At 37.3% G+C, this 283,388-nt stretch overlaps 2 protein-coding genes across 2 annotated transcripts in view; both read right to left on the reverse strand.

The window, feature by feature from the left end:
• Positions 1-22,989: 22,989 nt before the first annotated feature.
• On the reverse strand, positions 22,990-222,054 carry LOC150090216 (ankyrin repeat and FYVE domain-containing protein 1). Its single transcript, XM_090369021.1, has 23 exons — positions 221,979-222,054; positions 197,092-197,278; positions 189,732-189,850; positions 175,809-175,944; positions 165,941-166,064; positions 156,979-157,128; positions 140,280-140,445; positions 138,504-138,708; positions 137,861-138,072; positions 133,632-133,729; positions 122,977-123,199; positions 119,471-119,723; positions 109,132-109,300; positions 105,427-105,545; positions 98,323-98,479; positions 94,725-94,925; positions 82,061-82,237; positions 78,099-78,246; positions 67,493-67,583; positions 51,770-51,894; positions 43,638-43,784; positions 35,504-35,594; positions 22,990-23,119 (listed from the first exon to the last, which is right to left on the reverse strand). The coding sequence occupies exons 1-23, from the start codon at positions 221,989-221,991 to the stop codon at positions 22,990-22,992; spliced, it is 3,441 nt and encodes a 1,146-aa protein (XP_090225147.1). The 5' UTR covers positions 221,992-222,054.
• A 22,196-nt stretch (positions 222,055-244,250) lies between these two features.
• The window catches only part of LOC150090217 (uncharacterized), an 86,854-nt gene continuing 47,716 nt past the window's right edge, over positions 244,251-283,388 (reverse strand). The window contains exons 7-12 of the mRNA XM_090390208.1: positions 283,198-283,321; positions 267,807-267,960; positions 259,222-259,291; positions 258,734-258,834; positions 257,687-257,875; positions 244,251-244,354 (exon numbers count right to left, since the gene is read on the reverse strand). Of these exons, the coding sequence (XP_090246334.1) occupies positions 257,711-257,875; positions 258,734-258,834; positions 259,222-259,291; positions 267,807-267,960; positions 283,198-283,321 (614 nt within the window). The 3' untranslated portion in view covers positions 244,251-244,354; positions 257,687-257,710. The remainder of the gene's footprint in view (positions 244,355-257,686; positions 257,876-258,733; positions 258,835-259,221; positions 259,292-267,806; positions 267,961-283,197; positions 283,322-283,388) is intronic.

Consider the following 283,388-nt stretch of genomic DNA (forward strand, 5'->3'; position numbering starts at 1 on the left):
AAGCATTATTACAAGAATGGCCATAGTGTTATTTTAGCTCTTAGAGCTCATCAAAGACAGAAAACTCTCTCCAGGTCTAGGTGTTCGAGAAGAACCGTATTAACTACTGTAAAGCGTTTCGAAAAGGCTACCTAACCCTACAAGTTGTTATCCATCAGCATCACAGAAAGCGATTCAAAAGTTTGAAGAGTGCAACAATAACAACAACACTGATCGAATTCGTAGAGATCATTTAGTACTTGCCATACATCCCGTGCGACAGTGTGCCTTGGAACATTATTATTATCAACATCTATATAAATGACATATTCGAAGTAATTAAGAACTCCTTTATAAAAATTTATGCAGATGATATAATCTTATATACAATAGGAAAGGACCTAACAAAAATGGCAAATGATTTACAACAGGATGCAATACATTTACAATCTTGGCTGCACGATAATAAATTAGCGCTCAGCTTTGAAAAAACTAAATTTTTGGTAATAAGGCCTCCTCATCAAACCTTGGACATTCAACCCTCTATCAAATTGCACAAACATGATTGTCTACATGAACAGAATTTCCAGAATTGCGAATGTTTAACTGTGGAAGAAGTCTCAAATCATTGTTACCTTGGGTTATGGATCGACTACAGTCTAAGTTGGATAATGCATATAACAAACTTGTACAAAAAAATGAGATTTTATGTGTACTTTTTCTACTACATTAAGAATAAGTTAAATCTTAGAACAAAAGTAACCTTATATTATGCATTAGTGGACTCCCAACTCAATTATTTAGTAAATATATGGGCACGAGCAAATAAAACACAAATAAGGGCAATAGACAACTTAATGAATAGGATTCTGAAACTTTTAATGGGGACAAACTCTTGGAATGACCTGAATAAGAGAAGGCAATTTTTGTTGAAACATAAAATATTGTATCCAGTTCAAAAACTGAAGTTAAATCTATTCTTAAAAAATCTTAACACTATTTTTGAAGAGTCGAATCTGCAAAGAAATGTCTCACATAATTTAAGGAACCCAAAAGCAATTACTTTGCCTCACCCTAGGATACTAAATAGATTTGGAGATAGGCACACAATGAATGTAATAAACAACTTGTTGGCTAGCATTGATTTCAGGCTCAGGAGAAGTTATCCCATCTCCAAATTAAAATTCCTAATAAGAAAATTCTTGATACTCAATGACACAGTAGATTAGAATTGATATGCAGATAAACTACCTCTGTTTACAGTGTGGAATATACTATGTGTAGTGACTTCATAGTCTTTTCTGTAAGACAACAAATTTGTACAAAACTTGTAAAGGAAGAACTACAACTTGTTGTCAAGAAATTTACTTTTCTTAACAAGTTCATTTATTGTAAACGAATTCTCTTGATAAATAAAATTGTATTGTATTGTATTGTATTGTATTGTATTATTATTATTATTATTATTATTATTATTATTATTGGCCATATGGTACAAGGAAGCCTAGGGCTTATGCTGCACCAGCCAAAAAAAAAAAATCCCAAGTTACCCCCTGAGAGAGAGAGAGAGAGAGAGAGAGAGAGAGAGAGAGAGAGAGAGAGAGAGAGAGAGAGAGAGAGAGAGAGAGAGAGAGAAGTAGAAAGGAATCACCAAGAAAGAGAAGAATGATGATATCCAGCTCAGGACCCTGGGTTTGCCAAGCCCATACTCACCAGATGTGAGCCCCCGGGGTTGATGGTGCGTAAAACTTCAAAGGTAGGGTTCAACCTGTTTCCCGATAAAATCAAATATCTGCATCGATCAGAACAACAATACTATCAAAGCCGTCCTCATTGACAAGATATAATTGGATCCTGAAGTTGCTTAGGATGCAATTCTAGATACTGAGCATCACCAGGCTAGAAAATAAGGTGTTAATAACCATTTAATTTAGACAGCTGTTTGTACTAATAAATAGCACATTTCACATTAAAAATCTGTGAGAGGCAGAACTGATGAATTAGGTTTCTTAAAAATCCCTCAAGCACAAGTTGAGGGATAAGCCACCCATTAAAGATTAAATTAAATTAAATGTCACACCAGGATCGCCGGAATATTAATTCCACTACCCAAGTGAATTATGTACGTAAACAGTATGTGTTCTCTTGTGGATTTTCCTGTTTTTCTAGACGAAAAACCCGAGTTTCTGAGAGAAAAAACCTCGTTATCTACACCTGAGACCAACTCAATCACGGATTTAAAAAAAGCAAATAAAAGTTCTTCGCGTCATTGACAGGCCTTTTCCACCAGGTGTAGGTAGGACGGTGACGATGAAACTCTACTACTCGCGCAAACCTTTAACGGTTAGAATATGGTGCGGATTTCTCTCAGATACTATTATTGACCACTTTACTTTGAAACCGTTAACAACTTATGACATTATGACGCGTGCAATTAAGGATCATGACACTTTGGCCTGTTGTGGACTAAAAGACACACTTTAACCATAATTAAACCAGTGTTCTTTGGTTCCGGGAAGCCCCGCTAACGATTTGAGATTGCATGAATCTACCCTACTCATAAAAAGAGGTCAACGGGGGAAGTGAGCAATTACAGATCTGTAAGCTTCCGTTCAAGGAAAAATAAACATGTTAGTGGTCAAAGAAGTAATGCAGGAGCATTTTGACAGGAACGCAGTTATATGGCAATCACAGCAATCAAGATTTTCTGTTTCCTGAACGAAAAACGCGAGTTTCCAGGAAACAAAACCATGCTACCTCGCCTGATTCAGATTAGACAGGCTGAAAATTGGAAATGGATATTTAACATTGAAAACTGCAAATATACTGCAAATGGGAAGCAGTAATCCCAGGACAACATGCTAGTTCAGTAGTACCACACTCAAGGTGGTGGAGAACGAAAATACACCCAGTTCTTGTCCTTCTCTGCTTTAGTGGTAGTTGTACAATAACCTTCTCTAGGAGTAATTGTACAATAACTTTCCAGTTAATCTCACCCAGATTCTGTTCTAGTATAGAAGCCGCTTGCCAAAGTAGTAGTAGTAGTAGTAGTAGTAGTGGCATGTGATGCAAGAAAGCAAGTGTATGAGCTTATGCAGCATCAACAAAAAAAAAAAAAAAAAAAAAAATCACACCATTCCCTCCAAATGCCTGTCCAGTTCCTCCTTAAATTTATTCAACCTATCAGCTTCCACAACGACAAATGGAAGTTTGTTCCAGCAATTAACCACCCGCTGGCTAAAGGCAAATTTCTGCACATCTATTCTACATCTGTCTTTTCTTAATTTGAATTTATGCCCCCTTAGGTTCGTAATCTGAACAAGTGGAAGGATCCCATCAGAATTCAGCGTGCTCAACCCATTCAAGGCCTTATACAGCTCAGTAATCCGAATGATCTCGGAAGAGCAGGAAGACTTCTAGGACAGTTCATGGGGTTCTCTCAATAATATACAGGAATATTTAGAGTAGGGAAAAGCGGGCGATTGTCCCATTCTAAGAGGCACTGGTTAGGCTCCATCTTGAGTACTGAGACAAGGTTAAAAGCCTCATTTTAAGAAGGTGGTGAATCTCTTGGAACAAATGCAGAAAGAGAAATCAGAGTTGTCCAGGACACAAGAGGGTATCCTGTACAGAAAAACATGTTTTTTCAATTTCAGTAGACTAAATACCTGCAAGGTTACATGACTGAAATGATGAAGGCTTTAAACGTATTGAATAAAGTAAATGCTGGTGACATTCATACTTCTCATATGACACATATAAGTGGACATTCACCCAGTTTGCACAAGATCTCTTTATAAGAAGAAGGATGTTCCCACAACCACAACTGCGGGCTTAAAGAGTCTATCCGGCATACACTAGGGCAAACCACGGCATGGACCTGATAACCCCGAACGGCATAAACTGCCCGCAAACAGACTACACCACCGACAGCTTCAACTGTAGTGAGGACAAGAAGCAAGAAATGAAGAGGATATGGACGGGAGTAGTCCCATGAATGACTACTAAATAAATTGGACCTGTGGATACCTTGGTCGGAATACTGTCTTCCCCCCAGCCTTCGGTCTCCCTCCCCTCACTCTATCTGATGCAAGCAAATGCCCCACACTTTCCAAACCTAATTACACTCGCCCCATTAATATTTCCAGCCTTTCAAATCCTAACGCTATCCCCACTACGCGATTATTTCGTTTCTTTTTTCTTTTTTTTTTTTTAGGTCCAAGCCGCCGAAATCTCAGGAAATTAAGCTGCAGGAACTTCCAAAATAAATCTTACTCTACTGGTGTTTCCTAGTCTGCCTCCACGGGGCGAAAGTGGGGCAACGTTGGGCCTCAGCAGGGGTCCAGAGGCTAAACGACCAGAACACCGGTACATGACACTTTTAAATCTCTGGCATTTCTAGTGAACTGGTACACCCACAATGAAAACAATGCGGAGATGGGGGAACCCCTGGTGTCGTTTGACCCTAAACACACTTTACACTTATACAGGGTATCTCAAAAATATTGGTACAAACGTTTAGGAGAGGTAGGTAACATCTAAAGGAATGTGAATCGCTTAGGAACCCATAACCAGAAACGTCACCGTAAGTCGGTAGACGGCGCTGTTCATCAGTTCGCGAGAGGGAAAATTTCAATGTTTTGTTCACGGATGAGGCTTATTTCACTCGGGAAGGCTTATTCAATCAGCACAATGCTCATGTGTGGGCTCACGACAACCCACACGGTGTGCGCCCCCATGCGGCACAACGACGCTTCGCAATAAATGTGTGGGCAGGTATGGTCGGTGACTGCTTAGTCGGCCCATACCTGTTACCATCCCGCATGAACTCCGCTAAATATCGAATCTTTCTTGAACAAATTCTACCAGGGTTACTTGACGATGTTCCAGCAAATGTGAGACGCGACATTTGGTTTCAACATGACGGGGCGCCTGTCCATTATGGAAGGTGTATTCGTGACCATTTGAACAGGCGTTTTGGGCGTCGATGGATTGGCCGTGGTGGACCCGTTGCCTGGCTCCCATGCTCACCTGATTTATCGAGCCTTGATTTCTTTCTGTGGGGGCCCACAAATCTATCGTGTATGAATCGCCTGTGGAGACAGAAATGGATCTCGTGGCGAGACACGTCTGCGCTGCTGCTACTCTCAAAGAAACTCCAGGTGTGTTCGACCGTGTCCGCCAATCCATGCTGCGTCGGTGTCACGCATGTCTCGCGTCTCATGGTAGAACCTTCGAGCCTCTGTTGTAACATCATGAAATGCATTCATCTCGTACTCCATTGTTAATATTATGTCAAATAAATGCTTGCCACTAATCACGGTCTTGTGTCATTTCTGCTTCTTATGCCTCTGCTACTGCTTTCCCGTGACGTTTCCGGTTATGGGTTCCTATGCGATTCACATTCCTTTAGATGTTACTTACCTCTCCTAAACGTTTGTACCAATATTTTTGAGACACCCTGTATAAGTGGACATAAAATTAAATTGAAAACAGGATGATTGCAAGATATGCGTGTGAAAATGGGTTAAATTACTTCCATCTGATTTTGCGAAACCAGGTACGCTGAATAAACTTAAGATTTACAAAATTACTCGAATATGGACTGACGGTTAACGTGGGATTTTTTTTTTTTTTTGGCTGCTACTTTATTATTTTGCTCCCTTGTCATTTATTACAAGGGAGCAAATTTGTGGGACAATTTTTGTATTAATACAAAAATTGTCCCAGAGATTAATGAATGGGGTTTACATGGACGCTTTTTTTTTGACAAGATAGCGCTTTCTTTCCATATGGAAAATAATGTCAAACAGCTCCTACACGAAACATCCTTGAAAGACCGAATCATCAGTAATTTAACTCCGGGGGCTCACATCGGGAGAGTATGGGCTTTGCACACCCAGGGTCCTGGATATCAACATTCTTTTTTTTCTTGGTGATTCCTTTCTACTTCCGAGTTGTGTAGGGAAAAATTCCCAACAAAACTCGGGATTTTTTTAGGCTAGTGCAACATAAGCCTCAGGCTTCCTTGCACCATATGGCTAATAATACTAATAATAACAACAACCATTTTTTCGCATTCCTGTCCTGTAATCCCCGCTGTTAACAGACTGTAATCATCAACTCACCACATCGTGTGAAAAAGGCTCGGGTTCGAATAAATACGAGGGGTTTCCGAAAAGTAAGGTAACACTTTTTTTTCCTCGATGATGCTTAATAATACGAAGTTGATATTATACACCAAGAAATAAGTTAACATGCACTACATCTCCACAAAGTCTCTAGATTTATTGATGCAATTGTCCCAACAATAGATCAGTTTATCAATACCAGTATTGAAGAAGTCCGAGCCCACACGCAGTAGCCAACATCGCACCGCCTGATGAACTTTCTCATCCGTGGTGAAATCATTTCCTGAAGGTGCTTTTCAGAGGGCCGAACAAATGGAGGTCTGAAGGTGCTAAGTCTGGTCTGTACAGAGGATGTTACAGAATTTTCCAACGATTGGAGTTGCATTGTCGTGCAACAAAATCACGCCGCTTCTCAGGAGTCCTGGTCGTTTGCGTCGAATACTGGCTTTCAGGTTTTCCAACGCTGCACAGTTGTTGTTGTTGTTTTTTTTTTGTTTGTTCCCGGGATATTGCTCCCAGGATATGCGGTGGTCATTCCCTGACCTTTCCGCATCCTCCGTATTTGGTGGTGACGGGCTCGAACCCCGGTATAATCAAGAAGCGTGTGCTATGCATTGTTGCTCCTTCCCACCTGGCTACAGAGGTGCCTCACACTGCACAGTAAAGCTGTGCATTGATTGTTCCTCCCTTCGGAAAGAAATCCACCAACAGAACGCCTTGGCGATCCCAGAACACTGTTGGCTGAAGGTCTGCCTGCACGGTGTCGATATTCAATGTCAATACGGCCCGCTTTAAATTCATTGCACCAGAAACAGCCTTGGAACCTATTATAACCGCAGCTACCAACTGTAACCACAAATACTTCCTGATGATCTCTGTCGACTTTGCTATGGCATTTGACTCAGTTTGGTGGCCAAGTGTCCTCGGCACTCCTGGAGGCAAATATCCCCCAACAACCTCTACCACTGTATCAAAACCCACCTATCTGACAGAAGGATCTCAGTATGTGCTCCCTACTCTCAACTTACTCGGCCTATCTTCCGGGGGTGCCCACAGGAGTCAGTTCTGGAGCCAACCCTTTGAAATCTGTTGATGGACGGCTTCCTCTCAGAATCTGAATGGGGCAGATGCACACGCTTTTGCAGACGACCTCGTCCTGATGCTAGAGGGGGACAGCCGGGCACAACTGGAAGATACTGCAAACCGGGCAATTGACTCCCTGCAAACGTGGGCAAAACAAAACCACCTAACGATATCACCAACCAAGGCATTCTCAATACTCCCCAAGGGCTTTCTCGACATCAGTAGGCCAACAAAGATCAAAATAGAAGGAACCACGATTAAACTAACTACAGAACTAAAAGATCTCGGAATTGTATTGAATAAAAATTTATCCTTTACCCCACACCTCGCCTATCTCCAGAGAAAGATCAGAAACTACTCAGCCCTCATAGCAAGAGTCACATGAAAAGATTGGGGACTAAGGAAAAGGACCCTGTCTCTCTTTTACAAGTTTTTTTCATCCCGGCCGTCTTATAGGCTGCAGGGATTTTATACAACAAAGCAACCACGGCTGTCAACAAAAGGAAGTTATAATCAATACAGCGTAGCACTTTGCTCACCATCACAAGAGCGTGCTGCAGGCCCTGGCGGGATCACTCCCCTTGGACTTGGAAATTGTCTGCTGCGGCATGCCCTTTCAATTATCAAGGAGGAAAAGTGTAACCGGCATCGACTTCAACCAATCCAACCAACAACAGCAACAAAGAGAAAAAACGTCTTATCAACCATCTCCGGCAAATCTGGCAGTCCCGATGGACAGAATCAACTATTTTCTAGCAGTAAGCTAGAAAATCTTGTAATAACTGAGAGTAAAGTGGAGGAGAAATTGTTGAAGATAAACACAAGAAAGGCACCCGGGGTGGATGGGATCTATCCAGTTATAGAATAGAATCTTTAATTGCAGCAATAATAGACATAAAATTAGTCCCGTCACGGCATGGTGGTGCCAGGGGTTAACAAAACATATTTACAAAAGAGATACACATGAGAAAAAAAGATAAATCAGATTATTAACAAGGCACAGTTTTACATTTTCAGTCCGACGAGGATACCCTTCCTGTATTTTTTATTATTGACCACTTCTTGGAGGTCCCCGTCGATGGCTTGCAGTGAGGGCAGCATTTGCTTTGGCAGGAATCTGTCGGTTAGTACTAGCCGGTTACGGTTTGCTAGCAGCTGTGCTGAAGACCGGAGATAAGGGGGAGGAATGCGCCAAGAGCAGTGATCCCAGAAGTTCGGCTCTGTAATTTTACCGGTGGCCATCTTGATGGTGAACAGCAGCCTTCTTTCTGCGATGTAGGACCGGAGCCTGCGTAGTTGAAGAGCTTCTGCCAACTGCGTTGATCTGAGAGCTGGGGAAAGGTGGAGTTTGCTGTTGGCCCATTTTAGAAGCCAGAATTCGGCAGAGATTAAAGGAGGCAGCAGAGGAAGTAAGCAAACCCTTAGCCATAATTATGAGAGCTTCCTTGGACTCAGAGGAGGTACCCACAGACTGGAGATGTGCAAATGTGACCCCAATTCACAAAGGAGGAGCAAAGGCTGACACAAGTAATTATAGACCTGTGAGCTTAACTTCTGTTCCAGGAAAATTAATGGAGGCACTAGTTAAAGAAGCACTGCAGGATCATTTAGACAAGACTTCAGTTATAGCTCGGACACAGCATGGTTTTGTTAAGGGAAAGTCTTGCCTGACCAATTTGATTGGATACTATGATGCAGTCACAAAGGAACTGGATGCAGGGAATAACTTTGAGATTATATACTTGGATCTTAGAAAGGCTTTTGATACTATTGCACATGGAAGACTGCTGCACAAATTGGAGCAGTGTGACATTGGAGGCAAATTGCTGCTGTGGATAAAGGGGTGGCTGAGGGGGAGAAGACAGAGAGTGGTAATCAATGGACACTGCTCGTCGTGGACTAATGTTATTAGTGGAGTCCCTCAGGGCTCACTGTTGGGTCCATTATTGTTTTCTGTATTTATAAATGATATTGATGATGGTATATCAAGCTTAATGTCCAAGTTTGCAGACGATACAAAGGTAGGCAGGGTTGTCAAGGACACTACTGACACTATGCTGCTGCAACAGGATCTGGAAAGGTTGAGCAGATGGGCTGAGAGGTGGCAAATGAAGTTTAACATTGAGAAATGTAAAGTACTACACATGGGAAACAGCAACCCCAGAGCAACGTATCAACTCTGTGGTACTACACTGACAGTGGTAGAGAATGAAAGGGACCTGGGGGGTGGTTGTGCAGGCAGATATGAAGTTCTCTGAGGAGTGCAGACGGGCTGCAAGAGTAGCTCATGGTGTATTGTCAATGATATATAGGAATTTTTCTAGCAGGGATAAGGAGGTGATTATTCCCTTGTATAAGGCAATGGTCAGGCCACACCTAGAGTACTGTATACAGGTCTGGAGGCCTCATTTCAAGAAGGATGTAGAGCTGCTGGAACGAGTACAGAGAAGGGCAACAAGATTAGTGAATGGAACAAAGGGGTGCTCTTACGAAGAAAGGCTTAAGTTTTGCAAATTACAGTGTCTGGAGACTAGGCACCAGCGAGGTGATCTGATAGAGGTGTATAAAGCCTTGAATGGTTTCAGCATGCTCAATGCTGATGGGATTCTTCCTCTCGCTCAGAATAATCACCTGAGAGGGCATAAATTCAAATTGAGGAAAGACAGATGTAGGATAGACGTGCGGAAATTTACCTTTAGCCAGCGGGTGGCTGGTTGGTGGAACAGACTTCCATCCCTTGTCGTGGAAGTTGATAGCCTAAATAAGTTTAAGGCTCAGCTGGACAGGTATTTCGAACGAACAGAGGGGTGAAGTGGAAGTGTTTTTTTTTTTTTTTTTTTTTTGGCTGATGCTGCATAAGCTTGCTTTCTTGCATCAAATGCCTCTACTAATGCTAATGCAAATGCTAATAAAACCTTAAGATAATAAACTATGCGCTATAACCCAGAAATTAATCCCAGACGTTACCCAATTCTACCCCCACCAGCCGGTCTGGTTCTTACCGGGGATCTATACCACCTTCCTTGTAACGGGGCACAGTTCCTTTAACGTCAAACTTCTGACCTTCGGAATAAAATAATCACCACTATGCCACTGCGTGCGGTGAAAACCAGACAGGACACATCTGATGCATGAATGTCTCCTCTTTGAGGATATAAGATGCCACTTTATAACAAAAATATGTTTCAACGCGAAGGATCAGGAACACCTTGTGCTGTGGGAGGAGGAGTACTACAGAGCCCTCTCACAATTTTCACACGAACTATTCACCAGACTACGAGCGCTACCACAACTTCCCTAGACTCGACACTGGAACTCTGACAACCGAAATGGATGACCATGTCTATGCCTTTACTGGATGGGACCTAGGTCCCATGAGTGACACCACACCACATTCACATCCTGATTATTGGACCAGCAGTGGACGGGATCCTATCCCAACACAGACCAACTATTGGACGGGACGCTGTCGCGGACATGACGAATCTGCAGCTTTGTGCATACACGCCATTTTGGCGATCCGAGTCGGCTCCCTTGTTCGGCCCTTTCTTCTCCCTCACCCCGGCGAGGGGAGCAGGTGACAGCTTCGCCAAACCCAGTCTTCCCTTACTCACCAAACCCACTCTGGTAGCATCAATGGGCATACTCCACAGGAGTTTTCAGCTGCTGTTTTTGCAAGAAGAACTATTCTCAGAGCCTTTCTTGAGAGGCAAACCTAGTGACTTAATTGTCTTCATGGAGTTTCACTATTTGTTTCTACATCTGGCTAGCAGCTGGGGTGCTGGACCTGATTCATGGTGTTGGTACTGGTGCTCTGGTTAGTTGTCTTTTGTGCTGCGATTATGAATGCTCCATTCTGGATTCTGGGGTGCTTGATCTTATTCATTGCGTCGGGTCTGGTCGTCTAAAGGTTCTATTATCCATGGCGTTAAGTTGGAGATTTGCTGGATAGTACCGTTGTTGGTTTTGGAGGTTCCAGTGCATGTGAAACAGCAACTGAGGAAATATTCAGTTGAATTGTGATTTTTGAAGTTTATAGTTGTGCCATCCAGACTATTGAATATTATTGTTGTTTTATTATATGTGTGTGTTTTTTTTTTTTTTTTTTTTTTCCTGCTGCCTCCCTGGTATGGGCAACCCGGGGCGCGGGATTGCTGGCACTCACTGGTATTGCACTACCTGCAGTGGGTACGGAATTTCAAGTGGGAATTGCGCTACAGTAAAATCAGACTCACGTAATTTAACATACTTTTCAGGACTGCTTTGTAAAGACTACATATTCCCAGGTTCTCAAGGTAGATTTGGGCTTATGCCTGGGAGCTACCCTGAATAAGAACACACTTGGACACACACACACACACGAGAGTTTAATGTTTGTCAGAGCATATAATTATATGCAAATATATCTTGTATATAAATCATGTATATACTTTTATGTACATAATGTTGAGACTATATTGTGTGTAAATAATAAATGAATAAGTGAATGATGCCACCTGAGTTCGTCTTCCCTATTGACCTCATTCTTCTGTCTTTATCCCCCCAATCTTCATTCTCCCTACCCCACTCTATCTGTACGCAAGCGAATGCCCCACACGTCAAAAATAACGGTATCTAAATTACACTGTTCGCCCACCATTTCGATTTTTCCTATTCTAGCAGAGATAAGGAGGTGATTATCCCCTTATATAAGGCAATGGTCTGGCCACACTTTGAGTACTGTATTCAAGTCTGGAGGTCTCATTTTAAGAAGGATGTAGAGCTGTTGAAACGAGTACAGAGAAGGGAAACAAGATTAGTGAATGGAACAAAGGGTTGCTCTTACGAAGAAAGGCTTAAATTTTGCAAATTAGCATTAGCAGAGGCACATGATGCAAAGCTTATACAGCATCAGCCAAAAAAAAGAAAGCCCTTACCTTTCACTGATCCATTCGTTCCAAATGTTTGTCTAGTTCTGCCTTGAATTTATTTAAGCTATCAACTTCCATAACAACAGATGGAAGTTTCTTCCAGCAATCCTTTGCGTTTACCTTTACCCACAGGGTAAAGGTAAACGCAAAGGATTGCTGGAAAGTCAAATTTCTGCACATCTATTCTACAACTGTGTTTCCTCAGTTTGAATCAATGCCCCCAATGCGTACACCTAAGAGTAATTTAGTGTCTGGAGACTAGGCACCTGCGAGGTGATCTGATTTATGTATATAAAGTCTTGAATGATTTGAGCATCCTTAATGCTGATGGAATTTTTCCGCTTGCTCAGAATAGTCATTTGAGAGGGCATAAATTCAAATTGAGAAAAGACAGTTGTGTGGAAATTTGCCTTTAGCCAGCGGGTGGTTGGTTGGTGGAACAGATTTCCATCCTTTGTTGTGGAAGTTGATAGCCTAAATAAATTTAAGGCTGATACAAAAATTTAAGGCTGATATAAAGCTGGACAGGTACTTGGAACGAACGCAGGGGTGCAATGGGAGCGTTTTTTTTTTTCTTTTTTGGCTGATGCTGTATAAGCTTGCATCATATGCCTCTACTAATGTTAATTCAGACCAGTGGTTGAATCAACGAATGACTGGGGTACTGTCCGAAAAAGTACATGGGGTTTGGAAGAGTGTAAGTGAAAATGGACACCATTGAGTTTGGATCTGAGACCACGTATATTTGTGAAATAAATTGGGAAGTGTTTCTGAGGTTTAAATCTTTTGGCTTGTTTGTTCTGTTAGGTCGACAATTCATGATGTATTAAGTAGTACGAAAACGTGGGGAGGACACATGAAGTTATGAAGTATGAAGTCATGAAAATTTTGGATATGGCAAGAATATAGCCAGCTCCTTGACATAACGTGGCCCTTGGCCATGGCCCCCCCCCCACACACACATTACCCAAACTCCCTCCAGTTATTATCTGGCAAAGTAGTGGCAGCGAGATTATACACTAACTGATTTGGAAGCCTCTTAGAATTAAGAATAGGTTTGGTCTGGTGGACTGTCTAGCAGCCAGCCTTCAAACAGTTTTATAGCTACACCCTTGAAACTTAAGGAAGATTGGATCTTGCCATTACGTTCATCATATCCTCAAGACATCAATCATATTGCACGATGGGATCGGGGATTATTATATCTTTGCTCTGGAGACTAAACGTGGGTTTACTTCAAGCCTCCAATAAGTGAGGTGGTGGTATTGCAACGGTTTATGACTCATCTACCACCTAGTATTTCATGGTAACACATAGGGGCATTTCGTGTCATCTGGATGCCACACCTCGACCTCTGTTCGCACCTGAGTAGTCACCTCCAGTATGCTCGGTACCATATTTCTGAACTTGTACATGGGGTTACCCAGTCCCAACATTGTGAAGGTGCAAGCAGAGGATTTTGCTGCCACAAACTGACTTTGCTGAAATTAGGTCCATCTGACTTGAGTGTCACCCAAATATCAGTTTCATCATCATTTAGACTTCCCAAGTAGCAAGCCCAGCTTGGCATACCTGAGAGAATGTTTGTGACAGTCTAAAGAACTAGACTTCTCTTTATGCAAACTTCGGTAACCTTACTTTTATGTATTAATACTTGAGTACAATTTACAGAAATTGGCTAAAGTATGAAATGAAAATATTTCAGTTGGCACAATACTCATACATTCGCCACATAACCACCACAAAATGCACTGCAGTGGTTACAGTACTTAGCTGAAAGATCTCTTATAGCAGCTTATTTATTTAGGCAACTGTCATTTTTGTACTACCATGGTCTTCTATGCGAGTTGATCTGTATTAATCTGTGGTCTTGAGTTAACTTACAAGGTATCGAACCAATATGCTGCCAGAACTCTTAGTGGTCATAGGGTATAAACATGTACATTTATGTTGATTAGTTTGTTTAACGTTGCAAGAGTCGATTTAGCGTGCATTTGAACAAAAAAAATTCTGATCCCATATTCCCTTAATTTTGGCCCACTTTTATATTTTCCCTAACATGACCTAATATTATACATTATTTATTAGTTATGAATTCATAAATTCTAATCACATTAATAAAATAAATTGAACAAATTATATTCTTAAAGAGATATCCTATAGCTGTTTCAAATAGATCAAAATTTGGGGTCCAGCAAAAATTTCATCTTTCGCTTTTGTTTCTATTAAATTGGTAAATACTTCCCTTAGGTTAAGAGAATCCACTTACTTTATCTAGGATCTTAAAAAATCTTGATTAATCCAGGCTTTATACGCAAAGATGGGAGAACCATTTTTGGTTCAAGTGGAACATATTTTACATTAGTTCTCCCTGGTAAAAATTCCTCCCTCTTTTCCTACTGCTGCACAAATGTCCCAGAGAGAAAAACAGTATTTTGGGAAATCTCCTATAAATGGATAACCCAATTACCTTAAGATCACCGGAGACATTCCAAGCAATGTCATGGTACCTCACTGCAGTCAGGATTTCGGATATACTTTGATTAATTTCGACACAACAGTACAAAGTAGAGTAATGATAGGAATGCATTTCCATTGTACAGCAAAACTGCTTTTAAACTTCATTTTGAGGCATCAGTAAATACATGCCATCCATTAGGATTGTGTTCAAATATCCAGTTCATTTAGAAGACCACTCATTTCTTTACAGAAACAGTTTTCCATAATGAAATATCTAAAATTTTGACATGCTGTAACTCTAGTTCTTGCTTCAAGTGAATTCACAACTGCAATCTAGAATCAAGGAGTTTTGTAAGCTCTTTGGAAAAGTTTAAACGTGGTCTCAATTGTAATCTCAACGATGTCCATTTCCACTTGCAGCCTGCCACACCCATTTACTTTTTCTGACAGAATCTCAGTTATCGGTTGATTCAACTAGTGCTCGTCTCAGATGCCCAAATTATTCGCTGTATGATTCCTTTCTCCTTAAAGGTGGTACTTGTGCATATGCCCGTTCTGATATTCCCTGTCAGATTTGGAATCTCCTCTCTTTGATCTTCTCTGGCTTAAAATCTCTCTACCTCATTGTGTCAAATTCATCTGTTGTCTCTACCGTTCTCCCAACTCCATTAATCACTTGGAGCTCTTTGACTTCCTCTCTTTGCAACTTGACTTTTTCCAGTCCAACGTTCCTAACAGTGAGGTAATTTTTCTTGGTAATTTTAATGTTCACAACTCCAGCTGGCTTCCGTTTTCTAGTCACACCGACCCAGCTGGTCGAGATGCTGAGACTTTTGCAATTACTAATGACCTTGCACAGATTGTTCATTTACCTACAAGAATACCAGACAATCCTAATCATACAGCCAACACGCTTGATTTTTTTCTCACAAACAACCCTTCTAAGTACACGGTCGAAGTGAGAGGTCCTTTATGCACTTCAGATCACAACTTGGTGATTGTCTCTTCTCCGATAGAGCCTTTATCTCATGGCTATTCCCAACCTCGTGTTGTTTGGAATTACAAGAATGCAAAACGGGATGATCTGCAAAATTTCTTTTCTTTTCCTTGGTCAGATTACTGTTTCAAAACTTCTGATGTCAACGTTTGCTCAGATCGTGTCAGTGAAATTATTCTTGCAGGAATGGAATCCTTTATCCCACACTCCTCTTTAAAATCTCGTCCTTTATCTAAACCTTGGTTTTCCAATAAATGTGCTAAGGCTATTCAAGAGGAGAACGTTGTATATCGTAATTGGATTGTTTCTAATTCTTCACGTTCATTTTCTGCCTACACCAAAGCTCGCAACAATTGTAAAGCAGTTATTAATCAGTCCAAACTAGAGTTTGAACAGGCTAAGTGTAGAAACCTTGCTTCTTGTCCTAATGGAAGCCGAGCATCCTGGTCAAAGTTGCGGGAAAAGCTATTGGCGGCAACTTTTGTTTATCTCTGCTCCCACCTCTGTCCAAACCAGATGGTTCTGTTGTCACTTCAGCCAAGGATAAAGCTGACCTGCTAGCATCGCATTTTTCTTCCAACTCATGTATTAATGATCTTGGTAAAACACTTCCCAGCATTCCCAACACACTCCATTCAATGCCTCCTGTGGTCTTCCATCAAAAGTTGATAGTTGTGGAAGTTGATAGCCTAAATAAATTTTAAGGCTCAGATGGATTTCGAACGAACGGAGGGATGAAATGGAAGTGTTTTCTTTTTTTTTTGACTGATGCTGCATAAGCTTGCTTTCTTGCATCATATGCCTCTACTAATGCTAATGCTAAAAGGATGTCAGAAGGATTTTGACGAATCTTGATGCTAAGAAAGCTCCAAGTCCCAATGCTATTTCTCCACTTGTTTTCAAAACCTGTGCTCCTGCACTTAATCCCATTCGTTGTCGCCTTTTTTCACTTTCTTATTCCAAAGGTGTTTTTCCTTCTGCTTCGAAATTTGCTCATTTCCAGCCAGTTCCTAAAAAGGGTGACAAATCCTTCCCATTGCAATTACTTCTACTCTTTCTAAAGTAATAGAGATATCAATTAACCACCAACTCTTAGACTACCAAGAAACCTTCCATCTGATCAATGATCGCCAGTATGGATTCCGTCAGTGTCGATCCACTGGTGTGATCTTCTGGCTTATGTTACCCATTTATGGACTAATTCAATGGAAAGGTTCGCTGAAACAGAAGTAGTTGCCCTTGACATCTCAAAGGCTTTCGATCGTGTTTGGCATAAAGGTCTTCTAAACAAGCTTCCATCTTATGGTTTGCCAACTGTTTTTAGTAATTGGTTATCCAGTTTTCTCTCTGATCACTCACCGAGGGTGATGGCTCTGTCTTCTAACTTCTCCACTAATGCCGGTGTCCCCCAAGGTTGTTCTTTCCCCCACTCTTTTCCTCTTGTATATTAATGACCTTCTTCCATTGACTGGAAATCCTATCCATAGTTTTGCCGATGATAGGACATTGCATTCCACTTTCCATTTTGGGAAACCTTGCCCTGCTCATTCAGCTCGAACTTCTCAAAAATCTGCTACCAATTCCTTAAATGCTGATCTTCTGGTAATTTTCCAATGGGGCAAAGGCAACTTAGTTGATTTCAACCCTTCTAAAACTCAATCTTGTCTTATATCTCACAAAAAGGATTCTTCTGCTCCTATGCTTATATTTAGTTACACTCCGATTTCTAGGCAAAATGATATATCTCTTTTGGGGATTACCCTGACTTCTAATCTCTCTTGGCAGAAGCACATCACAAATATTGCTTCCTCTGCATCTAAAAAACTTGGCTTTCTCTTTCGCTCTCAGCATCACTTTTCTTCCAAACAGCTGCTCACTCTGTATAAATCGCAAATCCGTTCAGCCATGGAATATTGTTCCCACATCTGGAGTGGTGTCCCCCCCAAAACCTCTCTCTTGATTCCATTCAGAAGAGAGCAGTTAGGTTAATTAATGATTCATCTCTAACAGTCTCTCCATTTGCTGTCATAGACGTACTGTTTCTGCTGCATGCTTCTTCTACAGATACTTCCACGGGCACTGTTCTTCTGAATTGGCTTCTATTGTTCCCACTCTTTCCTTCAAAACAGTCCGAACACGTGCTTCCACCAGCCAACTTCCATTTACTGGCAAACTTCAAACTCACAGAACCAACTTTTCACCTTTGTTGTTTATTCCTTCAACTGCCGGTTTCTGGAACAACCTTTCTTCATACGTATTTCCTGAAAATTACAGTCTACAGAAGTTCAAGTCCAATGTCAACAAATATCTTTCGTCTTCTCAACCTCCAATGCAAGCATGGTACTAAGTACTATAGGTTCTAATACCTCTCGTGTTTGGGGTTTACAAAAAAAAAAAAAAAAAAATCATGAGATAAATCAGTTCTTGCTTAACTAAGTTAAGTATGTTAAAATTTTGTGGTGGTAGTTCAAATTCATTGAAGTGAATGGCCCAGTGAAATCTGCAACACAAGTATCCTTGCTATATTTGTTACTGCTTCCATTATACCATGATTTTGGGGATCTTGTATTTAAAGCTCTCAATTAGGTGGAATAGGCCTTATTGCAAATGACATGTTAAGATAGATGCTGTGCTTGCTTTCTGGACATCTCCAGTATTTTTGTTATGCAGAAATTGCAACCATTAATGTGTGCATAGTTCTTGCTACATTATGGGTAGAGCAAAAGACATTTAATTTTTTCAGTTAGCCATATTAAATGTCAGTATCAGTAAATAATGAAAGAAAACAAGCTTATACAGCATCATGCAAAAAGAAAAAACAAAAAAAACCCACCTTCTGAGATCATCCATCCATCCCATTCAAGTTTGTCTACTTCCTTGAATTTATTCAATCTATCAACCTCCACAATAGATAGAAGTTTGTTGCGGCAATCAACCACTTGAAACTAAAGGAAAACGTCCACACGTTTATCTTGCAACCATCCTTCTTCGATTTAAATTATGCCTATGTGTGTAGTCTTAGCAAGAGAAAGAATGCCATCAGCATTGAGCTTACTCAATCCATCCAAAGCCTTAAATACCTCAATCAGATCAACTTGCAGATGATGTAATTTGCAAAATTTGAAGCCTTTCTTAGTAAAAGCACTCTTTTTGTCCTCCTCCTCACCAACCTCATTGCCATCTTCTGCATCCCACACCCATCATAAAATGAAGCCTTCAGACTTGCATGCAGTATAGGAACAAAAGATGTGCCTAATCATTGTCATATCCAATGAGATAATCACCTCCTTATCTCTGACAGCAAAATTCCATGGGCTGATTGCACAATTACCCACATCTTTTTCATTTCCACTACCCTGAGTGTAGTATCACAGTTGATATGTTAATCTGGGATTACTGCTACCCATATGCAGTACCTTGCATCTGTCAATGTTACACTTCGACTGCCTTTTCTCAGCCCATCTTCATTTTCCTAGACATTGCAGTAGCATACTTTGATTACTGCTAATTAACAATTTGTGCTAACTACTGTATCATCTGCAAACTTAGACACTAAGCCTGATATACTTTCATTAATATCATTAATAGATATAGAAAACAATGGTGGGCCCAGAACTAAACCCCTAGGAAACTCCACAAAGGGCAGCAGCATTCATTGATAATCATCTTTGCCTTCTACAACTCAGTGATCGCTTTATGCGGAGCAGTAACTTGCCCTTAATGTCACACTCATCCAATTTGTATAGCAGTATTTTATTTTAACAGTACAAAAAGCTTTCCTGAAATCCAAGTATATGTTATCAAAATTTTTTGCATCTAGTTCCTTTGTTTCTGCATCATAGTATCGAATCAAATTGGTCAGACAAGATCACTCTTTAACAAAATTGTGTTGTGACTGCATGCCTCTTTAGATGGTCCTGCATTAGTCCTTTAACCAGTAACTCCATTATTTTCCTTGGAATAGAAATTAAGGTAACAGGTCTGGCATTACTAATGTTACCCTTCACATTCACTTTGTGAAATGGGATATTTGCATATCTCCAGTCCACAGGGACCTCTCTTGACTCCAAAGATGCTCTCATGATTATAGCAAAGGGTTTGTTTAACTCTTTAGCTGCTTCCCTTAGTATATGAGGGTTTGAAAAGTTCTTGGCCTAACTATGAAATGGCAGTGGTACAGCATAAAAAATTCCTCTACTTAATATATACCACTTCAAATAGAAACCCAAGTTTCATGCAGTTTCAATAATATTTTTTTTCAACTCAAAGTTGTGTGAATGAGGAAAGATGGACAAAATCAAGCACACTGCAGTCAATTAATATTTGGAGGGGGGAAAAAGGGCTAATGCCAAGGCCAATTTATGAGGATATGGTTACAACACTGGAGTATAATGTCCCTTCCTATTCCATGATTAAGAAGTCAGAAGCAGAATTTAAATGAGGGAGGGAGAATCTCAAAAATGATTCATTATGTGGAACACCTGCAACATCCATCACTCCAGTTTTTGAAAGTGTGCATGATCTGGATGAGTGATCAATGGGTGACAGTTCAGTACACTGCCAGCATCTTGCACAGCTCACTAGAATGTGTACCACAAACAGAGGTTATGTGGTACACTCTATGAAAATATATGGTGTACTCATCTTTCTATGAAAAGGTTTCAGCATGGTAAGTCCCACAGCAGATCCAGCATATTTCCTTGCAGAGGTCTGTGACCATGGATGAGATATGGGTCCACAACTTTCAGCCAGAGACGAAGGAGCAGTCCAAACAGTGTAAACACACCTCTACCCCCCCCCCCCCTCAAATAAAGCCAATTTGATTCCGTCTGCTGGCAGGATGATTGCATTGATATTTTTTGGGATGCTGACCTTTGCATGAAAACATCACATGCTAAGGAAAATTCAGAAAATTAGTTTTATTTTACCAGGACAAAGTGCCTGCTCAAAAGTCTGCCATAGCCATGGCTGCACTGCACAAATACAGCTTTGAAATCTAGGACCATCCCCCATATTAACAGAACTAACACCAAAGGACTTTCACCTATTTCATAACTTGAAAAATACCCAGCTGACATCCATTTTCACATTGACAGTGACGTCATTGTTGCTGTAGATACATTCCATGCAGCCCAAGAAAGAATTTTATTTGCAGCTGGAATCAACACTGTGCAGAATTTGTGGAAAAAGTTCATTAATTCCACAGGGAACTATGTTGCTTTTCAACATATTACTTGCAAATAAAAACTCTTTTTAACTCAGGCCAAAAAATCATTTGGCTCCCTGTTAGAGTTTGATAAATTTCTGGTATCCCCCTCTCCCTAAAGAATTCCCCAAGTGTGAATGTAGATGCCAAATACCTATTCAATTTGTCTGAAACCAGAGCAGCATCATCAACAGTTAATCCATTCATATCTAGTTGACTAATGTTAATCCCTCCCAACATTACCAACATCTATGAGCACATTGCAAACATTATTATTTGCAGTAGTACAGCGGATCAGTCTCATATCTACTTCCCTAAATTGTAGTAGGATACACATATGGGTAAAGACAAAAACCTGTATATGTAGAAATTGTCACTCAATGCAAAATTTTAGGAATTATTTTTGATATCTATGCATAAAAGTTGACTAAACAGCTGATATATTAGTGGAGATAAAAATCATGTTGACCAGTGTAATTATTGAAAAAAAAAATTCCACATGTAAAGCAATTCGCAATTTGCTTTATTTTTTAAAACACAGTAACTAAAGTTAACTTTTTTTTATACAAAATATGAAAAATAACCCACTAAAAACTGATATTCAGTAACATACATGATTAAACACAGGAATCCTGAATAACAAATAAATAGCTAAGTTTACATTATTTATATTTCTACAATAATGTTACAAAGTGATATTTTTATAAAATAACATGTATGCATTATGTACATGCACCACTGATACAAAATTCACTTTTCAAACACTACCTGCACATAAGGAAACTATAACAAATCACTTTGGCACTACCAGTTTATTTTAACTTTTCACATGGTTCCGTACAGATTCAGAACTTACAACATCTTTAATTATTTAGTCACTCTTTTAGTTTCTTTGCAATTATCAATTAAGTTTATTAAACTACAGCATGAGAAGCAATTTAATTCTGGAAGAAGGTAATTGCAGCCAATGAATTCCTTTCCAATAAGACCAACATTTACAATTACAATATCCAGAATGTCATGGTAGTTATTCATCACCTTCCTTTTCTTCAATCATATTCATAATTGATTTGATAATTTAAAATGCAGTGGTAATTACTTTTGATTACTCTTCAATCTTCAGCAAATTCAAATTGCCGAATCTCCTATTTCAGGATAATGGCTGATATCTTAATTTCATGCTCATTAAATAATGATCTCTAAGCCTCCTTTTGGTTATTAATATTATTTTTTTCCTTTCTGTACCTCTTTTTTCACTATAAAGTCTGAAATGCTTTATTATTAAATTCGTTGCTTCAATCAAATTTTCATTCCACACATGCCAAGCCCATTAATAAATATTAAAAGATAATAAATGAAAATTAATAAAATACATTACTTTTAGCAATACAGAATTATGTGTGCTATATGATAAACTATGCACACTGTAATAATATAAACTAGGACTGTCAAAACAAAAGAAATGAAATAAATTTTCATATATGCACTTTCGTTGTATTATGAACAACCAAATTTTAAAGAATTAGTTTCATTTTGTATTCTTGGAGAAAGCTCATTTCTGTAGGAAAGCACATTTACAGAAACTGTTTCTGCAAAGTGTAATTTTAATCAACAATAACATATGTATGAACTACATATCTAAGTTTTTGTATCATTTTAAAAGAATGCACAAATATTTCAAAGTGACAGCTAGAATGAAAAAAAGATTTCAGAATATTAGTAGGGTTGTTTTTAAAATTCCAGTTAACATATCTTTACTTATACAACTCTAATTTTCATTATTAACAAAGTTATTAAAAAAATAAAACACTATTCATAGAGAAATGTTAGTTTTATTCAAAATGATTAATCATAAATGTTTTTATATTTTGAAAAAAAAAAATGGCATTTATAAGTAATTATTCATGGCAAGGCAACAGAAAAATGTATGTTTAAGAATTTTTCAATTACACTTCTGAAATAATTTTTACATCTATTTCCATCATATGTATACAGTTAATTACAGTATGTTAACTGCACTTTCTACTAAAAAAATGCTTTCCATTTTGAAAATAATCTTTCACATGATAAAAGAAAGATAAAAAAAGGGTGACTGAGTGAATCTGTTGTACATTCTGAACAATAATAGTCACCTGAAATGTCTCAAATTACCTAACACCTGTTTTGTATAAGTTCATTTTTAATTTATGATTAACAAAAAAAAAAAAAAAAAAACCGTGGAACTCATAATGCTCCAACTGTGAGTACATCAAAGCATACTTCACACACTCGTACTGGCTTGTTGAGATTGAACTTTAAGATAGGCATATCCTTATCTGAACACTTGGAACACAGGATCCGGCCGCAATGTCGACTGAAAATAAAAAAAAATTTTATAATGGTATAGTGTTTATTATATCAAATTCCTTTAGAGTAGATAAAAAACATAACTACAAATATTGCATTACAACATGGTGTGTACATACTATGTTGTAATAATACTAAGAATTACAGTTGAAATTATAATCTAAAATAAATTGGGGGATTTTGCTTGCAAGGGGGCTGAAAAATCTCTTAAATGTCTATACATGACTTCTAGTAATACAGTCAAATTATCTGATATAATTGGCATGTCATGTGCCTAACATTCAGCGGTGCAATTTGAGTGCAGGGAGTGAGAAACCAGTGAACATTTACTACAAACTGTATGAGGCAGATTGTTTGAAATATGTATGGTCTTCTAATGGTATAAATAGCTCACACAAGGATGGTAATTTAGACAGGAACTACTACATCTTGGCCAAGCACACAAGGCCATTAATGCAACAAGTGATGGCCAGGTGGATGAGCTTGTGCAGAATAACTACTATGAAATTGCATGTCCGATCATAATCAACTCAGCAAAAGGATCGGTATCATCCACACCTTACCACAGGACCAATTTTGTTATTGGACAGCATGATATGCGAGAGTGAAAAAAATGACTGAGTGAGAAATAATTCACACTACACATGAATTTACACATAGTAGATATGGTGACCATGAAGACAGAGCATTTTCTGGATTGATTTGTGGCAGGTGATGAATAATGGAGGTCATAGTCCCACTGTAAAAGGCATTTTACATCGTAAGACCCCATTTGGAATATTGTGTCCAAGCATTGAGACCTTATCTGAAAAAAGGTATTGAGCTTTTTGAAAAAGTGTCCAAAGATGGGCAACTAGCATGGTGGGTTTGGCAAAAGGGTAACTGTACAAGGAAAGTCTTTCATGATGTGGGCTACAGAGCTTGACAACCAGGCACCTTAGAAGGGACCTGATTGAGGTTTATAAGACTCTGAGAGGGGTTAGTAAAATGAATGAAGGTGGAATTTTTACTGTTATAAAGAATTCTAGAACTAGGGGTCATGAATTCAATTAGGGGCTTTAATCTTGGGGTTGGGGGGAAATCACAGGGAGCTAAATCTAGTGAATATAGCTAACTATAGTGAAAGAATGCTTCACAAGAAATCTTGAATGGAAAGCGCTGAGGGTACAGCGGTATTGTCACAAAGCATACACCAATTCCCTGAGGACTGAGAAAACAGACCTTTCTGTCTGTTTTCTCGAACAGTATTGCACAACTGCCATAAAATTGTTTAGTGACATTCCTGGCATAATATTTGATCATACATGATAAATTCAAAATGACAATAACCTGTGAGTCAAAAAATACGATAAGCATGATCTTCACATGTGATTGAGACTGTTTTGCTTATTTCATTTTTCCTTGGTCTTAGAGAAGACAGAATCTTCCATTGAGAGGACAGGGAATTTGATTCAGAATCATAACTATACACCCATGATTTATCAAACGTAACAAAGGAAGAAAAAGTTTTTTTTTTTTTTTGGTAGTTATTGGTGCATTGGCTTCTGTGGCCATAGTGCACCTGCCAAGGTTTTTTGCAGTACTTTGATCCAAGCCCAAGGCGGGATTCGAACCTGCGACCTTTGGGTTGCCAGGCAGGCGCTTTACCCACCCGGCTAGCCCGGTCGGCGGAAGAAAAAGTATGGGTCATCAGCAGTATTTTGATGAAGATCTTGGCACACAAGAATTCACTGCTCTTTGTGATCATCAGTGAGGATGTAGGATATAAACTTGGCTGAAATGTGTCACATTCCCAATTGTGTTAAAATTGATTGATAATGCCTCATTAAGACTAATTTCACTAGCAACTTTGCAGATAATTAAACATTGATTGCTTCTGATTAGATCATGAATATGAGCAAAGTGTATTAGTTGTCTGACAGCACCAGGGGTTCCCCCCATTTCCATGTTGTGTACTCTGTTTGTATAGCACAGAACTCTGTGAAGGCCACAGATTTAAAAAGTGTGCGGGGAGTGGACGGATGGGTAGTGTTGTGTACCGTTGTTCTTCTGACCATTTAGCCGTTGGGCCCCTGTTGGAACCCACCGTTACTGCACTTGGCCCCGGGGAGGCAGGTCAGGTACCCAGTAGATTTTTGTACTCTGGCAGGCCCTGCCACCTAGTTTCCAAAGATTTCAGTGGCAAGAGCCTATGTAAAAAATAAATAAATAATAAATAAAAAATAAAATAAATAAAAAGAAATAAAAAAGGGGGTTAACGCTAGAATATAAAAGGCCAAGAGTAATGTACGCATGGTTTAAATTTGGATGTTATTAATTGATAAGTTGTGTGGGGTGTACACTGTGAGATACACAGAGTAGGGGGAGCTGAAGGCTGGGGGGAAAAGACAGAGGTATGGGGACGATAGAGAAGATGACCCCAGAGAGTCAGGCCCAGGCCTCACCAGGTGGTACCAGGGGGAAGGATACAGTAACCAATCTCCTCCCCCCAGCTGGGGAGGAGAGTAAAAGAAAACCAGGCTAGAGTGCTTGGTTTGATCGCCAATGTGGCTTGTGGCAGAAAAGCTGCTGGTGTCTCCAGTGTCTGGGTTTTGGAGTCTTCAGTGGGATCAGGTACTGGTTGATCTTGCCTGGAGATTCAGTTGCAGATATCAGCCCGATGGAACTTGGATGAAGGAAGTGAATTTCAGTTCAATTGAGCTTCGATGAGGTCAGCAGTTGATGCTACTGGAGAGGTGGGTGCCCAGAATCTGTCTCAAGTTATTGGTTTTGGTGGTTTAGGCTCCTTAATGTTCTTTGTCTGTTAAAGACATCCTGTGCAAAAGTGGTGAAGTATTTATAATTGTAATGGGTATGAATTAGTATATGTTCTTGGTCCTTTGGCAAATTAATAATCTTTGTGATCAGAATAGATCTCAAGTCTTCGTAGTTAGGACAGTCATACATTATATGGTGCCAAGATCTGTCAGTGCCACAGTGGCAGCGTGGATCATCTGTGATGCCCTGAGACGTTAATTTTTCTTGTATCGCCCCGTGGCCTGTGAGGAGGTATGTTATATACAGGCCAGGGGAAAACCAGCTTGGGGCTTTTGGGAACGTGAACGTTACATCAGGGATGAATTTCTTTGTAATTGCTCCCTTAGTGGATGTTGTCCCCATCTGTCCTGCCAGGCTTGCTGCAGGTGAGCAAGAAGGTGGCTTTTTTCTGTCTTGCGATTAATTGCTGGGTTAGTGGTGAATCCAATGGTGGTAGTGGAGATTCCTTTGGACAGATGATACAACATGCCACATCTAATTATTTTAAGATCTAGAGGGAGGACTCCAGCAAAGACTTGGAGAGCAGGAGTTCTCACCATGCAGCAGGCTCTTGTGATGGTAAGTAGTATTGCTATTTGAATGGTGGCTAATTTCTTCTGATTTGTGACAATAGCTGCCCGATGATACCAGACCCCTGCAGCATATGAGATGACTGGAATAAAGACTGCTTTGTAAAACAGGGCTAGGGTATGTCGGTTTAGACCCCAGTCCCTGCGGGTGACTCTTGCCACCAACGCTGTGTAATTTCTTATTTTCTTTTGGATATACTGTAGGTGTGGGAAGGACAGTTTTGAGTCCAGGATTACACCAAGGTGCTTAAACTGGGTGGCATTGATCTTAATCTGCGGTGGTCTGGTTGAGCTTAGGTTCCCTTTCAAGAGGATGTTGGAGGTTTTCTCAGCCGAGATTGTCAGGTTGTGCTGGGTAGCCCACTCCTGGAGGAGCAAGAGTGCTCGGTTAGCAGAAATTTCAAGCTGGGCTCTTGAGCTGGCAGGCGCGGAAAGGATCAAATCATCTGCATAGGCTTGGGACTTAACATGCCCAAGATCTTGATTTAGGAACTCATCCAGGACCATGTTCCAGAAAGTTGGTCCTAGGACCGAGCCCTGTGGATCTTTCTGGTCACCCTGGAGTAGGGAGTCTCTACACTGACAGATCTGTCACATAGATAGCTTTTAATGCAGGAGTAGAGATTTTGAGGAATCTGTGCTTGCCTGAGCCTGCCAAGGATGCTCAGCCACCAAAGTGAGTCAAACACCCCGGCGAAGTTGACTGCAATTACAAGGAAGTATTTTTCAGGTGTAGATTGAGCAGATGTTAAAAGATTATTTAGTGCGTCTACTGTCGAGTGCCCCTGACGGAATCCATACTGGTTGTTGGCCTGTAGATTTCTGTTTGCATAATACTTGTGAATTCTGAAGAAGATTAGTCTCTCAAGGAGTTTGCTGAGAACAGTTAAGAGGGCGATTCGTTTGCACGATGTTGGCTGTTGTGGCGGTTTATTCGGATTCTTGAGAAGTCGTCGAAGATTAGCTGTCTTCCAATCAAGTGGAAAGGATCCTTTTGCCAGACAGTGGTTGAAAAGGTTCAGTAGTAAGTATGGCATGTAGTCTGCTACTCTTTTGACAATTTCGGGCTCCAGACCTGGACATAGAGACTTAGGTCAGGACCTGGGCATTTTTTGTCCTTGAGTTTCAATACTGATTGATGAACTTCCTCCAGGGCGAAGGGCTCTTCGGTTTCCTGCGTGGTGTAGCACTCATTGGAGGTACACAGTTGGGCTTGTATTGGTGTGAGGTCAGAGATTGATGGTTGGAAAATGGTATTGAGTATATTATTAATTGACTGCTCCCAGGTAGTGTTTATTGTGCTTTGTGGTGTGAGTGGTTGTCAGAACGTCTCCCCTGGGCAGTTTATTGGTGGTAATTTTATATACCACCCCCCAAGGGTCGGTATTCCCAGTCAATGCCACCAGATACTACCAAGATGTCCTTTTCCTTTGGCGGATTAGAGCTGTATAGGTGTTCCTGACTATTCTATATTGTTGTCTCAAGACCTCCACCTCTGGCTGCGGCCACGATCTCCTTGCTCTTTGAAAAGCTTTTCTTTTACTATTTACTTCTCTGCAGAGGCGCTGCAGCTCTGGGGACCACCACGGAACAGTGCTGGGGAGCGGATTTTTTCATTTAAAGGTTGTGGTACAGGCGTTTGTAATGACCCTGGTAACAGTTCTCTGGTGCACTTCTGGATCCAGCAAGTTACAGTCCCCCGCCGGGAGTTGCATGACAGAGATGTCCAGAGCTGCTATGAAGTTGTCCCAGTTAGCATTTTCTATTTTAAATCTGTTCAGTGTGAGTTTAGGATTCAATGTTGGATTTTAGACATTTGGAAGGTTATGTCCTGGTCGTCCAGGCCTCCTGGACACACCAGCCAGAGATGTACCAGTCATCTGCCTGCTAGCCAGGGTGATATCAATATTTGATTCCCAGAGAGTAGATGAAAATGTTGGCAAATTGTGTGGCCTATTTAATATGGTAAGCTGTGAATTGGGATAAACTCTTCTAATCGCTGTCCATTGCGGGTGCCACAATGGTCATCAGACCCCACAAACGAAGCAGGAGAGCGGTAGTTTACATCCACGATAATTTTCTCATTGGGAAAAAGGGCCACTATGTTTTCCAGATAGTTTATTGTTGGTAGAATATCCTCTCCAGGTCTGTTATATATAGAGACCACATAAAAGGTTCCAAGGGGACCTATGATATGCAGGCACACTGCCCAGAATGTGCAGAGACTTGATATTTTGGTGGTAATGAGTTCTGGGTTCCTGACTACAATTGCCACCCAGGGAGTTTCATTATCTGCTTGGATTATTTTGTATGCAAGTGGGTAACTGCACACCTGCTTGGCATGGGTATAAGGTTCTTGAAGGATCATGATGTCGATATTTTCCTCATTTGCAATTACTTTTAGCTAGTCTGGAACTACCTTGGCCCGCTGCACATTAAATTGGATGAATTTGCTCTGTTGGGCGTTGAACTATTTAAGGAATAGGCTCATAATCGGTTCTACTTTGTTGTGCTTGCTTTTCGGTTAGATAAACTGGACAACTGTTGTCTTTTATTGAGTGATTATGAGGAAGTTTTGAGCTTTTGAAGTTTGCGCAGACCGGCTCGCTGGTTTTGTTGGGGCATTCCTTATACTGATGTCCCTTCTGGGCACAGTGCCGATAGGTTGACTCAGCCCGAGTGCAGGTGTGTGTGGAAGGGCCAAACTTGCAGCAGTTGAAACACTTTGGGACTGCCACATGTTCTTTAAAATGGCTGCCCCAGTGTACATATAGTCTCTTGATTTTTTATTGTATTCCAAGCTGGGGGGGTTAACTCCACCACCCAGTTGACATTATTATCTGACTTAGACTTTTTATGAAATTTTGGCTTAATAAGCTCTTCTGGGGCCGAATCAGGGTGAGACGCTTGCAGGTTATGGTAGTATAGTTCTTCGGTGATTTGCATAGGTGTGGAGTCCTTGCTGACATCAAATATGACTACTGAGGGGCCTTTTTCCTTTGGTTGTTCTGCAGTAAGGCCAAGTGTCGAGATGGCAGGTTTTTTTTTTGATGTCTTCTATTTCTTTTGATGTTTCAGTTTCGATCAGTACCCCAACATTTCAGGTTTTCCTGATCGATTTAATTCTTGTAGTTTTAAAGTGCTCCTTCAGTTTATTGATGACTGTATTCTTCACTTTCTCGCTAGTCTTAATTTCTTAGTTGCCAATAGGTTTTAGAATAACTAAATTTGGGGTTTTTAGTATGTTTTCCTTTTGGTTGTCGGTCCAGAGGCCTCATTACTCGGCTTGGTAGTGGTCCTCAGTGCATCTGCAACGAGGGTGCTGTTGCATTTGGTTTCCTCGTACCTCCATATAAGCCTCTAATTTGGCTGCAGCCTTCTCGCATTCAATGTGTGTATTCAACAATAAGTATTCCATATTTGACCAGATGGTAATTATCTTTCCTCTCAGGGCTGTAGTTATGTGATTACTGGAGTTAGTCATAAGGTCTTCCAGTTCCCTTCGGAAAATTTTGACCCGGTCCATGATAGGGTTATCAGGGGGTGTTGGATCCGGCACCGTAGCACTGTAATGAGGTATATTTGGTTGCTCTTGAAGTTCTACAGGGTCGCTGTTTCATGTAGTCTCAATGTCTTGCTCCCTGCCACTTTCTGGGTTATTGGTTTCGCCTAATCATAACTCCTCGACAGACCAGTCCGCAGGAGTGAGAAAGATTAGATTACTTGTTATGCTGTCTCTCTCTGCGTTGTTTTTCCCAGCAGTAGGGACGCTGCTTTTGCACTGGCTACAGACATATCTAGATCGAGCCGTGGCACTAATCTTTGGGATTGATCATCCAGAACAGCACTCCCCCAGGGTTCTTTTGCAGGGGCCATTACAAATCAGAAAAGTTTTAATATTTTTTATCCCCGACAATCGCAAGTTTGTTTGGTTACACGACCAGGCATAATTATTAAAAGAGGGGGAACTTGGCAACGAACAGATGTTTAAGTAGCACTGAATATAAGCAAAAAGTAAAGTGTAAAGTGTATTCGTGTCTAGAGGCACGGGGGTTCCCCCAACGCGTTGCTTTCATTGTAGGTGTAACAGTTCACTGTAGGTGTAACAGTTCACCGTAAAGGCCAGAAATTTAAAAGTGTATGGATTTTGTAAGTGTGGTGTTATGTATCATTGTTCTTCTGGCCATTTAGCCGCTAGATCCCTGCTGGGGCCCAACATTGTCACTTAGTCTCGTGGAGTCAGACCAGGTACCCAGTACTTTATATTTTACTCTGGCAGGCCCTGCGACCTAGTTTCCTGAGATTTCAGTGGCTAGGGCCTAAAAATATATATATATAAAAAAAAATTTTTTTTTTTAAATAAAATAATCGCTGAAAAAGGTTTAAGCCAAAAGAGTTTTGCATGCGTGGTTTGAATTTGGACTTATTTTAATTTTTGACATTGTGTGGGACATGCGCTGGTGTATAGACAGAGTAGGGGAGGGAGACTAAAGACTGGGGGGGAAAAGCCAGAAGTATGGGGACAATAGAGTAGGTGTCCCCAAAAGCAGTGGGGCAGGCCCATGCCCCACCAGGAGCAGAGAAGCGGGGAGTGGCAGGGGAGGGAGGGAGGGAACCGTCTCCCCCCTGCCTGGGGATTGGGAATTAAAGGTGAATAGGACCAAGGAGTTCTATTTATGTCCAGTCCGGGTTTTTTGTCACTTGGTTTGTTTGCATGTACTCATCTTCGTTGGTTAGTTTCTGTGGCTGTGTCTGACCAGGTCCCTTGTCACTTTGCTATTTTCTTGAACTTTGTAGGGTCCTGTTGGGTCCTTTGATCCGTTTGTGGCCTCACTTTGGTCAGGGTTGTCTTCTTCCATGCTCATTTTGATTTCCTCTTGCTCTTTGCAGTCTTGTGGGGTGGTCGATTTTCTTCGAGTATATGATGTCATGTTTCAGGCTCACTGCAGGTGAAAGTTAGCTCCTCCGTTATACCCAGCATGTTCAATTTTGCCTTGAATGGGCCATGGCCTGTTAGTAAGTAGGTTGCATTTAACCCCGGGCTAAACCACGGGGGGGGGGGGGATTTTGGATATGTCTTGGCAACCAGTGGTATGAATCTCTTCGTCACTTCGCTTTGTTTGATGCTGTCCATCTGTCCTGTCTCAGCTGTAGCAGGTGAGCCACGATTCTATGATTTTCTGCTTTGCGGTTGTTGTTTGGTTCCAGGGCAAGTCCATAGATTGTAGTGGATGTTTCCTTAGACAGGTGGTACATCAGCCCGCAGTGAGTTACCTCCAGGTCCAGTGGGAGGACTCCTGTCAAGATCTGGAGGGCATGCGTGCTCACTGTTCTGCATGCATGAGAGATGATGAGCATAATGCTACGCTGGATTATGTCCAGGTGTCTTTTATTTACCACCGTTTCTGCTTTTTTGTACCATATCGGGGATCCGTAGGTAATGGCTAGGATGAAAATTGCTTTGTAGTACAGGGACAGAGTTTTTCTGTTTAATCCCCAGTCCCTGTGTGAGACTCTTGCTATTAATGCTGCGTAATTCCTTAGTTTTTCTTTCAGGTGGATGATGTGAGGGGGTGAAGGATAAATTACTCTCGATTGTAATTCCTAAGTATCGTATTTGTTTTGCAAGTTTGATGATTGCTCCTGCTATCTTTATTTGCGGTGGTCTGTGGATATCGAGCACTCCTTTCAGTAGAACAGAATTCGTCTTCGTGGGCGAGATCTCCAATTGTGTAGCTTTGCCCAATCTCGTAACACCTGTATTGCCTGGTTTGCATGAGTCTCCAGGCCTGATCTGGAGTCTGCTTCCACCATCAGGACCAAATCGTCAGCAAAGGCCTGGCAGCTCACTTCGCCGAAGTCCTGAACCAAGAAGTCGTCAAAGACAATGTTCCACAAGAGCAGCCCCAGGACCGAGCCCTGGGGCAGACCCTATGGACCCATCGAGCCACTTTTCGAAAAGGTGTTACCACCTCAATTCTTCGGTCAGTTAGGTAATCCTTTATACACTTGTAGAGGTTTGTTGGGAGCGCTGCCTCCCAGAGCTGGCTGAGGACGCTCGGCCACCACAGGGTGTCGAACACTCCTGCAAAGTCCACTGCGACGACTAGGAAGTACTTCCTGTCGCACTGGGTTGCTTAGAATATAAGGTTTTGGACTGCTTCTATGGTTGATAATCCCGGTTTGAATCCATATTGTTTTGGTGATTCTTGGTTTGCGGCTTTGTAGTGGCTCATAATTCTTTTATGTAACAGCCTTTCGTATAGTTTACTCAGGGTAGTCAGTAAAGCTATTGGTCGGTAGGAATCCGGTTGTTTCGGTGGCTTGTTAGGTTTCTTCAGGATGAGTTTCAGATTTGCAGTTTTTCAGGAGGTCGGAAATTTCCCCGCTTGCAGGCAGCAGTTTAGAAGTTTGAGCAGGAGGCCAGGTATGTGTTCCACAGCCTTTTTGATCGGCTCCAGCTCCATGAGTTCAGGTCCTGGGCATTTCTTATTTCGCATCTGTGCCGCAGCATTTTTTAGCTCCTCCGTGGTGAAGGGTGGCTCCATTTGTTGCGATGTGTATGCCTCATTCGCTTGGGAGATTTCTTCCTGCTTGCCACTGAGGTTGTCTGGGGGTTCTAGAATGATTGTATTTAGAATGTTATTAATTGAATCATCCCATGTTTTAGTGAGGGATCCTTGAGGCATTTTTGTTGCCGTCTGAATATGAGCAATGGAATTACTGGTTTCTGAAGTTGAAGAGTAACCAGAGCAAGGATCATCTTTGACAGACAGGCATACCTCTCTAAATTTTACAAACCATTGAAAAGTCTTTGAATGACACAAAGCATCTTCTCCAAAAGCTGTTATTTTGTGGGTTTTTGCTGCACTTTTTCCTAATTTGAAACAAATTTTATGCAAATTCACTGCTCTGTAAAATGACTCATTTTAAAATGTGACTAAATTCATAAAACACCTTCTATTCAAAGCATACTAATTCAGACTGACTGCAGATAAATGAGCGATTCATGCATTACTTTGTTTGGACGAGTCACTAAACATGTTGTGATAATTGCAACTTGTTCGGCAATTTTGAGATATAAAGTCAGTTTCTAAACTTTCTGATCACACCTATAGTTTTCAAGCTGCAGCTTACTGAACTGGAATGTCTTCCTGTATGAATATCTCTTTTCATCCAAAACTAGTTTTGTCACCCTTCTTTTAATCCATTCAAGCAAGTCAATATCTTTTCTGAAACATGGCCTCTACACCTGTATAATGTATTTTAGTTATTATGATGGTTTGGCAATTTAGATCAAAATTATAAATCAGCTCCTTGGTGAAAGTATACTCCACATTAGTTTGCCAAAATTAAAATTAGACATTAAAACCAGTCTTGAATGTGACTGGTTTTTGGTTATCATCCAGCTGATAGATGAACTAGCAAAATTTAGTGTCAATTGCAATAAAGAATAAAATCATGTGACCCATAATATAGCTGTCAATCAAATTGATTATGTGAGTGAAATTGACCCAATTTCACTCCAGCCTAATTTTGGCTGGAGTGAAATTTTACCCAGCCCCACAAGGACTTCTTGTGGGAGGTGGGTAAAAGAAAATGTTTACAACAAAGGAACAAATAGAAAAAAAAAAAAAAAAAAAAAAAAATCAGTGGCTGTTGACAAGTTGGAGAACATTATCCAGGAAGTGAATGGGTCTGTTCCAAAGACTTTCTTTTAGGCTCTGTGGATAATTGCAGCCTGCCATTATGCAAGACCTGTGAAAATGGTGGTGGATAGGTTAAACTGTGACACAGCATACTACACAACATTAAATTGCTTACAAAATGCCAACTGAATGATGACTTTTTTTTTTACATACTATTAGAATATCATAACTTTAAAAATAGGGAGCGGTTTCCCAATCACACTGCAGTTTAACAGTTGGACCATGGGTCTCATGACGACATGATATTAAATTAGCAAGGTTTGCAGTACTAACTTTATGTACCCTTAAAAACAGTGATAATGTGCAAATTATTAGGAAGGTCAAATTTGATCTGGCTTTTTTTTTTTTTTAAAATTACATAGTTGCTATAATTTGCTAAAACTGCAGACTATATGAAACAGTAATTGCTTGGTTGTCACATTTAACCCATTTAGCATGAAATAAGATGGCATTTGCACATTACTTCCAATTCAGTGAAAAATTAACTCACTCCCTCAAAGGGAGATTCAAAAGGCATGAAATTCCGGGGCTTCAATCACATTATGTTTACAATGGTCTTTGTGTTTAAAGGGTGCAAACCATTCATAGATGGTTGTAAATGGATAGAGAATGAAGCATGCAAAGCAAGGCAAGTAACTACAGTCAATACTATGATAACAGAGCGTGATTTAGGATGGTAAAGTTAATTATCTACATTTATTTTCTAGAACAAGGATGCAACAATTGATGCTCAGTACTATTATGATTGACATATTCTCTTAAATCAGTTCCAAGGAAGAAGCACCACGGATTTTAAACCGAAAACATTTGTTTTCTTCACAATGCTTGTTTTATATATGGCCAATCTGAATGTAATAAACTGATTGAACTGGGGTGGAACAGCCTTCCCCATCCTCCAAGCTGTTTCCCCCCTCCCGTGACTTTCACCCGTTTGCACTGCTAAAGGTGGATTTAAGAAGAAAGAAATTCAGGTTATATGATTAGGTGAAAACAACAGTTCTAAAGGGGTAATGATATCAACTAAAAGATTTCTTCAAAACTGGAATAAGAAAATTACTAGAATGCTGGAACAAATGTTTTGAAGGAGAGAAACAATTTGAAGGAGGGAAACAAAAAAAGTAATTACAATGTCATTTTGCTGTATTATAATGCACAATTCAGGAAAATAAAATATTGTACAATTTACTGTACATTTCTCTATGATTTAGATAAAATGAAATAAGTCCAGGACAAATCTGGAATCCCCCTTATATTTAAACTCTTATCACAGAAAAGTTGGAAATAATTTTGTTTTACCAGTGATGTTTTCTTGTCTTGATTCCAAACTTTATGCCACATTCCATACACTGTTCACCTTCACACCATGGTGGTTCTTTTGGTAGGAAATCTGGGTTGGAAGAGAAAAAAATTATTAATTTCTGCATAGATACACAGTCATTTAATGCTGTAGGAGTTTATAAAGTCCTATACTTAGTAAACCAACTCATTCTGAGAAAAGGTTATGAAAATCTTCATAGCAATATTTCACATAATTCATCTGCATATAAGGAAGATGATGTTCCTGGCAAGCATAACACTAGCAACCTTTTAGCAAAATTATATCTGCCAAAACTAAGAATGTCAAGTATTAATGTCATTTTTAAGTTACATGCAGGGAATTTTAAAAGACAAAAATTGAATTTGCGATAAATTTATTTCTAAATAAATAAATAACTAAAATTCCCTGCACAGAAGCAAACATGACATCTCATGTTTACTATAAAGCTCATTCTTTCTTAGTAAAGAAATCAACACAGAATGCTAAAATTAGAAATTATTTTAAGTACTACATGAAGCAAAAGATTTAAATTTATACATAGAGCAGTTATTAATCAGTCCAAACTAGAGTTTGAACAGGCTAAGAGTAGAAAACTTGCTTCTTGCCCTAATGGTAGCCGAGCATTCTGGTCTCTTGCCAAAGCTATTGGCCGCAACTTTTGCCCATCTCTGCTCCCACCTCTGGACAGAGGTGGGAGCAGAGGGTTCTGTTGTCACTTCAGCCAGTGATAAAGCTGACCTGCTAGCAGCCCATTTTTCTTCCAACTCATGTATTAATGATCTTGGTAAAACACCTCCCACCATTCCCAACATGCTCCATTCAATGCCCCCTGTGGTCTTCCGTCAAAAGGATGTCAAAAGGATTTTGACGAATCTTGATGCTAAGAAAGCTCCAGGTACCGATGGTATTTCTCCACTTGTTCTCAAAACCTGTGCTCCTGAACTTACTCCTATTCTTTGCCGCTTTTTTCACTTTCTTATTCCAAAGGTGTTTTTCCTTCTGCTTGGAAATTTGCTCATATCCAGCCAGTTCCTAAAAAGGGTGACAAATCCCTCCCATCCAATTATTGTCCCATTGCAATTACTTCTATTCTTTCTAAAGTAATGGATAAATCAATTAACCGCCAACTCTTAAACTACCTAGAAACCTTCCGTCTGATCAACGATCGCCAGTATGGATTCCGTCAGTGTCGATCCACTGGTGATATTCTGGCTTATGTTACCCATTTATGGACTAATTCAATGGAAAGGTTCGGTGAAACACAAGTAGTTGCCCTTGATATCTCCAAGGCTTTTAATCGTGTTTGGCATAAAGGTCTTCTAAACAAACTTTCATCTTATGGTTTGCCATATGTTTTTGTAATTGGTTATCCAGTTTTCTCTCTGATCGCTCACTGAAGGTGATGGTAGATGGCTCTCTGTCTTCTAACTTGTCCACCAATGCCGGTGTCCCCCAAGGTTGTTCTTTCCCCCACTCTTTTCCTCTTGTATATTAATGACCTTCTTCCACTGACTGAAAATCCTATCCATAGTTTTGCCAATGATAGCACATTGCATTCCACTTTCCATTTTGAGAAACCTTGTCCTGCTCAATCAGCTTCAACTTCTCGAATATCTGCTACCAATTCCTTAAATGCCGAACTCCAAGTAATTCTCCAGTGTGGCAAAGACAACTTAGTTGATTTCAACCCTTCTAAAACTCAGTCTTGTCTTATATCTCGAAAAGAGGATTCTTCTGCTCCTATGCTTATCTTTGTGACACACCGATTTCTAGGCAAAATGATATCTCTCTTTTGTGGATTACTCTGACTTCTAATCTATCTTGGTACAAGCACATTACAAATATTGCTTCCTCTGCATCTAAAAACTTTGGTTTTCTCTTTCGCTCTCAACGTTACTTTTCTTCCAAACAGCTGCTCACTCTTTACAAATCGCAAATCCGCCCTACCATGGAATATTGTTCCCACATGTGGGGCATTGCCCCCAAAACCTTTCTCTGGTTTCTAGATTCCATTCAGAAAAGAGCAGTTACGTTAATTAATGATTCATCTCTAAAAGAGTCTCTCCACTCACTGTCTCATAGATGTACTGTTTCTGCTGCATGCCTCTTCTACAGATACTTCCTTGGGCACTGTTCTTCTGAATTGGCTTCTATAATTCACTCTCTCTTTCAAAACAGTCCGAACATGTGCCACCACCAGCCAACATCCATTTACTGTCCAACTTCAAACTCACAGAACCAACTTTTCATCTTCCTTGTTTATTCATTCAACTGCCGTTTTCTGGAACAACCTTCCTTCATATGTATTTCCTGAAAAAATACAGGATTTAAAATGACAAACTATAGAAAGTAGACTGCAAATCCATAGATGCAGACTTTCAATGCAATGACAGCAATTGTCAATACATAAAGTTAAAACCCCATTTTCTTTCTTTTGATAGCACAAATACTTCTGATCACAGATAAAATTATTTTCCTATTTAGCAAAGAATTATTGATTAGAAAATAAAACAAATTAGTTAACGTATGTATGTATGTATGCAGTGCATTATATTTAATGTTTTTTTTTTTTTAATTAACTGAATTTATTTCCTTTTTCTGTGATTAACAGAAGTAAAAAGTAAGAATAGTTATCTTCTTATCAACTAATTACTAAGATTTTAACTTTATAGGATCTTTAATAAAACTATAGTTTTATGTTCTCTAAAATTAGCTGTTCAGTTTAATTACAACTGCATAATATTTATTACTCCTCTACATATATTTTTTTAAGGCTCTTCTTCTCACTCTCTATATATTATATATCTCATTCACAAGCTACATCATGTTTGAGTCTTGTATAACAATACATACGAAGTATGCATGGACTGTCTAAAGCTAACAATATTGCATTGAAACCATGTTTAATATAAATATTTATTTTTTACATACAAACTGTAGGAAAAAAGAAATAAAAAATGATTTCTGTTTGTCTAATCTTAAAGAAATTTGGGATGGCTCAACAAAAATTTCTAAATGAACTTAAAAGAACTAAATATACAATTTCATGAAAATCTGTCCACAAGAAGTTGAGTTATGTGATTATGTGAGAACAGGTAAATGTGGCATTTTTTTCCTTTTAATTATTTATATAATTTAATTTTTTTCCCCCAGTTCTGACTTTTCATAGATTTTTACACCTATTCTGATGTCTTTCTGTAACTTTTTTTTTTTTTTTTTTGGGAATCATCCATTCTAAAGATTGGCAATGGTCATTCTGAAAGCATTACTATTATTTAAAGACTTTGGTACTAAAACCTTGATATTTTAATTTAAACTGGTAGTGGTGGTGTCCCCCAAGTGGAAGAAACATAGCAGTATAGTGTCAAACATGCACCCACCTTTTTTTTAATTTTTAAATGAAACCTCCAAACACAAAAGCTATAGTACTTAGTACTTTTTGTGGGTTGAAGGTTTGGAAGGCAGAAAAAGATATTTGTTAACATTAGACTTGAATTTCTGTAGATCGTAATTTTCAGGAAATACATGTGAAGGAAGGTTGTTCCTGAAATCTGAAGCTGAAGGGATTAATGGGGAAGAAGAAAGTTGGTTCTGTATGTTTGAAGTTGGACAATAAATGGACATTGACTGATTGCAGTGCATGTTTAGACTGGTTGGGAAGAGAATGGAGTAATTACAAATACAATTCAGAAGAAACAGCAACCATGGAAGTAGCTTCCAACTTCCACCTGCTTCGTGAAACGCAGGCAGTTGATCTTGTTGCTTTTTGACTTTTCAAATTTGTTCAAAGATGAGTAACATAAGCCAATATATCACCAGCTGATCGACACTCATGGAATCCATATTGGCATCACTGATCAGATGGGAAGTTATGAAATACTCATTGGCAATAACCGAATGGAAGAAATTTGTTGCCCGTTTTTAGGGACTGGCTAGATATGAGCAAATTTCCAAGTAGAAGGAAAAACACCAATAAAGTGTAAAAAGGTGACACAAAATAGGATCAATATCGGAATGCAGATTTTGAGAATAATTAAGAAATGCCACCAGGATAGAATAATTTTAATATCCTTCTGTGAAAAGACTACAGGAGATATTGAATGAAGTGTGCTGGGTATAGTAGGACGGGTTTACCAAAATCATCAATACAAGTGTTAGAAGAAAAATAGGATGCTAGTAAGTCAGCTTCATCTTTAGCTGAGGCGAGGATGCAATAGAACCATCAGGTTTTAATTTGGAGTGGCATAGATGGTTAAAAGTTGCAGCTAATAGCTTTGGCAAGAGACAAGAATGCTCGACTATCATCTGGACAAAAAAAAACAAGTTTTTTACTCTTAGCCTGTTCAAAATTAAGTTTGGATTGATTAATAACTGTTTTACAATTGTTGTGAACTTTGGTGTATATAGAAAATAAAGCTGGAGATTGGATGCAAACTAGTTGTGATATGCAACATTCTCACCCTGAGCAGCCTTAGTATATTGTATATAAGGAATATTGTAAACCCAAGATAAATAAAGGATGAGGTATTAAGATGGAATAAAAGATTTCATCCCTATAAGAATAATTTCACTGATACAATCTTTCCAAACACTGGCATCAGAAGATTAATCCAACCAGGGAAAAGACGAAAAGAATCTTGCAGATCATCTCATTCTGCATTCCTGTAAATCCAAACAGCATGAGACTGCAAATGGCCATGAGAGAGAGAGAGAGAGAGAGAGAGAGAGAGAGAGAGAGAGAGAGAGAGAGAGAGAGAGAGAGAGAGAGAGATAGGCTACGTAAAAGGCAAGATCATCACAAATTGTGATCTGGGGAGTCTAGATCAACACTAACACTGACCATATATTTTGTTTGAAGGAGTGTTTGTGAGAAAAAAGATCAAGTATGCTGAGTGTGTGTGGGGTTAGGGTTGTCTGGTATTCTGGTAGGAGAATAGAAATTGAGCTGAGTGAAGTCATTAGTAATTGTAAAAGCCTTGGCAACTTGTCTAGCTGTATCTGGGTTGTTTGTCTAGAAAATTGAAGTCAGCTGGAGATGGGAACATTAAAATCACTAAGAAAAATTATGTCACTGTTAAGAAAATTAGATTGGAGAAAGCTGAGTTTCAAAGAAAGGAAGGCAAAAACAGATGAATTAGACAGAATGGGGTAAACAGATTTTAAGCAATAGGAGATTACAAATTAGGAAGTTTCTGACAAGGAATATCACAGCAGACTGCCTTTGAATAAAAAGGAATCACAAAGCAAACAATTAAGGAAACTAAGTTGAGGGGTGGGTTGAAGCATACAATAATTGGGATGTCAGGAAAAGTAGGTGGAGCTTAGCAGACTGTAGGTAGAAATGGAAATCAACTGAGATTGGAACTAAGACCCCATATATTTGTGAAATGAATAAGGAGAAGTTTGGGAGGTTTAAATCTTTTCAAAGATAAGGCTATTCATGACACATTCATTAGATAAAGTAAAATTTTTGTATATACCATACACATGGCAATATACCTAGCTCCGTGATGTAATGTGGCCTCGACAATTTCTTGCATACAAGCTCGACAATTTCTTGCATACTTGCTATATGCCTGAAATGTAAGGATTGGTGGGAGTTCAAGTAGCTGGATCTTGCCACGATGCCATCATAACCTCAAAAGACCTCTCTCATACTGCATGATGGAAGAAATGAGGGTTGCTAGAACTTTTCTCTGGAGACTGAACATGGATTTCATCATTTAAAGCCACCAATAAGCAGAGTGGTGGTACTGCAATGGATGATGATGATGAGTCATCTATCTACTAGTATTGCCTGATGACACAGAGGGATGGCATTTTTCTGTATAATGTGGACACCGTACCTCAACTCCTGTTTACAGGAGTTCACATCTGGGCAATCACCTCCAGTATACTAGATTCAGTGTTTCAGGACCTGCACATGGGGATGTACCCAGAGTTACTAATAGTCCTACCATCAAGAAGGTATAAGCACAGGATCTGGTTATTGCAAAAAAACTAGATTTCACTAAAATTCAGCCCATTTAACTCACAAGTGATAGTTGAATATCAGTTCCATCAGCATTTTAGACTCCTGACCTGTCATATTTGGAAGAATATCTGTGAAAAACCTTAGGGACTACATAATGAAATTTTATTATGAAAAATAAAAATATTTAATTTTGGTTTAAAAAAAATTCTACTTGCAGTATATCAGTGCTTTACTTTTCTTAATAAATTGCGATGCTTAATAAATGTAAGTATTTATGTTGAACAGAAAAATTTTAAAATGTTACCTTTTTATATTTGTTATTTTCAACAAAAAAAAACAACCAAATTTTTATTAATCCTGTTCAAGAAAAACACGACATAAAATATAAACACAAAACTATTACGAATTTCCATTTAAGTTTCATAAAACTATTAGAAGTACAAAAATTCAAAGTAATACAGTAGACTTTCAGGATAATGGCACCTTCGGTGACTCAAGGTGCCGTTATTTTGATTTTTCCGTTACCTAGAAAGTTTTATTTTTGATATATTTAATGCAGAAATAATGAGGCTAAATAAGAAATAGAGAGATTAAGAATGGGATTTTATTAACTGCACATTAAAAACAAACACGATGATCCAATGTTATATTCTGCCATTAATACATTTCTGCTTATTCCCCATTCTATATTCTTTATTATATCAAGTTTAGTCTGTGCGAGTGGCACAGTGGTATCGTCATCATCCTCACCACATTGGATGGAAAAGGCCCGGGTTCGAATCCCGCCAATGACACGAGAAACTTTTATGGGCTTTTTTCACTAAGTGGCTGAGTTAGTCAGTCTCAGGCGTAGATAGTAAGGTTTTTTCCTCAGAAACTGGGGTTTTTTGTCCAGCAAAACAGACAAATCGACCAGAGAACACACACAATACACATGGGTATATGAATTAACTTTCCAGTTGACACTAATGTAATAGTTTGGATAACATCAAGTTTGTCACTAAGTTTTAATGTTGTTCTTCTTTTCTTCTCTGTATGAGGCTTATTAACTTTAGGAGCATAGTGAGGGGTTTTTAATTTAAAATAAATGTAAAACACTGGTATAATCTGTGATATCAGTGTAGAATTCACTTTCAAAATGACAAATGTAAACAAATACAGTAATCACGTGAGTTGTCGTTTTCTTTTTTCGGCACTGTAAGGCATCTGCGCTGCATGTAAACATCCGATCTTAATATGCTGTTAGCTCAAATGTTCCGTTATTTGGGATGTCGTGTTTTTTACCGTGTTTTTTTAACATTTTACTTAACTCTGCATAAACAATACACATCACTTCCAAAATTACTCAAGTATGTATTTTGTGTATATTTCAGACAAGAAAGATCTGCTAATCTCAAAATGGTCATTAATGCACAACAAATATTTTTACACACCACAACTGATGGGTTAATATAGAAAAAGCTGTATGGTCTATGAAATAAATTAGTAAATTGAGAAATACTCTGCCTTTCTGTTTTTTTTTTTTTTTTTGTAACAGGATTTAAACTGCCACAAATAAATACTGTAATCTTAATGCTCAAGAAGGAACAACTTTCCTTAACCATGATTTATGAAGACAAGCATTATTTTTAAACCAATAAAAACATCAAAGGTTACTGTTATTTTCTTAAAATAATCGAAGTTTCAACTTTTTAATACTGCATGCCAACACACATAAAACTGCTTCATTGTTGACATTTCTTAGTCTTGATTAGTAAATCTCTTTTGACATTAACAAGTAATTTTTTTGGCAATGTTATTTCTTTAAAAGTAGCAATTCTCTGAGAAACTCATGGTTAAAAGAAGTGTTCTGTCTTGATTATTAAGGCCATGTAGCAGTAACAGTAATGGCAAATGATGCATGAAAGTAAACTTATATAGCATCTGACAGAAATTAAAATAAGTCAATGAAATATACATGATCATAAGGCTTTTTTTTATTCCCATTTATTCACTAAAAAATTCACAACAGGAACATACCTTCATACATATTTTAGACATGTTCAACTACAATTTTAACGACTTTATCGATTCACTGACCTTATTTCAATTATTTCAGTAACTATAAAGTGAAAACATTTAATTCAACTTATACTCACCAAGCAATCTTCCAAGCAGCTGTTTAGTGGCTACTTGATAATTAAAGATGTTAATTCCTTGTCTGTTACATGTTCCAATACAAGCTCCAGTACGGACTATTGAACGACAGAGATTTCCATTTCCATTCATATAAGCTAACAGCAAAGCTGAAGATAAAACACTGTTAGATATTTTTTCAATTGACTGACTGATTCAAATGGAGTTTCCAATTAAATGTTTAAGAAGTTAAACGTACTAGTATCACATATTAAAAAACTTATTAAAGTTAAATGTTGCAAGTAGCAATGATTTCAAGTTAAAAGGAAATTTCTAAATGCAGCTATATCAAAGAAATGGAACAATTAAATTTTAGTTTTCAGTTTTATAATAAAATATGCTTTTTTGAACAACTAAGAGATATGCTAATTTTAATTTAAAAAAGTAGGAAAGTTTCGTTATAAATCTCCACTCTCATAATATAAGATCACTGGCATCTAAAGAAGCATTAAAAACATTCACACTGATTAAGGTGGCCGGTAATGTTCTCAGTATCAATGTCAGCATTCTTTCAAAAGGAAAGGAAACAACAATAAAAGAAATACTGCATGACTGTTAAAACAATTAAATGTCTATGAACGTTATTTTTTTTTTTTTTGTAAAACTTAATATGTTTAAGATACATTAGATATAAATACTCGAAGACTCAATTCAAGACATTCTTGAATGTGATTCATGCCCAGAAAATTGCGGGCATGGAATACTAACGTCTCCCACAAGGCAGCAAGCTGAAACATCACCTCTAGTTACAGTTGCAGGTAGCTACCAATTATCCAAATTTAATAATTGTAATCTCTTTATAGCTTTTACAGTTATGCTTGAAAAGGTGTTTGATTTTCTTGTCATATCTAATGCTTTAGATACCGCATTCAATAATTACTTATGCATTCTAAAACTTGTACAATTGTTTTAAAAAGAAATATATATATATATATATATACACACACACTCACAGAGCATTGCCACATGCATTTCCACTAAGTAATATTACAAGCAAAAACATTCTCTTCCAAAAGCACCCAATCATAGAAAGGTACTTTTCTAACTATACACAACAATAGAGTTTATGGGTTTTTAATACTCATCTTAAATTTATGCAAATTTCCAAACTTACCACAAAATTTAGAAAAGATCCATTATCTTTATATCATAATTTTTGTCAATCCCATAATTAAAAAAAGGACAATATAAGCAGGTAGAAGGAAACGACCCCCCCCTCAGGTATTAATATTGACTTCCCTCGGGTATTTGGAATTTGATAGCCTAAATAAATTTAAGGCTGAGCTGGACAGGCATTTGGAATGAATGGAGGGGTGAAATGGGAGCGTTATTTATTTTTTTTTTTTGCTGATGCCATAAGCTTGCTTTCTTGCATCGTATGCCTCTACTAATGCTAATATTATATATTTTTTTACCCAAACAGGTCACAAAATACGAGGAACAAACAACATTTTGACCTTATGCATACCCATTAAATTGTTATACGCCTTATCTATGATGTGTAACACAGTAGTGCCATAAATAAATGTTTCAAGTTTGAGTGACAAAACACCTAAAAAAAATTAAACCCCTTATTTCAGTATTCAGTATATTTTTATGTGATGTTGGACTCTTTGTACATTTTCACATGAAATGAGGTGACAAAATAGGGGGAAAAAAAAAGAAAAATCATATAGCTGTTACAGCATGACAAAAAAGCAGAGCAGTATCTATCCAATGTTTTCAAATTCCACCAGTCATTAGGAATTAGCAGACAAATTTTCTACTGCACCAATTAGAGAATAAATAACACTGGAAAACAAAATGAAACTTTTTTTTTTTATATATATTAAAGATGTAAACACTTTCCAACCAAACTTTGTGTGTTGATTTTCAAATATTTCTCGATTTTTCCTAGCACATGTAATTTTTGTAATAGCACACTACTGATAATATAAGTTAATTAAGATGATTTAATTATTGATATTGGTTATAATTACATTTTTCACTTTTACAGCTTAAATCCAACACACTTTATATACACAGTTAAAATAATACAGTACACTATTGTAAAAAAAGATATGCACAATTTAACAATGTTTTGCAGATGTCTTCCTTTGGGTACACTTTGTCCAGAATGTTGTGGTACAACATCCAGCAGTAGTCTGCGAACATATGTTTGTTCCAGAAATCCTTGTAGCAATTTTCCATTACTGTTGTCAAGTCGAGGATACAAAAACTTCTCCCAAACCCAAAAATCCAGGCCCGAAAACAGATTTTGATATTGAAATATCAAAACATAGCCAATTTTATTTAGTCATCTGGGTATAAGTGTACCACTCGTCCTTTCTGACTAAATTCTGGAAAAAAAAAAAAAAAAAAATTCTGACTAAATTGTAGAAGTTGGCAGGCATGAACATGGCAACATTCCAAAATAAAGCAAATACGAAATTTTGGATAAGACCAGCATAGAACAGACAAGTTAGTATAAAGGACACTTGAAATGACAGATATTGTCAGTTGAGGAGCAGAAACTCAGACAAATAGGATATATACACATACTTGCCAACTACAACAAATCAAAAATTCAATGGACTCAATAGAGATCTAGCTTTAGTCAGTGCTGCATTTTGGCATTCTCAGAACAAGGGTTCCAAACTTTTCTTCCAAACTAACAATAAATAATTAATTTAATGTATATTATATGCTGCAGCAGGTAAATTATACAGTTTTTTTTTACAAAATACAATAAACTGTATCTTAAAGTTCTTTGCTTCAATTATTTATATTTATTATTTTTGTTTTCATTCTGTTCAATTACATAATACTGGCTAATGCAAATCAAACCTCTATATTGCAATAACAAATTTAAGTAAGCTAATCCTCTTTCTTGGACAAATTCTCTTTGAAATAATACCACGAAAGATTTACATATTTATAGTAATGACCTAACCTTCTTTTAACAATAAACACAACCTACGATACATAATACAGCAACAAACTACCTAACAACCAGTAACAATTGGGGGTGCCTTAAATTCCATCTAAATGCTACTTAAAAAAAATAATGAAAGAAAGATATTACATCTTTATTACAAAAATCAAATATGTAAGCATATTCTTCAAAACACATGATGGCATCATTCAGGAGGTTCAAAATTGAAAAAATAAAAAAAAATAAATAAATAAATAAATAACATAATCTGCATATTTGAAAAATAACAAATTTGAATAAAAATTTGTAAGAAAATTAAAATATGAAGACCTGCTCAATTATTGGAAACTTCTGACTATATCAGAAGTGTACTTATGAATTTAACATAGACGTGTACACATTCTATGTTAAATTCACTAGCATGTCTCTGAGGCATTGCATTATGTAGATTTATAAACTGAAACTTCACTGCATATATTAGAGGATAGAACATTTGATAACTCAAAATAATGGGTTCACTGTAAATTAAATTGGTGTGGGGAAACTTCTGTCAACCCCTTCTGGAAGTTTTCATCACAGACCAGAAAATTCCTGGCTCACACCCTGGAAAATATCCTACTGTCCTCTAAAATGTGGTTCAGATATGCAAGTGATGTACTAATTATTTGATTATATAATATCAGTGTAAATACACCATAGTTTGCCCATAAATTTAACTACATATGTAGTGTAAAGGCATCATTTAATTTTATCTCATATTGTGGCTACCTTCATAACGAGATACCAGGTATTGCACTACTTTGAAAAAAATAAAATAATAAAATAACGTCTAATGAATAAATAGCATCTGGGTGGTGGTTCCCACTGAGAAAAAATAACAGTAGCCTCCTCTGCCAAAGAAGTGTTATTTATTTGAAGTAGTGCAATACCTGATATCTCGTTGTGAAGGTAGCCAAATTAAACAATGCCTGTAGGCACTACACGTATGTAGTTAAATTTATCAGCAAACTATGGTGCATTTACACCAATATTATATAGTTAATTTAAACCCATATCATATTATGCCTTGTGCATTTAATCTTTAAATACAGTATCAGTCTGTTCACCATTTGGCATTTCTCATATTGCGAAATTAACTTCGCAACTGTAATGGCATGTTTGCATTATCAGGGTACCTGCCTGCCCACCTATGAGTAAGCCAACAAGATTCAAAAAGTGTCTGGGTGGTGGTGCCCACTGAGATTTAATAACAGAAGCCTCCTCTACTAGAGAAGATATGCAAATATTAGCCCAGAAGAATTATTATTCCAGAAAACGGCAGTTGAATGAATAAACAAGGAAGATGAAAAGTTGGTTCTGTGAGTTTGAAGTTGGACAGTAAATGGATGTTGGCTGGTGGTGGCACATGTTCGGACTGTTTTGAAATAGAGAGAGCTAATTATAGAAGCCAATTCAGAAGAACAGTGCCCATGGAAGTATCTGTAGAAGAGGCATGCAGCAGAAACAGTACATCTATGAGACAGCGAGTGGAGAGACTCTGTTAGAGATGAATCATTAATTAACATAACTGCTCTTTTCTGAATGGAATCTAGAAACCAGAGAAAGGTTTTGGGGGCAATGCCCCACATGTGGGAACAATATTCCATGGTAGGATGGATTTGCGATTTGTAAAGAGTGGGCAGCTGTTTGGAAGAAAAGTAATGTCGAGAGCGAAAGAGAAAACCAAAGTTTTTAGATGCAGAGGAAGCAATATTTGTAATGTGCTTGTACCAAGATAGATCAGAAGTCAGAGTAATCCCCAAAAGAGAGATATCATTTTGCCTAGAAATCGGTGTGTCACAAAGATAAGCATAGGAGCAGAAGAATCCTCTTTTCGAGATATAAGACAAGACTGAGTTTTAGAAGGGTTGAAATCAACTAAGTTGTCTTTGCCACACTGGAGAATTACTTGGAGTTCGGCATTTCAGGAATTGGTAGCAGATATTCGAGAAGTTGAAGCTGATTGAGCAGGACAAGGTTTCTCAAAATGGAAAGTGGAATGCAATGTGCTATCATCAGCAAAATTATGGATAGGATTTTCAGTCAATGGAAGAAGGTCATTAATATACAAGAGGAAAAGAGTGGGGGAAAGAACTGAAACTTGGGGGACACCAGCATTAGTGGAGAAGTTAGAAGACAGAGTCATCTACCATCACCCTCAGTAAGCGATCCGAGAGAAAACTGGATAACCAATTACAAAAAACAGTTGGTAAACCATAAGATGGAAGCATGTTTAGAAGACCTTTATGCCAAACACGATCGAAAGCTTTTGAGATGTCAAGAGCAACTGCTTGTGTTTCACCGAACTTTTCTATTGAATTTGTCCACAAATGGGTAACATAAGCCAGAATATCACCAGTGGATCGACACTGACGGAATCCATACTGGTGATCATTGATCAGATGGAAAGTTTCTAGGTAGTTTAAGAGTTGGCAGTTAATGGATTTCTCCATTACTTTAGAAAGAGTAGAAGTAATTGCAATGGGACGATAATTGGATGGGAGGGATGTCAACCTTTTTGGTAACTGGCTGGATATGAACAAATTTCCAAGAATAAGGAAAAACACCTTTGGAATAAGAAAGTGAAAAAAGGCAGCAAAGAACAGGAGTAAGTTCGGGAGTGCAGATTTTGAGAACAAGTTGAGAAATACCATCAGGACCTGGAGCATTCTTAGCATCAAGATTCATCAAAATCCTTCTGACATCCTTTTGATGAAAGACCACAGGATGCATTGATGGAGCGTGTTGGGAAAGGTGGAAGGTGTTTTACCAAGATCATTAATACATGAGTTGGAAGAAAAATGGGCTGCTAGCAGGTCAGCTTTATCACTGGCTGAAGTGACAACAGAACCCTCTGCTCCCACCTCTGTCCAGAGGTGGGAGCAGAGATGGACAAAAGTTGTGGCCAATAGCTTTGGCAAGAGACCAGAATGCTCGGCTACCATTAGGGCAAGAAGCAAGTAAAGCATGGTGACGCAGATATTCGTTTCACATATGCATTTCAGTTTCTGGCGTGAATGACAGTGGATATCACTTGGCCATGGAACATCCTTTGGAGTGATGAAGCCCACTTCTGCTTAAATGGACAAGTGAATATGCACACCTGTCGCATTTGGGCAACAGAAAACCCTCGAGTTATCCAAGAGGTCCCTTTGCATTCTCCAAAAGTGACAGTCAAACTCTGGCAGATCTGAAGGACAGCATTAGATGTCATGTGCTGGCTATTCCAGTTGACATGTTACGTTCTGCTGTAGAAAATGCTGTTTTTCGAATGGAAACTGTTGTTGACCAAAATGGAGGACACATTGAACAATTGTAGTACTGTTCAAGTGATTTGTATTGCCACAGTATCAAACAGTGACAAATTTTGTAACTAATTTTTTTTTTCCCAATAAATGGCGAGCACATTCTTTATTATACCTGTTGTCCAAATTTCTCTTCAGTACGAGCCTTAGAACTTGCTCCAGAGCCCTCTACTTGGGGATACTTTAAGTTTAACAACCCTGTACATTGCTCTATAGAGATTTATAAATAGAAATTTCATGCTTATATTGGAGAACAGAACAATACTTAACATGCTTGCTACTTTCATGCATATAAACATAAAACAACACTAGGAGTGATGTGAGCTAATGCATATAAGCAGTCATTCTTAAGTGGTCAACCAATGAGTGCCATAAACATAAAGGCAGATGAAATTAACAATTGTTCAGTACTGGCACACTGACTGACTGTTTTGCAGTAATGCTTGTGATTTATTTATAAACAAATGCCAAGTTTGTTTTGGTACATATATATATATTTTTTTGTTTTTTGCTTGTGTTGATGTTAGTTTATATACATGAATAAACGTTTTATAAAATTTTAAGATTTGTTCTGATTTACAGCTCAGCACAAACATGTTTGCTTTTAATAATGAATTCCAAACTTTTAATTTTTGACCTTTATATTTACAAATTATCAGATGTCGAATGTTGATTTTTTCCAACATTCTGAAAATTATACCACATTGAACAAGTTCTCTCACATTTACATGGCAGTGAATGTGTTAATGACTTGAAATAATAAGTAATTGGAAAGGAAATCTGTGTGGGAAACTTTTGGTCACCCTTTCTGAAGGTTTTCATCATAGATGTGGAGTCCAGCCCTAGAAAACTTTCTACTGTTCCCCAAGCTAAGGTTCAGTGTACAATTGATGTATTGGTTCTCTAAGCACACAACAGAAAAATAATATTCCTGACCTCTTACAACACCAATAACTCCCTCTCCTTGGAAATAAAGATAAACAAATTCCCACAATTTTTTTGACATTCTCATCATGACATCCAGAAAAATTATTGTATCCTTAACTTCTGTTCTAACCAATCCACTGCAGAGAAATGAAGTACAATTGAGGGTCCATCTCAAGCACTCTGCATATTTGAGCTCCCAGAATGTGGATCAGAAATACCAGATTAAAAGAGCTCCTCACCAGTGACAGAGCTATGAATAGTACCATAGAGGATTTGGCACTTCTCCCTTCTGCATATATTTCTCTGTTATTGTGTTAATGAATTGACACTATACTATTATATCTTGTGGCAGCCCAGTCTTCCCCAACCAGACCAAGACTCCAGTTCCAGATCACAATAACAGGCCTGAAGAGAGTTCCCAAAACAGCCATAAATAGTTTAAGTGTTTGGCATTGAGGTGGCTCAATTCTTTTAAATTGTATCATTTCAATAATAAATTAACTACATGGGAGGTGTAGGCTGACAGTTTGTAGAAATTCAAAGGTCAGCTGGATAGTTACCTACAGGAGAAGAGAAATGCATAGGTTGTCTATTTCCTTTTCTCTTATTATTATTTATAAATTATTTATTTAATTTTATTATTATTATTATTTATTTATTTTTATTTTTTTTTTTGGCTGGCAGGTAAGCCTTAGGCTTCCCTGCACCATATGGCCATTACTAATATTAATACTTAACTACCATGTTATATAATAGTGTAGGGTATCAATTCATTAACATAATCTGAAGAAGATCCAGCAAACATGCACTCTCTTCGTTTTGAAGAATAAAAAAAAAAAAAAATGATCTAATATATCATTGTTTGCAATTTCATAAACAAGTTAAAATTTAATTATTTAGAGATACTTACGTGTACTACCTTCAGCATCTGCTTTGTCAATGGGATACTGAGGCATACATTCAAGAAACATATCAAAGATAGCAGCAGCACTCTCTTTGCCATATTGAGCTAGCACATGTAGAGGATTTTGGCCCCTAAAAGTTTTTTTTTTTTTTTTTAATTTAAGAATAATAAAATTAATGTGTGTGCACATGCATGCATATATATATATAAATACATAACACTAAACTCTAGACATATTAGTAACAAGAGTAAAGTTTTTTTTTTTATGAGAATATTACCTTAGCAGATTTAAGAGGTCTAATTCACAAAAATATCTTTGAAGTTTATCTATTCAACAAGATCCTCAAAACTTGTTGAAAGTTAATAATACTATCATTGTATTGTGTGGGTGTGAGACAAAAGTATACTTGGACTGGTTCCATAAAGGGTAGGCTTATCTTAATCACAAGGTTGGTGTTGCCATCTTCAAAGTAGTCAGTCCCCTTTGGAGTTAATTTACAGAGGCCAGCATTTCTGCTACAGCTGGAGTACTTGATTTGAGATCGTGTTCAGTATTACCTGTAATTTTGTCTGGATTTCACAAAAGTCATCAGATACCATCCTTTGAGCTGCAATTTCATCTTGGGGAACAAGAGGTTATTTGAAGTTATAAACTCCTGGAGAGAAAACCTCTAGTAGTTTGTGACTAAGCCCTGGCTGTGTCAATTTTCTGAAGGTTCTCTCTTGATATCTTGCCTAAGAACTCCTGAGCAGTACTGCTGATTTAGAGTTTGTCCTGAAGAAATGAATTCATGATGGACAATTCCCACACTTTAAAAAAGCACAACCAACACAACACTAACAGAGTCAGTTCCAGTTGAGAGACCTATATCTGGAGATGATGCAGGCTCACCAGTAAGAACACAAGGAGATCAGGGCCTGCCTGACTGAGAAATACCATCAGACACTAAGAAGCCTACTAAAATCAAAGCTGACTGGAGGGAACATGATCACAGCCATAAACACTTATGCAATATCAGCTACTAACATACTCCTTTGGAATCTCAGATTGGACCAATACTGAGCTGGAGGAGATTATAAGATCAACCAGTATAATGATGACAAAGAGCCGCCAACACCACCGAAAGTCAGCCATTGAGAAACTAACCATGGCCTGGAAAGAATAAGGGAGGGGACTGAATGACCCTCATTGAACAAGACAAGGCTGTGATAAAGAACCTGCACGATTACTTCCAGGAAAAACAGCATCAATCTACCAAGCCATAAGAGAGACAAATGACACACACACGGTGAAGAATGCACTTTCTATGGCAACCACTACAATGACCTCCATCAAGACTACATAGATAAGATGGCTTCCAATGCTTGACTCACGAATGTGTAGCTTTTCCCAAGACTGAAGGATTCATGCTAGCCATCCAAGACCATGGTGTATTGTCGATGATATATAGGAATTTTTCTAGCAGGGATAAGGAGGTGATTATTCCCTTGTATAAGGCAATGGTCAGACCACACCTAGAGTACTGTATACAGGTCTGGAGGCCTCATTTCAAGAAGGATGTAGAGATGCTGGAACGAGTACAGAGAAGGGCAACAAGATTAGTGAATGGAACAAAGGGGTGCTCTTACGAAGAAAGGCTTAAGTTTTGCAAATTACAGTGTCTGGAGACTAGGCGAGGTGATCTGATAGATTAGTGTATAAAGTGTTGAATAGTTTGAGCATGCTCAATGCTGATAGGATTCTTCCTCTTGCTCAGAATAATCACCTGAGAGGGCATAAATTCAAATTGAGAAAAGACAGATGTAGGATAGACGTGAGGAAATTTGCCTTTAGCCAGCGGGTGCTTGATTGCTGGAACAAACTTCCATCTGTCGTTGTAGACAGACAGGCATCTCATTGAGTTTAATAAAGCTCTGAGATGGGTTAGTAAAATGAATAAAGGTGGAATTTTCACTATTAATAAGAATTCCAGAAAAAACTAGGGGCCATAAATCTGAATTACAAGGGAAGAGGTTTAGACAAGATTGTAGGAATTTTCTTTTAGTTGGTGAGTCATTGATAGCTGGCAGAGGTTGCCTTCACAGGTAGTTGAGGTTGACAGTTGGAATAAATTCAAAGGTCAACTGGATAGTTACCTATGCGAGGAGGGAAGCAAAATTTGTATTGTATTATATATATATATATTTTTTTCAATATCGCTATTACTACTACTATTATTGTAGTTGATCAATTAGTAATAGTAGTAGTGATGGCCAACACTAGCAACCTTCAGAAAACATGTACTGCTGCACACATTTTTTGAGTTTTCTTTGTACACGTTAACACTAATGATATTAAGAGTAGGAGACCAGCAGAATTACTTAATAAGTACAGGTCAATGTTGAAAAAAAGCCGTGAGTTAGGATTGAATTTGAAAGTGTCTGCAATTCTGCCCAGACACGATAGGAGGAAATATATGATGAGAGCCTTGTCGATCAATTTGGCCCTGGAGAGATTGTGCAAGGCTCAAGGGGTAGAATTTTTTCAGCCTACTCTGTGCTTGTTGACAGGAGAGACTGCTTCTACAGGGATGGGACACACTTAAATAGAAATGGTGCAAGAATATTTACTGATGCTATCAAGACAGAGTTAGGTGGGTCGGAAAACTGCAAGCTTGGGGGGATACACGGACTAATAGATTAACAGTAGCCGCTGGCAGAGGTAAAAGTGATTCTTGCACTGCTTCTATTGAAATGTAATTGAGCAGCAGCCTGGAAAGCAAGGCAATGGAGATTTCCAGGACTGCTGGAAGTCACAGTGAAACAATTAAATACACGGGCTGTTTTAGAGTAACTAAGAGTAGAAACAGGTGCATGTATACTTGCATGTACACCAATGCTAGGAGTATAGTTAATAAATCTGATGAGCTTGAAGTGCTAGTCAAGACATCAAACGCAGATATTGTTGGGATATCAGAGACGTGGTGTCACACAGACATAAGCAGTGCAGAATTGGAATTTAGGGAAAGGATAGACAGGACAGGAAGGGAGGAGAGGTTATGATGTTAGTTAAGAAACAAAATCTAAGGAAGTGCATCCAATTGATGTTGGTGGACAATGAATGCTGAGTCTGTTTGGTGTGACATAAGCACTGGGAAAGGAAAAATGAGAGTAGGTATGTGTTATAGGCCTATAGTAGGTATGTGTTATAGGCTATAGACAATGCAATGTTGAGTCTGTTTGGTGTGACATAAGCACTGGGAAAGGAAAAATGAGAGTAGGTATGTGTTATAGGCCTAATAAATCTGATGAGTATGATGAGCAATTCTGCAGAGAAATAGAGTGGGCCAGTAAATCACAGTGTCTTATATAATGGGGGATTTTAATTTCCCAGAGATTGACTGGAATTTGCGTGTTGGTCACTCACACACTAGCAAGGCTTTTGTGGATTTATTGGATTATTATTTTCTACAGCAGCATGTTCGAGAGGCAACTAGAGGGAGTAATACTCTTGATCTGATTATCAGTAGTGATTCTTCATGCATTAAGTATCTGCAGATAAAGGAACCACTAGGTGGCAGTGATCACAGTGTGCTAAAGTGGGATTTACTCAAAGAAGTAACTACAATCAGGAGTAAAGGGAAGGGTGTTTGCTTTCGTAAAGGTGACTACAGTGGTCTGAGACAGTATTTAAATTCTATACGGTAGGATCAACTGATGACGTTACCAACAGCAAATTCAAAATGGGAAGCAATCAAAGAATTAATCTTGGAAGCTACTAGACTTTTCATACCAACTAAGAAATATTGTTCAAGATTTAGGCCTAAATGAATGTCAGATGAGCTAATTAGCCATGTGGCAGAGAAGAAAAATGCATGGGATACATATAAATTAACAGGTGACACAGAAGCCTATGATAAATTTAAACTGGTCTGTAATCAAGTCACAAAGAAGGTTAGGCAGGCAAAGACAGATTACAAGAAATCTTTGGCAAAGGATGCAAAGAAAAACAACTAAGAGTTCTTTACTTATGTACACTCTAGAGGGAAGGGGATGAATCAGATTGGTCAACTTGATATTGATGGTTCAACTGTTGATGACCCTGCTCAGGTAGCTAACAAACTAAATGAATATTTTGCATCTACATTCACACATGAGGAGTTATTCAGGGATGGGAATGCCAGAGGTGTATTTACTAGGTGGTAGATGACTCTCATTAACCGGTGCAATACCACGACTTTGCTTATTGGAGGCTTGAAGTGGTGGAACCCATGTTTAGTCTCCATAGCTAAGTTCCAGTCAACCCTTCCCCATCTCTTCCATCATGCAGTATGATTGAGGACTTTTGAGGTTATGATGAACATTGTGGCGAGATAAAATCTTCCTTACATTTCGAGGGTACAGCTCTAAAACAGTATTCATAGGCTGGTGGCTAGTTAGTACACCGGACTGAACCTATTGGTAACTCTCTAGGAGGCTTCCGGATCAGCTAGTGTATAATCTTGCTACCTCTACTCTGCCACATAGTGACTGGAGGTAGTCCGAGTAGTGTGTATGTGGGGGGCATTGTTGAAGCCATGTCATGTCAAGGATATGGATATATTCTTACCATGTATAGCTTATCCAAAAATTTCATTACTTCATACAGCATGTTCCCCCACTTTTTTCTTACAATTGAATACACCATGAATTGTCAAACTAATAGAGTAAGCTCATCTGTGAAAAGATCTAAACCTCCCAAACACTTCCTAATTCATTTGACAAATATATATGGTCTCAATTCTAATCTCAACGATGTCCATTTCCACTTGCAATCTGCCAAAACCCATGTACGTTTTCTGACAGAATCTCAGTTATCGGTAAATTCAACTACTGCTCATCTCATTTGCCCAAATTATTCGCTGTATGATTCCTTTCGCCTCAAAGGTGGTACTTGTGCATATGTCCATTCCGAAATTCCCTGTCAGAGACTTGGTAATTTGGAATCTCCTCTTTTCGATCTTCTCTGGCTTAAAATCTCTCTACCTTATTGTGTCAAATTCATCTGTTCTTCCTACTGTTCTCCCAACTCCATTAATCACTTGGAACTCTTTGACTTCCACTCTTTGCAACTTGACTTTCTCCAGTCCAACTTTCCCAATAGTGAGGTAATATTCCTTGGTGATTTTAATGTTCACAACTCCAGCTGGCTCCCGTTTTCTAGTCACACCGGTCCAGCTGGTCGAGATGCTGAGACTTTTGCAATTACTAATGACCTTGCACAGATTGTTCATTTACCTACAAGAATACCAGACAATCCTAATCATACAGTCAACACGCTTGATCTTTTTTTCACAAACAACCCTTCAAAAATACACAGTAGAAGTGAGAGGTAATTTAAGCATCCCAGATAACAACTTGGTGACTGTCTCTTCTCCAATGGAGCCTTTATCTCATGGCTATTCTCAACCTCATATTGTTTGGCATTACAAGAATGCAAAATGGGATGGACGACTTGCGAGATTTATTTTCTTCTTTCCCATGGTCGGATTACTGTTTCAAAACTTCTGATGTTAATGTCTGCTCAGATCGTGTCAGTGAAATTATTCTTGCAGAAATGGAATCCTTTAACCCACACTCCACTTTAAAATCTTGTCCTTTATCTAAACCTTGGTTTTTCAATAAATGTGCTAAGGCTGTTCAAGAGAAGAATGTTATATATCATAATTGGCTTGTTTCTAATTCTTCAGTTTCATTTGCTGCCTACACCAAAGCTCGCAACAATTGTAAAGAAGTTATTAATCAGTCCAAACTAGAGTTTGAACAGGCTAAGAGTAGAAAACTTGATTCTTGCCCTAATGGTAGCCGAGCATTCTGGACTCTTGCCAAAGCTATTGGCCACAACTTTTGCCCATCTCTGCTCCCACCTCTGGACAGAGGTGGGAGCAGAGAGTTCTGTTGTCACTTCAGCCAGTGATAAAGCTGACCTGCTAGCAGCCCATTTTTCTTCCAACTCATTTATTAATGATCTTGGTAAAACACATCCCACCATTCCCAACACGCTCCATTCAATGCCTATTGTGGTCTTCAGTCAAAAGGATGTCAGAAGGATTTTGATGAATCTTGATACTAAGAAAGCTTCAGGTCCCGAAGGTATTTCTCCACTTGTTCTCAAAACCTATGCTGCTGAACTTACTCCTGTTCTTTGCGGCCTTTTTTCACTTTCTTATTCCCAAGGTGTTTTTCCTTCTGCTTGGAAATTTGTTCACATCTAGCCAGTTCCTAAAAAGGGTGACAAATCTCTCCCATCCAATTATCGTGCCATTGCAATTACTTCTACTCTTTCTAAAGTAATGGAGAAATCAATTAACCACCAACTCTTAAACTACCTAGAAAACTTCCGTCTGATCAATGATCGCCAGTATGGATTCAGCCAGTGTCAATCCACTGGTGATATTCTGGCTTATGTTACCCATTTATGGACAAATTCAATGGAAAATTTGGCGAAACACAAGCAGTTGCTCTTAACATCTCAAAGGCTTTCGATTGTGTTTGGTATAAAGGTCTTCTAAACAAGCTTCCATCTTATGGTTTGTCAACTGTTTTTTGTAATGGGTTATCCAGTGTTCTCTCTGATCGCTCACTGAGGGTGATGGTAGATGGCTCTCTATCTTCTAACTTTTCCACTAATGTCGGTGTCCCCCAAGGTTCAGTTCTTTCCCCCACTCTTTTCCTCTTGTATATTAATGACCTTCTTCCATTGACTGGAAATCCTATTCATAGTTTTGCTGATGATAGCACATTGCATTCCACTTTCCATTTTGAGAAACCTTGTCCTGCTCAATCAGCTTCAACTTCTCGAAAATCTGCTACCAATTCTTTAAATGCCGATCTCCAGGTAATTCTCCAGTGGGGCAAAGATAACTTAGTTGATTTCAATCCTTCTAAAACTCAGTCTTGTCTTATCTTGCAAAAAGGATTCTTCTGCTCCTATTCTTATCTTTGGTGACACTCTGATTACTAGGCAAAATGATATACCTCTTTTGGGATTACTCTGACTTCTAATCTCTCTTGGCACAAGCACATTACAAATATTGCTTCCTCTGCATCTAAAAAACGTTACATTTCTTCCAAACAGCTGTTCATTCTTTACAAATCGCAAATCTGCCCTATCATGGAATGTTATTGCTACATCTGGGGTGGTGCCCCCAAAACCTCTCTCAGGCTTCTTGATTCCGTTCAGAAGAGGGCAATTAGGTTAATTAATAATTCACCTCTAACAGAGTGTCTCCACTCGCTGTCTCATAGACACGTTTTCTGCTGCATGCCTCTTCTATAGATATTTCCACGGGCACTGTTCTTCTGAATTGGCTTCTATAATTCCCACTCTCTCTCTCTCTCTTTCAAAACAGTCCGAACATGTGGCGCTGTGAGCCAACATCCATTTACTGTCCAACTTCAAACTCACAGAACCAACTTTTCATCTTGCTGGTTTATTCATTCAACTGCTGTTTTCTGGAACAACTTTCCTTCATATGTATTTCCTGAAAATTACAGTCTACAGAAGTTCAAGTCCAATGTCAACAAAAATCTTCTTTCGTCTTCTCAACCTCCAACCCAAGCACAGTACTAAGTACTATAGGTTCTAAGAAAGGCACCTGGAATGGATGGAATGTATCCAGTTATATTAAAGTAGGCAGAAAAGGAAGTAAGCAAACCCTTTGCCATATAATTATGAGAGCTTCCTTGGACTCAGGGGAGGTGCCCATGGACTGGAGAATGTTACCCCAATCCACAAAGGAGGATCAAAGGGAGACACAGACCTGTTAGTTTAACTTCTGTTCCAGGGAAATTAATGGAGGCACTGGTTAAAGAAGTATTTCGGGATCATCTAGACAAGACTTCTGTTATAGCTCGGACACAGCATGGGTTTGTTAAGGGGAAGTATTGTGACCAATTTGATTGGATACTATGATGTAGTCACAAAGGAACTGGATGCAAAGAATAATTTTGATATATACTTGGATCTTAGAAAGGCTTTTGATACTATTGCACATGGAAGACTGCTGGACAAATTGGAGCAGTGTGGCATTGGAGGCAAATTGCTGCTATGGATAAAGGGATGGTTAAGTGGGAGAAGACACAGAGTGGTAATCAATGGACACTGCTCTTCGTGGACTAATGTTATTAGTGGAGTCTCCCAGGGTTCAGTGTTGGGTCCATTGTTGTTTTCTGTATTCATCAATGATATTGATTATGGTATATCAGGCTTAATGTCCACGTTTGCAGACGATACGAAGGTCAGCAGAGTTGTTAATGACACTAATGACAGTACGCTGCTGCAACAGGATCTAGAAAAGTTGAGCAGATGGGCTGAGAGGTGGCAACTGAAGTTTAACATTGACAAATGTAAATTACTGCATATGGGAAGCAGTAACCCCAGAGTAACGTATCAACTGTGTGGTACTACACTGACAGTGGTAGAGAGTGAAAAGTACCTGGCGGTAATTGTGCAGGCAGATATGAAGTTTTCTGAGCAGTGCAGATGGTCTTGCAAGAGTAGCTCATGGTGTCCTGTCAATGATATACAGGAATTTTTCTAGCAGGGATAAAGAGGTGATTATCCCCTTGTATAATGCAGTTGTCAGGCCACACCTTGAGTTCTGTGTACAGGTCTAGAGGCCTCATTTTAAGAAGGATATAGAGCTGTTGGAACGAGTACAGAGGAGGGCAACAAGATTAGTGAATGGAACAAAGGGTTGCTCTTACGAAGAAAGGCTTAAGTTTTGCAAATTACAGCGTCTGGAGACTAGGCACCTGCGACGTGATCTGATCGAGGAGTATAAAGTCTTGAATGGTTTGAGCATGCTCAATGCTGATGGAATTCTTCCTTTTGCTCAGAATAATTGCCTGAGAGGGCATAAATTCAAATTGAGGAAAGACAGTTGTAGGCTAGATGTGCGGAAGTTTGCCTTTAGCCAGCGGGTGGTTGATTGCTGGAACAAACTTCCATCTGTCATTGTAGAAGTTGATAGCTTATTAAACAGATTCAAGGCAGAACTAGACAAACATTTGGAGCAAGTGGATGAGTGAAATGAGAAGGGTGTGTGTGTGTGTGTGTGTGTGTGTGTTTTTGCTGATGCTATATAAACTTGCTTTCTTGCATCATGTGCTCTTGCTAATGTAATGCTAAAACCTACGAGGAAAGGATCAGGAAGTATACAGACCTAAGGCAGGAAGTCAAAAAAATGTGGCAAATGGAACAAGTGGCCATTTTTGATCAAAGTGTCAACCACAGGCATGGTGCCAAAAAAGCCTCCATAAGAACCTAGCAACAATAAAATTCCAAGAGAATACTTATATGGAACTCCAGAAAGGTGGGACCAGGAACACCTGTAGAATAGTAAGAAGGTTGCTTGATCAATAGTAATAATAATAATAATAGTAACTGAACACAACAAACAATGGGATAGAATTTTTCTCAGCGTGGTCTGTGCTTGTTAACGGAAGAAACTGCTTCTACAGGGATGGGATACAATTAAATAGATGCTGCTGCAAGAATTTTTGATGCAATCGATTCAGTTTTAGGTGTGTCTGACAACTGCTTGCTTCGGGGGGAGAGAACACACAGACTAATAGATTAACAGTAGCCACAGGCAGAGGTGGAAGTAATTCTTGCACCGTTATTGGAATGAGGAGCAACCTGGAAGGCAAGTTGGAGATCTCAAGAGCTGCTGAGAGTCATCATGAAACAAGTAAATACATGGGATGTGTTAGGATAACTAAGAGTAAGAACAAGTGCATGTATACCAATGCTAGGAGTATAGTACATATATGTGAAGTGCTGGTCAAGACATCAAAGGCAGATATTGTTGGAATATCAGAGACATGATGACACGCATATATAAGAAATAGAAATGGTGCAAGAATATTTGCTAATGCTGTTAGTTAAGAAACCAAAATCTAAGGCAGTTCTTGATCTGATTATCAGCAGTGATTATTCATGCATTAAGAATTTGAATATAAAGGAACCACTAGGTCACAGTGTACTAGTGTGGGATTTACTTAAAGATGTAACTACCAGGGGTAAAGGGAGGGGTTTTTTGCTTTTGTAAAGGCGACTACAGTGATCTCACTGTTTTTAAATTCTATACAGTGGGACCAACTGATGACGATACTAACAGTGCAAATTCTAAATTGGAAGCATTAAAGGAATTAAACTTGGAAGCTACTAGGCTTTTCATACCAATTAAGAAATACACTTCAAGGTTTAGGCCTACATGGATATCAGATGAACTAATAACACTTCTGGCAGAGAATAAAAATGCTTAGGATACATATAAATTATCAGGCGACACAGAAGATAATGGTAGATACAAGCTAGTCTGTAATCAAGTCACAAAGGAGGTTAGGCAAGCAAAGGCAGATTATGAGAAATCTTTGGAAAAGGATGCAAAGAAACACAGCAACGACTTCTTTATTTATATCAACTTTAGAAGGAAGGGGATGAATCAGATTGGTCCACTTCACATCGATGGTTCGACTGTTGATGATCCTGCTCAGATAGCTGAAAAACTGAATGAGTATTTTTCATCTACATTCACACATGAGGAAATCTGTAGGGAAGTGGATGATAGAAGCTTATTAAACTCTAACAGGGAGCTAAAAGATTTTGTAATAACTGAGAATAAAATGGAGAAGAAATTGTTGAAATTAAACAAACATAAAAATAAAAGACCTGGGGGTAACTGTGCAGTCAGATATAAGTTTTCTGAACAGTGCAGACAGGCTGCCAGAGCAGGTCATGCAGTCTTGTCTATGATATACATAAATTTTGCTGGCAGGGTGATCATCCCTGTGTATAAGGCAATGGTCATGCCACACCTTGAGTACTGCGTACAGGTCTGGAGGCCTCATTTTAGGAAGGATGTAGAGTTGCTAGAACGAGCACAGAGAAGGGCATTGAGATGGATGAAGGGGTGCTCTTTCCAAGAAAGGCTTAAGTTCTGCAAATTGCAGCATCTGGAGACCAGGCACCTGCAAGGTGATCTGAATGAGCTGTATAAGGCCTTGAATGGTTTAATGCTGATGGGATTCTTCCTCTTGCTCAGATTATGAACCTGAGGGGCATAAACTCTAATTGAGGAAAGCCAGTTATAGTACGGATATGTGGAAATTTGCCTTTAGTCAGCGGGTATTTGATTTCTGGAACAAACTTCCATCTGTTGTTTCGGAAGTTGATAGCGTAAATTAATTCATCAAGCATAAATTGCGTAAATAAATAAAATCAAGGAAGAAGTGGACAAACGTTTAGAGCAAATGGGGAGTTTTTTTTTTTGGCCGATGCTGCACAAGGTTGCAGCATCGGCCAAATCGTGCCACTGCTAATTCTACCCTATGTACTTGGTACCAGTACCTCTCATGGGATAGGAAAAAATCCCATAAAAGGAGATAAAGTTTTTATAATAATAATAATGATAAACGGGTGCTATGGCCCAGTGATTATGACACTGGACTGACCTCCTAATGGACCTGGGTTTTTTGCATTCCACCTTGGCAGGAGCAAACACACATCCATTCTGCTGGAAGACCAGCATAATATAATAATAATAATAATAATAATATAATAATAATAATTATTATAATATTAAAAAAAAACATGCAAAAATCACTTCATTGGATCTACCTCCCCAAGGCCAAAGTAATGGCCGAGACAGCTAGCGGAACCATTTGGTGTTGCACCCTAACACACCACTGGATGCAAGCTGAAGCTAAACAGGACCACTTTCATAGATGGATGATGTTGAGGAGAAGTAATGAACATACTGCATAGAGTGCAACACAGGTTAAAGTTACTTGTATTCAGGCCTTAGACAGAGGGATCAGTTCAAGAGAGAGAGAGAGAGAGAGAGAGAGAGAGAGAGAGAGAGAGAGAGAGAGAGAGAGAGAGAGAGAGAGAGAGAGAGAGAGACTCCTAAGGACAATAGTGGGGCAAGACCATCCAGGCCAACCAACTGGAAGTGCTTCATGCGCAGTGGTGCTAGTGACCACCCAGGAAGGAAGAAAAAGCCAAGGCATGAAGTGGAGCATCGAAATGAATACGTTTCATCATGCAAACATGCCATGAAGTAACTAAGCCAAAGACCACTTTACTTGAGGGTGTACAGAGAAGGGCAACAAGATTGGTGAGGGGAATGAAGGGATCCTCTTACCAAGAGAGGCTTAAGTTCTGCAAATTGCAGTGGCTGGAGACTAGGCACCTGCACGGTGATCTGATTGAGGTATATAAGGCCTTGAATGGGTTGAGCATGCTGAATTCTGATGGGATCCTTCCACTTGTACAGATTACGAACCTAAGGGGGCATAAATTCAAATTAAGAAAAGACAGATGTAGAATAGATGTGCAGAAATTTGCCTTTAGCCAGTGGGTGGTTAATTGCTGGAACAAACTTCCATCTGTCGTTGTGGAAGTTGATAGGTTGAATAAATTTAAGGAGGAACTGGACAGGCATTTGGAGGGAATGGTGTGATTTTTTTTTTTTTTTTTTTGGCTGATGCTGCATAAGCTCATACACTTGCTTTCTTGCATCACATGCCACTACTACTACTACCAATATGAGAGTGTACAGGATGAGACTACATACCAAGTGGTTGGAACAATTCCCACCTGTTAACGGTACTGAATGGCGAAAAGCAGACAAGAGAAGGACCATTGCCAAGAAGAACCTGATAGTTAGTTCCAGCAACCTTGAAAAAAAAAACCAAGTACAATGTCGCACAACTACAAAAAACAAAGAATATGGACGACATGGAACCAGAGGAGGAAGAGCAAGAAGAAATACAATCCACAGCAGCTGAAGTGGAAACAGATGAGGTCATGATATCCAGAATAGAGGACGAGTGGAAGAAGCCCTAACAGAATGAGGAATGGACCCCACAAAGACCCATGCTATACTGAAGCAGAGACCTAACAGAATCCTGGGGTAGGTCACAGAACACACCTCAATCAGCAAATAATACTACATTATCTCAACAGCAACAGAGCAATGCTGGAGGCCATCCACATGGCAGTGTACTGTGCTCTATAGCAGCCACTAGGATCAATGGAAGAGAAACAAGAGACCAGAAGCAGAAGAAACTAGTCTGAATTTAGATTTTGCAGAAGAAATGAAAAAACAAGGAACCATCATTTTGGGAAAGAAGGCTTCAGAAGATAGACAAACTAAGCATCAAAACAGGCCAACTGACCCAGTACCAATGACTAATAGGAGTAAGAAGTTGTTTGGAAAAGTGAAGAGCATCCTTAAGAAAGACAACATCCACAGCAAACACGAGACTGAAAATCAGAGAACAGGAGAATGCTTACACACTCTGAAGCAGAACCTATGCCAATAATACAAAGAATGCTCCCAGAGGAAAACAAATAACTGAATCCCCAATGAAAAGAATCTTCATAAACAAAGAGTCTTCTACAGTAGTATCAGACAAGAGGAGAAAGAAGATAATGGATCACCAAAGCAGAAGACAATCATGGAGTTCTGGGGCAATATATGTAGTAGTGAAGTAAGACAGTGACCAAGCCCCCTGGTTAGAACTGGAATGCAAGAAAATCAAAGTCATACAAGAGTTGACAGAATGGGAGATTCATGAGGAAGAAGTACAATAGGTGATCAGGAAGTCCCACAACTGGTAACCCCAGGAATAGATAACATCCACAACTACTGGTACAAGAAGTTCATTTAAACACACAAGCACTCAGCAGAGCAGAGCAGTTCACTTGGACGATAAGTCATCAGAGACAACCCCATAGTTTCTTACTCAAGGAATCACAAACTTGAAGGCTAAGGACCAAAATACAAGAAACTCAGCAAAATATAGGGTGATCAGCTGTCTCCCAACAATGTACAAGGTCCTGACCAGTTGCATAGCTAAAATATCAGACCACTCAGAGAGCCAGAACACAATGACCAAGTAGCAGAAGGGATAAGCAGATGAGCAATAGGTTACAAGGAGCAAGCTTACAAGCACCACAACTTGTACACAGCCTGCATCAATTACCACAAGGCCTTCAACTCTATGTCTCATAGCTGGCTAATAGAGACACTGAAGATCTACAGTCAACCCGACAGTGACAAACTTTCTAGAAGCAACCATGGTGAAATGGCGTACCACCAACAAGGTCAAGAACATAATAATTGGACAATCCTACCTTCTTTGAAGGTAGGAGCAACCCATACGCCCTCTCCCACCTGATGGACATGGATGACATTAGGCTCTAAACTGTAATTGAGAAGCAACTCCAACAGCTACTCCGATCACCAAAGAATTCAGCAATGACATCAGGATGGAATTTGGACTATAAAAATGTAAGACCCATGGAATGCATTAGGGGAACTTAGTCAGCCAAAACTACCAGCTGTAGACAGGTAAAGAGATCAAAGCCATGACTGGAAGAGACCTACAAATTACTTGGGGATGATGCAGGCTCTGCAATTAGAGCATAAGGAGATAAAGGCCTGCCTGGTTCAGAAGCCTGCTCAAAGCAAAGCTGAATGGAGGGAACACAAAGCCATAAATGCCTAAGCAATCCCAGTGTTAGCATGCTCCTTCGGGATTACAGAATGAGCTAACACTGAGCTGGAGGAGATCGCGAGAAAGACAAGGACAATAATAACCAAGAACCGCCAACACCACCTGAAATTAGCATCAAGAGACTGACTGAAGTCCAGAAAGGAGAAGGAAGGGGCTTACCTGAAGGATTACTTCCAGAAAAACAGTGCCCTCTACCAGGCCAAAAGGAAGATAGGCAAGCAGCATACCCCTCAACATAAGTGAGGAGACTCCTCCGGCCCAGACGGAAGAAACAAAGATATGAAGATGGCAAAGAATACACTCCATGGCAGAAAATGACCTCCAATTAAGGCCACATAGATAAAATGGCTTCCAATGCTGGCTCACGAGCAGGATGTCTTTCCTGAGACTGAAGGATTCGTTTCCACCATCCAAAACCAGGTAATCAATACCAGAAACTATGGGAAATATACCAGCAAAGAACCCAGAGTAACATGACACATGTTGACAATGCCACCTGGAGTCAGAAACAAGCCAACACAGGATGCAGGTTAATCGTCTAGGGATGAAGTACAGTCGTAGACCTGACCAAGTCACCAGGATAATACGTCAGAAGCTAGCAAGGAAATACCAGTTGATACTGTATTATAAGCATGAATCCCCAGGCTGTACTAGAGACTGTGCCGTAACAACAGGCAAGGTTAAGTCTGGTCTATTGTGCGTGATCGCACAATAGACCAGACTTAACCCTAGTTGATAAGAAGGAGGAAAAGAATACCAATCTGATCGACTTAGTAGTGCCGAACACCAACGATGAAAATATCATGAAGTGCACAAACCTAAGACAGAGGTCAAAGAGATTTGGCATATGGAACAAGTAACAACTATCCTGATCACTGTGTCAACCACTGGCACGGTGCCAAATGCCCCACACAAGAGCCTAGTAGTAATAGGCCTCCCAGAGAACACGTACAAAGCAATTCATAAAGTTGCAATCCTGAACACCCATATGATAGTCAGAGAGTACCTCGACAACAGTAATAATTGAACATAAAAATCGCCCTGTGTACTTTGTAACCCCATCATGGGGTTGAACCCCCTTCCCCATCAGGGAGAAATAACAATAACAACAATAATAATCAGTACTAAATAAAAATTATGGATTTAAAATACATTAGACCATTAAAAACAGATACTTACCTTAGATTTATAGCTTCAGCATTAATGCGAGATTCTGTTAGCAGGGTTCGACAGGTTGCTACATTGCTTTTCTGACATGCAATATGTAAAGCTACAATGAATAAATAATCAAAATGAAAATTAAATACTGTTTACATATGTTCATCATTATACAAAAAATATTTAATTAGAGAAATGTGTGCAAAGAAAATACATTACTTCCATTTAAGGAAGTAACATATAAGCAAATTAAGTGGTATTTTAACCACCAATCCAAATGGGACAAAATATAATCTGTAATACGTGAAGTTGGTTTTGTAAAAGAAATTCTCAAAAAATAACTTATTTACATAAAATGAGAATGAAAATAAAACAAATATTGTTTCAGTTTAAAATTTAAGGTTAATATTTCAGATCACTTATTAGACAACTGATTTGGAACAGCCTTATCACCCCCTTATATTTTTCCACATTCATGTTGATAAATAAAACCTATCACTTCATGTTTCAAGTAGTTTCTTGTGGAGAAAAGTTATAGTTATCTCTCTCTCTCTCTCTCTCTCTCTCTCTCTCTCTCTCTCTCTCTCTCATCTCTCTCTCTCTCTCACACACACACACACACACACACACACACACACACACACACCCCCCGACTGGGCTAGCCGGGTGGGTAAAGTGCCTGTCTGGCAACCACCTGGTTGTGGGTTCGAATCCTGCCTCAGGCTTGAATCAAAGTACTGCAAAAAAAAAAAAAAAACCTTGGGAGGTGCATTATGGCCACAGAAGTCGATGCGCCAACAACTACCAAAACACACACACACACACACACACACCACTCTTATACAAGCCTGACTCTTAACCCTCAGCTTTAAGGTGCAGAAGAAATCTTTATACTGTTCCACAAGCATGCATTCATGTAAGTATATATTCAAAAATACCGTTTTATTATCCAACTGTTTAACTTTTCTTCTCTTTTCTTCTTCTTTCTACTGCTAAAATATACATTTTTTTAAAGTCATTTTGCTCAGATATTATGTTAATTATCCTAAGGTTTTTGAGGAAATCCTGATAACAAGGTCTTGCCACTTCACACTGAGAAAGTGGCAAGACCTAGATATTTATTTGAAAATAAATATCTACAGGAACTCTCCGACTTACGTAAGGGTTGTGTTCCACAGAACGCTATATTTTTTGTTAGTTGTTGGCACATTGGTTTCTGTGGCCATAATGCACCTCCCAAGGTTTTTGCACTACTCTGATCCGAGCCCGAGGCGGAATTTTAACCCACGACCTTTGGGTTGCCAAGACCTTTACCCACCCGGCTAGCCCGGTCGGTGAACGCTACGTAAGTCGGAATTTTCCCTATGCTTGTGCAGCACTTGCAACTATGCTTGCTGAATTGATTGACTCAAAAAAGAAATGTTCGATGAACATGTAAATAGAATTATTTACTGTATTTACTCGTTTTTTTTTTTATCTCGTGTACAGGAAAAATCTCAAAATTACAAAAAGGAGAGCAGACAGGCATAACGTCAGTAAGTTTTACCTCTCGAGCATCGTTGCCAGAATCGACGTCTTCAGCTGATAAGTACCCACTGTGGAGATTTAGAACGGGTCGGCCGCTCAACCTCATGAAAGAAAATATTAATGGATGACTGGACAGTGGCTTTTTTATTTTCATTGTAGATTTCTTTGTAGCAAGCAAGCATATCATTCACCCCTCTGTTAAACTTTTAAGAATCATTTGCTGTCAGGATCCATCTTCTCAAATCTCGTTATTGCTGATGCAATTGCATGAAATGCCATTGGCATCTCTTTGGTGATGAAGCATCTTGGCTCCGGCAGCATTTTCTTCTTTCACTATCGCTGCCTGCAAGTCAATAAGTTCTTCGTTAGATAATTCCTTCTCTTCTTCCTCTGTTAACTCCTCTACGTCTTTGGCATCAACCTCAAACTGAAGTAGCTCTGCAACCTTTACAATCTTATCTGTAACCTCTTCATATGATTTGTCTTTTTCAAACCCTTCGAAGCCTTATACATGCTGTGGACATATTTTCTTCCATGCACCATTTAAACAACTTTTAGTAATTTCTGCACAGCCTTATTAATGTTTAAGATGGCGTTGTAAATACTGTAAGATTTCCAATCTCTTAACTTAATTTTTCTCATTGTTTACTGCAGACAATTCCTGAGCAAATGTTGTGTGTAAATAGTATGCTTTTAAATTTGAAATAACACCCTGATCCATAGGTTGGATGAGTGAAATCGTATTTGGCGGAATAAATATGAGTCTCACGCTAGAATTGAGATCATCTAGATGTGTAGATGTCCAGGAGCATTATCTAATAGAAGAAAAATCTTGAAGGAACATCGTTGTCTTTACAACAATTTTCAACCTTGGGAATGAAGCAGCATTTAAACCAATCCTTGAAGAGAGATATTGTTATCCAAGCTCTCTGGTTCGATCGGAAATGCACGGGTAGGGTGGCTTTATTGATTCCTTTAAATTCATGAGGTACACAAGCAGTGGTTTTAATCTGTAATCGCCCGCTGCATTAGCCCCAAGCAAGAGCACAGCCTATCTTTTGATGCCTTGAAACCTGGCATTGTATTTTCCTCTTTGGCAATGTATGTTCGATCTGGCATTTTTTTTCTAACACAGAGCAGTCTTGTCAACGTTAAAATTTGCTGCATTGAATAGCCGCCTTCATCAATAATTTTTTCCAACACATCACAAAATTTCTCTGCAGCTGCAGAATCATCACTGACAACTTCACCGCATACTTTAAAGTTGTGGAAACCAGTGCGATGCTTGAACCTATTAAACCACCCGTTGCCTGCCACGAATTTCGCTTGGGGTTTGCCATACTTATCCTTAATATCTTCATAAATACTTCTTGCTTTTGCTTGAATGGTCATTGGACTCAGGGGCACTTGCTTCTGAATCTGATTTTCCATCCATATTATTAACAGCTGTTCTGGCGCCTCCGTAGCCAGGTGGGCAGGAGCAGTAGTGTGTAGCACATGCTTCTTGATTAGACCGGGGTTCGAGCCCGTGACCACCAAATACGGAGGATGCGGAAAGGTCAGGGAGACTCCAAAGTACTTTTCTAATGTTGATATGAAAAGGGTATTTCCTCCCTAAAGAATATCTTAAAGGTAACCAATAATCTTCTGTTGGTTGGCTGGTTGGGTTAGGGGTTTATTGGTGCATTGACTGCTACGATCATAGTGCACGATTTTTTATGGTTGCTGTTGTAAAAAGATTTATACATCTGAAGTTCAGTTTTTTTTTTTGTTTAATTGTACTTTAATATGTTTGCTGCCTCTGTCACAAATGAGTATCAAATGGCACCAGAAGTGACTGTAGTACATATGAATGATCTTAAGCAGTCAATAAACGAGTGCTGTAAAAGTAAAGGTACAAGAAATTAACAACTGTTCAATATCAGCATAATGAATGCACTCTGCTATTTGCAGCAATGCTTGGTTTTTGTTTATACACTGGGTATACAATTGTATTTGTTCTTTGATTGTGTTGAGGTTGGATTATATACAAGGAATAAACTTTCGATAAAATTTTGAGGTTTGTTCAGATTTACAGTTCAGTCCAAAAATAAGTGTTCACTTTTAGCTATGAATTTCAGACTTAATTTTCAACTATTATTTAAAAATTTTCAGAATGTTGAGGATTTCATAATTATGGCACACTGGATAAACTCTCTCAAACATAGGCAGCAGCAAACATGATAAGGTTATGTAGAATGAGAAAGATATTAGAGGATTTAATCCAGAAATTGACCCCTGCTTATGTCGGTTCACACCTGGGTAGTTCCCATCCAGTATACTAGATACTGTATTTTAGGACTTGCACAAGGGGGTTACACCCAGGGTTATTAATATTCCCATCATCATGAGGGTGCAAGCAGAGGTTTTCATTGTTGCAGAACAACTGGATTTCACTAAAATTCATTCACTTAACTAAAATGTCACCTGATTATCGGTTCCATCAGCATTTTAGACTCTCAGGTAGTAACCCCTATCTTGCCACAAGCCTTAAAAACCAAAATAAAGACAAGAAAACATGAGTCAAAATAAAGGAATCATTCCCTTATTTTCATTAAAAAATACTAAGTGTAGCGATGACATTGATAGTAGAAAGCTTTCGGTATGTTGTTACAGAGTTTTGTTCAATGGGTGACAAGCTGCATCTTTGCATTTAAATAACTCCAAGGAATTTAACACGTGGAACAGAAGCAATAGTTACAGACTGAATGGAAAAAGTTCACATATTTAGTCTTATTAGGATTAATGGCCAACCCGAAATAAGCAATATAATCAATATAAACAACAAAAGTTGGAAAAAACCCCCACACTTTTTGTAGCTAGAGTATACTGAGTTAGTTGACAGGCATTAGGAGTTGAAAAGTAAAGAAGACATCACCAGTACATTAGCAGAAATTTAAGTTATGGTAGAAAAAAAGATACAAGACTGTGAAGAATACTAATGCCCATACTAACTGTTTTTACAACAGCAGATGAGTTTGAAAGAAACACCATTTGCCTCTCTGTGAGCAAGTTTATGAGGGCCAGAATTGAAGTATATCTGAAGCAGGAACAGAAAAGAGGAAACCTGTACTGTAGGAAATTTGTATTACAGAAGCACAAGTTTACTCACTGCACAAAAGTCATATGTAAGAAAACACAATGAAGGTTATTTTATTATTATTTTTTTTTTATGAAGACCCCAAAGCATAAGAGGTATTAGAACCTAAAGTACTTAGTACCGTGCATGGATTAAAAGTTGAGAAGATTAAAGAAGATACTTGTTGACATTAGACTTGAATTTCTGTAAGCTGTAATTTTCAGGAAATATGTAAGAAGGGAAGTTGTTCCAGATTTCTCCATTACTTTAGAAAGAGTAGAAGTAGGTGCAATGGGAAGATAATTGGATGGGAGGTATTTGTCACCCTTTTTAGGAACTGATTGGATATGAGCAAATTCCAAGCAGAAGGGAAAACACCAGTGCAACAACAAAAAAAAAAGTGTAAAAAGGCAACGTAGAACAGGAATAAGCTCAGAACTACAGGTTTTTGAGAACAAGTAGAGAAATACTGTTGGACATTGGAACCTGGTGCTTCTTGGTATTAAGACTGTTCAAACTTCTTCTGACATTCTTTTGACGGAAGACCACAGGAGGTGGGCAGGAGCATCAGTGCATAGTACACGCTTCTTGATTAGACTGGGGTTCGAGTCCGTGACCACCAAAATATGGAGGATGCGGAAAGGTCAGGGAACGACCACCGTATATATCCCCGGAGCAATATGGCCTTAGTTGCTAATGCTCTTAAAAACCAAAATAACAAATAAACAAACCACAGTAGGTATTGAATGGAGCATACCGGGAATGGTAGGCGATTGTTTGCCAAGGTCATCAACACACAAGTTAGAAGAAAAGTAGGATGCTAGCTAGCAGGTCAGCTTTATCTTTAGCTGAGTTTGCAATAGAACCATGCAATTTTGACAGAGGTGGAATAGAGATGGACAAAAGTTGATCAATAGCTTTGGCAGGAGACCAGAATGCTCGACTACCATTTGGAGAAGAAGCAAGCTTTCTTCTCTTAGCCTGGTCAAAATTTAGTTTTGACTGATTAATAACTACTTTACAATTGTTGCAAGCTTTCGTGTAGATAGAAAATGAATGTGGAGATTCAGATGCAGGCCAATTGAGGAGATTTGGATGCAAGCCAATTGCAAAACTGACAGAATGGGGCAAAAAGATTTTAAGTAAGACAAGATCAAAAAGAGGAGATTTCAAATTACTGAGACTGACAGGGAACATCAGGGTTTTGCTTTTGCTGAAAAGCTTTATATATTATAGAAGCCTGTTGGATTACACATGTTTTTGTAAAATGCAAGGTTCTGGTTTCTGTTAATTATGTGATGTGATATTGGTTTCAACCCAGTACATCAATTTCCTGGTGATATAAAATGCTAGGTTACATTAGCTAGGCTAATGTTCCAAGTCACAACAACAAACATCATCCATATATTAAAGTTTCCTAGCATATCTTCAGGCATATGGATGGAGGAAGGCAACTACAATCAGTACTAGGATGGACTTTATATCACTTATTACCGCTATAGCACCACAAGATTGTGTTTACGGCATATTTTTTGGGGACAGAAAAGTCCTTTGCAATAAAGAGACAAGCATCTTCTCCTCCTTTGTGTCGCAACTGGAGACAACATTAAAACAGAAATTATTTGTAAGAGTAGAAAGCTTGTTGCAAGGACTAAGCCATGTTTCTACAGTGGGCTAAGAAATTAGCATTAGTAGGGCATATGATGCAAGAAAGCAAGCTTATATAGCATCAGCCAAAAAAAAAAAAAAAAAACCTTTCATTTTCACCCATCCATTCACTCCAAATGTTTGTCTAATTCTGCCTTGAACTTATTTAAGTTGCTGACCTCCACTAAAGCAGATAGGAAGTTTGTTCCAATTATCAACCACCTGCTGGCTAAAGGCAAATTTCCACACATCTATTCTACAATTGTCTTTTCTCAATTTGAATTTATGCTCCCTTAAGTGAGTAATCTGAGTGAGAGGAAGAATCCCATTAGCATTGAGCTTGCTCAATCTATTCAAGGCCTTATGCACCTCAATCAGATCACCTCACAGGTGCCCAGCCTCCAGAAGCTGCAATTTGCAGAACTTAAGCCTTTCTTGGTAAACACCAACCCTTTGTTCCCCTCACTAATCTCATTGCCCTTCTCCGTACTCATTCCACAAATCTACATCTTTCCTAAAATGAGGCCTCCAGACATGTATACAGTACTAAGGAAGTGTTACCCCAAAACTAAAACCCTAGAAATCTTTTATTCTCTCCATAAATGTCAATAAGGTTATTTACTAAACTCCCTTAAATAAACTTGCAAATTTAAGTCTGCTACATATCTTTGGTACAGATATTTCCATTAGCACCTATGGAAATGTCTGCCTTATTACTGCCATTCTGTAGTTCTTCCATATATTCACTTCCATTGTTTTTGAAATGTGCCACTCTATTTCTATCCTTAATAGAACTGCTTTCTTCATTTTTCTTTATTCCTATGTCATTGCATTCATTTACTGAAACATTTTTTCTTTTGTTTTAGTCCTCCATCACTGTTGTATCTGTCATTCATTCATTCATTCTGAGTATTTTTGCATTCTACCCTCATTTATTTGTCTAAGTTTAATAAATTTAAAGTAAGCTCCAAACGTTTAATATTCTTATTATATAGGATAATAAAAAACATAAGGTAAAATGATTTATAGGTAAGCCATTAAAAATTTCTTCAGGTTTAGGCAGGCATATGAGGTGTGATCAGTAAGTCTGGGGACTGACATATCTTGAAATTGCAGCATCTTAGCAAGGCAGGATATTGCAACATGTTTGATGACTCATCTAGATATACCAAGGTGTGAGTCACCCATTTATGGTAATCAATCTGAATTAGCATGTATTAAATAAATTTTTTATGCATTTAATCACATTTAAAAATGAGCAATTTTATTCTGCAGTGAATTGGCATCAAATTTTGTTTGAAATAAGGGAAAAATGCAGCAGAAACCCATGAAATGTTAAAAACAACTTTTGGAAAGGATGCTGTGTGTATGCATCATTTGAAGACTTTTCGGTTGCTTGCAAAGTTTAAAGAGGGCTGCATGTCCATCAAAGATGATCCTCACTGTGGCCACCCTTCAACTTCAAAAACCAGTGATTCAGTCACTTGTGCTCATTATCTGATCTTAACTATCTGTGAAATCACTGAAAGTAGTGAAATTAGTATTTCAAATGGGACACATCCATGAATTTTAACACAAGCATGCTGCTGCTGACCCACACTTTTTCATTTACATCATTACTGGTGATGAATTGTGGTTATGTGGCCATGACCCAGAAACAAAGGCTTAGTCCTCTCAATGAAAGACTGTCTTCTCCAAGACCCAAAATAAGATAATTGCAATCAAATGTGAAGATCATGCTTATATTTTTTGAGTTAGAGGGTACTGTTCGTTATAAATTTATCCTGCACAGTCACACAATGAACCAGGAATACCACAAAACAGTTCTACAGCGATTGCAAGATGCTGCAGGGAGGAAATGACCAGAAAACAAGGCTTCAGAGAATTAGTGCTCTTATCATGACAGTGTCACTGCACACTCGACACTTTCCATTCAAGAATTTCTTGTGGAGCACTCCATCACCTGGTCTTCCCCCATTACCTGTAATTTTCCCCTCCCACCAGATTCAAGGAAATTATTTAGACTGCTATACAGGAATTCTTAGCAATTCCAAAAGAAGCCTATCGGGTATACTTTCAGAAGTTTTGGAAGCATTCAAATCACTTTATACTGGGTCAAGGAGATTCCATTCAAATAGCTAATATGCATCATTATTTGTCAGTGTTGAAGTTTAACTTGGACAAGTGCAAAGTACTGCATATGGATAGCAGTAATCCCAGGATAACAGAAGTGGAGAATAAGAAGACCTGGGGGCAATTATGCAGTCAAACATGAAGTGCTCTGCGCAGTACAGACAGGCAGCCAGGACAGATCATGGACTGTTTTTGTCAATGATATACAACGATCCTGCCAGCAGAGATAAGGAGGTGATTATATATCCTGTTGTTTAATGCATTAGCTAGGCCACATCTCCAGCACTGCACACAGATATGGAAGCCTCATTTTAAGAAGGAAGAATCTCTTTGAATAGGTACAGAGAATTGCAACCAGACTATTTCAAGATACAAGAGTATCTTGGACTAGTCTTTCATTGTAAGATACATACTCTTACCATGAAAGATTCCAGTAATGCAAATTGCAGTGCTAGAATTGTAGGTGTTCAGAGACAAGAATCCAATAAGTACACAGATTTTATTTTTGACTCAGCACATTTTGGTAGAGCAGTACAAAGTCTAACTGATTTACCTTAGAAATAACATGAGGTGCATAAAATCCTCTATGCAAACATTTCAGTTTCAGTGATTTGTGCTTACCTCTTCTATCATGTTTCTTTTTACAGACAATCCAAAGTTCTTTCAAGTTGTTATAAGTGACTGGAGATGTGAAACTAGAATACTTGAAACCAGAAATCAAGTTTTGAATAAATTAACTTGAGCTATATATAAGCAGCAGACAACTTTAGATTTAAAAATCACAAATTATGATGACAATCTCTCTTATTTTTAATGTAACTGTCTGCCAGCATATACTCTGTATACTCACCACTGAGCCTAGTGACATTACATTGGATGGCATTACGTATTGATATTGATGATAAGTCATGGCAAAATAATATGCACCTACTCATACATTGTAGATCAACATGAGCACCTAAGGAAATATTGCTATAAAAAAACTTGTGCATACTAAACATGCACTTAATATGCAGTTCAGGAATACCTCGCATAGCACGGTTTCGAACAGTGCAAGTTTCGCTATAGCGCAGTTTACAAATTGAAAAAAAATTAACTGCATTACACACCAATACATTTGATATGTATGTATGTATTATAATGCTATCACGTAGGCCAATGCGTTATGGATTCAAGGCCACGCTGACTGTTGGCGCAACTCCTATCATATAGGACTCTGCTAGCATTCATACATTAGTAAACACACTAGATTTCGAGCGCAGTGAGGTCGTTGACTGTGCGTAAGCTGTACAAATATTTTTGGCTGTGTATAACGTTACACCTTTATACGCAAATATGAGTGGAAAGAAGAAATGTAATGGTGCCCAGTGTTCTTCTAGATCCAAACATCAAACGAGGTATGAAAATAAGGCAGGTGTTGCAAAATAACATTCAATGTCATAAAGAGATGTATGTAGATAAAAAGAAGAAAAAAACTGTGCATACCAAGCTGATCAGTTATTTTTCAAAATAAAAATACAGTACATACTACACTTATATTCTTTTGGTATGTACATACTGCAATAAAAAATCATTTGTACTGTACTTACTAGTATTTTTCATTTTTATCATTTTAGCTTTTTTTTTTTTTTTTTTTTTGCAAGAACTTCGTGTGCATTAATTTATTGTAAACAAACACCTATATATTTTTGCAATTCGACCCATATAATCAAATTATCGGAATGCATTACATTAAAATACATACTAATAATATCTCAATCAGCGTGGTATTTTTTTGGCATGAATTAACGAGGTATTCCTGTGTATAAAACAAGGTATTCCTGTGCGAGGTATTCCTGTATATAAAACAAGAATGATGGACAAGAAACTGTCTTATGGTGCACAACCTATATATGCATATATGGCACCAGAGTAATATAGGTTTCAATAGCCTACAAAAGCTATTGAACACAAAATTTGAATGTTAACAAAAAAATAAAATAACCTGAAAGACAAATAAATAAGAACTGAGTATGACAGAAAGGAAACTAAATGAACCAACATTATTATATCTTAAAAATTCTAAGTAAAATATCCAAATAGTGAACATGCTAAAGAATATGTAACTGAGGTTGACTATAAAATACTCATTGTTGTAATTTAACAGTACTTCTTGTTAATATTTCAAAATGAAATTTACAAATAACCTCAAAATAATCTTACCATTATTAAGATTATTATCCACTGAATCACAATTAACACCATTCTCTAACAGAATGCTGCAAAGGACACTGTGATCTTTGGCAGCAGCTAGGTGAAGTGCTGTTTGTTTTTGAGGTGTCAGATCATTTACATTAGCACCGGCCAGTAACTATAAATAAAATTTTAAAAATAATAATAAAAAGTATTTGAAGACAGCTGTAAGTGAATATAAATTATGATATCTATACAAAACTGTATATAAACTGTTAGCTTTACAAATACAATATAATTTTCCAAGATAATTTTCAATTTTCTTCATATAGTATATTTTTAGCAATTCATATTATGCACCGATTTCCAAAGCATAAGAGTGTAAACAGTCACAAAACAAAATATACAGAAATATTCATATGTTGCTTGTGGAAATGTCTGTTTATATCCACATATGCTTGTGAAAATGTCTGTGCATATCCACATGTGCCTGTGGAGATATTTAACTGCAAATTCATAAATATATAATCTTTAATTAGCACTATATACTGGTTAAAAAGAAAATGGCAATGAATATGAATGCATAAATCATGGAGAATGACATACTGGTCAATAGTGGTATTCCGACTTGCAACAATGCTGCATGCTTTTGATTAGTCTATCAAGAAACCCAGATTCATAAGATCATTTATGAGCACTTGGAGAGATTGTTGAAGTGGCCAGAAAATTGCAATATATATATTACTCAATGGCATCCCAAGAATGCTTTACAGCAGTGTTTCTCAATGTTTTTTTCAGATATGTACAACTTTTATATTTAGTATTAGTAGTAGCAAAATCTGCAAGAAAGCAAGCTTATACAGCATCAGACAAAAAAAAAAAAAAGCACCACCTCCCATTCCACCTTTCCATAACTTCAAGCAGTTTCTGGTTCTTTCTTGAATTTATTCAAACTAGCTACTTTCAAAAAACAGATGAAAGTTTATCCCAACAATCAACTACCCACCAGCTGAAGGCAAAATTCTTCAGAATTCACATCTTGCAAAACCATTCTTCCTTAATTTGAATGTGAGGTGGGAAGCCCCAGACCACTTTCACATTTGAAGTAGAAGTCACTGCCCACAAAAAATATTAAACTATACATGCAATGCATATATATTAATTATCAAATATATTAAATGTAATAATTATTTTTTTTAATTCAATGATATGTACTTATACTTAACATATGTAGTAGTATATATTTAGTTGTTGCAGGAATACCTGTACTTCCAATCACTGTTAATGGGATTTTTCCTACTGTTAAAAAAAAAAAAAAGTTTTGTTTTATTGTCAGGTCCCATGGACCACAGGTAGGGAAACAATTCTCTATAGGACTGAGGATGGAGATCATACTTGCCATGCTACATGGATAATGGTGTTCACCTCCAGATAGTAGTCAACCAGTCTGTTTCACATAGGAGGTCCAGGATGTCACTGCTATACTTCTGTTCAGTTGCTATGTTCCCCTGAAAACACATTGGTATACCAACTCAAAAGGATGTCTATACAAACTACAGACCACAACGTCTCTTCTTCTCATAGAGATATCCCCCTTGATGATGTTACTGGTAAAATTATATTCCAGGGACATAATGTTACCAGTAACATCATGATCTTGATCCATATATGTCTCAAATCACTCAATGAAGGGTCTGTGATAAACAATACACACCAACATCGGTCTTGGGTCCACATAACATGTATTCTCTGCCAATTCAAGAAAATATGAGATATGAGTGAGGAATTTAAACTGCTTTGTTTTTGCATAGAAAACACCATCATGAAAAATCTTTTGCATAATGGTTTCTTTAAATACTGAGTTCGCAGAGGTTCTTTATATACAAGGGTTCTTCTTGTACTTAAAGAAAACCCTCTTAAACCTGCCCCTCTTCTCTCTCCTGCACAATTACTGCAGGAGTGCCTCAAGGCAAAGTCCAGGGATTCTTTTCACTGCAATTATTATGCCATTTCTTGCTGCTAAAAAGCAAGATCATCAGTTACACTGACAATGTTAAGCTGTTAACAAGAACCACTGCCGAGAAAAACCCAGCAAGCATCACCAGACAGATTAACACTTAACTAAAACCTGTCCAGTGCCTAGACCAACATGAATGGCTGAAATATATATCCAGGTTCTTTAATCAGCCCACAACCAGTGTAACACCAACAATTCTTGACCACACCCATCCAGCTTATGCACTGGCAACAACTCACATCACTAGAGATCAATTCATCATACGCAGTATGCCTTTCAACTTTACAACCAACTATAAAAAATCAACAGATATAATTTTTTCACTGAGATTAAATCCTACATCTTGAAACCTCAGCAAAAGGCAGGTAATACTGGTTCACTCTCATGTGGTGTAATTTTTGACACAAGTTTTTCTTTCAAATAGCACATCAACAAATTAACATATTCTGCTCCCTGAGGTGGCCCATCCAAGGAACAGCATCTTTATGTGAGGAACACCCCTACCCCACATGAGAAAGCATGTGGTAACTTAGACATACCTCACCATCCCACATCATGTGGCCCATATTTTGGATCCAAAATATGGGTCATAGCTGTCACAACTAATGTCAATTGAGCCAATGAGGCAGAGTATTGGCTGCCAGATGGTACTATACACTTCTAATTAGAATACTACAAAGATCGTTTCTGGGCTGATCTCAGAGCCTAACATATGGGCAATATGCTTCTGGAGGATAATCAGCCTGAATCTAGAGCTGCTCTTCCTTCACAGCATAATAGACTTTAAATTTCAGAGAGATTTCTGCCCAAACAAATGTTGCCCACCATCAGGTTCCACAAACCGACAAATTAAAAGAAGCTAATGAAACATCTAATGGACTGGTCTCCCCTTCTCATGATGCTCATTATATAATAAACTAAGATTTGAATCACTCCTAAAACACTTGAATATACTGAATGTATAACTGTTCAAATGGTGTGTAATTATGCATAATATATACTAATTCTATACCTTTATTTTAAGTATAATCTATTTAAGTAAAATTAAATGCAACAAAGCATATCTTTAAGAGCATAATAATCTATATAATATTGGTGTAAACACACCATAGACAACTCTTAAATAAAAAAACTACGCTAGTAGTGTGAAGGGCATAATTTTATCTGTATCTCATATTGTGCTCTTCCTTCACAGCAAGTTGCCATGTATTGCACTACCTCGAATAAGTAATGCTGAGAATAATATACTCTTAAAGATATGATGCCTTGTTGCATTTAATTTCACATAAATATTATCATGTACACCTTCTGGCATCTCTTATATTGTGGGATTATCTTCACAACTGGATTGTCGTGTCTGCAATACCAGGGTACCTGCACACCCACTGATGAAAGGCCAACAAGCCTTGAAACGGTGTCGTCAGGGTGGTGGTGCCCACTGAGAATAAGTAACAATAGTCTTCTCTTTTAGTGAAGCATTACTTATTCGAGGTAGTGCAATACACGGCAACTCGTTGTGAAGGAAGAGCACAATGAGATACAGATAAAATGACGCCCTTCACACTACTAACGTAGTTTTTTTTATTTAAGAGTTGTCTATGGTGTGTTTACACCAATATTATATATAATCTATATAATGCTCTACTTTTATTTTAAATATAATCTACGTTAGAATACTTGAAATTTTAAACTCCTAACATATTAAAAATGATGGGTTATTGTGTACTCTTTGGTAATACATTATATATAAGATTATTTATTTATACTAATGAAACAATACATTTTAAGAGATTGACAATTGTTTTAAGGCAACTACTCTATATAAAATTATATAGAGTAGCTATATGTAGCTGTAACAAATTTTCTATGCTGTATGTATAGAAAATTTGTTACAACTTTGTAACAAATTTTCCATTCACATGGTAGCAACTTTGCAATGCAGATTAATGTTTTATATGAAGAAAAAAATACTTACCAAATTTCTCATTATAATCTCTGAACCTGATTCCACAGCCAAATGTAATGGAGAAAGCTGTGTGGAATCCTGAATACGAGAGTGAATATTGACATGTATGCTAAGAAGAAAGAGAACACTTTCAATATCCGACTTTTGAATAGCAAGATGCAAGAAGTTTCGTCCTTTGTTATCATGCTATAGGCACAAAAAAAAAAAAAAAAAAAGAAGAAAGTAAAACAATGTTTTACTTAAAATTGATTTAAAAATAAGAAAAGAAAATAATTTACAATTCAAAATGAAATGAATAATCTAACTCATATTTAATAGCAATTGTTTTATTATATCACACTATAAATTTAGATGGCAAATTGAGATTGTATGTTTTACCCAACTAAAATATATCAGCTTGGATAATGCATATTCCTCTCAAAATAAATCAACCATTGCATCTAAAACATTAGAAACATTTTGCTTAATTTGAAGGCAAATTTTTGAACATCATCCTACTGTCAGAGCAATAATATCTCATCAACAGATTTAGTCACATTCTGAAAGTAACCCAATCTTGATAATAATAATGATTTGAATTAAGTGAATTACAGCAGCTGAATTACCTGCTAGGTCATGAATTATTCAGCTGCTTTAAGTATATGTTTGCCCAACTTTTGGAGTATGTCTCATGTTGGGTATACAAAGCCTGAAATAACAGGCTTTGTATACAATACCTGTTAAGTATATGGTTGCCCAACTTTTGGATTATGTCTCATGTTGGGTATACAAAGCCTGTTATTTCATAGTTACTACAATAAGTAGAATCAGTCTTTTATATGATATTCATAATCCTATGAGATTCAATTTTCTACTTACTTAATAGGGGATATTATTAGGTCACACGAACCAGTTGGCATAATAGGGCTGACAGTACAGGAACCTGTAACAGGAAGTGATCACTGAGTTCTACAGTGGAAGATAAAGAGAGAGAGAGAGAGATAGCAGTAGTTAAAGGCAAAGGAATGGGTTATAATTTCAGCAAAGAAATTACGATGGCTTAAGATGCTACATGGCCTCTATTAACTGGGTAGATATTTCAGAGAGCGAATACAACTGAATTATGGTATACCTTTAAAACATTAATCACAGAAGCCTTGAATGCTTATATACCATTAAAAAATACTCCACAAGGAAGATTCCAAGTTGGATGAATAAGGAAGTTGTCAGATTACGTGAGCAGAAAAGTTACAGAGTGATAAAAAGTACTGAAGCCTATAACAGCTACAAATTGATCTGTAATAGTGCCACAGAAAGGGTTAGGCAGGCAAAGGGAGATTTAGAGAAATCGCTGGAAAAGAGAGCAAAGAGTGGGGATAAGGAATTCTTCATATATATATATGCAAAGAGGAGAAGGACAAACCAGATCGGACCCTTATGAAAGGAATGTGGGATAGTATTAGATACCCCAGCTGACATTGCAGATGAACTCAACAGTTACTTTGCATCGATATTTACTGATGAAAAATTCTTTGCGTCAATGAGAAATTATGGGAGTGAAGTTGAAAAAAATATAATTAATGATGCTGAAATAGACTAATACATTTGAGGGCAAAGGCCTCATGCTTCGAGGTTGAATGACTAACATATAGGTTAGTGGAAAATCACCATTCTAACATCTACCAAATTTTAATGTCTAGCCATCTACCAAAGTAGTTAAATTAATTAATTAAATACTATACTATCTGGCTTCCTCTTCTCCGCCCTTATTGCTCCACTGGTAATAAAAAGTTAAATATCCTGGTATATGCTGATGATCTAAAGGTATTCACATCAATTAAGGCAAACCAAGACCCCTCACCAAATCCCAGAAGAGCTAACTGCCACTTTCTCTCTCCTCAATACGTATCTACCTCAAACAATTTGGTCTGCATATCAATCCTAAGAAGTCAGAAATCATGGTCTTCTTGTTAAAGCAACAACCAACAAAAATCTATCCAGCCCTCAATGGAGCCTCCATCCCACTTGTCCGACATCACATTGACCTAGGAATCAGATTTGACCCAAAGCTTCCTTTCGGATAGCATGCAGACATTCCTCACAAAAGCTGCCAGACTGAGATGGATATGCAAGCAACATCTGCACCATGTAACAGACAAATCCACAATGGTGAGATATATTTCAATAATAGTGTATCGGCCACTTCTCTATGCTGCAGATATTTGGGCATCTGCATCTCCCTCTACCACCAAACCAATTTTCTCATCTGAGTATTGGCTTCTCAAGTGGGCATGCCGCAAACTTAGCCTGCCTCCCCAGCTCTGGACCACTGCTTTGGACAACACAACATCCCAAGACTCATGTCACTCAATTAATGAAAGGAAGCTCATCACAACAGGTGCTTCCGTAGCCAGGTGGGCAGGAGCAGCAGTGCGTAGCACACGCTTCTTGATTAGACCGGGGTTCGAGTCCGTGACCACCAAATACGGAGGATGCGGAAAGGTCAGGGAATGACTGCCGCATATCCCTGGAGCAATATGGCCTTAGTTGCTAATGATCCTAAAAACCAAATAACAAACATCATCACAACAGTCAAACTCATGGCCAGTCTCATCTCCTCCCCCTCCTTCTGGGACAACTGTGCATGGGGGATCCCAGTGGCATGTCTACGAGCAATTCCCCAGCTATGCCCTCTGCAAAGACGCCTTCATCTGTTGGACCGGTTTCTTCCTCAGCAGATGCTACCTTGAGTCCAGGACTTAGATGTTGACTTCAACGAGTTCTGTCAAGATTGACAATATAGGAAAAGAATACTCAATGGGGTGGCCAAGGCTACTACTATTATAATATGAGTCTTGAGAAATGTATATTCTGAACCCAACAAACTATGTACATATTTATGCACTTCAATGTACATCCTTATAGTATGCATTTTGAAACAAATGGTTGTACACTCACTTAATGTTCTATATATGTAGTATACTCAAGTCATTTCTCCATTTTCCTGTACTTTATTTCACATATTTATTATTTAGTGTAAAAAGTGTCACTAACAATAACTAATTCTGTGGGACTAGCGCATTCTGTCTTGGAGATTGCCATTGTGTGGGGCCCTCATTAATTTCTTCGAGGGCATGTACCCTACACCTCAAACTCTCATAGATGCCCATCAGAACGCTGAGTTGGTGCCCAATTTCTTGACACTCTAGGCACCTAGCACACACACACACACAAGACATTCTCCTTGGTCAGATCATGTCCTGTTCCAGAAAGTCAGCAAACATTTCACATTTTTTGAGACTGTGATGCATTGGAGAATTGCCTCCTTTGCTTCTTCCCCGAGCCACAGCACTCCTGCTAATCTGTGCATGTTGCTTTGCAGCTCTAGTCTGGGTCATGATTTCCATTTAAATACAATTTAATTAACAATGGAATTTAATAAGATTAATAAATTTTATTGATTAATTGATATTATTATACTAAGCTATCAGATTCCTAATACAGTGCTACATATTACACTATCTAGTTTTACATTATACCTTACACTATCAGTGAGATATATATGCTTTGCTATTTCGTATCGATCTAGCATACTACAACAATGGTGGCAAGTTCTACAATATTGGTGCCAACACCGGTATGAGCGTTGAGTCGTAACTTACAAAAATCACTAGTTAAATTTAAAAAATAAACTAATGAATGCTACTAAGCCTATTTATCCTTAAAGAGTTAGTCTCTTTGATAATATAATGTTAGATGAAATGGAAGCCAAAGGTTTTTTAACAACCTAATCTAAAAAAAATTAGGACTTCATTAGGCATCTTCAAAATTATTTGTTTAGTTCCTTGTCCACAGATGCAAATTTTGGCACTTGTTTATAACTAAAATTACGGCAGTTTATGGCCTTGTTTTCTATTGTTTTTGTTAAACATTTATGTGTTTAGTCCTGCAAACCATATATAAAAATATATTTGTAGTAATTGAAATGGTGGAGTCATATACTTATCTGGGACAAGTTATTACTGTAATAATGATAAATGGCTGGAAGTCAAGAGAAGAATAAATTTTGGATGGATAGCATTCAGGAAATACAGGGTGATTCACTACCAGTGCGACAAACTTGCAGGAAGTGTAGGGGGCACAAAGACGAATCAGAATCACATAGCATTGCAGGGTCCAAAATGCCTTCGTCATGCGGTAGAGGACGTTGAACGGGAGGTCGCGTGAACAGCGATCCCGCCGGAAGTCAGCATTTGCGAACCGGTTCCCGAGGCAGTAGGATGGATGAGTATTCAAACGTTGAACTGGCCGACATGCACCTCACGTATGGAGCTGCGGACTGTAACGGGCACGCCGCTCTGCGCTTGTACCAGGAACGTTTCCTGCAGAGGCGTGCTCCTCATCATACGATTTTCGCACATGTGCACAGAAGGTTATGTGAGACTGGTTGTTTCACGAGAGGTACCATGAATCTAGAGCGAATGACGAGGAAGCCAGACAATGAGGAGAATGTCCTACGTCTTGCAGAAGGCAATCCGAGTACGAGTACTCGAGCGATAGGCCAACGATTGGGTATTTCCCAATCCACTGTATGGAGGATACTGTCAACAAACCAAATGAGTTCATACCATCTGCAACGTGTCCAATCATTGGAGCCTGCGGATTATCCACTCCAGAGGACTTTTGCTACTTGGTTTCTTCAACAGAAAGTTCGCAAATGCTGACTTCCAGAGGGATCGCTGTTCACACGACCTCCCGTTCAACATCCTCTACCACATGACGAAGGCATTTCGGACCCTGCAATGCTATGTGATTCCAATTCGTCTTTGTGCACCCCTACACCTCCTGCAAGTTTGTCACACTGGTAGTGAATTACCCTGTATAGTCACATACTAAAGAGCAATATCCCAGTTTGTCTGAAACGTAAAATAATGAACCAATGTGTACTCCCCCACCATGATTTATGGAAGTGAAACTTTGGCACTCACCAAAAGAATGGAAGAGAAGCTGAGAACTACACAGCGAAGAATGGAACAAATTATATTGGGAATCAGACTGTTAGATAAGAAGAGAAACACATGGATCAGGCAGCAAACTCAAGTAAAGGACATTCTTATCAAAACTAAAGAACTAAAATAGTCTTGGACACATAGCTCGAAGACATGATGACAGATGGACTAAGAAAATAACAGAATGGTATCCAAGAGGAGCTAGAAGAAAACCTGGAAGACAACGGCAGAGATGGATAGATGAAATTCATGAGTTTGTGGGGTAGTAAATGGATGGCCATTGCACAAAACAGAAGGAACTGGAAAGTTGCTGGAGAGGCCTTCATCCTGCAGTGGATTTAAAATGGATGATGATGATGAATCAAAGTATTATACATGGAATTATCAAATATGTCTGGGAACTGTTCTATATGGGAAATAGTTCATTATCTACTGAAACAACAAAGTATGCAACAAACAGTATTTGAGAAACTGTCAACCTGAGACTGGCTGCAATAATGATTAATCAGGTGGACACATTCTAATGTTTCTTCTCTCCAGTTTACTAAGAGTGAAGTTATTATTATATAGCTATGAGATGTTTAAGAGGCTTGGAGATATTAAATTACTGCATTTTCTAGACATAGAAGACCATAAGACAAACCCAGATTTTAGAAGGCAAATTTTGAAAAAAATTTATTGTATATATTTGAAACACAGAATCATAAGTGCTTTCGGAATAAAATTTTATTGTAGAATGAAGCTTTTACAAGTGTAAAATGTCAAAATTTCATCAATACTACCAAGATACTCATCGTTACTAATGTTATGAACTGAACTTAAATATTTTTCAAAGAATGTATTGTTTTCAATTCACACTTACTGAAAGACTTGGTAACTCTCTCATGTTTTACCAATTCCTGCAACTTTTTCAACCATATGCACACTTATGAAATTGTTGGTTGCTTCGTATGTACTGTTGGTGTAAATTTTGATTTGGTGGTTCCATCTATTTGGTTCACTCCTCAATTTGTTAATTAGGATATCCAATGGTTGTAGATGGCTTCATAGCATATAGCTAACTGCATTTTTAATTTTGCATATGTTCTTTCTGTTGCCACCACTACATGCCTTTTTTTTTTTTAATGTAAACTCCCAAACACGAGAGGTATTAGAACCCATAGTACTTAGTACCAGGCTTGGGTTGGAGGTTAAAAAAATGAAAGATATTTGTAGACATTGGACTTGAACTTCTGTAGACTGTAATTTTCAGAAAATACGTATGAAGGAAGTTTGTTCCAGAAAACGGCAGTTGAATGAATAAACGAGGAAGGTGAAAAGTTGGTTCTGTGAGTTTGAAGTTGGACAGTAAATGGATGTTGGCTGGTGGCGGCACGTATTCGGACTGTTTTGAAAGAGAGAGAGAGAGAGAGAGAGAGAGAGAGAATTATAGAAGCCAATTCCGAAGAACAGCGCCCATGGAAATATCTGTAGAAGAGGCATAGAGCAGAAACAGTATGTCTATGAGACAGCGAGTGGAGAGACTCTGTTAGAGATGAATCATTAATTAACCTAACTGCCCTCTTCTGAACGGAATCAAGAAGCCTGAGAGAGATTTTGGGGGACACCACCCCAGATGTGGGAACAATATTTCATGATAGGGCAGATTTGCGATTTGTAAAGAGTGAACAGCTGCTTGGAAGAAAAGTAATGTCAAGAGCAAAAGAGAAAACCAAGTTTTTTTGATGCAGAGAAAGCAATATTTGTAATGTGCTTGTGCCAAGGGAGATTCCCAAAAGACATATATTCGGACTGTGATGGGATTCTTCCTCTTGCTCAGAATAATCACTTGAGAGGGCATAAATTTAAATTGAGGAAAGACAGATGTAGGATAGATGTGCGGAAGTTTGCCTTTAGCCAGTGGGTAGTTGGTTGATGGAACAGACTTCCATCCATATCTGCAATAAGGCCTCTAAGGTTGGGATTATTCATACCACAAATTTAAACAGATACGCCAACCGTTTAAAACTGATTTAATGATAAAATAAAATAAAATACAAAAGACTGCAAAACAATATTTACAAAAATTAATTATTTACAAAAAACTAGTTTGAGACAAAAATAAAATAAAATAAAATAAGTATATACGTTAAAATGCATTAAAATATAAATTTAAAAGCGATAAAACCACTATTGAAGCTTTCGGAGGTGTCTTCCTCCTTCCTCAGCAATAATGAAACTTAAGCGACACATCCTTAAATACCAGGTTCATGGCACAGGCGCATACTCAGTATTCCTTTCACGTCTACCAGAACCGGAAGTGGCTTGGGAGCATGGCAAACTAAAACATTTATCTCTGGCAGAAACCACCGCCTCAAAAAGGGGGTGAAGCCATACTCTCTTATCTCTATTCATGCTATTGTTGTCAGAGGATCCAATCCACAGACTTTCCAGCCACTTGCGGTCTCAGAATCTATGCGCACGGTCAAGGATGACAGTGTTATCGGGGTAGACCTGGTGTTGTTTTTCCCCATAGTGCTCAGCAATGGCGGATTTATTGAGCTCTGCAGTCCGTATCGCTCTTGAATGTTCCCCCAGACAGTCCTTAAGATGCCGTCCTGTCTCCCCCCACGTAACATTCCCCACAATCGGGCATGTGATCTCGTACACGACCCCACTACTAGAATCCCTAGTTGTTGTTTGTTATTTGGTTTTTAGGAGCATTAGCAACTAAGGCCATATTGCTCCGGGATATGCGGTGGTCATTCCCTGACCTTTCCGCATCATCCGTATTTGGTGGTGACGGGCTCGAACCCCGGTCTAATCAAGAAGGGTGTGCTACACACTGCTGCTCCTTCCCACCTGGCTACAGAGGCACCCAGAATCCCTAGTAATGGGGTCTTTGATCTGTAACACTGTGTGCAACCTCCGGCCCGGGAGCTGCACACAGCGTGTCTGAAAGTTGCGAAGCATCCTCGCAATGCGATCCGACAGGCCCGAATAGTAGGGAACACACACTGTGGTAAGCGGTATAGTGTAGCCGGAACACCTTTGGGCAGGGTGAGGACACATTGTAGCACCTCTGAGGAGGGGGAGAAGGAAATTAGGCATATTACAATGGATCTTATGAGGTGCGGTTACCCCCAGAGGGTCATTGATAAATACAATAGAGAGGAAAAGCCCAATCGGGTAGTTCCGCCTGTACCGCTTACCACAGTGTATGTTCCCTACTATCCGGATCTGTCAGATCACATTGCGAGGATGCTTCGCGGCTTTCAGACACGCTATGTGCAGCTCCCGGGCCAGAGGTTGCACACAGTAGTGTCACAGGTCAAAGACCCCATTACTAGGGATTCTAGTAGTGGGGTTGTATACGAGATTACATGCCCGGATTGTGGGGAATGTTACGTGGGGAAGACAGAACGGCATCTTAAGGCCAGTCTGGGGGAATGAATGTTCAAGAGCGATACGGACTGCAGAGCTCAATAAATCCGCCATTGCCGAGCACTATGGGGAAAAACAACACCAGGTCTACCCCGATAACACTGTCATCCTTGACCGTGCGCATAGATTCTGGGACCGCAAGTGGCTGGAAAGTCTGTGGATTGGATCCTCTGGCAACAATAGCATGAATAGAGATAAGGGAGTACGGCTTCACCCCCTTTTTGAGGTGGTGGTTTTTGCCAGAGATAAGCGTTTTAGTTTGCCATGCTCCCAAGCCACTTCCGGTTCTGGTAGACGTGAAAGGAATACTGAGTATGCGCCTGGGCCGTGAACCTGGTATTTAAGGATGTGTCGCTTAAGTTTCATTATTGCCGAGGAAGGAGGACGACACCTCCGAAAGCTTCAATAGTGTTTTTATTGCTTTTAAATTTATATTTTAATGCATTTTAACGTATTTACTTATTTTATTTTATTTTTGTCTCAAACTAGTTTTTTGTAAACATTATCTTACAGTCTTTTGTATTATTTTATTTTATCATTAAATCAGTTTTAAACGGTTGGCGTATCTGTTTAAATTTGTGGTAGACTTCCATCCCTTGTTGTGGAAGTTGATAGCCTAAAAAAATTTAAGGCTCAGCTGGACAGGTACTTCGAACGAATGGAGGGTTGAAATGCAAGTGGTTTTTTTTTGGCTGATAATGCATAAGCTTGCTTTCTTGCATCACATGCTTCTACTAATGCCAATATAATTTTTTCTAGATATCGGAGTGTCACCAAAGATAAGCACAGGAGCAGAAGAATCCTTTTTGCGAGATATAAGACAAGACTGAGTTTTTAGAGGGATTGAAATCAACCAAGTTGTCTTTGCCCCACTGGAGAATTACCTGGATATCGGCATTTAAGGAGTTGGTAGCAGATTTTCGAGAAGTTGAAGCTAATTGAGAAGGACAAGGTTTCTCAAAATGGAAAGTGGAATGCAATGTGCTATCATCGGCAAAACTATAGATGGGATTTCCATTCAATGGAAGAAGGTCATTAACATACAAGAGGAAAAGTACTGAACCTTGGGGGACACTGGCATTAGTGGAGAAGTTAGAAGACAGAGAGCCATCCACCATCACCCTCAGTGAGCGATCAGAGAGAAAACTGGATAACCATTTACAAAAAACAGTTGGCAAATCATAAGATGGAAGCTTGTTTAGAAGACCTTTATGCCAAACACAATCGAAAGCCTTTGAGATGTCAAGAGCAACTGCTTGCGTTTCGCTGAACTTTTCCATTGAATTAGTCCGTAAATGGGTATATCACCAGTGGATCAACACTGACGGAATCCATACTGGCGATCGTTCATCGGATGGAAGGTTTCTATGTAGTTTAAGAGTTGGCAGTTAATTCATTTCTCTATTACTTTTTAGAAGGAGTAGAAGTAATTGCAATGGGACGATAATTGGATTGGAGGGATTTGTCACCCTTTTTAGGAACTGGCTGGATATGAACAAATTTCCAAGCAGAAGGAAAAACACCTTTGGAATAAGGAAGTGAAAAAAGGCGGCAAAGAACAGGAGTAAGTTCAGGAGCACAGGTTTTGAGAACAACTGAAGAAATACCATCGGGACCTGAAGCTTTCTTAGCATCAAGATTCGTCAAAATCCTTCTGACATCCTTTTGACGGAAGACCACAGGGGACATTGAACGGAGCGTGTTGGGAATGGTGGGAGGTGTTTTACCAAGATCATTGATACATGAGTTGGAAGAAAAATGAGATGTAGCAGGTCAGCTTTATCCTTGGCTGAAGTGAAAACAGAACCATCTGTTTTGGACAGAGGTGGGAGCAGAGATGGGCAAAATTTGCAGCCAATAGCTTTGGCAAGAGACCAGAATGCTCGGCTACCATTAGGGCAAGAAGCAAGTTTTCTACTCTTAGCCTGTTCAAACTCTAGTTTGGACTGATTAATAACTGCTTTACAATTGTTGTGAGCTTTGGTGTAGGCAGCAAATGAAACTGAACAATTATAAACAAGCTAATTACGATATGCAACGTTCTTCTCTTGAACAGCCTTAGCACATTTATTGGAAAACCAAGGTTTAGATAAAGGACGAGATTTTAAAGTGGAGTGTGGGATAAAGGATTTCATTCCCACAAGAATAATTTCACTGACACGATCTGAGCAAACAGTGACATCAGAAGTTTTGAAACAGTAATCTGACCAAGGAAAAGAAATCTCGCAGGTCATCCCATTTTGCATTCTTGTAATGCCAAACAATACGAGGTTGGGAATAGCCACGAGATAAAGGCTCTATTGGAGAAGAGACAGTCACCAAGTTGTGATCTGAGGTGCCTAAAGGACCTCTCACTTCGACTGTGTACTTAGAAGGGTTGTTTGTGAGAAAAAGATCAAGCGTGTTGGCTGTACGATTAGGATTGTCCAGTATTTTTGTAGGTAAATGAAAATCTGTGCAAGGTCATTAGTTATTGCAAAAGCCTCAGCATCTCGACCAGCTGGGTTGGTGTGACTAGAAAATGGAAGCCAGCTGGAGTTGTGAACATTAAAAATCACCAAGGAAAATTACCTCACTGTTAGGAAAGTTGGACTGGAGAAAGTCAAGTTTCAAAGAGAAGAAGTCAAAGAGCTGCAAGTGATTGGTGGAGTTGGGAGAACAGTAGAGACAACAGATGAATTTGACACAATGAGGTAGAGAGATTTTAAGCCGGAGAAGATTGAAAAAAGGAGATTCCAAATTATCAAGTCTCTGACAGGGAATATCGGAATGAACATATGCACAAGTACCACCTTTGCGGCGAAAGGAATCATACAGCGAATAATTTGGGCAACTGAGACGAGCAGTAGTTGAATCAAGTGATAACTGAGATTCTGTCAGAAAAAGTACATGGGGTTTGGCAGATTGCAAGTGGAAATGGACATCATTGAGATTAGAATTGAGACCACGTATAATTGTGAAATTAATTAGGAAGTGCTTGGGAGGTTTAGATCTTTTCGCAGATAAGCTTACTCTATTAGTTTGACAATTCATGGTGTATTCAATAGTAAAAAAAAAAGTTGGTAGACATGCTGTATGAAGTAATGAAATTTTTGGATATGGCGTACACATGATAAGAATATACCCAGATCCTTGATATAACATGGCCTCGACAGTGGCCCCCATATACACACTAGTCGGACTCCCTCCAGTCACTATCTGGAAGAGTAGAGGTAGCAAGATTATACACTAGCTGATCCGGAAGCCTCCTAGAGAGTTACCAATAGGTTCGGTCCGGTGTGTGACTAGGGGCCGGCCTGCGAACACAGTTTTAGAGCTGAACCCTTGAAATGTAAGGAAGATTGGATCTCGCCACGATGTTCATCATATCCTCAAAAGTTATCAATCATACTGAATGATGGAAGAGATGGGGAAGGGTTGACCAGAACTTAGCTCTGGAGACTAAACATGGGTTCCACCATTTCAAGCCTCCAATAAGCAAAGTGGTGGTATTGCACCGGTTGATGAGAGTCGTCTATCACCTTGTACTGCCTGGTAACACAGAGGGGTGGCATTCCTCCATGTGGTGTGGGCACCACACCTAGACCCTTGCTTACGTTGTTTCACACCTGGGTGGTCATCCACTGGTGCTTGTGAATGGAGGTTATACCCAGGATTACTAACAGTCCCACCATCGTGAAGGTGCAAGCAGAGGATTTGGCTGTTACAGACCGTCCGGACTTCGCTGAAATTGTGTCCACTTGACTTGAGTGATACCCGCATATCAGTTCCATCAGCGTTTTAGACTCCCAGGTAGCAAGTACAGCTTGTCTGGCATATCTGAGAGAATGTCTGTGACAACCTCAAGGACCAAATGCTATGTGAACTGGTCACATACTAAGGGTTAGGGTTTTCAGAAGCCATCTGAACATTTTGACCAATTTCTTTACCCATTGTTAGAGATAAAAATATCACTGCATGCACTATACCATTAGACCACATGATACAGAGAAATTTTAGGAAACATTTTCCAAGAAAAAATATACATCTTGTGGTCCAGAAAAAAAGAGTACTTTGTTATAATTTCCTGCATCAACATGCCCATTGACAGACATATTAGAAATACAAAAAAAAATGCTATTTTTCAAAGCACTTCAAGGAAATCTATAAAAAGATTATTTTTTGGACTGTAATTAAGCATTTATTTAAATATTTTAAATAGTTAAACAAGAATAGAAAAGCAAATATTAAGGTAGGATTATTAATCCTCCTTTTTTAAATACCTGTTCAGCTGCTTTTGGTTCACGTGCTAGAATGGATTCAGCTGCTTTATTGTTGCGCATTGTCATTGAGGCAGCAAACGGCGTAAGCCCTTGCTTATCTCTCAAAGTAAGATCTAAGTTTGGACAAGCTAGAAGTAAGGAAATGATGACTGGCATCTGATTGCTAATAGCCACATGAATTGGAGTTTTACCTTCAGCATCCTGGAACAAAATATTTGAGAAATGATAAATGTGATTATTAGTTTAGTTACTCAACTGCCTGCAAAGTTAGAAAACATAAAAAAAAAAAAGCTTACAATATAGCTTATATATAAAGCTTGGAAAATCTTATAACACAGACACATAAATAGTTTTGGGGTCTGTCTAAAAATGTCATACCTACTTTTTTTTTTTTTTTTTATGTTCTTGAATAAAATACAAAAATGACTGCATTTTTTTAATGTCATTACACAGTTGGTGACCACTAGTTGAGCAAAAGAAACATCAGTACAGAAGCGGAAGGCAGACTGCTAAGAAGTATCATTCTTTGCATTGATTTGTTTGTACTGAAAAATTCAAGTGAGCTGTGCTTATTTCTGTACTGCAGTATGGTGACAAGAGGCTGTATAATTAAACATTCCACATTTTTCTACATTTGTGGCAGTTCTGTCGTAAAACAGTATAGAAAAAATATTACAGAATTTGTTAAAAAGGTATGATGTGCATTATTTAATGATTAAACTTGGTGACTAAGATAAACCATAAGCTCTGCCACACCTGTGTTGAACGATTAATTAAATTTATTAAAAGTAAGAAAAAAATCACTGCTGTTTACTATTCCCATAGTTTGGCACGAACAGAGAAGACATGGATATGACTGCAGATCTAAAGTGCTACAACATAAAAAAAAAAAAAAAAAAGGACATTTCATATATGAATCTACTATCTGTTATAAGAGCCATCATACATGGACTTCATTTTTTTTCTTTAAAACTACTATTTATTATTTTTGTTGGGTTTGTAGGTACATTGGTGACCTAGGCCATGTTGCACCATTATGTATTAAGCAGTACAAGTGCATATTTGTGGGCAAATTTGCAGGTTGTGTGGACTGCAAAACCCACCCAGAATAATTCACGGGGGAACCCTACTCCCTCTTTCAAAGACCCAGCTTCAATTTAGTATTACTAATGGCAAATGATGTAAGAAAGAAAGCTTATAAAGAATCAGCAAAAAAAAAAAAAAAAAAACATACCCTTCAATAGTCTGACTATTTCTTTAAATTTATTCAAACTATCCATTTCCATAACAACAGATGGAAGTTTGTTCCAGCAATCAACCATTCACTGGCTGAAGGCAAACTTCCGCATATCTGTCCAGCAACTATCCTTCCTCAATTTGAATTTATGATCCCTCGAGTATGTAGTCTGAGCCAGAGGAATAATGCCATCAGTATTGAGCTTGCTGAATGCACTTTAGAAATTTCTCCATCATAGATTGGAATCGATTTCCAGGCATCTCCAAACAGGTGACAAATCATGAAACCACTATACTGTTATGGATGATTTATCTATTTACATCTATCTGTACCTTCTCCACAAGAAACTCAATACAATTTCATTCACAGATCTGAACATAATGTATCTGGAAGTAGTAACTCTTTCAGCATTAAAATGTACATGAACTGTAACAGTCCACATAAAATGAGCTAAATGATTTTGTGAGGAATTTGGGTCTTCAAAGATCTTTTGCAGAGATCCTAGGAGTAAGATTTGAAGCTACAAAACTACTCTCTCTCCAGGAACACATACAAATATTTCAATTTAAATGGGCTTAAAGTATCAATATAAGTTCAGAACAAGTCAATATTAATTAATCGAGAAAAATTTTAGCCATGGAGAAATTCAATAACAAGTTTGCTAAGTTTTGTTTTTGCCACTATTATATAGTTTGATGTATACAATATGTACATTAAAAGTGCTATGTTGTTTATTACATAAAATTGTACAGACCTACGAGAGAGAGGGATCAATTTGTTGTTAATATTTCTCTCTTTTGTGTTATTGCTTTCTGTAAACTTTGTAACTAAGTGCAAACTGCTCTTGTGAATTACACTAAGTGAGCTAGTGATCAGCTTGACATCACTCTGAAACAGCTGACAGTGATAGTCAAAAAATGCTCAATATATAAATACAGCTAAAAAGATGTGTTTAATTACAGTTGCAAAATTTTATCTTGATTGTTTGCGTTTGTTTGTTATTTGGTTTTTAGGCGCATTAGCAACTAAGGCCATATTGCTCCGAGGATATGTGGTGGTCATTCCCTGACCTTTCTGCATCCTCCGTATTTGGTGGTCATGGGCTCGAACCCCAGTCTAATCAAGAAGCGTGTGCTGTTCCTACCCACCTGGCTATGGAGGCGCCGATTATCTTGATTGTGTGGAATTAAATCTCTCTCTCTCTCTCTCTCTCTCTCTCTCTCTCTTTTTTTTTTTTTTTTTTTTTTGTGATAAACATTTATGCTATTTAATATAGAAAAAGCTCAAAGTTTCTTGTGATGACTGACTAACTGGTTAAAATAAATTTATTAAAATAAAAATATAATATATACATAAGCTAAAACAGAAATAAAATAAAAGCATTAAAAAACAATAAGATAAAAGCATTAAAATATATAGTAGCTTTCGAAGTGAAGTGCCTCTTCATCAGCTAGTCTGTGACTGGTGTACGTCAGTATATATTAATGGTTACAATAGCACAAGTCAGCTGGGCATGATCATGTATCACGAGTCCGGTGTCGGTAAAGCAGAATTACGTACATGCGATCAGCACTCATCGCACTGCAATACAGTACAACGGGATATTGAAATCGTCGACTATTCACGTGATTACCACCAGCGCTCATGGCTTGAAGCACTACACATAGCCACTAATAATAGTACTATGAATCGGACGAGGGGAGTACATTTACACTCTATTAGAGAATGAACTGTATTCCAGTGCGATGAGTGCTGCCGATCATCACATGTACGTAATTCTGCTTTACCGATACCAGACTCGTGATACATGATCATGCCCAGCTGACTTGTGCTACTGTAACCATTAATATATACTGAAGTACACCAGCCACAGACTAGCTGATGAAGAGGCACTTCACTTAGAAAGCTACTATATATTTTAAAGCTTTTATCTTATGTACATATTATATTTTTATTTTAATAAATTTATTTTAGCCAGTTAGTCGGTCGTCGCAATATGTACATTAAATGATGATATAATGCAACTTTGATGATATAATGCAACCCGACGCACAAGGCCTGTTTTCTAATAGAAAAAGCTGTACTAATTAATACACAGAAATTCACTCTGACTCTTTTGTCTACTTACACGTTTTTGAAGCCAGAAGATTTTAAACTGCAGTGGGCTTAGCATTACTTCATGATACAGTATGAGATCAACATACATAATGCATTATTTTCAAACAAATAACTAAAAATTCACGGAAGATTTTACCTGATTAGGTTAGATGAGAATTAAACTGAAACATTACTCTTCAGTTTTTAAAACTTACTATGCTGTTTTTTTATAATGTTTTGAATTATAAACCAAAATATACTTACTTGTGCATTAACATTTGCATGGTGCTCTATTAAAGTTTGCATTACCCTTTCTAATCCCCATGCAGCAGATAAATGGAGAGGTGTTTGCCCATCATAAGCTTCTTCTTCTCCTCTACCATCTGGGCTTGGCTGTCTAGGGCTATTTAGATCACAACCGCTACGAATGTGGGAGAGGGAGGTAACAAGAAAAAGATATATAACTGAGGGAAAAAAAAAAAAAAAAAACATCTTCAAATTTATTTCACACAAAATATATTACACAAAATTAAAGTGACATGCCTGATCTTTCATTCCGTGTGTTGCAAATTAAACAGAGTAAACCCAAAAACAAAATGTATACACATTTTATTTTACAAGAAAAATTTACATAATTCCAAAAAGTATAAGATTTTCACAGTACACAAGTTATAATCAGAAGTTATAATCCAGCACCCTATATGGGTGCTGGATTCAGTAAAACAATGGAAGAAAGTAGTAGTAGTTATAAATGTTATATTTTTATATTCTACTATACACTGTATGCTTCCAGTGTAGGATAGAATATAAAATAACAACATAGGGTAGGACAGGATAAAGTAGGGTAGGATATAAAATAACAACAATAGAAAAGCATCAGCAATTGCTGAGTTTTGAGTATCTTTAACCACTTGTGAATTTCTTAGTCATGGGCTCTTTTTATTAACTTAGGGACAGACATGTTTTCAACTATTTTCTAGCTATTTATTTCTATTCTGACTACTATACTAATATTTTTTTCAATTTAAATGGAGTAAAATTTGAAGCTAGATTTGAAAACTTGTTCATAACATGGACAAGTTTTTGGACCCACTGTAGCCGTTACACAAAACTGACATCTGGTGTGTAATATTTTTGTACTTTAAATAAGATTCACATGTCTCTTTTCAGATTTGTGAGCCAAGGTTAACTGCAGTGGCTTGTGTTATGCAGTTTGAGAAAATCACTGATAAAGTGGATTTTCTCACATTTCAGATTCATTTCACACAAAATATATTACACAAAATTGCAGTGAGAAAATCCACTCACAAAGTGGATTTTCTGACACTGCAAAATAAAAAATTTATGCATATATTTCTTCATTGAGCAATAATATATTGGGAAATTTTTTCTGCTCATTATTAAAATTATGCATATAAGCACGGCAGTGCTAAACAAGTTAAGGCAAAGAGAATTTGCCTTAACTTTTTAATAGAATGACTGTATAACAGTTTCACAGAATTGACTGTATAATACTTTAATAGAGTTTTATTTTTTAATAGTTTATTAGCAACAGTAGTGGTAAAATTATACAAGGAAGCAAGTATCTATAGCATCAATCACATTAAAAAAAGGTCCTAAAAATTCCGTTTCTCACACTGCATAATAAAAAATTATGCATATATTTCATTGAGTGATAATATATTGAAAAAACATTTTTTTTCCCTCATTATTAAAGTATAAGCACAGTTAAGTACATATATTATTTAAGTTAAGTACACATAACACCTGTAGCAATAACATGCCAGATTCTACATAAGGACTGCTGAAATTCTTGGAGGCATCAGATAAGTTCTTTTTTTGTGAATTAAATTACGTAAAAATCTGGGGCAAAATGACAACAATTATAATTTCTTCATGGATATCCTGGATTAGAGAATATAACTGCTATCATTTGGCCCCATGGTTTTTACATAATCTCATCCAGAAAAGGGTTTAACTTGAAGTCTCTAAAAATTTCACCAGTTTTTCTGTGGGATCCAGTATACATTCTGTATACTTTTCAGGTATAGACTTAATAGAAATTTGAGTATTATTTCACTGATTTAAAGAATCTTAAAGAGAAATTTAAGTTATTAATTTTATATGGAATTTCAATTTATCAGTTTTAAATTTACTATTTGCTAAATTTTTAGCATCATCATCATCCAGATCTTATGTACAGTGGGTGTACAGGTGAAATAAAACAAATCAGTCCTTATGGTTTGTTTGTTTGTTTGTTTTGGGATTTATTGGGCACATCGGCAACTATGACCATAGTGCACCATACATATGATAATTATGCATGCCATTTCTTCTCAAATAGAGAAAGTCCTTATGGACTATCAGCTTTTCAGTCATTATTTTCTTCCATCAGCTCATGTTTCCACCTGGTCTCCCTTTAGTCCTATTAGCATTCATTTTTTCTTTGGATATCTGTTTAACTAATCTGCCTTCTTTCATCCTTTCTGCATGGCCATACCATTTAAGTTCACTTCATTTACCTTAGATTGGATATTTGTTATTTCATAATATTTTATTTCCTCAGTGATATGGTCTTGCCATTGCTTCCATCTGTTAGTTGCATTTATATTATTTAAAACTATCATTTTTGAGGATTATAATTTTTTTATTAATGCCTTTATTTATTACTCAGCTCTCAGTTTTCTACAGATTAAAACAGACTTAAAAATGATTATAACCAGCTAATTTTGTCATCTGGCTAATTTCTCTTTTCCTTCAAAATAAATTAGTTTAAATGAGGAAGAGGGAAAGTTAATTTACAGAGGCTGAAGTTGAACTGTGAAACAGTATTTATTTATTTATTGATGTATGTGTTTGGAAGAAAGAGACAGAAAAGTGAAATTACTGATGCTAGTTAAAAAAGAAGAACAGTGACTGTGGAAATGTCTGCAGAAAAGACACAATCAGAAACTGAATATCCATGTGACAAGGTGTGGAGTAAGTCCTTTGGTGAGGAATCATTAATTAACCTAATTCTATACTTTTTTGGTACAGTCTAGTTTCAGAGACCCGATCCTAAATGTAAGAACAACACCCCTTGATAAAACAGACGTCTCATTTGTATAGTCAGTAATTGTTTGGAAGGAAATTAATATGGCACAAAAGAGAACACCTAGTTTTTTTTGAGGCAGAAAAAGCAATATTTGTGATAGTTATGTAGAAATGTTAAAAGTTAGGATTATTATCAATAAAGACGAGAATGAGAATGGCATTTTTTTTTTTCTTTCTTTCTTTCAAAGGAATAACAGGGTAATTTAGCTGAAGTTAAATTTTCTTCTGTATAATACTTTATACTTTCTTCTGCATAATGTGGTATTTGGCATTTAAGGACCTGATTCTAGAAATTTGAGAAGAAACAGACAGAAAATATAGCTGTTTGTGCAGAGCTGGGTTTGTCGAATCGGAAAATGGATGTAGGGGATACCATCTTCAGAAAAGCTATAAAAACAATTATCAGTCAATGTAAAATACAAGAGGAAAAGACTGGGTGAGAGAAGCATAGAACCTTGGAGAACAATTCTAATCATGGTATAGGTGTTTATTCTTAGGTCTATGTGACAAAAAATGTTTTATGCTTATATTTAATTGTTTCTTATATGTATTGTGCACAAAATCCAACAGTTTCATTGATTTTTCTCTAGATTTTGGAAGCAACTGAAGGTTTTATGATTTTGCAACATTTATATGTATTCATACGTGTATGACATGCATATGCACTAATACCGAGATATATAAGAGCCTTGTATAATGTGTTTTTTTTTTTTTTGTTTTTCTCACCCAGTTCGCTATGGCTAGAAAATAAAGGTATAAGTTATCTTTGGGCTTGTTCTGCTAGTTTAATTTTATTGATATTTATGAAGAAATTAGCAGTGGTTACAATTCAGAATAGTGGCATCTTTTGATGGACAGTTCAATTAAAAGTTTGAAAGCTCTGTTGTTTCACAGGGAATATACATCCGTCGATTCCTGTCACACACTGTTTCATATTAAGAAGCTGTGGAAATGTGAAGCATGGGGCATGGGTTAGAAAAGACCTAGTATGACCAGCATAAATAGGGCTTTTAAGATGCCGGTTTCTTTCTGGATTTGCAAAGTGGTTTCATCAAGCTCTCTGCCTCTGGGGCAGCAGGGCAGTAGATCAGCACTGTAGGAGAAGAGAATGGTCCACCAGAATTGATTTGCAGATAGATGCAACTCAATCCTAGTGCATGCAATATAATAAACACCACTGATTCCAAAAAACAGTCTTGCTTCCACCACTTCATATCCAGATGGGACTGGTCAAACAATTTGTAAAAGCAATAGATCCTCAAGGTGACCCCTTCAAGTATATACAATTTTTGTTTCCAAAACTGCTTAATACAAAGGTGAAGAGGGCATATTAACTAGTCCACAAATAAAACAATGTTTGCTTCTCAAGAATTAGAAGAAAAAAATGAGTGATGCTCAACAAAGTGTTTGGCAGTTGTTTAGCCTTGCAGTGAATGATTTTCTTGGTAGCATTAAGAAAGTTAAACACGGGTTTAAATCAGATGATATTGGAAGCCACACCATTCCTCTGCCAAAATATCCCAGGGCAGTGGATAGAAACCACCCTGTTATCAAAAATTATATTCAAGAACTCTAGGACAACTCCTAACAGTATGAGGCATCGCACCATCCTGTTGGAACCTTTTGTCATCCACGTAAATGCCATAGTAAAAAAAAAGTCCACAAAATTGTTCCTAATGACATTGAGTTAGACATCACTTATGACATTTCCATCAACAAAAACACTGCCTCAAAAATGCCAAATGCAGAGAGTATACACTACACAGTGATCTTTTGTCCATGTAACAGATTGTCAACAATAATAGGTTGATTCACTAGAACCCAAGATCTTGAATTTTGCTAATTCACATACCCATCAAAATGAAAGTGCACTTTGTCAGATAACCAAACTTTCTATATAATGTCAGATTCTCACTCTAAAAGTGCACTAAATTCTGTGGAAACTGAACACTGTTCTTTCACATTTGATATTTGGTGGCTGGCCGAGATGAATTTTGTAAGGATACGCAAGCAAGTCACTTCAATAAATATTACTTAATGAGTCTAAAACACTGTCTGTTCTCTCAAATTGATCCATTCACCCTAACACTGTTTGGTTTACTGATCCATAAATTTTTCTTGCAGATATATCTAAATAGTTGAGCAGTATTTCTATTCCGTATTGAATGGCCTCATGATTATTACATTGGCAATTACTATCCTAGTTTGAAGGTCTTGTACATAGTGGTATGTAATTATTATCTCATGTAATTTATACAAGGTCAGTTCGAAAAGTATTTGGAGTGCGTAGATGTGACAATAAACATGTTTATGGGATGAGCAACTTAAATCTCTTCAAAATAGTGGCATTCTTGGGCACTTAGACTAATGATTTCCCATTCTTGAAAGCATTTCTGCAAAGCTGATATCAATATTGCCGAAAGCTGAACTCTTGTATTAATTTTACTGTTTGTATGTCATCAAGTCAACATCCTTTCAGTGGTTTTGTCCCCACCCCAAGTCTAGTAAAACAAAAAGTCACATGGAGTCATATCTGATGAATAAGGGGTTACTGGAGTTCATTCCATGTTTGGCCAAAAAACTAATCGTAAGTATGAAGTGACGGCGGCACAGTATCGTGATGAAGCAACCAGCCTTCGAGGGTTCCATCTTTCCTGGCTTTTTACTCAATGATTTCATGAACAGTTAATCTGTAGTCATTCTGTATTAAAGTTTGCACCTGAGAAATGATATCATCATTTGTCGAAGTTGAAGGCCGTTGAGAATACAGGTTGATTTCATCAGACATTCCATCCTCTTTGTAATGATGGTGACAATTGAAACTTGTGTACAGTCCATTGCAGAAGAGTCCCCATATGCTATTTGAAGATAAAATAACTTTTATAAACAAGTAGTTTTCCAATTTTAAAGTAAAATTTAACATACACATGTTCAGTACACTCTGTTATTTTTAAATACGATGAGATGAAAAACACATCTTCGTTACTGCTGATATTAACTTTTGTGATTGTCATGAGTGTGGTCCGTGTCCCTACCCTAATAATACTTCTCTTTACAGTTCCACTGAAGCGAAATTTCTCTCTCTCTCTCTCTCTCTCTCTCTCTCACACACACACACACACACAGTTAGGTGCTGTGCTCACAGTAGCATGGGATCTAACTGGTGCTGATATGAAGCTTGGAATTATGCGTATGTTCTAAGTTGAAGGTTAAAAAAAAAAAAAAGAGGTAAACTGCAGCCATTATCAACCCACCGCAGGATGGAAGCCTCCTCAACAATTCATGCTGAAGGAAATGGACCATAATCTGCCACGCTGGTCCAGTGCAGGTTGGCAGATCGACTGTATTTAGCAGTCAGGGGCTTGAACCCCAGCCTACTCAAAGAGCGTGTGCTATTTCACTCGCGCTCCTGACCACTCAGTTACGGAGGCATTTATATTTTATTCTTCCACAAATTTTAAAAATAACTACAGTATTATTTGAAAGATTTGTTAATTTTTTTTTAATAAACACAAAAACATGGAAGGTGATAGAGAGTTAGCAATATGTGTAATATTAAAATTTTCTGTGTTTCACAGCATGCCAAATTTGAAATAAATTTGAAAATGGAAATGAATAATAATATCTAATTTATACATATAATAAACAGAAATATAAGTACATGTGCACATTTGAAATTTTGGGCTGCTGTTTACAGTTTTTAAACTGGAAAATGGAAGAGTATAGTTGTATGCTTATTTTTTATGTCAAAAAAGTTTATTTTTTAATTATCGCAGAATTAATCATTTTTAGTTTTTTTTTTAAATAAAAGGTGTAAAAAATTTAATTTTTTAAATTAAAAGCATTATTAAAATGCATATAATAAGTACTGAAATCCATTAAGAAAAGCTGAAATACTGGTATACTCTTGGTACATTCCAAATGGAATTCAGAAAACACCAAAAACTATTTTGAGAAAATAAAAAGAAAGTTGTCAACTGGCAGGTGTCACGTCACTGTTTTTGTTAACATATGGGGGTGCAACCACTGCAGAATTAATGGATAAGTTTTTCACAGTCTGATCCAAACTAAATTTAGAATACATTATTGAGGTCAAAAGTGTAACAGATGGGGTATTTCTGTTTTATCCAATGTTACACATACAATGTATGGGTAAATAAATTTTGATTGGTGCATCTGCCCATGTCATGTGGGCAAGTCAGGTAAATGGCTAATAAGCAACAAAATATACAATATGGAAGCAGAAAGAGACTAAGAAATAGTACTTTCATTTACCTTCTAATAAGGAAGCATGCAACAGATTCATTGTTTTCATCAATAGCTCGATGGAGCAGAGTTTGGTGACAACCTCCAGGTCCTTCATTCCAACAATTTGTATCACAGCCATATCGAACCTAATAAAGAATGCAATGTCAACAGTGCAGTGTTTTATTTCAAATAGTGCTGAAATAAAAATATTAATCAAATTAAATAGTATGAATCAGAGCTGTAATACTCAATATGTTCTACGTTGATAATAATATTAGTAAAATAATAAGAGGAGTTTACCTCAATATAGTACGTAGAACACTTCCGTATGATACCCTCCAGAAATTAAAACGGAAAAACCGAAAAAAATCGACAACTTACCAGTACATTAGAGTAAAATATAAATAATTAAATAATCAATTTAACACAATTCAAATCAATTTAAGACAATTAAAAATCAAATTAACGCAATTAAAAGAATCTAACGAAAATATTCAAAACGATTTTCCTTCCTGAAGCTGACAACACTTTTCGACTGTATGTCGTGATCACAGGAATGAAAATCATTCCTGTGATCCCGACATATGTATATACGACATTCCTGTGTATTTTCATTCCTGTGATCACGACATATGGTCGAAAAGCGTTGTCAGCTTCAGGAAGGAAAATCGTTTTGAATATTTTCATTAGATTCTTTTAATTGCGTTAATTTGATTTTTAATTGTCTTAAATTGATTATTTAATTATTTATATTTTACTCTAATGTACCGGTAAGTTTTCGATTTTTTCAGTTTTTCTGTTTTAATTTCTGGAGGGTATCATACGGAAGTGTTCTACGTACTATATTGAGGTAAACTCCTCTTATTATTTTACTAATCAAATTAAAGAACATATACTTGAAAATAAATTATTTTAATACATTTAAAACAGATAACTTCATGTTATTTCATCCAGTGAAATACCCAGTTTCCCATGATATTTGGAATAATGGAAGATCAGTCTTTAAATACCTTCAGCCCATATCTATTCAGAATGAAGGACACTTGGAAAAGTACTGTGCAGGTTCAGAATAAAATGGGAGTCAGGGGATAACTGTAACACTTGTGTTTATAAATTAGTGTTTTTGCCCAGAATAAAGTATACCAAAATGAATGTAGAAGAAATATTATTTATTTCTGAGTTATCTGAAGAACACATCACATTACAAATTTCTAACAAATACATGTTGTAAATATGCACCATTAAGTTCCAGGCATGTTTCATGTTGATGTAAGTTATCAAACATTTGCTTAATTATTTATAAATATATTAATGAAATTGACTGCAGCATAGGTCTGACATCTTTCAACTTCATCACAAGGCTATCTGGATGTGCAATTTTTTTTGGGAGCTGCTAAGTGAAACATTCTTTATTGATTAAAAATTATTTTTTTGTAGCTTTTGTTTAAAAATTAATAGCGTAGCTATTATTTGTGATTAGGTTGGTGAATTTGTTTCTGATCTCACTCCTTAGGATACTAACAAAAGCATCTCAAAAGGCATCACTTTGATGAGGATAACAACAAAAATAAGACTAGACATGTTTTTCTTGTAGAGAATAAAATTTTGGTATACATTAAAACTCTTGTTCAGAAAAGAACAGAGATTATGTTGAAAGTTAACCTTCACTAAAGTACTAACATTTCCTATAAGTACAGTAGACTCCTGAATATTCAGGGGTGGTTTAACCAAGCTGCAGATTAACTGGAGATGAAAAAAAAAAAAAAAAAAAACAATAAATTTCTTTAAAAAATCAATTGCAGTACCTACTTACAATAATTTACTTTTAAATATTTTATAAAAAAAAATTTCACTTTGGGCTCCAAAAACCCTTAATCTGCCACTTGGAGTCTACTGCACAATCCTGTTCCTTAGGGATTCCTTCAATCCTTAGGCATGTGCACATACAAAACATATACATATTCATTGTCCATCAGTTAGTGCATGTTAAGTGGGTAGGCACACTTTGAGTTGCATTTATTCAGTAAGTATATATGCATTTTGTTTGAATTTATTTCAAAAGTTTTAAAGTTACCCATCATGTTAAAGTAAAAGAACTGTTCTTTCAATACAACAAAAAACTTGAATTCATTAAATAAACATGAAAACGGTGTTGGAGAATCAGCTTTAATGAAAGAGTGCAATGTTGGTGAACAAACTGTACAAGATTTAATAAAAAATTTAAATTAATCAGATTTGCTGACGTTTCAGATAATACTGGCAGTATGCAATTTTTTTTTTTTTTTTTTAAATATTTCATGCATATTGTTAGTAATCCTGATTTTTTGCTTATTTTGCAGATTATCTGGGGAAATTAATTTACCAACCTCCCCAGTTAATTGGGAGTCTACTGTATACATGTTAATTTTGTTAATGGGGAAATTAATATGTATGCTTAGAGAAACTGGAAATAATCTCATGATATCCTATTTAATGCACAATAAATTTAATTTTCTTATGTATAAATATGAAAAAAAAAAAAAAAAAATGTAGTTCAAATTCCTTTTAATATAATATTATCTATTTAAAATCGTAAAAGAAGGTAATTAGAATATTCTGAAATAACATAAAACTTGTAAAAATCTATGCTCTAAGAGGAATACTGAATTAAAGTAAAACACACTGAGTGCCACTTTATTAGACACACCTACCTTTTTTCATGAAATGGAGCATTCTTTTAGTGACATCATCACCTGTTTATACCATGCAATATAAAGCAGGCATGCAGATACATAAGGATGCTGAATATGTGCAATTCTAAGAATGGGCAAGATGAAAGATTTAAGTGACTATGAATTTGGCAAAGTAGTCAGTGGCCATGCCGGTATGGGTATCTCAGAAACTGTAACCCTTCTGTGTATTCACAAAAGATTGCATCTCAGGGGTATTGCGATTGGTTCAATAATCAAATAATATCCACCCAACAGTGATCCTGTTGTCAGAAACAGTTTGTTGATGCAAAAGGCCATCAGAGACTGAGAAGGCTTGTGCATGTAACAGAAAAAAAAAATTGGCACAATAATGGTAACCAAGGAGGCATTTCAGAATGCACAACTGGTCACATCTTGTTGTGCATGGAGTATCATAGCAAATGACTGAACTGGGTTCCACTTGCATCAGCAAAAAACAAGGTATGGTTATTGTGAGTCAGAAATGCCAACGAGCAGAGAATTGGGAAAACATTGCCTATCTCACAAATTCTAGTTTCTGCTGTTTCATGATGATGGGAGGACCAGAATATGGAGAAAAAAGATTGAGTCTAGGATTAATCCCTTAATGAATGCAGGCAATGTGTTCATCTGAATGCATTTTCCTAAAGGATAGTGCAATGTCACATGGTCAAAATTACAGAAATTTGATTTCAGGAACATGGGAATGAATTCAGCCCAATGTAGCTTCTCCAGTAAGCAGATCTCAATCCAATTCAGCACCTGTGGGATGAGATGGAATGAGCTCTTAAGAGAAGATATCTGCAACAATCTAATTTGCAACAACTTTGAGAAGCAATAAAGTCAACATGAACCAGCATCCTTGTGGCATACCATGCATTTAACACCTAGATGAGTCTATGCAATGACAAATCCATGCTGTTATAAGGGCTAAATGGGAACCTGCTTGCTATTAGACAGGTGTACATAAGTGGCCACTCAGTGTATAAATCAAATATAAAAAATAACATGTAAATTTTCATACCAAAATGGAAGCAACATCCTCTTGACCACTTTCCAAAGCCAACCATAAGGGACTGTTACCATTGTCATCTAAGACATTAAGATCTGCACCTCTTACACATAAAGCTTCAACAACAGCAGGTAAATGCCGCTTAACTGCCAACTGTAAAGGGGTATCATTTTCTCTGGTTCTAAAAAATGCCAATTTTAAATTTTAAAATGATGCCATTATTGTTTAGATACATTAAATACTGTATTAATCTTCTTGACAGTAACAGTTATAGTACTATCCTTACAAAATGAGCATTTATAGTACAGTATTTACTTAATCCCAAGATGGAATTTAGAATTAAAATTTATGATGACAGAGTTCGAGAATCTCACTCCCACTAACATACACACCACCTGATATTCAAGAATCTGCAACAATTAAAAGGGATGCCAATATATTTCCTGGTAATTTTTAATATCGGGCAACAATATTATAATGCATAGACCTCGTAAACATTTGCACTGTTTTCAATTGTTAAGTACATTTATTATTGAAAAACTTTTAAAAAAATCAGAACTGAGACAATAATTGCAACAGTATGCAATATATACTGAAAGGACAGAATCATGTGATACCTGGGTTCCTGGGCAATGCAACGCTGTCACCTCTCTCGTTGGTGGATGAACCCACGGCTTGGCAGATATATAGGTACATCGCATCACTGCATACACATAGATGGTAATTCGATGTTAGTATAGATAAGCATTGTGAGTTAACTGACTTTGAAAGAGGGATGATAGTGGGTGCCCAAAGCATGGGTCACTCTATTGCAGAGGTGGTACAGAAATTGCACTATCCCCGTTCGACAGTATCAAGAGTGTATCAGGAATATGCCATTTCTGAAATGACATCTCATCGCAGACAGCACTGTGGGCGGAGAAAGGTGGATGCACGTGGCTGTCGACACCTGTCTCGTCAACCGGAGGTTGACTGGCACAAATCAAAGCCAATTTCAACAAGGGAAGTGTCAGAAATGTCTCCACCAAGACCATCAGGTGATCATTAGCCACTGACCCACCAGAGTCCCATTGCTAACACCACGACACAGGACTCTACACCCCAACTGGGCAAAAGAACACCAGCACTAGACCTTGGATGATTGGAGACGGGTCTCCTGGACTAATGAGTCCTGTTTCCAGTTATTTCGAGCAGACAGGAAGGTGCGTATCTGGTGGAAACTGAACCAAGCTATGCACCCGTCATGTCGACAAGGAACTGTTCAGGCAGGTAATGGCCTGGGGCATGTTCAACTGGCACACAATGGGACCTCTGGTACGTCTAGACACATCTCTGTATGGTTCATCCTTGCAGACCATCTGCATCCCTTCATATATGGTCATCATGTACCCACAGGGAAATGGACTCTTCCAGCAGGACAATGCACCCCCCCACAGAGCCGTGGTGACTAGAACATGGTTCGAAGAGCATTCCACAGATTTTACCACCTTGGAATGGCCTCCCTGTTCTCCGGACACAAACCTCATGGAACATCTTTGGGATGCTGTGGAAAGGTCTGGTTGAGCTTTGGATCCTTCATCCAGCAATGCGATGAATTATGGACAGTGGCACAGCAAGCATGGATGGATGGAAATACCCGTGGAATGCTTTTGTGAACTAGTGGACTCAATGCCTTGCCATGTGACTCCCCTTATATGGGCGAAAGGTGGGCCTACCCATTACCAGGTAGGTATCACATTATTTCTAACCACTCAGTGTACATAACTGCAATAGACAACTATGTTTCACAAAAATTCTTTTCTATATATGATTCTTATGTTTATACATATACAGAACAGATAAAGTGACATTTCATGTATGTCTCTAATGAAATCTATTCTAATCGGTTATCCAAAATGTTGCTCTATCTATTCTATTCATGGATTATTCCTATGCAGAATAAATAATTTTTAAAAAACGTATGATAGTGATAACCATTCTCCTAATTGCTATGCCATGGCAGGCTTAACATTTTAAGAACTGATTAACAAATGAGAAAAGACCTAACAGATAACAAATACTACAACCATTATTAATAGCTTTTAAGAAGGTGTACAAATATAAAGTGGCATTTTCTTTGTTAAAAATTAACAAAGAAAATGCTACTTTGAATTTGTAACTTTGCTTTTTCATGCAATAAAATATTCAGTACGATGTTGTTTAGATTTTTCAAAGGCATAGCTAAAGCATCAATGAGGCATCAATATACTGTGACTGTAAATTGTTTTCATGTTAGTTGGCTCCTGGCGAGTGGTTAGGAGCGGGAGTGCAGCAGCACATGCTCTTTAAGTAGACTGGGGTTCAAGCTCCTGACTGCTAAATATGGTCGATCTGCCAACCTGCACTGGACCAGCATGGCAGATTATGGCCATTTCTCTCAATATGAATCATTGAGGAGGCTTCCATCTTGCAGTGGATTGATAATGGCTGCAGTCTACCCTTTTTTTTTTTTTTTTTTTTTTTTATGGTTGGTTTGCACAATAAAAAAATGCAATCAAATTCCTTAACTGCAGTGCTTATTGTCTAGTGTGGTAAAATTTTTATGTAACAGGAAGAAACTATATGCATTTAATTATAATTATGATACTAAATCTTACAAAAACTTATGTGGTATTATCATAAGATGATTAGATTAAAATTAAACAATTTTTTTTTTTTTTTTTTTGTTTACTACAAGTGTAGCAAGCTTTGCTTTTAAAGAAATACTGTTACCCGCACACAGGCAAAAAAAAAAAATAATAACACACACACACACACACACACACACACACACACACACACACACACACACACACACACACACACACACACACACACACACACACACACACACTATATATATATAGAATATAGAAAATTAATAAATAAACTTATGTAAAGTAAACTAAACAAGAACTAATTAATGCCATCTATATATCTAGATAGAACATTACATCAGTCTTATTATATATTTTTTGTATAGTTTAAGTACAATTAGTAAAATAGGTAAGATATATTTCATATAGGATAAGCTGGTAGCTACTTAACCCTATAATAGCCATAACTGGTCCACAAGGCCAAACCTAGTAAAGGATGATCATTAGTCAAAGTAAAAGTAAAAATAAACCAATTAATAAACATAATAATAATATATATCAAGTCAATTATAGGTAATAGGACACATTGAAAGGGACTTTATCGAGGGCTAATCCTTTCAATATGTCCTCCCTACAATTAACCCGGCTATCAGTTTCTGATATCATCGGTCTGTTTAACACGGTCAAAAGGTAATTGTAGGGGGACATATTGAAAGGGTTAGCCCTCGATAAAGTCCCTTTCAATGTGTCCTATTACCTATAATTGACTTGATATATATTATTATTATGTTTATTAATTGTTTTATTTTTACTTTTACTTTGACTAATGATCATCCTTTACTAGGTTTGGCCTCGTGGACCAGTTATGGCTATTATAGGGTTAAGTAGCCAGTTAAGTAGTTAACCAGCTTATCCTATATGAAATATATCTTAGTTAGTTAGTTATTTGGTTTTTAGGAGCATTAGCAACTAAGGCCATATTGCTCCGGGATATGCGGTGGTCATTCTCTGACCTTTCCGCATCCTCCATATTTGGTGGTGACGGGCTCGAACCCCGGTCTAATCAAGAAGCGTGTGCTACGCACTGCTGCTCCTTCCCACCTGGCTACGGAGGCGCCTGAAATATATCTTACCTATTTTACTAATTGTACTTAAACTATACAAAAAAAAAAAAAAAAAAAAAAAAATATATATATATATATATATATATAAATAAATAAATAAATAAATAAAATAAATTGAATAAAACTAGAAAAGATTAATGACTGGAAATTAAAAGTAAAGAAGGAGGAGGAGCTACATTCACCACAAGAAGAGACACAACACAGAATTCCAAACATAATAGGGCTACTGCAGTCTTTAACAAACAAGAGGACAATGTTAGCCTATTCTATGATAAATGCCAGACCTTCTGCCTGGAGAAAATGAAAGGTACATGTGGTAGAATTTTTCTCAATGTAGTCTATGCTTGTTTTAACTGGGGTGGGATACTTAAAGAGAAGGGATGCAAGAATATTTGCTGGTACTATCAAGGCAGTGATAGATAGTTTGGAAAACTACTAGATTAAGTGATGGGGGATATACAGACTAATAGGTTAACTAGTGGCACAACCAGAGGTGGAAGTGAGTCTTGCACTGCTTCTATTGGAACATGCAGTAGCCTGGAAAGCAAAGTGTCGGGAATTTCAGGTTCTGCTGCAGGTCATCAAGGAACAAGTAACTATATGGGCTGTTAGGTAACTAAAAGTATACATATGCATGTATATGTGCATATGCACTAATACTAGGAGCATTTTAAATAAATTTGATACATTTGAAGTGCTGATTAAATCATCAAATGCAGACACTATAGAGCTATTGGAGACATGGTGTCACTCAGACATAAGCGATACTGAATTTGAACATGGGGAGTACAATGTATACAGGAAGGCCAGGCAGGAGAGGACAGGAGGGGCAGAGGGTAATGCTCTTAATTAAAAATCATATTAAATCTAAGATGGTGCATCCAGTCAACATGGGTAATCAGTGCAATGTTGAGTCAGTTTGGTGTGAATAAACATTAGGAAATCAAAAATGAGAGTAGGTGTGTGCTATAAGCCTAATGACTATGATGAGTATACCAAACAACGATATTGATAAATAGGGTGGGCCAATAAATCAGAATGCCTTATAATGGGGATTTTAAATTTCCAGATGTTGAATGCAATTTGTGGATTGGTCACTCACACACTAGCAAGACTTTTGTAGTTTGAGGCTTTTTAGCCCAAAAACCCCTCCCTCCCAGTGGCAGGGATGGAAACCTAACCCATTGGGATAGGTGGGATGAATAATGAATCCAAAGTCTATTTCCTCTTGGCTAGGGCCAAGTGGCATTGTGCTTGCTGGGGGATGTTTCCACAAAAGCCTTCGCAGATGACCTGATTCTGACAGTCACTGAAACAACAGCCAATGAAGCCCTTACAAAGCTACAAGAATGGGCCAGCCTCCATAAACTCCATATATCCCCAGAGAAAACTACTTCAATTCTACTCAAAGGAACCCTTCAAATAAGCAGGCCACCACAGATTAAAATTGCTGGTAGAATCATCAAACTGGCAACTGAGATGAAGAACCTTGGGGTAATTCTCGACCCAAGCTCACGTTTTACCCACATCTAGACTATCTTCCTCGCAAAGTCAGGGACTACACTGCAATGGTAGCGAGGATCAGCAGGTCTGACTAGGGCCTAAATCGCCACTCACTGCAGATGCTATACAAAGCTATATTTATTCCCACTATAACCTACTGTGCAGGTGTCTGGTATCATCGTGCACTCATTATTCGTAACCAAAGGAAGCTCACGTCCATTCAGCGTAATATCCTTCTCACTATCACCTGTGCCTGCTGCACAGTAAGCAACCCAGAGGTCCAAGTCTTGGCAGGAGTTCTCACTCTGGACCTGCAGGTAATTCGTAAAGGCGTGCACTACCGGCTCGCAAAGGGACTCCCTACCACCATCCTGGATTTCACTACAAACCCAGCAAACACCATCAAAGAAGAAAAAAAGTGCCTTGCAGTCCACCTTCTTAATGCCTGGAAAAATAGATGGAATACCACCCCCAAAGGCTCCATCACTAAAAAATTCTTACCTCAAATAGCCCAGGTCTACCCAAAGCTTCAGCATGGTACAGCCTAGGTTTATACACCACTTTCCTGCAGGCCATGGATCCATAAATCACAAACTTGCCTCTATGAACATCATGGATGACCCTTGTTGTCTTTGTGATGAAAATGAAGACTGAGATCACCTATTCTATGTTTGCCCGCTCTACGAGGACCTGCAAACGTTGCTCATAACAAAAATAAAAATACATGCATTGCCTCGAAGAAATTAACATTTTCTGATCAATGAGTAATACCAGTACCACACTTTCTCTGCCTTTGCCCATGATCTCTTCACCAGAAGAAGATCACTGGTATAGCGTCCTGGAACTAATTGCACATTGATCGACACCCTTTTCTCATATACTGAACATCTCCACCTCAGATTCGTCCAGATTCAACTGTCTTAACCCGACTGTGAACATCTTCACCTAGATTGTGACCACTTCTAACTACTGGACTTGACACTCAGGTCACTTGAATTGTTTCATCCGTGTCTCTCTTGATATGTGACTGTCTTCCCACCCTCTCGAGGGGCCCTCTTCTTTCACTTTCCGCTTAGGTGGGAGAAATCCCACCCAACCTGCAGAGGATGCCTTCCCTTACATCCTCCGGCGCCCTGTCTATACCTCCTTTCCTTTACTTTCTCTGGTACATTCTGTACCCTATATCTTTTTTTTTTTTTTTTTTTTAACTTGGTCTCTTTCCAGGAAGCTCAGGTGGCCTGGAGGAGACTATCCAGAGAATTATGGGCAGCCTGGCTACCTCCTAGTGGTAGCCAGACTGCAGGCAACGTGGTGTCCCACCAGGGGGCCCCTGCAACCAAGAGCTAGGACACCAAACAAAACTCAGCACAATACTTCATTTACAACACAACACTTTCTGGCTTTCACAGTGATACTGTTTGTCTCCACAGAGTTTATATGGCACAGATGTGGGAAACAAATAGAGGTGCCTTTCCCCCAACACTATGTGCACTATGCACTCTCCACTTTGAGTTGTGTTTAATTTGAAATTCTTTTTTTAAATAATAGTTTTAAGCAAAGCAAAAGTTAGAAAAAGATAACTCATGAACCACATAAGCTACAGCTTGGGTGGTGGGAGGATTACTTGATATTTTGAATGTTATGTCAGAGACAGTAATTTGGAATCTCCTCAGGCTTAAATACTCTACCTGCTTCTGTCAAATTAATCTTTGCCTCCATTGAACTAGGTACGTCAGATCACAACTTGATAATGGCCTCTTCTAAAATGGAGCCTTTCTCTTGTGGCTATTCTCAACCTCCTGCTCTTTGGCATTATAAGAATACAAAATGAGATGATCTGCTTTCAGTAATTTCAATCTTCTGATCCAATAAATGTGCTAAGGCTGTTCAAGATAAGAATGTTGCCCATCACAACTGGTTGAATCGACATCTCCAGCTTCATTTTCTGCCTACAACAAAGCTCGTAACAATTGTAAAGCAGTTATTAATCAGTCCAAACTTGATTTTGAAAAAGCTAAGAGCAGAAAATGTTTTTCTTGTCAAAACGGTAGTCTAGCATTCTGGTCTGTTGTCAAAGCTATTGGCCACAACCTTTGCCTATCTCTACTCCCACCTGTTAAAACATGATAGTTCTACTACTACCTCAGCTACAGGTAGAGCTGAATTCCATTTCTGTTTTTCCTTCTACGTGGAAATTTGCTCATATCCAGCCAGTTCCTAAAAAGGGTGACAAATCCCTTCCATCCATTTATTGTCCCATTGCAATTCTATTCTTTCTAAAGAAATGGAGAAATCCACTAACCACCAACTGTTAAACTATTTTTAAACCTTCCATTTGTTCATCGATGCTAGCATCCTGCTTTTCTTCTAACTCTCGTATTAATGATCTTGGTAAACAATCTGATACCATTCCAAGTACACTCCACTCAATTCCTTCTGTGGTCTTCTGTCAAAACGTCAGAAGAGGTTTGAAAAATCTTGATGACAAGAAAGCTCCAGGTCCTAATGATATTTCTCTACTTGTTCTCAAAACCTGTGCTCCTGAGCTTACTCCTGTTCTTTGTTGCCTTTTTTTACACTTTGTTATTCCACTGGGGTTTTTCTTTCTACTTAGAAATTTGCTCATATCTGGCTAGTTCCTAAAAAGGGTGACAAATCCCTCCCATTTGATCATTGCCTCATTGCACTTACTTCCTAAAGTAATATTGAAATCCATTAACTGCCAACTCCTAAACTATCTTGAAATCTTCCATCTGATGATTGTTGTTGTTATTTAGTTTTTAGGAGCATTAGCAACTAAGGCCATATTGCTCCGGGATATGCGGTGGTCATTTCCTGACCTTTCCGCATCCTCCATATTTGGTGGTGACAGGCTCGTACCCCGGTCTAATCAAGAAGCGTGTGCTGCGCACTGCTGCTCCTTCCCACCTGGCTACGGAGGCGCCTATCTGATGATTGATCAATATGATCATCAGTGTTGATCCACTGGTGATATACTGGTTTATGTTACCCATCTATAGTCCAATCAATCGAAAAGTTTGGTGAAACTTAAGCAAGTTGCTCTTGACATTCCAAAGGCTTTTGATCACATTTGGAATAAAGGTCTTCTGAATAAGCTTCCATCTTAATCATGCCGAATGTTTTTTTGTAACTGTGCATCCAGTTTTTAATCTGATCTCTCACTGCAGTTGATGATAGATGGTCCTCTGTCTTCTAACTTTTCCACTAATTCTGGTGTTCTCCAAGGTTCAGTCCTTTCTCACACTCTTTTACTCTTATATATTAATGACCTTCTTCCATTGACCAGAAATCCTATCCATAGTTTTGCTGATGATAGCACATTGTATTCAACCTTCCAGTTAGGGAAACCTTGCACTGCACAAACAGCTTCAATTTTTGAAATATCCACTAACAATTCCTTAAATGCTGATCTCTTCAAAAATAACTTAACTAATTTCAATCCTTTTTTAAAGTCAGTCCTGTTTATTAAACTATTGTGCACCATTTGGCAACTTTCATATTGCAGAGTTAATTTCACAACTGGGTTGTCGGTGATTACCGACAAAGGGCCAAATAGCCCTGAAACGGTTGTCTAGATGGCGGTCTCCACTGAGAATAAGTAACAATAGTCTTTTCTATTGGGGAAGCATTACTTATTTGAAGTATAAGGAACAGGCAACTTGCTGTGATGGCATTCACAATACGAAAGTAAATAAAACTATGCCATTTAATCAACTTTGGTTGACTTACTATGTACAGACTTGATGCAATACACTAGCCTGTATGTCTAGTAAGGTTCCACAGCCTGATGACGCTTTCAGTCCTAAATATTTATTGAGTTTTAAACTACTGTACACCGTTTGCCATCTCTCATATTGCGAGTTAATTTCACAACTGGGTTGTCAGTTGTTATACCATCAGGGTAGAGGTATTCACTGAGAATAAGTAACAATAGTCTTCTCTATTGGGGAAGCATTACTTATTCAAAGTATAATAAACTTGGTGTGAAGACATTCACAATATGAGAAGTAAATAAAACTATGCTAATCGCTTGACTCACTATATACAAACTTGATGCAATGCACTAAGTAGCATGTAGACTCAGTCCTGTCATATCTTACAAAAAGGATTCTTCTGCTCCTATGCTTATCTTTGATGACATTCAGATTTCTAGACAAGATTAAATATCTCTATCAAGGATTACTCTGACTTCTAATCTCTCTTGGCATAAACACAACAGAAATATTGCTTCCTCTGCATCTGAACAACTGGGTTTTCTTTTACTCTTGGCATTATTTTTCTTCTAAACAGCTACTCACTCTGTAGCAATCTGAAATCTATTCTACCATGGAATATTGTTCCCCCATTTGGGGCACTGCCCCATAACCTCTCTCTCTCTCTCTCTCAGGCTTCTAAGACTACATTCAAAGGGGGACAGTTAGGTTAATTAATTATCCATCTCTTACAAAGTCCCTCTACCTGTTCTGCTTCTGCAGCACACATTTTCTATAGATACTTCCGTGGGCATGCTGTTCTTTCTTCCTAACTGGCTTCTATAATTCCTCCCCTCTCTTCCAAACCAGTCTGAACACATGCCAAAACCAGTCAGGATCCTTTTACTGTCCAACTTCAAACTCACAGAACCAACTTTTTTTCTTCCTCATTTATTCCGTCAGCTGCTATTTTCTGGAATAACCACCATCCACATGCATTTTCTGCATATTACAATCTACAGAAATTCAAGTACCTTTTGTCATCTTCTTAACCTTCAACCCTTGCACAGCACTAAGTACAATAGATTCTAATACTGTTCATGTTGGGAGTTTTCATAAAAAATAAAATAATAAAATAAAATTTCAAGGTCAACTGGAGTGTAAATTTTTTAAATTTATATTTAAGAGTTATTAAATAAAGTAACTGAATTTAAAAATATCAGTTTGTTTTGGTGCACAGTGCAATCAAAATGGAATTCTAATTTTATTTTCTCAACAAACTTACAACCTTTTTTTTTAATGAAAATATTAAACAGTTTATTTATCGAGTCAGTGTTTATTCGGTTCAACCTTATATTAAAAACCTATAATAAAAAGAAAAGAAAACAATTCATACCGTATCAATAAGTCAGATCCATTATCCAAGAGAAAAAGAGCTCCTTTGGTATTCTGGTTGATGATGGCTTGATGCAAAAGTGTTAAACCCTCAACATTTGTTACATTTATACTTGCTCCACCTGCTAGTAGCTGTTGTGCAACAGTAGTGAGTCCCATCTCAAGAGCCAAACTCAAAGGAGTATGGTCACGTGAATTTTTGATATTGAAGTTTGGAACAATTATTGAAGGTTCCTTGGAATGTTGGGCAAACACTGTTTAAAAAAATAATAATAAAAAAAAAAAAAAAATATATATATATATAAATATATGGTTATTTTTACACATTCATACTGCAGATAGAATATTATCAAGCAAGTATTTTAATGTAAAAAATGGATTGCACTATAATACTTGCCAAATTCAGAGATAAAGAACATAGTGAGTACACCCTTTGCACACAGACAGCATGAAGTACCTCTTGCATAGAGATTTACCATGCAGCCTTTAACACGTATACAAAACATGTTCTCTGTTAATACCTACACTGAGTTGGCTTTACATTAGCAACACTAACCTAATACCTCATGGGGGCCAACATTTGCCTATAATACAGCCCATACACATCTTGGCATGGATCCACAAGGTGTTGCAGGGTGTCTTGAAGTAGAGTGACCCACATATTGCACAATGTGTCCAGTAATTCCTGCACATTCTCAGGTGGATGGCTGTAGTCATCGAATATCCTTTTCCAGTAGATCACAAACATTCTCAACTGTGTTGAGATCAGTTGAGTTGGGTGGCTATGGGAGGTTGGTGAATTCACTGTCACATTCCTGAAACTAGTTAGCATCCTGGCAGATATTGTGGCATAGCATGCTGTCTTACTGATAGACACTGGAGTAATCTGGATACACTGTCATCACAATAACACCACTGCCTTCAGCCTGTCAAACATGAACAGTACATCAAGGTGCCATGGCCTCAGGTTGCTTTCTTCAAATGTGGATACATCCATCTGCACAATAGTAGTAGTAGTTGGAAATGGCTGATATAAGATTGTAGTTTGCACATGTGATTAGATTTTGTTTGTCTGAGAAGAAGAATAGGCCAGTGTCAAGATCTTTCCCCTTTGAAAATGGAATGGGTATTGCTAATGCAAAGCTAACTCGTGTAATTTTAATTCTACTTCATAAATTAAAAATGTAGCTCTTGTGTGCACTCACATGTACACATACATGCATACACACTGTATTGGAGGTTGTGGTGTTTGGATCCGCTAGGTTTTTTGCTATTCACTTGTGGTGCAAAAAAACCTAGCGGATCCAAACACCACAACCTCCAACACAAAGAAAACTACGGAGAAATCCTTCGACACCAGAATAGTCTAAAATTTAAAAAATGTAACAACAAACTTTGCAAGATGTGTCCACAAATGCACAGTGTACACCAACAAAACGACGACAGCGCACCAACTTTCTGCCACACAAAAAAATCATCTACTTAATCACTTGTAAAGCATGCGGAATACAATACATAGGACAAACCAGCACAGAACTGCACATAAGAATAAACCTACACCGATCTCAAATAAAGAAATATGGAGAAAATCCCACAAAAGGCAACAACGCCAACACCGCAGACAAATACACCAATGAAATAGAATTCAAACACTTTCAAAAGCACGAATTCACCAATATATCAATTGCAATCCTAGCCATAATAGAAGATACTGCCAAAAGAGAAAACATGGAGGACATACTTATAATAATATACAAATCCCTATACCCATACGGACTCAATAACAGATTCAATGGCAGAAACTTCACATATACCAACCCCGACCAATGTACATACAATATCTTTCAGCTCAACAAAAACTGGCACAAAAATGGATTAAAGCATAATAAAATTAGACAAGAAAACAATGAAGACGACAAATACCAAACCTAAACGACTTCGAAAAACTTATCACAGAATGGGATACGGACCCCATCAATATTAAAAATATCCACAACACCCTATTTACGCTTAAAATTAGCAAACTTAAAGCGCTATACAGAATTCACCAAAAACTCAATATTCAGAACATATACCTCAAACCATACCCTAGAAGATGTATGCAAATTCAGAATCGGCACTGATTACAAAGACAGATCAAAATAAGAATACTGCACAATCAAATTCCTGAACCGGACATTCGACCATGTTAACATCAGTGACATTATAGATAACACCAAAAAGTTCCTACCTATCAAAAACGTCAGCATAAAAGTTAGAAATAGTTTCGCAAAACCTATAGGCATAACCATATGTAACTACAAAAACACCATCAGCAATATGAACAATGCAGAACAACCTTGCCACTGCCTAAATAAGAAATACAAAAAATACATAGATCCACATCATAACCACATCATCACAGGTGACCTTAGCATTATAGAGGATCACACACTAAAAGAAATCATGAAAAAAGGAACCAAGTTCAGACTCAATAGCCCAACCAATTTAAAAAGCACATGAAAATCTATATACAAGGACCTACTACAATTCGCTTTCAAAACTGCATATAAATATAACACACCTATAGAGGCATTCCAAATATGGATAAACAATACCACAGAAAAAATCATGAACAGATTCCAAGAAGTCTTAACGCCACAAAATTACATTAAACAATATAATTTAAAAAACATTAACCACAAGATGACAGAACTACAAAGCAAATTCGTTATAACACAGACAAGGCCAACAACAACTTTAGTATAATATGCAAAAAGTTTTACATAGACACAATTAAAGAAGAAATGAACCACAGTGAAACATACAAACAAATAAACTCCACACCAAACAGCATCAGCAAAAAAATCATAGCATTGCACAAAAAACTCAAGCTGAAAATAGACACTACAAAATATCCATTCATTTACTGGATCCCAAAGTTTCACAAAACACCCACCAGAAAAAGGTTCATCACATCTGGAAAAAGCAGCTACATAAAACCATCCAGCAGCCTACTGGAAGACAAACTTAAAATTATAACTAGCGAAATAACTAACACCAAAATCATCACCAACAACAAAAAATATCTAGATTACATTCAAAACAAAAACAACAATATCAGAAGCATCTACACCTATGACTTCAAAAACCTCTTCACTAGCATTTCACATGACAATCTAATCAAAGTCCTCATACACTACTTTCAAAACCACCAAAAATATTTGAAATGCAACAAACAATACTGGCACGATCTAATCAATCTCAACGTCAAAAATAACTATATAATTATTATTTATTTATAATTTTTAATTAATTATTATTAATATTTTATTTATTAATTTTTATTCAATAATTTTATTATTATTATTATTAATAATTTTAATTATTAATATTAATTATTTTGTTACAATAGAGATAAAAATGAATGAAAATAATATCCTAGCACTAATATATGTTTAGTTTATAATCATAATCTTCTGTAAAAAATGCATATTTAATATTTAAGTTATGAACCTGTTGACTTACTTTTATGTTCGATTATGGCAAGTATAGTCTCCTCATGCTGACCAAGTATAGCAAGATGCAGAGGTGTCTGTTGATATGTAGTACTATCATCATCTTCCACTACCAAAGCTGCCATAGGATCCAAAGAAGCAGTCTGCACATTAGGATTGGCCCCCTTCTGCAGTAATACCGTACTAAGAGATGCTAAACCATTGTTACATGCAATATGGAGAGGAGTTTCTCCCTAAACAAAGTAAATATGAATTATAATTTAGGCAATATTTTATTCAAACAAATGCATTTAACAATGTACTTCTTTAAGATTCATTAACTGCACCTGAATGTGAATTATATACTTAATTCATCCAGAAAATTGCACTTAGTCTTTAATCTCTAATCGTTACTGTTTAAAATCATACATGCATAGTAGTCATAGTGTGCAAATCTGTGTAGCAAATAAAACTGACTCAAACCACATTTCAGGTCCTAAATGTAACAATAATTCAGTTCTGAAAGACCTCTTGCAAATCGCCTACTATAATCTAAACTGTGATCCAAACTTGTTCCAACTTATACAGTAACTTTCATGGTGAAAGTGAGCAGAACTCTGATAAAATCTAAATACACAATGTCGAAAATAATACATATATCCCACTGATAACAACTATCAAAATAGGTTAGTAAACACAAGATATTTCCTTTTACAAAACCATGCTGTATTTCCCCCTCCCCTCAGAATACCATTTCCATCTAATCACCCTTGTATTGCATTCTTGATCACAGCCTTCATGATTTTCCCTGCTACTAAAGTCAGACTGACTGGTCTGTAGCTACCTTTTACACACTCTCTCTCTCTCTCTCTCTCTCTCTCTCTCTCTCTCTCTCTCTCTCTCTCTCTCTCTCTCTCTCTCTCTCTCCACACACACACACACACACACACACACACACACACACACTGGCACTTTTCCAACCCAAAGGAATCTTTCCCGAGTCGAATTATGCAATCATAATTAATCTTAATGGTTCAATGCACTCTCTCAACACCTCCCACAAAATTAATGAATATATCGATCGACTCTGAGAGGCTTACTTGCTTTTAGGCATAAAAGATTTTCTGATAAACAGTCTTCTGTAATTTCATACTGCTCAGCTTCATTCATTTAGCTTCACCTAGCCACAAAGGGTCTTTCATCTGCAAAGACTAATATGAAGCACTCATTCAAATCATTAGCAGCATCTGCTTTCCCACATCTATTACACAAGGTCTGATCTGATCTGATTTATTCTTTTCTTTTGTATTCATATATATGAAAAGCTCCATGTCCCAATTCTTTGCTCACTTAACCAGTAATTTCTCAAATCAGCCTGTGATAGCCTAACCCTATCTGTGTTACTATTACAGATCAACTTATAGCCATTGTAAGCTTCATTACTTTTCATCACCTTCTCTCTCTCATGCTATCTTTATCTGCTCTATTAAACTGGCCAACTCCTTATTCATCCACCTCAGCATTCTCTTCATATGTTTTCTTAATGATTCATTTGTGGCTTCTGTGAGTACTTCTTTAAAAGATATTTCATAATTCCCACATATTCACCCTCCCTGTGTTATCTGCCCAAGCTTATAGAGGCCATGTAGTATCTTGAACTGGGACAGTCTCCTTTCCTGAAATTAAAACCTAAGTCTTTGTTTTTAATAACTGTTGACCTCTTTTCCCACACCTCAACTTGGAACTACTGATCATTCCTTTCTAAGGGTTCCTGTACTGCCACTTTTATGATGCTATCTAGATTGTGAATGATGATCAGGTCTAGAATATTCTTATCCCTGGTACTTTCCCCAACATGCTGATATAAATAACAAAAAATGTAGTTGATAAAAGGATTTTGTCCCACCACACTGTCAACCTCAACAATCCAGAAAGGTAGTTTAATACAGTGGACAAAAAAAAAAAAAAAAAAAAAAAAAAAAACACACTACCAAATATAATCAATCCTCGTTTTTGTGCTCCATTTCAAATGTGAAAATTCCACAATCATTCATTTGCACCCCTCTCAATGCCTTCTGTATCTAAATCAGATCCACAACCATTTTCAAGCTGTATAACCTATAATATTGTAATCTCTCTCCTTCATATGGCCATTCCCGTTGTTATCTGGACTTAGATAAGTTACCTACCTTTAGTTCTTTCAAGAAACTCGATGTCTTTTCTTAAATCTGTCTCCAAACCTTGGCATATTCCAAATGTAGTCTCACCACTGACATGTATAATGGAACTATAACCTTCTTCTCCCCAGGTGCAAAGCTATGGGAAATAACTGATAAGATCCCCGGTCACCTATTTATGCTGCATTCTAACCTTCACCTCTATGACAACTAGTGTACAAGTTACTCTAGGGTTATTATTTTCCAAATGCAGAAACTTATGTTTGGTAGCATTAAAATAACCGCCATTTCTCTGACCATCTATTAGGCCCATCCAAATTATCCTGAAGAGTACTAATAACGAAGAGTACTTTTAGTACTAAAAGTACTAAAGCCTGACTTGTACTGTTAACCGCTCCCCTGACCATCAACATCATCTGCCAATTTCAACTTTATACCTTTTATTCTCTCATCCATGTCATCCAACATCAGAAATGAGAATGCTCCTAGCACTAACCTTGAGCAACCTTGCATATAACCCTTTGCCTTCAACCATTCCTCAATCCAACTCAAAATCTTGTCTATCACCCTAATACACTTCACCTTATGCAACAATCTTTCAGGCGAAAACATGTTAAATGCTCTGTTAAAGTTCAAATATGTAAAGCCAAAATTGATTCTTGTATCTAACATGTGACCACATTGTACTAATTTATTAGGTTATTCAAACTAGTTTCCCTTTACAAATCTGTGTTGTGATCTATTTAGGATATTATATTTCTCAAGCCAACGTTGTAATTCATCTTTGGCCATAGACTCCAAAACATTCCCTGCCATAAATGTTAAATTTATCAGTCTATAGTCACTCATCTGTCCCCCCCTCCACTTGTGTACTGGTGAGATAGTGGCAGCTCTCTAATCCAAGGGGATTATCCCTGAATCTAGCAATGACTTCATAATTAACCTTAAAGTGTGAAATATTCCTTTGTAGATTCTTTTAATATGACCAGGGATAATTAGTACCTCATCCATTTTCAAGCTCAGTTGTTTTTAAGTTAGACTCTCAACATAATATCAATACCACAAATATTACAGCACATGGGTATATTAGCACAATATCCAAAAGGGACTCTCTACAGTGAAGATTAATAAAAAGTATCTATTCAGTTCATCAGCAACATTTGATGGATTATCTATCTATAACTATGCTATTTCCAATGAGCAAAGGTCCTATCTACAGTGAAACTTCCCTTTAACGGACAGCCATGGGAAACGAAAATGTGTCCGTTAGAGAGAAGTGTCCGCTAACAAGAAGTCTGAGGGAGAAAAAAAAAAAAAAGAAAGAAAGAAAAATCGTTAAACGTTTAATGTAAAATTAAATTAAAATATATACAGATTTTGAACAATATTTTTGTAAATAATATACAATTACATACACAAGAGATAAAGAAAAATCGTTAAACGTTTAATGTAAAATTAAATTAAATTATATACAGATTTTGCACAATATTTTTGTAAATAATATACATACAATTGTGTTATGCATATTATGACTTTATCTTAAGAAAAATACATACAGTAATCACTTATTTTCTTCTGCACCTTCTTCCGGCTGATAATTTTGTTTTCAACATTTGTTTGGAGTGAAGAAACCATCGAAAGTCCTTCAGTATCTTCTTCAGTGGCGAAAAACATTTTTAAACGATTGATTTGTATGAGCGCTTCTTCTATTTTCATCGGTGGTTCATCGTTAATATGTTCTTCGACAGAATGACCTCCTTCCATTTCTTCATCCTCATGAGGAACTTTTGAAAAATATCAATGATAATGTCGTTGATATCTAGAGCACCATCTTCTGTAGTGAGGTTTGAGTCTATATCTTTGTAGCCAGGGTCACTTGTAGCGGAAGTATCGTAGATTATCAATAGATGTTGAAGTTCTTGTTCATCTTGGTGCTCCACATTGCTGTTCACAACTTCAATTTTTGCGTTTGAGAAGCCAGACTTTACAAAACAGTTCACGACAGTTTGTTTTCTAATTGCGTTTACTGAAGAGGAAATCCATTGAATCGTATCTAGGATGCTGATTTTCTTTGTAAGGTCACTCGCACATGTTACATCGTTTGTGTTTGCAATGAGATGCCTTAAAACATGTTTTCTGTAGTGAAGTTTAAATTTTTTTATTATCCCTTGATCCAAGGGCTGACACTCTGCAGATGTGTTTGGGGGCAGAAAAATGATTTGAATGTTGGACAATTCAATGTGCGGGTGAGATGCAGCATTATCCATGAAAAGAATAATTTTTCTGTTTTGATGAATCATGTTTTGGTTAAAGTGACTTATTCATTCGCTCATGATATCTCGTGTCATCCACGCTTTTTTATTAGACTTCCAGTCAACATCCAAAAGATTCAACTTTATGCCCTTGAAACAACGAGGATTTTGTGGGCTTCCTATAACAAGAAGTTGTTCAAAGTCAAGCGTTCCTTAGAAATTTTTCCGCCCTGGCACTTTTAGTTTTTTAGACTCGTGTTTTCAGGAAGAGCTTTAAAAAAACAACCCTGTTTCGTCACAGTTGTAAATATCCTTAGCTTCAAAATCACGACATAAATCTTCCAATTTGACGGTCCACTCTGTTACAACCCCAGTATCAACAGATCCACCTTCACCACTTACGGTTTTCCAAGAAATTTTATGCTGAGTTTTGAACTTGTCTAGCCATCCCACAGAAGCTTTGAACTCATTTACTCCCATAGATTTCGCAACCTCCAAAGCCTTTTCCCTAATAAGTAGGCCCATTAATGGGAATTTTTTTAGCACGTGCGCGACAAATTTGAAGCCCAACAGTTTTCTGGAATGATTTTTGAACCTGATCATTTACGTGTTGCCAAAATTGTTTGAGCAGTTCATTTTTTTTTCTTTAGGATGTCGCTTACCTGCGTCTTCCCGATTTTGAATTTTACAGCGAGATTGCGAACACTATTTTTTTGCCAATCATACGCATTAATGAGTTCGACTATCTTTTAAAGTTAAATGTTTACGAGAAGACATTGTGCACTTCACACGACACTGAACAAAACTGAAAACTGAAACTGAAAAGACGAAAGGCCGACCATATTCCCCCCCCTCCCTGCACACACCGAATTCATCAGAAGTTTTACACGTGCCTTAAAATTCTTGAAAAAGGGTTTAGAACCGCGACGTAAACCTTGATAAAATTCAGAGAATCGGAAATAGAAAATAAACACACGATTGAGGCAATAAGTGGAAGAAACGTTCCTAGAAAAAGGCCGTGAGCTTGCCCGCTGTCCGTTATGGGGAGATCAAATTAAGTGCTAATCTAAATGAAACAGTGCAGATTGCCTGTCCGCGTCCATTACAGAGAATGTCCGCTAGACAGAAGCTGCAAACATATTAAAACCAATGGAGGTGAGTTGGGGAATCCAGTTCAGGAAAACTAGCAGAAAACTGCTAGTTTTCCTGAACTGGGGAGAATGGTAATATAGATCCAAGTTTATCTGATGACATGGTTCAAAGTAAATGCTTGCACTCACCTCAAGAATTCCTGTTTATTGCAGCAACAGCCGATTTGGCAAGACATCCTAAATGTAGCAACATTTCAAAAAATGAATGGGAAAGTAAAGCTAGGATAACAAGCCTAAATAACTGCAAGGGATGTGTCAGAGTAGTAAACTATAGAAGAATACTTAGTCTTAAGTGAATCTACAGTAATGTCAGGAGTGTTGTCAATAAAATGCTGAATTCATGCTCCTGGTTAGGACAAGTAATGCTGACATAATAGGGCTAAGAATCTCTGTGGTGTGTCAATTGGAAGCAAAAGGTATAATGAGAATGAATGCAATCTACAGACCAGAAGATTGTGAAGAGTATGATGAGAGTATGTACATGAAGACAGAATGGGCAAGTAAGTGTGAATGTCAGTTTAACTTCTGTTCCAGGGAAATTAATGGAGGCACTGGTTAAAGAAGCACTGCAGGATCATCTAGATAAGACTTCCGTTATAGCTCGGACACAGCATGGTTTTGTTAAGGGGAAGTCTTGTCTGACCAATTTGATTGGATACTATGATGTAGTCACAAAGGACGTGGATGCAGGGAATAACTTTGATATCATATATTTGGATCTTAGAAAGGCTTTTGATACTGTTGCACATGGAAGACTTCTGCACAAATTGGAGCAGTGTGGCATTGGAGGCAAATTGCTGCTATGGATAAAGGGATGGTTGAGTGGGAGAAGACAGAGAGTGGTAATCAATGGACACTGCTCTTCGTGGACTAATGTTATTAGTGGAGTCCTTCAAGATTCAGTGTTCGGTCCATTGTTGTTTTCTGTATTTATAAATGATATTGATGATGGTATATCAGGCTTAATGTCCAAGTTTGCAGACAATATGAAGGTTGGCAGGGTTGTTAAGGACACTAGTGACAGTACGCTGCTGCAACAGGATCTAGAAAGTTGAGCAGATGGGCTGAGAAGTGGCAAATGAAGTTTAATGTTGACAAATGTAAAGTATTACATATGGTAAGCAGTAACCCCAGAGTAACGTATCACCTCAGTGGTACTACACTGACAGTGGTAGAGAATGAAAAGGATCTGGGGGTAATTGTGCAGGCAGATATGAAGTTTTCTGAGCAGAGCAGATGGTCTGCAAGAGTAGCTCATGGTGTCTTGTCAATGATATACAGGAATTTTTCTAGCAGGGATAAGGAGGTGATTATCCCCTTGTATAAGGCAATGGTCAGGCCACACCTTGAGTGCTGTATACAGGTCTGGAGGCCTCATTTTAAGAAGGATGTATAGCTGTTGGAACAAGTACAGAGAAGGGCAACAAGATTAGTGAATGGAATGAAGGGTTGCTCTTATGAAGAAAGGCTTACGTTTTGCAGATTATAGTGTCTGGAGACCAGGCACCTGCGAGGTGATCTGATTGAGGCGTATAAAGCCTTGAATGGTTTGAGCATGCTCGATGCTGATGGGATTCTTCCTCTTGCTTAGAATAATCACCCAAAAGGGCATAAACTCAAATTGAGGAAAGACAGTTGTAGGACAGATGTGCAGAAGTTTGCCTTTAGCCAGCAGGTAGTCGATTGGTGGCAGACTTCCATCTTTTGTTGTGGAAGTTGAGAGCCTAAATAAATTCATGGCTGAGCTGGACAGGTATTTGGAACGAATGGAGGGATGAATTGGGAGCAGGTTTTTTTTTTTTTTTGGCTGATGCTGCATAAGCTTGCTTTCTTGTATCGTATACCTCTACTAATGCTAATGCCTTATTATGGATGACATGGGGAAAAATTTCTTTAAATAAACTAGATTATTATTTGTAATTGCACATTAGAGAACATACTAGGCATGAGAATACTCTTGACCTCGTTATTATTCACAAACTAGGTAACATCACAGGTCTTAAAGTACAGGAAACATTGGGAGGTAGTGATCACATGGTCACTACCTGCCAATAGTTGGTAGATGAGAAAGATGTTGTAGCAGTTAAAGGTAAAGGCACAGGTTTTAATTTCAGAAGAGGGGACTATGACAGTTTATAGTAATTTATCACATCATTTAATTTGGTGGATAGCAGAGCAAGGGCAAATACATTTGAATTATGGAACAGCTTTAAAGCAAAAATCACAGAAGCCATGAACACACACATACCATTAAAAAATATTGCACGGGGAGGATGCTGATATTAATGAATGCAGAGTTGGCCACTCTAATAGTGCAGAAAAAGATAGCATGGAATAGTTATAGGACGAAGAAAAGTACTGAAGCCTACAACAGCTACAAGTTTATCAGTAAGAGTACCACATATAAAGGATGTGAATACAATGAAGAAGAACGCAAAATCAGATCAGACCCTTGTGTACTGGGCATGGGAAAGTCTTAGATAACCCAGCTGATGTTGCTGATGGATCAAATAGGTACTTTGCATCGGTTCTGACTGATGAAGAAATCTGCAAACTGAGAATAAGATAAGCAAGTGAAGCTGAGCCATATAAAATTAATAATTTAGAAATTGCAGGTGACTGTTTATTAGAAAAAATATCGAGCATAAAGGCAAGGATTCTGGAGTTGATGGCATATACCCAGTAATTTTGAGGGAGGCCACCAGACAGTGTATTGAACCATTGAGGTTAATTATGAGGGCATCTTTGGATTCAGGAGAGAGAGAGAGAGATATTCCTTTGGACTGGAGAAGTGCCAGCATATCACCAATAAATACATAAAGGTAGTTCTAAGAGTGAAGTGTCAGTAACTACAAACCAGTTAGTCTGGCTTCAGTGGTAGGGAAGAATCATAGACGCAATGAGAGGCGATCCAGGGACATTTAGATAGAAATATCATTCTGAAGAACACATAACGTGGTTTTGTTAAGGGAAAATCATGTTTAAATGACTTGGCAAGCTATTCTGAGTTACTGGTGAGCTGGATGTAGGAAACAATTTCAACATAAGTTTATTTTGATTTTAGTGAAGCATTTGACTGAATCCCTCATGGGAGGTTACTGTATAAGTTGGAACATGTTGGGATTATTGGAAAGATTTTAAGATGGATTGCTGAGTGGTTGCAGGGCATAAAACAGAGGGTTGTAATTAATTATTCTTCAGTTTGGTGTAATGTCTCCCAAGGATTGGTTCTTGGACCACTGTTGTTTCTGATTTTCACAAACAACATCGACAAAGGGATAGAAGACACAATATCAAAATTTGCAGATGACATAGATTGGTAGTCTTTAATAATCAGTGCTCTTTCAGGATGACTTGACCAGGCTTCAAGAATGGTCAGAAAAGTGGCAACTAAGTTTTAATCCAGTAAAATACAAGGTTTTATACACTTCGAGAAAAGCAATCCCAAAATAAATTTACACTTGGTGGGGATGAATTAAAATCAGTAAAGGGAGAAGGGGATCTGGAAGTTACAATACAGACAGATATGAAGCTTTCTGAGCAATACAAACAAGTGGCCAAGAAAGCCCATGATGTCCTACCGATGACTTATCAAACACTGTCCTGTAGAGATAGGGAGGTTCATAATCCCACAGCATAAGGCAATTATAAGACCACATTTAGAATACTGTGTCCAAGTATGGAAACCTCATCTGAAAAAAAAAAAAGACATTGCGCTTCTTGAAATGATCGAAAGACGGGCAATAGAATGATGAGATTGGCAACCAGGCGACTTAGAAGGGGCCTGATTGAGGTTTATATGGCTCTGAGAGGGGTTAGTAAAATGAGTGATGGCAGAATTTTCACTGTTATTAAAAAATTTCAGAACCATAAATTCAAATTACAGAGGAAGAGCTTTAGACTAGAGTGTAGAAAGTTTTCTCTTTTAGCAAGCATGACATTGATTACTGGAACAAGTTGCCTCCGCAGATACTTAAGGTAGACAGTTTGAAGAAATTTAAAGGTCAACAGTCAACTGGATGGTTACCTTCATGAAAAGGGAGGAAGTGCTTAATTTATTGTTTCTTATCATTTTTTTTTAGCTAGTGCATCAAAAGCCTGTAGCTTCCTTGCACTCTTTGACTAATACCAATACTATTTGTATTTAGATATTAATAAAACTCTTTTACTGCATTTCTGGACTCTCTTAGCTAATGCTTTCTTATACTCGTGACTTTGGTGTCTCCCCCCCAATGTAGTTTTGTTACAAATCAACTGAATTACTGTATATATGTTGCTTTTATTTTATTCTATCATGCTTGCTAAATCCTTCTTTTCATACATCTTGGCTTCTTCCTTGTATGATACCTCCTTAATGGGATAAATGAACTAGTGGCTTCAATAATTAATGTCTTGACAGTATCTCAGAGTACAACTCTACTTCTGCTCTCATATGTGAGCATATCCCAGTTGAGTGACTCCAAGAATTGCCTTAGTCCATAGCAAACTATTTTCTGAAATTAAGATTTTTTGGCTCTTACCATTGACTACTGAAATATCATTTACCATTGTCCAATTTAGCAAATTATGGTCTTTCGCTGCTAATGGTTCCTTTATCATCATATTTGTAATATAATTCAGGTCATTAGTGATGGAATTGCCCAGGAATATTCCTACCCCTTATATTCTCTGTAACATGCTGATATATAAATATATATATATAAAAAAGAAGTGGTTCATAAAATTTACCCCATGGGTCTAGTTTCCAGTCCATGATTTCCAATCAACAGCAATCGTGGATGTAAGTTGAAATCCACCACATGACATTTAGACTCATTTCCCCACTCAAGTTAAATCATGTTGAAAATGCTCACTGTATCATGTTCATTCCATTCAAGTTGATAACATTTCTTTTAGTGAGTGTGGGAAATGGTTATGGAGAAGCAGCAGTAACATTTCATGTGCAGTTCATAAGGGATAAGGTGGTTCATCTGTCCAAGGAAAGAGTTTTTAGGGCAAGTTGTTTCAAATGGATTATGGCAAACATCATCGCAAATATTAATTTCCTTCAAATCTGTCATATTTATTCATTGCCATGAAAAATAAGTGAAATTAACAACTCAATACCTTGTTATTAGTTAAATTAGGCTTTGCTCCATGAGTTGCTAAAAAAATTCCTGCTTCTTCGTTTTTTTCCCTAGCTGACAGGTGCAACAAACTATCACCTGCAGAAAAAACAAAATAAATTTGAAATAAAATTAAAACAATGAAATGAAGTAATAAAAAAAGCATGCTTTACAGAAATGGCTCTGCATATTGTAACTCCAACATTAAGCATAAGTTATGCTAAACAGACATTACTGCAAAATTTACAGCTATCACTCACTATATTTATTTACAAGATGAACAGTGACAATGTGGATTAGAAGGGATATTCCTGAGAGAGAGAGAGAGAGAGAGAGCAAAGTGTGTTATTGTTATTTGGAGCATTAGCAACTAAGGCCATATTGCTCCGTGAATATGCGGTGGTCATTCCCTGACCTTTCCGCATCCTCCGTATTTGGTGGTGACGGGCTCGAACCCCGGTTTAATCAAGAAGCATGTGCTCTGCACTGCTGCTCCTTCCCACCTGGCTACGGAGGCGCCTAGAGAGAGAGCACGAGAGAGAGAGAGTTAGAGAGAGAGAGAGGGAGAGAGCATGTCATGGTAAATTTTTGTCACTGTAACAGCAGCCGAAACTATTACACTATAATCTTGGTAATTCAACATTTGTTCATCTGTTTAATTCATTGCACCACATTTCATTTTCCCCCCAAAAATTCACCCTAAATGTCTCTCTCTATTGGTTTATATCCAGGGAAAATAATGGAATCACTGGTTAAAGAAGCATTGCAGGATCATCTAGACAAGACTGCAGTAATAGTTAAACAGCATGGGCTCGTTAAAGGGAAGTCTTGCCTGACCAATTTGATTGGATACTATGATGTGGTCACAAAGGAACTGAATGCCAAAAATAATTTTGATATCATATACTTGGATTTCAGGAAAGCTTTTGATACTGTTACACATGGAAGACTGCTGTACAAATTGGAGAGGTATGGCATTAAGGGTGAGCTACTAAAATGGATAATGGGATGGTTGAGTGGGTGATGACAGAGAGTTGTAATCAATGGACACTCCTCTTCGTGGACAAATGTTATTAGTGGAGTTCGCCAGGGTTGTTTTGTATATTTATCAATGATATTGATGAAGGTTTGCAGATGATACAAAGGTTGGCAGAGTTGTTAATGACAGTAAAGACAGTATGCTACTCCAACTGGATCTAGATAAGTTGGTAAAATGGGCTGAGAAGCGGCAACTGAAGTTTAACATTGACAAATGCAAAGTGCTGCATATGGGTAGCAATAACCGAAGAGAAACGTACCAACTGTGTGGTACTACACTCAGGGAGGTGGAAAGTAAAAAAAGACCTGGGGGTAATTGTGCAGTAAAATAGGAAGTTTGCTGAGCAGTGCAGACGGGCTGCCAGGGCAGGTCATGGAATCTTGTCAATGATATATAGGAATTTTGCTAACAGGGACAGGGAGGTGATTATCCTGTTATACAAGGCAATGGTCAGGCCACACCTAGAGTACTGTGTACAGGTCTGGAAGCCTCATTTTAGGAAGGATGTAGAGTTGCTAGAATGAGTACAAAGAAGGGCAACAAGATTTGTGAGGGGAACAAAGGGGTGCTCTTACCAAGAAAGGCTTAAGTTCTGCAAATTGCAGCACCTGGAGAGTAGGCACCTGCGAGGCGATCTTAATTGAAGTGTATAAGGCCTTGAATGTGTTGAGCAAGCTGAATGCTGATGGGATTCTTCCTCTTGCTCAGACTAAGAACCTGAAGGGGCAGTTTCAAATTAAGGAAAGATAGTTGTAGAATAGAGGTGCAGAAATTAGCCAGCAGGTAGTTGATTGGTGGAACAGGCTTCCATCTTTTGTTGTGGAAGCTAATAGCCTAAATAAATTTAAGGCTGAGCTGGATAGGCATTTAAAACGAATGGAGGGTTGAAATGGGAGGTTTTTTTTTTTTTGGCTGATGCTGCATAAGCTTGCTTTCTTGCATCGTATGCCTCTACTAATGCTAATAAAGTTATGCTCATTTTAATTTGTCATGCCTCTGGATTGTGTGACATTTAATTTGTCACACAATCCAGAGGTGTCCACTGGTGAATTACCAAGATTATGCTACTAGAAAAGGATAAAATAAACGTCGGAACTTTTTTTTTTATTTAATAGTAAAGATAAGAACTGTAGACATGTTTTCCATATAAGGAGTCTTTGTAAGCTTGGACTATGGCTCCCTATAGTTTTAGTAACCAGATGAACAAATTTCAACAAAAATCTCTATTTGCATCCAGTATATAAAGTTATAAAAGTTGGAGTGTGTAAAACTTACTGGCTTAAACACTTAAGTTATGATATTTTTTTTAAAAATCATTATGAACAAGATATTGTAACTTTAGAGCATACACTACCCAGGATTTTTTGTCCAATGAGAAATACATATTATAAATTATGCTGAAGACCTAATATAGTTTGAAAGTAACATTATGTCGTGATACTAATATGGTAAAAAAAAAACAAAAAACCCCCCCATACATTAGACAACTACATCAAAATCAATCCAATACAAAAGTGAATTTTCTATGCATCAACCGTGGAATTTTCAACCAACATAGGAGGGGACGTATGAAGACCACAAGTTTATATGCTAAACAACTAATTTGAAAATTTGTACACTCCATCTTCAGGGATGTTTTGGTCCCCTTCTGAAGATGGCTGAAAGTCAACCACTCAGGCTTGAGTTTATGTGCACATTAGAAACAACACCCATTACTAGGAGGTTGATTATATTGGTAATAACAAATGGCATTACTACAAACTGAACCCACCATTTGTATACAAATTGAGGCACCACTGTGACAGCTTTTCAAGATTACTGGTTTCTTATCAGATAATGTGGGACATATTAATAATCATATTTCAATTTGTAAAAAATTGTCAGCTGATTTGACTGTGACATTTTAGCTGTTATCACTGGAGGATCCAAAAAAGATCAATGAATGCAGAGACACACAACAGTTTTTGAACTTTTCAATGCCTGTATTGAAAGATAACCACATAATCTTTACTACTGATCTGTTATTTGTAATGAAAAGAATAATCAACTATTTTATAAGTGGCAGATATGTCAAGATGACTGACTTTCCTTCTTCTGAACAGCAGTTCAAAGCTCTGTTATTTATCATATCTAATGAAAAAGGTGCAGAGGAGAGCAACAAGAATGATAAGGGGGAAAAGATATTCTTTCCAGAAACGGCTTGAGTTTTGTAAATTGCACTGTTCAGAAACTAGGCACCTGTGGAAGATCTAACTGAAGTGTTTAAAGGGGTTGGAAAATTAAATGCTGATGGTCTATTTACTCTTTCGTAGATGATACACATAAGAAGACATATATTTAAACTGAAAAAGGATGACTGCAGGACAGATGTGTGAACATTTGAATTAGTCAAAGAATAACTGATTGTGCAAGAATAAACTTAACCCCTAACACTGGAGAAGTAAGAAGTTTGAATAAATTTTAAAAAAAAATATGATATAAGCAACAAAGTTGTGGCCTTGCCTCAGTTCAGCAATACTGACAGTATGAGGCGTTCTTCAGAAAAAAACACAATGCAGCTGATGAAAATTTAGCAGTAACCATTACTGCCACCTTACTGACTTTTTTACAGTATTTAGGAATAATTAAATAATCTATATACAGAAGAAATGTTCATTTTCAAAAAACAATAATGCATGCTTTTGTTCATCAGCATTTTAGGCCTGCTTGTTTATTTTTGATAGTCTGCTTTTAAATTGTTCAAGAAATATTTTTTAAATACATACATTATGCCATTTCTAAAATATGGGAACAATGAATTTTAGTATATACTGGTAGCTTGTGCAGAAGCTTAGTGTATTGTATTGTATATTTCTTAGGAAAAACAGTAGTTTGCATATTAACTTAGTAGTTATATATATATATATATATATATATATTCAAAAAAACAACAAATAAAATAACATATTAATGCAATTATATAAAAACTGCATTTTATTAACAATAATAAAATACAATTAAAATAACCTTCTTACCTGTGTAATTTAGAGTTTATAAAGAAATTAAATTTCATCTCACAGCCATTAATTAACATATTTAACAAACCATTATAATTCATAACATAAGAAATAGTAAAGCTAAGAATAACAGCAGCAGCCATATTTTCCCCAAATTTAGATAGATAACAATTCAAATTAATCATTAAAACTTACCATTTAAAGGATTAAGAGCATTCAAACAACTTCCTCTTTTCACCAAATGTGCAGCAAAACTGTCATCATCATAGTTCTTACCAACCTGAAGGGCTAACCCCAGCATGGTATGTCCTTCAACATTCTGCAACTCCAGATTAAGATCTTCAGCCTCCAGAAGAATATTAAACACTAGTTCATTTTCAGCCATAATTGCACGATGTAGAGCAGTACTGAAATAGAGAGTAATTAATATTAGCAAATTCATGTCTATATATTTTTTTAAATTAAAAATGCATCTTGTCTAGTATATAATGTGCTTAAAACTAATCCTTTACTACAAATTACAAATGTAGAGATAAGCAAAACAATCTGAAAATTATCAAAAAAAAAAGTCCCAAGTTTGAATTCACAAAATTATCAACTGACAAATATAACCTCATTCCCAGAATCCACCTATTATCCAACTGCCAAAAATAACAGTCTAGATGTACCGAAGTCTAAAGTACCAATATTTCTGTGAATAATTAACTACCAATACAAACCTAAAATAAATTGAAATGACAAAATATTAGAAAGGGGAAGAAAGCAATAAACAAGTTACAAGGGAAAAGATTTAATTACTAGTTGAATGAAAATGAAAAAACAATGATAAAATACTCACTTTCCATTACTGTCTTGCAAATTGGGATTTGCACTATGTTGCAACAATTTGGCAGCAACTCTTGCCATACTTTCTAATTCACATTCTTTTGTTTCCTTAGGATTAAAATTAGCAACCAGATGAAGAGGCGTTTCTTTTTCCAATGGCAAAGCAATATTAACAGCGGCACCATTATCTATCAAGAAGATGGCTGATAACTCATCAGCTGTTAAATAATGAAGAAAATTTAGCAATTACGAAAACTCGTATTAATACAGAAAAAAAAAGTGATACAATTAAATAATATTATATGAATTACTGAAAAAAAAACGATACCTGCAATATACACTATTCAAAAAACAAATATAATAGAGTTATACAACAGAGTTAAATATAGTATGATTCAGATATAAAAAGAATAAGCACATTTTTTCTGAAATAATTCATAGTATCATTCAAAATTAGGTCATTCAAGCTGCCTCTTATTTTTAATGTCTGAGTCGTAAGTTTTTGTGACAGGAAAAAAAAAAAAAAAAAAAAAAAACCCATTCTTTCAGCTATACCATATCTCTATTTTATTTTTGAAAACTCCCCCCATCCCTTTCTTTTCAAAGTAATAAAAAGGCAATTCTGGCTTCTTTTGTTCAATATATTCTAACTATTCCATTCTTTGGCAAGCTGCTGCTACTACTACTAATCAATGAATTTTTTTTTTTTTTTTTTTCCCGTACCTGATCTTGCCGCATTATAGCCTTAGTTGCTAATGCGCCAATAAAATCCAAACCAAACCAAACCAATCTTTTTTTTTCCACTTTTTTTTTTTTTTTTTTTAAACACCCTTCTGGTCTTTTCTTTAATATTTGAATTTTTGTATTATATAGGCTCATAATATAAAGATGCTCTTTCTGTCCCTCCTAAAACTTAATTCAAGCAAATTTAAAATGCTTTTCCTCTGTCAATTCCAGAGGAATTGACAGAGGAAAAGCAGTTGTACAGAACAATACAACTGTTTTGAACATTATGAGGTTCTCATCAGTGAAGAGATAGGCAAAACAGAAATATCAAATAGATGAATATTCTTACACATCCTTATAAATGCTCTGGGCATAACCCAATTCAACTCTGGGTAAACTGCAAACCATTGCCTTGATAACTTAAAGAAAGTGTTAATACAACTGGGATCTATCCAGTCATATTAAAAGAAGCTGCAAAAGAGGTAAGCAAACTCTTCTTAGCCTTAAAAAAACTTTGGTAAAATAGAAACATAAATAATGAACCAGGCATTATGTAAATTAACCCATAAAACATTTGTACTATGATTGCATTAGAGATGGTTCTACATTAACGGACAAAAATTACCAAGAAATTAAATGCTTCAAAAGATAGTGATTACAAAAATGCAAAACGTTGTCTCAAAAACTTTATCAAACTAAATATACTTTGGACATAGATCAAGGCCCAGTAAATCTAGGCCTCTAAGTAACCAGGTTGTGAATTTCTAATGAGTTTTAGGTCAACAGTCAGCAATTCACAACCTGTTTGTCCCATGAGAGTAGGAATGGAGCAAAATATCACCTATCTGCTATTACCAAACAGGACAAAAGAATTCCAGGAATGACAACAGCTGTCATTAATGTTTAAAAATATACATGCAGATATTAAGTTTCTTAATAAATGCTTTTTTTTTTTTTTTTTAAATACTGATATCCATATAACTTTGAGAAGTCAAGTGCATAAGTTTCTAAGTTTATTTATTGTATTTTTTTATTTAAGGAAATAATTGCCTTAGTAACTTACCCCTTTCTACTGCCTTGTACAATAATGTCCGCCCCCTGTTATCTGTAGCATTTACATTTGCTCTGTGAGAGAGAAGAGTCTTAGCAATGCTTTCCTGTTTAGTACGAAGAGCCAGGTCTATTGGAAGATCATTGTGGTTATCCACTTCATTCAGTTTACCAGGCAGCTAAATGAAAATATAAATAAACAGCAATCAACTTCATATTCTTTCAATTAAAAGTCAAGATATAAATTTTTATGGTCACTGGTGAAGATAACAAATATGCCACTACAATCCAAATTTTTCTCTCATACATCATTGAAATGTAAGACAGTTTTATGTGAACCCCAGGGGGCTCACATTTGGTGAGTATGGGCTTTGGCACACCCAAGGTCCTGAGCTGGATATCATCATTCTTCTCTTTCTTGGTGATTCCCTTCTACTCCTGACTCTCTCTCTCTCTCTCTCAGGGTAACCCGGAAATTTTTTTTGGCTGGTGCAGCATAAGCCTCAGGCTTTCTTGCACTATACGGCTAATAATAATAATAACCTTTAAAGTATCTTTAAATCCAATGCAAGCATAGTTACTCAACAGTTAGCAACTCTTAGCTCATGCAACTAGTTCATACAGAACAACTAATTCAAAGCATGTGGACTTTTCACATATAAAAATTAAAAATAGATATTTGTGGAATGTAACATTGAAAGTTATTGATAATTTTAAAAATATGAGCTAATCTAATTCTAAGGGTAGAACTGATGCTGCAGAAAAATTGTCAGTGAAATATCTGCTGGAATAGGTGCAGAGAAGGGAAATGAAATTGGTGAAGGGAACAAAAGGGTGCTCTCACCAAGAAAAGCTTCAGTTCTGCAAATTTCAGTCTGGAGACTAGGCACCTGTGAGGAGATCTGATTGAGGTATTTAAGGTCTTGAATGGATTCAGTAATAAAACATGTTTGCTATTACTAATACTTTTATCAACTGACTATATATGATGTATATGAAGACAAAAAAAGGCCTCCGTAGCGGAGTGGTCAGGGGTGCAGTAGCACATGCTCTTTGAGTAGACTGGGGTTCAAACCCCTGACTGCTAAATATGGTCGATCTGCCAACCAGCACTGGACCAGCATGGCAGATTATGATCCATTTCCCTCAACATGAATTGTTGAAGAGGCTTCCATCCTGCAGTGGACTGATAATGGCTGCTGCTGCTGCTTAGCTTATATGAAAGCAAATTTACTTAAAAGCAAGTATTTAAAACACAATTCATTCTTTTTATGAAATGAAAATGCAGTGTTTTAAGGTCCAAAACAGAATAATACGACTCACATTTAAATAAAGGCAAATTATTTGCCTTTATTTCAATAAAAGGTAAGTGGTGGTGCAAAGCTTCAAAGCTTATGATAGCATATTTCTGCATGTAACACAAAAATGTTTATTAAACAGTGGTCAACAGAAATTCTGTAACTGAAGAATAGATATATAGATACTACCTACAAGTCCAACTAAATTAATTAAATTTTTATGCGATCATTAATTTGGTAAAATTCCTTATTAGTGGTATAATGGAATAAATTTACACAAATATTAAGAATATGTTTATATCTTTGTTTGTTTGTTCTTTGTTTGCTATAAATTTAAATTTGTTCACAAAGAACATAATTTATATAACTGAAGAATGAAAGCTACTATGCAAATTGCATATAGTTACTCCACTGAACTACAAATACTGAGATTTTGAGGTGTTACCATTACAGGTACATTGCATTCTCGCTTGCTCAATCTCTCTCTTTCGAGTGACACACGAGTTATCATCAAAATTATGCCTTACAAAGATAACAATGGTTAGCTAGAGGCTTCTTGGTGCACTAACCAATGATCTTAGTCTGCCAGTTCTCGTGGTAATAGTAGATGGACTATATGCATTTTGTCTGCATTATGTGTGTGTGTGGGGGGGGGGGTGTATGAATAGTTAGATGTAACTGCTGTCAAGGGAAGGGATTTTGTTTTTGTAAAGGCAGCTGCAGTGATCTTAGATGACTTTTAAACTTCTTGTTACCAACTCCATATTCTAAATGGGAGGCATTCAGAGAAGTAATCATAGAAGCAACCAAGCTTTTCATATCAACTAAGAGATAATGTTTACAGTTTATACCTAAATGCATGGCACTGCATATGTCAGATGGATTGATGAGACTAGTGGTAGAAAAGAAAAATGCATGCAATTATAAATTAGTAGGAGACAGAATCCTACAGCAAGTACAAACTAGTCTGCAATCAGGTCAATAAGGGAGGTGTTGGCAAGTTCAGGCAAATTACGAGAAACTTAGCAAAGAATGCAAATAAGAGTAATAAAGAATTCTCTGCTTCTGCATTCACACTTGAAGTTTTTAGGGATGGAAACACCAAAAGTACACCAAGCTATAACTGGGAGCTAAATGATTTTGTTAAAACTGAGGAGAAAGTGAAACAGAATTACTGAAGCTAAAAGTAAATAAGACACCCGGGGCTGATGGGGTCTATCCAGTTATATTAAAATAAACAGCAGAAGAGGTCAGCAAATCCTTGGCCATAATTACTAGAGAGCATCCTTGGATTCAGAGAAAGTTTCTACAGATTGGAAGTGTGCAAATATGTGTGCTATTCACAAAGGGGAATCAAAGGATGACAAGAGCAATTATAGATCTGTAAACTTAGCTTCTGTTCCAGAGAAAGTAATGGAGTTGGTGATTAAAGAAGTATTGCAGAATAATCCACTCTTAACAGAATGGAATTATACAGAAATCAGAACGTGGGTTTGTTGGGTGGGAGGGGATCTGTCTGACCAATTTGATTAGTTACTATGGTGCAGTAATAAACGAAATGGATGCAAATAATAATTTTGACATCATATATTTAGATTTCAGTAAAGCTTTTGACACTGCTTCACACGAAAGACTACTGTACAAATTGGAGCAGTGTGGCATTAAAGGCAAGTTAATGCTAAGTATAAAGGGATGTTGAGTGGAAGAAGACAAAGGTTGCTAATAAATGGGCATTGAACTTCTTGGACTAATGTTATTAGTGGAGTCCCTCAAGATTTAGTGGTGGACTCTTACTGTTTACAATAAATATTGAATCATTGTATCATATGTCTTCATCAGTATCATTAATAAATATTAATGGTATTTATGAAGGCATATCAAGCTTCAGGTTGCAGATGTTACAAAGGTTGGCAGGGTGGTTAATGACAAGAATCAAGAACTAGATAAATTAGACAGTGGGATGAGAATTGGCAATTGAGGTTTAACATTGGTAAATGCATGGCACTGTATATGGGCAGCAGTAATCCCAGAATAACATACCAATTAAGTGGTATCACACTCAAGGTGGTGGAGAACAAAAGATACCTACAAGTAATTGTACAGTCCAAAAAGAAGTTGAGCAGTGTGGGCAGGCTGCTAGAACTGCTTATGAGGTTCTGTCACAAAATATACACACAGGAAATTTTTCAATAGGAGGAAGGAGGTGATTATCCCACTGATAAGGCAATGGGGAGAGTGACGAGCCTTCGGTGTGTGCAGCCACACATTTTTCACTATCAGTTTGGGTTTTTTCCTCTGTAATGCCTAGCTGAATAAGATGTCCACTCTGCATGTAAGTTTTCACCAGGTAAATATAATTGAATATTTTTTTTTTCTAACAATGAATAAGTATAGCACTAAACTGCCATATGAAAGAAGCTTTTTTCAAAAGTTTCCAGCTATTCAATGCTGACAGACTGACCCACTTCTGTTTCCATACTGTATACTGCCCTGATGTTTAAATTAAAAAATTAATTGTCATACCTGTCAGATTCTTACTCTGAGCTACAGGCACAGCCTGCTGTCACACTAATTAGCAAAAATAAGAATTAAATCCCACAAGAGGAGCCTAAAGTTGACTCCAGACTGGAGTGTCTGCCTGGCTGCAAAGTGGAAAGCCTGGTGAACAACACCTTGCACTGGCATGGAGTCCCCAGCCTTGCCTGTGTACTGACCCCCTCCTCCATTCTCATCCAAATTAACTATGGATGAAGGCAAACTTGACATTCCCAATGGTTCCTCTATGGCTCAAGTCATGTGGATTTGGACAGAGCTAGTTTCATTTCACAGCAGTTGAACAGGATCACCTCAGCTGCCAGAACTAAGATAATAACCAAATTTGGTTATTATCCGCTCCACTGAGGATAATAAACCTGAGTCCAGTGAGGCCATCAAAAATGAGGTCATGAACAAGTTAACATCACAGATGAAAACCATATGTATCAAGAATATCTGCAAGATAAGGAATCCGGGGATTATTATTGAAACAGCCATCAGGGAGGAGGCTCAGCCCATTATGACACCCACTGAAGTTACTAGTATTGGCCTGAGGGCAGAGGTCCCTCATAAGAAAGCCCCCCATAGTTCTCTTGGATGTGGGACAAATCTCTTACCCAGAAGGAATTGGTAGAGGAGATTTACCTGAGGAAACTACAGGACTTCCTAGACGGGTGGGTGGGCCCTCACCCAGAAACTACTACCCAGATATACAACAAAATCAAGATCAAACTTCAGTTGCAGATAGATAAAAGAAATGTCCCCAAGAATAAGGAATATTCTAAAATCGCAAATATGTCTACATGGATGATGATGAAGTGCTGTACGAGATCACTTTCTCATCACAAAGTGCTTAAATGCCTCCGATTTGGCCATATCTCCCACAACTGAGCACAAACTGGGATGACCCATTGCCACTGCACCAAAAAGGGTCATGACTTTAAGGATTGCCTCAAAAAAAAACCTGTAGTGCATGCCACTGCAAACAGACTAAACTTCTGCCTGACCATTCAATCAGAGATCCACTGTGTACAGTCTTTCTCAAGGCCAAGAGAACTGTCCAGCAAAACACCGGTCATGGCACAACACCATAAACAAAACAGCTGTGTTCTCAAACTTCCTACAGATTAAGGGACAGCATTCATGTTCAGTCATTCACCAACTGACGCTTTTTTTTTTTTTTTTTTTTTTTTTTATGTAAACCCCACAGTATTTAGTACCGTGCTTGTGTTGGAATTTGAGAAAACGAAAGAAGATATTTGTTGACATTACGTTGAACTTCTGTAGACTGTAATTTTCAGGAAATACGTATGAAGGAAGGTTGTTCCAGAAAACAGCAGTTGAATGAATAAACAAGGAAGATGAAAAGTTGGTTCTGTGAGTTTCAAGTTGGACAGTAAATGGATGTTGGCTGGTGGCGGCACGTGTTCGGACTGTTTTGAAAGAGAGAGCGGGAATTATAGAAGCCAATTCAGAAGAACAGTGCCCATGGAAGTATCTGTAGAAGAGGCATGCAGCAGAAACAGTACGTCTATGAGACAGCAAGTGGAGAGACTCTGTTAGAGTTGAATCATTAATTAACCTAACTGTCCTCTTCTGAATGGAATCAAGAAGCCTGAGAGAGAGGTTTTGGGGGCACAACCCCAGATGTGGGAACAATATTCCATGGCAGGGCGAATTTGCGATTTATACAGAGTGAGCAGCTGTTTGAAAAACAAGTAACACCGAGAGCGAAAGAGAAAACCAAGTTTTTAAATGCAGAGAAAACAATATTTGTAATGTGCTTGTGCCAAGAGAGATTAGAAGTCAGGGCAATCCCCAAAACAGATATATCATTTTGCCTAGAAATCGGAGTGTCACTAAAGATAAGCATAGGAACAGAAGAATCCTTTTTGCGAGATATAAGAAAAGACTGAGTTTTAGAAGGGTTGAAATCAACTAAGTTGTCTTTGCCCCACTGGAGAATTACCTGAATATTGGCATTTAAGGAATTGGTAGCAGATTTTCGAGAAGTTGGAGCTAATTGAATAGAGCAAGGTTTCTCAAAATGAAAAGTGGAATGCAATGTGCTATCATCGGCAAAACTATGGATAGGATTTCCAGTCAATGGAAGAAGTTCATTAATATACAAGAGGAAAAGAGTGGGGGAAAGAACTGAACCTTGAGGGACACTGGCATTAGTGGAGAAGTTAGAAGACAGAAAGCCATCTACCATCACCTTCAGTGAGCGATCAGAGAGAAAACTGGATAACCAATTACTAAAAACAGTTGGCAAACCATAAGATGGAAGCTTGTTTAGAAGACCTTTATGCCAAACACGATCGAAAGCCTTTGAGATGTCAAGAGCAACTACTTGTGTTTCACTGAACCTTTCCATTGAATTAGTCCATAAATGGGTAACATAAGCCAGAACATCACCAGTGGATCGACACTGATGGAATCCATACTGGCGATCATTGATAAGATGGAAGGTTTCTAGGTAGTTTAAGAGTTGGCTGTTAATTGATTTCTCCATTACTTTAGAAAGAGTAGAAGTAATTGCAATGGAATGGGAGGGATTTGTCACCCTTTTTAGGAACTGGCTGGATATGAGCAAATTTCCAAGCAGAAGGAAAAACACCTTTGGAATAAGAAAGTGAAAAAAGGCAGCAAAGAATAGGAGTACGTAGAGGAGCACAGGTTTTGAGAACAAGTGGAGAAATACCATCGGGACCTGGAGCTTTCTTAGCATCAAGATTCGTCAAAATCCTTTTGACGGAACACCACAGGAATGCACTGAATGGACCATGTTGGGAATGGTGGGAGGTGTTTTACCAAGATCATTGATACATGAGTTGGAAGAAAAATGGGATGCCAGCAGGTCAGCTTTATCCTTGGCTGAAGTGACAACAGAACCATCTGGTTTGGACAGAGGTGGGAGCAGAGATGGGCAAAAGTTGCAGCCAATAGCTTTGGCAAGGGACTAGAATGCTCAGCTACCATTAGGACAAGAAGCAAGTTTTCTACTCTTAGCCTGTTCAAACTCTAGTTTGGACTGATTAATAACTGCATTACAATTGTTGCGAGCTTTGGTGTAGGCAGAAAATGAAACTAAAGAATTAGAAACAAGCCAATTACGATATGCAACATTCTTCTCTTGAACAGCCTTAGCACATTTATTGGAAAACCAAGGTTTAGATAAAATGAAAGATTTTAAAGTGGAGTGTGGGACAAAGGATTCCATTCCTACAAGAATAATTTCACTGACACGATCTGAGCAAACGTTGACATCAGAAGTTTTGAAATAGTAATCCAACCAAGGAAAAGAAGAAAAGAAATCTCGCAGGTCATCCCATTTTGCATTCTTGTAATACCAAACACGAGGTTGGGAATAGCCATGAGATAAAGGCTCCATTGGAGAAGAGACAATCACCAAGTCGTGATCTGAAGTGCACAAAGGACCTCTCACTTCAACCGTGTACTTAAGAAGGGTTGTTTTTGAGAAAAAGATAAAGCGTGTTGGCTGTATGATTAGCATTGTCTGGTATTCTTGTAGGTAAATGAACAATCTGTGCAAGGTCATTAGTAATTGCAAAAGCCTCAGCATCTCGACCTGCTGGGTCGGTGTGACTAGAAAACAGAAGCCAGCTGGAGTTGTGAACATTAAAATCACCAAGGAAAATTACCTCACTGTTAGGAAAGTTGGACTGGAGAAAGTCAAGTTGCAAAGGGAGGAAGTCAAAGAGCTCCAAGTGATTAGTGGAGTTGGGAGAACGGTACAGACAACAGATGAATTTGACACAATGAGGTAGAGAGATTTTAAGCCAGAGAAGATCAAAGAGAGGAGATTCCAAATTGCCAAGTCTCTGACAGGGAATATCAGAACGGACATATGCACAAGTACCACCTTTGAGGCGAAAGGAATCATACAGCGAATAATTTGGGCATCTGAGATGAGCAGTAGTTGAATCAACCGATAACTGAGATTCTGTCAGGAAAAGTACATTGGGTTTGGCAGACTGCAAGTGGAAATGGACATCGTTAAGATTAGAATTGAGACCACGTATATTTGTGAAATGAATTAGGAAGTGCTTGGGAGGTTTAGATCTTTTCGCAGATAAGCTTGCTCTATTAGTTTGACAATTCATGGTGTATTCAATAGTAAAAAAAAGTGGGTGGTACATGCTGTATGAAGTAATGAAATTTTTGGATATGGCGTGGTAAGGGTATATTCTTACCATGTGTAATTCTTACACATGGTAAGAATATACCCAGATCCTTGACATAATGTGACTTTGGCAATGCTCCCCCGCATTCACACTACTCGGACTCCCTCCAGTCACTATTTGGCAGAGTAGAGGTAGCAAGATTATACACTTGCTGATCCGGAAGCCTCCTAGAGAGTTACCAATAAGTTTGGTCTGGTGTACTAACTAGCGGCCGGCCTGCAAACAGTTTTAGAGCTGTACCCTCGAAATGTAAGGATTATTGGATCTCGCCACGATGTTCATCATAACCTCAAGTCATCAATCATACTGCATGATGGAAGAGATAGGGAAGGGTTGACCGGAACTTAGCTCTAGAGACTAAACATGGGTTTCACCACTTCAAGCCTCCAATAAGCAAAGTGGTGTTATTGCACTGGTTGGTGAGAGTCATCTACCACCTAGTACTGCCTGGTAACAAAGAGAGGTGGCATTCCTCCATGTGGTGTGGGCGCCACACCTCGACCCCTGCTTACGTTGGTTCGCACCTGGGTGGTCACCCACCATGTACTTGTTCATGGAGGTTATACCCAGGATTACTAACAGTCTCACCATCGTGAAGGTGCAAGCAGAGAATTTGGCTGTCACAGACCATCTGGACTTTGCCAAAATTGGTCCACTTGACTTGAGTGTCACCCGAATATCAGTTCCATCAGCGTTTTAGACTCCCAGGAAGCAAGTGCAGCTTGTCTGGCATATCTGAGAGAATGTCCGGAACAACCTCAAGGACCTTAGCTTGTTACTAAAGAGAAGAATATTGACATACTACTCATACAGGAACCCTATACCCATTCTGCCAGAATATGAGACTACCCCAGAAGTTAGAGGATAATCGAGTGCCTTAACAGAACCCTCTGGGCAGCCATTACTGTCAGGATCGCCCAACTCACTGTCACCAAGATCAATTCACTTTCCACCCCTATTGGTGTTTGTGCAGGTCTTGTCTGAACTTGGCTCACTCCATCTTATATCTTTTTTCACAAGACCACATAACGACATAACTGAAACCATTAGTTACCTATAGATGGCTCAGACTTTGCTCTCTCCAACCAATGTTCTGGTTTGCATGTATGCAAACTGCCAGCATTATGGCAAAGTGCTACTCCTGATCAAGTGGGCTCCCACCATGGACACAAGATCGAGAATTTCCTTCTTAACTTGCCACTTGAAGTACTCAACCAACCAGGAAATCTTGCTACCTTCTCAAGCATGCCATGAGAAAGTACAATAGATATTGTACTTTCTCTATGACACTTGCTAACAGGTCTGTGGTGCGGAACTTCCATGACTGGAAAGTTCAAGAGGCTTGAATCACATCTGTCCTCGGGCTATCACATATGCCCTTGGTCAGACGGTGGACCAAGGACAGATAATCCACATTATCTGCTACAATATTAAGAGCGCTAACTGGGATCAATTCTGTATCTCTGTTGAAAGCCAGCTGCCCAGTGACTGCCCAACTTTGCATGAAAACTTGACCATTGACCAGGCACTTATGTGTGATGTTTCCTCGCAGGCCTGTAATGCAAAACTCAGATAAAGAAATCCATTCACAAATGCTGTTCCTTGATGGAGTCTGGAACTTGAACAACTCCGACAGGTAGTAATGCACAGTGTGAAGCTTATAGGAGACAGCATAATGTCAACATCAACTTGATCAGAAAAAGAAAGCAAGACTCTTGGCAATCCCTCCTGCTGGCAACACTGACCCCCGGGGAGCTGCCTGCCAGATTGTGACTGATAAGCTTCTGGGGGTGGGGGTTCTCAACAGTACTACTGCTCAAAATGGAGCAATGTCAACCACTTAGACCCAATCCTTGATACTCTTTTTCCTGTGGATGATTCCCCTCCCACTGAAGACCAGCAACATATCTGTACAGAAAACTCCAATTACTATAGCCAAGACTTGGAAGAACCCTTCACGACTGAAGAGCTGAGAGCCACTTTAGATAGGATACACAAGTGCCCCTCAAGAAGATTGCCTCCATCCACCCAAACCATCTCCTCAAGCTATATAACAAATGTGAGTCTTTCTGACCCCTTGAAGAATGCCAATGTGCATCCGATCCTCAAATTTCTCGATAAACCACCATCACACCTAATCAGTCTTACTGTCCAACAGTACTTCTCTTGGTCTTTGGGAAACTCTTTGAGCGTCCTACCTTTACTCACATCTCACTATAACTCCAGGAATCTGCAATCATTCAAGCAGTTTGGTTTTAAAACTGGCTGCTGCACCACAAATGTGATTACTCAACTCCTCTCTACTAGTGTGATGAGAAGTACCTCTTAGTAATCACCAATGGCACCAACGATTGTCTCTGGTAGCCATCCATTCTCAAGCATTTTGCAAGGCTCAGCTCCCCAGCAATCTTTACTCCTGTATCAAGCACTACCTGCAGGATAGAACTATCTCTCTTACAACTGCCTACCGACAGACTACCTCACATGTCACCAGGGACTGTCCACGAGGCTGTTCTGGGTCCCTTCTTGTGATCCACTGTCTTGGATGGCTTTTTTGCCTTGGATCTGAGTGGATCCAATGTGGATGATTTGATCCTCACTGTGCCTGCAAACTCCAGAGCCATCCTGGAAGATGGCGCCAACACCACCATCTGTGTACTTCACTCTTGAACCCAGGAAAATAAACTAACCATTTCACCAAGGCTATTCTGCTCAAAGTAAAACTCAGCATCGACAGACTGCCTGTGATCAAATTTGGAACAACTTCCATTAGTCTTGTCACTGAAATAAAATATCTTGGTATAATAATTGACAATAAACTCATCTTCACCCCTCACCTGACCTACCTTGCCACCATGATTAGAAAGTATGCTGGAATGCTTAAAAATAGCACAACCCAACACTACACTCATACATACACATTCTGGCCTTCACCATCATCACAGAGCTACAATGCGTAGTTCGGGGAGACACCCAGTAACAACTAACATTACACTATGCTGCCACTTTATTAGGTACACCCCTGCTGTGCACGCAAATGGTCTGTCACACAACGTTGCAAGTCACATGATCACAGTTGTGATTATAAATGCAGCAGAACGACCTTTCTAGTATCAGTTAAGCGTACAAACTGTAGCAAGAATGGGGAAAAGGAGTGATCTAACTGACTTCGAACATGGCATGGTAGTAGGTGCAAGACATGCTAGACAAAGCATCTCTGAAATGGCAGTTCTCCTGAACTTTTTATGCACCTCAGTTTCAAGGGTGTATCGAGAATGGTGCAACGAACAGAAACATCCTCTCAACGGCACTCCTGTGGAAGAAAATCGCTTATTGATGAGAGAGGTCAGAGGAGGATGGCTAGAATTGTGCAAGCAAACAGATGGGACACAATGTTGCACATCACGTCAGAATACAACCTTGGTGCGCAGAACAAAATATCACAATGGACCACTAGTTGCACTTTGTCGCACGTGGGCCACAACAGCCAACGGCCACATCGCATACCTTTGTTATCAATGAAGAACAAGAGAGCATGCCTCCTGTGGGCACAGCAACACCAGCACTGGACTACCGATGATTGGAAAATTGCTTGGTCTGACGTGTCGAAGTTCCTGGTGGATCATGTTGATGGAAGACTCAGAATATGGCAAAAACAACATGAATCCATGGACCAATCATGTCTGACAACTACCGTGCAAGGTGGTGGGGACAGTGTTATGGTGCGGGGAATGTTTTCTTGGCACACGTTGGGTCCACTGATACCCACAGATTCATGTCTGAATGCCACATCATAACTAAACATCATTGCTGACCAAGTGCATCTGTTCATGTTGACAGTTTATCCCAAGTCAGATGGTTACTTCCAGCAGGATAATGCGCCAATGCACAAAGCCCGAATCACTATGAAATGGTTCCAGGAACATGACAATGACCTCAATCCTATTGGACATCTTTGGGATGAGCTGAAAAGGGCTGTTCACAGCAGGCATACACCTCTGTCGAATCTCAAGAAACTGCGTGACACACTCATATCTGCATGGTACTCCATTCCTGCAAAATGTTTTCAGCATCTTGTTCAATCCATGCCTAGATGAATTCAGGCTGTTTTAAAGGCTAAAGGAGGCTCAACACACTACTAGGTAGGTGTACAGAATAAAGTGGCAGCACAGTGTATGTCACTATGCATAAGGCAATGGTTAAGCCACATTCTTGAGTACTGCAAATAAGCCCAGAAGCCTCATTTTATGAAAGATGTGGATCTCTTAGAATGAGTGCAGAGGAGAGCAACCAGATTAGTAAAGAACACAAGAGGTGGAGAGCATTAGCATTAGTAGAGGCATACGATGCAAGAAAGAAAGCTTAAGCAGCATCAGCAAAAAAAAAAAAAAAAAAACCTTCACATTTCACCCCTCCATTCGTTCCAAATGCCTGTCCAGCCCAGCCTTAAATTTATTTAGGCTATCAACTTCCACAACAAAAGATGAAAGTCTATTCTACCAATCAACTACCCGCTGGCTAAAGGCAAATTTCTGCACATCTATTCTACAACTGTCTTTCCTCAATTTGAATCTGTGCCCCCCCCCAGGTTCTTAATCTGAGAAAGAGGAAGAATCCCATCAGCATTCCACTTACTCAACCCATTCAAGGCCTTATGCACCTCAATCAGATCACCTCACAGGTGCTGCAATTTGCAGAACTTAAGCCTTTCTTGGTAAGAGCACCCCTTTGTTCCCCTTCTTTGTACTCATTCCAGCAACTCTACATTCTTTCTAAAATGAGGCCTCCAGACCTGTACACAGTACTCTAGGTGTGGCCTGACCATTGCCTTGTATAACGGTATGTTGGTATTTGGTTTTTAGGAGCATTAGCAACTAAGGCCATATTGCTCTGGGGTATGCGGTGGTCATTCCCTGACCTTTCTGCATCCTCCGTATTTGGTGGTGACGGGCTCAAACCCAGGTCTAATCAAGAAGCGTGCGCTACGCACTGCTGCTCCTTCCCACTTGGCTACGGAGGCGCCCTTGTATAATGGGATAATTATCTCCCTGTCCCTGCTAGCAAAATTCCTATATATCATTGACAAGACTCCATGACCTGCCCTGTCAGTGAACTTCATATTTGACTGCACAATTACTCCCAGGTCTTTTTCACATTCCACTTCCCTGAGTGTAGTACCACACAGTTGGTACTCGGTTACTGATACTCATATGCAGTACTCTGCATTTGTCAATGTTAAACTTCAGTTGCCACTTATCAGTCCATTTGCCCAACTTATCTAGATCCAGTTGGAGTAGCATACTATCTTTACTGTTGTTAACAACCCTGCCAATCTTTGTATCATCTGCAAACTTGGACATTAAACCTGATATACCCTCATCAATATCATTGATAAATATACAAAACAACAATGGGACCAAACCCGAACCCTGGAGAACTCCACTAATAATAACATTAGTCCAAGAAGAGCAGTGACCATTGGTTACCACTCTGTTGTCTCTCATTCAACCATTCCTTTATCCATTGTAGCAACTTCCCTTAATGCCATACCTCTCCAATTTGTACAGCTAGTTTCAAAAGCTTTCCTGAAATCCAAGTATATAATATCAAAATTATTTTTGGCATTCAGTTACTTCCACATCATAGTATCCAATCAAATTGGTCAGACAAGACCTCCCTTTAACAAACCATTCTCTGTCTTAACTATTATTGCAGTCTTGTCTAGATGATCCTGCAATGCTTCTTTAACCAGTGATTCCATTATTTTCCCAGGAACATAAGTTAAACTAACAGGTCTATAGTTACTTGTGTCACTTTTGATCCCCATTTGTGAATTGGTGATACATTTTCACACCTCCAGTCCATAGGGACCTCCCCTGAGTCCAAGGAAGCTCTCATAATTATGGCTAAGGGTTTCTTACTTCCCTTGCTGCCTCCCATAATATAATTGGATAGATCCCGTCTATCCCAGGTACCTTTTTTATGTTTAACTTCAACAATTTCTCCTCCACTTTGCTCTCGGTTATTGCTAAATCACTTAGCTCCCTGTTAGAGTTTGATAAACTTCTGGCAGTCCCCTCATTGAATAACTACTCATGTGTGAATGTAGATGCAAAATACTCATTCAGTTTGTTTGCTATCTGAGCAAGATCATCAACAGTCGAACCATCGATATCAAGTGGTTCATCTGATTCATCCCTATCCTTCTAGAGTTTACATAAGTAAAGAACTCTTTGCTGTTTTTCTTTGCATCCTTTGCCAAGGATTTCTCGTAATCTGCCTTCACCTGCCTAACCTCCTTTGTGACTTGATTACAGACTAGTTTATATCTTCATAGGCTTCTGTGTCACCTGATACTTTATATGCATCCCATACATTTTCCTTCTCTGCCATGAGCCTCATTAGTTCATTTGACATCCATATAGGCCTAAACCTTGAACAGAATTTCTTACTTGGAATGAAAAGCCTAGTAGCCTCCAAAACTAAGTCCCTGAAGGGCTTCCTATTTAGAATTCAATGTTGGTAACATCATCAATTGATCCCACTGTACAGAATTTAAAAACTGTTCGAGACCCCTGTAGTCACCTTTATGAAAGCAAAAGCCCTTCCCTTTAGCCTTGATGATAGTTACATCTTTAAATAATTCCCACATCAGTACACTGTGATCACTGTCACCCAGTGGTTCCTTTATCTGCAAATTCTTAATGCATGAATAATCACTGCTGATAATCAGATCAAGAGTATTACTCCATCTGGTTGCCTCTCCAACATGTTGCTGAAGAAAACAGTCATCCAATAAATCCACAAAAGTGTTGCTAGTGAGTGAATGTTCAACCCACAATTCCCAGTCGATATCTGGAAAGTTAAAATCCCCCATTATAAGACATTCTGATTTACTAGCCCACTATTTCTCTGCACAATTGCTCTTATATTTATCAGATTCATTAGGCCTATAACACACACCTACTCTCATTTTTCCTTTCCCAGTGCTTATGTCACAACAAACAAACTCAACATTGCATTGTTCACCAACATCAATTGGATGCACTTCCATAGATTTGTGTTTCTTAACTAACAGCATAACCCCTCCTCCCTTCCTGTCCTGTCTATCTTTTCTGTACACATTGTACTCACTAAATTCCAATTCTGCACTGCTTATGTCTGTGTGACACCACGTCTCTGATATCCCAACAATATCTGCGCTTCATGTCTTGACTAGCACTTCAAGCTCATCAAATTTATTAACTATACTCCTAGCATTGATGTACATGCAAGTATACATGCACCTGTTTCTACTCTTAGTTACTCTAACAGCCTGTGTATTTAATTGTTCCACTGTGACTTCCAGCAGTCCTGGAAATCTCCATTGCCTTGCTTTCCAGGCTGCTGCTCAATTGCATTTCAATAGAAGCAGTGCAGGAATCACTTTTGCCTGTGGCCAATATTAACCTTTTAATCTGTGTATCTCCTCCCCGGCCAACCGGGCTAGCCGGGTGGGTAAAGTGCCTGCCTAGCAACCCAAAGGTCGCGGTTCGAATCCCGCCTCGGGCTTGGATCAAAGTACTGCAAAAGCTTGGGAGGTGCATTATAGCCACAGAAGCTGATGCTCCAACAACTACCAAAAAAAAAAAAAAAAAAATCCTTCCCCCCCCCCCCAAGCTAGCAGTTTTCCGACCCAACTAACACTGTCTCAATAGCATCAGCAAATATTCTTGCACCCTCTCTATTTAAGTGTACCCCATCCCTGTAGAAGCAGTCTCTCCTGTCAACAAGCACAGAGCAGGCCGAAAAAAAATTCTATCCCTTGAGCCTTGCACAATCTCTCCCCAGGGTTGAAATGATCGAACAAGGCTCTCATCATATACTCCCTCTTTTCGTGTCTGGGCAGAAATGCAGTAACTTTTGTGGTAACTATTGTTACCACAAAAGACTGGATCTGCAATTTTCAGTGCTTAGAAACTAGGCACTTACAGGAAAACTTAATTGAGATGTTTAAGGTTTTAAATAGAGTGAGTAAACTTAATGATGACATTATAAGGGGTCACTGATGGTAATTTGTTCCTGTTGGAACAAACTACCATCTGGTTTGTGAAAGCGGGTAATTTGAATAAATTTAAGGAAGAATTAAGGGGATGGGCATTACTGAGGGGATGGGCAGTAAACATTTTTTTTTTTTTTTTTTTGCCAATGCTATATAACTTGCTTCCTTGCATCATTTGATAACTTCTACTGTGGAGTAAAAAAAAAAAAAAAAATTATATATATATATATATTTTTTTTTTTTTTTTTTTTTTTTTTTACTTCACAGCAGAAGTTATCTGCAAGACTTGTAATGTAAGGTGAGGTGATGTGTTGTTTTCTCTCATTATAAGTATTTCCTTAATCAAATGCATATAGGTCTGCCTGTAGTCCTTGCTATGTCAGTATGCAAGACTGCATGGGAATACTGAAAATGCATTTAAATGTGTCACAATACCAAGTATAACAACAACAGATTTAAATAACAGCAAATATAATAAAAAAACTTTTAATTTTAAATTTGCACTATGCAGCAACTTAAAAGAGTTAGTTGCAATGCATTTAGCTTCTTCAATCTATGCTAGAGAAGTTAAGAAAAATTATGTGCAAGTCATTTTAAAAATTTCATTTTTGAAAAACAAAACTTACTTACCTGAGAATCATATTCAATAAGGTACAGAAATACAACATCCTCTCTTTCTATTCGAATGGCAGTATGAAGAGGATACTCGCTTTTAGTCTTAAACATTTTATATAAGAGTGGTGCACTCATGTGAACAAAATCGTCTCTGGTGAAATCATCCTGGAAATGTATTTGGTGATAAGTTTTTTTTTTTTTTTTTTTCTAATTCACATTAAGAAAAATCTTTAATAAAAAGTCTCTAATACAGCAGTAACACAAGGTGAGAATTAAAAAGTTTCAAGATTGAATTTGTCAAATAAACCTGAACATCAAATAAGCAAAACTTTTTATTTTGTAATTAGAATATTCAGACTTTTTTTATAGTAGGTAGCATTTTGGTTGCATATGAGTAAGGTTTATTTTTATTTCTTACTGACAGTAATCAATTTCATATAATTATTTTTCAGAATGAATGAACAATTTTTTGAACAAAGATCTACAAAATTTTGCTTTTTATTGAAGAAATCAGCTTTAAAGACTAAAAATAATTATTGAAGCATAGGTGAAAAAGCTGTATCAATAGGCATGATATCTGAATGGTATAAATCAGTAAAGAAAGACACAATATCACTGAAGATGCTACGATGTGTATGAGACTTTGCATGCTAACAAATCACAAAATTGTCTCCTATCTCATATTAGAAGCATTATTCGATGCTTTCATCAAATAAGAATTGAAGACAGCCTTTCAAACTGGAATATCATATGGTAGTTTCCAAGCCATCATATCTAACATTTTAAACTTGTAAAGATTATGCAACCTCTTGTTCCCACGTTTTTTGGGCATATCAGAAAGAAACAGGAGTTTAACATTCAAAAGAACTGGTTGAAATATGTAATTATAATCCAGCATTTCTAAATTGTAAAATGTCACAACAGCAACAAGAGATGAAACAACCCAAAGACAAATTATCAATCTCCCAAATAGAAATCTTACAGAAAAGGGGGGGAAAAAAAAGGAAAAAACTGGACAGGTCTAAAGATTATGATAGTTATTTTTTGACTATAAAGGCATAATTCATTATTAGTCGATATGAGACGGTCATATTGTTAATAAGACACAGAAATCATAAGTGCTTAAGAGAGACAATCAGAAGGAAGATACCTGATCTGTGAACGAGCAAAAATTGGAATTCACTCCATGACAGTGCTCCATCTGATAATATAAGAATAATATTTTTCCAAATATTCTTTATTGCAAGATCACATGAATGTCAACTTGCACTATGTGATTTTTTTTATTGTTTTCTGAAACTAAACAACTCATTAAAGAGAGAGTTGCAGATTTTCTTTTCCCATCAGTTATATAACTGATGACAAAAAATTCATATTATTTTGAAACCTTCTGTACATAATTATTGGGAAAGATTATATTTGTTTAAATAAAAATACAGTTTTGGAACTTTTGATCATACCCTATACAAGATAAATGCACTCATACAAACTAGGTAGTAAATATATATAGAAATATAAAATCGTAATATGTTAATTTATTAAAACGTACTAGCAACATGTAGTGTGAAAGTAAACTATAATGAGACCCAAACAACAACGGAAAAAAAAAAAAAAAAAAAAAACAAGAAAGATTTTTTTATAACATATCATTACAGCCAAAGAGATTCAGAAATCTGTACTACAGTTTTTAAACTTTTCCAATGTGAATGTCTATAATTACAATTAAATGTTAGCTACTGACCTACAGAAAATCGAAACAGAAAGGCAAGCCAAGTTATGTATTCTCATATTATGATTGCAAACTTATTTCAGTAACTTTCAAAGAATGAAAATGTGATAACACCCACCAAGCAGCATCAAAACAATGGTTAAAATTAAAAAAAAGATGAACATATGCAAAAACATGAGAAAAATTATACTATTGTTCCAAGTTTGAAGCCCTCACTATAGCAAGAGTTTTATATTTACACACATTTCACTTGTTAGTCCTGTATAATTTTCCTATTATTTAATGTTATTAAATTGATAGTATGCTAATAATGCTTGTTAGGCTGTACTTATAATAAATTACTTTCACTGTAGGTTAAAACTGCTGCTTCTCAGTATCTTAAGATGCATTCCATTTCAAGAAAAAAATGCTTATATGATGAATACAGTATTTAGCACTACAATATATTTACAATTTATTAATCATTTTCTTACAATTCATTCAAGGGAATACATGAGGCAAATAATCAGAAACCTGAAACGCACAATGCTGCAAGGAGTTCCATACAGTCATTTTTGCTTATCATTAATAAAATGTGGCACACACACACACACCTTGTAGTACTCCAAGTCCTGAATTATGAAGTGCATTATTTTTTGTTTAAAATATTTCCACTTCTTTGCTTGTAAAACAATTGCTTATACAGTTTATAGTAATGGTAATAACTTCTCCCTAGGGATATACTAAACCATCCTCTAAACTAAAATAAGCTACAAACACAGAGGAGGACTGGAATTCAATATGAGGAAATTAGACCAAAAATCCCCAAGAAAAAAATGGCAATTCCCTTCTCAAAGTTTTTATATACATAGGGTATATGACTCTATGGATCATACGCCCCATGGCACATTCAAAGAATAAATCCAATATTACTAATACTCACATTCTGGAAATAAACAAAATACAGACCAGCATACTTAACGTGGAAAATACATTCAATTGAAAACAGATCACTATGACCCATTCTTCCTATCCAAGAAATCTACATACAGTGTTCCATAAGTCTGGAACTACTATAAGCTATGTTTCTTTTCTTCTCTTTTTGTTGCAGATGTGACATGTTACATGTACAAGTTGCTGGCAAAATTCAAGATGAGGTCAATGTCAGATAAAAAACACAGTGGGCATTCAAGGAGAATTTCTAGTGCTGCACTCAACCCAACCTATCTCTGTATTGCATGTCTACAGAAAATGGGTCATCAAGCTCCTTACTCACTACATCTTTAAGAGAAATCAACAACGTTCTTATAAACTGCAAATTCTTCAGGCTCACTCATTGATTGAGGAATGCTGAGAGGTATAAAAAAATAATAATAGTAACTATACCTTTCAGTAATGAGGCTAATATTTGTATGTCATTTACTATGCCCATCATATCCAAGACGGGCAAGATAAATGATATATTAAAATGTCCAAATACTGAATGTGAAGTTCTTTGATCTGATAGTAAAAGCAATCTGGTGGCAATAAATGCCATTTTCAAGCTTTTTTTCATTGTTCCATTTTAGATTTAATTTATCATTCTACAGATACTTCCATGGGCACTGTTCTTCTGAATTGGCTTCTATAATTCCCGCTCTCTCTTTCAAAACAGTCCGAACACGTGCCGCCACCAGCCAACATCCATTTACTGTCCAACTTCAAACCCACAGAACCAACTTTTCATCTTCCTCATTTATTCATTCAACTGCCGTTTTCTGGAACAACCTTCCTTCATACGTATTTCCTGAAAATTACAATCTACAGAAGTTCAAGTCCAATGTCAACAAATATCTTCTTTCGTCTTCTCAACCTCCAACCCAAGCACGGTACTAAGTACTCATCATCATCATCAGCCATTTTCAATCCATTGCAGGATGAAGGCCTCTCCAGCAACTTTCCAGTTGCTTCTGTTTTGAGCACTGGACATCCATTTACTACCCACAAACTCATGAATTTCATCTATCCATCTCCGCCTTTGTCTTCCAGGTTTTCTTCTAGCTCCTCTTGGATACCATTCTGTTATTTTCTTAGTCCATCTGTCATCATGTCTTCGAGCTATGTGTCCTGCCCAAGACCATTTTAGTTCTTTAGTTTTGATAAGAATGTCCTTTACTTGAGTTTGTTGCCTAATCCATGTGTTTCTCTTCTTATCTAACAGTCTTATTCCCAATATGATTCGTTCCATTCTTCGCTGTGTGGTTCTCAGCTTCTCTTCCATTCTTTTGGTGAGTGCCCAAGTTTCACTTCCATAAGTCATGGTGGGGAGTATACATTGGTCCATTATTTTACGTTTCAGACAAACTGGGATATTGCTCTTCAGTATGTGACTATATTTCCTGAATACTATCCATCCAAAATTTATTCTTCTCTTGACTTCCAGCCATTTATCATTATTACAGCTAATAACTTGTCCCAGATAAGTATATGACTCCACCTTTTCAATTACTGCTCCTTCAATCATTATGTCTCTTTCTGTGGCATACTTGTTCATCATTACTTTTGTTTTAGCCATATTCATCTTTAGTCCAAAATCCTTACTAGCTGTGCATAACTGATTAAGATTTTCCTCTAATTCTTTGGGATCATGGCTTATGACCACAATGTCATCTGCAAATCGCAAATGGTTTAGGTACTCTCCGTTCACATTGACTCCTTTCTGCGACCAGTCTAATCTTCTGAAAGCTTCCTCAAGGGCAGCAGTAAACAGCTTAGGAGATATTGTGTCTCCTTGTCGAACTCCTTTCTCAATTTTAAATTTCCTACTGTCTTTGTCTAGTCTAATAAAGGAGGTAGCACTCTCATATATTTTCTTCAAAATCATAATATATGGGGTATCAATGCCTTGTCTTTCCAGTGCCCGAAACATTGCCTTATGCTGTATGGAGTCAAATGCCTTTTCGTAATCCACAAATGCCAGGCATAATGGTGTTTTATATTCATTTGCTTTCTCCATTAGCTGTGATATTACATGAAGGTGATCCATAGTTGAGAATCCTGTCCTAAAGCCAGCTTGCTCTTTCGGTTGATTCTCATCCAGTATTCTTTCTAATCTGTTAGTAATGACCCTTGTGAACAACTTGTAGATGTGGGATAACAAGCTAATTGGTCTATAATTTCCAATTTCTGATTTATCTCCTTTCTTATGCAGCAAAACTATGATTGCATTATTCCACTGCTTAGGCGTCACACCTTTTCTAATGCACTTTGTGAAGAGCCTTGCCAGTTTTTGTGTTATGTCTGTTCCTCCCAATTTTAACAACTCTACAGTAACTTCATCTTCCCCCGGGGCTTTCTGATTCTTCATTTTCTTCAATGCATGTTCTACCTCATCAGGAAGAATATTGGGTATGTCGTATGTGTTGCTACTTTGCAATCCATCTTCCCCACTGCTGGCATCATTCCCCTGCTCCTTGTATAATTCTCTATAGTAGTCTTCTGCTATTTGAATTATGCCTTCTCTGCTGTTTATAAGTACACCATCGCTATTCTTCAGTTTCAGTATCATTTGTCTTTCTGTATTACTGCTCATGGCTGCTGTACTATAGGTTCTAATACCTCTCGTGTTTGGGGTGCACATAAAAAAAAAAAAAAAAATCAAAAATTCTCATCCTAATTTTAAGATCTTTTTTGTTTATTTTCAGGAAGTGGTAATACTATGTTTATTCTTTGAGTGCATTGTGAGGAATATAAAAACTCTGAAGGGGAAGGAGAGGGGAGGGTCTTTGCACTGTTTCTTGGGATTTTGCCAAATCAGAATTCATCTAATTTTTTTTTTTTTTTTAACAGTACTCTTTAGGCATAACAGAGGCTTTATACAGACTTTGTTTTTACTGTAAAAATGAGCACCATCAAAATCAAACTTCAGGTATTATTTCAATACATCATTTACCTTGCCTGTCATGTGTTACAATTTCACCATCAGCAGTAGTTTTGAAATTTCATAACTAATATATGGACATATAACATGGGATAAAATAAATAAAATGAAATAAACTATCTGTAAGAAGCTCAGAAAATAAAAACTATAAACACAAAAGTTTATAGTTTTTATTTTCTGGGTAACAGGAAATGCATTTTCATTTCAGATCCCTTATTAACTAAAATATATTTGTAGAAATAAAGGTAAACTATATGTTATGGCTTGTACCATTAAAGTGCATATCAGCTGCAAAAGGAAAATTTAGAACTCATTAAAAGTAAGAAGCACCATACAGTAATTCAGTTGCTAACTGAAAGGTAACTGGTTTAATGAATAACAAATCATCAGGAAGACCTGGAATCACAGAGGAAATGGCAGCAGTTTTATGGCAAGTATTTCAGAGATGTCCATGAATATCGCAAAATTATTTCATTCCTAAATTAACACAATTAAATCTTTTGGACAGTATCTTCTTGCAGCAGAATGGACTCCTCTTTCACTATGCATTGAGAGAACAAAGGTTCCTAGCTGTATTTCCAATAAAAATGAATCAGAAGAAATAGATCATTTTCACGTCCAACTTGTTCTCCAGTAGATTTCTTTTTATGAGGGAATATTAAAAATGTGGTATAGTACTTCATCAAAAAAACCACATTATTTTGAGGAACACATGCTGATGGACTCAAAGCAGCTAAAACATTGGTTCTCAGATGTTCTTTTAATGGCATGGTGTGAAGGTAAATCAAGAAATTAAAATTATTGAGAAAATAAGTACTTCAACTTGCATAGAGTGTAATCTGTCTTTAATTTCTTAAAGGGTTACAGATTATTCTCAGGTGTTTCATGGTACTTCACATACCACTTCTTCAGTAACTGTAAAAATTGGATAATCCTGAACCCTCTACATTATTTGGCAACAAAAGCACACAAATAAGGATATCCCATTAGATGACCCATAGCCAATGGAAAAACTGGCCAGGATGCAACGTAGCACAATGACTAAGTATAATCACCTCAACACTCCTGAATAACCCAAGATCCATAAAAAATTCATATTGCCTACACAGACAACTCCAGGGCATCCATCTAGATAAGTGATTAAGTAATCTCATTTTACATAGACAACATGTCCTTCTCAAAAAAATAACCGCCATGGCACCACAAAACAAATTGGCCGAGTTATTATCATAGCTTCCTGTTTAAACCCTACCTTCCACCCAGTTACAAAAAGATATCCCGCACCTGAGAGACCTTTAGCTGTGGAAGGCTACTTCAGATTTTCCAACACCCTGTACAAACAAAATGTCAGGCCGGATATGGGCAACATCCAGCCTGACTTTTGCATTTGAAGAAACAGCTTTAGATAATTTTCCTCCTCATATCAGGGAAGATATGTCAATGACACATTAACCCTTTGGCCTCTGTGGATTAGAAGAATTACATTACTTCCACAGTTATTTAAACACCATATGTCCATGCATGAAATTTAAAATAGAAATTGAGAAAAATATCAGCATACCATTCCTAGATCTCTAATTAATGAAGTACAATATCTCTCTCTCTCTCTCTCTCTCTCTCTCTCTATAGAAATATACAAAAACTGCACAGACACCAGAGTTATCCTAAAATACACTAATCACTTATAAATAGATAAATAGGTATCCCTAAAAGTTTTATCCTTAGAGCATTCCAGTTATGCAAAGGCCAGGCACTCAAGGAAGAAATCAACAGAATTTCCCAAATATTTACAAATAACGGTTACCCACAAAAACAAACAAAAAAAGAAAAATATCTCCATACATGCTCACCTGACAACAAACCAGAAGGAAAAGCAAAAGGGTTCATCACCATCCCCTACATTCCCCAAATTTGTGATCAGATTAAGAGCATAGCTAAAAAAATATTAATTATACACCAGATTCGCTAAAACATAATAAAAAATATTATTAAACTCAAAATATTTGGCAGAAGATTATTTAAAAGAATAAAAGTCAGACATAGCTCATGGACAAATAACAAAGTCACATCATGACTTCCCCACATGGAGTAAGGATTGCCAGTGAGATTTTAAAAAAACTCCACTGTTTTAATAACCACCGACAAGTACTGAAAATACAGAATTTATAAAGAGGTTTTCGCAACCAAAAACTTAGATTATTTATTTCAATTAATATTGTTAGTATAATCAACAATATTAATTGAAATAAAGGTATGCAGATAAATAACCACATTCATATTTTTAAAAGCAGGTATTAGAAGAGTAAAACAAAAATAACAGCAGTAAGTTAAAAAATGGCTACAATTCAAGAATGAACCCCCCATTGCCCCTTCTAACATAACCTTCCACACAATTAAGAAGATGTTCACAAAGAATAGCTGCCAGGCAGATGACTAATCCCTAATGTTACTACAACACAACCTAAATGATATAACAGCAACACCTTTGAAACCAAGTTAATAACTAACCCCTACTTAACTTTGCCTAACCTGTGATTGGTCCAGGAGACCTTATCCTTGGATTTAATAAGTCACTTTAAAATTACCTTAGTTGAGAAATGTTATCCCATATACAAAGAGAGAGCTAATTTGATAAACAGTGTCTTGGTATATGAAGTTGATTGTGTAATAAAGACAAAATTTCAGGCATGTGAGTCTTAATTTTATTACTTTGTAATTAACTGATTAAGTTATCATCTAAAGTGCAGTTCTTTTATTCAACTATTAGCACTGTCTATTATATTAAAATTGATGTGGAATTAACTTAATGGTTAACTAATGGCTAACTAAGTCCAAATTCAAAAATAGTAAAGATCTTAAATATTAAAAGTAAGAAATGTGCAATTAAATTAAAAACTATAATTAATTTACCATAATTGTTTGTTCTGCTGTTTTTCCAGTCACTGAAGATGTGGTACAGTAAATGCAAAATGTCTGTAAATAATCTGTAACCCTTTAAGAAATTAAAGACAGATTACATTCTACACGGGGTTGAAGTGCTTAAAATTTTCTCACTAATTTCCATTAGCTTGAACATTTCCAAAGTTGAAGAATTGGATTAAACTCTATATCTTAAAAGATGGTGGTATTTTGAAGTTTAACAACCTGAAAATTATTAATATTAAAACTTTAATAAACTGGCTTTCAAAATGCATTTAAAAAGTGTTTACATCACATATACAACCAGAAAACAAGGGCTTGTCTAGGAAAACCTTGTATTCTCAAAAGCAATTCTTCAAATGGGTTTCTATTAACACCTACTTTATATTCCATTGAATCTATCTTATATCATTAAAAACTTTAACACTTACCCAATAGCTTGATATAAGTTCAGAGCAATGATTTTTCAAACCCACTGCTCCAATTTCATCTGCAGTCTGGTAGAATTTAATGCAATTAGATATATCTACAGATGACATAAGAGCTTTTTCACACCTAAAATAGTGGAGAAAAGTCATCTAAAAAACTGCATTTATATTTTACAAGAAACAGAAAATTTCATATAGTTAAATACAGTACATCTAAACATACGATAAACAAGAAATCAATTAATGTTTTCTATTTTTTTTAAGCAGAACTAAACTGCTTTTTTTTTATCTTGAATATTGGACATCTTCAACGTTTAAAACAAAGCGAGGAGAACCTGTTTTATTCCAGTGCAGGCACCTTGCAGTGTTACACAATTATATGTACTTAATGTGAATTTGCCTTTTACTAGCCAAGGATGCATTAAATACTGTATATTATGACAGAATAAAACAGCGGTCTCACTGAGTATGTTGCTCATCTCCTAATAGCATCCTTGGATTCTATTCAACGTTTAAAACAAAGGGAGGGGAACCTGTTTTATTCCAGTGCAGGCACCTTGCAGTGTTACACAATTAGATGTACTTAATGTGAATTTGCCTTTTACTAGCCAAGGTAGCCAGGTGGGAAGGAGCAGCAGTGCGTAGCACACGCTTCTTGATTAGACCAGGGTTCGAGCCCGTCACCACCAAATACGGAGGATGCGGAAAGGTCAGGGAATGACCACCGCATATCCCGGAGCAATATGGCCTTAGTTGCTAATGCTCCTAAAATCCAAATAACAAAACAAACAAACAACAAACTAGCCAAGGAGGCACTAAATACTGTATATTATGACAGAATAAAACAGCGATCTCACCCAGTATGTTGCCCATCTCCTAATAGCATCCTTGGATTCTGAACTGCATAAGTCCAAAGTAAAAGTAATCATAAGTACTTGAAACACAATATGTATTTAATTTATATTATAAGGAATATTTGAAGCTAAATATGTAAATGAGATGTGTGTATATGTTGCCTTTTTTTTTTTAAACTTGCCAGAAGCCAAATAGCATTAGCAAAGGCACATGATGCAAGAAAGCAAGCTTATATAGCATCACCCAAAAAAAAACAAAAAAAACCAAAAAAAAAAAAAAACCCTTATTTCACCCATCCACTTGCTCCAAATGATCAACTTCTACAACGACAGATGGAAGCAATATATGCTTTATGCTAAATAGAACAGTGGCAGTTACTACTGGGTGGGGGGCAGAGTTCTTCTGGACAGTTAGTTTGTTGACTAATTCTCGTTGAAGAATTTGGCACAAGGAAATAATCCTTTGCAATAACAGCTCATAACATGATTGGCAGCAAGTCATTTATGATTAGTATTATGTATCAGTCACATAGTGCAAGGAAGACAATGGCATTTGTTGCACTGGCCAAAAAAATAAAATAAACAGTATAATAAAATATAAAAATATAAAATATAAACAACCTACGTTTCTTTCCCTGCACAGATAACAATCCAGCTCACTTTTCCCCAAGATGCCAGCCTTAACTACCCCAGGAGTTAACTTATTCCAGTAATTAAAAACAATCAGGCTAAAGGAAAACTTCCCATGATCCAGTCTAAATCTCTTTCACTGTATGATTCTGATTAATTATGGAATACTTATGATTCTGAATAAATTGTAATAGCAAAAATTTTGTCCTCATTCATTTTACTACTCCCTCTCAAAGTCCTTACAAACTTCAATGAGATCCCCTAAAAGGTGCTTGCTTTCTAGGCTCTGTATTCACAATTTCTAAGTTTTCCCTCATATAGGTATCATTTTCCAGATAATAGATACTTTATTCATATCCTGAACAGCTTTGGCACATTTGTTGGAGAATGGTTTAGATAAAGGATGAATGAGGAATAACAGATTTCATCCCCACAAGAATAATATCAATAATGTCATCTCAGTAAATATTAGAATCAGGAGATTTAAAACACTCAGATAATCCTATTTAATACTTTTTTAATGCCAAACAATTTTAATGCCACTGCCCTATATGAGCTTCTCTGTAGCTGCCAAATACCATATTTCATCAATTCTAAGACACATTTTTTCATATTTTAACATCTCTGAAATTTGAGTGCATTTTACAATCGATGGGGTCTTACAATTGTTCTCAAAAAAAAGTTGTGGGAAGGGTAGTTGTTGGGCAGGAGGGAGCGCTGTGTAAGCTCATGCATATCTGTTCATCTTGTCACTTCAGTTGAGATATGTTCATTGGTGCTAGTACAAGTGTAACTAAAATTTAGGCCCCAAAAAATTTAATTATTTCAAAACAATTTCACTATGATGCCACATTGAAACAAAAACTTGTTGTATACACAGACAAGCATAGAAACAGAGCAGTGGGGCATAAATTTGATAGTAATGAAGCAAATATTCATCATTGGAGAAATGACCGCAACTCCATATTTTCTTGCAAAACAACACGTTTGGTTTTTACTTCAATATGAATAATTATCTGCTATTTATTGAAACAAAAGTCATATCTATTTCTGATGTGGTGTATATACATAGTTTGTTCCTTGTGATAAATTGTAATTACCAATATCCAAAGTTTAAAAATTATATTAAAAACTGTATGCATAATATAAATCAGCTTTTAAGAAGTCAACTGGAAGGTTTTAGGAAGTAGGTTGGGACACTGATTGGCACAATACCAATAAAATTAATCAAGCATGTTACTTCACCAGAGAATATTTCCATATATATCAAACTCTAGCTAAATGTTATTTTTTGTACTTTGTTGCAGCCTTCAGGGTTCCTCCTATATACCGAGCTAAATGTTATATGAAACTAGGCTGGTGGGCTCAGTGGATAACTTCCTCTATCTTAATTTATTATTTATAAAATAATGAAGACTAATGGATTAACAGCAGCTGCAAGCAGAGGAAAAAGCTGTTCTTGTGCCACTTCTATTGGCAGATGCAGAAGCCTGGAAAGCAAGATGTCGGGGATTACAACAACTGCTGGGTGGATCCTCATGGGACAAGCAAATACATGGGCTATGATAGAATTAAAGCAAAAACAGGTGCATGTACACTTGCTTGTATACTAATGCTGGAGGAATAGTAAACAAATTTGATGAATTTGAGGTACTAGTTAATTCATAAAATGAGGACAATGTAGAGATATCAGAAATTTGAATATGGTGAGTGGCAGTTAACATAATCTACTGCTGTGGCATTTCCTTAAAACATAACTACTGCCAAGAGTAAAAGGAAAGGATTGTTTTCATAATGGCAATTACAATGGGATTATTTTTTTTTTAAATTCCTATTGGGACCAACTGATGACACTACCAATTGCTAACTCTAAATGGCAAGCATTCAGAGAAGTAATGGAAAAGCCACTAAGCTTTTTACAGACAAAAGAAAATAAAGCAGCTGGGGGCTTATGGAATCTATCCAACTATATTAAGAGAAGGAACAAAAGAGATAAGCAAACCTTTAACCATAATTATAAGAGCATCCTTGGATTCAGAGGTAGCTCCCTATAAATTGGAGATGGGTAAATGTCTCTCATATTCATAAAGGGGGATTAGAGGATAATATGAATAATTACAGACATTCTAAGGAAAATAATAGAGTCAGTAGTTAAAGAAGTAATGCAGGGCCATCGAGAATGCAGCTATACACAAATCACAGAACAGATTTGTTAAAGGGCAGTCTTGTCTAAACAATCTAACTGGCTACCATGATGCAGTAACAAAAAAGTAAAAAATTAATTTGAAATCATATAGATTACATTAAAACTTTTAACACTATTCCACAGGAAAGAGTGTTGTATAAATTGGAGCAGTGTGGTATTAGAGACAAGTTACTGCTATGGATAGATGGTTGGTTGAGTGGCAGAAGACAGAGGGAGTTATAAATGGGCACTGCTCTTCTTGGAATAGTGTTATTAGTTGAGTCCATCAAGGTTTCTTACTAGCCCTATTATTTTCAATATTTATTAACGATAGTGATGAAGGCATATCATACTTAAGGACCAATTTGTAGATGATACAAAGATTGACAGAGTGATTAATAACAAGAATTGGGGTATGCTGTTGCAACAAGATCTAGAAAAATTAGGCAGATGAGTTGCTGAGAAGTGGCAGAAATCCTAGCTTAACATACCAATTAGGTGGTACTCTACTCAAGGTAGTAGAAAACAAAAAAGACCTTGGGGCAACTGTGCAGTCAAGCATGAAGTTATCTCAGCAGTGCAGACAGGCTGTTAGGGCAGCTCATTGAGTTCTGTCAATGATACACAGGAATCATCAACTTCTGTATCTTCGCTACTGTTTAGTCTGTGAAGCCTTTTAGTTATGCCTTTTAGTTCATATAAAAAATGTTAACAATGCTGTTTTCAGGAGTGGGGAAGGGATGATGTTATTCCAGATAGCCATTTTATGAAATTCCCTTCACATTGTTCTCTCAGAAATCTGCTGTAAGGTCCTTGACTAACTGTTTGTGGCACTTCTTGTCTTGTTTGAAATCATTTTTTGTTTACTAGACATGATATTCATCACTGATCACAATCACTTAACACAGACTTTCGACCACAATTCTGCAGCTGAGTTCTGGGTTATTTTGATTTCCACCATTCCTTAGAAACTCTCTTTACTCATCTTTCTGAAATACCAGCAAATTCAGCTACTTTGATAACAGGATGCCCTTTAGACCTAAATGCTATTATTCCTTTTTGCCACTCACTAACTTCTTTTCTGTGCTCATCTTTCATGGTGGAAACCCCTGCATCTTCTTTTCACAACTGTTATACCTATAAATAAACAAAACAGGTTAACCTTAAACTCTAATTTCAGTGAAGTAAGCAAACAAATGTAGAAGGCGCACATGTCCAATCTGTTACACGTCCTAAATACTACATGCAATTAATTTTTTGTCCAATGTCTGTATAAATTTTTTTTGTGGTGTGTAGTGTCCTTCACTAAGATGCCAAAGAAACACACTCTTTGGCAATCTCTCCTATTTTGTCTGTCTTTTCTCTAAACACTACTCCCTATACTGAAATTCTGTATCTCTGTGTGACACAGTCCCTGATATCCCTACAATGTCTGCATTTAGCAACATAACCAGTACTTCATCAAATTTATTTACTATGCTCCTGGCATTAGTGTATATGAAGATATATATGCATCTGTTTTCCACTTAGTTACCTTAACACAGCTCACATACTTGCTTGTTCCATGAGGACCTCCAGCAGGTCTTGCAATCCCAACACACCTTGTTTCCCAAGCTGCTGCATGATCCAAGAATGCAAGAATCACTTCACCTCCTCCGCCTGCAGCTGTAGTTAATCTGTCTGCGTATTCCCCCAAGCTAGCAGTTTTCCGACACTCCTACCACTGCCTCCATATCATCAGCAAGTATTCTTGCTCCCCTTCTACTTCAACATATCCCATCCCTCTAAATCTTGTTAACAAGCACAGACCACACTGAGAAAAATTCCCACAAGCCTTCCACAGTCTCTCCAGGGTCAAAATATTTCACAAGGCTCTCATCACATGTACTCCCTCCCTCCTATTGTATCTGGATAGAATTGCAGACACTTTCTAATTTAATCCTAACTTGCAACTTTAGCTCAATATTGTCCTGTACTTGTTAAGCAAGTCTTCAGATCTCTTACTATCATTACTGCCAACATGTACACCAATATCTCCTCTAAAAAGTCATAAACTTTTGCCTCTGGCAGGCATTCCCTGGTCCTATTCTATCTAAATAATCTGATAGCCATACCTTAATATAAAATGCAGATGCTGTCAGCAAAATGTACAAGTTTTTTCCTGCTTAAAATTACCAAACTCCAGCTTTTTGAAAGTCAAAATGCAGCAGCTATAACTTTGTAAATTCCTTTGATAAATCATTTTTTGTTAAACGTTTTTAAATAATTTCTAAATTATTTGAGAATTAAACTTCTTGGTATTTTTTTTTAATTTTAAACATCTTTTCAATAAAAGCATGATCAAAAATTATTACTACCTTCTGCAGCAATTCAGCTTTTGAAAATATAGCCTGGGATCAAATCTAGATCCAAACAAAGCCCTAGATTTTCCCCTGGATTAAAAAGGATTCCATACAAAATTTAGTTACAGTAAACTCCACAAGGTCTGAATATTAAAGGAACACACAGATAGATGAATTTTCTTATTACTATATATATAAGATTTACAAAAAACATAGTAATTAAAATTATACATCTTGAAAGTGATGATGTTATCGAAATCTATTTCTTCATACAGCATACTCCATAAAGATATATATATATATATATATATCTTTAATGCTGTATGAAGAGATTCTATTTTATCTAGATGATTTGCATAAAAGCATTGCCCAAAATTACCACACTCATTTGAATTTCACTATTTCTTACTTGGACTAAATATGAGGACTTATTATTTTATTTACAAAAGTTAAGAGGTCAATTTTACTGTGTTTATAATCACTCTCATAATATTAATGGAGTGCTAATTGAATTAATTACCATTTTCGCTTATATTAGAGAAGATATTTGTTTTCTTATCCTTTGATATTCTGTGAAGCAAGTAGATGGATCTAGGTTTTCTATTTATGGCCAAGTTTTTCCATGTTTCTGTTTATTGACTCCACTTTCTCAAAGGTACAATAATCATTTTCCAACATAATAATCAATTTACATAGTAGGCTCAACAGAAACTTGCTTGAAACACAGCATTCAAGAATATTGTACCATCCCACACCATACATCTATAAGATTTAGTTGTGTGTAATATGTTTGAGGGAAAGTGATTAGCAGCTGCATGATCTGCAGAAGATAATACATTTCATGTGTCATATTTCACAATCATACAAAAATGTCTGGCATGCTATTATAGTTTTTAGATGCTAAAGTTCATTTTAGAATATAGGCGGCATATGATAATTCTTGTGTTTCTAAGTTCAGCAGTCAACTAAGTATATGCCAAGGCTAGGCCCATCATGCGGCCCTAATTCCCATCAATATTACTGCTGATAACAGAAATACAAAATAACATAAAAAAATAAAAATAATAAAATTTTCACACATCCATTCCCTCCTTGAATACGACAGATGGAAGTTTGTTCCAGTAATCAACTACCTGCTGGCTAAAGGCAAATTTCCTCACATCTATTCTAAAACTGTCTTCCTTCAATTTCAGTTTATGCCCCCTCAGGTTCGTAATCTGAGCAAGCAGAAGAATCCCATCACAACTGAGCCAGTTCAACCCATTCAAGACCTTATACACCTCAATCAGATCACCTCGCCGGTGCCTAGTCTCCGGACATCACAATTTGCAGAACTTAAGCCTTTCTTGTTAAGAGGACCCTTTCGTATCCCTCACCAATCTTGTTGCTCTTCTCTTACTTGCTCAAGCAACTCTACATCCTCCCTAAAATGAGGCCTCCAGACCTGTACACAATACTCATGATCCAAGTGTGGTAATTTTGGGCAAGGTGTGGCTTTGATTTTATGATTTTATTTGTATACAAATAAAATCATCAAGCTCCCTGTTAGAATTTAATAAGCTTCTGTCCTCCAATTCCCTAAAGAATTCCTCATGTGTGAATGTAGATGCAAAATACTCATTTAGCTTGTCAGCTATCTGAGCAGGATCATCAACAGTCGAACCATCGATATTAAGTAGACCAATCTGATTCATCCCCCTCCTTCTAGAGTTTATACAAGTAAAGAAGCCCTTGATGTTTTTCTTAGCATCCTTTGCAAAAGATTTCTCGTAATATGCCTTTGCTTGCCTAACCTCCTTTGTGACTTGATTACAGACTAGCTTATATCTACCATAAGCTTCTGTGTCGCCTGATAATTTATATGCATCCCATGCATTTTTCTCCTCTGCCACAAGTCTTATTAGTTCATCTGACATCCATTTAGGCCTAAACCTTGAACAGTATTTCTTAATTGGTATGAAAATCCTAGTAGCTTCCACGATAAATTCCTTGAATGCTTCCCATTTAGAATTTGCTGTTGGTAGCATCATCAGTTGGCCCCACTGTATAGAATTTAAAAACTGTCTGAGAACACTGTAGTCACCTTTGTGAAAGCAAAAACGCTTCCCTTTACTGCTGATGGTAATGATATCTTTAAGTCCCACATCAGTACACCGTGATCACTGCCACCTGATGGTTTCTTTATCTGCAAATTCTTAATGCATGAATAATCACTACTGATAACCAGATCAAGAGTTTTACTCTCTCTGGTTGCCTCTTGAATATACTGCTGCTGCAGAAAACAATCATCCAATAAATCCACAAAAGTCTTGCTAGTGTGCGAATGACCAACCCACAAGTTCCAGTCAGGACCTTGCGGTACTCAAGATCACGTGCTCAATAAGAATGAGTATATATCCCTGTATCATTTGATGAGATACAATAAAAATTAAAATAATGCTTTGCAGAAGACTAAGATTGATAAACACAGTGTCATTAGTGAAATCCATTGTGCAGTGGAACATTTACATTCTCTCTTAATGACTAATGAATTTTTTTTTTTTTTTTTTTTTTTTAACAAAAAAATTCAAAAAATTCTTAACATTATTCAATATGATGAGTGACTAGGGCATTATTATCCCTTACAGTTCTGGATCTCTCCCTTTGCAATTTCCATATTGCCGAACTGCTAAAAAAAGGCATTGAAGTTATGCTGATTTCAGTCAGAGAATAAAGTGCTCTAGAATGTATTGGTTTCATCATCATACAGAATTCGCATACTGTGAAAACAATATGTGAATAGTTGAAACACTTGAGAAATTAAACTGTTATTCTATAAATGTACGGAGACCATATACTATTTTGGACTCGTGGACCTTCACACGCATGTGTGAATAGCACGATTCACATTGGTTAACGGTAATAATCTTGCCGCAATGCACCTATTTTAAAGTATAAGAGAGCGGATATTGTTTTAACTTGTTACTTCTTGTGAGCACGGTACAACCGAAATACCTGGTCATGTATTAAGAAGTTCAGCCTAATAATATTTTAATATGGTTTTAATTTAATATAGTTTTAATACAGTTTGAGAATTGTCTTCTCTTTCTGGTCTATCATTGCTGATGGGTTTAGTTTGGGGTAGGTTGATGTGCATCGGCTGTACTTGGCTCTTCCTTGATAGCAGTTAGCAGACTATGTGAATTGAAGACAAGTTTAGTTTTATATTATATCACATAATTTAACAATCCTTTAATAGGGATATGTTCACGTTTTAAGACAAAGATTTTATATTACAATAACCGGATCAATTTGGTGTGAGTGTCGGGTCAAGATTTCCTACAATAAAGGTTTGTTTGTTTGTTATTTTGGATTTTAGGAGCATTGGCAACTAAGGCCATATTGCTCCGGGATATGCGGTGGTCATTCCCTAACCTTTCCGCATCCTCCGTATTTGGTGGCGACGGGCTCGAACCCCGGTATAATCAAGCGTGTGCTACGCACTGCTGCGCTCCTTCCCACCTGGCTACGGAGGCCTACAATAAAGGTATGATATCGATCTTATATTTAAACAAGAGTACTTAAAGTAGAAAAAATTGGGCTTCATTGCTCTTACACTTTGAAATTTGTGAAAACAATGGATGCATCTCTTTAAGGTAAGGATTACTTAAGTCAATACAAATGCAAATTGTTTGAAATTTTCTTTTTGATGTTTTTTAATTTTTTTTTTTCAATTGCTATGCTATTCATACGAAGTTTTTCCCTGCTTGATTAGATCTGTGTAAACTTAGATAATACTAAAATATACAAAATATATACATAATACTAAATAAAAAAAAGTTACTTATTAATATAACTCAATATTTATAGTATTTTATTACTTATCAAGCAAGCTGTCCAGATTAAATCTCTTTGCCATTCTCATTAAATCAAGGAGAAAAGAGACTGACTGTCCTAGGTCAATTTGATCTGTATACACCCATTTCATTAAAGTTAGTCCTATATCTTGTGGAATATCTGAAACAAAAGGAATCATAAAATTACTGATATTAAAAATTATTTAATAATAAAAGCAAAATAAAGTGACCTTAAGTGAGGAAATTACAAATTCTCAGAAACCGCAATAAATTCAAACTTGACCAAAAAAAAAAAATTAAAAAAAAAAAATAATAATATATATATATCTGTTAAGTGAATAAAGAAAGTGTTTTGATTTGCGAAAACAGCAATGCTATTCTGACAAATGTACACTCAAGGCAATATTAAAATTAACAAACAAAAACTTTCACCTCTACTTATATACATTACCTGCAAAGTGTAGAATCCAGACACTATACAGAATGCCTAGACAATGTATAGAATGCCTGGCAAAGTATGAAATAAACTAAACTTTTCTTTATCATCCTATGATATCATTATTACGTGAATCACAGTTCTAACTTTTATACAAAGGCATATTTGGGGAAATACTGCCTTCATATCTTGCTGTTAAATGAATATATACCTGTTATAAGTACTAAATAAAATATAAAAAATTATAACAAACTTTGGAGACTTTCCATCCTCATTACATTTATTAAATGCATTTCTTCCCACTACTATGTTCCTAACTTTATAGAATTTTTTTAACCCCAGGGGCTCACATCTGGCGAGTATGGGCTTAGCACATCCAGGGTCCTGAGCTGGATATCATCATTCTTCTTTTTCTTGGTGATTCCCTTCTACTTCTCTCTCTCTCTCTCTCTGAGTAATTCAGAAAAAAAATTTTTTTGGCTGGTGCAGCATAAGCCTCAGACTTCCTTGCACCATATGACTAATAATAAAAATAACAACTTTTTCTTTTTATATATTTATACCATTTATTAATTTTGCACCTTATATTTTGTATAAAAATATTACAATAAATTTTTGCATCCACAATATCCCTAATTTTATATTTCTGAATTTTTTTTACATAAACACGATTATAATTTAACCCATAATATGGTCCTGTTTGAATTTTGTGGACAGAGATTTTTACCATAGTGTACTATTTCTTTAATTGCAGTGAGCAGATTTTTTATTTGTTTGATTCAGAAAACCACACTATCTGCTTTGAAATTTTTCAGAATATATTGTTAACTTTTCAAAATTCACAAAATAATTTCTTAAATATATCATTAACAATCTAAAACTCATCCTCTTAAATGTATTTTCTTAACATAGATTTCATGAAACTAAATCCTATTCCAGGACTGAAATTAAAAAAAAAACAACTAAATAAAAAATTAATAGTATAAAATAAACTGAGTTGGGATCTAGTAGGGCCAATGCAGTTATTAATACTATATTCAGCCCAGATCTTGTTGGGCCAGAAAAGTGAGTTGAAGGAATTATTTTTACTAAATGATCTCTGTCTACAAAATTCAAAGAGGACCATATGTAATTTTATAATTATGAAAAAAATTTGGAATATTGTGGAAGTGAAAATTTATTGTAATATTTTTATACAAAAATACAGTAAATAAGGCACAAAATTATTATACAGTATAAATATATAAAAGACAAAAAGAAAAAGTTAAAAAAATTCAATATGTTAGAACACAATAATGGAAAACATTTAATAAACGTAAAGAGGATGGAAAGTCCCAAAAGTTTTCGTATTATAAACATTTTTTATATTATATTTAGTACTTATTATAGGTATATATTCAACTTAACAGCAAGATATCAAGAGCATTATTCCCCTCCCCCAGTATACTTTTGTATAAAAGTCGGAATTGTGATTCACTTAATAATGGTATCATCTTATGATACCATTATTAAGTGAAAAGTTTATTTCACACTTTGCCTGGATTCTACATTCTTTCAGTAACATATACACCACGTACTTGAGCATTGGATGTACAAATAGGTGGTGTTAAGAGTTTTATAAATTTGTTTTTTTAATTTCATGGTACAGGAACTCCCCGCCTTACGCAATACTCTACTTATGCAAATTCGACTTTATGTAAGTTTTTGCCAGCCAGTGCAAACTGAAAAAAATATGGAAACATATTTTGCATTTGTAGGGATAAATGGAGGTATTCTGAAAATATTGTAATGTGAACCCAATAACATATTGTTTTTTTTTTTTTTTTTTTGGTAATTTGTTTCAAATCCTTGGAAGTTTAAAATTTTGCTATATTACTAAGCTATTTATCTCTCTCTAAAAGGTCATATTTATAATGGAAATTGCACTACACTTTCATCGTTATCATATGTTCCCGTTATAAGAATCAATTTTGAATGTTTGTTTGTTTATTGGGTTTTTAGGAGCATTAGCAACTAAGGCCATATCGCTCCGGGAATATGCGGTGGTCATTCCCTGACCTTTCCGCATCCTCGTATTTGGTGGTGACGGGCTCGAACCCCGGTCTAATCAAGAAGCGTGTGCTACGCACTGCTGCTCCTTCCCACCTGGCTACGAAGGCGCCTCAATTTTGAATGCCTTTGTGATATTTTTCTAAAGCAAGTTTCTCGAGGTCATGACCAAAAAAAAAAAACAAAAACTATTTGCTCTTTCTATGTTATAGGGCTTTTCTGTTAGCGCAATCTATAAAAGGGAAGTAAACTCGATCTTACTGCATTTGCAATAATACCGATAACTGGAATTCTGTGGGTTTTTACGTTATTATGGTGAAATGAGTTTCCCTTCACTGAAATCTTCAATCATATAAAAAACAAAATTTCAGAAACTTCTCTTCATTCCTATTTACGTATTACAATGATGAAGGGAAAATGCAAGTGCTGGCAGTACTAAGAAAAGAAACAAGATTCATTTAGAAATGAAGATGATTAATTAAGAAGTACAACACAGGACAAAGTTTGTCCTGCGTTGTACTTCTTAATTAATCATCTATTGCAAGGAATTAGGTCTCACTGCTTCAACAGTGAATACTATTTTAAGGGACAGTGAGCATATAAAAGAACATGTCAAAGGATCAATGAACTGTTGATCTTAAGTTCAACAGTTCAGGTGCTATATCGAAGATGGAACAGCTATTAATAATATGGATGGAAAATCAGATTCAGAAGCAAGTGCCCCTGAGCTCAATGGCCATTCAAGCAAAAGCAAGAAGTATTTATGAAGATATTAAGCATACAATGAACCCCCCAACCCAAGTTCGTGGCAAGCAACAGGTGGTTTAATAGGTTCAAGCATCGTGCTAGTTTCCAAAACATTAGAGTATGCGGTGAACTCACCAGTGCCAATTCTGCAGCTGCAGAGAAATTTTGTGATGTGTTGGAAAGCTATTAATGAAGGTGGCTGTTCAACACAACAAATTTTTAACATTGACGAGACTGCTCTGTATTGGAAAAAACAATGCCAGGTTTCAAAGCTTCAAAAGATAGGGCCAAGCTCTTGCTTGGGGCTAATGCAGCGGGAGATTGCAGATTAAAACCACTGCTTGTGTACCATTCTGGAAATCCTCGTGCATTTAAGGGCATCAATAAAGTCACCCTACCTGTGCATTTTCAATCGAACTAGAGAGCATGGATAACAATCTCTCTCTTTGAGGATTGGTTTAAATGCTGCTTCATTCCCGAGGTTGAAAAATATTGTAAAGACAACGACGTTCCTTTCAAGATTTTGCTTCTATTAGATAATGCTCCTGGACATCCTACGCATCTAGATGATTTCAATTCGAACATGAGTCATATTTCTACCGCCAAACACGACTTCACTCATCCGACCTATGGATCAGGGTGTTATTTCATATTTAGAAGCATACTATTTATGCACAACATTTGCTCATGCATTGTGTGCAGTAAACAATGAGAAAAATTTTACGTTAAGATACTTTTGGAAATCTTACAATATTTACCACGCCATCTTAAACATTAATAAGGCCTGGGCGAAAATTACTAAAAGTTGTTTAAATGGTGCATGGAAGAAAATATGCCCACGGCATGTAGAAGGCTTCGAAGGATTTGGAAAAGATGAATCATATGAAGAGGTTACAGATAAGATTGTAAAGGCTGCAGAGCTACTTCAGTTGGAGGTTGTTGTAAAAGACATGGAGGAGTTAATAGAGGAAGAAGAGAAGGAATTATCTAACAAAGAACTTATTGACTTGCAGGCAGCGATAGTGAAAGAAGAAAATGCTGACGAAGCTCAAGATGAACCAAATGAAGAGTCAAGACGCTTCATCACCAGAGAGACGGCAATGGCAAGGTTTCAGAAGATAGATCCTGACAGCAAACAATTCTTAAGAGTTAACATAGGGGTGAATGATATGCTTGCTTGCTACAAAGAAATCTACAATGAAAAGAAAAAAGCCACCGTCCAGTCATCCATTAATATGTTCTTTCGTAAGGTTGAGTGACTGACCCCTTCTAAATCTCCACAGCCCTCAACCTCCAAAGCGGCGTATTTATCAGCTGAAGATGTTGATTCTGGCATCAATGCTTGAGAGGTAAAACTTACTTATGCTGTCTCCTCTCTTTTTTGTAATTTTATAATTTTGAAATCTTTTAAATTGCACGCTTTTGTAATTTTTCTTGCGCACAAGATAAAAAATTTAATAAATACAATAAATAATTCTATTCACATGTTCGTCGAACATTTGTTTTTTGATTCAATCAATTCAGTGAGTGCTGCTATAGCATGGGGGAAATTTGACTTACGTAGGATTCTGCGGAACGCAACCCTTACGTTAATTGGGGAGTGGCTGTAATTAGCTGCACATCATGTTATGCATTTGTGATGTAAGCAAATGCCCTCTAGTTTGCATTTCACAACTTAGTTTGAACTTTGTTAAACTTGAAGGTGATTTTTACAAATAATGATTTATATCATTAAGAAATTAAACATACTTTTAATAATATCTCCCAAAAGAAGAAAAAGTAGTACAAGTGATAATAGAAATCAAAGAAAAATAAAGTTCTTGTATATGATTAAGAGAAAATGCAAGGATTCCTTTGTAAATTCTGAGGAAGCTGAAGCTTTTGCTGCACAATGATCCCTGCTCAGATATGAAGTTTTCAGTGCAGTTCAGTGCAGACAGGCTGCCAGAACAGCTCATGGGGGTCTTGTTAATGATATATGCAAACTTTGCTAGCAGGAACAAGGAGGTGATTATCCCTTTGTATAAGGCAATGGTCAGACCACACCTTGAGTACTGCATACAGATCTAGAGGCCTCATTTCAGGAAGGTTATAGAGTTGCTGGAATGAGTACAGAGAAGAGATTGGTGAGGGGGAACAAAGGGATGCTCTTAGCAAGAAAGGCTTAAGTTCTGCAAATTGCAGCATCTGGAGACTAGGCATCTGTGAGGTGATCTGAGTGAGGTGTATAAGGCTTTGAATGGTTTGAGCAAGCTCAATGCCGATGGGATTCTTCCTCTTGCTCAGATTATGCACTTGAAAGGACAAATTCAAACTGAAGAAAGACAGTTTCAGAATAGATATGTGGAAATTTGCCTTTAGCCAGTGAGTGGTTGATTACTGGAACAAACTTCCATTGTCATTGGAAGTTGATATCTTAGATAGATTCAAGGAAGAACTGGACAAACGTTTGGAGAGAATGGATAGGTGAAATGGGAAGTGTTTTTTTTTTTTTGTTTTTTTTGGCTGACGCTGTATAAGCTTGCTTTCTTGCATCATACACTAATGCTAATTAATGGAGACTACAGCTTTTAGTGGGTGTATAATGTAGATAAAACCATTTGACAAGCAAAGTGCTTTTCATCTGACTTGGATTTTCTGAAATTGGAGCATCATTCAGTCATCAAATTTCTCACCAAAGAAGGAAATGGCCAAAGGCCATTCATGAAAGGATGGCAGCAGCATATGGCAGCAGTGCACCTTCAAGAGTACCAGGTGAAATTCTGGTCAAAACAATTCAAGTGTGGCAAAGAGTCCATCGAAGATGATCCATGCCTGTGACAGCAACCACTTCAGAAATGTGACAAGTTGTGGAAACCCTTGTGCTGAATTACAGATATTTAAAGGTATCCCAAATTTCTAGAGAATGTGGCTAATCTAAGGGAACAGTTATAAACCATTCTCCATGAACATTTGGGAATGGCTAAGAGCAGTGCAAAGTGGGTCTGCAGATTTCTGATCCCTGTGCAGAAGCAATTCAGAGTATGGTGTTGTGAGGAGAATTTAGAGCTTTATGGAAGGGATCCTGAAACCTTTATCTCCCGAATTGTTATGGGTGATGATCCTGAGATCAAGCAAGAATCAATGCAATGGAAGCACAAGGGTTCTTCCCCACCCAAAAAATTTTGGACACAATCTTCAGCTGGCAAGATTATGGTCACCATTTTTTGGGATGCTGAGGGAATTTTGCAAATTCACTACTTGGAGCACAAGCAGACAAGTCACTGAGGAGTCATGTGCATCCCTACTGTATGACCTAAGGGATGTCATAAAGGAAAAATCCTGTGGAAAACTTTCCAGAGGTATGCTACCTCTTCCTGACAATGCACCAGTGCACAGATCACATGTTGTTGCTGCTGCTTTGAGAGACTGTGACTTTACAGAACTTACCCATTCAGCTTACACCCTGGATCTGGTCCCCAGTGACTATTTTCTGTTTCGACCTCAAGAAAAACATATGTGGCTGTTGCTTTGCTGATAATAATAAATAAATTTTCTGTTTATACTCCGGCACAACAACCAAGTCAGTAGAGTTTACAATAAATCGTCAATACAAATATTTATTGTATTTAGTAGTCATGGGTTTGAACCCCAGAATGCGTGCTATGCACTCTCGCTCCTGACCACTGGGCTACGTCAATGAACTGAAGTCTGCTGTTTCTGCATTCTTTGATGGACAGGACAAAGAATTTTATTTGTCTGGTATTTCCTTATTTCCAACAAAATAGAACAATTGTATTGAAGTTCAGGGGAGTTAACATTGAAAAACAAAAAAAAATTTTTGCCTCTATGAAGGGAAATGAGATAGAGGAACTTGAACTGCCCTGCATAGCAGTTCAAGTTCCTCTGCCATTTATTGCACTTGAACTGCTACACAGGGCAGTTCAAGTGCAATAAATGGCAGAAACAGTAGTTTATGTGGAGAAACATTCTGGACTTTATGAAACAGAAACAAAGGATATCCATAGCTTCTGGCACCTCATTCACTGAAACTAAATATGGGAAAGTTAACACAGCAAGATGAATAGAGGGTTAAGGGGGCAGAAACATCCAAGACCTGCAAAAATGAAAAAGTTTGCTAGCAAAAATTTTACTTAAATCACTTGGGAAAAAATTGGGCTTACAGAATAAACATGATCCCAACAAAGGAAGAAGTAAGTTGAAATTTACACTAAACTGTATGCACAAAAAACAAAACAAAGCAGCAAAAAAAACTGGATGTATTCTTTAAAAAGCCATCTGACAAAAATGGGTTTGCATCAATTTGTTGGAAGACAATTCACTGTACGACAGTTAGTGCATGACAGTTTGGTGTATGAGACAATTTGGTGAGAGACAATTGGTGGCTATAACAATCGGTGAGTATGACAATTTGGTGTATCACACAGAGATCATAAATTAACAAAATCAATGAAGTAAAAGGTTTAGGAAACAAGAGAAATTTTGTATAAAAGGAATCACACAAATCCTTCTCATAGACAGGTTAAAAAGTGAGTACAGTCAGTCCTCGTATAACACGTGTTTACACTACACGAATTCGATCATACACGATTTATAAATAGGGGAACGATATCTTATATAACACGAACCGAAATCGCTTATGCACGATTCGCCTTTGTGTTTACAAGAAATGGAAGTCGAACGCGGAATCACCCCAACTGAACGCAACACGATAGGAATGAAGAAAAGATTCTGAAAATGTATTTGTTTTTTTATTTCGGTGAAGGGGAAACACATTTCACCATAATAACGTAACACCCAACACAATTCCAGCTATCGGTATAATAGCAAATGAAATTAGATCAAGTTTATAACAGATTCCACTAGCAGAAACACAACTGGAAACTGTTTTTATTGTTTTATGGTGTAATCCGTAGAAATGTGCTTTAGTAAAATGTGAGGTGTTAATAGTGTATATCTGCCTTTACGGTGTTGTTTATGTGTATTAAGCGTGCCTCCTCGTTTTGTAATTGTGCTTTATTCCCTAAAAATGAGTAAAATACTTAAAAGGTGTGAAAAGGAAGCATCCTGGGCACTGCAGATTCAGAGAGAAAAAGAAAAGCAATATCGATAAACAGAGGTGGACTTGGTCAAAAATTCTTACCCGGGAAAATTTGTAGTGGCCTCATACTAGCGTTTATGGCCAAAATCACACCAGCCTCCGGCCTACCGGGATTTCCCCAGTAAGGCTTATGGCCAGTCCGCCTCTGTTGATAGAGAAAAAATATGAAGCGAAATGAAAGACCATGTGATATTGCACATGCTACAGACCTAAATGAGGCAACGCCGAGAATTACAAAGAATGTAGAGAAAATAAAAACAACTTTGATAGCAGGAACAACTCAAAGTGTAATTAAAATCCATTAGATTAAGACACAAAGAATTGGAAGAGATGGAACGGCTGTCATCTGTTTGGATAGAAAATCAAACAAAAAACAAGTTTGCTTATGATAGAAGCAAAAGCATTAGCAATATTTTATTACGTAATAGTCGTAATAAAATACTTACGTATTTTATTACAATTATTTATTGCGTTTGGTAACGTTTTGGTTACAAATGTGTGTTCAGTCTTGGGTGGTCGGCACCTATCCTTTTTTTCCCATAGGGTCTGTTGTTTATATTGCAGGATTTTGCATTGCACGAGGGTTTCTAGGAACACAACTATTGTGCTATACGAGTACTGACCGTATGCTCCTATTTCAGCATGACTCCATCCATATTGTAACACCTTTAACCCAGAAAGATTATTTATTATTTTTTTATTTATTTTTTTTACACACACCTACTCAGTTGAATACTAAGCTTTTCCAGGAGCAAGAATTGGCTGAAGGTTGGGAGGCTAGATGAAAATTAAAGGCACAGACACCAGATGAAAGGAATAAAATGAAGATCAGTTAGCATTGTGGTTAGGACCCATGCTGTGAGGAAAATGAGATAGTTTGAATTCCATCATAAAGGAGGAAATTTTTTATGGGTGGGTGCTTGGCTCCTTCCCCCACCTGTTAACTAGGGTTTTTTATGAAGTAAAAAAGGAAAACAGACAATACAATACAGTAAACCCCCACTATTCGCGGTATATGTATTCGCGGTTTCGCGTATTCGTGATCGCTGATTTAATATAAAATGAAACCTAAAAAAAAATGTGAATTTTAAAGCGCCGTGAATATTTTCCGTCATAAAAAAACATGGGCGTGGCTAAAATTATCTTTCCCGGTCAAAACAGCGTTCAATGGGTGGGGGGGGAGGGGTGACAAAATCGCAAGCGTGGATGTTTCTCGCTAATCCTTGTTCAGTATGTGTTATGTGCTTGTCATGGAAGGTTTCGTCATTTGCTTTTAATTTATATGCTTATAAATTGAATAAATTTATAAATTGATATGCTTACAAAAGTGATAAATCTACCGTTTTGCAGTGTAAAACAGACTTTTTCCAGTGTGTTAACGGAAGAAAGTGACTTTATTGTGGACAAGTTCTTTCTAACCCGTACAAAAATATGGCTACGAATAACAAGGGAAATGTGAAAATATCAAAGAAGGACATTAGCAAATAAAATTGAGTTATTAGACAAAATTTCTAATGTTGAAAGTGTCTCCTCAGTGGCAAAACATTATAAAATCAATGAGTCAATGGTACGATCAATCAAAAAATCGGAAGAAAAAAATCTGCCATAGTGTCCGTGAAAACGCGCTAATTGCTTAAAAAATTTGCTCTGTAATTTGCTCTGATGTTAAATTAGAAAAAATGGAAAAGGCTTTAAATCTGTGGATAGAAGACCGAACTCAAAATAAAATTCAGTTAAGTTCACTCATCATTCGTCAAAAAGCAAAGCTCCTTTAACACTTTAGCGAAACTGGTGATAGCACTGGTGGGATAAGTTTTTTTTGCTAGCAAAGGTGCTGGTTTGAAAGATTTGTTTGAAATTTCTAATAAATATTACATTTAATATTAAATTGTTTCTTATTTTCATTTCGATGCCATATGCTTGTATTTCACTATGTACTGTCTATGTACATAGTCATATTATGAAGGTACATATAATACATACATAGACAAAATTTTAGACTAGTTTTTCTTATATATTTCATACTTTGGAACGGAACCCCTTTATTACTATGGGAGCCATAACTCAGTATTCACGTTTTCGGTATTCGTGACATTTCTCAGGAACGTAACTCCTGCGAATAGCGGGGGTTTACTGTATATGCAATTCACAAGCATTATATACAGACACCTCAAAATCTTAGCTATTTGGTGCAAAAATAAACACCCTTTTAACTACATTCCTCCATGCTAACTAAGTGTCTTTTGGCATACCATCCTTTGTCAGGAGCATCGAGAACCAGCACAGGCCCAGTGAAAACACCTCACTGGGCCAGATCACTTTTCTATGTAGAGGACTCTAATTCTGACCCCTACACAATCTCCAGGGAAGCTTATCTGTCTACCCTTACCCATCCATGGTGTTAGTCTACTGCTAACATCTTTCAATAAAAAGTATAGCATGGGTTGCAAACTGAACAACAAAGTGCACATTACACAGCTGGTATCCATTAATGATCTCTACTTTTGGTCTCTGGAACAACCACCCCTCCCCAATGTGTATTTCTTTAAAAATGCAACTTACAGAAGTGAAAGTCAAGTACAAACAAGGTTCTCTGTATCCCAATCTTTAACCTATCCACGACTCTTTTTTAATAGAATCGCCTGAAAAAAGTAGAATGTGTATTAAAATATGAAGGTGAATAGTACGCTCCACCAAAAATACAAAATATCAAGAATGGTATAGTGATCAATAAATTCACCACTTACAGCATGACATGTTAAAAGTGCATTTTCCATCTTGCTTTGCCAAATTCTCACAAAGAATTCATCAAATTATTGTACTCACTGAATTGTCATAGCCACCAATTGTCTTTCAGCAAATTGTCACATACAGCAAAATGTCATTCACCAAACTGTCAGCAACGAATTGATGTGATCCTGCCAAAACAGTCTTGAGAAAAGGACTGAAATTACTGATGACCTTCATCAGATACTTAACTGACCTGCAAGTTTCTTCATATGGTTTAAAAAACATAAGCTGCTTAGAGAGTCAATGTGAGAACAGTTTATTAAGAACTAAGGCTATTGATATGAATTGATTTTGGAGAAGGGGAGAGTCATTTAACACCTGATGTTTCAGAAACTACTTTCTTCTGAAACTAGAAGGCTGACCAGCTGGAACTGACTGCTGAAGTTACAATGTCCTGATTGAATGTTTGAAGGCTAGCAGGCTTTCTACTAGATTCCTCTAGCGTCAGAAGAAGGGAGTAAGGCATACTGAAATACCAGACTCCCCTCATGATTCTCTATGCAGTCTTGTGTTTTCCTTTAAACCATTCCTACTGCTGTGAAACATGAATGCCCTTCAGACATTATATTTTAGTATTACTATTGGCAAATAATGCAAGGAAGCAAAAACATCATTTACTATTTGTTCCAATAACCTGTCCAAACCCTCTTTAAACTTATTCAAATAAATTCTCTCTACAATACCAGGTGGAAATTTATTCCACCAATCAATTACTCTTTGGTTTTAGATTCAATCAATTACTCCTTGACTGAATGCAAAGTTCCTGTATATCATTAACAGAACTCCATAAGCTGTTCTAGTAGCCTATCTGAACTGCTCAGAAAATATCATGTCAGACTGTACAATTATCACTAGGTCTTTTTTCCTTATCAAATATTTGTGTCTGGTACTGCCCAAATGGTATATTATTCTGAAAGTACTGTTACACACATACAGTTCCTCACATTTATCAATGTAAAATCCCAGTCGCCATTTTTCAGCTGATCCATTTAGTATATCTAGATCTTCCTGCAGAAGAACACCTGGATAACTGTCATTAACCACTGTGTCCACTTTTGTATTATCAGCAAACTTAGTCATCAAACTTAAAATACCTACAGCATCATTAACAAATATTTCAAACCATAAGGAACCCAACATCCTTGTGGTACCCCACTCATCACATTAGTCCATGAAGAGCAGTGGCAATTTATAACCACTCTTTGTTTCCAACGACTTAACCATCACTTTCTCCCTAGTAGTAACTTGGCCCTAATGTCATATTGATCCCAATTATACTACAACAACCACACACATGGTACAGTATCAAAAGCGTTAAAAAAAAAAAAAAACTGCAGCCATTATCAATCCACTGCAGGATGTAGGCCTCCTCAATGATTCATGTTGAGGGAAATGGACCATATTAATTCTGGTCCAGTGGGGGTTGGCAGATCGACCTTATTTAGCAGTAAGGGGCTTGAATCCTGGTCTACTCAAGGAGCATGTGCTATTGCACTCTCGCTAATGACCACTCGGCTACAGAGGCATTACTGGACTCAAAATTTATGAGATCCCTTATATGCTTCATATGTAAAAAATGAAGAGGATTCAGAGGCAGAGAAAGGTACTTATTCATCCATGTCTCCAAAAAAAAAAAAAAAAGGGTAAACAGATTACGATATTTTTATACAGTCAACATATTACGATATTTTTAAAGGTAAGGTTTAATATAGAGAAATGTTATTATCATTTTGTAATATTAGATTTTCATTTGTTAGTATATACTACATTTTGTACATGTAACATTACATTACCTGTACATACAATGCATTATTTTTAGACCTTTCATAATAGGTCATAACGAATGAATCATTGGTTTCTGAAGTTGAAGGGTGGCCAGAATGAGGATCATCTCTGATGGACAAGTAGCTCTCTTTAAACTTTGTGAACAACTGAAGTCTGAAGTAACAGAGCACCTTCTCTGAAAACTATTTTTAATATTTTGCAGGTTTCTGCTGCATTTTTCCTTAACTTGAAAAAATTTGATGCAAATTCACTGCTCAGTAAAATCATCCAATTTAAAATACAAAAAAATCACACCTTTGGTAAGTTCTAATAGTGCAATTATAGACCAAGTTAAGCCGGCTATAATGTATAATACGAAAGCTAGTAAGTTATAGCTTCTCAAGCAACCCAACGCCTTATGCAAGTGCCCAACACAAACTGAAAAAAATATATATATGCCAAATAAAGTAAGGAAAACCTTACATATCAATAACATTAAAAGAAAAATTAAAAGACAAATTAAAATGTTAATTATAGGCAGTTAGATACATTGAAAGGGACTTTTTCGAGGGCTAATGTTTAATCTTGTTTAAGTAATGTTTAATCTTGTAAGATGGCATTAATCAGATCTGTGACGATTAATATATATATATATTAAATTTGATATATTTATTATAATTGAGCTATTAATTAACTATTCATTTATGCATTTTACATACTTGGGATATATATATGGCACTGTATCCTTAATAAATTATGAAATAACAGATTTAAAGCTGATGTGTTATTTTATACAGGTGTGCTTAAACATTCAAGTGGAAACCTCCCGCCACTTGTTTTTTGTTTTTTTATAATGTGTACATAATCATTAAATTCATTTAAAAATAATCTGAATGCACTGGCAATACACTAGTAAAATGAAATGAAATTAAAGTGAAAATAATCACTTAGGCATATTTCAAAATATACTTTAAATATAGAAAATATTAACTCTATGATGAACAGGCTCTTAAATGTTTTGTAATTTTTCATTAAGGTAAGCAAAATTAGATTACAATACCAGTAAAATCCAAATGATCAACATCTGCAAGGTTTGGAACACCCCAACTGTTACTCCGTGCTGATAAAACAAAACGATGAGCTCTTATTAACCTCCCTTCTAGCTGCACAGTCAAATCACTAAAATGAAAATACCAGTCCAATTATAATAAGAAAAATTATCCATATCAAATTGTTTACATAAATTTGAACCATATCTATTTATTTTCTTAACTCAATTTCTCTCAAACTATATTTTTTAAAAGAGAATAAATATCTTCAAAAAACAGAAAAGAAAAAAGAAAATGTTAAACTGTTTATTATTCTTTAAACTTTTTTCTCCATCCTTACAAGACATAGGTAATATTCTAATGTAAACATTGATTACTGGATATACTTATGTAAAAAGATTATTTAAAAACAAGGGTTCAAAATTTAAAGATGTTAATGTGTGGGTACTTTTTTTTTTTGTTTTGTACATTCCAATAGTCAGGAGTCAGTTGGAAACAAGGTTCTTGGAAAAACATTCCTTTTCTCTTCTTCCTGAAATTGGGCAGTCAGAGAAAAAAAACCATACAGGGACCACCTAGTAGAGGTCAGTGAACTAGAAGTTCAATTTTGAACTATCTACAGAATTTCTGTTAACTTCGGTCTGGGCCCAAAGGTGTTTACTTTTTGTTGATGGAGATTTTGTCCATATGACCTGGGCTTGCCTGAAAGTGGTGACTGGCAGAGGAGGACCCCCTTAAAAGAAGACTGAGTGTTGGAAAGAACAGTTTACCAGGATTTTTCTGTAGTATAGTTTGAGGTGGCCAAAGAGCTGACACTTGTTCAGATCACTGACCCAGCAATTCAACATAGTCAGTCAAAATGCCTTATTTCAGAGTATAGACTGATTAGATGGGAAGATTTAAGTTTTGTAAAAAAAAAAAAATAATAATAATTAATAAATGTGACAGTACAGTGGCATTTTATGATAAAGGGGTAGAATAATTGAAGTAACTGACAGGTAGAGTAACTGAAGCTTTGAGGAAATAATTACATTGGTGTGCCAGTAGGGCATCCAAGGAGAGCACCTTGCTGTGACAGTAATTATTCCTGAAAAAGGGTGATCACAAATATTCAAGGAAAACTGTAAGTACAATTTCATGTCTAGTTTACCCAACACTGAAAGAAAGATGGTTTCAAGTTGCCCACTTCCAGAACAAAAGCCCCACACATTTTGCTCTTCTAAGTGACTCTCAATTGAACTTAAAGCTTAAGAAGTTGAACAACAAAGTTTGTATGTTTGAGACAGAAACTGGCTGGTATGACTCAGACAGAAACAGGCTATGATTAGAGAGAAGACAGAATTTGGATAACTCCCCTTCCAGATAAATTCACCCTGGTTCATAAGAAATTTTATGTTCATTGTAATTCTAGCTATTCTTGAATATTATGTATATAAACAGTAAAATTATGGCAACTACAAAATGAGTAGGTTGTTGATCAGCTTGACATCTTGTGTGTTTAGAAATGCATGGATACCTATGTCAGTACATGCAAGGTGTAGTAATAAAGTCTGGACAGGTGCTGTTGCAGTCACATTCCCATGAGTTGGAAAATAAATGGAAGTGGTATGTTGTAGTTCAAACTTCCACCAACAGATGGTGCTACAGTGAGTGTCGAATAAACTGACAGGTTGCAAGTAACAGCCAGTTGCATTAGTAACATTAACATTCACTGTGTCACAATTTTGCAATGGGGTAATGAATACATATTAAAAACAGTTCATGGTGACGAAACATTAAATCATAACAGTGTGTCTGAATAGTATAAGCAGTTCTAAGACAGAAGTGAGGATGTTTGCAATGATCCAAGAAGTGGGCATCCAACCTCTTGAAATGTGAACTAAGCTGTAAAAGTTTGGGACATTGTGACAAGAGATAGTTGTTTGACTCTCAGAATGATGGCTGATGAGATGGATATGAATCAGGAGACAATTCATCACATTCTGCAAGAAGATTTAGGGAAATGGAAGATCCAGGTAAAATCTGTGCCGCACAGCCTCACGGAGAAAAAATGAAGCATGTCATCATTCAAAGGCTTCATCCAGATGTATCTAGACAATTCTAATTTCCTCAACTGTATTGTCACTGGAGATGAGTGTTTCAGTACAACCAAAAGAAGTGTCAAGAGCATGCAGTGGACTTCAAAATCATCAAGGCCCAAAAAGTTCTATTTATAGGAATCCAGGATCAAGACTATGCTGATCATGTTTTGTGACAAGCAGGGTGTGTGATCCACAAGGAATTTGTACCTGAAAGGGAAAGAGTCAATGCCACATTCTATGGACAGGTGCTTCAAAGACTATTGAAGCATATTTCCTGGGTGAGACCACAATTTTTAGAGAAAGGCAGCTGGTCCTTGCTGGATGACATTGCCCCCCCACCCATTCCACACACTCCCGATCTAGCACCAGTGGACTTCTTCCTCTTTTCCAAGGTGAAAACTGCACTCAAAAAAATTTCAAGATATTGAGGATATAAAGAAAAATGCAACCACCAAACTGAACATCACCTCTTTGGACGCCTTGGTTGACTCTTTTCAGAAGCTTTTAGAACAATGTAATACGTGCATTCAATCAAGCAGTGATTATTTGAATAAAAATAAAACCATTTTTGAACTCTTTCGCTGTGTTCTTTTTATTGCACCAATCATGGAACTTTAGTGCCACATCTTGTATATATTGCTGAATATTTCAACTTTTTATTTAATTTTGTATAATTATTATAAGTGAATTAAACTTGAGATGTTGATTTACATTTTACATCCCTGTTCATTTATCTGGAAAGGCAGTTATTTGCTATTTCTCAGGAACAAAAACTCAGTTCTGAGCAATCCACAGAAAGAGCCTCTGACTATAAGAACACAATAATTTACTGCTTTGGGTTTGAGGCTTCACAATTGCTGTTAATGCCTGCAAGTTTTGAGTAAAGTGATAATTCTCTTACAGGACACGCACGCACGCGCACAGCCCTACCATTAATATTCAGGCACCCTTCCACTGATAGTTGGTCACATCCTACCAAAGTGCCACATGTCAAAGAGAACTATAAACGTGCTCTATAAGCCTTCAAGGAGACAGTAGCATGATTGTGATGCAAGATGACACGATCCATGGATTTAACAGACTTCTGCATAATGGTAATAGGGTGCCACATAAGCAATCGGTCTGTACATGACATTTCAAATGTACCAAAGATCCCTAGGTTGATAATTAGTGATGAGATCTGCAAAAGAAAGTGAACTAATGCTGAAACGACCCAGAAAACCTCTGAAGTTGACGGAACATGACAGGTAAACCCAGCAAAGAATCTTCTGCTTGGAATGTATTTCTACATTGTTGCAGCAGACACAAGCCCTTGGTGAGATTATTGGGACACAAGTTAGCATTGTTACAGTGCATAAGTTGTTGCATGACGGGTTAACATGTTCTTGCAGCTATACACAAACCATTAATCACCCTGAATGATGTCTGATGTTATCTAGTTTGGTCTAAAGTCAGCCATTCTCGGAGTGTAGACCAATGGAAAGCTGTGCTTTGAAGTGACAAGTCACTGCACATAATCTACCAGTCTGACAGCATACCCGAGTATGGTAGATAGCCAGAGAAAACTATCTGCAGGACGGTAGCACCCCAACAATGAAATTTGGCTGAGGTAACATGATGGTCTTGGGTTGTTTTCAGTTTGTACTGGGACCATTGATTGTTTTGGGCAAATCATGAATGTTGAGGTTTATCTAGATGTCCTGGAAAATAATGTTTCAGAACATCAGGGAAGGCGTTGAGAAACAAATTCAACAACACCTTATATGTTATTTAGGTATTCCCAAGAAGCCAGATGGAGAAAGGTGGAGTAGGGGACAGAAGAAATGATGACACCAGTTTATAACTTCAACAAATTAAGTTATGCATCAAAATAATTAATTCAGAAGATAAAAGAAAAAAATAATAATAAAATGAAAATTCTGTTTCATCAATGAATAAAATACATTTAAACGTTTTAAGCACTGAATTTCCATCTCATGTTAGAGGACAACAATCCATATCATACTGCTCATGTTGCGATGGACCAGTTTGAAGATAAGAGCATTAAAGATGGATTGGCCAGACCAGAGCCCTGACCTCAATCCTACAGAGAACCTCCAAGATAAGTTGGATCATTTGCTGCACGTAAGGAGATAATGTCCCCAAAAAACAGAGTTGAACTGGTTGATGCTTTGAAGGCCAAATGGCAGAAAATATCCGAGGACAAAGTTGGAGAGCATTCTGCAGAAACTAGAGGCTGTCATAAAAAGATTTCTACCACAGTTTTTAGCTTTCCTTAAATAAAGGTTATTTATAGATATGTAGGTATCTGGATATTAATGGTAGGGCAGTTTATATAAGTATACAATTGGCTTTAGCAAGCCAACAAGAGAGGTACTACACTACAACAAAACACAAAACTATTTCTTCTCATAGTGTTAGACTTCTATTCAGCAATACAAGTTTTTTTTAAAAAAACCTGAATAACGAAAAGATAAAATTACAAAAATAGAGTTGCTATAACAACGAACCCATTATTCTGAAATAATTTTTAAAGAATCCAGATGCGTTCTATTAGAATAAAATGTATAATGTAAAGTTCATAACCAAAATAACAACAAGATAATAGTGGAATAAATAGCATTCACTGGCATCACATATAGGATTCTACCAAAATTCCACATGTGGATGGTTGTTTGACATATCTACTCAACACAAAAGTTGACCTTTTTCAATAGATATTTAATGGTTTGAGTTTAAGTAAAATGTGGTCTCATCAGAAAATTAATTTTTTTTTTCTTATATACATAATACAAGAAAGACAAAGTGAAGACTTATTAATTAATTAAAGGAAAAACACTTTTAACCCACATAATAAATTTAAGTTTACTGAGTAATAGGTGTGTGTGTGTGTGTGTGTGTGTGTGTGTGTGTGTGTGTGTGTGTGTGTGTGTGTGTGTGTGTGTGTGTGTGTGTGTACGTGCACTTCCAACATAAAGTACAATGAATAAACTCGACAAAAACTGCAGGAGATCTCTCTTCGTTCATATTAGAATTCTGATTAAAGAAATTAAGGAAACTTTCCATTTAGTTTCACTCCTCTAAGTGCTCTGTTAACTTAAAAAAAAAAAAAAAAATCTTTAGACATGAGCTCTAATGCTAGGATGGATAACTAGAGCACATTACAAACTGCAGGATGTGCTCTAGCTGGTTTTCAGTGTTAAAACTCATCTACCTATTCGTTGTGCATTTCCCTCCATCACCCCCTTATGACAAATGTGAAGGCAACAGAGTAATCAGAAATTAATTTCCTTAATTTCTTTAGCTAGACCAGTGGTCTCCAAAGTTGGGTGCATGAGATAATCTGCAATAAATCAATATTTAATAATTATGAAAACTTTAGTTTTCGAAACGTAATTGAAGATAAAAATTATAAATAAATGTTTTTTTAATACTTCAATATGCAATAATTAAAAATATTCAAGCACATCATTCCCACTAAAAAGGGCTGTTGATTTGATTTATACCACTTTGATTTGATTTTATTGTACAATTTGATTGATATCAGCTTAATATCTAAGTTTGCAAGATGATACAATGGTTGGCACGGTGGTTATTTACCAAAAATCTGAAAAATTACACAGATGGGCTCAGGAGTGGAAATTAGAGTTTGATGAATGTAAGGTACTGCATAATTTTTATGGGTAGCAATAATCCCAGATTAGTGTATCAATTGTGTTGTACCAAATGAAGGTAATAAGGAATGAAAAAAGATTTGAGATAATTGTGCAGCAGCTCATGGGGTTTTGTCAATGATATACAGGTATTTTGCCAGCAAGGACAAGGAGGTAATTTTCCTGTTGTACGAGGCAAAGGTTAGATTGCATCTCAAGTACTGCATACAGGTCTGGAAGCCTCCTTTTAGGAAGAATATGTATCTGTTGGAAGTGGTGCAGAGAAGAGCAAAAAGATTAGCAAGTGGTGGGGAAGAAAATGGGTACTTTTACCAAGAAAGTCTTCAATTCTGAAAATTTGCATTGTCTGGATACCAGGTACTCTCTGATTAAGATGTTTAAAACTTTGAATGAATTGAGTAAGATAAATGTTGATGACATCCTTACTCTTACTCAGACAAAACACATACGGGGACATAAATTTAAATCGAGTAAGAATGGCTCAGGATAGATGAGCAGATTAATTAAGGTTTGTTTATCATTCCTACTTCCACAATACAAAATGGTATTGTGGAAATTGGTAGTTTGAATAAATTTAAGGAAGAATTAGACAAATTATTAGATATGAAGAGGTAATGTGGGAATTTTTTTTTTTTTTTTCTGATGCTGTATAAACTTTCTTCCTTGCATCATTTGCCAATACTAACACTAAAGGCATTGTGTTACATTTTGGGCCTATTTGAATTATCAAATCAAACAAGCAAGCTGCCATTAACAAATGATGATCTTTGCTCTACTTATGCTAAACGTAACATCAGTTCAAATTCAGTGGAAGTGTTTCCAAAGCTTATTCCATGCAAATCACACATGAACACCTTAGATCTGCAGACAAATCCAAGTGTTGCTTAGGCATACATTATAGTGCTTGTCTGCTAGTCCTGTTAAAACTTATCTGCAACACAGGATTCTGCTTTATCCATAATCATAGAGATAATCATGATAGAGATTTAGGTCTCAAGGTGATCATGATCAAGTGATATTTTTGAGGAGCAAGCAATGTGCTGCTTGCACCTTGGAAATATTACTATCTTAAACCAAATTTAAAATGGTTTTCACTTATCACTGTTTTATAAGAATGTCTGGTGCCTTGAGAAAAAATTGACACCTTATTTGTTATTTAGGTATTCCCAAGAAGCCAGATGGAGAAGGGTGGGGTAGGGGGCAGAAGAAATGATGACACCAGTTTATAATTTCAACAAATTAAGTTATGCATCAAAATATAATTTAGAAGATAAAAGAAAAAAAATAATAAAATAAAAATTCTGTTTCATCAATGAATAAAATACATTTAAACATTTTAAGCACTGGATTTCCATCTCATATTAGGCAGAGACTAAACAATTATAACATTTACCTGTTGACTTTTAACGGCTAAGAATAACATCAAATGGATTTTTTATTGAGAAAGACAGAGAAAAAAAGAGAAATCAGAGAGATTTAATAAGACATAATAAACTGTTTATTTGAAAAACAGCAGGAAGGAAAAACTGATTAAAACTTTGTTGAAATAATTTTCTTTTCATATAGCTTGTTTATATATATATATATATATATATATACACACTCTCTACACTTACCTGTAGAGTTCTTTATCAAAAAGGTTAGCTACAGTGATGAGAAGCCTGGACACAAATGAATCTTCATTCACATCGCCAACTCCTGCTAGTGCAATACTATATTTCTTTTCCAGATTAGATAATCTGGTTTGCAGTTTGACGTATTCTTCTCTTAAAAGTGTCAGATGCCGTTGAAGTTTGATCACCTCTGTAATTATGAAAGAAAACGGTAAACAACAGATTTGAATATTGTTTCAAAAAATGGCTTTCGTTCTAAAAGACCTAAACAAAGCTTTATATAACAAGAACCACCAATTCTAAAGCACATCAATATTGATAAATAGTGCATAATTACTTCCAAAATTATGTGAGAGTTGAGGCAACATAGTAATGTACATGAAACACCTTCTAAAGAATGAAACAAACATAAAAAGGACAATAAAAAAGGTTATAATTTATCTTCATTTCCAATTTTTTGCTTTATTTCTTAGAGGGGTATTTCATATACAGGGTGTCTCAAAAATATTGGTACAAACATTTAGGGGAAGTAGGTAACATCTAAAGGAATGTGAATCGCATACGTCACGGGAAAGTAGTAGCAGAGGTACAAGAAGTAGAAATGACACAAGACAGTAATTACTGGCAAACATTTATTTGACATATTAACAATGGAGTAGGAGATGGATGCATTTCATGATGTTACAACAGATGCTCGAAGGTTCCACCGTGAGACGCGATGCATGCATGACACCGACGCAGCATGGATTGGCGGACATAGTCAAACACACCTGGAGTTTCTTTGACAGTAGCAGCAGTGCAGACGAGTCTTGCCACGAGATCCATTTCCGTCTCCACAGGTGATTCATATACAATAGATTTGAGGGGGCCCCCCCCCACAGAAAGAAATCAAGGCTTGATATATCAGGTGAGCGTGAAGGTCAGGCAACGAGTCTACCACGGCCAATCCATCGACGTCCAAAACACCTGTTCAAATGGTCATGAACACACCTTCCATAATGGGCAGGCGCCCTGTCATGTTGAAACCAAATGTTGTGTCTCACATTTGCTGGAACATCGTTCAAGTAACCCTGGTAGAACTTGTTCAAGAAAGATCCGATATTTAGCGGAGTTCATGCAGGATGGTAACAGGTATGGGCCGACTAAGCAGTCACCGACCATAACTGCCCACACATTTATTGCGAAGCGATGTTGTGTCGCATGGGAGCACACATCATGTGGGCCCTCTGCTAATCCATACACTAGGTGCATGTCTGCCAGCTCACAGTTCGTGTATCGATGCATGCTCTTCATGCGGTGACTACTGCTTGAATGAGTAAACCAGAAATTTTCCCTCTCACGAACTGATGAACAGCATCGTGTACCGACTTACAGTGACGTTTCCGGTTATGGGTTCCTATGCGATTCACATTCCTTTAGATGTTACCTACCTCCCCTAAACCTTTGTACCAATATTTTTTAGACACTCTGTATATGCACAAAGTAAACATGAAAGTTTGTGCATATGCTTTAGTCCTCAGCATATCTTGATTAATGAAGCTCTCCTCAGAACTTTCAAATCAAACACAAAATTGACTTGATCTGACTTAATTATATATTTATATGTTATATTATATTATATTATCTAAATCGAGGCCTCAACAAATGTTCAAGATCAAGTTCGGCAACTGGGGAAGGACACTATACCAAAAAAAAAAAGTTTCTTAGAACAGCTGTCATGCAATAAACTCAAGTCACACGAGAAACTGTAAATACTGGTGTTTACCTTGCTCATAAGCATTAAATTCATATAATGCTCATTTCCCAAAGCAACCAATATCAGTCAACTATGATACCGGATGGTCTGTTGGTAATTACCTCTATGAAAAGGATAAATCAAATGATATATTAACTATCATCAACATAGGCAAATCAGAAAAGGTACAAGAAAGAAAAATTATCAAGTCATTCCCCAAGTTGCAAACACAGGACTTATGATCATAATGTATGTAAAGAAAACTCCAAAAGGGTAAACACAGTACATAGCTGCTGTTCAAAAAGCTGGAGATCAAGCATTTGTAAGCAGGAAGAAAACAGGTTAAGTTTTTAGGCAATACAGGTAAAAACATAGCTCATAACTTTTACAGATTTTTGATGTGAAACATCCTTGGGGCACCTCATCTGAGTAAATCTGATCGGTCACGAAAAATGCGACGTGGAAGCGACATCAACTGCAGCCTCCACCAAAGGCGAATTATCGTAACTTGTATTGTTGCAACAATACAAGTATTTATAATCAAATATTCTAACAATACAAGTATTTGTAATCAAATACTTGCATTGTTGCAATCATACTTCCTACAGCTGCCACTTGACTAACACTGATTCGGAAGAGTAAGTAGCTGGCAGACACCTGCTACTTACTCTACCAAATTTGTACTGAGTTTGTCATGAAAATGTGAAACAGAAATGATGCAAATTATGTCACTTCCTAAATGATGCTAATGCAGTCACTAATGTTGATTCGGCAGAGTAAGTAGTGGGCGTGAGTCCGCTACTTACTCTACCAAATCAGAATTACTAATATCCTTCCAAGCCAAGGATGTTTCACATAAAACCATCTACCATGCATGCTCAGCACACATGCCATTTTTTTTTTAAGGATGTACTTTCTCCATTTAAGAATGCACATCAGGTCAAATCTATAAATAAATATTAAAATTTGCACAGTCATTACTCCAATAGATATTTTAATATTCAACTGATTATTTTATTATTTTTTTCTAATCCGACCTCATCATCTAATAATTTCAGAATTCTAACCAGAAATAAAAAATATTGACCTAGTCCCTTTTCAGAAAATCTTCAACATTTGCTTTTCAGGAATCTGGAGCTCTATTTTTAAGCTTGAGTGTAAAAACAGGTGCTAACATCCTGAAAAGAATCTTCTTTCCATAAACATTTGAATAAGCAGTTTTAAAAAATGCATGTATAATGTATATTTTATTTTTAAAAGCATCATTTGAACAAAAAAGTGCCCAATTCATATTCAAATACTAAAGCTAGGAGTACAGACATCAATTTCTGTTTTGGTTTTTTTTTTTTTAAATTCATTTTTGAAGAAATAAAAAAAAAAAAAACAGTTGCCTGTTTAAAACACTGAATTATTTAGTGAAATATTTTATCTATTTTGATTGATGACTCATGCCTAAAGAAAAGAAAAAATAAGTGTGGGTGTGTGTGCCAAGCACGCATAGCGGAAATTAAGCGAAACTTCTTTAGACGAATATTTATCGCTTGACTGAGGATCCCATATTGACCATATGAATGCCACAGGCGACGAATTTGCATGCATGGGAGCCTCAGAGATCTGAGATGTTCCATTACGAAATCTAGTTTCGGTAAGTGCTGTAGCATCGGATGATATTAAAACCATTTGACTTCGATAGAGTCAGAACTACTTTGTTCTTGAGAGCCACGACAGCTCTTACAGGCCAACATTTGACTTACATCCTCATTTGGAAAGGCTGTTTGAAGAAGAGCATGATCTAGAGCTGCTACAATATTCACATCGTTCTTGAACCAAAGCCAATCACACACAGAATACTGAATTGAAAGCATTATCCAGGAATGTACGTTTAAACCATGGTTTCTTAACCTATGGGTCGGTTGGCATATTGAGTGGGTCGCGAAATATTTTCAATAATAACAATATTTTCGCCTAATAATATATGACATGTTACACACATACAAAAAAAATTTAAAAACCTTTCGAGCCACTGCGCATTGAAAGTAACAGCTTCTCCGTATTCAGAATTCGCTGAAACTTATAATAAACACGAGCCAGATATAAACTGGTTCATGTTTATGTCGAGAACTCAGCCGCAAAGAACACTGCTCAGTCAATGCGTTACCATACCACGGTGCACAGAGCTGAAATAATTTCTTGCGGATTACGTTGATGTTCTTTTATACAAGTGTTAGCATTATTTTTGTATAAATATAGATCCTTAAAATTTAACCTACCCATAATGCCAAAATGTGAATACAAAGAAGCATTTTTAGAGCTAGGTTTCACCTCCATTAATGATCGAGGAGTAGACAAACCACAGTGTGCACTATGTTGTGAAGTATTAAGTAATGAATCATTGAAGCCAAATAAACTTAAAAGACATTTTGAAATGAAACACAAAGCATTTATGTTTACTGGTAAAGACTAGTTTTTTTAAAGAAAAGAAGAACGGATCAAAAGACGGCGTTTGTATGCTCCAAACAACGGTATTATATATTCTGCTCGACAAGCTACATTGACTTCCTATCATGTTGCTTGGCAGATTGCAAAGCAGAAGTCTCATACCATTTGGGAAAATCTTATAAAACCAGCTGCTATTAATATGGTGCGTATTACCTGTGGAGATGAAATTGTGAAAAAAGTGCAACAGATTCCCCTATCAAACGATACAATTCATGCACGCATCATAGACATGTCGAAAGATATTAAACAACTAACTGCAGTTATAATTGGTCGTATATTTAGTATTCAGCTTGATGAATCGACTGATGTAAGCAATGATGCTCAACTCATGGTTTATGTATGATACCCAGGTGTAAAAGATAAGGAAGAAGACATCTTATTTTGCAGACCAATGACCACTACAACAACTGGAGAAGATATTTTTCAAATGGTAGATTCTTTTTTCAAGGAAAAAGGATTGAATTGGAATCAATGCTTCAATGTATGCAGCGATGATGCACCGGCAATGCTAGGGGCTCAGCAAGGCTTTTGTGCAAGAGTAAAAGAAGTTAATCCACAGATTAAAACCTTTCACTGCTTCCTTCTTCTTCTTTAATGCTGCCGAATGGCATTTGCGACTTCGTTTTGATATTGTTTCACTGCTTCCTATATAGACAAAATCCTGCTTCAAGAAATCTGGCACCTGAGTTGTGCACTGTGTTATATGAGATAATTCAGGTGGTCAATTTTATTAAATCAAGGGTTCTCTCAATTGTCAAATTTTTAACCAGATGTGTTCTGATTTTGACACTGAATACGAACACCTGCTATATTACTCTGAAGTCAGATGGCTGTCTCGCGGAAAAGTGCTTCAGCAAGTTTTATCATTACGCAATGAGATTGAAATTTTTGACAGAAAAATCACCCTCTGGTATCTCGATTCTCTGATTCAAAGTGGATTCTTCAATCAGCTTATCTTTCAGATATATATTTTTTCCGAAATTAACAACTTAAAAATATCTACGCAAGGGAGCAATCACACTCTTATTGAATTAGCTGAAAAGATAACATGCTTCAAATGTAAGTTAAAATTATGGAAGAAAAGAAACTGCCTCTTTCCCAACCCTTAAAATCAACTTATTGAAGATAAAAACATTAATTTTGCTGACGGTGAGATACAAGATATTACTGTCAGACATTTAGAAAACCTAATACAGTAGTAGAATTTGATCAGTATATTCTCAAAGGAGATATAATTGGATACGGATGCCATTTAATTTTTAAGTAAATGACTTGCATGAAGATTTTGTCAATATTAATAACCTACAAGAGCAACTCATTGAAATACAAAGTGACGAGGCACTTCGCTATACTTTTAACAAAAGCACCGAGCCTTTGTGTGCATTCTGGTTGAAATTAAAAAGCGAAAAGCCAACATTAGTAAAAGCACTGAAAGTACTACTGCCCTTTGCAACAACATACATGTGCAAGTCAAGGTTTTCAACTCTAACTATAACAAAAACCAAATTGCAAAACAGACTGCAGCCTGAAGATGACCTAAGGTGCAGCCTATCTAATATAACACCAAGATTTGATGAGCTTTCAAAACTCATTCAAAGCCAAGGTTCACAATATTAATAAGATTTAATATTGTTACCAATATAAGTAATGTATTTTGTATTATTAAAATATAAAATTTATTTAATTGTTATATGTATGTGTTATTTTATTAATCTTTGCTTGTGTTGCGAAACCAAAACTATTACCATAATTTGGGTCACGGCAAAAAAAAAGGTTAAGAAACACTGGTTTAAACTGTGCATGGATGCTCTGGTGTTTCTTAAAATCCTGTTGCTGGTCTGGCTAGGTATTACATGTTGAACAATTTAATGGAGCACTTCTGGTAGTCAGTTTTGGCTTTGTGTTTCATTTACGACTGGGCTTCAAGGACTTTTCGTCATTTTCATTTGCAGTATCAACTTCCATGACTCCTTCCAAATTCACTTCTAACATTTCTAGGGAGTTATAAGGAGATGGATGAGGAAGTGGATGAACCTTCTCTGGATTCTTTGTTCAACTCCATCACACACTGTAATTTCTTCTGCTGTTGAAATAGCTTAGATTTCTCCTTTGTACTCAATGGAGGTGGTTTCGGTGGTTGCACCGCAAATATACATACTCTATACACTTTTTATAACGTTCACTATTAGTCTTCGGCATGTTGAATTACAAATTTTTTTCAGTTGAAATTTCTTTTATTAAATACAGTGGATGACAAAAGAAATAGATGATGCAATCAGTAGGGGTACTGACTGGGTCATGCATTGCTCATGCCTGGTATGGAGTGGTACAATGGTGGGGGGGATGAATCATTTCGTGTGCCATTTTTTGGCGATTTTTGTCAATTGATGGATGTTTTGCACACATACGTGCTCTGTATGCCTTACAACCCTCACTACAGTGGACTCCACTTTACGACTGGTTCACTGTATGATCAAATCACTTTATGATGACATTCCATAACAAAATACTGTACAATATGTAGTAAGTGCCAGTCATTGTAATCACGTTTACAAACTGAATGTTAATTCTATTAACGGTGATTCTAATAAGCGAAAATAGAAGGAATGTTATATACAGGCTATAAAAGTAAAGATATAAAGCACAGATTTACACTTTATTACCTTACCAATTAAAAATAAAGGAAGGAAAAAGTCGACTACACCTGATATTCCCAGGTAGTCACCCTCCCAATTACTAATCAGGCCTAATGCTGCTTTACTTCAATGATCAGATGAGAACCAGTACATTCAGGCTAGTATGATAGTTGGCTGTTCAGAGTGACTGTAAAACATTTACATATGGCTTAGTAACTTTTGGTCGATCCACGAATGCAAGTTACTCCCATCTGAAAACTGCCTGGAGCACGCTTAAAGAAGTTTCACTGCAACAGTGATCTTCTCTTTCAAAGCATTAAATAAAAGGAAACAGTGCCTTTAAAACAAGGCAGAAAGGCAATATTCTGTCAGGTTTGTTCAGAACAAGTGAAATGTTAAAAAATTGCCTTAAGTACTACTGTTCACAAGACTGTTTCTCAAGATCTGTAGAGAACTCCAATTTTTAGCAATATAAATTTGAATAAATTTAGATTGAGCAAATTATTTGATGAATATGGAAATGAGTGGACTTTTTTTTTTCCTTTGGCCCACGAACTCTTGAATTCATCTGTCCATCTCCATTGTTGTTTTGCAGGTTTTCTTTTAGCTCCACTTGGGTACCATTCTGTTATTTTCTTAGTCCATCTGTCATCGTGTCTTCGAGCTGTGTCCATTTCAGTTCTTTAGTTTTGATAAGAATGTCCTTTACTTAAGTTTGCTGTCTAATCCATGTGTTTCTCTTCTTATCCAACAGTCTGATTCCTAATATAATTTGTTCCATTCTTCACTGTGTAGTTTTCAGCTTCTCTTCCATTCTTTTGGTGAGTGCCCAAGTTTGACTTCCATAAGTGATGATGGGAAGTACACATTGGTTCATTATTTTGTTTCAGACAAATTCGGATATTGCTCCTCAGTATGTGATTATATTTCCTGAATGCTATCCATCCAAAATTTATTCTTCTGACTTACAGCCATTTATCAATATTAAAGATAATGTGTCCAAGATAAGTATAAGAATCCACCATTTCAATTTCTGCTCCTTCAATAATTATATCCCTTCCTGTGGCATACTTGTTCATCATTACTTTTGTTTTAACCATATTCATCTTTAGTCCCAAATCCTTACTAATTCTGCATAGCTTATTAAGATTTTCCTCTATTTCTTCGGGATCATGGGTTATGATGACAATATCATCTGCAAATCGTAAATGGTTTAGGTACTCTCCATTTACATTGACTCCTTTCTGTGACCAGTCCAATCTTTGGAAAGCTTCAAGGGAAGCAGTAAACAACTTCGAAGATATTGTGTCTCCTTTCTCAATTTTAAATTTGCTACTGTCTTTGTCTAGTCTTATAAAGGAGGTAGCATTCCATATATTTTCTTCAAAATCAAAATGGGATGTCTATGCCTTGTCTTTCCAGTTCCCAAAAAATTGCTTTTTTGCTGTATGGAGTCAAATGGCTTTTCATAATCCACAAATGACAGTCATAATGGTGTTTTATATTTATTTGCTTTCTCACTTGGCTGTGATATTATGTGAAGCTGATCCATAGTTGAGAATCTTGTCCTAAAGCCAGCCTGCTCTTTCGGTTGATTCTCATCAAGTATTCTTTCTAATCTCTTAGTAATGACCCTTGTGAATAACTTGTAGATGTGAGACAACAAGCTAATGGTCTATAATTTCCAATTTCTGATTTATCTCCTTTCTTATTCAGCAAAATTATGATTGTATTATTCCCCTTCTTAGGCATCAATGCCTTTTCTACTTTATTTTGTGAAGAGTCTTGCCAGTTTCTGTGTCATGTCTCTTCCTCCTAATTTTAACAACTATACAGTAACTTCATCTTCACCTGTGTTAATTTTAAGAGTTAACATGGGATTAGTCATCTGTCAGGTGACATTCTGTGTTAACTGTTAATCTTATGCTGTATAAAGTCAATTGCCTTTTCATAATACATTAATGTCAGACAATGGTGTTTTACATTCATTTATTTCTCTATTAGCTGTGATGTTACATGCAGCTGATCCATAGTTGAGAATCCATGGTCATATAGGAACTGGATGCAAAAAATAATTTTGATATCATATACTTGGATTTTAGGAAAGCTTTTGATACTGTTTCAAACGGAAGAAAATTGTACAAAGTGGAGCAGTATGGCATTAAGGGCAAGTTGCTACACTGGATAAAAGGATGGTTGAGCAGGAAAAGACAGAGTGGTAATCAACAAACACTGCAATTCGTGGAGTCCCCCAGGGTTCGATGTTGGGCCCATTGTTGTTTTCGTTATTTATCAATGATATCGATGAAGGTACATCAGGGTTAATGTCTAAGTTTGCAGACAAAACGAAGGTTGGCAGGGTTGTTAATAACAGTAATGATAGTACACTACTGCAACAGGATCTGTAAAAGTTGAGCAGATGGGCTGAGAGGTGGCAACTAAAGTTAAACATTGACAAATGTAAAGTACTGCATATGGGTAGCAGTAACTCCAGAGTAAAGTACCAACTGAATGGTACTACACTCAGGGTAGTGAAGAATGAAAAAACCTGGGTGTAATTGTGCAGCCAGACATGAAGTTCTCTGAGCAGTGCAGACAGGCTGCAAGAGTAGCTCATGGTGTCTTGTCATATATAGGAATTTTACTAGCAGGCATAAGGCAGTGATTGTCCCCTTGTATAAAGCGATGGTCAGGCCACACCTTGAATACTGCATACAGGTCTGGAGGCCTAATTTTAGGAAAGATGTAGAGCGAGTGGAATGAGTATAGAAAGGGCAATGAGATTGGTGAGTGAAACAAAGGGTTGCTGTTACCAAGAAAGGCTTAAGTTCTGCAAATTGCAGCATCTGGAGACTAGATTTGAATTTACATCCCCTTAGATTTCTCACCCGATGGAACATAAATTCAAACTGAGGAAAGACAATTAGAGAATCGATGTGCAGAAATTTGACTTAGGCAGCAGGCGGCTGATAATTGGAACAAATTTCCATCTGTTGTAATGGAGGTCAACAACTTAAATAAGTTAAAGGCAGACTAGACAAACATTTGGAGTGAATAGATGGGTGAAATGGGAAGTGTTTTTTTTTTTTTTTTTTTTGGCTGATTCTGTATAAGCTTGCTTTCTTGCATCATATGCCTCTACGAATGCTAATGTTAATCTGATTAAAAATCTGAAATTATTTCTACCTAAATACAGAATTTTTACTGCAATTGTCGCTGGAATAATTTTTTCATGCTTTTTGCAGAGTTTAAAATGCAAAAACCTATCAGGTGTCCTGCCACAAAGTTTCAAATTGTGTTTTTTTATGGTTTTAGATTACTTGTTTTTCTTACCCCGTTCATTTTAGGAAGATTTATTATTTTCACATAGTAAACATAACAAAAAATAGATATTCTCTCAAGATGGTTGACATTCTGCAGCAAGCAACATACATAATTTAAAATTCTGCACACTGTAAGGCACATAAAATTTGAAATAAATTTTGAAAAAAATTTGAAAATGGAAAGGAATAATAGTATCTAATGTATATATATATATTTTTTAAATAATCTATACACTTTTTAAAATATCTATACACATGGGTCTTAGAGGTTGTTACAGACATTCTCTCAGATATGCCAGACAAGCTGTACTTGCTATCTGGGAGTCTAAAATGCTTATGTAACTAATATTTGGGTGACACTAAGTAAAATGGAAACATTAGCATTAGTAGAGGCATTTGATGCAAGAAAGCTAGCTTATGCAGCATCAGCTAAAAAAAAAAAAAAAAAACCCACTTCACCCCTCCGTTCGTTCGAAATACCTGTCCAGCTGAGCTTTAAACTTATTTATATCCACAAAAAGGAATGGAAGTCTGTTCCACCAACCAACCACCCGCTGGCTAAAGGCAAATTTCCGCACGTCTATCCTACACCTGTCTTTCCTCAATTTGAATTTATGCCCTCTCAGGTAATTATTTTGAGCAAGAGGAAGAATCCCATCAGCATTGAGCATGCTCAAACTATTCATGGCTTCATACACCTCTATCAGATCACATCTCGGTGGTGCCTAGTCTCCAGACACTGTAATTTGCAAAACTTAAGCCTTTCTTCATAAGGAACCCCTTTGTTCCATTCACTAATCTTGTTGCCCTTCTCTGTACTCGTTCCAGCAGCTCTACATCCTTCTTGAAATGAGGCCTCCAGACCTGTATACAGTACTCTAGGTGTAGCCTGACCATTGCCTTATATAAGGGAATAATCATCTCCTTATCCGTGCTCGAAAAATTCCTATATATCATTGACAATACACCATGCGCTACTCTTGCAGCCCATCTGCACTGCTCAGAGAACATATCTGCCTGCACAATTACCCACACGTCCCTTTCATTCTCTACCACCGTCAGTGTAGTACCACAGAGTTGATACGTTGCTCTGAGGTTGCTGTTTCCCATATGTAGTACTTTACATTTGTCAATGTTAAACTTAATTTGCCACCTCTCAGCCCATCTGCTCAACCTTTCCAGATCCTATTGCAGCAACATAGTGTCAGTAGTGTCCTTGACAACCCTGCCAACCTTCGTATCGTCTGCAAACTTGGACATTAAGCTTGATATACCATCATCAATATCATTTATAAATACAGAAAACAATAATGGACCCAACACTGAACCCTTAGGGACTCCACTAATAACATTTGTCCACGATGAGCAGTGTCCATCGATTACCACTCTCTGTCTTCTCCCCCTCAACCACCCCTTTATCCATAGCAGCAATTTGCCTCCAATGCCACACTGCTCCAATTTGTGCAGCAGTCTTCCACGTGCAACAGTATCAAAAGTCTTTCTAAGATCCAAGTATATAATATCAAAGTTATTCCCTGCATCCAATTCTTTTGTGACTGCATCATAGTATCCAATCAAATTGGTCAGGCAAGACTTCCCCTTAACAAAACCATGCTGTGTCCGAGCTATAACTGAAGTCTTGTCTAGATGATCCCGCAGTGCTTCTTTAACCAGTGCCTCCATTAATTTTCCTGGAACAGAAGTTAAACTCACAGGTCTATAATTACTTGTGTCAGCCTTTGATCCTCCTTTGTGAATTGGGGTCACATTTGCAAATCTCCAGTCTGTGGGTACCTCCCCTGAGTTCAAGGAAGCTCTCATATTAATGCTAAGGGTTTGCTTACTTCCTTTGCTGCCTCCTTTAATATAACTGGATAGATCCCATCTGCCCCCAGGCGCCTTTCTTGTGTTTATCTTCAACAATTTCTCCTCCACTTTACTCTCAGTTATTACAAGATTCTCTAGCTTACTGCCAGAGTTGAATACACCTCTGGCATTCCCCTCGCTGAATAACTCCTCATGTGTGAATGTCGATGCAAAATATTCATTTAGTTTGTTAGCTACCTGAGCAGGATCATCAACAGTTGACCCATCAATATCAAGTGGACCAATCTGATTCATCCCCTTCCTTCTAGAGTTTACATAAGTAAAGAACTCTTTGCCGTTTTTCTTTGCATCCCTTCTCGTAATAAAGATTTCTCGTAATCTGCCTTCGCCTGCCTAACCTCCTTTGTAACTTGGTTACAGATCAACTTGTATCTATCATAGGCTTCTGTGTCATGTGTTAATTTGTATGTATCCCATGAATTTTTCTTCTCTGCCATATGTCTCTTTTGTTCATCTGACATCCATTTAGGCCTAAACCTTGAACAATATTTCTTAGTTGGTATGTAAAGCCTAGTAGCTTCCAAGATAACTTCTTTGAATGCTTCCCATTTTGAATTTGCTGTTGGTAACATCATCAGTTGGTCCCACTGTATAGAATTTAAATACTATCTCAGTCCATCGTAGTCGCCTTTATGAAAGCAATAACCCTTCCCTTTACCCCTAATGGTAGTTACCTCTTTGAGTAAATCCCACTTCAGCACACTGTGATCACTACCACCTAGTGGTTCCTTTATCTGCAGATTCTTAATGCATGAGGAATCACTACTGATAATCAAATCAAGAGTATTACTCCCTCTAGTTGTCTCCCGAACATGCTGATGTAGAAAACAGTCATCCAAAAAATCCACAAAAGCCTTGCTAGTGTGTGTGACCAACCCACAAATTCCAGTCAATATCTGGGAAATTAAAATCCCCCATTATAAGACTCTCTGATGTACTGGTCCACTCTATTTCCCTGTACAGTTTCTTATTATACTCATCAGAGTCATTAGGCCTATAGCACACTCCTACTCTCAATTTTGATCTCCCAATGCTTAGGGCACACCAAACTGACTCAACATTGTACTGTCCAGCGATGTCGATTGGCTTCACTTCCTTGGATTTTATGTATTTCTTAACAATAGCATAACCCCTCCTCCCTTCCTATCCTGTCTATCCTTTCTGTAGACGTTGTACTCCCCAAATTCCAGTTCTGAATTCCTTATATCTGTGTGACACTATGTCTCTGATATCCCAACAATATCTGCCTTTGATGTTTTGAGCAATACCTCAAATTCATCAAATTTATTTACTAAACTCGTAGCATTGGTGTACACGCAAGCACCAATTTCAGCAAAGTCTGGACAGTCTGTGACAGCCAAATCCTCTGCTTGCACCTTCACTATGGTATAGTGGGACTGTTAGTAATCCTGGGTGTAACCCCAGTGCACAAGCACTGTGGGTTTTACCCAGGTGTGAACCAAGGTAAGCAAGGGGTCGTGATGTGGAACCCACAACACAAGGAGGAATGCCGCCTCTCTGTGTTACCAGGCAATACTAGGTGGTAGATGACTCTCATCAACCGATGCAATACCACCACTATGCTTATTGGAGACTTGAAGTGATGGAATCCATGTTTAGTCTCCAGAGCTAAGTTCCGGTCGACCCTTCCCCAACTCTTCCACCATGCAGTATGACTGATGACTTTTGAGGTTATGATGGGCATCATGGCAAGATCCAATCTTCCTTACATTTCGAGGGTACAGCTCTAAAACGGTGTTCGCAGGCTGGCCGCTAGTTACTACACCAGCCCAAACCTACTGGCAACTCTTTAGAAGTATTCCGGATCAGCTAGTGTATAATCTTGTTACCTCTACTCTGCCAGATAGTGACTGCAGGAAGTCTGAGTAGTGTGCATGTGAGGGACATTGTCGAGGCCACGTTATGTCAAGGATCTGGGTATATTCTTACCATGTGGATACTACATCCAAAAATTTCATTACTTCATACAGCATGTCCCCCCCACTTTTTCTTACTATTGAATACACCATGAATTGTCAAACTAATAGAGTAACCTTATCTGCGAAAAGATCTAAACTTCCCAAACACTTCCCTAGTTCATTTCACAAATATATGTGGTCTCAATTCTAATCTCAATGATGTCCATTTCCACTTGCAGTCTGCCAAACCCCATGTACTTTTTTTGACAGAATCTGTTATTGGTTGATTCAACTACTGCTCATTTCAGTTGCCCATATTATTCGCTGTATGATTCCTTTTGCTTCAAAGGTGGTACTTGTGCATATGTCATTTCCAATATTCCCTGTCAGAGACTTGGTAATTTGGAATCTCCTCTTTTCGATCTTCTCTGGCTTAAAATCTCTCTATCTCATTCTGTCAAATTCATCCGTTGTCTGTACTGTTCTCCCAACTCCACTAATCACTTGGAGCTCTTTGACTTTCTCCAGTGCAACTTTCCTAACAGTGAGGTAATTTTCCTTGGTAATTTTAATGTTCACAACTCCAGCTGGTCAAGATGCTGAGGCTTTTGCAATTACTAATGATCTTGCACAGATTGTTCATTTACCTACAAGAATACCGGACAATCCTCACCATACAGCCAACACCCCTGATCTCTTTCTCACAAACAACCCTTCTAAGTACACGGTCAAAGTGAGAGGTCCTTTAGGCACCTCAGATCACAACTTGGTGATTGTCTCTTCTCCAATGGAGCCTTTATCTCATGGGTATTCCCAACCGCATATTGTTTGGCATTACAAGAATGCAAAATGGGATGACCTGTGAGATTTCTTTTCTTCTTTTCCTTGGTTGGACTACTGATTCAAAATTTCTGATGTCAACGTTTGCTCAGATCATGTCAGTGAAATTATTCTTGTAGGAATGGATTTTTTTTTTTTTTTTTTTTTTTTTAGGAGCATTAGCAACTAAGGCCATATTGCTCTGGGATATGCGGTGGTCATTCCCTGACCTTTCTGCATCCTCCGTATTTGGTGGTGACGGGCTCGAACCCCGGTCTAATCAAGAAGCGTGTGCTATGCACTGCTGCTCCTTCCCACCTGGCTACGGAGGCGCCGTAGGAATGGAATCCTTTATCTCGCACCGCTTTAAAATCTCATTCTTTATGAAAAGCTTGGTTTTCCAATAAACGTGCTAAGGCCATTCAGGAGAAGAATGTTATGTTGTTATTTGGTTTTTAGGCGCATTAGCAACTAAGGCCATATTGCTCCGGGAATATGCGGTGGTCATTCACTGACCTTTCCACATCCTCCGTATTTGGTGGTGACGGGCTTGAACCCCGGTCTAATCAAGAAGCGTGTGCTACGCACTGCTGCTCCTTCCCACCTGGCTAGGGAGACGCCCTAGGAGAAGAATGTTGCATATCATAATTGGCTTGTTTCCAATTCTTCCGTTTCATTTCTGCCTACACCAAAGTTCGCAACAATTGTAAAGCAGTTATTAATCAGTACAAACTCGATTTTAAACAGGCTAAGAGTAGAAAACTTGCTCTAGAAAACTAGTAGAAAAATTAGGCAAGGGCCCTAATGGTAGCCAAGCATTCTGGTCTCTTGCCAAAGCTGTTGGCTGCAACTTTTGCCCCTCTCTGCTCCCACCTCTGTCAAAACCAGATGTGTTGTCACTTCGACCAAGAATAAAGCTGACCTGCTACCATCCCATTTTTCTTCCAACTAATGTATTAATGATCTTGATAAAATACCTCCCACCATTCCTAGCATGCTCCATTCAATGCCTCCTGTGGTTTTCCGTCAAAAGGATATCAGAAGGATTTTGACGAATCTTGGTGGTAAGAAACCTCCAGGTCCTGATGGTATTTCTCCACTTGTTCTCAAAACCTGTGCACCTGAACTTACTCCTGTTCTTTGCCACCTTTTTTCACTTTCTTATTTTAAAGATGTTTTTCCTTCTTGGAAATTTGCTCATATGCAGCCAGTTCCTAAAAAGGGTGACAAATCCCTCCTATCCAATTATCGTCCCATTGCAATTACCTCTACTCTTTCTAAAGTAATGGAGAAATCAATTAACCGCCAACTCTTAAACTACCTAGAAACCTTCCATCTGATCAACGATCGCCAGTATGGATTTACATCAGTGTCGATCCACTGTTGATATTCTGGCTTATGTTACTCATTTATGGACAAATTCAATGGAAAAGTTCAGTGAAAGACAAGCAGTTGCTCTTGACATCTCAAAGGCTTTCAATTGTGTTTGGCATAAAGGTCTTCTAAACAAGCTTCCATCTTATGGTTTGCCAACTATTTTTTTTAATTGGTTATCCAGTTTTCTCTCTGATCGCTCAGTGAGGGTGATGGTAGATGGCTCTGTCTTCTTCAAATTGGGTTCAGTTCTTTCCCCCACTCTTTTCCTCTTGTATATTAATGACCTCCTTCCATTTTTTCCAGGGTTTTCTACAACATCAGGTTACAGTGGCAATAGGCGGCAGTGATCACAGTGTATTAATATGAGATTTAATTACAGATGTAACTACCATTAAGGATAAAGAGAAGGGCTTTTGCTTTCACAAACGTGACTATGGTGGTCTCATACAGTTTTTAAATTCTATAAAGGGGACCATCTCATGATGTTACTAACAGGAAATTCTATATCGGAAGCATTCTGGAATATTAGTGTAGAAGCTTTTCATACCAACTAAGAAATACCATTCAAGGCTTAGGCCTAAATGGAAGTAAGATTAACTGTTATTTGTTATTTGGTTTTTAGGAGCATTAGCAACTAAGGCCATATTACTCCGGGAATATGCGGTGGTCATTCCCTTGACCTTTCCGCATCCTCCGTATTATTATTATTATTATTTATTACAATTAGCCTTATGGCGCAAGGAAGCCTGGGGCTTTTGCTGCACCAGCAAAAAAAAAATTAGTTACCCACAAAGAGAGAGAGAGAGAGAGAGAGAGAGAGAGAGAAGTAGAAGGAAATCACCAAGAAAGAGAAGAATGATGATATCTGGCTCAGGACCCTAGGTGTGCCAAGCCCATACTCACCAGATGTGAGCCCCTGGAGTCAATTTGGCGGTGACGGGCTTGAACTCCGGTCTAATCAAGAAGCGTGTGCTACGCACTGCTGCTCCTTCCCAACTGGCTACGGAGGCGCCATAAGATGAACTAATGAGACTTTTGGCAGAGAAGAAAAATGCATATGAGATGAATATAAATTATCAAAAGACACAGAAGCCTATGATAGATATAAGCTAGTCTGTAATCAAGTCACAAAGGGGCTAGGCAAGCAAAGGCAGATTTATGAGAAGACTCTGGCAGAGGATGCAAAGAAAAACAACACAGAATTCTCTGCTTATGCAAATACTGGAAAGAAGGGGATGAATCACATTGGTGCACTTCATTGAAATAGTATAACTGTTGATAATCCTGCACAGGTTGCTGAAAAGCTGAATACAGTGGCACCCTCGGGAGCCAGGGGTGCACTGCACCTGGGTGGCAACATTCAAGGGGAGCCAGAAAACCTGAAACTTACATACACATATGAAAAAAATTTTAAATGGGGGGGGCACCAAATTGCGATTTGCACCTGGGTACCACATTCCCTAGGCTGAATAAGTACTTTACATCTACACTAACCCAAGGTTTCTTTAGGTAAGTGGATGGCAAAGTTTATCAAACTCTCACAAGGAGCTAAATGATTTTGTGACAACAAAGAGGAAAATGGAAGAGAAATTGTTGAACTAAATGTAAAACTGGAACTAGGGTGGATGAGATCTATCCAATTATATTAACAGAGCAGCAAAGGAGGTAAACAAACCTTTAGCCCTAATTATTAGAGCATACTTGAATTCAGGTGAGGTCTCTATAGACTGTAGCTGTGTAAAGGTATCCTCAATAAATAAAGGGGATCAAAGGGTGTGAAGAGTAATTATTAAATTACATTTTTGTATTCTTATTTAGATTAGGTGTTTTAATCTGGGTTTGTTTTGAATTGGTGGCACCTGAAACTGACACTCTAACCAACAGCCTAGTTTGCCTATTGGGTAGCCCTGAGTGTATATCTGTGGTTGTGTGTCCATGGCTAATTTGCATGTTATGCAAGCTGATAAAACTCCCACTCCTCTGCTTGATGTTGGCTAACAGCAGTAGTACGTACCTCCATTTATACTCTAGAACAATCCAATTAGCATCCTTTAACACTTCACTGATAAGACAGCCACAGATCAGCACTCAATTAACAATGGCCTATGCACATTTTGGAGGCAATATGGGAATTTGAAAGTACTGCACATACCACAAACAATCACACCAGCATAAGCTCTAGCCCCGCCTCAGAGAATGCTCAAGGCAACTTCAGATGTCGCAGCTGCTCACTATTACTCGAACGTTTAGTCTGAATGTGTATTCAATATAAATTAAACAACCACCATTCTGGTAACTACAGCAAGGCAGTTCAATCTACATTCAATTGGACTTGTGCTTCTGCATTGAAAGAGAGCAGAATACTACAGGGAATTAGTTGTTAGCTATTCTTATGTCACTGTAAGACAGCAAATAAAAATTGTGTAAAAGGTTTTAGCTTTAAAGCTGTGAGGCATCAAGATGAGAATGTAATTTTTTTTTAATGCAAACTCCAAACACAAGAGGTATTAGAACCTATAGTACTTAGTACCGTGCGTGGGTTGGCGGTTGAGAAGACGAAAGAAGATATTTGTTGACATTACACTTGAACTTCTGTAGACTGTAATTTTCAGGAAATACGTAGGAAGGAAGGCTGTTCCAGAAAACGGCAGTTGAATGGATAAGCGAAAAAGAGAGAGATCGGGAATTATAGAAGCCAATTCAGAAGTACAGTGCCCATGGAAGTATCTGTAGAAAAAGCATGCAGCAGAAACAGAATGTTTATGAGACAGAGAGTGGAGAGACTCCATTAGAGATGAGTCATTAATTAATCTAACTGCCCTCTTCTGAATGGAATCTAGAAGCCTGAGAGAGGTTTTGGGGCACCGCCCCAGACCTGGGACCAATATTCCATGGTAGAGTGAATTTGCGATTTGTACAGAATGAACAGCTGTTCGAAAGAAAAGTAATGGCAAGAGCGAAAGAGAAAACCACGTTTTTTTTTGATACAGAGAAAACAATATTTGTAATGTGCTTGTGCCAAGAGAGATTAGAAGTCAGGTTAATCCCCAAAAGAGATATATCATCTTGCCTAGAAATGGGAGTGTCATCAAAGAAAAGCATAGGAGCAGAAGAATACTTTTTGCGATATATATGAGACAGGACTCAGTTTTAGAAAGATTGAAATCAACCAAGTTGTCGTTGCCCCACTGGAGAATTATCTGGAGATTACCATTTAAGGAATTGGTAGCAGATATTCGAGAAGTTGAAGTTGATTGAGCAGGGCGAGGTTTCTCAAACTGGAACGTGTAATGCAAAGTGCTATCGTTATTGTTCTTTGGTTTTTTTTAGGAGAATTAGCAACTAAGGCCATATTGCTCCGGGATATGCGTTGGTCATTCCCTGACCTTTCCACATCCTCTGTATTTGGTGGTGACGGGCTCGAACCCCAGTCTAATCAAGAAGCGTGTGCTACACACTGCCGCTCCTTCCCACCTGGCTACGGAGACTCCTTATAGTAGAAGTAATTGCAATGGGATGATAATCGAATGGGAGGGATTTGTCACCCTTTTTAGGAACTGCCTCGATATGAGCAAATTTCCAAGCAGAAGGAAAAACACCTTTGGAATAAGAAATTGAAAAAAGGCAGCAAAGAACAGGAGTAAGGAGTAAGTTCAGGAGCACAGATTTTGATAACAAGTGAAGAAATACCATCAGGACCTGGAGCTTTCTTAGCATCAAGATTTGTCAAAATCCTTCTGATATCCTTTTGATGGAAGACCACAGGAGGCATTGAATGGAGCATGCTAGGAATGGTAGGAGGTGTTTTACCAAGATCATTAATACATGAGTTGGAAGAAAATGGGAAGCTAGCAGTTCAGCTTTATCCTTGGCTGAAGTAACAATAGAACCATCTGGTTTTGACAGAGGTGGGAGTAGAGATGGGGAAAAGTTGCATACAATAGCTTTGGCAAGAGACCAGAATGCTCGGCTACCATTAGGGCGAGAAGCAAGTTTTCTACTCTTTTCAAAATCTAGTTTGGAGTGATTAATAACTGCTTTACAATTCTTGTGAGCTCTGACTTAGACAGAAAATGAAACAGAAGAATTGGAAACAAGCCAATTACGATTTGCAACATTCTTCTCTTGAACAACTTTAGCACATTTATTAGTAAACCAAGGTTTAGATAAAGGACGAGATTTTAAGGTGGAGTGTAGAATAAAGGATTCCATTCCTACAAGAATAATTTCACTGACACGATCTGAGCAAACGTTGACATCAGAAGTTTTGAAACAGTAATCCACCCAAGGAAAAGAAGAAAAGAAATCTCACTGGTCATCCCATTCTGCATTCTTGTAATGCCAAACAACACGAGCTTGGGAATAGCCATGAGATAAAGGCTCCATTGGAGAAGAGACAATTACCAAGTTGTGATCTGAGGTGTTTAATGGACCACTCACTTCAACCGTGTACTTAGAAGGGTTGTTTGTCAGAAAAAGATCAAGCATGTTGGCTGTATGGTTAGGATTGTCCAGTATACTGTTAGGTAAATGAACAATCTGTGCGAGGACATAAGTAATTGCAAAAGCCTCAGCATTTCGACCAGCTGGGTCTGTGTGACTACAAAATGGAAGCCAGCTGAAGTTGTGAACGTTCAAATCACCAAGGAAAATTACTTCACCATTAGGAAAGTTGGACTGGAGGAAGTCAAGTTGCAAAGAGAGGAAGTCAAGGAGTTTCAAGTGATTAGTGGAGTTGGGAGAACGGTAGAGACAACAGATGAATTTGACACAATGAGGTAGAGAGATTTTAAGCCAGAGAACATCGAAAAGAGGAGATTCCAAATTACGAAGTCTCTGACAGGGAATATCGGAATGGACATATGCACAAGTATCACCTTTGAGTCGAAAGGAGTCATACGGCGAATAATTTGGGCAACTGAGATAAGCAGTGGTTGAATCAACTGATAACTGAGATTCTGTCAGAAAAAGTACATGGGGTTTGGCAAACTATAAGTGGAAATGGACATCATTGAGATTAGAACTGAGACTACATATATTTGTAAAATGAACTAGGAAAGTGTTTGGGAGGTTTACATCTTTTCATAGATAAGTTTGCACTATTAGCTTGACAATTGCCAAACATTTCATGGTGTATTCATGGTGTATTTCTTGGTGCATTCAATAGTAAGAAAAAGGGGGGAGGGATATGCTGCATGAAGTAATGAAATTTTTGGATATGGCATACACATGGTAAGAACATACCCAGTTCCTTGACATAACATGGCCTTGACAATGCCCCCCCCCAGTCACTATCTGGCAGAGTAGAGGTAACAAGATTATACACTAGCTGATCCAGACACCTCCTAGAGAGTTACCAATAGGTTTGGTCTGGTGTACTAAATAGCAGCGGCCTGCGAACATGTATTAGTGCTGTACCCTCAGCACTAATAAGTGTTCATCATAACCTCAAAGTGTACCGGTCTAGCTGGGTGGGTAAAGTGCCTCCCTGGCAACCCAAAGGTTGCTGGTTCGAATCTCACCTCGGGCTTGGATATCACGATGGTGCCACACTATTCGGTTGGATCTCACGGCCACGATACACGAAGGAAGCAGGAAAAAAAACTGGTTCCTTTGTGTATTGCTCACATCATACAATAAAAAAATAAATAAATAAAAATAATCTCAAAAGACATCAATCACTGCATGATGGAAGAGATGGGGGAGTGTTGACCTGAAATTTGCTCTGGAGACTAAACATGGGTTCCACCACTTCAAGTCTCCAATAAGCAAAGTGGTGGTATTGCACCAGTTTATGAGAGTCATCTAGCACCTAGTATTGCCTGGTAACACAGAGGGGCGGCATCGCTCCGTGTGGTGTGGGTGCTGCACCTCGACCACTGCTTACGTTGGTTCACACCTGGGTAGTCACCCACAGTATTCTTGCGCATGGGGATTACACCCAGGATTACTAACAGTCCCACTGTACCATAGTGAAGTTGCAAGCAGAGGAGTTGCCTGTCACAGACCATCCGGACTTTGCCAAAATTAGGTCCACTTGACTTGGGTGACAATCAAATATCAGTTCCATCAGTGTTTTAGACTTCCAGGTAGCAAGCATAGCTTGTCTGCCATATCTGAGAGAATGTCTGCAACAGCCTCAAGGACCAATGCTTTGATAAAATGTATTTTTCTCTGTGTTAAATAATATATCAGTTTTTACTTTTCAAATTGATATCATGATGACAGAAAGAGGAATGTACATGTAGTGTAGTCAGGAGCAGAGCATGGCATAACTTCACTGATAATCCCCCCCCCCAAAAAAACAAATATAAAATTAGCAGTGGGGATATTGTCAGCAAAGTCACTCTAGTGCTATGCCACTGGTATGTGCATTTAAATTACCCTTGGGGAATAAATATTTGGTAATCCTGTACTTTAGCAGATTCGAAATTAAAAATCACATTCAGTAAAAACTACAGTTGCATAACTAACAAATATTTTATATACTTAAAAAAGCTGCTTTCATCAAACAACAAAAGACACCAGACAAAGAATTAGTCACTTATGGTATTTAGGACATATAACATATTGAACACAACAAATGAGAAACACAAACATCTTCTATGCTTGTTTGACAAATACTAGAAAGGGGATGAATCACATTCTGAAATCAGCATATTAATTTAAACCATTTTCTCTATTTACATGAATATCAGTTGTGTGTGGCTGAAAAAAATAAGAATTTCCTCCAGAAAAGATGGGGTGCAGAAAATATATGGGAAAGTGGGGTAAAAAAAAAAAAAGTGATGACATTTGGTAGATCTAAAGGACATCCTGTCAAAAAGTAGCTGAATTTATTGTGATTGGTGCAAGTTTAAATCAGCAGCAGAACTGTGGTTGAAAGGTTGCAAAAGGTTGCAGTCCAACTTTCCAAACAGGCATCCTCCTTTAGATGTGTTATCCAAATTTCCAATTAATGTAAAGTAAACAAATTCAAGTGTTCAAGCCAATTTTATTAGATTCCACAGAGTTAAACTCATTCTGAATGTGTTCTAGAGTATCTGCAACTACCAATTAACACTTGTACATACACAATGTTGTCTTCTTTCTGTGTAAATCACAGAAAACTGAATGCACTGTCACATGTAAAGTATATTGTTAGTGAAATCACTTTATAGTACTGGTTAGTGTTTTAAATATTATTTCTATATTTACAAAATATTCCTTTAATAAATTTATTCTTTCTTTTATAATTTTTATATTATATACCCAAAATCCATATTTCATTCTGAAAAAGTCAGTGTCCTCCATTCTGAATTTTAAAATGTGGACAGCCTACTCATATCAAAGCTTGGTCCCATCGCTGCAGCTCACACAAGTTCCCCCCCCCACTTAAATTGGTCATTACAACTGCAATGGAGAGACATTAGTTGTGGGAACAGATGGATCTAATTAACTTCATGATACCCCAGGGGCTCACATCTGCTGAGTATGGGCTTGGCACACCCAGGGTCCTGAGCTGGATATCATCATTCTTCTCTTTCTTGGTGATTCCTTTCTACTTCTCTCTCTCCTCAGGGTAATAGGAAATTTTTTTTTTTTTGGCCGGTGCAGCATAAGCCTCAGGCTTTCTTGCACCATATGGCTAATAATAATAAAGTCCAAAAAGAGGCCAATGGTGTGATAATCACTATGTTTTCAGTGACAGTGAAAGAGACTCAAGGAAATGCTTTCTTGCACAAGTCCCCAATCCTATGAATGTAATAATGGTTGCGTAGTATTATATATATATATATATTTTTTTTGAAAAATTCTGGAGTGCATTTTTCTTTGCAGTATAACCATGAGAGATACATCGATTGCAAACGAAAACGCTCTTCTCGTTCAACATTGTATCTACCCGCATTCAATGATTAATCACTAAATACACATTGTGACTCATGTTGACGACGTCCATACTAAAAACGTGAAAAATATGTAGGAGCAAACTGGAAGCTATCACGATAATATAGCTCTTGTTGTGATTTGCTTCTCTCATCCCTTTGAATTCGTTTCCAAAAAATCTATTAGCGGGTTAAACTTTTGGAATCTTTCTGCTCTGTATTATCGAAAGTGGTATTTGATGTAACAAAGTGAAATAAATATTTGTTATTTGAGTAACTATTTTTTACTGAACATGTCCGATTTTTATTTTGTGATGTTAAACTGCAAGTCATCAAAAATTTTCTCAATGCATGAAACTACAAAATACATTTTGATCTGAAAATAGTACAACTGAGAAGGGAGTAAGCAATTCTAACTATTGAAAAAAAAAAAAAAAAAAATCGCAGCAAATTTATTTAATAAAACTCAACTATTTAGGTACTGAACTGTAAACCCAATATGTTATGAGAACTGTCTATGTTACTTCAAAAAAAGTGTGCCTTTCTAAGGAACTTAGTTAAAAAATAATAAGAAGAGGAGGAAATGAATAAATAAAACAAAGAAATCAAAGGAGAGGTATATACTACCAAAAGGAGAAAATAATTATTTAACAGACATCAGCAAATAATGACGAATATATATATTCATCATTTATTAATGAATGAATTTAGTTAATGATAAAATATTATGGTGCACGACATCAAACTAACTTATTTAATTCAAATGATAGATATGCGAGAATGTAAACAAAACGCCCTCGTGAACAACACCTCGTGGTTACTCCTCTTACCTTCCGAAGACATCTTCCAGTCACACTTGCCATTAACTCTATCAACATCAGTACGTCAAATAGAAAATTAAAAGCAGCACATTAGTTCCAATAGATGGCAGACCATGCAGTATTCTCAGGCAAAAAAAAAAAAAAAAAAAAAAACGAGTGAAAGCTAATTAAACAAAATACAGTACAGTACTGTAAATTGCCCGTTAGGGGATAACACACTCATTGCCCACTTTATTAGGTGCACAACAAGGTCAGTGAAAAGAATCATCATCATGTAACTGGGGTTAGCTAATTCAAGAACACTTAAAAGAGCCCAAAGGGAAGGAATCTTACCATATACTAATCATAGATAAATTATTTTTTAAAACGTAGGTTAAGTCAGTTTCCTGATATAAATCTCGTTAAAAAGTGCGCTGAACAAAAATAACTAAGTTACTTTTAAGTTGTTTCTTTTTTTTTTTTTAACTCTGACATCAAGTTGTTGTTATAGGGTTTTGGCTCATCAGCAACTAAGGCCGTATAGCTGCCTGTATATTGTCTGTTGAGCGAGTTCTGTGGTCGATTTTTTTTTTCTTTTGCTGGACGAAAAATCCGAGTTTTCGGGAGAAAAAACCATCCTACCTTCGCCTGAGACCGACTAACTCAGCAACGTTGTGAAAAAGGCACATAAAAATTCCTCACATCGACGGGACTCGAACTCAGATTTTTTCTACCCAGTCGGGGTAGGACCGTAAGGATACCACTGTGCTATTGCACTTGTTTTGCATCCAAATTTCCAGTTTTATTTTATGCCTGTGTCTGCGCGGGCATAAAATAAAGGTCAGGAAGTATAACGCGGATTAGTAAGTATAGTGTTTGCATAACCTCACTTGACGACTTGACGAAATGCTTATTTATTTTGAATGTACTTAAGGGATGAACGTATATTTTGAGGATATGTATTAATTACATTGAGTATTTTTAAAATGAAGGACATTGTGGACATTGTGTGTATCTGTAAGAGTGGTAGCAATGGTTCCCCACAAAACCGCAAAAAATGTCTTCGTGGTGAAGCAAAGTTGGCCAAGGACAGATGGAGTTTGAATAGTGTAGGTAACGTGGGTGTTATGCTGATGTGTTGTTCATCTGCCACTTATTTACTGAAAGGCCATTTAGGGCCTTCCAGTAAATAACTGGCATGTTGAAATGCTAATGGACGCAAATAGGACGGATGTTGAAATGCCCATTAGCATTTCAACATCCATCCACTGCACAAGGAGCTGGGACAGGTCAGAAGAGCGACTCCAGTTGGAAACCATCCTCCAGCAGAGCAAGGGGGGAAAGGACCCAAGAAAGGAAGTGGGAAACGAGTGGAAGAGAAAGCTGGAACCAAAACAGAGAGAGAGAGAGAACCAAAGGCAAGCAGCACTGTAGGAGGCCACTAGTGGGAGAGTAACATTGAGATGGGTGGGAGAGGGCAGCATAAAGTCAGTCAAACAAGAGAGAGAGAAAAAGATCAAGAAGACCTGCTAGTGTCCCAAGGCACTCCAGTGCCTTGGGACAGGAGTAGGCAACGTGGGACCTCCTGGCTTATGCCAGGAGGTCCCACGTTGATGTGGTGTGAGCAGTGATCCTCTCCAAAAGGGTTTGCAGAGCCACGCGATTGATTGCGTGTGAGATTCCACGGGTTGTGGAATCCTGCCCGTAAAGAACGTGCCAAGGATGCATTGAGATCCTACCCCAGAAGGGTAAGCAAAAGAATGTCCTGAAAGCACATGAATGAGGAAAGAAAGAAATAGTCAACACGGTCATAGTAATAGTAATAGCTATAGCTACGCAGTGCAAGGAAGATAGAGGCTTTTGCTACACTGGCCGAAAAAAAACAGAGCAGTAAGAATATACAAACTATTTGCTTCCCTCCTCACATAGGTAACTAGCCAATTGACCTTTCAATTTATTCAAACTGTCAGCTTCAACTACCCGTGAAGGCAACCTGTTCCAGCGATCAACAACTCGCTGGCTAAAAGAAAACTTCCTACAATCTAGTTAAACCTCCTTCCAGAACTCATGGGCATAAATTCAAATTTATGCCCATGAGTTCTGGAAATCTCTATAACAGTGAAGATTCTGCTTTATTCATTTTACTAACCCCTCTCAGAGCCTTATAAACCTCAATCAGGTCACCTCTGAGATGCCTGATTGCTAAGCTCTGTAGCCCACATATTCGGAGTCTTTCCTCTATGGTCGCCCTTCTGCTGATCACATCATGCGAGTTGCCCGTCTTCAGACCCTTTCATGAAGCTCAATGTCTTTTTTCAGATGAGATCTTCATACTTGAACACAGTGTTTCAAATGTGGTCTTACAATTGCCTTATACAGTGGGACTATGACCTCCATAGCTAATATTTGATAAATCATCAATAGGACACCATGGACTTTCCTAGCTGCCTGTTTACACTGCTCAGAAAACTTCATATTTTCCCATATTATAACTTCCAGAACCCAGATTCCTACAATCTAGTCTAAACCTCTTCCGTATAATTTGAATTTATGAGCAGGAGTTCTGAAATTCTCCAGAATAGTGAAAATTCCGTCTTCGTTCATTTTACTAACCTTTCTCAGAGCCTTAGAAACCTCAGTCAGGTCACCTCTGAGGTACCTGGTTAGCAAGCTCCGTAGCCATATATTCGGAGTGTTACCTTATATGTTCGCCCATTTGCGGATCTTACCATGCGAGTTGCCGTCTTTGACCCCCCTTTGAAAAAGCTCAATGTCTTTTTCCAGATGAGGTGCTCATACTTGAAAACAGTATTGTAAATGTGGAAATGTGGTCTTACATTTGCCTTGTAAAGTGGGACTATGTCTTTTATATCTCTACAGGATAATGGTCGACAAATCATCGATAGTACACCATAGGCTTTCCTGGCTGCCTGTTTACACTGTCGGTAAACTTCATGTTGGCTCATATTATAACTCACATATCCCTTTTGTCCTCTACTATTTATAATTCTACCCTGCCAAGTGTGTAATTTATTTGTCAGTTGCTGTATCCCCAGTAAAGTAAAGTATATTGATATCAAACGGCACCAGGAGTTTCCCCCATCTCCGCATACGGCTATATCCCAAGTGTAAGGTCTTGCATTTTACTGCATTAAAACATAGTGGTCATTTTCTGACCATTCTTGAGGCCCGTTTAAGTCATCCTGAAGGACGACTTGAACAGGCTTGGTACTGATTATTGCCTGGTACTGATCATTAACAATTCTACCAATCTTTTCGTCTCCTGCAAATTGTATGAAAGTCAGAAACAACAGTTGTCCATGAACAGATCCTTGAGGGGGACCCCCCTCCTGACGTTGCACCGATCTGAAGAATATCCATTAATCACAAATCTCCGGTTTCTGCCCTGCATCCATCTTAAAACCCTTTCAGTATATAATCCCCCCTATCACGTCTGGGGCAAAATTGCAGACATGTACACATTCAGAACTAACTCGGGGCATTTTTTCGGCATGGTCTTATATTTACAAAACAAATGGTCAGGTCGTGTTCCTTTAATATTTGGCTTTTCGAATACTTAACTACAGTTTATTAATTAAATTAAAATACCCTCAAAATTATTGCAAAAACTAACCTGCTATGAGGTTTCGAAATGCACAGCCACCATACAAACAACCAAGAGCAGCAATGTGCTATATTAACCAGACGTTAACCAGAACATACGTCCAACCAACGAATAATGGGAAAAGGTCAACCCATAGTACGTTTTAGTCAGGAGCGGGTGGCATGGTAGGTGCGGTGACTGTAGCCTGTAGCGCGTTTTCCGCTTGAAGAGAGCAATGCAGAAATGTAAGAAGGCACTGAAGACCTCCTTGGTCTTGATCAGGGAGTGAAAAGTCTGTAGAGTTGAAAGATTGCACTGCATAAGAAGTTGTTACCTGAGATCAAGGTTATGGGGGTACAGTCGCGCATAAGACGGCTCGAATCTTTAGTATCCCTACGTACACAAGTGTTATCTTCGATGACGTCGAGCTTTGGTAAATCCATGATCTGTGAGAAAGAAGGTGGTCTCTAGGTTGGGGATACATACATATATTAACAGCTTCATCCTATGCGTGCTTCAACGGCCGAGGCTCATATGCATCCAAATTGGGATGGGGGTGAGCCAAGTCAGGGTACGTTTAGCGAGGAAGGCTATATCTGGAATGAATTTTCTTGTAGTGTCACCTTTCGTGTCAGTGGATCGCTGGGCTTGCCAGATTTTTGGAGACTTCCATCCGCAGCTTCTTCTTTTCTGAGGTAAAGTTCCCATCGGTCGTTTTTTTTTTTTTTTTTTCAGGGAATGATATTTCTGGAACAGCTTGCCAATTGATATGATGGGAGTGAAAGATAGGCTAAGCACAGGAAGAGGAAAAATAAATTGCGCCGTGACAGTCTGTAGCACACTGGCGATGCATTCTACGTGTAACCATCGCAAACTGCGCTGTGACGCAGTCGCAATGTACGTAGTGTGCTGCAGCATTGTCTGTGGTGCGCTGCAGTGGCTACACAGAGAATTTCTGAGTTCTGGCTTCTCCTTATGCAACTTCGGCAACCTAACCTTAATGTAAACACAATTGTGTACAGTTATGTTACGGAAATTTGTTAAGTGTGAAATGAAAATAAATCGAAGTGGGCTAAATATATGTCACTGCCGATGCATTCGTCGTGTAGCCACCGCAAACCGCGTTGCGGCAATGTCGGCCACTGTGCTATGGTGGTTACAGCACTTAAGATGTCCTATAACAGCCTGTTTACGTAGGCTGTTATAGAGATCGTTTTTGTACTGCCATGGTGGTTGACTATGGGAATTGACTTTCTGTAATAATCTGTCAACTTGAACATCTGAAGTGCAATTAGTGAAAACCTTGTTTTACATAAAGGATCAGAGTTTAGAGTGAAATAAAGAATAAAAAAAAGTTTATCCCTACAAAAAGAATTTTATTTAGAGGAGGCAAATATCAGGTTGGATTGGTGTTGGCTGATATCTGTTAATTGTCAAAGCAAATGTAATAGCATGTATTTATCGATTCGGAAACTAATTGCTTAAAAAAAAATCCGAGTTTCTAAGAGATAAAATCATGGAATCTTCACGGAGACAGACCAACTCGGTCATGCAAGTATCAAGATAGAGGAAACCTACATAAGCCGGTAGGGTGCTCCTATTAGGGAACCTAAGCCTAACATGTGAACAACTGTCATTAGTCTAAGTGTACAGCCAACCAACATTTGGAAGAAAAACCCACTTGCTAATAGAGGTCATCCCCCAGCTGATGAGAAGCCAGTATGCTTAGAAACATTTTCCTGGCAGTGTCTTTGATTCTTAAATGTATATTGTATTCGTTTCTTGGGCGATTGATTCTGTGTGATTTAAAAAGATATTAGCAACTTAAGCTGAACCGTGGATAATGATGTTAGTCTCTAAGTTGGCAAAACACCAAGCTTAATCGATCCTTGAAGGGAACAAAATGTGATTAGCGTAACTCAGTAATGCACTTTAAATATAGCTGTATTTAAGTTTCTGTTTTAATATCCTCGATTTCACACAATAATTAGGAATGAACTGTGATATCGCATTGGTTATTATTCAAAACTAATAACGAATCTTTCAAATCAATCCTAAATATCTCATATAAGATCGTTAGAGTTGAAATATCAAGAATGGATTACGCTGATCGATCACTTGCAAGAGCTCTATAAATTTTAAGTTCAACATCATCAGTTGTTGTTGCTAAGATTTTAGCTACATCAGCGACTTAGATCATATTTTGTCACATTGATTGTCTGTAAATTCTGTATTCTGTGGTCGATTTTCTTGTTTGCTGAAAGCAAAAACCCGAGTTTCCGGGAGGAAAAACCATGCAGATCTAGCATCCGACCAACTAACACAGCCACCGTATGAAAAAAAAAGGTAAGAAAGATTTCTCATTCTTATTATTATGCTGAATTATGTCTTATTATTCTGTATTGTCTTATTATGTTGTATTATGTCCTGTTGCAGAATTCAGCAAATATTGCACAAGCTGCACAATTTGTGCAGCTTGTGCAATATTTGCTGAATTCTGCAAACTAATTTGTGCCTGTTTCTGTAATATGGTTTCAGTAGCATCGGCGACTAAGGCCATTTTGCTCCGTGTATATTGTTTGTAAATTGCGTGTGTGTGTGTTCTGAGGTCGATTTTCTGTTTACTGACTGCAAAACCTGAGTGTTTGGGAGAAAAAACCATGCTACCCTCACCTGAGACCGACTAACTCAGCCACGTTATGAAAAAGGCGCATAAAAATTCCTCTCGTCATCGACGGAACTCGAAAGAGGTCTTTTCCAACCGGTGTGGGGAGGACGGCGATCCTACCCACGAGAGCTTGCCGGTTCCATTGGTCTCTAGTCTAGATCATGATTTCTGTTTTAATACAATTTAATCGATTAAAAATTAAAATTAATAAAAATTAATCAAATTTAATTAATTATTTGCTATCAAGTTTTACGATATACCTTACACTATCAATTTCAAGATTTACGTTACGCTATATCGTTATGATAGCAGTTTTAAATTAGTTATATCCTAACTAAAAAGAAAATTTCTTAGCTAAAAGCAAAAAAAAAAAAAAAATGCCTAAAGAGCATAAAGTGACATAAAGCATCACAGTACATTTTTTACCGCCCCCCCACCAGCGTTGCACCTCAGATTTTTCCAGTGTGGGTGCTAGTGAGATGTTCAGATCCAAGATCTGAGCACACTTCCCTCCTTTCCACTTGTTGAGAACGTTCAACTCCCCTCCAAATTTAGATATGGCAGATTCCATAAACAAGAACATGAACCCTGTTATGGTTTTCCTAAAATCCCTAAAGGAAGAACACTCCTTGGTTAATGACTCATAAGAAAATTGGAAAAAAGAGTGACAGGACCAATGTTTAAGGACTCCCCCATGGAAATTCAAGATATGTATATTATCATAGAGGACAGCGAATCAACTAAAATGAAGATAACTGGGATGAGGTCCCTCTGGACCCCATTCTGCTAAAGATAAGCAGAGGTAGAGAACACAGCTTAACAACAGCAAGAATATTGATGTAGAGGAACCAAATGTCAGTGTCACAGAACACATGGACAGGATCAACAGTACTACACAGGAAAAAGTTAGGCCCCTTGACGCAGGCCCATAATCGCTCTACTATGAAGAAAAATGAATAAAACCCTATAAACAAGGTCCCTGCAGACATCAGTGAGTGGATATCGAAGAGAGCAGTAATCATTCAATCAAGTCATCCCATATTTAGACAATAATCTTGCTCTCAGAGTTGAGCTTGCACTTGGACGTGAAAGAGCAACAATTATTAAGGAGGCACTCAAAATTACAAAGACAATGGAGAATTATGGAAAGGATGTTATACAAACTCATTAAGTGAAACTAGTGATTTGCTGCACAAAACATAATTCTTTCCAAGCTAGCTGGACCCCAGGCCAAAAAAGTTGTTCATTCAAATAAAGATGAGAACAGTGTAAATACAGCCTCCAAAACAACAGAGGATATCTCATATGCGACAACTCACAAGCGACCACAGTCCCCCCCCCTAGCAGGGACTGACTCATAGTCCTATTAAGGGTAGAGCAGGGTTGCAGCTCAACACAAGCAACAAGATAAAAATTGAAGCTTTAAGGATGCTGTTGCTGCAGCATTCTATTATTACAGTAAATAGTATTAAACCCCTAAGCAAAAATGGTATCTATTAAGGCTACCTCGCTGGAAGAAATGGAGCAGATCAAGAATTTTGAAGCTGTTAACGAATGGGATTTCAAGCGGGGATACCCAGGCAAAGCGGACCGTGTCTACTGATTTTTGATGTAGAAAACGCTATTATCGAGCAAGAACTTGTTAAAGCAATTATTTCAATAAACCTAGAAAAATATATGGATCCTGTAGACGTAAAAGACCAGGTCATGGTGCTCATTTCCAAGTGGTTAGAAGCATAAAACTCACTCCCCAACAGAAAGAAGAATCTTCTTTCTCACAGAATAACGTTTTCATTGTTTGGGGTTCTTGCAAATTTAAAGACTCTATTCCTATCACAAAATGTTATGACTGGCTTTAGGTATGGGCACACCTCTACCAAGTGTCTAAAGAAATCTGTGTGTGGGAATTATTAGCATTAGCATTAGTTGAGGCATATGAGATGCAAGAAAGCAAACTTATACAGCATCAGGAAAAAAAAAAAAAAAAAAAACCTTCCCATTTCCCCTATCCGATCAAGCCAAATATTTGTCTAGTTCAGCCTTAAATTTATTTAAGCTATCAACTTCCACAACAACAGATGGAAATTGTTCCAGCAATCAATTACCCATTGCCTAAAGGCAAATTTCCACACATCTATTCTGGAATTGTCTTTCCCCAACTTGAATCTATGCCCCCTAAGTTTCTTAGTCTGAGCAAACGGAAGTATCCCGTCAGCATTTAGCCTGCTCAAACCATTAGGGGCCTTATACACCTCAATCAGATCACCTCGCAGGTGCCTACTCTCCAGGCGCTGCAATTTGCAGAACATAAACCTTTATTGGTAAGAGCACCACTTTTTTTCCCATCACCAAACTTGTTGCTCTAGAAATTCTAGAAATTCCACATCCTTCCTAAAATGAGGCCTCCAGACCTGTATACAGTACTCAAGGTGTGAGCTGACCATTGCCTTATATAAAAGAATAATCACCTCCTAGTCTCTGGTAGCAAAATTCCTATATATCGTTGACAAAACTCCATGACCTGCTCTGGCAGTTCGTCTGCACTGCTCAGAGAACTTAATATCTGACTGCACAATTACCCCAGGGTCCTTTTCGTTCTACATCTCCCTGAGTGTAGTACCACAGAGTTGGTACGTTTCTCTTGGGTTACTGCTACATATATGGAGTCCTCTGCATTTGTCAATGTTAAACTTCGGCAAATTTGGACATTAAGCCTGATATATTTCATCGATATCATTGATAAATACGCAAAACAACAATGGGCCCGGCATCGCACTCTTGGGAATTCCGCTACTAACATTAATCCACGTAGAGCAGTGTCCATTTAATACCGCTCTCTGCCATCTCCCACTGAACCATCCCTTTATCCATTGCAGTAACGTGCCCATAATGCCATACCGCTCCAATTTGTACAGCAGTCTTCCATGTGCAACAGTATCAAAAGCTTTCCTGAAATCCAAGTATATGATATCAAAATAATTTTTTGCATCCAGTTCCTTTGTGACCACACCGTAGTATCCAATCAAATTGGTCAGACAAGACTTCCCCTTAACAAACCCATGCTGTGTCTGAACTATTTCTGCTGTCTTGTCTAAGTGATCCTGTATCACCTCTTTAACCAGTGACTCCATTATTTTCCACGGAACGGAAGTTAAACTAACAGGTCTATAATTATTTGTGTCACCCTATGAACCCCTTTTGTGAATTGGGGATACATTTGCACATCTCCAGTCCATGGGTACCTCCCCTGAGTCTAAGGATGCTCTCATAATTATGGCTAAGGGTTTGCTTACTTCCCTTGCTGTCTCCTTCATTATAACTGGATAGATTTCATCTTCCCCATGCCTTTTTTATGATTAAGTTCAACAATTTCACCTCCACTTTGCTCTCAGTTATCACAAAAATTAGCTCCCTGTTAGGGTTTGATAAATTTCTGGTATTCCTCTCCTTGAATAACTCATCATGTGTGAATGTAGATGCAAAATACTCATTCAGTTTATCAGCTAATTGAGCAGGATCATCAATAGTCGAACCATCTATGTTAAGTGGACCAATCTGACGCTTCCCCTTCCTTCTAGAGTTTACATGAGTAAAGAACTCTTTGCTGTTTTTCTTTGCGTTCTTTGACAAGGATTTCTCGTAATCTGCCTAGCTTCCTTTGTGACTTGATTACCGACTAGCTTATATCTGCCGTAGGCTTCTGTGTCGCCTGATAATTTATATGCATCCCATGCATTTTTCTTGTCTGCCACGAGGCTCATTAATTCATCCGACATCCATTTAGGCCTGAACCTTGAAGAGTATTTCTTAGTTGGTATGAAAAGCCTAGTAGCCTCCAAGATTAAGTCCCTGAAGGCTTCCCATTTAGAATTCACTGTTGATAGCATCATCAGTTGATCCCACTCTATAGAATTTAAATTCTGCCAGAGATATCTGAAATCGCCTTTACGAAAACAAAAACACTCCCCTTTAATCTTGATGCTAGTTACATCTTTAAGTAAATCCCACATCAGTACACTATGATCACTGTCATCCAGTGGTTCCTTTATCTGCAAATTCATTCCTAATGCATGCGTCATCACTGCTGATAATCAGATAAAGGGTATTACTCCCTCTAGTTGCCTCCCGAACATGCTGCTATAAGAAAACAATCATCCAATACCTCCACAAAAAAACCTTGCTAGTGAGTCAGCGACCAACACACAAATTCCTGTCAATATCTGGAAAGTTAAAATCCCCCATTACAAGACATTCTGATTTACTGGCCCATTCTATTTCTCTGCACAACTGTTCATTGTACTCAACAGTGTCATTAGGCCTATAACATGCTCCTACTCTGATTTTCCCATTCCGAGTGTTTATGTCACACCAACCAGACTCAACATTGCACTGTCTACCCATGTGAACTGGATGCACTTCCTTAGACCCTCCTCCCTTTCTACCATGTCTGTCCTTTCTGTCCTTCCAAATTTCCAATTCTGCACTGCTTATATCTGTGTGACAGCACGTGTCTGTCTTTGATGTCTTGATCAGCACTTCAAATTCATCGATTTTATTTACTATACTTTTAGCATTAGTGTACATGCACTTGTTCTTACTCTTAGTTACACTAACACAGTCCACGTATTTACTTGCTCCATGATGACTCCCAGCAGCTCTTGAAATCCCCAGCAACTTACTCTCTAGGCTCCTGCTGCTCATTACAATAGAAGCAGTGAAAGAATTACTTTCGCTTCTACCTGCGGCGGCCGTTTATCTTTTAGTCTGTGAATCCCCCCCAAATTAGAAGATTTCGACCCATCCAACACTGCCTCGACAGCATCAGCAAATATTCTTGCACCCTTTCTATTTAAGTGTATTCCATCCCTGTAGAAGCAGTCTCTCCTGTTATCAAGCACAGAGCACGCTGAAAAAAATTTTATCCCTTGAGCCTTGCACAGTCTCCCAGCTGAATTGGTTGACAAGGTTCTCATCATATACTCCCTCCTATCGTGTCTGGGCGGAACTGCAGACACTTTCAAATTAAACTCTAACTCGCGACTTTTTTCAGCATTGACCTGTACTTGTTAAGTAAATCTGCAGATCTTTTACTCTTAAGGTCATTAGTGCCAACAATATCACCTTTTGTGTCTTTAAAAGATATCTGCTCTACAATGTCATCAACTTTTGCCCCTGGTATACATACCCTATTCCTGTTCTATCTATCCTTTTTGCATACTATTTTCCCCGTCTCCCTCAAAATAGAGTCACCGACAATAAGTAGTTCCTGTGGGACCAGCGCATTCTGCCTTGGACATTGCCGCTGTGTTGCCTGATGGACAAGAGTGAGCTATGGCGTTGAGTTGGGTAACTGAGAGCTTGATGGGCCCCTCATATTAATTTATTCGAGGGCATTAAACCTACAGCTCAACTCTCATAGACACCCATCAGAACATTGAGTTGGCACCTAATTTCTTCATAGTCTCTGCACCTAGCACACACACAATGACATCCTCCTTGGCTAGATCATGTCCTGTTCTAGACAAGTCTGCAAACATTTCACATTTCGCGCATTATTTTAGATTGTGATGCGTGGGAGAATCGCCCCCTTCGGTTCTCCCGCGAGCCACAGCGCTCTGGCTATTCTTTGAACGCTGCATTGCTGCTCTAGTCTGGGTCATGATTCCGTTTAAGTATAATTTAATTAACTAATTAAGTCAATTAGTTAGTTAATTAAGTTAATACAATTTAATTAACAATGAGATTTAATAAGATTATTAAATTTTATTGATAATGCTATACTAATCTAACAGATTTTTAATACACTGCTACGTATTTCGCTATCTAATTTTACGTTAAACCTTACGGTATTCCGTATCGTATAACAATTGCGGAATCTAAGGACACGTAAGTATTAACTTTCAAAATCGCTGTCTAAATTCAAAATAAACCACGGAGCTTTGCTGAACTATAAAGCTACTTATAGAAAATAATTTGGTATAACAATTAAGTCAATAAAACGACTAAATATAAATGAAAACTTAGTGTTCGCTGGAGCTGCAAAAATCTTGACTAACCCAAATGGAGAAGAGGGTGCAGGTGTACAAGGACTGCTAGCACAGAGCTCCTCCTCCTCCTCCAGTGTGCCAACTGTAAATTTGAGGCAGCCTCAATCATTCAGTCAGGGACAGGGCATGCCTGCATATAAACAGCAGAACACTTGAGGCATTATGTCATATGACTGTCACATTATTATTTTAGTTGTTATAAATAACATAGTTTAAATCAAAGGCTGTATAATGTGGTCTTTTGACCTTAGGAATTAGTGCAATGGCATTTGAACCCAGGCCTTTTCCACCTGGTGTGGAAAGGACTTTAACAATGCCGCTGTGCTACTTGCACAGACAAGAAACTAGACATTGTCTTTGCTCAAAACCTCAAGTAGCTTTGGCAAGAGACCAGAATGCTTGACTACCATTTGGACGAGAAGCAAGTTTTACTCCTGTTGGAAATCAAATTCAGATCGAGTAATGACTTCTTTGCAATAGTTGAGAACTTTAGTTTCAGCAGAAACGAATCTGGAATTTTGGATGTGACCCAATTGCAATATGCAGCATTCTTGTCTTGAACAGCACATTTACTGGAAAACCAAGGTTTAGATAATGGATGAGATTTTAAGGTGAATTGTGGAATAAGTTTCATTCCTACAAGAAAAACTTCACTGACACTGTTTGAGCAAACATTGACATTAGAATATTTAAACAGTAATCCACCCAAAGAAACAAAGAATAGAAATCTTAGATTACCCATTTAGCCTTCTTTTAACACCAAACATGACGGTGAGAACGGCAATAAACAAAAGGCTTCATTGGAGAGAATATCACTAAGCTGACCATCTCTGAGATACCTAGTTATCCATATCTGACCATTCATCTCGAAAGCATACGCTGAATGTTTAATCATGAGAAAAAGATCGAGTATGTGTATGGTTAGAATTGTCTGGTATCTGGTAGGCAAATGAACAATCTGTGCAAGGTCACTAGTAATTGTAAATCTTAGTATCTTGACCAGGTGGATGCATGTGCCTATAAAATGGAAGCCAATTAAAATCCAAGGAAAATTATCTCTTAGGAAATTTTAGAAAAGTTGTCTCAAACAAGACACCTATATGAGGTGCTACATAAAAGTTACCAAAATGTATTTATAAAATAAATAAGACTCACTCTGGGTCTTATTCGCCGCCGTCACCTTCGCAGTAGTTTCCTTGAGAGCATAAACACCGGTTCAAGCACTTCTCCCATAATTTGAATGCCTCCTGGGTCCTTCATGGTGTTCAGCATCACCTGCGATTCAGGTTGGATATCCTCTATGCTTTCAAATCTTCGCCCCTTCAGCTTAATTTTCATTCTTGGGAAGAGGAAGAAGTCGCAGGGGACTAATTCTGGCAAATAAGGGTGGAGATGATTGTCATGTTGTTGAATGTCAAATACTGTGCCACAGCAAGAGATGTGTTGTGTTGATGGCCCCACTTCTCTGGACATTTCCTGCTGACTGCTTCCCGTAACCACCTCAGGACATCGCAGTATAACTTTGCATTGACAGTCTGGCTAGGAGGAACGAATTCCTTATGGATAATCCAGACAATGTCCAAAAAACATCAGCATGGACTTCATATTTTAACTTGTTGGGTTTTCTTCGGTAGGGGCGAAGTTGGGCTCTTTCACTGGGATATACCCAATTCTTGTCACCAGTGACCGTAGAAAGGAAGTTTTGATCACTCCTGGCCTGCTCTTGGAGATCTCTGCTAACTTCCATGTGATGCTGCTTTTGGTCTTTACTCAGTAAGCATGGCACGAACTTGGCTGCAATCCTCATGTTCAACTCGCCTGACAAAATCCGCTGACACATGCTGTATGAGTCCTACAATGCCACAAATGTCGTGCATAGTCTACCCGTGGGCATGGATTGCCACACGAACTTTTGCGACATTTTCTGGGGTTGTGCTCGATGATGGATGCCCAGAGCAATCGACATCAACTGACATTCGACCGTTTTTAAACCAGTTAAACCAGTAGTAGCTCTGCGTCTGGCCTAAAGCAGTCATCAAAAGCTTGTTTCAACTTCTTATCGGTTTCTGCTGCTGTATCGTTAAGGAAACAAAACTTGATGCAAGCAAGTTGCTCTTACATCAGCCTTCGCAAACTATGCAAAACACACGGCCAAAGTGTGCATAAATATTCGATGACTATGCAGCCCAATGCCATGCGAACACTGCTTCACACAGGATGCATGCTGTGTTATCTAGTGCCACAAGTCTATACTAGATGTAGTTCAACTGCAACAAATTTCCAGAACATTTGGATAACACCTCGTATAAGGAGGGAGTAACACTTTCACTGCTGGCATAACTTAATCTTATGAATCTAATTCGAAAATTAAGGGATTGGGGTGCATAGAAATTTTTGGGCTTGCTTTCTCACTATGAAGAGAAGAATATTTCTCTCCTTAAGAAAATGTTCTTAAAGTCAGCTGGCTTTCTCATCCAAGTGGACTAAAACCCAACGACACTCACATGCATCAACCATCATTATTTTTTATAGCCAGCACAGCAAGAGCATAGGGCTTCTTTGCACAATATTGATAATACAAATACAGTAGAATGCCAATTATCCAGGGCTCTGGTTCAGTTATCTCTCGAGTTGGATTAACTAATCCCAGGTTTATTTTTGGTAACTATTTAAAAAAAATTAATGGAAATATACATTTTCTTTTTACATACATATACATAATTATGACAATCCTAATATATAACTTGGACTGTTTTTCAATTATCCAGGTTATGGCTTTCCACAATTACCATGGATAATTAGCACTTACTATACAAGATTTTGTTTTGATAGCCCCAGTTGAACATATTCTTCATAATTGAATTGTGGAATTGGAGTAGGTTGCTATAGTGGATAAAGGGATGGTTAATTGGTAAGAGAGAGCAGTGATAAATGGAGTGCCTTGAGTGAAATCCCCCCCCCCCACCAGGGTTCTGTGTTAGTGCTAGATTTTTGACATAAAAATTGTAATGATATTACCAGTTTCGCATCCTGACCTGTTGATGTGGCTGCAGAAGAGCAACTTTTCAGTGTAGCAATCAGTAACTGGTAGAATGGACTTTTATATATTAACTGGCTTATTTTTAAAGACCTAAAATGTAAAGTAAAAGTTGGTTGGTTGATTAGTTTCAGTGGCATTTAACAAGGAAGGCTATGGTGCACCAAAATTATGTCATATAAAAGATAAAAGCAAGATTTTAGTGACCTATGGAATTAGGTCACTAGTCAAAATGTAAAAGGATAAAAACTGGTAAAACAATTATAATCATAACCTCCCAGAACAAATATTTGGCTGTGTTGTCAACAGCCTCCTGCTTGCCAAATGACTAACTCTTCTTCATTCAGTGTGCTATAATAGTGGTTATATAGAGAAAATTTTAAATTAAGTGTAAGGATTTTAAATAGCTAAAAGCTACTGATACATGATCATTATCATGTATCAGCAGTCTAATCAGATAAAATTTGAATTAGTATAGTGAGGGGCCCAGTCAGGTGGCACAGTATGATTCTGTAAACCTTCATAAATGAATTAACAATAGACAATAATTGAAGTTGTCTAAATTGCAAACCAGAGTTATACATTATGTCCAGTGGTGACCACAGTGTATACTGCAAATAACATTTCAGTTTGCAAAAGTACACTTTTTATGTAAGTAGACACTTATTGGGGAAACAGTGGATAATGGGAGTAACAAAAGCTACAATAATCACACTTGGAATGATCATGACGGCAGATACCATGAGAGAAGGTATTTTTTTTTATTTAAGAAAATTACGCAAAGAATGTAACCTAACTAGGAGAGTAACGAATAAAATGATTAAAATAGATAACACTTCAGAGTATTTATATGGCATGATGCAAAGCTGGTTGAGAAAATTTTAATGTCTTAACTTATTTATACAGTAGTAATTTTTCTACAAATGTAACAAACTAAAAAATCATGTTTAGTTAGCAAGGGTATTCAATGAATTTACTCTAGAATGTCTTGAATATCCAGTATGAATATAATAAATGAATAAGAAATTCACCCAAACTATTTAATGCTTCATACATTTAAATATACAGCTAGGCCTCGCATAATGCTAGTTTGGTTAACGCGTTTTTCAGTTACCACAATTTGAAAAAATTATACCACTCTTTACTTTACACAACAAAAATTTGATAATGTGATAGTTGAAAAAGATTTGAATTGCGTGCTAAGTGTCTGACAGCCAGTAAACAAGTGTTTGCCCGCTGCCCACCTCAGTGCGTTCCATCAACCATCAGAAGTAGACATATTACTTGTTTGTCTCCTGCTAATAAAGTCACGTGCAGATGTATTTAAAAATTCTAATTTTCTACCCCTGTTAATTATGGTAAAAGAGTGAAAAATGTGATTGCAATAAAAAAAATATTTATTACTTTAGTTGAAAAACTTTGAAGTTATTAAAAAATATGAAAGTGGTGCAAACCATGCAAAAATCGTAAGAGATCTAGGATACAGCGAGTCTACCATAAGAAAAGAGAAAGGTAACGTTTCATCAACTTGTTTTACAAAATACCAGAAACAGAAATCCAATATTAATTGAAATGGAAAGTGTTTTATCAATTTGGATAGAAGATTGAAATCAAAAGAGAATTCCATTACCTAAGGACAATATTCAGAGCAAAGCTATTAACATTTTTACTAAGCTCAAAGAAACAAAATATCAAGGGGAAACTGAAATGTTTGTCGCTAGTTCAGGGTGGTTTGAACGTTTCAAAAATTGAGCGGGACTGCATAATATTAAAGTAACAGGGGAAGCTGCTAGTGCTGATGAAGATGCTGCAGCCAAATTTCCTGCAGAATTGCAAAAAACAATTTCATCAAATATTTAATGTACATGAAAAGGGGCTATTTTGGAAACAAATGCCAACTAAAACTCATTTGGCTGTAAATGAAGCATCACAACCTGGGTTTAAAGTCTCAAAAGATCGACAAACGCTTTTATTAGGCGGTAATGCTGAAGGTGATATTAAATTGAAGCCTATGCTTGTGTACCGTACACAAAATCCCAGGACTTTAAAAGGATACAGCCATCAAACTCTTCTAGTCATTTTGCATTCAAATAAAAAGCATGGATGACCAAAGCCTTATTTAAAGACAGGTTTATATCTTATTTCTGTCCAACAGTTGAAGCATATCGCAAGAAAAATAACCTTATTTTAAAGCTCTGTTGCTTTTAGATAATGCACCTGGACATCCTTCTGCACTTGGTGACTTAAATGAAAACATGAAAATTTTTTTACCAGCAAATATGACTTCGTTATTGCGACCAAGGGACAATTGCAACTTTCAAGGCTTGCTATCTCTGTAGAACATTTGCACAGGCACTTGAAGCTACAAGAGACAATGCAATTTCTGTACCAGAATTTTTGAAAAAATATAACATATGAGTGTCCATTGAAAACATTCATGCAGTATGGGAAGAAGTGACAGCCAGCAATATGAGTGCAGTTTGGGAGCATCTTTTACCCCATTGCAAACGATTTTACTGGCTTCAAAGATGCAGTTCAAAAAGTTATTGAAGATATAACTAATATTCGTAATGACCTTGGTTTCAAAGGCTTGGATGTGGCTAACATTTGAGAATCTCTGAATTCGCATTCAGAACAGCTAAGTGACAACGATCTCCTGCAAATAGAGGAACAGCATGCATACAAAGAAACTGAAGAAAAAGTGTGAGCCAAATGAAAATGTTACCGCAAAGGAGATAACAGTAAAAGAACTATGAGAAATCTTTCATTTTGCAGAGAACCTTAAACAAAAGGTAATGGATATTGACCCTAACATTGAAAGAAGCATGTTATTTTTCCAGGGCCTAGAGAAGCTTGTCAGCTATCGGAAACTGTATGATGAAAAAAAGAAAGCCAAAACTGTTCAAACGACTGTGTTCAAATATTTGCGTAGCAAATAGTTAGCTTCTTCATTATGTATTTTATGCAATAAACATTTAATTCTATAATTATTTTTATTATCGTTTATATGGTATGCAGTTAAAGTTATAAATGAAGATTGATGCAATAAAGCATCATATGTTTAAGAGTGTAAGTATTCTATATAATATTGGTGTATATACACCATAGAAAACTCAGATGAAAAAACTACGTTTGTAGTTTGAAGGGGCATCATTTTATCTGTATCTCATCTTGTGCTCCTCCTTCACAATGAGTTGCCATGTATTGCACTACCTCGAATAAGTAATGCTTCACTAAAAGAGAAGACTTGTTACTTATTCTTGGTGGGCACCACCACCTAGATGATACTGTTTCATGGTGCAGATTGTCATGTCTGATATTGCAGACATGACAATTCATTTCACAGATTGTCATGTCTGCAATACCAGGGTGCCTGCCCACCCACCGACGAAAGGCCAAGAAGCCTTGCCGTCTGGGTGGTGGTGCCCACCAAGAATAAGTAACAATAGTCTTCTTTTAGTGAAGTGTTACTTATTCGAGGTAGTGCAATACATGGCAACTCGTAAAAGAGGAGCACAATATGAGATACAGATAAAATGATGCCCCTTCAAACTACAAATGTAGTTTTTTCGTTTAAGAGTTTTCTATGGTGTATATACACCAATATTATATAGAATACTTACACTCTTAAACATGATGCTTTATTGCATCAGTCTTCATTTATACATTATTATGTACACCTTCTGGCATCTCTCATATTGTGTGATTATCTTCACAACTGGATTGTCATGTCTGCAATACCAGGGTGCCTGCCTACTCACTGTCGAAGGCTAACAAGCCTTGAAATGGTGCCACCTGGGTGGTGGTGCCCACCTAGAATAAGTAACAATAGTCTTCTCTTTTAGTGAAGCGTTACTTATTCAAGGTAGTGCAATACATGGCAACTCGTTGTGAAGGGGAAGCACAATGTGAGATACAGATAAAATGATGACCTTCAAACCACAAACGTAGTTTTTTCGTTTAAGAGTTTTCTATGGTGTATATACACCAATATTATATAGTTAAAGTTATTTAAAAGGTTTTTTTAAAATTCTTTATGGACATTCTTGAAGGTCAAGGACCAATTATAATTTTTCCTATTGATTATTATATTCAATTAGCGCATTTCTGTTTTGCACAATGCACTCCCGGGACAAATTAAATGCATTAATTGAGGCCAGCCTGTATCAATTAATACAATTATCAGTTCATAACTGCATGAAAAACAAACAACATAATTGGTAAGAAATATATTACAAAAAATTGTTTCTAAATTTCGTGGATAGAAACTATGAATCACATCTGGAATTTAAATAATATCTTTAAATCACATCTGAAACTGATGATTTAAACTTGATTTATTCATCTTAGAAAGATCCACTGAGGATTTACAATAACAATATAATAGTATAATCAATAATATGCTAAAAAAAATTCTGATAATGTCAATGATTTTACTGTCATTATACGTTTTATTTTTTACTGACATTATCAGTCAATTTACTCCCTCTCTCTCTCTCTCTCTCTCTCTCTCTCTCTCTCTCTCTCTCTCTCTCTCTCTCTCTCTCTCTCTCTCTCTCTCTCTCTCTCTCTCTCTCTCTCCCCCCCCCCCAATGTCAAAAATATATAATTTTATGAAAATTTACAAGTCCCTACTGTAGCCAGAGTGGTATTGTTCACACTATTCTCAAAAGAGCAATTCTCCTTGTGCAGGTTGGTAGATCGACCGTATTTAGCAGTCAGGGGCTTCAATCCCGGTCTACTTAAAGAGTGTGTGCTACTGCACTTCTGCTCCTAATCACTCGGCTATGGAGGATTGGATACCACTCTAAAACAACATAAAAATTAACTATGGAAGACATTAAAAGACATTAAACTGACTTCTTTTCTCTTACTTGAAAAGTGTTTTGTATGTAAATCTCTGATTTACAAGCAGATTTTTGGGCTCCCTATGGATTTAGTGTATCAGCTCCAATTTCATATATTTATTTGTCTAGTGGAAAATGAGACATTAATTGCATACTATAAGTCAAAAATTATGTTAACTGCAAGGTTTGCTGGTAATATTCTCATAGCAAGTCATAAGTTCACAGATAACTTATTAGATAAATTATTTCATTCCATCCAGTTTGAAATATACCCTTGAAGTTGAAAAAGGTAAGAGTTTAACCAAAATCTTTGATCAAATTACTTGCTTAGTTTTCATTCTGATTAGCTATTATAAAGAGAATATAAGTCAGAAAATCCATTTGCAGCTGTTGGATCAAAAATTTGATCTTGCACTTTGCCTTAAACTGACTGAAAACTTTTATTTTATTTTTATTGACATATAATTACACATAAACAAAATCTTATTTATATTGTATGACAAAGCAAGGGGTTACAAACAGATGTTTTAAGTGTAATTACATCTGACTGACACTCAAAATGTCCTTGTATAAACCTTATCCATATATATTACTAAATTTTTTGATTTATACTTATCATTGAAGCCAGACACAAAATATTATGCTGCTTGGTCAGCCTGTGCTCTGAAACAGCTTAGAGCTGCCAATGTGTAGTATGTCCTGAAAGTGTTTTCAGTAGGTGGGCTGAGGTGTAAATATTATCTCACACTGTTAGATAACTGTCACATCAACTGAAAAAATACAGTGTGAATGTAAACAAGCAGTATGTAATATGGGGTGCATGTCTTATAGTTGGAAGTGATTAACACAAGTGGTAAGTACAAAAGGTTAAGCATCACAAAACAAAAAAGAAAAAAGGTTAGCAGCTCCAGGTATCAGCTTCTATTCTAATGCTGATGCAGTAAAAATGTTGATGAAGCAGACTCTTTGTAAGTAGACAACTGTTATCACATCAAATTGCATGTCAATTATTATATATATCAAAAGGCAAGTTATATCACAAAACAAGTTCAAGTTTCATCACAACAAATCTTACTTAGCTGTAAAATTTGAAAAAATGCAAATAAAATTGTGGATTATCAAGAAATAGTATAGATGTGGTAGAAATTAATTAAATCATTTTAAATGAAGTTTTAAGCAAATAATAGTATTATTTTTCGGGTACACGAATTTTTCCAGTTTATACTTCTCTGAGAGCCATAGTTTTCCACCTCTGGTACTACTGGTGTTGAATTCTAATTGTAACAATTATTTAGAATACTTCATGTGTATTGTTTTTACCTTAGTATTTCATAACATTTATTAGCTCTATTTTTATAAAAATCAATTAAAAAAAGTGAAGCAGAGGTAATTAACAAGGGCGTGAAGGTGATCAAATACTGCAAATTAAAAGATTAAAAATAGCTTGAATTGGCCTCTATTAAATGTTACTCTAACAAATTAAATTTGTACAATGAACAGAAAATACTGCAAAAAAAAAAAAAAAAAATCAATGCAGGTATTTGCTTATGTACTTACAATAAATACTATGAAAAAAATTTAAAAAATTGCAATATTAAACCATCAATCAGTTCTTTCTGGCTACCTAGCCCTCTCAGAGAAAGAGATGCATTGCTGGAAAGAGAGTAGTTGGGTAGCCTAAGGGAGCCACACAGCTAGAAAGTTATAACATCCCATGGCAAATAAACTAATATTTATTCGTCTACATATGCTGATCCATCATAAAATCAAAATCAAGCATATAAGCTCTGAAAATAGGAAAGGTCAGCTTATTCTCAGTACAAAATGGTTTCTTTTTAAATTTTTAATTAGTAAACAAGCAGTTATGTGCACATTAAAAGAAAAAATAAATAAAAAAAAACAAGACACCTTAAATTGCTTTCAATTTTGGTTTTTAAATATCCTCCAATATTGAATCTTTAAATACAGAGGAATGCTGTTTTTTAAATGTTTCAAACTATACTTCATTCCCGACGAAAGTACAAAAAAAAAAAAAAAAAAAACAAGCAATGTTACTACAAACTTACAAAATCAATGAAAAAAGTCATTTATAACAATGCCAGTAAAATTCACCATAGAAAAACATCATGTATTGAATCCTGTATGGATAAGTTTAAAACTTCCAGATCTATAAGGAGGGTCCACAGTCCATTTCATTCCATCACTAGATAAAGAAAATGCCACAAAAATAAAACTGAATTATTCAGCGTCATTTCAAACATCTCTCCAAATATCAAAAAGAACATTTAAAGTTTGCAGGTTTCGAAAAAGATAAATGAATACATATCATTTAAATTAAATTGCTGGCTGAGAATTATCCAACAAAAGAATCAGATTAATCTTTGAATTTATAATTACTTTATTCTATTTGATATTTTCAAAATTATTTTATAAAAAAATTAAAAATATACTGAAAGAGAAAGTGGTATAAAAATATACTGAGAGAGAGGAAAGTCTTTGTATTTTGCATAATAAGATTACACTTTTAATCACTTCTGTTTTAGATTATAGAATGACCAAATTATTTATGATCAAGATAGATTTGTTTGTTTCATTTTTATTATTTTAATCATACATTTATTGAGTTGTTTCTTCTATTAAATATTTTCTTACTTTTTACCATATTTTATCAGTTGAACAGGACCTACAGGTGACATTCAAAAATACCTGCTGCATATCAATTATTGTTGTTAATTAATGATAGAAAAATCTGCATTTGTACAATTGTTCAGTTAGAATTAAAAATGTGAAGGACCTGTCATTTCCCACATGACTACTTACTGTTTACACCTTTCAATTCAAAATAATAGTTTCACTTGTAGTATCTCAAAACCTTGCTCTGCTCAAGTTTAATTTGAAATTAGAGAATGGTACACTGCTCTTCGTGGACTAATGTTATTAATGGAGTCCCTCAGGGTTTAGTGTTGGGCCCATTGTTGTTTTCTGTATTTATAAATGATATTGATGATGGTATATAAGGCTTAATGTCCAAGTTTGCAGACAATACAAAGGTTGGCAATGTTGTTAAGGACACTAATGACAGTACGCTGCTGCTGCAACAGGATCTAGAAAAGTTGAGCAGGTGGACTGAGAGGTGGCAACTGCAGCTTAACATTGACAAATGTAAAGTACTACATATGGGAAGCAGTAACCCCAGAGTAACGTACAAACTGTGTGGTACTACACTGACAGTGGTAGAGAGTGAAAAGGACCTGGGGGTAATTGTGTAGGCAGATATCAAGTTTCTGAGCAGTTCAGATGGTCTGCAAGAGTAGCTCATGGTGTCTTGTCAATGATATACAGGAATTTTTCTAGCAGGGTTAAGGAGGTGATTATTCCCTTGTATAAGGCAATGGTCAGGCCACACCTTGAGTACCATATACAGGTCTGGAGGCCTCATTTTAGGAAGGATGTGGAGCTGCTGGAGCAAGTGCAGAGAAGGGCAACAAGGTTAGTGAATGGAACAAAGGGTTGCTCTCATGAAGAAAGGCTTAAGGTTTGCAGATCACAGTGTCTGGAGACTAGGCAACTGCAAGGTGATCTGATTGAGGTGTATAAAGCCTAGAATGGTTTGAGCATGCTCAATGCTGATGGGATTCTTCCTCTTGCTTAGAATAATCGCCTGAGAGGGCATAAATTCAAATTGAGGAAAGTCAGTTGTAGGATAGATGTACGGAAGTTTGCCTTTAACCAGCAGGTGGGTGATTGCTGGAACAAACCTCCATCTGTCGTAGAAGTTGATAGCTTAAATAGACTCAAGGCAGAACTAGACAAACACTTGGAGCGAATGGATGGGTGATACGAGAAGAGCATGTGTTTTTTTTTTTTTTTTTGGCTGATGTTATATAAGCTTGCTTTCTTGCATCATGTGCCTTTGCTAATGCTAAAAGTGCTCTTCAAGATCTTCAACTATCATCAAAAAAATGAGTAAAAATGTGAGTGAACAATTGCATGCTCACATTGCTAATTATGAGTCCTTTTCTTTACAAATGTAAAGAAAATTTCTTTACAAATGAAAATGAATCTACAGACGTCAGTGATACAGCTCAATTGTTTGTTTTTGTTCGTATGGTTTTTGATGATTCTGCCACTAGAGAAGAACTGCTGGGTTTGGTGTCATTAAAAAAAAGAACTAGAGATCCTGATATATTTAACACATTCAAAAATTTTATTGAAAAAATTAAATTACCATTATTTAAGCTCATATTAATAACAACAGATGGAGCTAAAAAATCAATAACAACAGATAGAGCTAAAAAATTAATAACAACAGATGGAGCTTTCAAAATCATGAATGCCATTAGAGGATAATCTCTTCAAAGGAGACTTTCAAAACACAACTCGATGAAAATGAACCAGATCTGATATTACACACAGATGTGAGGTGGCTGAGTCGGAGTAAGCTTCTACAGAGATTTCAAAATTTGCTGAATGAAACTAAAAAAATTGTTGATCAAAGGGGAAATGATTATCAGCAGCTACAAGATACGGAGTGGTTGTGTGATCTGGCTTTTTTGCCATATTTTACCAATACATTAAGTAATCTGAGTTTGGAATTAGAAGGAAAAAATAAAAATTTGGGTGACATGATTGTATTTCTGCATATAAATATCAATTTTTGGCAATGGCTACGGATCTCAAAGAAAAAAAATTCAATAATTTTGTAAATATGCATGATCATTTGCAAAAATATCCGGTTTTTGAATTTAATAGTGAGAAATATGTTCTGAAATTGAGAAAGTTGTGAACGATTTTGAAACCAGATTCAGTGATTTTAAAACAATTGAAAACACCGTTCAATATATTTCTCATCCATTTAATGTAGACTTAGATACAAAACAAATAAATTGCAGAAAAAAAAAAAAAAAAAAATCGCTGAGAATTTTCAAATGGAGAAAATATTACATTGCAAAACGATATATTCCTAAAAGCCAAATCATTAGAAAAAGACTTTTGGAAAGATGTTTGCCGAGAAAAGTACCCAAATGAAAAAAAATGCAGTGAACTTTAAATTCCTGTTTTGGTTCCACATATCTATGTGAATCGGCCTTTTCATATTTGAAACAAACAAAGGCAAAGAAGTGCTCTATTCTTACGGAATTGCATACAGAAGATTCTTTACAGTTGGCCTTATCACAGTATATCCCCAATTTTAAAAGCTTGGCAGATGACATTAAGACAAAAACTTCACATAAATTAAAAATTTAAATAAATATGAATTATGAATTGTATTTAATTTAAAAATTCATAAACAACAATTTTCAATATGTGTTGATTAACTTTTTTAACCATGCACAATGAAATTCTTGAGATGGTAGATTGCACACATTTTGAATAAAAAAAAGTAGATCACATCACAAATTAAGTTGGCCACCCCTGGTCAAGTTGATTTAAAAATTTTGTCCTCCATTTCAAGTTTCCTTCCCATTTGCTCCAAAAAAAAATAACCATAATAAGACATTGATACTTACTTGCCCCTTCCATTTGCATGTAGAGGCTCTCATCATAACCTTCACAATCACCTGGCCTGTAGATTACTCCCATTCTCATTATACCTTTGTTTCCAATTATCTCACACCATACAGATTCTTTACTAGTATGCGAAACATCTGAATCCGGGAAAGCTTTAGTCATGCTCAGGCTGCTTTTGATAAGAAGCATGACCCCACCACCCCTTCTATCTGCCATAAACTTCCTAAATACATACTGTACTGAAACTCATCATCCCCTATCTCCGGATGGCAGCACATTTCCGTAAGCCCTATTATGTCAACATTACTTGTCCTAACCAGCAGTTCGAATTCACTCATTTTATCGACGATACTTCTGACATTACTGTACTGTACAATTAAGACTTAGTATTCTGGTATAGTTTCCTACCCTGACACACCCCTTCAAGTTATTTAAGCTCACTTCCCTGTCATTAGCTACCTGCTCACTTGAAATGTTTCTGCCCTCAGAACATCTTGCTAATATGTTCTGTTGCAGTAACAAACAAGAACTCTTGAGGTATGTGCAAGCATTACTTTGACCAATATTATAAGATAAATGCGTATCTATATTATCCTTGTCCACCCCAAACTAGCAGTTTCCGTGAACTTTTAAGGTATCCTCAATAATACTAAAAAAAAACTCTTGCACCACCTTTGTTTAAATGCATCCCATCTCTACAAAACAGATTCCTTCTGCCTACAAGTGCAGGCCAAGCTGATAGAAATTTCCCCCCAAAAGCCTTGCAGAGTCCTTCAAGTCTTGAGTTAATCCACAAGGCTTTCAGCATATAATCCCGCCCATCATGGCTGGGCAGAATTGCAGACACATAGACATTGTGCCCAACTCACAGAATTCCTTCAGCATGGTCCTATATTTGTCTAACAAATCGTCAGATCGTGTATGCTTAATGTCATTAGTCCCCACACGAATAATAATATTCTCTTTACCTCCCTTAAAATCAGACAGTCTGTTGGTGACATCATTAATAGTTGTGCCCAGCAGACATACCCTGGTTCTAGTTTACCTATCCTTATTAAAAAAATATTTCCCATTTCTCTGACAAAGAAGGAGTTTCTTAATAGAACTAAGTCCTTTTGAACCAGATTAGTTTGCACTTGGTTATTCTGTTCTGGGGCCTGAATTGGGATTGCATCACTTGGTAGGTTACTAAAGTCTTGAGTTCCTGATGTGCTCCCAGTTACATTATTCTCGAGGGCAAGGACCCATTTTTTCAGTGACTCAAATTGTTCTAGCAAAGCACCAAATTTTAACTTAAAATAGGTACACTCCTTACAATGGTGACAAAGAAAAGAATCTCCAAGTGAGCTAGGATTATCCACCAGGTCGACCTTGGAATACATGCCACATGTTCTGCAAAGGATAAAACCATGACTCACCCGGAAATCGCTATTGGCTATTTCTGTATGGGTCATGATACCCTCTGATGAAGTGTTCAAGGCATATTTGGTAATAACCATTGTAAAATTTAGTAAATATTAATAAAAGACTCTGTAAAAACATTATATTTATATTATTAAAAAAAATTAAACTATTACAGGGAAAAAAAAAACTTAGCAAAATAAACTTTACAATATACTAAATAACCTCTGAAATCCTCCTCTACTCCACTAATCCTTCTCTAAAGTCTAAAGGACTGCCCTGGCACAAAAACAGTTGATTTGACTGTTGGCATTTGTGGCAAGCAGAACAGTCCTTTGGTGTTACTGACACTTTAATTTTGTTTTGCCTGTGGATAACCACTGCTTAGGGATGCCGCAAAATAAACAACTCTTGTATACACTAATGTAACAAATAATATAATTTACACAAAAAAGCTAATATTTAGAAACTTTTAAATTTAGGTTTTAATGAATTAAATGTATGACACTGTTGCTTTCTATATTATATGTCACAAATGCAATTATCTGCTATAATATTAATGCATTGTTAATAGGCTTTTATCAATTTATTTTCTATGGGAGGGTCTCTGCCCTCTGCTCTTCAAAACAGTCAACATAATGAAATTACTATGAATCTTGATGAATGATATACAGCAAATTTTGTATTTTTCAGGGATAAATTGAATAATAAAAGATAAATAAGCAAAAACGTATATTAGTCTATTTGTTAACATGTAGATACATTTTTGGCATCTGTAATTTGAATTTCTATCTGCATGGTTCTATAGCAAAGGACAGCCATGTACAACTGACTGACTAAAGATTGGCTCATTCTGACTTATGTAAAGACCAACCCAACAACTGAATCTTTGCCTCTAACATTTGTTGATAATCACAGTGAACACTAACCATATAAGATGGAAAACAAGATGCAGGATATTTCAGAGACTGCTGGGAGTCATTGCAGTACAAGTAAACACGAGTTGTGTTAGGGTAGCTAAGAATAGGAACAGGTGCATGTATACTTGCATGTACACCAATGCTAGGAGTTTGTTAAATAAATTTGAGGTATTGCTCAAAGGCAGATATTGTTGGGATATATCAGAGACATGTATCACCCAGATATACAGAATGCAGAACTGGAATTTGGAGAGAACAATGTGTACAGGAAGGATAGGCAGGATAGGAAGGGAGGAGGGGTTATGCTATTAGTTAAGAAACACATAAAATTCAAGGAAGTGAAGCCAGTCGACATCGCTGGACAGTGTAGTGTTGAGTCAGTTTGGTGTGACATAAGCACTGGGAGATCAAAATTGAGAATATGAGTGTGTTATAGGACTAATGACTCTGATAAGTATAATAAGAAACTGTACAAGGAAATAGAGTGGGCCAGTAAATCAGAGAGTCTTATAATAGGGGATTTTAATTTCCCAGATATTGACTGGAATTTGTGGGCTGTAACTCACACAATAGCAAGGCTTTTGTGGATTTATTGGATGATTGTTTTCTACATCAGCATGTTCAGGAAGCAATTAGAAGGAGTAATACTCTTGATCTGATTATCAGTAGTGATTCTTCATGCATTAAGAATCTGCAGAAAAAGGAACCACTAGGTGGCAGTGATCACAGTGTACTGAAGTGGGATTTCCTCAAAGAGGTAAACTACCATCACGGGTAAAGGGAAGGGTTTTTGCTTTCGTAAAGGCGACTACGGTGGTCCGAAACAGTATTTAAATTCTATACAGTGGGACCAACTGATGATGTTACCAACAGCAAATTTAAAATGGGAAGCATTCAAAAAATTTATCTTGGAAGCTACTAAGCTTTACATACCAACTAAGAAATATTGTTCAAGGGTTAGGCCTAAATGAATGTCAGATGAACTAATGAGACATATGGCAGAGAAGAAAAATGCATGGGATACATATAAATTAATGGGTGACATGGAAGCCTATGATAGATATAAGCTGGTCTGTAACCAAGTCACAAAGGAGATTAGGCAGATTATGAGAAATCCTTGGCAAAGGATGCAAAGAAAAACAACAAAGAGTTCTTTACCTATGTAAACTCTAGAAGGAAAGGGATGAATCAGATTGGTCCACTGGATATTGATGGTTCAAAGGTTGATGATTCTGCTCAGGTGGCTAACAAACTGTGTATTTTGCATCTACATTCACCCATGAGGAGTTATTCAGGGAGGGGGAATGTCAGAGGTGAGTTAAACTCTGGCAGTGAGCTATATGATTTTGTAATAAGCTAATGGGAATACTGTGGCTCAGAGGAGAACTGAGGGGGGCAGTTGCCCTCTGAATCACAGCCTTTTAAGATGCACTATTTGCTTGATGTTTGCGGAGCAGTCAGGTATGGGACATGATACTGCCATGGGGGATGTCTTTGTATGTGCGCGATGCAAGGAGTGTAAGGAAATCAGGCGTCAACTCAGCATTGTTATGGGCCTATATGAGAGCTTGAAGGACAGGGTGGATGCCCTCAAAGGATTACAAGTGAGGGGCCCATCAAGCTCTCAGCTGCCCACACCAATGCCAGAGCTTGCACTTGGTCATCGCGCAACACAGCGGCAGTTCCCAAGGCAGAATGCGCTGGTCCCAAAGGAACTAGTAGTTGTTGGTGACTCTATTGTCAGGAAAATGGGAAACATGCTTTGTAAAAAGGATAGGTGGAACAGGACCAGGGTATGTTTGCCAGGGGTAAAGGTTGATGACATTGTAGAGTGGATATCATCTTTTAAGGGCACAAAAGGTGATATAGTTGTACACGTTGGCACTAATGATATTAAGAGTAGGAGACTGGCGGAATTACTTAACAAGTACAGGTCACTGATGAAAAAAAAGCCGTGAATTAGGGTTGAATTTGAAAGTGTCTGCAATTCTGCCCAGACACGATTGGAGGGAGTATATGATGAGAGCCCTGTCGATCAATTTGGCCCTGGAAAGATTCTACAGGGCTCAAGGGGTAGAATTTTTTTCAGCCTGGTCTGTACTTGTTAACAGGAGAGACTGCTTCTACAGGGATGGGATACACTTAAATAGAAAGGGTGCAAGAATGTTTGCTGATGCTATCGAGGCAGTGCTAGGAGGGTCAGAAAACTGCTAGATTGGGGGGGATACAAGGACTAATAGATTAACAGTAGCCACTGGCAGAGGAGAAAGTGATTCTTGCACTGCTTCTATTGGAATGAGCAGCAGCCTGGAAAATAAGATGCAGGATATTTCAGAGACTGCAGGGAATCATTGGGGTACAAGTAAACACATGGGTTGTGTTAGGGTGGCTAAGAGGAAGAGCAGGTGCATTTATACTTGCATGTACACCAATGCTAGGAGTCTAGTAAATAAATTTGATGAATTTGAGGTATTGCTCAAAACATCAAAGGCAGATATTGTTGGGATTTCAGAGACGTGGTGTCACACAGATATAAGGAATGCAGAACTGGAATTTGGGGAGTACAATGTCTACAGAAAGGATAGACAGGATAGGAAGGGAGGAGGGGTTATGCTATTAGTTAAGAAACACATAAAATCCAAGGAAGTGAAGCCAGTCGACATCGCTGGACAGTGCAGTGTCGAGTCAGTTTGGTGTGACATAAGCATTGGGAGATCAAATTTGAGAGTAGGAGTGTGATATAGGCCTAATGATTCTGATGAGTATAATAAGAAACTGTACAGAGAAATAGAGTGGGCCAGTAAATCAGAGAGTCTTATTATGGGGGATTTTAATTTCCCAGATATTGGCTGGAATTTGGGGGATGGTCACTCACACACTAGCAAGGCTTTTGTGGATTTATTGGATGATTGTTTTCTACAGTAGCATGTTCGGGAGGCAACTAGAGGGAGTAATACTCTTGATTTGATTATCAGTAGTGATTCTTCATGCATTAAGAATCTGCAGATAAATGAACCACTAGGTGGCAGTGATCACAGTGTTCTGAAGTGGGATTTACTCAAAGAGGTAACTACCATTAAGGGTAAAGGGAAGGGGTATTGCTTTCGTAAAGGCGACTACGGTGGACTGAGACAGTATTTAAATTCTATACAGTGGGATCAACTGATGATGTTACCAACAGCAAATTCAAAATGGGAAGCATTCAAAGAACTTATCTTGGAAGCTACTAGGCTTTACATACCAACTAAGAAATATTGTTCAAGGTTTAGGCCTAAATGGATGTCAGATGAACTAATGAGGCATATGGCAGAGAAGAAAAATGCATGGGATACATACGAATTAACACGTGACACAGAAGCCTATGATAGATACAAGTTGATCTGTAACCAAGTTACAAAGGAGGTTAGGCAGGCGAAGGCAGATTACGAGAAATCCTTGGCAAAGGATGCGAAGAAAAACAGCAAAGAGTTCTTTATTTATGTAAACTCTAGAAGGAAGGGGATGAATCAGATTGGTCCACTTGATATCGATGGGTCAACTGTTGATGATCCTGCTTAGGTAGCTAACAAACTAAATGAATATTTTGCATCGACATTCACACATGAGGAGTTATTCAGCGAGGGGAATGCCAAAGGTGTATTCAACTCTGGCAGTAAGCAAGAGAATCTTGTAATAACTGAGAGCAAAGTGGAGGAGAAATTGTTGAAGATAAACAGAAGAAAGGCACCTGGGGTGGATAGAATCTATCCAGTTATATTAAAGGAGGCAGCAAAGGAAGTAAGCAAATCCTTAGCCATAATAATGAGAGCTTCCTTGAACTCAGGGGAGGTACCCACAGATTGGAGATGTGCAAATGTGACCCCAATTCACAAAGGAGGACCAAAGGCCGACACAAGTAATTATAGACCTGTGAGTTTAACTGCTGTTCCAGGAAAATTAATGGAGGCACTGGTTAAAGAAGCACTGCAGGATCATCTAGACAGGACTTCAGTTATAGCTCAGACACAGCATGGTTTTGTTAAGGGGAAGTCTTGCCTGACCAATTTGATTGGATACTATGATGCAGTCACAAAAGAACTGGATGCAGGGAATAACTTTGATATTATATACTTGGATCTTAGAAAGGCTTTTGATACTGTTGCACATGGAAGACTGCTGCACAAATTGGAGGAGCAGTGTGGCATTGGAGGCAAATTGCTGCTATGGATAAAGGGGTGGTTGAGAGGGAGAAGACAGAGAGTGGTAATCAATGGACACTGCTCATCGTGGACTAATGTTATTAGTGGAGTCCCTCAGGGTTCAGTATTGGGTCCTTTATTGTTTTCTGTATTTATAAATGATATTGATGATGGTATATCAAGCTTAATGTCCAAGTTTGCAGATGATACGAAGGTTGGCAGGGTTGTCAAGGACACTACTGACACTATGCTGCTGCAACAGGATCTGGAAAGGTTGAGCAGATGGGCTGAGAGGTGGCAAATGAAGTTTAACATTGACAAATGTAAAGTACTACATATGGGAAACAGCAACCCCAAAGCAACATATCAACTCTGTGGTACTACACTGACAGTGGTAGAGAATGAAAGGGACCTGGGGGTGGTTGTGCAGGCAGATATGAAGTTCTCTGAGCAGTGCAGACGGGTTGCAAGAGCAGCTCATGGTGTATTGTCAATGATATATAGGAATTTTTCTAGCAGGGATAAGGAGGTGATTATTCCCTTGTATAAGGCAATGGTCAGGCCACACCTAGAGTATTGTATACAGGCCTGGAGACCTCATTTCAAGAAGGATGTAGAGCTGCTGGAACGAGTACAGAGAAGGGCAACAAGATTAGTGAATGGAACAAAGGGGTGCTCTTACGAAGAAAGGCTTAAGTTTTGCAAATTACAGTGTCTGGAGACTAGGCAGCAGCGAGGCCATCTGATAGAGGTGTACAAAGCCTTGAATGGTTTGAGCATGCTCAATGCTGATGGGATTTTCCCTCTTGCTCAGAATAATCACCTGAGAGGACATAAATTCAAATTGAGGAAAGACAGATGTAGGATAGATGTGCGGAAATTTGCCTTTAGCCAGCGGGTGGTTGGTAGGTGGAACAGACTTCCATCCCTTGTCGTGGAAGTTGATAGCCTAAATAAGTTTAAGGCTCGGCTGGATAGGTATTTCGAACGAACAGAGGGTTGAAGTGGAAGTGATTATTTTTTATTTATTTATTTTACTTTAATTTTTTTGGCTGATGCTGCATAAGCTTGCTTTCTTGCATCAAATGCCTCTACTAATGCTAATAACTGAGAGGAAAGTGGAGGAGAAATTATTGAAGATAAACATAAAAAAGGCACAGGGGGTGGACAGGATCTATGCAGTTATATTAAAAGAGGCAGCAAAGGAAGTAAGCAAACCCTTAGCCATAATTATGAGAGCTTCCTTGGACTCAGGGGAGATACTTTGGACTGAAGATGTGCAAATGTGACCCCAATTCACAAAGGAGGATCAAAGGGCGACACAAGTAATTATAGACCTGGTAGTTTAACTTCTGTTCCAGGGAAATTAATGGAGGCACTGGATAAAGTTTGTTATTTGGTTTTTAGGAGCATTAGCAACTAAGGCCATATTGAACCAGGATGTGTGGTGGTCATTCCCTGAGCTTTCCGCATCCTCGGTATTTGGTGGTAACGAGCTCGAACCCCGGTCTAATCAAGAAGCGTGTGCTACTGGATAAAGAAGCACTGCAGGATCATCTAGACAAGACTTCAGTTATAGCTCAGATACAGCATAGTTTTGTTAAGGGAAAGTCTTGCTTGACCAATTTGATTGGATACTATGATGTGGTCACAAAGGAACTCAATGCAGGGAATTACTTTGATATCATATATTTGGATCTTAGAAAGGCTTTTGATACTGTTGCACATGGAAGACTGCTGAACAAATTGGAGCCGTGTGGCAATGGAGGCAAATTGCTGCTATGGATAAAGGGATGGTTGAGTGAGAGAAGACAGACAGTGGTAATCAATGGACACTGCTCATTGTGGACTAATGTTATTATTGGAGTCCCTCAGGGTTTAGTGTTGGGCCCATTGTTGTTTTCTGTATTTATAAATGATATTGATGATGGTATATCAAGCTTAATGTCCAAGTTTGCAGACGATACAAAGGTTGGCAGGTTTGTTAATGACACTAATGACAGTACGCTGCTGCAACGGGATCTAGAAAAGTTGAGCAGATGGGCTGAGAGGTGGCAAATGGAGTTTAACATTGACAAATGTAAAGTACTATATATGGGAAGCAGTAACCCCAGAGTGACGTATCGACTCTGTGGTACTACACTGATAGTGATAGAGAACGAAAAGGACCTGGGGGTAATTGTGCAGGCAGATATGAAGTTTTCTGAGAAGTGCAGATGGTCTGCAAGAGTAGCTCATAGTGTCTTGTCAATGATACACAGGAATTTTTCTAGCAGGGATAAGGAGGTGATTATCCCTTTGTAAAAGGCAATGGCCAGGCCACACCTTGAGTACTGTATACAGGTCTGGAGACCTCATTTTAAGAAGGATGTAGAACTGTTGGAATGAGTACAGAGAAGGGCAACAAGATCAGTGAATGGAACAAAGGGTTGCTCTTACGAAGAAAGGCTTAAATTTTGCAAATTACAGTGTCTGGAGACTAGGAACCTGCGAGGTGATCTGATTGAGGTGTATAAAGCCTTGAATGGTTTGAGCATGCTCAATGCTGATGAGATTCTTCCTCTTGCTCAGAATAATCACCTGAGAGGGCATAAATTCAAATTGAGTTAAGACAGATGTAGGATAGATGTGCGGAAGTTTGCCTTTAGCCAATTGGTTGGTGGGACAGACTTCCATCCTTTGTTGTGGAAGTTGTTAGCCTAAATAAATTTGAGGCTGAGCTGGACAGGTATTTGGAATGAAGGAGCGGTGAAATGGGAGCAGTTTTTTTTTTTTTTTTGGCTGATGCTGCATAAGCTTGGTTTCTTGCATCATATGCCTCTACTAATGCTAATGATACTGTTTTCTACTGAGAACAAAAAGTAAATCATGGACATCCTTCATATTTGGTATGATATGGGAAATGACAATGATGTTACCTTGATTCTCATTGGTTAAAACTAAATAATAAAGTATTAACTTATACTCTTTTTTTACCAACCAAAATAGAACCAAAGAAATCCTGTTACAGATACCATTGTTAACAGATATTTCATATCAACATTGCAATAGTTCCTGTCTTCAATCTGTCTCTGTGGAAGCCAGAAAGAAAATGAAAGCCAGGCATTTGAGTTTATAGCACAACCTCATTGCATCACTGTCTTTCTCAACCCCGATTGGTTGTCAGAAACTAATATGCTTCCTGAGCTAATATTAGATAGTGTCACTGGGACTATGCCCAAGGATCATCATCAGTTACATACAAAATCAGTAGAAAATTATAATGTAAAAAGAAAGAAAGGAATTTATAACATAGAAAGAATTATTGTTACTTATTTTATTAAAATAAGTAAGTAAATAAAAAAAATGGAGAAGTGGTTCTCATATCTCATGTACAGCATTTCTAAGCAACATAAAAAAGTGTTCAGAGAATTAAGCATTATTGCTTGAATTCTAATCTTAAAAATTCTTTGATGACTATACAAAATATTCACTACATTTATAATACTAAATTATATAATAATTAATTGGTAAAAATATACATACATACGGAAAATGAGCCACAGTTAATTATGCAGTCACAGTAACATCAATGCAATCATCATTATCAATATCTAAATCTACCGGTGTATCATCACTATTTATTATTTCTCCATCAAATTTAAACACAAGCCTCTCTAAAGGTATATTTCTTTGCTTCCCATATGCTTCCATCAAATTCAGTAGAGGTTCATTCTGTAATCAAAAAGAAATAATTATATTTGAATACAACAGCATATACTACTACAGAAATTATCTACTGGTCATAATTAACTCAGAATACATAGAATACGGCATAAGTTGCTGTACCAAGAATAGCCCAATATGCATTTTCTGTGAGACAGATGTGCATCACTGTTGCTCTAATATGCAAACAGCGATGTACAAATGCTAAATAATGCAAATAATTATATCAATATTGCTATGTATATCATAATTAATTATTAATTTTGTTATTTTTTGAGAATAGAAAAATTAACCAGAAACTGCAACAGGACCATAAAATCTTAGAAAATTGTGCAAAACAATGAACATTTTGCTGTTGTTAACAAAGGTTTTAGATAACTTTACAAATTGCAGATGAGTATGAATGGAATAGCAAGGGGATTCAGCAAGGGGTTCCACAGAAGATTTAGATAAGTTGTATAACTGTAGAAGTCATACGTAAATCCCCAACCCAGCAAACCTAATCATGCTAGTTCTTCATAAATACATCTCTTCTTGGATATATGTCCAGGCTTCTGTTATGTATCATTCTAAATATATTATCTGTCCATCTTTAGAGTTTTTCTCACAGTTTTTTATTGATGCTCTCCATCAACATGTCTTTCAGCACCTTGCATTTCAATACAAATGCCCCCCATCCCTAAAATAATGTAATTAAAGTTTAATCTAGACTTTTACTGCACAAGATTGAACTATACCTTACAGCAGTTTACTAATTATAATGCTTGATAGAGATAACACAATCATGAAAAATTTAACAGTTGACTAGTATTTCCATGTTAAAGAAATATACATATCTTAGAAGACTAAGAAAAATGAATATTTTACCTTATTTATACATATCATGATCTTTTTCCTAGTGTCACTTGACTGTACTTTTAAATTTAGTGTTGCAGCATCTGTGTTCTTATGGGAAGTTATATAACAATCTGAAAGAAAAGAAAAAAAAATTAAATGTAATATGATGTATAATTTTAATCACTAAGTTCATTAACCTGTCATAAACATGGTTTGTTTTGTTTCACAATGCAAATGGAGTATGTTTTTATCAAATTTTAATGCTTACAGCATGTTCATTTATATTTAATTTAATTAAGTGTAGTACTTTTATACATACCAAGAGTATTTTATTTTATTTATATTATTTTTTAAAATAATCCAGTCTGCTTTGTCATTCATGCCTGTCAAATGAAATGCAACTACCTCTCTACCTGATCAAGTTGCTGCCATTATCAAATTTTAATGAACATCCATATCCTTAGACAGCCTGAAAGCAAGCCTATCCAAATATAGAAATGGATGGCATTTCCTCATACATTTATTTGCTCTCTGCATCCCCTCACTCCTGTTTTGTAACCTTGCATATTTCTTCAGTATTTCATCTTGCTAATGACAAAATAGCACTATTACACTTTACAAAATCTGTGAACTCGATGACTGAATTGGAAGTAACTTTTTTCCAGCCTTCTCCAATCTCATCTTCATCTTCTGTGTGTACTTAAGTAGCAGCAATATTTTTGTGAAACAGTTGATATCTGCTGCAGAATTTGCCACATGCCATTAAGCCATGTTATATGTATTTAGTTTCAGAATATTTAGTTTCAGCTTATCCCTCCTCTCTGAGGAAACAAGCATTTTCTGAACTAGTGCCTTTCAATATACAGCAGTCATTGAATGGATTATGCCCAGATAAAGAAACTATATTAGCTGGTAAAATTTGTAGACAGGAAGATCACTTTGACGTTCCTCAAAAATGTATCTGATTGTTGGGTGATTATTATCAATGTACTAGCCACAAGTGCTCTCGGGCAAACAACAATGTACATACAGGTATCTATTATGTGAACATATGCTACAGTTCAAATTTAATGTAGGGAATGGAATTTTGTTTGTTAAATGTGGACAAAAAACTAGAATGAGAAACACAATTCTGAGTTATTTATATGACTCAGAATTGTGTCATATAAATAACTCAGAATCCTCATATAAATAATTATACATTATTTATATATAATTATACATTATTTATATGAGGCTTTGGTCAGAACTACAAAAAATAATGAAAAATGCAAGAAAATCAAGAAACCTTTTCTAATTTAAATGTTGCAATTTAACAAAACAGCACTCTTTTTTTAAAAAGAGAAAAGAATAAACCAATTTGAAACAAATGCAACTGTTTGTTCTTCATCAATCAGCAAATTTTTTGTTTTAAATTTTCCCCCCCAAACCAAACAACAATCATTTGAAGGTTAATATGAATTTATTTGACTCATAATTACTCTTAGTTAATTATGATGACTTGTTTTCAAATTTAATATTTCTAATTTCTATCCAAAAGAGGGATATATTTTGGGATATATAACTTATTCCATAGTTTTTTTTCTTTTAAGAAACGACATGAGTGAAAGGAAATCACTTATTAAACCACACAATTAGTTGTTATGTAGATGTGATGAGGGTTACAGAAAAAAAAAATATAACCATATACATAAATATGAACCTTTGCTTTTACTTAACTAGAATAGCTGCAATTTTAGATCCCAGTTGGAATTTTGTCCTTCTCTTAATTAAAAATTTATTGAAAAAAAAATCACAATGCTCTTTCCCCAATACATTTCTTTCTTTTAATTTCCCGATTCTGACCTCAGTCAACACTTTCTCACTGAAGTTCATAGCTATTTTGGAATGTAATGTCCTTTTGTCCACAGATGCCTCATGGATTTATCCTTGATGAGACATTAGCAATTGAAATACTTTTAATCCATTTTTTTATGATTTGGTTCATATATGTTTAGGCTTTCAGTCATAAAATAATATTTCAAAAGTTAGCACACATTCTGAGTGTCCTCTAACAACTGGCAAAGGAGACAAAAGTCTCAGCAGGGTTCTTTTTACATTTAGTTTGTGTTTTATATTTCTTTCATAAAGTTTCCACACTTGAATGATAAATAAACCTATAGAGAAAGGGTCACAGTCTCAGAAAGTGTGGCACATTTCTTTTTGCAAGTAATTTAAATTTTTCCACAATTGTTTTAATGCAGTTGTCATACAAGCAGTGAGTAAACAGGAAATATTACTTAGCAAAATAAAATGTTATATTTCCAACACTGGTTCCTTAAAATTAATTTTATATTTAAAATTATATAAACAGCAAAATAAATAAATAAAAAATAGTAATAAACGATTTGGTTTGCCTGAAAATTAACTGCTTTTTTTTCTTTTTTTTTAAACTAGCAACTCAGCAGAAACTGAACAAGAGAAAATCAACCACACAAAAAACTAGTTTTGAATTTTGGTATACCGAGATATATCAAAGTTCATACACCTGGCTAGGCTGTAGTCCTGGGGTAACATGCATGAACACAAATTCACACATTGCAAGATTGAGCCGGTATGCTGCCATAAAAAGTGCACAGCCCATCCTTGGCTAGTGCATTGTTATGTCCACTGCAATAAAACAGTTAAAATAAACTCCTGGCCTTCACCATCCACAGTACAAGCAGCCATTTATTTATTTATTTTTATGTAAACCCCAAACATGGGAGGTATTAGAACCTATAGTACTCAGTACAGTGCTTGGGTTGGAGATTGAGAAGACGAAAGAAGATATTTGTTAACATTGGACTTGAACTTCTGTAGACTGTAATTTTCAGGAAATACGTATTAAGGAAAGTTGTTCAAGAAAACGGCAGCTGAATGAATAGATGAGGAAGATGAAAAGTTGGTTCGGTGAGTTTGAAGTTGGACAGTAAATGGATGTTGGCGGCACATGTTCGGACTGTTTTGAAGGAGAGAGCGGGAATTATAGAAGCCAATTCAGAAGAACAGTGCCCATGGAAGTATCTGCAGAAGAGGCATGCAGCAGAAACAGTACGTCTATGAGACAGCAAATGGAGAGACTCTGTTAGAGATGAATCATTAATTAACCTAACTGCCCTCTTCTGAATGGAATCAAGAAGCCTGAGAGAGGTTTTGGGGGCACAACCCCAGATGTGGGAACAATATTCCATGGCTGGACGGATTTGCAATTTATACAGAGTGAGCAGCTGTTTGGAAGAAAAGTAACGCTGAGAACGAAGGAGAAAACCAAGTTTTTTAGATGCAGAGGAAGCAATATTTGTAATGTGCTTGTGCCAAGAGAGATTAGAAGTCAGAGTAATCCCCAAAGGAGATATATCATTTTGCCTAGAAATAGGAGTGTCACAAAGATAAGCATAGGAGCAGAAGAATCCTTTTTGCGAGATATAAGACAAGACTCAGTTTTAGAAGGGTTGAAATCAACCAAGCTGTCTTTGCCCCACTGGAGAATTACCTGATGATCGGCATTTAAGGAATTGGAAGCAGATTTTCAAGAAGTTGGAGCTGATTGAGCAGGACAAGGTTTCTCAAAATGGAAAGTGGAATGCAATGTGCTATCATCGGCAAAACTATGAATAGGATTTCCAGTCAATGGAAGAAGGTCATTAATATACAAGAGGAAAAGAGTGGGGGAAAGAACTGAACCTGGGGGGGGGACACTAGCATTAGTAGAGAAGTTAGAAGACAGAGAGCCACATACCATCACCCTCGGTGAGTGACCAGAGAGAAAACTGGATAACCAATTACAAACAACAGTTGGCAAACCATAAGATGGAAGTTTGTTTAGAAGACCTTTATGCCAAACACGATCGAAAGACTCTGATATGTCAAGAGCAAGTACTTGTGATTCACCGAACTTTTCCATTGAATTTGTCCATAAATGGGTAACATAAGCCAGAATATCACCAGTGGATCAACACTGATGGAATCCATACTGGCGATCGTTGATCAGATGGATGGTTTCTAGGTAGTTTAAGAGTTGGCAGTTAATTGATTTCTCCATTACTTTAGAAATAGTAGAAGTAATTGCAATGGGATGGCAATTGGATGGGAGGGATTTGTCACCCTTTTTAGGAACTGGCTGGATATGAGCAAATTTCCAAGCAGAAGGAAAAACACCTTTGGAATAAGAATGGGAAAAAGGGCGGCAAAGAATAGGAGTAAGTTCAGGAGCACAGGTTTTGAGAACAAGTGGAGAAATACCACTAGGAGCTTTCTTAGCATCAAGATACGTCAAAGTCCTTCTGACATCCTTTTTACGGAAGACCACAGGAGGCATTGAATAGAGCTTGTTGGGAATGGTGGGAGGTGTTTTACCAAGATCATTAATACATGAGTTTGAAGAAAAATGGGATGTAGCAAGTCAGCTTTATCCTTGGCTGAAGTGACAACAGAACTATCTGGTTTTGACAGAGGTGGTCAAAAGTTGCTGTCAATAGCTTTGGCAAGAGACCAGAATGCTCGGCTACCATTAGGGCAAGAAGCAGGTTTTCTACTCTTAGCCTGTTCAAAATCTAGTTTGGACTTATTAATAAATGCTTTACAATTGTTGCGAGCTTTGGTGTAGGCAGAAAATGAAACTGAAGAATTGGAAACAAGCCAATTACAATATATATGCAATGTTCTTCTGTTGAACAGCCTTAGCACATTTATTGGAAAACCCAGGTTGAGATAAAAGACGAGATTTTAAAGTGGAGTGTGGAATAAAGGAACCAGAAGAAGAGGAACATACCGAACCAGAGGAGAATGAGCAAGAAGAAATACAAGATTTTAAAATGGAGTGTGGAATAAAGGATTCCATTCATACAAGAATAATTTCACTGACACGATCTGAGCAAACAATGACATCAGAAGTTTTGGAACAGTAATCCGACCAAGGAAAAGAAATCCCGCAGATCATCCCATTTTGCATTCTTATAAGGTCAAACAATAAGAGGTTGGGAATAGCCATGAGATAAAGGCTCCATTGGAGAAGAGACAATCACCAAGTTTTGATCTGAAGTGCCTAAAGACCCACTCATTTCGACAGTGTACTTAGGAGGGTTGTTTGTGAGAAAAAGATCAAGTGTGTTGGCTGTATGGTTAGGATTGTCAGGTATTCTTGTAGGTAAATGAACAATCTGTGCAAGGTCATTAGTAATTGCAAAAGCCTCAGCATCTCGACCAGCTGAGTCTGTGTGACTAGAAAACAGAAGCCAGAGTTGGAGTTGTGAACATTAAAATCACCAAGGAAAATTACCTCACTGTTAAAGAAAGTTGGACTGGAGAAAGTCAAGTTGCAAAGAGAGGAAGTCAAAGAGCTCCAAGTGATTAGTGGAGTTAGGAGAATGGTAGAGACAACTGATGAATTTGACACAATGAGGTAGAGAGATTTTAAGCCAGAGAAGATTGAAAAGAGGAGATTCCAAATTACCAAGTCTATGACAGGGAATATTGGAACAGACATATGCACAAGTACCACCTTTGAGGCAAAAGGAATCATACAGTGAATAATTTGGGCAACTGAGATGAGCAGTAGTTGAATCAACTGATAACTGTGATTCTGTCAGAAAAAGTACATGGGGTTTGGCAGACTGCAAGTGGAAATGGACATCGTTGAGATTAGAAATGAGACCACGTATATTTGTGAAATGAATTAGGAAGTCCTTGGGAGTTTAAATCTTTTTGCAGATAAGCTTACTCTATTAGTTTGACAATTCATGGTGTATTCAATAGTAAGAAAAAGTGGGGGGGGGGAGGACATGCTGTATGAAGTAATGAAATTTTTGGACAGGGCATACACATGGTAAGAATGTACCCAGATCCTTGACATAACGTGGCCTCGAGCTTATATAGCGTCAACCAAAAATTCGAAAATCACCAGTCCATTCCCTCTAATAACTTGTCTCATTTTTAAATTTATTCAAACTATCCGCTTTCACAACACCACGTGGAAGTTTGTTCCAACTAGCAATGACCTGCTGACTAAAGGCAAATTTCCACAATTTTTTCTTGTTTTCCTCACTAATCTTGTTGCTCTTCTCTGCAGGCCTATTTCAAAGATGCACATTTTTCGTAAAATGAGGCTTCCAGACCAATAGCATTACTCAAGATGTGGGTACCAGTTGCCTTATACAGTGGAATAATTACCTCTTTATTCCTGTTGGCAAAATTATTGCATATCGTTGGCAAAACCCTATGAGCTGCCCAAGCAGCCCATCTACCTTGCTCAGGGAACTTCATGTCTAACTGTACAATTACACCTAGGTCTTTATCGTCCCCTACTACCCTGAGTGTGGTACCACATAGTGGGTATGCTATTTTGGGATTACTGTTATCCACGTGCAGTACCTTCCAATTATCAATGTTAAACTTAAATGCCACTTCTCAGCTCACTGTCTAATTTTTCTAGGTCTTGCTTCAGTAGCATACCTTGATTACTGTCATTAACCACCATGCTAACCTTTGTATCATCTGCAAACTTAGACATTAACCTGATATGCCTTCATTAATATCATTAATAAATATAGAAAAGAAGAATGGGCTTAGCACTGAAACCTGGTGAAGTCCACTGATAACAGTAGTACAAGAAGAGTGATGCTAATTGATAATTACTTTGTCATCTCCCACTCTGTTATTGTGTCATAATATCCAATTAGACTAGTCAGCCAAAGCTTCCCTTTCACAAATCCACAATGCAAGTCCTATATAACTGCATTCCTGTCTAGAGGGTCCTGTATTACTTCTTTAAGCAGAAACTCTTTTATTTTTCCTGGAATAGAAGTCAAGCTTAGTTTTCCCTCCTTTGGAATTTGTGGAAACATCACATCTCCAATCCATAGGGATTGGAGTTGAAAGATGCATGTCTAAACACTAAGGTTCTTAGACTATAAGATGACTGAACAAATGCAACAAACAATTCAAAACAACTAGCTGAAACACATTGTTTATCAAGTAAAATGAGATAAAAGGAAACTGAACTTGTTTAAATATACTTCGAGGTTTGTTGTTGTCATTTTTCTAGTAAGGACACCAAATGGAAGCCTAAACTAGTGAAAGTGATATTAAAGCCTCATTTGTGAGTTGGAAGCACAGAATTTTGGCAAATGTTTAATAGCCTGCAAGATCCTCAGCCTGTACCTTCGTGCTGGTGGAACTGATAGTACCCCTGGGTGTATACACTGATGAGCCAAAACATTATGACCAGCGAGTCGTTATGCAAATCGAAGCAACTGCAGGTGAACTATGGCACATGCACGGGTTGGGAAATGGTATAAAAAACACCTGATACTGAGCTACGTTAATCAGTGTTACTCTTGTTCTTCAGATGGGAAAAGAAGTGGACTTAAGTGAGTTTGGCAAAGGCCAAATTGTAATGGCCAGACGACTGGGTCAGAGCATATCCAAAACAGCACGGCTGGTGGGGTGCTCACGGTCAGCTGTGGTTAGTACCTACCGAAAGTGGTCCGAGGAGGGGAAACCCACAAACTGCAGGCGAGGTGTTGGACGATCACGGCTCATTGATGCTGAGGTGAGCGAAGGCTCTCCTAGATGGTGCATGGCAACAGAAGGGCTACTGTGGCGTGACTCACCGGTAATTGGAATGCTGGAGATGGGAGTAATATGTCACAACACACACAGTATGTCGAACTCTGCTGAAAATGGGGCTGCATAGCCACAGGCCGCTCCGAGTGCCCATGCTAACCATGGTTCACAAGCAACAGCACCTACAATAGGCATGTGAGCATTGAAACTGGAGCTTGAGTGATTGGAAGAAGGTCATCTGGTCCGATGAATCACGTTTCCTGTTGCACCACGTGGACGGCAGGGTACGTGTGTGTTGTTTACCTGAGGAAGTGATGGTGCCCAGATGCACCATGGGACAAAAACAAGCCGGTGGCAGCAGTGTCATGCTTTTGGCGATGTTCTGCTGGGATACCCTGGGTCCAGTCATCCATGTGCCGGGCACTCTGACATCTACCACTTACCTAAACATCATTGCTGACCAGGTATACCCTTTCATGGCAACGGTCCCCCCCCTCTGGTGGTGCCATCTTTCAGCATTGTAATGTGCAATGCCACACCGCCCAGATTGTTCAAGACTGGTTCACGGAATATGAAGAAGACAAAGATATTGCCCTGGCCTCTAAATTCCCCAGACATCAATCCCATCGAGCATCTGTGGTTTGTATTGGAACAGCAACTCTGATCTGCGGCGTCTCAACCACGGACCTTACACAGAGTTAAAGGATCTGCTGGTTATGTGTTGGTACCAGATACCACATGACACATTTAAAAATCTTGTAGTGTCCATTCCTCGCCAGGTACGTGCTGTTTTCGCTGCATGTGGAGGACCAACATCATATTAGATAGGTGGTCATAATGTTTTGGCTCTTCAGTGTATATATATATATATATCCCATGTGCAAAAATACGATGAATGCCTAATATACAGCAGGAACTCATCCAGGTGTGAATCAACATAAGCAGAGACTGAAGATAGCATTCACACTACACCAAGGCCAAAAATTTATATTAGGCATATATTAGGTGACAGATGTTTCATCGTAACCATTAAATTGCATAATTAAGTTTTGAAGTTGCCTAAACTAAGCGTGACTGCTACACTAGACTTACTAACTGAAAAGACAACAGTCTTGTCAGTTAGTAAGCCTAGTGTGGAGACGTGACTTCTCTCTGTGGAGACGTGACTCTCTTTTTTACATCTCCACACCGACAAGACTGTTGTCTTGTCGGTATGGAGATGTAAAAAAGAGAGAAATTAATGGAAAATGGCTGAACTTTATTGCACTTGACTCACAACTCGAACTTGAATATCACCTCCATCAATACTTCAGACTTCCACGTACCAACCTTAGATATCATTAGATATTCTTAACAAACCTTACTTTTTTTTTTTTTTTTTTTGGCCAGTGCATCAAAAGTCTGTGGTTTCCTTACACTATTTGGTTAATACTAATAGAAATCTCATGACCATTTATTTTTATTACATTTCAATTCAAAACACAAGCCTGCCACTGATTTTTAACATTATAGTACTTACTTTTTCCATTGGAAACCTAAACACAGCCGCCTTCCATCGTATCTTCACTGGTATAGTAGGCATTGAATAATCACTCAAACAGAGTTCTTCATCGGAAGAAGCTGATTTTTTCTCACAAAGCTCTATAAAAAGCTTTTTCTTCTCGTCTAATTCCCTGGAGAATATTATTTTTAAATAAAATTATCTTGTATTATAACCAATTAAAGATATATAATTCTGAAATATTATCAAATTAGAAATCCTTTCAGTCTCCATCAAGTAACATTTACGAATACAGTTAATTCAAAGGCAGGCACTTGCTGTTATTATAACAAAAGGCCTTGCAAGTACAGTCCAATATGGACCTTTGTGGGAAACTTCACCAAAAGTAGAAAATTTCAAAAGCTGTCATTGTCAAAGGTCTGATCTGACGTTGATAAGCTACCTGAATGTAAGCTACAAACCATCTGAGGACGACTAAAAGCAATTTTTTATGAACAAGAAATGGACAAAAATTGTTTAAATGATAACCTACTAAGATTAGGAAATGAGGAGGTACATTGTTGTTAGTATCCTTCTTTCATTTACCAGCAGATGGCTTTATATGAAGAACTAGATAAACTGTTAGAAGTTTAGAGGACAAGTGAAACGGGAGGGGTTAGTTTTTTTTTTTTTTTTGCTGATGCTATATAAACTTGCTTTCTTTCATCATTTGCCACTACTACTTAGTAATAATAAAAATATCATCTTGTCTGTCTCTCTGTAGTCAGGATAACAAGGTCTATGTGATATCATGTTAAGGTCCACAGTTGCTCTTTTTCACCACCGGAGCGAGCACTCATGCCTTGATTTCAGCTCTATCATGTGAAGGTAGGCATAGAGCCACCTAGTGACCAGGCAAAATTAGTAGGATTAAATTATAAAGATGGATTTTTTTCTAAGATTTAGCCTAATTTCCTTTAGGCAGTATGAGAGATAATAGAGAAACTTTTTATAAAACTTTATACATTTATATAAAACTTTATACATTTATATAAAACTTTATACATTTATATAAAGCCTCAACTGAAGATAAGAATTCTTGGCACCCTATGCCATCAAAAATGTACTACTAACACCAGAAATCTCCACTAGAGTGGACCAGTTAACACACACTGAATTGACTGCAGACCACTGTTCCAGAATATGCTAAGATGCAAAAATGCTGTATGCAGATTTGCATTTCATTTAACTGAAATTTAATAACCTACAGCATTTCAATATAATTGATAACTGTGATAATATCTGGAAAGTACCAGAAACTAAATACAGTCATCCCTGATTTGCACAGGGGTTATGTTCTGGGAAAATACTGCGCAGTGAAAATCCGCGCAATGTGAAACGTAGTTTATATGACATAATGAGGGTTCCGTACCTGTAAACAAAAAAAAAAAAAAAAAAATTTAAATAGAAAAAAATTGTCTTCATTCGGTAAGAAAAAAAATCAGAAACATGTCCATAAAATTAATCTTGCTAATACTTGCCTCTAGATTTTTAATCTAAATTCATTGTTTCTTCATCGCTGTTTTCCTGTGATAAACTTGCAACAGTATCCGGCACTTTTTTTGAAAAAAATTAGTTAAAATTGTTTGCTTAGAAGCACACTGTTTTTTCTCTATAAATTTCTTCATAAGGAACTAAAGCTAATGATAAAGATCTGTGAAAATTTAAACTCCTCTCAACCATATCCAGAGCTTCTTGGCTAAGCTGATTTGCAAGTCTTAAAAACTCAGCTAGTCTCTTCGAGGTCAAATTTTTGTGTGCATCTTCTTCATTTTTATCATTTTTGTCATCATCTTTTTCACATTGCGAAAAAATATTGTCTTCTGATAATTGTTCTCTATGAGACTCAAGGACTGCTGTGATATCTGCTGGTTCCAGTTCTTCAAATCCTTCTCCGCTTATCATTTTGTCAAATCTCACAATCTCAACTTCTTCCAGCATTTCGACCGTGGCTTCTTTAGTGCAGCTTTGTGGCCACAGCTTTTTACACACTGCATTCATTGTTGAGTTCTTAACTTTACCCCACGCGAATTCAATATTTTTTACAGCATCAAGAATGTTATAATTCCACCGATAATATTGAATTGAAAGACTGCCTATTCCATCAGTAGCTTCTACCAATTGTAAAAAAGATCTTAGGTAATAAAGTTTAAAGGAAGCTATAATACCTTGGTCCATCAGCTGAATTAATGAACTTGTATTTGCTGTAAGAAAGGCAACTTTCACATTTGGGTGCAGATCAGGCAAATGTGCAGGATGACTGGGCGCATTGTCAAGAATGAGCAAGATTATGAATGGTATGTTCTTCTTCAGGCAATATTTTTTTTGTTCTGACGCAAAAGCAATTTAAAAACCAATCCTTGAAGATTTTAGCTGTCATCAAGGCTCTTTTGCTCAATTTCCAATGAACTGGTAAGGAGCTTTTTGATATTCCTTTAAAAGCATGTGGATTTTCCGATATAAATTAGCAGCAGTTTACACTTAAAAGTCACCCTCTGCATTGCCACATAACAAAAGTGTTAACCTATCTTTTGCAGCTTTGAAACCTGGGGCAGTTTTCTCTTCTTTTGAAATGAATCTTCAAGCTTGGCATACACTTCCAAAATAAGCCAGTCTCATCAGCATTAAACACTTGACTTGCTAGTAGCCCTCAGTTGCAATAACATCCTTGAAAGTTTTTGGATACAAAGAAACAGATTCCGTACTTTCACTGGCTGCTTCACCTGTTAATTTTTGATTGTGAAGACTGACACTTTTTAAAATTTTCAAACCAACCCTTACTGGCCTGAAAGATGTCTGCATTTGATGGACTGGCTTCTTCTTGTAAGCGATTAAAAATTTGCAGAGCTTTGGTGTGAATAATATCTGAATTAAGAGGCATTCTCTTTTGATTACAATCTTCTATCCAGAAAGTAATTTTTCAGTTTTCTCTATTAACGGATTTCTCACTTTTGTAGTGCTTTTTGCAGCCAATGATGTGGAACAGATAACTGAACTTTTAATTTTCTCAGCATTTTCCCTTAATTTGTCGAATGCTAGATTCATTTATGCTGTATTTCTTGGCCATTGTAACAACCACTTCACCATTTTCTAACTACTTAACAATTTTTAATTTTTCCTCTAAATTAAAAAAAAAAAAATTTTTTGTTGTAGTTTTCTTCATTTTATGTGCTAATTAAACACACACACACACACACACACACTTTATATAGACAAGAAATTAAAAAGAATACAATGATATAAACCAGTAAAACGTATTTAATATATAGATAACACAATAAAATACAATAGAAGCTTTCAAGACAGTCGCATCTCTTTATCAACTAATTTGACTAAATTTTGAATACAACATCGCCGTAGTAGCCAACATCGCCATGGAAGATTTGGAGGAGCAGATACTCCTGAACTCACCTGTGCCTATTACAACATGGTACAGATACACTGACGATATTTTCACTGTAATCCCACGTGGCTCTAAAACAGCATTACTGGAACACCACAATTCCCTATCTAATTTCATCCAGTGTACCCTACAGTTAGAAGTCAACGAGTCACTTCCTGGATGTCTTAATGCAGTGCATAGGCCCATGTCTAGAGACTTCGGTATACCGTAAACCTATGTGGTGCAGACAATTTACAAACTATAGATCCGGCCATGCACCCAATCTCAACAGCACTGCCAGCACTCTATTCTCCAGGGCTTGGAGCCATTCCAGCACTGAATCAATTATACACAGTGAGATCTCTTGTGTGAAGCCAGACCTAACCAAATGTGGCTATCCAACGCACATGCTAGACAGGTGCCTATTACAAGCACAGGAACTCGCAGCCCACCCAAGACCCCCAAACGAGGACAATACACCAACTGCCTACATTCCATACTATCAAGGTGTGTCAGGACGGATCTCAAGAATCCTCAGAGATTACCACATCAAATGCGTACAATTACCATGCAGAAACCTACGTTCTCTTATCTCCAGTGTGAAGACCCCTGTCACACCTCTCTTACGCAGCAATGTAATATACTGCATCACCTGCAGAGACTGACAGCTGCTACATCGGTGAGACATCAAGACGTCTTCAAGATCGCCTTACGGAGCACGAGAGAGCAATCCGCCTTGCTGAGATGGACCAGTCTGCAGTCGCAGAGCATTTTTCAATCGCAAGCGTGACTGCGAAATAGTAGACCACTCATGACACTTTCGCCACCGCCTATGGCTAAAGTCACTTGCCATGTTGAACAATCCGAAGGCCATAAACCGCTGCAAAGGCATGATATTGCATCCCATCCTAGAGACAACCATTTTACAACTCAACAAGCAGTGGAGTAAAACAGCGCATGTCCGTGCGACAACAATATCAAGGGGAAGTCTTGCCTGGCCAATTTGATTGGATACTATGATGCAGTCACAAAACAACTGGATGCAGGGAATAACTTGGATATTATATATTTGGATCTTAGAAAGGCTTTTGATACTGTTGCACATGGAAGACTGCTGCACAAATTGGAGCAGTGTGGCACTGGAGGCAAATTGCTGCTATGGATAAAGGGGTGGTTGAGGGGGAGAAGACAGAGAGTGGTAACCAATGGACACTGCTCATCGTGGACTAATGTTATTAGTGGAGTCCCTCAGGGTTCAGTGTTGGGTCCATTATTGTTTTTTGTATTTATAAATGATATTGATGATGGTATATCAAGCTTAATGCCCAAGTTTGCAGACGATATGAAGGGTGGCAGGGTTGTCAAGGACACTACTGACACTATGCTGCTGCAACAAGATCTGGAAAGGTTGAGCAGATGGGCTGAGAGGTGGCAAATTAAGTTTAACATTGACAAATGTAAAATACTAAATATGGGAAACAGCAACCCCAGAGCAACATATCAACTCTGTGGTACTACACGGACAGTGGTAGAGAATGAAAGGGACCTGGGGGGTGGTTGTGCAGGCAGATATGAAGTTCTCTGAGCAGTGCAGACAGGCTGCAAGAGTAGCTCATGGTGCATTGTCAATGATATATAGGAATTTTTCTAGCAGGGATAAGGAGATGATTATTCCCTTGTATAAGGCAATGGTCAGGCCACATTATACTGGTATAATGTGGCCTCATTTCAAGAAGGATGTAGAGCTGCTGGAACGAGTACAGAGAAGGGCAACAAGATTAGTGAATGGAACAAAGGGGTGCTCTTACGAAGAAAGGCTTAAGTTTTGCAAATTACAGTGTCTGGAGACTAGACACTAGCGAGGTGATCTGATAGAGGTGTATAAAGCCTTGAATGGTTTGAGCATGCTCAATGCTGATGGGAGTCTTCCTCTTGCTCAGAATAATCACCTGAGAGGGATTAAATTCAAATTGAGGAAAGACAGATGTAGGATCATCATCATCAGCCATTTTCAATCCACTGCAGGATGAAGGCCTCTCCAGCAACTTTCCAGTTCCTTCTGTTTTGAGCACTGGCCATCCATTTACTACTCGAAAACTCGTGAATTTCATCTATCCATCTCCGCCTTTGTCTTCCAGGTTTTCTTCTAGCTCCTCTTGGGTACCATTCTGTTATTTTCTTAGTCCATCTGTCATCATGTCTTCGAGCTATGTGTCCTGCCCAAGACCATTTTAGTTCTTTAGTTTTGATAAGAATGTCCTTTACTTGAGTTTGCTGCCTAATCCATGTGTTTCTCTTCTTATCTAACAGTCTGATTCCCAATATGATTCGTTCCATTCTTCGCTGTGTAGTTCTCAGCTTCTCTTCCATTCTTTTGGTGAGTGCCCAAGTTTCACTTCCATAAGTCATGGTGGGGAGTATACATTGATTCATTATTTTACGTTTCAGACAAACTGGGATATTGCTCTTCAGTATGTGACTATATTTCCTGAATGCTATCCATCCAAAATTTATTCTTCTCTTGACTTCCAGCCATTTATCATTATTACAGCTAATAACTTGTCCCAGATAAGTATATGACTCCACGTTTTCAATTACTCCTCCGTCAATCATTATTTCCCTTTCCGTGGCATACTTGTTCATCATTACTTTTGTTTTAGCCATATTCATCTTTAGTCCAAAATCCTTACTAACTGTGCATAACTGATTAAGATTTTCCTCTAATTCTTTGGGATCGTGGCTTATGACCACAATGTCATCTGCAAATCGTAAATGGTTTAGGTACTCTCCGTTCACATTGACTCCTTTCTGCGACCAGTCTAATCTTCTGAAAGCTTCTTCAAGGGCAGCAGTAAACAGCTTCGGAGATATTGTGTCTCCCTGTTGAACTCCTTTCTCGATTTTAAATTTGCTACTGTCTTTGTCTAGTCTAATAAAGGATGTAGCACTCTCATATATTTTCTTCAAAATCATAATATATGGAGTATCTATGCCTTGTCTTTCCAGTGCCCGAAACATTGCCTTATGCTGTATGGAGTCAAATGCCTTTTCATAATCCACAAATGCCAGGCATAATGGTGTTTTATATTCATTTGCTTTCTCCATTAGCTGTGATATTACGTGAAGGTGATCCATAGTTGAGAATCCTGTCCTAAAGCCAGCTTGCTCTTTCGGTTGATTCTCATCAAGTATTCTTTCTAATCTGTTAGTAATGACCCTTGTGAACAACTTGTAGATATGGGATAACAAGCTGGTCTATAATTTCCAATTTCTGATTTATCTCCTTTCTTATGCAGCAAAACTATGATTGCATTATTCCACTGCTTAGGCATCACACCTTTTCTAATGCACTTTGTGAAGAGCCTTGCCAGTTTTTGTGTTATGTCTCTTCCTCCCAATTTTAACAACTCTACAGTAACTTCATCTTCCCCTGGGGCTTTCCGATTCTTCATTTTCTTCAATGCATGTTCTACCTCATCAGGAAGAATATCGGGTATGTCGTATGTGTTGCTACTTTGCAATCCATCTTCCCCACTGCTGGTATCATTCCCTCGCTCCTTGTATAATTCTCTATAGTAGTCTTCTGCTATTTGAATTATGCCTTCTCTCCTGTTTATAAGTACACCATCGCTATTCTTCAGTTTCAGTATCATCTGTCTTTCTGTATTACTGCTCATGGCTGCTGATTTAAATCCTTTGTTTTCCCTTAATGCTTGTTCTACTTTTCTTGTGTTAAATCTTCTTATGTCCTCTCTGAGTCTCTTTCTAATGGCTTTGCATAACTCAGTATACTCAATTTTCTCCCTGTCAGTGTTTTTCTTGCTCTTCATTTGTCGTCTTTGGTTCATCATGACAAGTGTTTCTTGACTAATTTTTTCTTCTTTGGATTTCTGTTTTCCTATAGGTTTCTTGGGCTTTATCACTTTCAGAAAGTTGTAATATTCCTCGTCGATATCTTGGTCCTGAGCAGTCTGCAGAAGCTCAAACTTGTTCTTAAGTTCCAGTACATACTGCTTTTTCTCCTCCTCTGTTATCTCAAAGATCTTTGTATTATTTACTCGAGTCAGTTTTTTCCTTTCCTTTCCTACATCTATATCAAGTGTACATCTTACCATTCTGTGATCACTTCCAACATTTACCTTATTCAGGACGGTAACATCATTCACAATATATCTTCTGTTAGTGAGGATGAAGTCGATGTAGGATAGACATGTAGAAATTTGCCTTAGCCAGTGGGTGGTTGGTTGGTGGAACAGACTTCCATCCCTTGTCGTGGAAGTTGATAGCCTAAATAAGTTTAAGGCTCAGGTATTTCGAAAGAACAGAGGGATGAAGTGGAAGTGGTTTTTTTTTTTTTTTTTTTTGGCTAATGCTGCATAAGCTTGCTTTCTTGCATCAAATGCCTCTACTAATGCTAATGCTGTTCAACATAAGAATGTTGCATATCATAATTGACTTGCATCCAAATATCCAGGCTCATTTTCTGACTACAATGGGGCTTGCAACAACTGTAGCTATTAATTACTGCAAACTAGATTTTGAGCGAGGCTAAGAGTAGAAAACTTACTTCTTGTCCAAATGGCATTTGAACATTCTGGTTTCTTGCAAAAGCTATTGGCCGCAACTCTTGCCCAACTATACTTCTACCTCTGTTATAACCTGGAACAGACTTCCATCCCTTGTCATGGAAGTTGATAGCCTAAATAAGTTTAAGGCTCAGCTGGACAGGTATTTCGAACGAACAGAGGGGTGAAGTGGAAGTGTTTTTTTTTTTTTTTTTTTTTTTGGCTGATGCTGCATAAGCTTGCTTTCTTGCATCAAATGCCTCTACTAATGCTAATGCTAATAGGAAACCAGCTTGAATGAATAACGTGCCTCACTGCACGCACGGCTATATCCGTTGTATTCAAAATTTAGTCAAATTAGTTGATAAAGAGACGCGACTGTCTCAAAAGCTTCTATTGTATTTTATTGTGTTATCTATATATTAAATATGTTTTACTGGTTTATATCATTGTATTCTTTTTAACCATGGACCACAGTACACCACGCCCATTTGTCATAATAGACAAGAAATATTAAATCAGCAAAAGCAATGTTTACTGATGAAAACACTTTACGTTGCGCGAATCAGAAAAAGATTGTGTGAACAGCTAACATAGGATAACTGATGAAGAGGGTTCCCCAATGAGGAAGTTGTTTTGAAAATAACCGGACAAACACACCACCATTTAATGCTATGTTTGGTTATAGGAATCAGTCTTGAACAACTTTGTGATATTTTTCTAAAGCACATTTCTGGAGATCATGACCATAAAACAATAAAAACAATTTGCACTTTCTGGTTTATTGGGCTTTTCTGTTAGTGCAATCTAATTATAAACGGGTAGTAAAATCAATCTTATTGCATTTGAAATAATACCGACAGCTGGAATTCTACGTTATTATGGTAAAATGTTTTTCTTCAATGAAATCTTCAAACAAAAACTAAAATAAATTTTCAAAATCTGCTCTTGGTACCTATTTTTGAATCTTCGTAAACAAAAATTGCAGAAGTAGTGAAACTCACCGCACAATCTAAAATCTAAAATTTTGGTAGTAAATACCTGACCATGCAATATCGAAATCGTGCAAATCAAGGGATCACTGTATTACTGCAAAATTCAGTAACAGCTCAGAAAATTTAACTCAGGGTGGGGGTGCCATACTCATATAGCAGATTGTCATTATACCAAATTTATATATTTGAAGTACATAAAGGCCTGGAAATTAAAAAATTCTGTTATATATCCATTTCTTACTTCCACTGGCAATGTGTTACCAATCTAATAACAGTGAATTCAAAATTTATATTACTGGTTCTCAACGAACTTCCCCCCTCACACCAGCCAAGAAAATTTTCCTCAATGGAAGACATAGCAGATTGTCACTATACCAAGTTTATATACGAAATACATAAAAGCCAAGCTTAAGAAACTGAGAAATTCTGTTAAATATTTAGCATTAGCATTAACAGAGGCATTCGATTCAAGAAAGCAAGCTTATGCAGCATCAGCCAAAAAACACCCAATTTCACCCCTCCATTCAATCCAAATACCTGTCCAGCTTAGCCTTAAATTTATTTAGGCTATCAACTTCCACAACAAAAGATGGAAGTCTGTTCCACCAATCAACTACCCGCTGGCTAAAGGCAAACTTCCGCACATCTATCTTACAACTGTCTTTCCTCAATTTGAATTTATGCCCTCTCAGGTGATTATTCTGAGAAGAGGAAGAACCTCATCAGCATTAAGCATGCTCAAACCATTCAAGGCTTTATACACCTCAATCAGATCGCCTCGCAGTAAGAAATATTAATTTCTTACTTCCACTTACAACATACTGCCAATCTAATAACAGTGAACTCACTATCTAAACTACAGATTCTCAACAGGTTATCTCATGCTTACCCACCCAAACTCCTAAAACCGCCAAAAACTTCCCTCTCTGGATACTTTAAGGGTTTTATTTCAAGAGTTTTTATTAAAAATTAGTAAAATATTTATTTAAATAAGATTGTCCTTCATATTGAATAATGTATTACAAAAATTTTTGCAATAATGTAATTGCAACAACTGCATTAAAGCAGTTGGTTTTAATACCAATGTGCACTGGCTGCATTTAATTTTGAACATTGAGAGGCTTTTGATCACACAGGGGACCATGCCCAATATGTTCATTAATAGGTAGTCTCTATTAGTGAAAATGTATGTCAAACTGTGAACAATGTATTTTTCTATGTGAACAGCCAAGCAGTGTGTGTGGAAATAAAACTTCCATTCGATAACATAACTGTTATGTTTGACTTCCAACCCCTAGAATTAGGTGCAATTACCCTATGCAGTACAAACTTTGATCATGGAGAGCAGAAAGCTTCTCTTTGACTGAAACTGAATGCATACAAATTTTGATTACATTTCAACTGTTCCGTTGAACCCTCCTTTAATCTTATAGTATTGTACTGGATAGGGCAAATGAAGCCCAATTCTGGGGGCTGCATTTGCCTCCAATATAGCAAATGTTATGTTTGATTTAAACCAACTTTAGGAGTTGAAAGGCAAACATAACAGTTGAAATCTTTTTTACATGAAAGTGTTGCTTCCATACACCGCTTGGCTGTCCACTTAGACAAAACACATTATTCACAGTTCAACATAATTAGATAATGAAATTCAACCCATTAGATAATGAAAAGTTAGTAAGTTTTGAAACAGCCATGGGGGTGTCTCAGATTTTTAAATGTATAGTAGATTCACCTACTCAGGTGATGCCATATAACTTAAAAATACATTAGCAATTTATCCAGAACTGTGGATATCTCTAAGTTGAATGTAAGCAAAGCCTTAGTGCCAAGGACCTTTAATAGAGGTCCTCACACTTTCATATGGTCTCCAGTGAGAGCCGAAAGCTTCTCCATGATCAAAATCAAATCCAGGTAATGTATATGAATTTAGATTTTATTTCAACTACTGTATGGAAATACCCCTAAAATCCAAGTTTCCATTACATAAACAATTTCAATTTCTGAGGCCCAACTGATCTGATCCATTACTCCAAAATGCTCACTGCTCCTCTAAGGAGCAGCCCCCCCACCCCCACAGGTTAAAAACAGGTGGTTAGAAAATGGGCTCAGAAAACTATCCGGTCTAAACTGTATCAGTCTGTGGCAGCACATTTTTTTTCCCTCCATCTATCATATTACTTATTTATTTTTTATTTTTATCATATGATGTGAGCAATACATGAAGGAACCAGTTTTTTCCTGCTTCCTTTGTGTATCGTGGCTGTGAGATCCAACCTGATAGTGCGGCACCATCGCGATATCCAAGCCCGAGGTGGGATTCAAACCTGCGACCTTTGGGTTGCCAGGCAGGCACTTTACCCACCCGGCTAGCCCGGTTGGGCAGCACATTTTTCCCTCCATCTATCATATTACTTATTTATTTATTTTTTATTTTTATCATATGATGTGAGCAATACATGAAGGAACCAGTTTTTTCCTGCTTCCTTTGTGTATCGTGGCTGTGAGATCCAACCTGATAGTGCGGCACCATCGCGATATCCAAGCCCGAAGTGGGAATCAAACCTGCAACCTTTGGGTTGCCAGGCAGGCATTACTTATCTATTATATATTAACAGCAATTTTAAACATGGTACACTACTCTACATTTATAACACCGTTGTTTATACCATGGATTCGGATATACTGCGGGTCTTTCTGCCTCATTCTGCTGTTGAAGGAAATTCTGAGAAAAATATTAATGTTGCTTCTGCAACCCTTGCACTGCAGGTGACTTCCTCACTCAAATGATCCAGTCTTGGGCAAGGAAGAGAAAAAGCAGAGTTTCTCAGGGACATATGCTCTCCTGCCAAATTAAGAATCACAACGGATGTTTATCAAATAAAGCAATTCTTGCTCGTTTTGACTTTTTCCATGCAATAATATCGTCTCCTACCTTACCCTTTCTTTGTGTGGCAGAATTTTCTAATCTTCTAGGTCATTAACCACTATACTGTTTCAGCCACTGCAGTTAGTATTGAGCATCCATTGCTTGTGTAAGGGTTGTTGCTGCAAACAGAAAAAGGCAATCTGTAGTTTGAGAACTTACCTGTGCCAGTTGTGCTTTTCGTGATTGTTCAGTGTATATTGGTGAATTTTTACATTTTTGTGAGCTTTACAGATGTTATGTCCGTAAAAAATTAGACTTTTTAAAGTCTAATTTTTTAAAGTGATAAAATAAATTATTGAATTTTTTTTTATGACTTATCGCAATGTGTTTTTTATAAAAATAAAGGATTTTTGAAAATTTTTTTTTTCAAAAATCCTTTATTTTTACAAAATGACTGATAAACAATTAAACACTTTAATTGTTTATCAGTCATTTTTCCAGTAATCTGCATGTGCTTGCCATTGTACACAATGTAAATACAGTACCGTATATCCTGTAAATAACAAATTCATGTCATGCAAGGCTAGTGTTATTCACTTGGGTTTATTTTTTAGTTCTTAAAAAATACTGAACACAAAGCTACATTTATTGTGTTCGAGAGTGTAACATTAAAATGATTCTTAGACTCTTTTTTAGACAATCAATAAATTAGAGAAAAATTGTAGACATCAGTTATAATGCAGTTGTCTTATAATGTGGGTCACAGCCCAACTCCCAAACCCTGTGGTATAACTGGGGAGCAGTGTATCTTGCACATGAACATTAGAAAAAATAAAATTATACTAACACTGATTGGTGCAACTCAAGGAAATGGTAATACTATAATTAATGCAAAACAGTATAGAAGGAAGTTCTGTTGACTAAGGAAGAGGAGGGCTAAAGAATTATCATCCTTTTCTGTGCAAAATTAATGTAAGGCCTGGAGTTAATAAGTTTGATAGTGGCCTCTTGATGCATCAATTAAAGTTGTACACAATACAAGATGAGACAAAAATATTCAGGGACAGGACTAATATTTGTGAAAAAAGAATGCTATGCTGGATTGGAGACTAAAGTGATGGTGCTTTGCAAGAAATTCTTGAATGGAAAGCATTTAGTGGGCAAGAGTGTTGTCATGATACTAACACCAATTTCCTCAAGCTCACTTTTTTAGCCATTTTCCCCAACGAGCACTGTATTCTAAATTCCTCGTCTACCCTTTGACCACACAGAACAAATTCATAACAAACAATGCCCCTTGAACCAAATATGAAGCATGATCTTAATCAAGATTGTCTTGGGCCTTGGAGAAGACCTAGTCTTCAAATTAACAGGTCTTGGCTTTTGTTTCCAGGTCAGTCATATACTCATAATTTGTTGCTGTTAAGGCTGGAACAAACAGAGTGTAAGTCAGTAGTAGCAGCATGGTGACAGATCCCCAACAGCAAGAACTGTCACTTTCTATGAGGATATGAGAGAGAGAAACTTAGACAAACATATGACGTTCCCAAATCTTGGATTAAAACTGACTGACAATATCCCATATGATATACTAATTTCATTAGCAAGTTTGCAGATAATTAAATTTTGGGCCATCGTAGCCTAGTGGTCAGGCGCGCGGGTGCATAAGTACACGTGCCTTGAGTGACCGGGGTTCAAGCCCGTGACTACTGAATACGGTGCTGTTTCTTGTATTCTAATCTATCTTGTGAACTCCTCTGACCGTTTGGTCGTCCCGGAGTATAAACAGAAAATTTATTTATTTATTATTTAAATGTTGATCACTCCTAATCAGATCACAAATGTGAGAGACTGAATTGTTGGTTTTTGAAGTTGAAGAATGACTAGAGCGCCCTGATGGATAAGCAACTCTTCAAACTTTGAGAACCACTGAAGTCTTTGGATAACACAATCTTCTCCAAAAGCTGTTTTTCACACTTCATTGGTTTCTTTTGCACTTTTCCTAATTTGAAACAAAATTTGATGCCAATTTGCTGATCACTAAATTCATTCATTTTAAACTGCAACAAATCACAAAACATCTTCCATTCAATATGCACTAATTCAGACTCAGTGGAGATAAACAGGCAACTCATGCATTACTAGCATCTTCTAGATGAGTTACTGCATACTAAATATTGTAAGGTATATTGCATGAAGGCATTACATATTATGCAGGAGTAAAAATACCTTAAAGGTAAACACAAGACTGCATAAAAAATTATGAAAGTAATTTAATAAAAAAAAAAAAAATTGCTGCATAAAATGAACTGGGTGGTATGTTATTAATCTGATGTTTAGGGAGCTATGCTATGTTGTTCCCTTCTACTGAGGTTGTATAAAATAAAAGGGGATATCTTAACACAGCGTTATTCAACCGGGAAATATGCATGAGCTTCCCAGGGGGGTACACGAGAGATTAACAAGAAACAAAAATATTTTGGAACAATTTAAACATATTTTTTACTTAACATATTTTGTAGTAATTACACTATTGCCATTATTAAGCTAAGTGATGATTCATCAGAACTGATGATTTATCCGATTTTTAACTTAAGCGTGTTTTGTGCTGTAGTAAAATAGAGTAGACATACTATATTTTATATATGGGGGTACAAAAATAAGAATGTGGTTCTTTGGGGGTACGCGAACAAAAATGGTTGAGACACACTGTCTTAACATACTTCTGATATAATACAAGATACTATTATTTAAGACTAGAATCAACAACATAGAAATGAATTTTCTGGACTGGGGGATGGAGTAAGAATTTTTCTATCATTAGCTACATTATTAACAAAACAGTATTTTAACCTACAAGCTAAATAAAATAATACATAATTTTCCACAGCTTGAAAATATGTTTTATTGAAACTAAAATTCTTTATTATTATTATTTATTTTTTATGAAAATCTTAAACGTAAGACATTAGAACCCATACTTTTATACCATGCATAGTTAAAGGCTAAGAACACAGAAGATACTTATTATTAATCTGATCAGAAGAGATTGATGTTTAACTATTCAAGAAGTTGCTAGTGAAACTGGTATTTTTTTTTATAGGATATGTCAATCAATTTTTATTATATGAAAAAATCTTTTATTGAAAACAAGGTAGCTTTAGCTTCAGAATTTCTTACATTCTGCTGACCTGAATGTTCAGAGATTACAGGGTTAGTAATACTCACTTCCCAGTTCATTTTATGTAACCACTTTCTTTTCTTATTAAACTACTCTAATAATTTTGTATGCAGTCTTGTGTTTTCTTTTAAGCTGTAGAATATTAAATAATACTGGTTACATCAGATTTGAACTCAAATGGACTTTTACTGTATATCCATTTCCAACTGCAGTATGGGATAATGGTAAGAAGTAATCACTCAATTTTTCACAATGGCTACAGCTGATCCTCTACGGCGAATTTACTAATTCACCATACCTCTTGAAATAATTTATTATACATTTTCAAACATAAATATTATAGATTTCTCTGTAAAGCTTAAAATATAGAGCACATACCTTAAGAGTTCCCTCGTCCTCTTGTTCACTTTTGTGAAACGTCGACGTACTGGAAGAGGAGGAGTGGGAGTCCTACTACTCTTGTCACTAGAAAGAAAACAAAACAATGCATCCATTCCTCTTTCTAATACCAATACACAATAGTTCAGTTTTTTTATACTATTTCCTCTGATAAAAAATTGTTAATTACA

Source organism: Mastigoproctus giganteus, chromosome 2 (assembly GCF_048544385.1).
Source record: "Mastigoproctus giganteus isolate SK-2022 chromosome 2, ASM4854438v1, whole genome shotgun sequence".
NCBI lineage: Eukaryota > Metazoa > Arthropoda > Arachnida > Uropygi > Thelyphonidae > Mastigoproctus > Mastigoproctus giganteus.

Coding starts and splice junctions, on each gene's coding strand:
- LOC150090216 (XM_090369021.1), bottom strand. Junction 78,247..82,060: donor AGATTATAATGAGAAATTTG/GTAAGTATTTTT, acceptor TTTTATTTATAG/TTACTGGCCGGTGCTAATGT. Junction 51,895..67,492: donor GCTGAAGCTATAAATCTAAG/GTAAGTATCTGT, acceptor AAAAACTTTTAG/GGGCCAAAATCCTCTACATG.